Source organism: Protomyctophum bolini (assembly GCF_963924005.1).
Source record: "Protomyctophum bolini genome assembly, chromosome: 13".
NCBI classification, from domain to species: domain Eukaryota; kingdom Metazoa; phylum Chordata; class Actinopteri; order Myctophiformes; family Myctophidae; genus Protomyctophum; species Protomyctophum bolini.
This window is the reverse complement of record NC_137874.1, coordinates 750,928-1,039,285: the sequence shown is the minus strand read 5'-3', so window position 1 is coordinate 1,039,285 and position 288,358 is coordinate 750,928. Positions and strand designations below refer to the sequence as shown.

Below are 288,358 nucleotides of genomic sequence, written 5' to 3'. Positions count from 1 at the left end.
TTTCGAATGACAGCAGCAGTCATTACTGCATAGGTCCACAATTATTTTGGTAAATTGCACTCAATTAGCATGCATCTGGCCATTTCAAACAGCGTTCTCCAATTTCTTTCAGCTGTCCCATTCTGATGGGGTGAATAAGGAGCTGAGGTCTCATGTCTGATGGCATTCTTGCTTAGCAATGCTTGAAAGTGACCAGATGTATACTCCGTACCATTATCTGATCGAATACACTTAATTTTCCCATAAGGTGAAACATCAGCAATGAATTTCTCTGCAGCTTTGACTGTGTCACTCTTAGATTTCAAGAAATAAACAAAAGTTGCTCCTGAATAATCATCAGTAAATGCTAGAGTATATCTGAATCCATCTCTAGCCGTTGGATCGATTGGTCCAGATAAATCAGTATGTACAAGTTCTAGTGCAGCTTTAGCTCTTTGGTCTGGCTCTCTGTTTCGGCTCTGAGCAAATTTACCTTTTGTGCACACTTCACATGATAATTTGGAAATATCAACCTTGCCTTTGATTTCCATACCCTCAGTTACATTCTGCAATTTCAACACATCTTCGTAGTTACAATGTCCTAGAATTTCATGCCACGTTTTGAGATCATAACACCCATGACATTCATCAACATTAGTAATCTTTTCCACAGTGTTTAAGTAAAACAACCTGTCATGTACCTTAATGTCGAATGTCGTGCCATCTTTTTGGATGAGCTTGTTCTGTCTCTCTTTGAAGAAGACTGTGGCTCCGTTGGATATCGCTGCGTTCACCGAGAAAATGTCTTGGGGAAAGGATGGAACATACAGCGCCCCCTTCAGCATAGTTTCCACCTCTCGGCCCTTGTCATCTATCAGGTAAACTATTGCAGTACCTCTCTTCAGCGCTATGCCAGAGGCCCTCACTCCATCAGCCATCTCCAGAACATGTTTCCGTGGCTCGAAACTCTCGTCGAAGTTTCGGAATTTCTTCACGTCGGTCACAATATGTGACGTAGCCCCGGTGTCGACCATCAGCCCGATGCTCAGAGCAGTGCCCTCACTGCCCTGACATAGTCTCTGCTTCGGTCTCCCGGTGCCGTCCAAGTCGCGATTCACCTGGCCCACCTTGAAGGTGAACGTGTGCGCCTCTTCATCCTGCGTCACGTTGACGTTGTCTCTCCGTCTTCTCCGCCTGCAGGTGGTATCGTTGTGCGTGGGACTTTTGCAAAGACTGCACCACTGTCTCTGTTCTCTCTGACCGGCAGCATCTTCACACTCGAAAGCTTTATGCCCCCTCTGGCCGCAGTTGTAACAGGACAGTCTCACGTCTTTGTCCGTGCCTCTTATTCTCATCACGTTGTCATCCCTGGAATTGCTGTTGAACCTTTCAGTGATTTCGTAACTCCTCAGTTTGTTTTTAAACTCGGCGAAGGTGATGTTGTCGTCACTTTGTGTGATGTGGATGGAAAATGGTTTATACGATTCTGGTAGCCCTTTCAGAATCATAGCTGTCAGTAAGCCGTCACTCAAAATCTCTTCTGCATTCCTCAGTGCCGTAATAGCTGTTTCGGCTCGAATAATATAGTCTGTGATCGTTTCGTTAGCAGCCTTCTGGAGCGATGTCAGCTCTGTGTACAAACTTATCACTCTTGGTTTTCCCCTACCGGCATAGTGATCTTTCAGAATCTGCAACGCCTTCCTCCCATCATCTGCTGCATCTCGTATAATCAATGACAAACTTGTATCGTCGAGAACTTGAATTAGTTCGGCATATGCTTCCTCATTTTTCTCGGCGTCCTCAGCGGCTCTTGCTTCGGCTGCAGCGTCTCTCGCGGCTGCTTCGTCCTCATCGAGCACGTTTTCGTCGTCGATATCAGGCTCGTACAGTATGGTGTTTTTCAGCTTTTTCAGTCTTAGGTACCCGAGGAATTTCACCAACCATAATTCGAAGTTCCGTTCATCTCCATCAAAACAAATCCGACTCCACCGGTTTCCATCATCTTTCGTCCTGCTGGGCCCATAACCTGTTGGCAGAGCAGCTGCCATAGCAGCAGTAAGGTAGATGTCCGGAGCTAGTCGGGCTAAACACTCATAATGGAGGAACGTAAATAAGTACTCAGGAGGCAGCAATACATTCAGCTCGTATCCATGATAATACAAGTGTCTTTATTAGTCATTATATACTCGTGAGTTGATAGGCATATCCGGTACTTCCGGTGTAGCACTTCAGTATAAAAGCATTGCATAAACATACATACAATAAAGATCATCTCAACAACTGAATTCCCCCCTGTTGGCCCAATTTGCACAGGACATTTTAAGAGTTATTGTTTTTAGTGTAATAAAAGTATTTGTTTGTTCATTCAAATCGGCCTCTGTTTTAAGTTTGCCTTTTATATTTGAAGTTGTCCACGAACCTGTGTTGCCTTGTTTTTATATTCATATTATTTAATAGAGGACCAGACCTCTCAAAAAGGTGACGTGGTCGGCTAATTGAGTTTTTAATCTAAGCACCTCTGCACTTTATTACTATCACTTGTATTGTATTGGTACATTTATAAGTATATATGTTTTAGTGCTTTGGTGTTTTTAGCTCGTGCCACAAATTGGCGTAGTCAGCAGGACCTTTTTTGTGTGGGGCGTGAAGTTGATCCTGAGTTTGATGGGGTTGCCATCCTCATCCTTTGAGGACTCCCCTGAGGAGTCTTTGGGGAGTCGTTGAGTCATCTGAGGAGTCCTTGAGGACTCCTTTGAGGACTTCCTCAGAGGATAGGGTCAGGTCGGCCTTTCTTTTCAACCCTCTGTTCTCCTCCTCCTTGGAGGTGCCTGCAAGCTCAGTCGTGGTCGTGCCTGCCGTGGTCCCGGAGCCAAACCTTTGGTCGAGCAGGCGACGGGCCGCCAGCAGGTGGGCCTTGTATGGGAGGCTGCAGTAGAAAGCTTTTGCTGTTTCCGGGCGGTGATGCATGGCCTCTGCCACTTGCTGTTTTGGGTCCAGGTTCTTTCTTGTCTTGGTGACCGCCGATGACCGTAAGAGGAGAAAGCTTAACTCGCCTGGGAGGCCGGCCCTCTCCCACTCCTCGCACAGACTCTTCTGGAGGTCCTTTGCCTTCTTGCCGTTCTTGGAACAGAAGAGGTGTTCTATTGTGATCCCTGCCTTTTTCAGACACCGGGCCATCTCCTGGAGCCAGTTGAGCTCCTCAGGAGACAGCACCAGGCCCGCTGGACCGGAGGAACTGAAGGTTTTGTGATTGATCACATAAACAACATATTTCTCCTGTTCTTGGGCCACGTCCTGCAGCTCGCCCAGTGTCAGGTTCCGGATCACACCCGACCTGTGCCCACTCAAGAGCATGAGGTAGCCCACCAACATGCCCTGGAGCCTCTTCAGGGTGCCGAGGTGGAAGGCTTCGTCCAGCTGAGTCAAGAGAGGCGGAATCCCCTTCCGTGCCCAGTCAATGAATTTCATTTAATTGGTCACGTCCAGTTCCTTACTCGTTTCTTTTACGAGGACATTGTATCTGTTATCCAGTCTTTCATCTTCTTCATGTCCTTTAGGCTCTTCAGGTGGTCCTCCCCCCCACACCCCAACGCCCTGCAGAGGACTGCGGCATGGTTCGCCCGTTGCACAGCGTTTTCCTTTGCTTTTGGAGCATCCTTGGTTCCTACAAGAAACTCCTTATAGTACCACTAGGCAATATGAACCCAGCTCTGGGGGGTTGTCCGTGGGGCCTGTTCACCTCCGCCACGCTGGCCAAACAGAGGCGGCAGGGTTCAGCCATTGTGCCAGGGACCTGTGGTGGTGGGGTTGTGGCAGGAATCGGGGGGGCCTGTGGTGGTGGGCTGCCAGGGACCTGTGGTGGTGGGGGTGTGGCAGGAATCGGGGGGGCCTGTGGTGGTGGAGGCCGGGCTGGACCAACAATTCTGCCTACAAACAGATTAATCATATTGAGAGTTATGAGAATAGTGATGTAGCATGTTTCAGCAGCTATGCACTTTGTCAAGTCAGAACACAGGTCAGTTTATTAGCTCTATTTTATTCCAAAAAGAGAGAAAAACAGTATAGCATTTGTAAGGTGTATTGTCTTCCCATTGCTAAGGGATCAAGAGGAAACACTTGTTTCAAATGGTGTATAATAAACATTATCTTATTTTGTTTTGTCCCTCTCTTTTTATTTTAAGTATGATTATTTTACTTAATAAAACTTATTTTGGAAATATTAAAATAATAAAAATCCCCAAAAAATCAACCAAGCGTGCTTTACTACGGAAATAAGTTGACTACCTGTTAGAGAACGGGCTGGCTGTTCATAGCAGCAGTGCATGGTCTAGCCCTTGCTTGCTTGTGCCCAAGGCTGACGGGAGCCAACGGTTTTGTACGGATTTCCGTAAGGTTAACAATATAACACAGGCTGACAGTTATCCGCTCCCGAGGATGTTGGATTGCGTGGATCGGGTGGGGTCTGCTAAATGTGTAACTAAATTGGATTTGCTAAAGGGTTATTGGCAAGTGGCTTTGACACCCCGTGCATCAGAGATAAGTGCATTCGTGACACCAGACGGTTTGTATCAATATACAGTGATGCCATTTGGCTTAAGAAATGCGCCAGCGACATTTCAAAGATTAACTGACTATTCTGTTCTGTAATAAATTAATTAATTTAGCGGATCATGCTTTTTGTTCTCTTTTCTCCAGGCCGTTTTCAATATACCCAGCATCGAGATGAGCTGTGCGACAGCCGTGCTGTTTTCAATTAAATTACTTGTATAATATGAATAAATGCTACTGTTGGGTCTCAGATACTGGTCAGGGATGCCACCCGTCGAGGGAAATGATGTAGTCAGAGCCGCAGGTTGTAGAGGTTATAACAAGGAGTATATTTATTTCCATCAAAAAAGGGTTAACATGATGTTCAAAAAAGGATGGAGGAAAACCGAGACTTGAGTACTTTACGACCGGGTGACAAAGAAGCACTGCCAGTTCTTTGTCCTAGGCATTATTTATACTTTAAAGTTATGCCCACAAGTTTGGGCTCCAGCCAATAAGATTTGCCGTACAGGATCTCATGTCAGTTACGTGCATGTACTATTACATCAGGTTTTAGAAAACTGAACTATGATCTAATATTCAGACTTTCCCTAAACATGTTTTTGGAACGTCTTGTGTGCAGTACAATTATACAAGTGACCTGGCCGGTGGTGTCCACTATATGTGTGTGTGGTTTTAGCGGTCAGATGTGTGTGGCACACAGTTCACTAACCCTATGGCCTGGTTTTCAGTGTACATTAGAGGCCTCTTCGGTTGAAGCTGCCCTGGTCTCAGAATATCAGCTCTTTCCTAGAAACCTTCTCTTGAATGTGAATTACAGGACTTTGATCAACACTTTGGGAAATACATGTGTGTGTGTGGGGGTGTGTGTTGGAGTATGTGTGTGTGCAGGTATGTTTAGGTGTGTGTATATGTGTGTGTGTGTATATGTGAATGTGTGTGTGTGACGTGTGTGTGTGTGTGTGAATATGTGTGTGTGTGTGTGTGTGTGTGTGTGTGTGTGTGTGTGTGTGTGTGTGTGTGTGTGAGTGGGCCTGTGTCCAGAGATGTCCAAGCATCTTAGCTCGCAATACTTGTGTGTGTGTGTTACAAATTACACTACACTACATCCTACAGTATGCCTACATTGTGCATTGTGTTTCTGTACCATATACCACACATGCCATATACGTATACAGCACTACAAATATTGCTTGTCTGTCTAATCAACTATTGAATCATTCAAATGTTTATTTTGGTTCGGCAGGGCTCATCGGAAGTGGCTGCCGTTTGGGCGTAACACCTCGTTCGCCTCCATGTGTAGGTGGGTGACTTGAACTGGGCTGGTGTAGATCGGATGGATGCATTTAGCTATACTTGACTCCACACCACGGCGTCCACGCAGGTAGAGTTCTCTTCAACTTTGAATCTTCACTTAGCATTAAGTTCGACTATCACTTCCTTTTCAGGCACTCATGTCCACCGTAGGATGAACCTAAATAGGTTCGAATAGGGTTTCTAGGTGTAAGTATGTAGGACTAGTAGTGGGTGAAACGTTACAATATGTTGTAAAACAATGAGTAATGGTAATATTTAGTGGTTTTCACTTTTACAAAAAAAAAGAATAATAATATAATAATTCTTCTTAACCGTGCACTTGCACGACAGCAAATCTATTTCATGGGGATCATTCACCAAAAGCAGCTTATCTACAAGCTCACAAGCTGTCATGATGTTGTGCAGCCTACAGTATATATTTTGGTTATTTGATTTTATAGTGCTTAAATTAGTCCTTTAATGCAGACCGATATAAATAAGGCAACATAAACCCATAATAATTGAATAAATCTGGAAAACATAATTGGTTTGTGATCAGTTTAAGACTGCTTAATGAACAGTAAATACATCAGGATTAGGTTAAACCTGGCTGTTAGCCTGGTCCGGAGCAGGCTAAGTCCAAAGCATTAGTTTCCATGGTAACCGGTTAATCACTGATCCAGGATATATTAAGCCAGGATAGTGTTAAATCCCGGTTTAATCTCTAATCCAAGTTTCGTGGAACGGGCCCCTGGCTATGTCCGCTGTAGGAGTTGAACAAAAATGCATGCACGCAAAACCCCACAACAAGAATAGTGGGAAAAAACAATGAGGTATTATTATAATTGTGTGAGGAAAAATAAATAAATATATATATTTCAGAATCATCTTCAAAATCAAATTCTGAGATAGACCTGGGGCCTGTTTCACGAATCTTGGATTAACTAATCCAGGATATAGGCCAAAGCCAGGCTTTTTAAATCCTGATCTTTACAGCCTGGTTCATTCCGTTCCACTAAAGCCAAGCGAGGCTCAGAATTGGCGGATTTGGCGAGCCTCGGCTCAGCAAGCCTCGCTTACAAGTGTGTGCACGCATTCCTTGAAAAGCCTTGATGCTGATCATATATTTCTTGAGCCTGACCAATCATGAGCGAGGCGAGCAAATCTGCAGGGAGAGCTGCGGCTTTCACCGATGAGGAGCAAGAAAATCTTATGATATACTACGAGGAAGCCAAGGAAATAATTAAAAAAAAGGGAAACACAAGCGCCATTAACAAGGCGAGGGAGAGAGCGTGGCAAAATATTGCCGACAGATTGAACGCGTAAATTGTAAAGCATATTATATTATATAGGCCTATAGTCGAAGTCCATAAATATATATTTCAGTGAACCTATAGCCCCGAGTTGTGGAGGGTGAGCTATAGTTCCAAACGAGTTTAAACTTTAAGGGCACTTTCTCGAAATAGCGCACTGAGCTCATTTGTGCAATGCAAACGCCAAACTAATAGGCGAGTGCGCTCGCGGTACGGTATGGAATGATATCCTACTAATCTACATGTATTGTGCGCCATGAAATGTTACATTACATTAAGTCTGTCTGCATGCACTGTAGTGTCACGATTGCATGGCATGGCAATACCGATTTTTCAGAATGTATTATTCCATCATAATTTGAGAAACCTACAGGCCTACAGCCGACATGGCTGTAATGGATTGCATTTTGGGAAGTCATTCACTATTTAATTCATATGAACTTATTAATGTACAGCACAAACAAAAGAGGGGTGAGAAGAACCTTTGAGCAGTGTAAGGTGAAACACAAGAAAATTTTACAGAATGGTAAGTGCCTGCAGTCTCAATATAAAATGTACAATTGAAGGATAAATCACTTATTCACTTATATGCTGCTCACTTTTATTATTATTTTTAGCAATAAAAAAGAAGAATTACGTTTGTGGCACGGGCGGTGGTCCTTCCACCCAAGAATACACCCCAGCAGAGGACCTGGCCCTAGCCTTAAATCAAGGCAGGCCTTTGGTGGAAGGGGTCCAGGGGGGGACAGCAACAGACACTGTGCCCCCCGAGCAGTCTACATCTTCGTATTCGAGATCGATACCGCTTGGTGTACCGGTCGCCCTGGTGCAGAGAGCGCAGTAGGGTCGCTGCTGTCAGCATTTTGAATTTGAAAATTCTGAGGTATTTGTTGAGAGCTCTGAGATCCAGGAGGTCGTAGTTCCCCCTTATTTTTGACCAGAAAATAGCGGCTGTAGAAACCGTCGTGTTGTTGGTCTAAAAGGAACCTCTCTGACAGATTTTATATATATATATATATATATATATATATATATATATATATATATTTTTTTTTTCATTTATTTTGGCCAGTAAATCGAGGATCTCGGCCCGACGTACTTCCGCTGCCTGCCCCCCCACTTGAGAGAGAATTATCTTCCCGAACTTGGGTGGTGACTGTACAAATCGCAGTTTGTAACCCGTCTTCACTGTGAGTAATACCCAGGGGGACGCGCCACATAGCTTCCACTGTTAAAAACACGAGCTCCCTAGCATGGGATTCATTGCGAGTGGCAGCATTCCCTAGTGGCTTGGGGATGTAACTGTCGTGGTGCTCCTATCCTAGGAGCCTCTCCTCGCCTAATCGGGCTGGCGAGGAGAGTTTGCGGTCGCGACGTCTCCAGTCTGCGGCGAGCTTTTGCTCGCTACAGGCCAAAACACCGTCCGTCCCACCGCTGTCGAGAGGTCTAGCGACTCTTTCCGCGGTGGGCTCATGCCCCTGTCATGTGGTTCGAAGCTGTTGTTTCATTGTGTTTTGTCTTTAATATAAGAGGCATCGATGCAATCAAGCGCTTTATTAAACATGATTTTGTACATTCGTGGTTTGTACACAGCCGCATTTTACAGCGGTATTCAACACAGCAACAGCTTTTTGTTCTAGAGGAATGTTCGTAGTCTCTTTCCCGCTCTGCGGTAGGCATTAACATTTTCCTCTTCCTTACCGTCGGTTCCGACGTGGGGCCCGTGGCCTCTACGATCGGAATCGGGTTTGAACCTTTGAGCAGTCCTTTCAAAATTCATGCTATCCAGCGTGTCCGCATCGCCATCCACGGTAAGAGTCTCTGCCACGAGGAGTCCTCTGGGGGACGTACTCTCGTGGCTGCACTGGCTGGTTGCGAGCACGGCCAGCTGCCGCTCTGTCGGCAGGCTAAGCACGAGCCTGTCCTTGCTCCGCACGGAACTTCCAGAGCACTCTTGTGTTGCCTCTTTCAGCCGGCGGAAGGGCTGGGCCCCGCCGTTGGCGGACGATATGGTGGGGCTGGTTCTAGTAGTAGGTGACGCAGCCCCTCCGCATTCCTCCTGCTGTTCTTACCGGCAACAATGAGCTCCGTCAGCACTGTGAGGGAGCCCTACAAAAGGGCCTCAGCATTCAGGGCTCTTGCCACGGCTACAAGGTGGCCGTAGATCCGTTCGAGCGAGGCTGAAGCCGCCCTGTCCTTTGGATCTGGGAAAGCGGTTGATTTAGGGGGACTTCCCGAATGGCATTATTGCCTAATAGGGAGAGTATTTTGGTCCGAAGGATCTCGGCCGCCTGCCCACTCGCATGAGAGGATATTACTTTCTCGAACGTGGGTGGTTCCGCAGTGAATTGCAGCTTGTACACTGCCCGCCACCCATGGGTGTGCGTGCTACGCATTCTATCCATTTTGGAGGGCACCGTGCCAAAGATTTTGGCGTGGTGGTCCCGTCTCATGATGGCAGTGCCTTTGGTTATAGGCTCTGCCATCATGCTTTTGAAAATGTTGGCGTGGCGGCCCCGTCTCATGATGGCAGTGCCTCTGGTTAGAGGCTCTGCCATCGTGCTTTTGAGAAATTTGGCGTGGTGGCCCCGTCTCATGATGGCAGTGCCTCTGGTTAGAGGTTCTGCCATCGTGCTTTTGAGAAATTTGGCGTGGTGGCCCCGTCTCACGATGGCAAAACCTGCTAGAGGTTTTGTCATCGTGTTGTATTGTCTCACTGCCGCTGATCGTTGATCCTTGACTTTGTGCATATATGCCACATACATAATGCCTATATAAATATTTATCATATTTATTTTTATTTGATGCCGGTTTGTACATTGTGGAAGAGAATTCAATGCAAGACATATTGTCTGATTATGTTTTATATTGCCTGAAGCAATTGAGCCATTGACATTCACCAACTGGTATTATACTGTTACCATATAATCATAAATGTTGTATTATGTTAACTAAAATGAACATGGCTTAAAACATGACATATTCTTTTGCTGTCAGTAATACATTTAAAATGTTGTTTACATCAGTGGTTTTCAACAGCATATTGCCCACACCGTTTGATGAGATTTAGCCTCTAAGAACCAAAACATGAAGAACTTTCTATGAATAATTCCATGCTGTATTGATGTTGGTAGATTGGATGGAGCCTGCACACCATATAGGTACAAAATACTTTATTTATTGATGTTGGTACCATAAGGAGAGATAAAGGCAAACAATGATTCAAATGACAATAACAATTCTTCTACATTCTGTGTAGACTTCTTGTAAACCAAGTAAAGCAGATATTTAAGAATAATTATTTAAATGAACATTCCATTATTTAGCTGGGGAGTCCCCAGGTGGGGAGCAACTGGAACACCATCAAAGACCACTGGTGGTCCACAGACTAGTGGTTGAGAACGACTGTTTAACACAATACTTTTTTTCAAACAAATTAAACCTGAATTCAAAACAAATATTTCAAGCAAAGGCAAAACAAAATAAAAAATCTTCTATAACCAATTAGTTCTCAGATAAGAAAAACAATAACGGACTATTCATTTGAAGACAAAATCTACCTTCGACTTCCCCGTTTTATAGAACAAACACTTGGCTCTTATCTGTGATGCCTCAATAGCCGTTAAATGACCAAGTTGTTTTCCCACAGGGATGAAATAACTAGGGTTCTTAAACGGACCACAGATGTAATGTTTCTCTTTTTTGTAGTACGTAATGCATAGCATGTCTCCCCTTGCCCTAGATCAGAGACAATGAAAGTCTTCACTGAGAAAATGCTCTCCTCACGATCATTTAGAATGACCGTATAGGAATTTCTCCGGAAAGTACGAGTGTAGTTTCCAGAATGAATAATTTCACTGTTAACAACAGCTCTGCTGAAATACCTTACAGGTACTCTACGTACAGAATGGGAGATGCTACTCAAGGCCAAAAAATCTTATCTTAAACATACTTATGTTTGGCCTGCCAAGAGATGGAACACCATGAGAGCGATTTACTTCTTGCATTTGTTTTTTCTGACTGGAAAAGGACTCAAACAGAGCCAAGCACTCATCGGAAGCTCCCTCCATGGCTTTCTTGGCAAGTGATGGCAATGCCATCTGTAGCCAAACGGTTTTTATGATTTGTTGAGAAACACTTTGACTGCTCTTGATCATGTCTAACATGACCCCATTGTATGACTCAAACACAAATGAAGACTGTGCCCAGAGGGGACCCCAGTTTCTCACAGTATTGGGCAGGTGAAGGCACAAGTGAACATTGAAAGTTACATTATTGGTCCCATAAAGGAGCTCCATTTCTTTGACAAACTCAGTAAGCAACTGCTCAGATTCAGAAATGTGCAGTGACGTTATCTCTTCACCAAGCAGTAGAGAAACCCCCTTAACCAACTTGAACCAGTGCTTTAGGTATTTCTCAGGTAAGACTCCCTTCAGTGTTGGTACACTGTAATAAAACAGCCACATGGACCACTCATGTGCCTTCCAGAATTTCCTCTCTGTAAGTGAGCAGGGAACACGAGAGACATTACAGGGGGGTTTAATTCTAGTTAAAGTCTCATCTATCTGTTCTATTAAGGGTCCTAGGTACCATTGAGATTGATAGTTCTCAGAATTAAACCACAGTGTGGTTATGCTTCTAGTAACTCCAAGCAGCACACTGTGCATGTAATCTGGAACACAGCCATCAATGATGTTGAAATGGGGGAGACAAGACAAAGTACTAGGCCCTTTGACACCATGTGTGGGTTTTCCCAAGAGAGCCTGTTCAACCAAATCATCAGTTTGAGAGGGGTTCCTCAACTCTGCAATTTCATAGGGATATGCCCTCACACGCCCCCTGCGTTTCAGCACCGTAGCTCCCTTCTGCATGCAAAAAGAGCATCCAAACTCGCCATTGAACTGCTTAAAATTCTGAAGAAGTGCAACTGAATCTGCCACCAGGAATACAGGAATCACTTTACTTGAGACCACTTTCCCACAATCATTTGTCCATGCAAGACCATTTTCATACAACTCTATGCATTCATCAACAAATGGCTTCATGTACGTGTTCATATTGGGTTTGTTTGAACCAAACCAGAGACCACAGACCATCACATGTTTTCCACAGAGATGTATTGGCAGTTCATTGATTGTACACAAAATTGGCCACAAGCTGGTTTTACTTGATTTTTGCACCGGCACTCCATCACAATTGAATGCAAGAGATATATTGTCTAGTGACGCAAGGGGTAAAAGCTTTTTATACAACTCTCCGTCGTACACATCTTTGATGATGGAGGGGTCCTTCTCCTCAAACCGGTGTGTTAAATGTTTCCCTAACTGGTGGTCCTGTAGCAATTTCTGGATTTGTGCTTTCAGAGGCAGGTACAGGTACACTGATCTTTTTGGGCATCTACTTTAGAAATGACCTGGTCACAGGCGGGGCACTTGACCGTGTCAGGAGTAGGCATGCCGCGGTTTACCGAATTTCGGTAATACCACGACAGGAACAGCCACGGTGTTGATACCGTGAGATTTCCGAGCATACGGTATTTTAATACAGCGTCGGTGGGCGGCGCATGCTACGCATATGCAAAGCAACTCCACTCGCAGGCAAAACATGTATTTTCACCACACAGCTGCAGTAGATTGAAAAGTTGCTTCCTACCTTTGAGTTAGTGTTGCTGAAAGACAGCCAGATCCAATTGTATATTCCATATTTCCATATGTACTATAAGAGTGAACTAGTGTCAACACGGAGGCACACAGTGACAGTTGTGAGCATGCGCAGATTGCACTACCTCTGCTACAGCGTACACTGGTACGCCATTAAAACGGCCATTAGGGGGAGCCATAGTACAGTGAAATACAGTGGGGAATATCTATTGATTCATTGATTGAATATTTTATTGGCAGAAATGTAATCAGTATAGGGTACAGTCAAACACATTACAAAGGGATCACTGAAAAAAGTCCTTGCTGTCTTGTTCCATTCAGCCATGGCCCAGGACCGAATGGAAACAAGACAGCAAGGATTTTCAATCAATTCATAATCATGACAAATAACAAAATTCAAATTATCAAAAAAGGTAAAAAATAAAAAAAATAAGATATGTAGGCCTGCAGGTTGGGGAACAAAGAAGGGCTTATAAGGAGGTGGGGTAGTCTCTAGACATAGGGGGGGGGGGGGTTTATAAATACCGTGGAATACCGAGGTATAGATTATCAATACCGGCACCGTACCGTACTGTAAAATCTCATACCGTGGCATGCCTAGTCAGGAGATTCCTCCATGCTCAGGTTGCAAATCTTACACACATAGTGTAGTTCCAATACGTCTTTCACTGTATCGAAGGCCTTATAAAACAGGTACTTGGACCCACTAAGCGTTGGACCACCACTAAAGTTAATTATTTTAAGAACATCCTCCAAAGCTGTGTGAGTTAATCCGTGTTTGAGTTTTAATGCCAGAAGCAGCAATTCGACTTGCTCCTTTGATGGGGTCTGGTCTGATGACGGACTGTCTACTGGCTCCTCAGGTGGAGAGCTTGGGACAGGTGGTTGGTTCATCTGTGAATATGAAACAGTGGATTAGCAATCTCAATGAAAGACTGCACGGTATCAAATAAATGTACTTTTCTGGGTGGTAGGCAACCACCTGGATTAAAGCAATTCACCATATTCTGCATGAATATCAAGACCTTGAGATGATGCAACTAGTAACTAGGTGATTGCTCTATTGCGCTATTTCTCAACAGCTAAAGTATAACATAATATAACATAAAGTTTCCTATTGCTTAAATCAACTAGTAGTCTAACCTAAACATAACCGCAAGCAGGGAAGCAACGTACAGAGTGCACCTCCTTGTTCTTTTGCGGCAGGATCCATAAATAAGCGATGGTGAATACAGGCCGGAAATGGCAAACAATTAACGTCTGACAGTCCACAGACCTATACAGGCCATTGAGCGTTTTATGTCTGGTGTAAAAAGTGACCATAGATAGTTTAATACATTTACATTTTTAAATGTTTTTAACTGGTCTGTACTAGAATATTTTAGCAATTTAGCAAAACATACTTCGTCATCCGAAGCAGTACGGGCCTCAGCATCTCTGTCCAGGATTCCCACAGTCATGACATTCCTGGAAATATTTTGATTGAAATTAGAAAAAACATTTTCCAAAACATGTATAGCATTACATGAAAGATGTAACAAGTTGTTTTTCGACGAACAGGCTGTGTGATTGCTAGCCGTCTCGGTTGTTACATACAATAGGTACAGTATTCCACTAACCAGAGCCATAGATCGCAGACATAGACTTGTGGTTAGGGCGGCAGAAATGTGATAAATGCTAGTGAAAAAGTAGAGATAATTGACTATACACTTTTTGTAAAAGAACCTTCACATAGAGCACCGAAGTCTGACGTCACTTTCAGTAGAGGGCGTCAGTCCCCAAGTTCATGTATTTGTTTAGTTGCATTGAAATCCCCATTGAGGCGATTTTAGATCGCCTCATATAACTGTGTTTGAAAAATAAACATGTCACCCCGGCCGCTTCACTCATATGGATATGAAGAATCAACTGACTGAGAGAAAACGCTAATGTTACTGCTGCTGAATTAGTTAGATTTTCGCTAGAAGCAGACTGTATCATATATGAGTGTGTGTGTGTGTGTGTGTGTGTGTGTTGGAAACTTACTGTGATAATGGTGGACCACGTGGTCCGTGGCTCAAATTAAGAATAAATAATGGGCCTTAAGAGTTTTTGTATTGAGTTGTGTGCTTGAAATTGAAATGTACCTATTCTGAACACTGTTAATAAATCAATCAACCTATAGCTCAACTAGCTACGCTATGTTTGGCACGAACAACTGTACAGTAGCTGTTTCATAACAGAGAAACGGATTGCTACAGAGCCTACATTATTAACATGTTTATTTATCTGCACCAGATAAGGAGATTACTCTGAAAACTATACTCCGTGCAATGGAGAGCAATGAGGCCGACACTACTGCTAAACGGGTTGTCAAGCGCAACCGAAAGTATGTTGATGACAGTGATGAAGAGGAGGATATTGTTCCAAAGGCTCTTCTGGACGACAAGGAGGAGAAAGTCGAGAGACCTAATACAAAGAAAAAGGTGTGTGTGTGTGTGTGTGTGTCCAGCTTTGATTATTCCATTGTTGCATTAATATTCAACATTATTCACTCAGAACTGTGAGTGAACATCATTATTTGTAACATGGCCAGTAACTAGTGTCTCTGTGTGTCTGTGTAGGCTGCAAGTGAGATGCAGAAGGAACAAGACGTACAGTGCAATGTGGGAAAGTAAGAAAATGAAGCCGTTCCAGACAACTATACAAGAGTTGAGGGACGCAAACATGGTCCTGAAGAAGGAAAATGATAATTTAAAGGACCTTATAATAAAGCGTAAGTATGTTTTTAAATTATTGTATTGCATATTGGTTTAATACAATTGGATAGGACTTATCTGTTTTGTAAATGGGCTATCAATGGACCTGGTTGTTAATGTATTAATTGCATTTAAGTTGCCATGTTGATCTGATTGTAAATTATGTGATTCTCCCCACTAGATATTCCTCAAATGAAGGAGGACATTGCCTCTATTGCTAGAGTAAGTTCCTCTTTTTTGTATCCCTTTATCAGCTATGGATTTGTGTGATGTGTGATGCTAATTAGGACAATTCACTTGCTGTTTTTTTATTGACTTGTTGAAGAATGTAATATACTGTCTTCCTTCTCCAACAGAGTGCAGCAACCTCTGTGTACATGGATGTGAGTATAACCTTTTTTATTCCAAGGTTTCCTTTTTTATGGTGTGACTTAAGTCTCATTCATAGTCTGGATTTCCGGTGGTGAGCTGACCACCGGAGCTGAAATAACGTTGAGCGGTGGTGTGAGAAGGGCTGGGGCTGGGGTGGTGGCGGTGGTTTGCTCTTCACTGTGGCTCGTGAGAGTCGTGATGTCATGTTGTAGTTCGGTGGTCACCCCTCCACCGAAAATCCAGACTATGTACAGTATGAGCCTTAAGAAGTCTACAAATTTGTCTGCAGGGCTAATCTCACAAACTGATCAGTGACAATTGTGCATTGCCAACAAACCTCCATAATCCTTTTCATATCATAATGGAAATAAATGGCAGTCTAGTTAGGCTGAAACAAATTAGACGTACGTCATAGAAAACTAACAAACTATTTATTTCCCCTTGCTTCTCTTGTAAAAGCCTCTAAATGCTGTGGCAGCTGAGGAGCGTCATGAGCAGCCTGTGGAGGATGTTGGGGGTGGAGGAAATGACAAAGTAAGTCACTCATGTTTGACAGCAGTATGTTTCATGAATGCACATGGTTTGACATGTAGCCTAATCGGTCCACATCATGTGTGGGTGACAAAACACCCACCCACCCCAGGCACAAAATAGATCTCAATACACCACATTTTGAGGCTGGAAAACAACATGGATATATTTGTCATGTGCATATTCTATAGGGTTATTTTTTAACCATATTACCACATTATGAATTAACTGTATACGTATGTCATGTCACTGTTTAATCTCCAGCTCCATGGAGAGAGACCTCCAGTGCCAGAGAAAGCGCCAGAGAAAACTCCACCAGCGCCAGAGAAAACTCCAGAGATGGTAAGTAGATGCATATTCGTAAAGAATTTGTGTAATGTGTAGCCTACATGAAATTGAAAATATTATCTGGCCAGTGGTTCTTCTTTGGATGGGTAAGTGAAAAACTGTTGCATTACCACAGTGCCCATGTTCGATCAAGTTCAAGACTGGAGGCATATACTTTGGTTAGACATAGCATAGACCGGATTAAGGTTGTTGAGGGGTGCGTTAAGGGTTGGGAGAGGGTTAAGGTTAGGTGTGCTGCCCTGTGGGAGATTAGGGTGAGGGTTTGAGATATCTGCAGTCATACATAGACAACTATTTACTACTGATCAATACAAACTATACTAGTTTGTATTATGCTAATAATAAATTATGATATACCATAAAATATATTTGTGAAAGTTATAGGCCCACTAATGCATTTATATGTGATGTATTTTTCAGGTGGAAATTGTGAAGGGGTCGGGAGTGTTCTGCAAAAGGGCCACATGGAAGGCATCCATGAATGCAGCCACTCCAACTGCGATGGTGCGAATGCTCCTCCTCGGCACGTTTCCCCTCGAGACCCTGCTTCAGAGCAACCTCAACGGTAAAAACAAATTACATTTCTAAACTGATTCACCAAAACAACTCTTTATCTCTCTTTATCACTCTTGTTTTCTAAGGGCTAAACAGTTTTTGCTGCTGTAATGTTTATTTTATAATTGTCCCACGCTAGCCCAGTGGTTTCCAAACATTATAAATTCAAGGATTCCCATAACTGAAAGAGTGTGATTGGAAATTTGGAATTGGAACCAATTCCGCAAGGGTCTAGGGCCATTAATGTAGATAACATTTATTGTGACCACTGGGCTCTGACTTAGGGTGCGTTACCCGTTCAAATCATATTTTTGAAAGGTAATGGGTCGCACACACCAAGACTGCGTTTTAGTTTTTATTCTTGCATGATGGACAAACGTTTTGGCTATCCAGCCTTCATAGCCGAAACGTTTGTCTTTATCCATCATGCAAGAATAAAAACTAAAACACAGTCTTGGTGTGTGCGACGGATTGCCTTTTAGGGACATTAATGTAAACATTAGCTGCTGCAAATCGGCAGGATTGCCCACCTTTCACTTGCAAAATAATAATCATGAAATATTTCTTAATGGCAAGCCAAAGCGAGGGGATGGGGATCAGCTGGAAGCCCTGGATGCTGAGAAAAAGACAGACATAATTGGTGAGTAAAAACAAAATAATTGAGAAAGGAAAATGGGTAATAGCTGATGCCTTAAGTTGACTACTTTATCATCCCTGTTTCACTATTTATTAGCTATCAGTGGATACGGCATCAGGTAAGCATCGACACCATTAATGGTATCTTGCACGGCTTGGCACCTACTGTAAGGTGATCATACACTAACTTTCCAATTGCTCACTTCCTGATCACAGCTTTCTTCTAATAGATCTGGCCTAGTCTGCCTCCACTGTGGTGGTCCTCTGTGTTATAACACTGTTAGAACACCGGCATCTTCATCCCTCCTTCACCCATACTCATGCAATGAATGACCAGGCCATATGCCTTTAATAAATTTTCATTCCTGCCTTTAATTTATTTGCTTGATTGCGATGCTTATTGCTCTTTCTAGTAAACAACCTGTGCTGATAATCTGTTATTCGTACAAGTGAAGTTCATGTGATGTCAAACATACCATGAGAAGCATTCGACAAGACAAACTTACATAATTGTATTATTATTACATAATTCTAACCAATAATTGTAAATATAGAAGGTGTCTTGGACTCATAAATGCACTCACTTTTCATACTATTCAAAAATAATTGCATGTTTTTTTTTTTTTAAATAGATGCTGTTTGAATAAAGGCTTTGGGCTATCAGCCGATAAACTCACCAGGAAACTCATGTACACTAAATCAGGTGGTGTAGCAAAACTTATATGCTTGGAGTCTTTAGAAGCTAGACTCGAGGCATTTTCCTACTATTGTCTCATGTCCTTTTTGTCTCTTTGCAGAGGCAACCATGCAATCTGGGTACAGCCATCAACTGCAAGTTGACCGAGCTCAGGCATCGCCGAAAGGCAGATAATTGAGATTTTCTGATGATGTTTAATTGATTTTCAATAAATGTTTAATTGAACTTCTAGATGTTGTGTTTTATTTTATTTATGTAGGTATGTATATCCTTAACATATATGTGTAAATCAACATATATGACCTATATTTAACATATATGTGTAAATAAACATATATGACCTATATTTAGCATTTATAATGCATATATGAAATTGGACCCCTACATAATATGTTGCACATATATGGGCATATATGCAGCATTCATATATGCACATATATGGATATATATGTGCATATATGTTGAGAGACATATATGTAGGGGTCCAATTTCATATATTGTGGCATATATGTTGAACATATATGTGGCAATATAGGTTCATATATTTTCTTTCCGTGTGGGCGCCACCCTTTGGCCAATGGCTGTGGGCTTTGCATTCTCACCATTTCACATACCTGTCTACCATTGCCAAGTTTCACGAAAACCGACTACACATCTCATAATATTATGTTTATCAGGCACGTGCATAGGCTTCAGCCCATCCTTCAGCCCATCCTTGCATCCTACATCTGCAAAGGTGAGTGATTGAACAATTGTTCAATACAAATGTCTTTTATAATATTCTTGCCAAGTTTTATTAGCCTTTAGTCTTGAACTTAAATGAATTAATTAACTTTTTTATTATACGTGAGAAAAGGATATCCTACAGATTGCTAAATTATTAACCAGTGGATCCATCGGACAGGGGCTTGCTTGCCAAAATAAGATTATCTACATCATCACGTTAGATTAAATGGGCGTGTATTTCTACGCGAGGTGGAACCTATATGGTGGAAACGCTTGGTAAAGAGGGAGTCCGCTGACTGTCAGGTTCATGAGCCATTCCTTTTTTATATACTGTATATATTTCACTTGAGTGCTATAGCGCCACCCTTTGGCCAATGGTCGTGGGCTTCATGTCTTCACCGTTTGGCATAGCCCTCTATACCATAATGCCAAGATCCGCGAAAACTGACCGGTTCAGCCAGAACTGCTATTTTTGGCTAAAGGAGAAGAAGAAGATGAAGAAGAAAATATAGCTGCAAGCAGCGATAAGACAGGGTCTTATATATATATGTGATCGGACCCCGATTTTCGATCACGCTGACCCGTATGAACTTCAGCTACAAAGATATAAATCAGGGGTAACCGCAACCAGGGGTTCGCGAGCTACCAGTAGCTCGCGGGAACCTTTCAAGTCGATCCCGAAGTGTCAGACTGACGGGCAGCCAGCCATCACTGCCAATACACAGCAGAATGTCGTTCGCAAAAAAGAGCAGATCTACAAGGTAACAACGTGTAGAGGCTCGATGCATTTTAGCTTGAAGATCTGTTCCCCTTGCTTCCACCGCACCGCCCTCGGCCCTCCCCCTTTTAGCACTCTGTGCTCATGTGCTGTGTCCTGTGTGTCTGTTGTTCCCTCGCAGGCAGCACAGAGCGTCAGAGTGAACGCAGCATGATAGCGTCCCCGACACTTACGTTGAATACTAAACTTATTTGTAAAGTTCGAACGCCAACTTTTAACCAAATGTAACAAGGTTACAATTGTAGTTTATTTTCATGTTGAAATCCTACCAAATCTGTATTATTTTCAGTCAATGTTATTCCATTCCAATACCTGTACTGTCACTTTAAGACTTCACTGCAGCCGAGAGTTAATGACGTCATAGGACTGCGTCTCCTCAGTTTATGCTGGACTCACTGAGGAGAGGTATGTGTGTTGTTTTTCTCCGTCAGAGTTGACGTTTTTGTTTGTTTTGTAAGCAATGTTGCACAACAGTATATAATTGTAAATGCTACTCATATGTTTGTGATGATGCAGGGATGTCTCATGTGTGAATATAGAGTCTGTACAAATACACTTTTGTGACATTTATAGGAGACATGTGTTTCCAATGTTACAGGTCTGTTGCTGAACCCTGTACAGTTGGCTGCATATTCACTGCATATTGTGCATTTATTTTCTGACGTACAGGTATGTTTATTTCGTTGTGTTATGTATTTATTATTATTGGTATGTTGGAACTGGTGTAACTGTTAATTGTATTGTCATTGAAACACTATTATTGCTGTGAATAATAGTGATGATACATAATGTACATTTAAAATGTATATTGCTCAGTTTATGCTGGACTCACTGAGGAGAGGTCTGTTGCTGAACCCTGTACAGTTGGCTGCATATTCACTGCATATTGTGCATTTATTTTCTGACGTACAGTAAAGAATCATCAACAGCAGCGTGTGGTCCCTTCTCTTCTGTCCACCAACACAACACAACGCAGAGGGTTAGCGGATGTGCAGTCAAGTCTACTGACAGAACACACCCATTACAATGGTGCCATGACCTTTCAAGGATTGGTCTAGGATCGATGTCAACTCGGTCACCGTGGGAGGCTGCTTGAAGGCGTGAAGGTATTTCTTTTTTTTGGATCGAACCAGTCTCTCGGCAGGGTGTTGTTTTTTTTCATGGACTGAGCTAATACACAAGCACACACACGCACACACGTGATCACAACGGGAGATGGACTCCATGGACGGTTTCTTTATTGTTTCTTTGGACTAAGAAAAAGAAGAAAAAAAAAGAAGAAAAAGGAGAAAACACAAACTAAGGGGAATTCATGGTGTTTGTTGCATTGTATGTGTTCTTTAGATTTTTCCAGTTTGATCATTGTGCTTGATTTATTTTTTTTCCTTCCTTGTGAATATTTTGTGTGTGTGAACAAAAAGAAATATGGCGGAGGGTGTGACATATACGGTTGAGGATGGGGATTTGGATAAATTCAGTGTTCCAGCCTTGTTCCAGTTGGGTTTGGGGAGGGGCCGGGGCTTCAGCCGACCTTCAGGGCCCAGTACACCAGGACCTGGAGACACTGCGTTAGGTACTCCACTGTTTGCATCAACACGTGTCGACCGCACCATGCCGAGTCGAGTCGAGCAGAATCCAGACTTAAGCTCGCTCATCACACAGTTAGCTGACAAGATTGGTGAATCAATTACAGCTAAGCTGCAATCAGACAGGAGCACACACAGCCTGAGGGCTCCTGAGACAACACGGTCTCCAGAGACGACACAGTCTAGCATAAATGTTGTTATGCACTCAGATGCGAGGGACCCCCCTTTATTCAGGGGTGATGGCTCAGACAAATTCACAGTTCATGAGTGGGAAAGCCTCATGTCCCTGTATTTGAGGAAGCGAGCCATTCCAGTTGATCAGCATTCACAAGAAATCCTAGCAAGGCTTATGGGAAAGGCAGGGGATGTAGTGAGAATTAAGCTGCGTAACAATGCATCTCTCGACCATGTTGCTGATCCTCATGTGATTTACGACATCCTGAAACGACATTTTAGTGACATGACTTATTCAAGCATGCCCTTGGCAGATTTCTACAACACAGTGCCCATGCAGGGTGAGGATGCTATGGAGTATTGGATCAGGCTGAATAAGGCGATTGATGTTGCGGATGAATGCCTGAAGAGACAAGGCCGTAGCATTGATGACCCTGGTCGTGAGGTCAGTATGATGTTTATCAAGCACTGCCCTGACCAGTCTCTTGCACATGTTTTCAAATTTAAGTCTGCAGAGAAATGGTCAGCCTGTGATATTCAAGAGAGGCTTGATGAGCACATGCAAGAGACAAGGAACCGTGCAATTAAGTCATTTAAGCCTAGCACGGCTGTGCAGAAGGTCCACTCTCAGTGTCAAGTGCCGATGGTTGACAATATTGTTGCGCCCATCTTGAACAATGCACCTATCTTGAGCACTGCTGTGTCCTCTGTGCCATCTCCAGCACCTGCTGCCGCCGCTGGTGTTGACAATGACTGCATGAGGAGTTTAGTGAACCTGTTAGGTCAGTTAGTCACACAGCATACACAAGTGCCGGCTAGCTTCAGCACCCAGGCTGCAGGGTCTCACTCTCCTCAAAAGGAATGCAGGGTTTGTGGGTCTCCTGGTCATTCCACAGTGGCTCACTGTAGACGGGAGAACAGATGTCACAAGTGCTTATGTCCTGGGCACTGGAAGAAAGAGTGTCCTCAGCAGACCAACCAGCGTCGTTCTCAGACTACTGATGGCGCTGGTGGACAGAACCGGCAGTTAAACTAGAGCACCCACACCTGGGGAGGGGCGGTGTGGGAGTAGTGGATGAATCCCTCTCTACAACATGTGACCTGGCTCAATTGTATAAAGACAGCTGTGCTACGGCGCCTCAAGGGTCCAGAATTATTATTCAAGCCACGCAGAGAGTCCAAGCTTTTGGGGAGTTATTCTATGCTCCAGTCCTTGTCAATCACGGAGTGCAGCTCAGGGGTATGCTGGACTCTGGCTCTATGGCGTGTAGTATCAGCGAACATGCAGTGGAGGAACTCAAATCAGCTGGAGTTTTGCCTGTGAAGCAGCACCCTGAGAAGAGAATTATCTTGGTTGGCTGCGGTGGTCTGCATACTCCAGCTGACGGCTTTTATGACTTGGAGATGCTGGTCTATGGGGTTCGCTGTGTTGTGCCCACTTTATTTGTGCCTGGTCAGCATGACGATCTCATCTTGGGCTCTAATCTCATCAAGCACATTACTCATGTCCTGAAGGGTGGTGATGACTACTGGGATATTGCATCTAGACATGAACGTCGGTCTGATCCTGAAGTTGAGCGTTTTCTGTCGATGTTCACGAATGTCGAACGCTGGAAAGGGGAGGCCTTCCCTGACAAGATAGGCACTGTCAAGCTCACCCAAGCAGTGACACTTTTACCCAGACACGAACACCTGGTTTGGGGCAGACTTCCTGCTGACGTGCCTATGTCACCAGGCAGTACTGTTGTTGTAGAACCTACTAAGTCCGGAGCCATGCCGCGTGGTATTCTAGTGGGTCGACTTGTCACACCTTTTTGGGGTGATAGGTGGGTGCCAATGATAGTTGTGAACCCATCCGACAAACCTGTTACACTGAGAAGGAACAGCAAAATGGCTGATGTGTCTCCATGCTTGGCAATCGAGGATCTCAATGTTTTCCAAGGTCTACAGGTGGTTGCTGGAGATCGACAGCCTGACACCGAGCGACAGCAACATGACGCCTCATCCGTTGCCTCTCCTGTCACTCAGTCAGCTGCGGGTTTGTCAGAGTTAGGCCTTGGCGACATCAACTTGGACTCATGTCAAGTTAGTGAAGCCTGTAAGTCTCAGTTGATACAGCTGTTAACTGAGTATCAAGACATCTTCTCTAAGCATTCGCTGGACTGCGGTGAAGTCGACGGGTACACACATCGCATTCGTCTCACGGATGATCGCCCTTTTCGCTTGCCGTACAGGAGAGTCCCCCCAGCTCATTACCAGAAGTTGAGGCAGGTTCTCACGGATATGGAGGAAAAAGGAATTATTAGGAAGTCCTCGAGTGAGTATGCTTCGCCTTTGGTGATGGTGTGGAAGAAAGATGGTGGAGTGCGGATTTGTACTGACTTCAGGTGGTTGAATGCCCGAACCTTGAAGGACGCCCATCCCCTGCCTCATCAATCCGACTGTTTGGCTGCCCTTGGTGGTAACTGCCTCTTTAGTACGATGGATCTCACGTCTGGCTTTTTCAACATCCCGATGCATGAAGAGGACAAGAAATATACGGCTTTCACAACTCCCCTTGGACTGCATGAGTACAATCGCATGCCGCAGGGCCTGTGTAATAGCCCAGCGTCCTTCATGAGGATGATGCTTGGGATCTTTGGTGACATGAATTTCACGAAACTCCTGTGTTACTTGGATGATCTTCTTGTCTTTGCGCCATCGGAAGATGAGGCCATGTCCAGGCTTCGCACGGTGTTTCAGAGATTGCGGGAGAACAACCTGAAACTATCTCCCAAGAAGTGCCATTTGTTACAAGAGCAAGTTGGATTTCTTGGACATGTCATCAATAGTCAAGGTGTATCCGTCGATTCTACCAAGGTGGAGGTGATCTCCAACATGAAAGTTCAGGACATCATGGAGGATGATGGGTGCACGCCTTCTGTTCGCAGGATTAGGTCGTTCCTTGGCATGGTCCAGTATTATCAACATTTCTTGCCGAACTGTTCGTCCATTGCGAAGCCCCTGTTCGCACTTACTGCAGGGCAGAAGAGACGGGGAAAGTCAGCTAAAGACCGGAAGTCCCAAGGCGTCTATCGTAAACTTACCCCTGCGGATTGGACGGAGGACTGTGGGAGTGCTTTTGACCTGTTGAAAACCATGCTGTTGGAGTGTGTCGTGCTTGCCCACCCAGACTTTGATGAGCCATTTATCTTGGCAGTAGATGCGTCATTGGACGGACTAGGGGCAGTGCTCTCTCAGGTGCCCAAGGGCGAGGTTAAGGCCAGACCTGTTGCTTTTGCCAGTAAGACGCTCAGTGGGCCACAGCGGAAGTACCCAGCCTATAGACTTGAGTTTATGGCTCTGAAGTGGAGTGTATGTGAGAAGTTCAGCCATTGGTTGAAGGGGCGTAGCTTCACCATCTGGACGGATAACAATCCGCTTACTTATCTTTTGACAAAACCGAAGCTCGACGCATGTGAAGTTCGCTGGGTGTCTAAACTTGCATCCTACTCCTTTGACCTAAAACACCTGCCTGGGAAAAGGAATGTGGTTGCCGATGCCTTGAGTCGAGACCCCTTTGTGAAACCAGTTGGCCAGAGGTTGTTGAAGGAGCCATACTCTACCTTGATTCGGGAGGCCAGTGGGGTGGAAGAGGATTCTGTGCAGGATGTTTTCAGGGTCAGCTGCCAGTCTCAAGCATTGACATCTGTGAACCGATCAGTACCAGGGCCACGGGGTGTGTGTGACACTGCCGAGGTCAGGGCTCTTTGTCAGGCCCACTGTGACTGGGTTGAAGCAGCGGAGTCCAGAGCTCTTTGCTTAGCCCAACATGTCCAGCACTTGTCGAATGGTCAGGAAGTGTTGCCTATGTTCTCTGCTCAAGATCTACAGTTGGGTCAACAACAAGATCCCACCATCTCTACGGTCTTGCCCTTTGTTACAGCAAAGAAGCGACCGTCCAGGCGAGAAAAGCATGGTGCTGATTTGAAGGTTCTTAGATTGTTCAAACAGTGGGAGAAATTGGAAGTCCGTGATGGAATTTTGTATAGGGTGATGAAGGATCCTGCGTCCAAACAGAAGAGATTCCAATTTGTGCTGCCTTGCAGTCTAAGAGACACAGCATTGTCAGGCATCCATGACCAGACGGGTCATCAGGGTCAGGACCGCACTCTCTCACTTGCAAGACAGTGGTTCTATTGGCCTGATATGGAGAAGGATATACGGGCATATGTCAGATGTTGCCAGAGATGTGTGCTTGGAAAGTCGCCGGAACCTGCTGCTCGTGCACCTCTGCAAAGTATCAGAAGTTCTGCCCCAATGGAATTAGTGTGCATGGATTTTTGGTCAGCGGAGGACAACAAGCAGCGCTCTGTGGATGTTCTGGTGGTCACCGACCACTTCACCAAACTTGCTTTTGCATTCCCTTGTACCAACCAAACGGCAAAGCAAGTCGCCAAGAAGCTTTGGGATAATGTGTTCTGTGTTTATGGATTCCCTGAGAGGCTACATTCCGATCAGGGTGCCAATTTTGAGAGCAATTTGATCGCAGAACTCCTCCGATTGGCTGGTGTTGCAAAATCCCACACTACGGCCTATCATCCAATGGGCAATGGGGGAACTGAGCGATTCAATCGCACTCTGGGCAACATGCTCCGTGCACTTCCCCTTAAAGAGAAGCATCGGTGGCCACAACAGATTCAGACCCTCACATTTGCTTATAACGCCACCATCCACGAGACTACGGGATACGCGCCCTTCTTCCTCATGTTTGGGCGTGTTCCTAGATTGCCGGTAGATGTTATGTTCAAGCAGGTTCTGAATGACGCAGAGGTAGCCGACTATGACTCTTACGCCAGATCTTTGCTTTCCTGCTTGAATAGTGCTATTGAAATCGCCCAGAAACACTCCACCGCCGAGCAGCAGCACCAGGCCAAGCAATACAACAGGCGGGTCAAGGGCACTTATTTGTCTGTGGGGGATCGTGTTCTAGTGGCAAATAAGGGAGAACGAGGAAAGAGAAAGCTGGCCGACAAGTGGGAGGATAAAGTGTACACAGTTGTCCATGTGAATCCCAGTATTCATGTCTACAAGATACAGGATGTAGAGGGCCACACAAGAGTTGTGCATAGGAATCTTTTGCTGGAAGTCAACTTCTTGCCTTTCCCTGGAATGGATCAGGGCGACGATGCCCATGCAACTGACGTGTTACTCGACAGTGAGGAGTCAGATCAGGATGAAACCGTTTCAGTGTCTGGGGACCAGACTCAGGATGACAATGCACAGAATTGTGCACAGTCGGATCAAGAGGACTGTGACAGCGATTCGGCTTCAATGTTGGACGTACTGCCTCAGGATGATGCAGCATGGAACTTGTCGAATGTGGAGGATGAAGAGGAGCCTGTGGTCTCGGCCGAGTCTGAAGTGGCTGATTCAAGGGGGCTGAATCCAGACAGTCCAGTATTCAGTCCGGCTGGTGCCGCTGTTGACCACATATTCATTCCACTGACACACCATGCTGACACCTCAGTTCATACTGACTCACATCATGCACACACTGGGGTTGATAACCAGGTCAGGACACGTGCAGGGAGGTTGGTGAAACCAGTTGTCAGACTGATTGAATCTATGGTTCAGGAACCTTTACTGATGGAGATTTGATTTTTTTTTTGAGCAGCTACAAGGGAAGAATTGATGCTTGTGTGACCATTTTCTTTGTCTTTCTGAAGAGTCTGTGGCTTTTTTTTTTGGGACTGCGTCCTTGTTTTGAGGCATGTCTTTTGGACAGTTTTGGTGGGGCCAAGTGTTGTGTGGCGTATTAGGCGTCACATTGAGCTATGGGGTTAGGGAGGGCTGTTCAATCTCCTTATTTCCTGAACCTTGTACATGAGGTAACTTCTCAGTTGTTGGGGAAGGCTATGTCTTTCTTTTCACTTGTGCCAGTCAGTGTCGGTCATGGACTTGTCCTCTTAAAACGTTTTGGACAGACTATCAGTCAGGATGTTGGTGGATTTCAGGAGGGGTGAATGTAACAAGGTTACAATTGTAGTTTATTTTCATGTTGAAATCCTACCAAATCTGTATTATTTTCAGTCAATGTTATTCCATTCCAATACCTGTACTGTCACTTTAAGACTTCACTGCAGCCGAGAGTTAATGACGTCATAGGACTGCGTCTCCTCAGTTTATGCTGGACTCACTGAGGAGAGGTATGTGTGTTGTTTTTCTCCGTCAGAGTTGACGTTTTTGTTTGTTTTGTAAGCAATGTTGCACAACAGTATATAATTGTAAATGCTACTCATATGTTTGTGATGATGCAGGGATGTCTCATGTGTGAATATAGAGTCTGTACAAATACACTTTTGTGACATTTATAGGAGACATGTGTTTCCAATGTTACAGGTCTGTTGCTGAACCCTGTACAGTTGGCTGCATATTCACTGCATATTGTGCATTTATTTTCTGACGTACAGGTATGTTTATTTCGTTGTGTTATGTATTTATTATTATTGGTATGTTGGAACTGGTGTTACTGTTAATTGTATTGTCATTGAAACACTATTATTGCTGTGAATAATAGTGATGATACATAATGTACATTTAAAATGTACATTGCTCAGTTTATGCTGGACTCACTGAGGAGAGGTCTGTTGCTGAACCCTGTACAGTTGGCTGCATATTCACTGCATATTGTGCATTTATTTTCTGACGTACAGTAAAGAATCATCAACAGCAGCGTGTGGTCCCTTCTCTTCTGTCCACCAACACAACACAACGCAGAGGGTTAGCGGATGTGCAGTCAAGTCTACTGACAGAACACACCCGTTACACAAACGTGGGAGAAACACTGTGCACGGCTGCACACACAAATAAAGAGTGCACTCGCGCACACACATGACGGATTATTATCGATCAAAACAATCCTTAGCGTCGCTTACAAAAGCATGTGTTGCACAGCATGAATGATAAGTAATCACCGACCTGGCTGGATAAATATCACTATGACAAAGTGTCAAAATGTTTAGTGCCCCTGTCAAAACATGACAGTGAGAGTTGAAGATTCTAACTATTGGAACAAGAAAGCCACAGTTTTGAAGGAAGTGCATGGGTCCTAGACAGGGCTTGACGCTTAGCTCATGGATGCATGCATGATAGACAGACTACCGTATCCGTTTTTATCCTGCTGTTCTATCATGGGATATTCGATGCAGGGCAAGATGCTCGATTGTGAATTAAATTGTAACATTCTCCTTGGCTTTGACTACTTCAGACAGAACATCTGACACACAGCTACAGTAGACTATTAATTGACTAAGCTGGTAACTTACTCGGCTGCCTACCGTTGCTCGTTAAGCATTGTTCTGTTTGTTGATTCAATGATGACCAAGTACTTTGACTCCAAGGCTTCTTTATTCAATCAAACAGGTATACAAATGTTTGTCCTTGACATGAACTCTATCTGATCTGACTTCCTGTCTCTGTGTGCCCTTATATGGATTTCACTACTGCCACAGACACTACAGACACTGACACCTTGTGGTTAAAGATAATAGATAATGATCATGATCATCACATCTCCCTTTCTGTGAAATATCTAATAATGCTATTTCTCTCTAAGCACATCACAAGGCAACAATAATCATAGAGTAAGTATAAAACGAATACACTAAGGTAGTCAGCATAAATGATCATTTGACTTTTCTTTCCTGCAATAAACCTTGGACAATATTTTCAATGGTTTTCTTTTCTTTTTTTTTTCTTTTTTTAATGCAGTTTTTTTTTCAACAGTCTGTTTCACAAGATCAGTCTGTCAGGCTTTATGCTTTCTCTTGTGGATCTCCTAAGTACAGGAGTAGATGGTGTGGGTTGTGTATGTGTATCTGTGATAGGTGGAGAGATGGACTCAGACTCAGTCGGTCCTTCACTGAGCTCCTCAACAGTCTCTGGTGTTTTAAGAAGACTGCGGCGATTGCGTCTGAAGATCTGTCCTTCCTCTGTCCTCACAGTGAACGATCGTGGAGCTACTTCTTGAAGAACAGTGGCTTTTGTTTTCCATCCACCAGGCTCTTCAATCCTAACAGTGTCATTGCTTGACAGTGGTGGAAGCTGTTTTGCTGCTCTGTCATAGAATGACTTCTGCTTCCTCTTTTGTTGAAATATCTTCTGCTCCAGTTTCAGTTCCAGATGTTTATTTGGCTGATTTGAGATGCATGGCAATGTAGTACGAAGCTTTCTGTTGTTCAGCAGCTCAGCAGGTGACAGTCCACATTCAAGTGTTGTTGCTCTGTAGGTGAGTAAAGCTAGGTAAGGGTCTGAGTCACTATCAGCAGCTTTCTTCAGCAGTTGCTTTAAAATGTGGACTCCCTTTTCAGCTTTCCCATTAACGTGCTTGAAGTCATACTGTTCTGCAAATCTCTGCCACTCCTTGCAATTGAAACAAGGTCCGTTATCACTCTGGGCCACATTAGGTATCCCTTGTCTGGAAAAGATGGATTTTACATGTGTAATGACACAGCTTGATGATGTGTTTGAGAGTAATGCCATTTCAGGGAAGTTGGAATAGTAGTCAATGACAACAAGATAATCTTTCCCCTTCAGATGAAACAAGTCCATTCCTACTTTCTGCCATGGTTTTGTTGGCACATCCACTAGCACCATAGGCTCTTTGGTTTGCTTGTATCTATATTTCTGGCATGTTTCACATCTGCTGATCATTCTCTCAATGTCTTTGTTAATTCCAGGCCAGTACACTGTGTCTCGCGCCCTTCTTTTACATTTCTCCATACCGAGATGACCTTCATGAATTCTCTGTAGCATATCCTGTCTTAAATTGTGTGGAATGACAATTCTGTTTTGTTTCAGCACCAGTCCATCAACAACACTGAGCTCACCTCTGACGTGGTAGAACAGTGGGCAGGTACCTACAGGCCATCCATTCTGCATGTTCTCCATGACACGCTGCAGCTCTGTGTCTTTTGATGTTTCAACAGCTATCTCCATGGACTTCTTGTCTGACACTGGAAGTGCAGCAGAAACCATGTTCACATGGCATTGAACATCTTCATCTGTTGTACTCTCATACCTCCTTGTGGGTGCTCGTGAGAGTGCGTCGGCAAGTATCAGGTGCTTTCCTGGTGTATATACCAGCTCAAAATCATATCTCTGCAACTTCATCATGAGACGTTGAATTCTTGGTGACATGTCATTTAAGTTCTTTTTGATAATGGCTACTAATGGACGATGATCTGTCTCCACAGTGAAGGAGGGTAGCCCATATATGTAGCTGTGAAACTTCTCTAGACCAAACACCAAGCCCAAGCACTCTTTTTCTATTTGAGCATATCTGCATTCAGTCTCTGTCATGGTTCTGGATGCATAGGCCACTGGTTTCCAATGCTCACCTTCAGCCTGTAGGAGCACTCCACCGATTCCATCTTTTGATGCATCTGTTGACACCTTGATCCTCTTGTTTGGGTCAAAGAAAGTCAATACAGGTGCAGTGGTCAGTGTATTTTTTAGATTCTCCCACTCACTCTCATGTTTGGCTGTCCATTTAAATAGATTTTCCTTATGCAGTAGCTCACGAATGCAGGATGTTTTGACTGATAAGTTGGGAATGAATTTGCCAATGAAATTTAGCATGCCCATTATTTGTAACACACCTGACTTGTCTGTGGGCCTTGGCATGCTCTGTATGGCTTTTATTTTTTCTTGATCAGGCTCTACACCTTGTGCAGAGAGCTTGTCTCCCAGGAAGACAATCTCTTGAACTCCAAACTGACACTTCTTTTGGTTGAGCTTTAGCCCATACTTTTGCACTCGCTCCATCACTTTTATTAGCCGCTCATTGTGTTCCTGGATTGTGGACCCCCAGCAGACAATGTCATCAACATATCATCTCACACCTTCTAGCCCCTCAATGATGTGTTCCACTGCTCTGTGGAAAATTTCAGAAGCTGAGATTATTCCAAATGGGAGTCTTAGGAAACAATATCTCCCGAAAGGTGTATTAAAGGTACAGTATCTGGTGCTGTCCTCATCTAATTTCAGCTGCCAGAAACCTTGTGATGCATCCATTTTTGAAAAGTATCTGGCACCCGCCATCTCCCTCGTGATCTCCTCACGTTTTGGAATTTGATAGTGCTCCCGCTTAATGTTCTCATTGAGATCTTTTGGATCCATGCATAATCTCAGGTCTCCATTTTTCTTCTTTACACACACCATGGAGTTGACCCAATCTGTTGGTTCCTCAATCTTTTGAATTACTCCCAATCTTGTCATCCTGTCCAACTCTTTCTTTACACCATCTTTTAGTGGAGCTGGAACTCTACGTGTGGCATGCACAACTGGATGTGCATTTTCTTTCAGCTGTATTTTGTATGTGAATGGCAACGAACCAAAACCACTGAAGACTTCGGCATAGTTCTTTACAATGGAGTCCACAGATTCATTTTTCACATTTACAGCTGTATTGATGCGATACACTCTTCTCACTAGGCCCAAACTTTCACATGATTTGTCACCTAGCAGTGAATCACGTTCTTCAGCCACAACAGAGAACAGTAGGTGGTGCACTTTGCCTTTGACAGTGACTTTCAGTTTACATGTTCCTATACTGTCAATTATTTTCCCATTATAGTCTTTCAGTGCAAGTGTCTTTACTTGCGCAAGCAGAGCGCGCAAGTAATCGTTTCGCTTGGTCTCTTCGAAGTGAAGACAAGTTTTCTTCAACGGTAAATCTGTGCCTGGTTTGCTGGGACTAGTTACAACATTACGTCATCCTTGAGAGAGTACATGGTGTGTATATGACGTAATGTTGTAACTTGTAACTTGTAACTTGTAACATTACGTCATATACACACCATGTACTCTCTCAAGGATGACGTAATGTTGTAACTAGTCCCAGCAAACCAGGCACAGATTTACCGTTGAAGAAAACTTGTCTTCACTTTTTGGAACCAAGTAACCACAGTATACTGCTAATCAAATTACAACAAATACTCTGTATGTAGTTGTAACTAGAACAACTACATACAGTCTGTGCCTGGTTTGCTGGGACTAGTTACAAGTTACAAGTTACAACATTACGTCATATACACACCATGTACTCTCTCAAGGATGACGTAATGTTGTAACTAGTCCCAGCAAACCAGGCACAGATTTACCGTTGAAGAAAACTTGTCTTCACTTTTTGGAACCAAGTAACCACAGTATACTGCTAATCAAATTACAACTACATACTCTGTATGTAGTTGTAACTAGAACAACTACATACAGTCTGTGCCTGGTTTGCTGGGACTAGTTACAAGTTACAAGTTACAACATTACGTCATATACACACCATGTACTCTCTCAAGGATGACGTAATGTTGTAACTAGTCCCAGCAAACCAGGCACAGATTTACCGTTGAAGAAAACTTGTCTTCACTTTTTGGAACCAAGTAACCACAGTATACTGCTAATCAAATTACAACTACATACTCTGTATGTAGTTGTAACTAGAACAACTACATACAGTCTGTGCCTGGTTTGCTGGGACTAGTTACAAGTTACAAGTTACAACATTACGTCATATACACACCATGTACTCTGGTCCCAGTTCACAACGATGACGTAATGTTGTAACTGGTCCCAGCAAACCAGGCACAAACCTACGGTTGAAAAAAACTTGGCTTCACTTTTTGGAACCAAGTAACCACAGTATACTGCTAATCAAATTACAACTACATACTCTGTATGTAGTTGTAATGTGATTTGTAATTTGTAAATCTGTGCTTGGTCTGCTGGGACCAGACTACACAGATGACCATATCTCTTACGTCATCACTGAGAGCTAGTCATACATATACACACCGTGTACTCTGGTCCCAGCTCTCAAAGATGACGTAATGTGGTATCTGCTGGGACCAGATTATACAGATGACCATTTCTCTTATGTCATCACTGAGAGCTAGTCATACATATACACACCATGTACTCTGGTCCCAGCTTTCAACGATGACGTAATGTGGTAACTGGTCCCAGCAAACCAGGCACAGACTTACCGTTATATAAAATAAGCCCAATACCAGCATCACAAGACAAGCCCTTACATGGAACCCACAAGGCAAAATAATAATAATAAAATAATTATACTGTATAATATATTTTAATTCAGTTTATATACCTTTTTTTTTCATCACATATCAATGATTCATTTTTCTGTAAAAAAGTAGTTAGGTAGCAAATAGTTACACGTAATTATTATACATTTCAAACGTTCCTTCACAGAGATACTGAGATGTGATACTTTCCAGCGGTCGAAAGTACTTGCGCGCTCTGCTTGCGCACTAGTAGGCCATTTATGGCCTACTAGTGTGCAACAAGCAAGTATGCACTCGGCAGAGTGCAGTTCTAGTTCTCTATATTTTTGGCCTTTCCTTCATTTCTTTGACATCTGACATGCTGATTAAATTTGCCTTTGCACCAGTGTCTAGTTTCATAGTGACCAAAGTTCCATTTATCTGCAGTGGTGCTGTCCATTTATCTTGCTTAATGGCATTAACCTCTTTTACAGGCTCATCTTCACAGTTGCCAACGAAAAATGTGTCACTCAAATCATCACTTTGATCACTGTCATCCACTACATTTACAGTTTTCCCTTTCTTTCTCTCTTTTCCTTTTGAGAAACACTGTTTAGCAAAGTGGTTCTTGCCATAGCAGTTAGAGCATTGCTTACCAAACGCTGGACACTGTCTGGGTCCGTGTTGTGAACCACACCTTTTGCAGTGGAATGTTGCATCGTTCATTTGCTGCTGTGCAGGGCGTGTCTGCGTGCGTCTTTTTCCTCCTCTTGAAATTACGCACACAGCGCTGTCACTTACGCTGGTTGCGCCGTATGTCCCCATCTCACTGAATGTCTTTACATGCATCTGGGACAGTTCACTTGCATGACAGATCCTTATTGCTCCATCTAGTGTCAGCTCAGTTTCCCTCAGTAGCCTTTCCCTGAGTTTCTTATTCTCCACAGTGAAAACAATTTGGTCCCGTATCATGGAGACACAATGGATATGGACCACTGATATTTATCCAGCCAGGTCGGTGATTACTTATCATTCATGCTGTGCAACACATGCTTTTGTAAGCGACGCAGGATTGTTTTGATCGATAATAATCCGTCATGTGCGAGTGCACTCTTTATTTGTGCGTGCAGCCGTGCACAGTGTTTCTCCCACGTTTGGTTAAAAGTTGCCGTTCGAACTTTACAAATAAGTTTAGTATTCAACGTGTCGGGGATGCTATCATGAACTCGTATGACTGACTCACATCTAAAAGAGACCCTCAGACTGGCAATCACTAAATATGAACCAGATTTCAAAACGCTTGCAGATAAAGTGCAGTCACAGCAGCATTAAAGGTGGGCTGACCGTGAGAGTATGTCACCATATCTGCGCAAATATATATGGTCATGTTATGCCTATGTCATTTGAACATCTGCCAATGTGAATATTCATTGAAATGAGAAAAAAAATATTGTGCTGTAAAAGCAATGCATGTCCTTTGCATTTTGTTTTATTTAAAAAAAACTCAAAGAAATGTATTTGTATTTTTGTCCAAATATTTTTTATTTCTAATACATTTGTCTTAATATTATTTGACATTGATAATATAACTTACTATAAGTATTTATTCTAATTTAAGCTTTAGTCTTTGTGTGGATGTGTGCACATGCATTGAGCCTGTCAGAAATAGAAAAAAAAGTGTTTTTTCTAACACGTTTTAGTGGTAGATCTCTTACAATTGGGAATAAAATGGGCTCTTTGGCTTGAAAAGGTTGGTTACCACTGATATAAATGCACCGTGTAGCTTTGCATCTTTATTTTGTATCTTTTGAATCTGCCAATGTGAACGCAGCATTATTTTTATATCTTTTTTATCCCACGATTTTGTAACCCATTTTTCACCCATGTGTCAATGATCTAATGTGATCCTGGACTCTACACACCCTCCGCCAACCTGGGGAGAGCAAGGCCTTGAACTCATGCTTCCTTCATGCCCAAGTGTCCAAGTTGCTCCTTTACACCTTGACAGGGGGGAGTTTCCCCTGGTTGGACGTAGCGCGTGGAAGGAACACGTTATTCCAACCAGTTCCTTTCCCCTCCATCAGGCGACCCGGCTGGCCAGGGGGAGGTAGTTTAGACCAGGATTAATGCATGTTTTTTGTCAGGGTACCTACCCTAGGGGACAAAGGGAGAACATGTGAGGGTACCTACGCTAGGGGACACAAGGAGAACATGTGAGGGTACCTACCCTAGGGGACACAGGGAGAACATTTGAGGGTACCTACCCTAGGGGACACGAGGAGAACATGTGAGGGTACCTACCCTAGGGGACACGGGGAGAACATGTGAGGGTACCTACCCTAGGGGACAAGGGGAGAACATGTAAACTCCACACAGAAAGGCCCTTTCGCCAACCCCGCCTCGGGTATGGGCACTGATGACGTGGAGGAGGGAACACTCCCCCAGCACCCACAGCGTCCCCAGCGGGAATCGAACCCAGGACCTTCTAGCTGTCAGGCGACAGCACTACCAACTGTGCCACCGTGCCCCGAACGCAGCATTTTTGTGGACAGCTATTTCTTATCACACCGTTTATGGTGCTTAGGTTTCCCCCAGGTGTGGTGGAGAACAGTGTTGTTTTTGTTTTACTCAGTCTCTTGAATAGTTTATTTAGTTTTAGTCACATTTTAGTCACCTGGAATGTCTTAGTGTTAGTCTAGTTTTAGTCGACTAAATCTACAGTTGATTTATTCGAACAAAATGTATTTTGGCGGGCCGTCGTTATTATTGTTTTTTACGCTTTGTTTTTGAAAATAGCCGATCTACAAGCCCACAACGCGTCGCGCTTGAGCTTGTAGATTGTCTAATTTCAGCATGCAACTAATTGTAAAATGACTTATACTGGAAATATATTGGTATATTTAGTCTTAGTTTTAGTCATCATAGCTTAGTTTTCCTTTAGTTTTCATCAGTGTAATCATTTTTCGTCTTAGTCGACGAAATCAACACTGGTGGAGACGACGCTGGTGTGCCTGCAGAGTACCTGACTGACTGACACTCTTGTCACAATGTTTGCAGTGGTAAGGTTTTTCTCCAGTGTGGATACGCAGGTGTGTCCGGAAACAACATATGTCATGAAACTCTTGTCACAATGTTTGCAGTGGTAAGGTTTTTCTCCAGTGTGGATACGCAGGTGTGTCCGTAAACAACATATGTCAATGAAACTCGTGTCACAATGTTTGCAGTGGTAAGGTTTTTCTCCAGTGTGGATACGCAGGTGTGTCCGCAAACAACCCATATCAATGAAACTCTTGTAACACTGTTTACAGCAATAAGGTCTTTCTCCGGTGTGTAGACGCTGGTGTCTTGTTTATTGTTTATAAGGATCCCCATTAGCTTTTGCCTTGACAAAAGCTAGTCTTCCTGGGGTCCGACACAGACATACATTTAACATAGGCAATACTTACAATTGTTTACAAAAACTAACTCAAAATAAAACATAGTAAAATAAAAGAAATAAAATAAAATAAACATAAGAAATAAAAAGCAAAGAAACATAGCAAAACATCACTTTCAACACATTATACATTTGAATTATTATTTTCCCAGGGTTACTGCAGTATGATTTACATAAGGTGTTCTTTTAACTTGATTTTAAAGATGAATTTTGTATTTGTATTGGTTATACACTTTGGTAGTGCATTCCAACCTATTACTGCTCTATAGATAAAAGAAGATTTAAGAATATTTGTTCTTGGTTTAGGTGCCACCAAAACACCCGAACTGGCTTGTCTAGTCATATGGTTGTGTTCATCTCTTACATGTGCTACCTGTTCAAAGAAATACTGTGGTTTTTTGTCCATTAATACATTTCTGAAAAACATAAGAATACGTGAATGTAATCTATTCTCAACAGTAAGCCATGATAGATTTCTGTGCATTTCTGCAATGTGTGTCCTGTTGGAACACTGGAGAGCTAATCTGGCAGCTTTGTTTTGAGCTATTTGTAATGTATGTATGTCTGTTTTTGTAGCCGATGACCAAATGACTGGGCAATACTCAAGCTGTGATAACACTAGAGCTTGAATTACTGCTTTCCTAGTGTTTAGTGTTATGTAGCTAGAACATTTCCTTGTTACGGCAATACGTCAATTTGTTTAGACCAATTAAGTTTAGGATCTAGTACCACTCCAAGTAGTTTAGCCTCTGTTACCTGTTCTACTGGCTTCCCGGCAAGTGACAGGCTCAGTTGAGGATCACCCTCTAGCTTATGTCTAGATCCAAACACCATGCACTTGGTTTTAGCAATGTTCAATACTAATTTATTCTCTTCAACCCAATCCGCTACTGCTTTTATTTCATACTTTAGTATATCATTTAATTCACCTACTGTAGCTGCTGTACTGTACATTGTCGAGTCATCCGCGTACATTACTACATTAGATTTATTCAATACCAAAGGTAAGTCATTAGTAAATATCGAAAATAGGAGAGGCCCTAATGAGCTTCCCTGAGGAACCCCGCACTGCAGCTACTTACTGTCAGAAAAGCTTCCGTTGAAATATACCCTCTGCTTTCTCTTTGACAGGTAGCTCCCCATCCAAGACAAAGCAACAGGGCCAAAACCATAGCATTCAAGCTTTCCTAATAACAAATCATGATCGATAACATCAAAAGCAGCACTGAAATCTAACAGTACCGTCCCCACAAGTCTCTTATCATCCATGTTCTTTAGCCAATCATCAGTCATTTGTGCCAGAGCAGTGCTTGTGGAGTGACCTTCTCTGTATGCATGTTGGCAACTTGTTATCAGCTCATTACTTGCTAGATAGTCTTGAATCTGCTCATATACAATTTTTTCTAGAATTTTACTCAGTACTGGAAGAAGACTTATAGGACGACTGTTTGGACCCGCAAATGCTGCTCTTTTATCCTTGGGCAGTGGAATAACCTTTGCTTCCTTCCAAATCTTGGGGCATACACCATACTCTAGGCATTTATTGAATATGTGACATAAGGGCTTTGAAATATATTTAGCTGCTATTCTCAGTAATTTGCAGTCAAGATTGTCTGTACCTGAAGGTTTGTCATCTTGTCAGCGTAGCATTTGGGAGAAGCTCTTGCCACATTGTTCACAATGGAAAGGTTTTTCAGAATCATAGGTGTTATATATATGGTCGTGATTCACCAGGATCTTAAATGGTTGGATTCTATAGGCTTAAAATAATTTATATTAATATTTCTTTTGTAAATCTCTACGGGAAAAAAATGGTAATGTTTCAGTGGGTCCATAAAACCAAGTGTAGTAAATTAAATATGGATAATGGTGGAGAATATACCTTGCAGGTTTCAGTAGAACAGATTGAGAATCCAGGCACATCCCTTAGTTTCCAATATCATATAGTTTATTCAGTTTAGCCAAATTATGACATGCAAGGTGGGATACATCCTCGCAAGTGAGTTCTCACCACGATGCTCAGCTCATATATACATTCTGATGATCTCTTTGTCCTGTTCCACTTAGTGCATGTACGTGCATGTGACTAGACTTACATTGGTGTTCTTGTGTGTCAAAGGTGTGTGTGCTCTTATTTCCTAACGACTCTCCTGCCCTGGTGCTGAACCCAGTCCGGACATAAGGCTATGATATATGGGTCCAAACTGTCTGAGTCACTGTCAATAACTCACCTCGCCCAAACTCAGCTTTGTCCTCATCTCCTCCGGCTCTCTGACCTGTATGACCCTGGCCATAATAGACCCTCTATGTTCAGGCCTCCTGGCTCAGGTCCCTGAGTATCACTCAATGCTCATAAGAATATAACTCCATATATCTCAATGTAAAGTCTCTCACCTGTGCAGCACATACTCCATATGACATTGTGTTTGTGGATGCAAATACAGGTGTATTATTATGTGTCTTCATGACATGATGAAACCACCTTAACATAGTAGGCTACTAACTTCTGTTCTACCTCTGAGGGGGAAGGGTGGCTTGGTTTGTGAAATGATCCCTCTGCATGCCCACTTTGAGTTCCTCCAGCTGTTTTAGTTGGAGGCAGTCAGAGTACTGGGTCTCTTCACATCTCTATCCCAGAGTGTGTCCCCACCTCTATTTATCTATATATCTATATGCCTACTGTATAATGCCTATATGTCTGGGCGCCAATACACTACACAAGCCCACTGTCCATCCATAGGGTTGATGCGGTTAATTTTGAAGTGCTTCTGGACAAGACTTGTTTCAGCGTTATTTGGCATGACCCTCTACACCAGTGGTAACCAACCTTTTCAAGCCCAAGAGCCCATTTTATTCCCAATTGTAAGCCAAGATCTACCACTAAAACGTGTTTTAGCACACATCCACACAAAGACTAAAGCTTAAATTAGAATAAATACTTATAGTAAGTTATATTATCAATGTCAAATAATATTAAGACAAATTAGAAATAATTAGTATTAGAAATATTTTGTTTCTCATTTCAATGAATATTCACATTGGCAGATGTTCAAATGACATAGGCATAACATGACCATATATATTTGCACAGATATGGTGACATACTCTCAGGGTCAGCCCACCTTTAATGAGACTGCTGTGACTGCACTTTATCTGCAAGCGTTTTGAAATCTGGTTCATATTTAGTGATTGCCAGTCTGAGGGTGTCATTAAGATGTGAGTCAGTCATACGAGTTCTAAACTTGGATTTTATTATTTTCATTTGTGAAAAGGCCATTTCACATAAGTACGTGCAACCAAAGTAGGCACACGACACAATCAGGGGATACTTCTCTGCTCACAAGAGACCAAAAATCCTTCTCTTTAGCTCTGACCTGCAGGTGACAGTCACTTACTAATCCAATAATCTCCATTTAAATATCTGAAGTTAATGCAAACACATCCTGCATTTTATCGGACAGCAGTTCAATGACAGTAGGCTCAGTAAAGAGGAAAGGGTTTGATACAAAAGCAGCTACTTGACTCATGCGTTGTACTTCAACAAGTTTTCATATTTCATATTTATCATATTTTTTGCTCTATGTGTGCATATGTACAGAATTCAAACTGTAGCATTGATTATTGTCACGGACAGAAGTCATTCTTTCCCTTTGCATATGCCCTGGAGTGCACTCGCCTATTAGTTTGCATTGCAGACTGGTATATTCAGTATATTTTTCTCATTTTTATATTTTTGTTGTTGCTACGCACAGTGCGCAGCAGTTGAGGAGAACGCAACTATGCATTCCTTTAAGCAACACAACTTCTGCAGCTGCATCCATATGTTTAGAATTTGCATCAATGATCAAATCCCAATAATAAAAAATATTATAACAACGAACAACGAAAACTGAAGGAGCAGCGGCGCTATCTATCTATCTGTGTCTGCAGCCTGTCACAAGCCCCGTAATGAACGCACGTTGTTCCGTATTTTAATGTCGGGTCGGAGAATAAATACAGTATGAATGATGGCGGGATTTATTTGACAACTCTGTCCTGCTTTCTTCACGAGAAGAGAAGAGCGCTCACAGCTGCTAATATGGTAGCAGCCCTGTGGCTGACCTGTCAGTTCTCTTTACGGCTTGTGTAGTGTAGTATGTGAACCTGGGTCTGGGAAGCTCAGAGCTGCAGCCATTGGCTCATGATACGAGCACACGACCAATGGGACAGGTCATTCAGTGTTGCTAAGATACCACCCCTCCCACCACACACGCACACACACCCTTGGACGATGGGGTCTATTCTCAAACTCAGAGCCACAGCGCTCTGCTCAAAATGTATTTGCATGTGACGAGCGGCACTGACATTATTCCAATGGGTCTAACACTTCGCGATCGACTGGAAACGTTCCCGCGATCGACTGGTAGATCGCGAACCCCTGGTTGGTTACCCCTGCTCTACACCATATACTGCAAACGTTTCATAAACACTTGACTCTGCATGGATGTGTAGCGTGGCCGGGACATATATGAACACAGATGGATTTTGTTCATAACCTATGAACACAGGCACGGTACACAACCCCCCCCCCCCATGTTCTCAGGGACACTGCTTGGTGTGCTGAGAATGAGTTTGGGTTCCACCAACCTAAACAAGGGAGGGGGGCTGAACCAGGACCCCTACGTAATACGAGTTTTATTGCCCATTGGAATGCAGGATGCTGATAGCATTTGCAGGACACAAAGTGGAGACACTTAATATCAGAGTAAACTTCTCTGATACTCTCCAGTGGAAAGCGAACAATTTGAATAAAACTGCTCACGTATTATGCCTTTGAACCACGCATATATATATTTGTATACTATGTATTGGGGTTCAACAATATATATATTGTGTTGAATTAATGTGATGTGTGTCTGTAAATAATTAGATTCTGACTTCTAATTGACATACGACTGTACTGTTTGATATCTCCACATGTGTAAATTCATGCTGATTCCAAATATTCAGTCAGATGTGTTAACAGGAGTTCCCTAAGACTGTTTAATGCAGAAGTAGTACTTTGGGCTTTAAGCAGAGGGGCAGTGCCACCCCTGACAGCTCACACACATCCTGCAGTTCCTTGCATGACAAGGACCACTAGTCTCCGCCTCTTCGATATAAGATGGCTGTCCAAGCAGCCATCTCTCTCTCTTCCGGCGCTCTCTACCTCAACTACTGGCGAAGGAGTAGGGAAGGTAGACACATGTCCCTTCCCCCCCCACAGCTCTCCTTCACTGACCAGGCCCTGGGTGACTTCTGTCCCCACACCAGAGGAGCCATTCTGGGTAGACTCAGTGCCACAGCGGCCGGTTCCCAGAGACCGTGAGACAACCCAGAACTGAACTGACTACAGCTCCTCTCTACACGCCTCTCAACACCACAGCGAGGATAAGACACCTCAAGTCTTCTCTACCGCTCAAATCTCCAAGAGGGTCAGCTTAAGCCAAGCGTCACCAAGAACGCACAGCTGATCCCGATGAGGGAAACCGGGGAAGCAAGCTGCCTCTGACGGAGAGACAGCGAGATCAATTCGTGGCGGTGACGACTCGCCACGACCTATTTTTTTACGCCATGGCGTATTCTTCATTTTCCGCCATGACAGAACAGAATCCGCCGTGGCGAGTACAGAATCCGCCGTGGCGACGACTCGCCACGACCTATTTTTTTACGCCATGGCGTATTCTTCATTTTCCGCCGTGGCGAGTACAGAATCCGCCATTGTTTTTTTTTTTTTTGCGTGCCGTGGTGCAGGTTTTATTGTCCTATTAGTACTATTCTCGGAATTATTTCATCCTCTTCTAGCGTAATGGTTAGCGCTCTCGCCCCTATAGTCAAGGCACTGTGCCGATGCAGGTTCGATTCTTGCAAAAAGCAAAGTTTTTTTTTTTTTAAGTTTTTTTTTTACCCGTACATACAGTGTGTGTGCGTGCGTGCGTATACAGTGTGCGTGCGTGTATGCGTGCGTATACAGTGTGTGTGTGTGCGTGCGTGCTTCATCGTATTTATTATTATTATTATTATTATTAATATGCAGGTAATAATAATAAATACGATGAAGCACGCACGCACGCACGCACACACACACTGTATACGCACGCATCCGCCGTGGCGAGTACAGAATCCGCCATTGTTTATTTTTTTTTTGCGTGCCGTGGTGCAGGTTTTATTGTCCTAGTAGTACTATTCTCGGAATTATTTCATCCTCTTCTAGCGTAATGGTTAGCGCTCTCGCCCCTATAGTCAAGGCACTGTGCCGACGCAGGTTCGATTCTTGCAAAAAGCAAAGTATTTTTTTTTTAAGTATTTTTTTTACCCGTACATACAGTGTGTGTGCGTGCGTGTGTGCGTATACAGTGTGCGTGCGTGTATGCGTGCGTATACAGTGTGTGTGTGTGTGTGTGCGTGCGTGCTTCATCGTATTTATTATTATTATTATTATTATTAATATGCAGGTAATAATAATAAATACGATGAAGCACGCACGCACACACACACACACACACTGTATACGCACGCATACACGCACGCACACTGTATACGCACGCACGCACACACACTGTATGTACGGGTAAAAAAAAAACTTTAAAAAAAAAAACTTTGCTTTTTGCAAGAATCGAACCTGCGTCGGCACAGTGCCTTGACTATAGGGGCGAGAGCGCTAACCATTACGCTAGAAGAGGATGAAATAATTCCGAGAATAGTACTAATAGGACAATAAAACCTGCACCATGGCACGCAAAAAAAAAATAAACAATGGCGGATTCTGTACTCGCCACGGCGGAAAATGAAGAATACGCCATGGCGTAAAAAAATAGGTCGTGGCGAGTCGTTGCCACGGCGGATTCTGTACTCGCCACGGCGGATTCTGTTCTGTCATGGCGGAAAATGAAGAATACGCCATGGCGTAAAAAAATAGGTCGTGGCGAGTCGTCACCGCCACGAATTGATCTCGCTCCACCTGCCCTGACGACTACAAAACCACCGCCCAGCTACATCCTTCTGGGCCTGCCATCCGCTGCCCCTAGCCGCCCGGGCGAGCTCAGCAGCACACAGCCCCAGCTACCACATGATGTACAGCTACAGACAATGGCTGGCGCCAGCCACTAGCCTCCCTGGCTAGCAACATGCAGCTACATCTTCCTGGGCCTGCCATCCACTGCTGACGTCTCCTCCACACACAGGCGAGCATATATCACATGATAAATGGCAACCGAGTGTAGCATTTCAGGGCAGGGTAGATTGTTATTTTGAATGTAGATCTGCTAATTTTGAAACCTCTTTATTATTTCATGTTTCTCTTTCTTTATTTGTTTCATGAGCTATCACTATTTACTTTTACCTGACCTTACTATGATCAAAAGGGTTCATTTAAACCTTTGTCAATTTTGGGATTGTTTGTACACTTTTTGATTTTTAATAAATTTACATAATTTTCATTAAGAAGTCGTTGTGTATTCTATCTCAATATTTACAGTACAAGTACCGATTGGAATATTTATTGCAAGTCTGTCCAAGAACTCATGTTACATTATACAGTGACGTGAGCAATATAATTATTATATTGTAATATTTTAATAATTCAAAATTCATAAATTATGAATATTGATATTTGAAATATTACGTCCTGTCAGCTATTACCCCATTGGTGATCTATTACAGGTGGTGCCCCCTGTGAGGCAGACTCTTATTCCAACTGTACGTACTGTAAATTATGAGATATCAAAATTAATATTTTCTGGAAAAAAAATTATCATTTTTGAAAAAAAGTTGTCTTTTTAAATAACAATAATAATACAGGCCTAGTATTGTTGTTCTTATTTTCGTAATCGAGTTCAGTGATTTAAGTTGATCAATGTCTGGTTGGAAGTTAATCGTAGAATGATTCAAATCTAAAAACAGAAATTGAGTGAAAGCGTTTCAAAATAGGCACTAGTTTCAAAAATCCCTTTCGCTCCAACCCCTGAGAAAGTTAGAGAAGGCATGGTGTGTTAACAGTACTTGTCAAAGTCATTTGTGCTGCTAGATAGGAGAGCTAGCTATAATAGGGGGACTCCCCAAGTTATGATAATATATTAAATATTGTCATAATCATATCATATATTATATATGATCGACTCTGGCTACACTGAGTCATCAAGCTTTGTTCAGGATTAGCGATCTAGACAAGCACATTTTAAATCCATGGAGTTTTACCTCCGTGTGGTACTAGTGGCGTTGAAATTTATCCGCTACTATAGGTAATGTCAAATATCCTTCATCTGACACATTGGATTCATATCTGTGTCAAATCGAGTTGATTAGAGGACGTTTTGAAATACAGCTTTGTTTCACTTCCTGTAGAGTAAAAAAATAAAAGTGTTATAGGTCTATCACTAACCCTTACGTGTAACTATAACCACTAATTCCCAATAGTCATAACTGCATACGGTTGGTTGAATAGAAGTGAAACTGTGACACTCAAGTTGGTAATTGGACGTAAGCAGCTTTTCGTAAGTTTGCTTTCCTTTTGTAAACTATAGTGACACAGCAGTTGGTGTGAAATTTTGCTGATACTGACTGTAACATTTGGACAGTATATTGGAGCAAAATTCTACACAGATCAGCAGAGCAACAGTCTGGTTATATGTTTTGGTTTTAATTCCTGCCTCACATTATTGACTTTGGCCTCTGCATGGGCTGGCTCCATGCAGGCTAGAGTTTTTGATTGAGGTGTTTATTGAAACTATTAACTAAATGTGTACCAGGTTGTTGGTTTGTATTTAATTTAAATACATCTCTTTGTATTTTAAGTTAAGCATCTCTCCACCTAGGGTGAGAGAGGAAGTTTGAGTGCACTGTGTGTGTTTGACAGGAATTTAGCTACTCTCAGAGAGAGTATCCATCTTGTCCCTCACCCTCACACACACACACACACACACACACACACACACACACACACACACACACACACACACACACACACACACACACACACACACACACACACAAACCCCTTTCAAGATTTCTTATCAATCATTGAAAAGGGGGGTGAGTGTTTTGGTGTAGCCCATATCCTGGTTCCAGGCCATAAACCGACAGGATAAGCTGAGTCAACAACCAGTTGATTTCACACCAACCCCATTTTGTTTTGACCTCTAGGCTGGCAGACCCCTGACCCCCCATTTCTTCATCTTCATCTCAAGAGGAGGAGGAGGGGGGGTTCTGGGCCTGTCGTGTCATACAGGCAGTGGAAACAAACCATGTCACCAATTTTGTTGAATTCATACTAGTGGTATGGCCTTTTTAGTAACTATTCGTCCATACTGTATCAGTGTAATACACTTTCATAGTTAACGGACCACGGTTATTCAGAGATCCATACAACTTCTAGTGGGAGTACATTTACTTATAAACTCTCTCCTCTGTGTAGGCTGTGAAAATCCTGTTCGTTTTGTAACAAATTGTGAGAAATTCACTTCAGTGGCAAATGTGTTCTTGTTAACCAAAACTAATTATAATGATATCCAACTTAAGTCCAGTATGATCTAGACTTAAACTTTAATTCATTTTTGGCAGAACAGATTGTTTACAATCAGTTCAGAACCCTAAAGTTATAAACGAGTAAATACTATTTCTAACTGTTTATAACTATCAAGGTTCACCTACAAAGTATTTTCAACTTAATTTTAATGATATCCAACTTAAGTCCAGTATGATCTAGACTTAAACTTTAATTCATTTTTGGCAGAACAGATTGTTTACAATCAGTTCAGAACCCTAAAGTTATAAACGAGTAAATACTATTTCTAACTGTTTATAACTATCAAGGTTCACCTATAAGTATTTTCAACTTAATTTTAAGTAGACGAAACACATTTCTAGTTTCCTAAATCACAAGTATATGTTAACAATTGGTGCATTATCAACTATTTTGACCAGCCCAAAGAGAAATCTCATAATTAGTTTTTGTTTTTCCTGTGACTATCTCTCAGCAATCCTCGTCTTAATACTCCTCAAATATGCTGCATAACGTAATATATGCAGTGGCACAGGCCATGAGGGGGTTAACAGAAAACTTTGATCCCAAGCTGCAAAAATCTTTTCAAATTGTTTGTGATACAGATATGTGTCAACTGATTACACCGTTAACAACTAAGAGTCAAAAGACAGAACTGCTGAGAGATGTTTTAAAACAGGAAAATGTAAGAACGCAAAGATATGGTGATCTAACTCAAATCTGTGAACTGCAGAGTTCTGTCATCCGTCTGCAAGACAGAATTGCATGCCTAGAGAGTCGTAAATGTACCGCTAATGATGATATGGTTAAATGTTTTCAAGACCTCCTAGCCGAGGTCAGAGGTCAAACTCAGGCACGCAATGGTCAGCCGTGCTGTGGACCTGTGAAGCAAAACCAGTTGGAGGTTAATCAGTCAAAAGTAATCTCAGAATTGAATTCTAATGTGAACAAACTAACTATAGAAATCAATCAGTTACAAGACACTGTAGCTTCACAGGATGCTAGTCTTAATACTAGACAACAGCATATTTCAATGCTGCAAGCTAAAATAGACACACACCAAATTGGAAAAAATGAATGGGAAAACCACAGGATGTGCAAAAACACATCTCCTGTCATTAGCACCCAACAAGGAGGGGGGTCACTGAATCCTGTTTCCTCCCCAACCTCCTATGTGGCTAACCCTATCTCTTTCTCAACATGGCAGGGGCGACCCCAGGTCAGCCCAGCCCCAGCCCCTGCTCTGTCCGGAGTTGACCAGGCTATGACCCGGCCAACTGGCGGTCAGGCTCTGAGCTTAGTCAGAGCACAGTATGATGTAAGCATGCCACCTACACCATACACTAGCTCAGGGCCGAGTCAAGTTGTTCCTGGTTTTAACACACAGGCGCCCCAAGGGTCTCTCACTATGGACGACCCACAGACACATGCTAAGACCCTGAGTGATGATGTCCTGTGGAAAATGTCTAAACATATGGACCATTTTTACCCACAGGCTTCAGGCAATACAGATACTCAAGCATATCTTGACTGTATTGTTGACAGGTTACGTTCGTATGAACCAGTCACGGTGGAAACAAAGGTGAACCTCATCTGTTTAACCTCAAGCCGCGAAGTTGTCTCCTGCCTTAGGCGGCAAGCACGTCAAACCCTATTAGACTGGCATTCTGTCTGCCAAGCAATACTCCAGGAGTTTGAGGACCACAGTGTTGCTAAAAGTGGGCTGATTTCAGCCATGGAGGTTAAACAGCATGAGAGGGAAGATGTTAGGGTATTTTATAAACGTTTAATGAAAGCATTTTTCGGCGGTAAAAATAGTCCAAAGATGGAGGAAGATGTAAATTTCAAGGCGTTGTTCCTAAATAATTTACTTCCCTCTGTTGCGAAACACTTCCCTCTCGGAATCAATTCTGCGACCGTACGTGCCACTGATTTGCGCTCCTTGGCAGAGGAAGCGTTCGATAGAGAGTGCCATGACTCAGTTACTTATGTAACTGACAGCACCCAAATCGACTGTCTCCCCAGCGTAAGAGGCAACCACAGTTGCCCTTCCTCTTGGGAAAATCATCAACCTGTGTTGGTGAAGAGTTCCCCAAAGGAATCTCGTAGACAGAAAAAGGCACGCATCTACGCTACCAGAGAGGTTTCAAACCCCACTGATAATGACTGGAGAAAATCTATGAGGGATTATACACCTTGATAGTTCTAAAACAACACGGTGGTTATTTCTTTATACGTGAATGTTTCAGACGCACACTTCACTATATAGTTTGTGTCATTTGAAACATTCAGGGGGGATACAGTGATTATATACACCTGTTGTTTGTAGTAATTCTATACACCTGTTTGTACATTATGGGTCACGTATGTGTCATAACAGTTTGAGATGTTTATACACAGGCAACATGTTTGCATGTATATAAACGAGTGTATAATATACTGCAACATAAACCTTTTTAGTCACTCTATGATAATGAACATTGTCTGTGTGCCCTGATCATTATTTGTTTTACTAACCATAGGTGAGGTAACAGCATGTAGTAACTACACTGTAGCTCCATCCAAAATTGGATGTGATTTTGCCCTATCAAAGGTGATTTAAACTGACGAGTAATATATGGTTGTTACTACCAGAGTCCAGTCAAACAGGAATTGGACCAAATATTGTAATGTGTGTTCAATACAACTATATAGAAATGATGTCCCCGCACACACTTCACCATTCAGGTGACTAGGGGAAATGACTACTAGTATAGGTGTACAGCTAACCTTTAACCTATAGCTAAACTCCATTCACGTCAGTTAGAGTGAACTCACTGCTCAAATTAAACTATGGTAAACAAAAGCAGATCTTAGAAAGAAGTGCTGTGAGCCCTGCCAATGCTAACACAGCACTCCTCCAATTATACATTATAATAGGAATTTCTAAACAGTCTCAGCTCTATTTGAGATTACCTGCATGTTATCTGTGTTTTGTTTGTTTTTGAATTGTTAAATTTGTACTAGGGTTAATCAATCTATTCACGTCACAGTGAGTAGAACAAGTATGTTTCCTTTCCACATAGTAAACAAAACATACAGTAGTTTATGTGCATTTATAGGAGTTTTATTCCTTCATTTTTGTGTAGACATGTTTTGTGTTTAACTTGAAGCCCTCTGACTGTAGACCCACAGCCTATAAAATAACTTTCTTTCATGAAGTCCAGAGTTATACAGTCACCAGAACAGTTTAGCAGATAAGAAGTTGCCATTTAACCATGTGACGTATGCTCTGTGTACTCTGTGTTCATCCTCTTACTTTTATTTTTGCCCTCAAAGATCAAGGACTCAACGTCTCGTTTCGTCATGAATTTGAGGACAAGGGGGGATTATGTAGCGTGGCCGGGACATATATGAACACAGATGGATTTTGTTCATAACCTATGAACACAGGCACGGTACACAACCCCCCCCCCCCCCCCATGTTCTCAGGGACACTGCTTGGTGTGCTGAGAATGAGTTTGGGTTCCACCAACCTAAACAAGGGAGGGGGGCTGAACCAGGACCCCTACGTAATACGAGTTTTATTGCCCATTGGAATGCAGGATGCTGATAGCATTTGCAGGACACAAAGTGGAGACACTTAATATCAGAGTAAACTTCTCTGATACTCTCCAGTGGAAAGCGAACAATTTGAATAAAACTGCTCACGTATTATGCCTTTGAACCACGCATATATATATTTGTATACTATGTATTGGGGTTCAACAATATATATATTGTGTTGAATTAATGTGATGTGTGTCTGTAAATAATTAGATTCTGACTTCTAATTGACATACGACTGTACTGTTTGATATCTCCACATGTGTAAATTCATGCTGATTCCAAATATTCAGTCAGATGTGTTAACAGGAGTTCCCTAAGACTGTTTAATGCAGAAGTAGTACTTTGGGCTTTAAGCAGAGGGGCAGTGCCACCCCTGACAGCTCACACACATCCTGCAGTTCCTTGCATGACAAGGACCACTAGTCTCCGCCTCTTCGATATAAGATGGCTGTCCAAGCAGCCATCTCTCTCTCTTCCGGCGCTCTCTACCTCAACTACTGGCGAAGGAGTAGGGAAGGTAGACACATGTCCCTTCCCCCCCCACAGCTCTCCTTCACTGACCAGGCCCTGGGTGACTTCTGTCCCCACACCAGAGGAGCCATTCTGGGTAGACTCAGTGCCACAGCGGCCGGTTCCCAGAGACCGTGAGACAACCCAGAACTGAACTGACTACAGCTCCTCTCTACACGCCTCTCAACACCACAGCGAGGATAAGACACCTCAAGTCTTCTCTACCGCTCAAATCTCCAAGAGGGTCAGCTTAAGCCAAGCGTCACCAAGAACGCACAGCTGATCCCGATGAGGGAAACCGGGGAAGCAAGCTGCCTCTGACGACTACAAAACCACCGCCCAGCTACATCCTTCTGGGCCTGCCATCCGCTGCCCCTAGCCGCCCGGGCGAGCTCAGCAGCACACAGCCCCAGCTACCACATGATGTACAGCTACAGACAATGGCTGGCGCCAGCCACTAGCCTCCCTGGCTAGCAACATGCAGCTACATCTTCCTGGGCCTGCCATCCACTGCTGACGTCTCCTCCACACACAGGCGAGCATATATCACATGATAAATGGCAACCGAGTGTAGCATTTCAGGGCAGGGTAGATTGTTATTTTGAATGTAGATCTGCTAATTTTGAAACCTCTTTATTATTTCATGTTTCTCTTTCTTTATTTGTTTCATGAGCTATCACTATTTACTTTTACCTGACCTTACTATGATCAAAAGGGTTCATTTAAACCTTTGTCAATTTTGGGATTGTTTGTACACTTTTTGATTTTTAATAAATTTACATAATTTTCATTAAGAAGTCGTTGTGTATTCTATCTCAATATTTACAGTACAAGTACCGATTGGAATATTTATTGCAAGTCTGTCCAAGAACTCATGTTACATTATACAGTGACGTGAGCAATATAATTATTATATTGTAATATTTTAATAATTCAAAATTAATAAATTATGAATATTGATATTTGAAATATTACGTCCTGTCAGCTATTACCCCATTGGTGATCTATTACAGATGGATTAGGGGCAGAAGAAGAGTTTTCATAAAACTGCAATTTGCATTGACTCAATTAACCTTCATTTTTTCACAAAAAAAAGTACTCCCAATGTTTTACTTTTACTTTATTTGTTTATTTGGACAGGACAATGCAAATTAATGGACGTAAATACACCGGATATAGCACAGTTGCTAATTTTCATCCGCAGTCCTCACAAGAAATACAAAAAAAACAGACAGGCAAACAGTGGAATACATTTACATAACATTACATAGGGAACACAGCATAAAAACAGAAATACACCCAAAATAATCATGAATGGTTGCAGCTTTGGTTTTCAAGCAACCATTTTTTCAGATTGAATTTAAAAGATGGAAATGTAGCAAAATCCCTTATACGCAGAGGAAGGCCATTCCATGCTACACAACCCTGTACTGAGAGGACATTTTGGCACTAGCCCCTCCTATAGGGACACAAGGGTTTAATGTTTGTCTTTAGTTTGTTTTGTAAACGCCATTGACAATGAAGGGAAAATGTACGTCACGTTTGTTTTACATCACCATTACATCACCTAATCAACATGAGTTAGACTTTAATATGTTAGCGCCCCTCACTTCACATGGGTGTGATATTTTTGTCTATATAAGCTCATGTGTAGAATCTTTATAGCAAATAGAAAATAGACGATCTACCAGCTCACAATACGTCGCGATGCAACGCATTGTGAGCTTGTAGATCGGCTATTTTGTACACATTCCATACATGGGCCAACAACTTATTGTGCCATGTGTATATAGGTTTTACATACAAAAGATACTTAAGAAACTAAACTGTGGTGGTCATGTTGATAGTGTCAGATTATGTGATTCCACAGCTTTAGTATCTACCACTTGTCATTGTCATCCTGGAATAGAATGAATGATCATTCGATTGTATGTTATATCATGTGTCAACTCAAATGGGGAAAATGTGCATTTATTACTATTACAACTAACCACTTCTTCCCTGTATGATTCCTCCTCATTATCCTCAGATGTGCATTTTGACCCAAGCATTTGCCACTAAAAGGAACTAAAGGGTTCCTCCCCTGTATGAGTCCTCATTCATCTATGGGCTTTTCCCCTGTATGAGTCCTCATGTGTGATCATCTATGGGCTTTTCCCCTGTATGAGTCCTCATGTGTGATTTTAGTTTACTACTTTGTGTACAGCCTTTACCACAGACGTGACAAGTAAAGGGCTTTTCCCCTGTATGAGTCCTCATGTGTATTTTTAGTTTACAACTTTGTGTACAGCCTTTACCACACACGTTACAAGTAAAGGGCTTTTCCCCTGTATGAGTCCTCATGTGTATTTTTAGTTTACTACTTTGTGTACAGCCTTTACCACAGACGTGACAAGTAAAGGGCTTTTCCCCTGTATGAGTCCTCATGTGTTTTTTTAGTTCACTACTGTGTGTACAGCCTTTACCACAGACCTTACATGTAAAGGGCTTTTCCCCTGTATGAGTCCTCATGTGTGATTTTAGATAGCCACTCCGAGCAAAGCCTTTACCACAGACGTTACAAGTAAAGGGCTTTTCCCCTGTATGAGACCTTATGTGTGATTTTAGATCACCACTCTGAGCAAAGCCTTTACCACAGACGTTACAAGTAAAGGGCTTTTCCCCTGTATGAGTCCTCATGTGTGATTTTAGATGTCCACTCCGAGCAAAGCCTTTACCACAGACCTTACAAGTAAAGGGCTTTTCCCCTGTATGAGTCCTCATGTGTGTTTTTAGTTCACTACTGTGTGTACAGCCTTTACCACACACGTTACAAGTAAAGGGCTTTTCCCCTGTATGAATCCTTGTGTGTGATTTTAGATTATCACTGTGAGCAAAGCCTTTACCACAGACGTTACAAGTACAGAGCTTTTCCCCTGTATGAGTCAGCATGTGTATTTTTAGAACGCCACTCCGAGCAAAGCCTCTACCACAGACGTTACAAGTAAAGGGCTTTTCCCCTGTATGAGACCTTATGTGTGATTTTAGATCACCACTCTGAGCAAAGCCTTTACCACAGACGTTACAAGTAAAGGGCTTTTCCCCTGTATGAGTCCTCATGTGTGATTTTAGATGTTCACTCCGAGCAAAGCCTTTACCACAGACCTTACAAGTAAAGGGCTTTTCCCCTGTATGAGTCCTCATGTGTGTTTTTAGTTCACTACTGTGTGTACAGCCTTTACCACACACGTTACAAGTAAAGGGCTTTTCCCCTGTATGAATCCTTGTGTGCATCGTCAGACTAGACGTCTTATTAAAACATTTGCCACACTCTGTACAACTAAAGCGTTTCTTCCATTTGTGGCTCCTCATGGAGTGAGTTTGTTTTGATAATTTCAGGTCCTTGGACAGCTTGCTGCTCAAAGACAATCTTTGTCCTTCCACATTTGTCTTGTGTGATTTCAGTGTGTTTAAAGTTGACTGACCTTCACTGGGCTCCTGCCACTCATCACTGTCTTCAATGTCAGATTCAGAACAGTGTGAAGAGAGGAGCTGGTCGTCACTAGTTGGTTGTGATGTTCCACAGTCCTCTACATCAGCTTGTGTTTTCATGTGTTGAGTTGAGGTGCCGGCTACAGGCTCTGTCTCTCCGTTTTCATCATCATGAACATCTTCAGCCTCCATTGGTCTTTGAAGTAGCTCCTCTTGTTCATCTTTAGTCTGTGGTGGTTGTGGTTCCTCCTGGACCAGACTGGAGCTCCTCTCCTGTTGTTCAGTAAAAACCTCCTCTGTACACACAGGGAGGTGCGGGACGGCTTGAAAAAAAGACACAACGATAGAAAAAACATTTAATGTTTGAACTTTGCATTTTCCCCACGCAGTGTTTCCCGTTTTATAGCTTTGGTAATGTTGGAGGAAAGTCTTTTCCATTTCTAAATCAAAATGTTTTCAGGGCTTGAAATTACATTTTTGAGCCACTAAAAAATTGTACATTGTCTGTTGTACTTTGTACAAGTGTACTTGTTTGTATTTATATATATTATATATATTTACAAATACGTAGCAAGTGTTCAACAGAACGTTATTACAAAAGAACGCAATTATTTTGAAAGGGAAATATGTTTTGTTTTTACACTAGATGGTGCTCTTGCTAACCTATGGTCATTACCAGATCGTTGGTAATGAGACGTTCGTTGGGCATCCGTTAAAGAAAATATGTTTCAATACATCCAACTGAAGATCGCATGGTGATCGCGCCCAAAGTGGAATAATAATGCCATTTTTATTAGGAAGAAAACTCAGACTCAATCCGTGGATCCATATCTTCAAATAGTAAAATCAACGGGAAGTAAACATTTTTATTAAAATAATTAACACTACGACGTCGGAGCGGTCATTCTGACCGGTTTTGAGATTTAAAAGTTTATTTTCTTAGCCCATGGAGTCCAGAGAAAGTCCCCTTGCATGACTTTGTCTAAATATTCGATTGAAATCATCTCTGTTTTTTCCCCCATTTGAAACGTTTTGTAAATATGATTTTAGGCATATATCTCCTACTCTTTCTGGCTATTATCGGCACAATGGACCGCCGTCCCCCTTTCTCCCCCATAGGCCTACTCGCCTTTTTGCTGCTTGATAATGGTGTCTTTTATAACCTGATTCCCCGACATTTCCTTTTCACTTGATATCGTTTCGTAGAGAGGGCCTACACAACCGATCTATATACCAAATGAAAGACCGAATTCCGTAGTTTACATGGTATTTTGAATTTTTTTAAATGAGCAAAAAATGAGCGAGTTATGATTTAAAGAAAAGAGGGGTGGAGGAAAAAAAAGAACACGCAACACACATACAGCTAGCTAACTAGGCGATTATTCGGATCAATCAAATATATGAATTACATCGATTATATCGATACGCGTAGCCTATAATGTTTCCCCTCTATATAAAAATGACAATATATAACTCTAATCTCGTATTTCGTCATGTATGTGAACTAGGCTGCTTGCAAGGGTGTCGCTTTCGTGAGCAATGGTGTGCATGGCCGGTTTGACCTGACGCGATTATTTCTTTGGCACAATCAATGAAATATAATAGTAGGCTACTAAGCCCGTTTTCAGCTAAATTCAGAAATGTCCAGGCTAAATAACGTATCGACGGGAGTCGTGTTAATATTTATTTACTCGTCATTGTCATGTTCACTCCAAATAAACAATAATTATTGCACTTATGATGGGGAGAGCCATCTTATAAAATATTTTGGTTGGGATATTGAGGGGGCAGAAAACAGCCCGGTCACGTGGTTGATGTACTTGCAAGTTGGGACAAAGAAATACACACAGCTTAGCAAATGTTTTTTATTAATTAAACTGATATAACAACATAACGTGGCTAATAATTGTTTATTTGGAATGTACTTTGGCTTGTAATTTAGGTAAATATAACGCGACTCACTTGTATAAGTAATTTCCCGCGGACATGCCGCATTTACTGCAATACATTGGCTTTAGTAATGCGGTTAGCTTATAATATTAGCAAATGTAAGCTAACGGCTGGAGGAATGGGGGTCTGTTACTACGGACAATCCGGTCAATAACATCATTACACTTAAACATTAATACAATTATGTCATGTTTACATGCCTAGTCAAGCAGTCTGTACATGGCGTGGGGTCACATAATATTAATTACATCGATAACACACGAGAAAAGACGAGTGATCTTTGCAGGGTGGAAGAAGGAAAAAAAGAAGCAGCAACGCGACACTCTTCCATGGCTATGTTGCAATATAGCACTAACCGGGCAAAATATGTATTACATGTATTATTAGTTTTATACATTTTAGGAGTGAAAACATGTGTTTAGAAATGACAACATCTCAGCAGTTCAGACAATGTCCCATTGTTAACAACACTTATCACACGACACAGACAGCTAGCTAACTAGGCTAGGCTAGCTAGCTTCTCGCTCCATTGAAACCGAGCATTCAATAATAACATCCCTCTGCCCTCATCATGGATAATAATCATTGTATTCATATTATCTTATCAAAATAGTAAACAAATTCCAAGTTAATTAACCAGCCAAACATATATGATTTAATTTGTTGGAAATGGGATGCAGCCGGCTTGAACGTCTCCAGCTGGACGTCTCCGCAGGGACGAGTGGGGGAGAGAGTGGCCAATCAAATCGCACCAAAAACACGGTCCCTCTGACCGTTCAGCCGACTGAGTAGTAGTGAATTTTTTTCAGACTGGCTAGTGTTAAACGGTACGAGTTTTGGTGATGCTCTATATTGTCTGAATCAACTTTGTTTGTGTTTGGTTAAGGTGTTCATTTATCTCTGGTCTTGTTCACGAGTGAGGGGAGGACGGAGAAGGAGATCAGCCGGAGAAACGGAGCGGCAGGGGGCGGTATTGCAGTCACTGTACCGCACTGTTGTGACGAAAAGAGAGTTGAGCCAGAAGGCAAAGCTCTCTGTCTACCGAGCAATCTTCGCTCATTCTCTCACCTATGGTCATGAAGGTGTGGGTCATGACCGAAAAAATAAGGTCACGAATTCAAGCGGCCAAAATGAGTTTTCTTCAACGGGTGGCTGGCATCTCCCTTAGAGATAGGGTGAGAAGTTCAGTCACACGAGAGAGACTCGGAGTAGAGTCGCTGCTTATTTGCCTGGAAAGGAGCCAGCTTAGGTGGTTCGGGCATCTAGTTAGGATGCCTCTCGGGCGTCTCCCTAGGGAGGTCCTTGAGGCACGTCCCACTGGGAGGAGACCCCGGGGCAGACCAAGACCAGACCCTTGGAACGTCTCGGGATCCCCCAGGAGGAAGTCACTAATGTTGCTCTGGACAGGGAAGTCTGGAACACTCTGGTGGAGCTGTTGCCCCCGCAACCCGACTACGGATAAGAATAAGTTATGTAAGTAAGTAAACAAAACAGCACATACCTATACGGTACAACTTAACTACAGGTTGCATCTTCGCATCAAACTGTACACGTCTCTGGTCCACCTCTGGCTGTTCCTCTGACACCGTTGAATGTCTTTTGGAGGCCATCTCTATAGATACGGGAGACCTCTCCCTGTGGTGCTCTGTGGAAATCACCAGTAGAAACAATTCAGTAAGGGTGTGTGTGAGAGAGAGAGACTGATATATATATACATATATATATCAAAAAAGAGAAAAACCTTCCAAGGAAGGGACTGCACACTCCAGGGAACAGAGACGGACAACTTACTGCATCAAACTTATTTATTAGCACGACGCGTTTCGCCGTGAGCTTCGTCAGGTGACGAAACTCACGGCTAACTAGACCTCCTACGGGTCTTTTTGGATGTGCAGGAGTCCCTTTTTTGTCTCATATATATATATATATATATATATATATATATATATACACACACATACATATCTGCATGCTAAACCCCTTATTATTATTATTGTGCTTTGACAATGTGAAATATATTTTATCAAGCACTTGTTTGACAGAGAAAGACTGACTGAAGTCTGTCAGTCAGTCTTTCTCTGTCAAACAAGTGCTTGATAAAATATATATATTATGATAGACACACATACATCACCTGGTTCAAAATATAAGATCTGTAAAAACGTGCGCGCGCGCACACACACACACACACACACACACACACACACACACACTCACACACACACAGATACAAAAAACACGTTGGCTGCACTGTTTAAAATAAATGGCTTTAGGGTGAATCACAGACAGACGTTATTTCTAGCCAGGGAACTAAACTTAGTGTTTAGTTATCGAAATGGGGACGATTTCATACCTCAGCATTTATGCCAAATATCTTAAATAGCTATACTATATAAATTAATTAATGATTATGGGTTCAAACTTGCTCTGCTATATTTTTGTAGCATCACTAGTGGAAACAACATGGTGTGTGTGTGTGTGTGTGTGTGTGTGTGTGTGTGTGTGTGTGTGTGTGTGTGTGTGTGTGTGTGCGTGCGTGTCTGTCTGTGGGAGGCACATAAGCTGTGCTTGAATGGCCCTTTAGTCTTTAGTCTTGTTAGAATAATACTAATAAAAACATCAGTGTTTTACCTGAGAGAGTATTGCACCACATCTTCCTACGTAGTAATGTCAAAGTTGACTCACCAGTCTCCTCTTCCTGTTCCTCTTTAATCTGTGGATGGTGTGGTTCCTCCAGGACCAGACTGGATCTCCTCTCCTCATATTCAGATGAAACCTCTTTACACACAGACAGGAGGGGAGAGAAGGTAGCATCAGCAGAGCAACTCAAAGATGACCTTTATTCTCCTATTTGTTTTGTCAGGATAACCCTCGTTTCAAATAATAAGTGACTCTCGATTCAATTCACAACTCTTCGCAGAGCAAGGCATTGTGAGTGTAAAATCTGAAGATTGTTGGTTTTGTAGTACACTCACGTCGCCACGGCATTTATAAAGTGATCGCAAGCAGCTGATCCTTCCTTAATTTTGTTGCCTTGCTGTCATGTCCACGCACACATGCACGCACGCACACACGCACGCACCTCAAGGCTACATGACACATCGCCATGAATGGAATACGTTTGTAGGCTAGGCCTATATTAATTTTACCCATTCGTGCGCAGTGCACGGCGAAGGCGATCAGTGAAACTGCGCACTGCTGTGATAAGTGTTGTGGGTGAGTGATGCCTGCATGAGAGATAGGCTACTACAATGTCGTCAAGGCAGTCATAATCAACGTTTATGGAGTGATTTGATCATTGATGAACGAATCATAAACATATGGATGAAGGCTTGCATGTGTGCTGGTATGTGCTGGCAACGCACGCCGCGGTCCCGACCTCCCGACTCCCGCTTTTATCTGAACTGTCAAAGCACTTATTTAAATGGTGAATGATTAAGCCCTTAGTTTACACCTATAGCCTACAATTGCAAATAGGCAAGCTGTATGCTTGTCATTGTCACTTGGAAATAAAGGCGTGCAGTCCATTTATGCCTAAATAATTATTTTTATAATATCAGTGATTATATAGGCATCTGATGTCACACTCATGTGCTCCCAAATCATCTCACCAGTGCGCTCGCATAACAAGGCCAGTAAAGCACTGTTTGATTAAGCACAAACTAATACATTGTAAACATGTTATATTGTTTTTAATTATTGATGTATCTGTCATTTTAGGCGCCAATGCCCGATATCGGACATTATTTCACTGATGTAGACGAAGGGTTTTTTTATCATCATTAATGTAACCTACACTTGTCTTTTAGAATGTAATACGCCCTTATGAAACACGCTCTTCTACATCCTGACAGTTTTCTGAAAAAGCTGGTTCTATGTCAGTCGTTCTTCGATTTTTCAAAAATAGCAGATCTACAAGCTCGCCACTCGGTGGCGTGCTACGAGCTTGTAGATCTGCTATTTTTCAATAGCTAAAGCATAACATAATGCTAACACCAAAAGGGGTTCCCGCCCAAAATGGGTTAAGCACAAACTAATACATTGTAATCATGTTATATTGTTTTTAATTATTGCGTGATATTAATTGCTTGTAAAGTTGGAAATCTATCTTTTTCTTTTTTTTTTTACATGCATATACATACAGTTTTATTTTAACATTTTAGGAGTGAATACATATGCTTAGATGCCTGTGACAGCATGTCAGCAGTTCAGACAATGCTGCTCCGCTTGTGTACGACAGAAAAACAGGTGAGGACAAAGCGTACGACAGCTCCCGACCCAACATGATTTTTGTCCTGGCACACGTTCAAGTTAAAGGTTTTGCGGAAATGGTAAATGCCTGAGAGAGTATCGCACCACATCTTCCTACGTAGTAATGTTAAAGTTGACTCACCAGTCTCCTCTTCCTGTTCCTCTTTAATCTGTGGAGGTTGTGGTTCCTCCAGGACCAGACTGGATCTCCTCTCCTCATATTCAGATGAAACCTCTTTACACACAGACAGGAGGAGGGGAGAGAAGGTAGCATCAGCAGAGCAACTCATAGTGTTTTTGTCAACTCAAAGATGACATTTATTCTCCTATTCGTTTTGTCAGCATAACCATCGTTTAAAGGTAGAGTAAGTGATTTCACTTAATTCAAATATCACTTATTTTTTTGTTTTGTTGTGATAATCCTCTCTACTATAGAGTGTGCTGACCATATAAGGAGTTCCTCCCTGTCCCCAGTTAACCCCCGGGGGTCAAAAAACCTTAGGTTTCGTTTTTGACTCTCTATCCTGATTGGACGAAGGCTTAGGTCCCACAGCCAAAAACGAAACCTAAGGTTTTTTGAGTGAAATCACTTACTCTACCTTTAAAAGATGTCTCGAGTCTCTTCACAACGCCTCACAGAGCAAGGTGTTGTGAGTAGAGCCCGACATCGGTCTCACCAATGGTACTCACCGTGAGTTAGCTGGTGTGTGTGTGTGTCCCCTTTGTGCCCATATATGGAGCTGAGTGATTTGTTTGTCATTGATGCAACACACTCCATATTTGGACGTATAGCTGCTTTGGGGACTCCTTATATGGTTATGGCTGAGTCATGGTGAATTGTTATTGCAATTTACGATCTGCGTTCGCTTCCCGCGTTTGTGCGTCTTACTCGTTTTATTTTAGAACAACTGATCTCAGATTTGGGCAGTAAGTCTTACACTGGCAGCCTAGAGCCATGTGCTGTCATCTCCACTTCCTGCTTTTTCAAATGAATGTAATTTATTCTCTAAACGACTTGAAAAGTACTTCCAGTCCTACCTTGGCATGTGCCAAAACTGACCCACTAGGCATTGACAGCCTCCTTTTTCTACATCGCCTATATTTGGCCATTAACTGGTATGTGCCAAATTTGACCCAGTCGTCCAAAAGGGGTTAGCATTGCTGCATCCCGAGTTGTGTAATAAAAGGCATTTTTATCCGAGCAGTTTTTTTGTGGCACTGGGTGTGTTCGATATAGGCACGCTGACCGCACTGCCAATACAGACAAATAGGCGAGTGTGCTCTCGGTGTGCAACTGTGAATTTTCCAAACGAACCCCGTTTGAGAAAAGTAGTCTGGGTGCTCGGATACAAATGCTTTTTATTAAACAACGTGGGATGCAGCAATGCTAACCGCTGTACCAGCAAATACCCATGGCACATGTGGTGAGGACTTTATATTTGAAATCTGAATGTTTATGTACACGTTTTCCATGTAAATGTAGCGATTGTGTAAAACTGGCTTCGGTTGCGTCATGACAAATGTTGGAGCCAGTTTTGTTTTATTTATGTGTTCACCTCTTTCACTTTCGTTTTCATTTTACCGGTATATCAAATATTGTTTTGGAAAAGTTATAATTTGGATTAATAGAAGCCCCCACCTTTAATTAGAAACTTAAGTAGGCCTATGTCATGTCAATTTAGTGAGCCTCTTTGCACTTCCTTTACAATGTATCCCCTTCAAAGTAAAACCTCCTCTGCAGTGATTCTGGAACAGTGAATTGTAACTTGTATTTTATTTTGAAAGGCTCAGTGGGGGAGGAAGTGGGGTGGCCTGAATAAGGGCTCTTGACATGCCTTTTGAGAACAATGGAAAATGTTTGGTGAGGCTGGGAAGGCATACAGTTTTTGATCTTATTTCAGACCTTACTAGCATACTAATTTATTTCTTATTTATTTTGGAGCTATTCATTTGACCTTTTCAGTTTGATTATTCAAGTAGACTTTTGTGGAACATAATAAATACCTTAATGCTACTTAAGCTAAGCTGGTGTTGTTCCGAATCTACTAACCTGCAGTGTGTAGCTCGATGTCCATATCAAAATCAATGTCCAGCAGTTTGTTTTGTGTCTCCAGCAGAGTTTGTAGTGTCTCCATCTCTCTCTGGAAGAGGTTGACCATGAACTCTCCCACCGCGCTGAGGCGCTCCAACACAAACACTCTGACGCTAAGCTCCACACTACAAACATCAGCAGCGCCACGCTGCTGTTTGTCCATAACAAACAATATCTCCTCTCCCACCGCCGCTAGCTGTTCATTTATCTTCAGCCGTACAGACTCCATTTGACGCTTTTCGCCTCCTTTAGGAGACATTTCCACCAAGCTTTCTGTTCCTACTGTAATATAGAAGGTGTAAAAAAGGCACAAACATCAACAATTCCCGAGAGACACGACAACATGTTTGACTTGTTCAACAGCGGCCATCGTCGTAATGGAAAACTAGACGCAGTCACGTGACGTGATGGCATCACGTGATGCAAACAAGCCAAGAGTGCATGCGCAACAAAATAATCCAGGCACTGTTGCCTTAATGCCTTTCGCCCTCTGGTGGTGGAGGTGTGTAACTGTCATAGATAGATAGATAGATAGATAGATAGATAGATAGATAGATAGATAGATAGATAGATAGATAGATAGATAGATAGATAGATAGATAGATAGACCTCGTGTTGCGGTGTGACACGCTTTGAGCTTGTAGATCAGCTTTTTGCACATTTGACAATTTAAATCCATGATTCATTGATATTAATAGGAAAAGGTACTTAGCAATTTTTTCATTTTGAATACTTGAGTATGCGTAGACTACTTTGTCCACCACTGATGACTGGAATCCAACATCAGGGACTCAGGGAGTCTAAATTAGTACCTATGTAATAGACAGTAATTACCTGGTAATTATTACTGGTGGTTCATGAGCTGGCAGTTCATGATCCATGCCTGTTTTTCAATTGAGTGCTATAGCGCCACCCTTTGGCCAATGGTTGTGGTCTTTGTCTCTAAGCAGGGTGACATAGCCATATTGCCACATTTGGTGAAAAACAACTGCATGGTTTGACCTGGAGCGCTGTGTATGTATAATTCAACATAATGGGTGAACTTCACTGATATAATGCATTCACCATTCACATGGAATCAGGCAAGCGGTAGATGGCAAACAGCAAAACCTGCTGGACGGCACGGTAAAAAGATTTAATATTTTAACATCCGTCCTGTTCCGTTTACCCTCCTGCTCCCGTCCACTAAAATTACTTCCGGTTTGCCATCTACTGCTAGTCAGGGTCAGAGGTCAAAAGGCAGAACACGAAAGTTGTTCGACATGAGGAGACGCATATGTCTATCCAAGTTTTATTGTTGACGGTCAAACGGAGCTATACCTGTTAAAAGTTTGCATTTTCGATTGAGTGCTATAGCGCCACCCTTTGGCCAATGGCCGTGGGCTTTGCATTCTCACCGTTTCGCATACTTGTCTACCATTGCCAAGTTTCACGACAACCGACTGCACGGTTAAGCCAGAAATGCTATTTAGTTTTAAAAACTAAATTGCATTTCTGGAAAACAGACAACTACAAGGCTATATATATATATATATATATATATATATATATATATATATATATATATATATATAATGGGGACCCCCCCCCCCCCCTGCCAAGCAGTAGGATTTGAGTCATTACATTTATTTTGACACTGTTCTAATCGTTTCTTAGATATATTTTCTGTAAAATTATATATTTTTGAATTACATTTGACGCAGTGATGGTCTCATAATATTATTTTTATCAGGCACGTGCATAGGCTTCAGCCCATCGTTGCTACTTGCGAAACACTACATCTGCAAAGGTGAGTGAGCAATTGTTAATTAAAAATGGCTTTTATAATATTCTTGCCAAGTTTTATTAGCCTTTAGTCTTGAACTTAAATGAATAAATTAACTTTCTCATTATACGTGAGAGAAGGATATTCTACAGATTGCTACTTTATTAACCAGTGGATCCATCGGACAGGGGCTTGCTTGCCAGAATATGCTGATCTACAAGTTGTAATGCGGTGCGCTACAGACACATTGTTATCTTGTAGATCTGTCCATTTGAAACATGTTAGTAATGTTTCCCGATAGCGACAATAAACATCATCACGTTAGATTAAATGGGCGTGTATGATCTACGCGAGGCGGAACCTACATGATGGAAACGCTTGGTAAAGAGGGAGTCCGCTGACTGTCAGGTTCATGAGCTATTCCTTTTTTATAAATATTTCACTTGAGTGCTATAGCGCCACCCTTTGGCCAATGGTTGTGGGCCTCACCGTTGAAAGTAGCATAGCCCTCTACCATATTGCCAAGTTTTGCAAAAATCCACTACAGTTAAGCCAGTCAGTATAGAAATGTGTTTAAGAAGGTCAGAGCCGGATTTACCTTCCTGAGGGCCCCCGGGCTGGACCAAATTTGAGGGCCCCCCTTGGGGGGCATATTGCGTTTCGACCGAGCGGCGAATTCTTTTTGGGCTATTTTGTTTTCATTTTGGGGTACCCAGGCCCAATGTTCCCTCTAAAAGAAAATCAGTCTGAGCAAACACTCAAACCTCCTGAGCAGACATCAGCAACTACTGAGCAATCAACCTTGATACCAACTATCCAAACGTTAGATAATGCGAAATGAGCGTCCCTCTGGTGTGATTTTTTCTTTTTTCCAAAATGGATTTTGGTATACGAGTGAATCAATGAAAGTTACATAAGCAAGTCACAACATTTATATTTTATATCAAGGTGGTAGGCTAGCAATTTTAGGAATATTCAGTTAATCTATATGGTTCTCAACCTTTTCAGGCTCTGGTCCCCCAAAGTAATCATATTTGAACTGGGGACCCCCCCACCCAGACAAGCAACAGAATGGTTCCACAGATAAATATTGTGAAAATAGCTGATCTACAAACTCATTGTGAAGTTGTAGATCGGCTATTTTCACAATTGTTGCCTTTTTCTTTATTATTTAATAATCTGGCCAATGTTTGACCAGTTTTTATAGCATGCATGGTTTGCTGATTACTTTTGATGCAGTAATGGTATTTTTCTTTTAGAGCCTTTGAGGTATTATAAGTCGTTAAATTGTCACTTTCACTGTCATCTCAATACTCAATTGTGCATTACATGGGGGGCATGAGAATGTAAAAACTTTATTGGGACACACACACACACACACACACACACACACACACACACACCTACGGGCTACTATTATATACAGTAGCTCTACATAGCAGAGGGATTGATTGATTGAAGAAAGATGTATTAACATATTGGAGAATTACAGAGAGGTTCCATATGGGACTAGACCGCTAGAGATTAATGTTAGCTTCCACGTGTTGTTTCATTCACAAGTAGGCTACACCGGACTGGAGGCTTGTTGTGCTGTAGTGATGGGGGGGAAGCACCCTATGATCCGACGGACCATTGCTCCGAAGGAGCATTGGTCCGAGGTGCGCTGGGGGTCGGGAGAGGGTGGGTGGTTAGGTTTAGGTGTCTGCCCCGGGGGAGGTTAGGGTTAGGGTGAGGGTTTGAGGTAGGTTGTCGATCGGACCAATGGACCGTCGGCATATTGACGCGGACCCGTGATGGGGTCATGCCTATGTTCCCTCAGCCCTATGTTCCCTCAGCCCTAGTATGTTCTCCCATTTAAAAACAGACCCTATGTTCCCTCAGCCCTAGTCCGATAAGTGCAAGTGTAATAAATGTAATAGTGTAATAAGTATATTAGTGTAATAGTGTAATAAGTGTAATAGTGTAATAAGAGTAATACAGACTGTCCCGGAATCTAATATTTTCACCTATTGCTGCCTACTTCATTGATTTGTTCAAAAGTGCACAATTGAGGTAATTATATCAGATCTAAGGCCCCTGGGAAGGCCTATAACATCTAAATAGTTGCTATTAGGCAAATTACTCGGAAATATATATACTGTTGCTAAAGCTTGAAACTGTTATTCCAGTGTTTAAATAATCCAAACCAATGTCTTTTACATTATTTATTATACATAATCAAAATACAGAATGGTAATATTTACAATGGATTCAGTTTGCCTGTTGGCCTAATCTCTTGGTTGCGAGAATAGCAAGATTTAACAGGACAGTAATAATTAGTCAGTGGATATCAGGTAATTAAAACCTGTATGGAAAACAAAGCAAACACAAATAGCACATTATGTTTACAGATATTTAACTGGTATACTATATGCGATGATACATTGTTATTGTTATTGTTATACAGAAATAGAATGAACATACCGTTAGTCCATTCAGATGTTAGAACGTGTGTTCACACGGCTCAATTCTTAGTTGCAATTCTATCTAAAGCTTGGTCTCAATCAAGGATGTCTACTCAGTAGGTTGTATTGAAGAAAAGAGAGAGAAACATAGCTCTTTCTTGCTGTTAAACCCCTGGGAGGCGGACCTGACCTACCCAGGGGGTCGGTTGGTGGCCAGCTAAGGGGAACTCCCTGCTCCTAAGGATGCCATGGTTAATTTTATGCATGCAACATCTAGCAAAAGGCATCAAAATGGTATGAATAACTCCACACAGACAGCATTGTTTTCCAATGAAATTGCCATTAGATGGTACTATTTCCCCCCAAAACAGCTCGTCTCGTCTTTTTTTCTCCTCATCTTTTTTCTCGTCTCGTCCTTTTTTCTCGTCTCACCACGCATCAAGGAAGCAGGCACGACTGCAATTCATCTTAATGTCTTTTATCGGGTGCACGGTCTGAGAAGAACCTGTTAAACAAGACAATACCAGCACTCACGGAACTGTCCTTAAAGGAACTTTATTGTTTCGATTTCCCAGAGTATAATTTTTCAGTTCCTTGTTCCTTGTATATATATATTTTTTAACTTCCTTGTCTGGTTAAATGTGGTAATGTGTAAAAAGGCTGAGTCAGACTTGTTGTTCACAGCGCACACCTGACAAAATATATGAAATATTCAGACTGTACATGACCAAGACATCTCCCTTCAGGAACGGTATGGGTATTTGTGACATGGGGTACCAGAGCTAAAGGAAACCCTATGGCTTTCCCGGTGTATTGTGCAGGAGGCCATCCAACATGGCTTATGCCAGTACAGGGTTTCAGCCTCCTGAAGGCCTTAGGACCCAGGATGCTGCCATACCCTGTGTAGAGCAGGGTATGCTCTGCTGTGGGCCTCTGCTGGTTGAATCTAAAGCAGCAGCATCAAATATTTGCGAGAAAAACAAAATAGGTAAAAATGGGCATATTGTTTTACAGCCCAATAAATCGTCTTCCATTGGCCTTCATTGAGTTGATTGATTGACAGCTGACATGACAAGCCTCTGTTACGGGTCTCAGGGCTGCTGAGTACCTCATTAATAAAACTGAACCTGAATACACATGGGATAAAGACGGAACAATGAGTGTTGCTTTTCTTTCCAGAATGTAACTGAGGGGAACCGGAAGCTGGGCTCCTTATATTTGGACCCCAGAGAACCTGGGCTAGAACAAACGTTCCGTCCTCACTGCATGTTACACTTTGCTAGTGCAATTAATTCACAGTATTAATTGTAAACCTTCATAAAACGAAATTATTAAATAATTAAACAGACTCTTAAAACACATTAAGTTGGGTCACACTCTCCTGGTGCTGCCACACCTTTGTTGATTTACTCAACATTGGGGCTAATATTTGTCAGCCCCAGAGCCTATAGTTCAATCACATTGGAAGTGGCTCGGGAGGCATCCTTTGGTTAGACATAAGGTTGGTGTGGGGTGCGTTAAGACGACCGGATTAAGGTTGGTGAGGGGTGCGTTAAGGGTTAGGTTAGGTTTAGGTGTGCTGTCCCGTGGGAGGTTAGGTTAGGGTGAGGGTTTGAGATGGTTATCGGTAGACAACTTGACTGCGTGTGCGTGCGTTTGTCTTGATTTGTGAGTTCTCTTGGCACAGTACCATGGGTGTGTACGCATAACAAAACCATGCTGCTTCTATGCAACGATTGGTATGAAAAACATAATTGAAGCTGAGAAGGGCCATGCCAGTGTCGGCTATGGGGATTAATGTGGTTGACACGCACTGTAGGAGGAGAAGATGAGTTCAGGCGCAGCAAATTCACGACATTGAGGGGTAAGAAACCATCCCAGTCGCGTGGTTCATGTAACGTGTGTGTCTGTCACGGTGCGACTCAGGATATGTAGAACCTAATTGCAGAAACAGAGCAGGAGCAGAGCAGGTCAAATGTAGGTGATTTATTCTCCAAAACACAGGAACACAAGCGAGAATACAAAGAACACTACAAGAACATAACTAGGACTGAACACCTTAAAGGGACACTTCACCCTTTTGGCAAAAAAATATATGTTAATGACGTTTAGAAGCTTTAGAACACTTTCCTGGGGGTCTTTATGTATATATATGTATATATATATATGTGGTTTTAGATATTTTAGATTGTAGAAGTGAGCCTGTTGTCTCTGATGTCATGGACACTGGGCTCACTTCATTCCTGGACTACATGTTGTCTCAGTAAGACAACTCTCCCCCCTATCCACAAGGAGGAGCAGTGCAGTGAGTGCACCAAAGAATTATGGGAATTGTAGTCCAGGAAGGTAGTGAGACCAGTGTCCATGACATCAGAGACAACAGGCTCACTGCTACAATCTAAAATATCTAAAACCACATATTACACACATAAATACCCCCAGGAAAGTGATCTAAAGCTTCTAAACGTCATTAACATATATTTTTTTGCAAAAAGGGTGAAGTGTCCCTTTAACAACATCTATAATCAAGCAGGGAACATAAGGGACTGAGGGTTTAAGTAGACACAGGGATCACAATACACAGGTGAACAGAACAAACAATCAACACTGGGATTGGCTGGGAGACTAACAGGACACAGGTGGAGAAAACTAGTAATCACAGGGAGGTGAGACAAGACAGGCAAACACAACTAGGCAGAACAGGAAACACTAGGGCAACACTACATAATAAAAGAGTACAACAGACTGATATCGTGACAGTGTCACTGTGAAGGACTGGCCCCATTAAGTGAACGCAGTTGGCGTAAGTAGTCGGCAAACATGACAATTTTGACGTAGGCTGTTGATCTTGCGCAATACCGCAATAACAGCGTGTTTGACAAAATAATATTATATTATATATAATATTTGTACAGTAAATATGACAGTTGGGTGAATGCAATGTTGCGCAGCTGGATTCTGGGAGCGTGCAGATTATTTTTTGCATGGAGAGATGTGTGCTAATAGTGGGGTTCGGTAGGAGATAGACCACGGATAAACGGCCATGTGCTCGTGTATCCCCTGTCTATTAGGGTAGAATGATATTGTTGTTGTAAAAATGGGGCAGGGTATTGCGGTTACACGCAGATGCTCTGTTACACCATTAATTAGAAAGGAGATATACAAAACTCCAGCTAGCACAAAATAGAGCTTCAAGATTAGTGCTGAACTGCTCTTTTAAAACCAATGTTAGGATGCACCACAGTTTAGTATGGTTAACTGTAGAGGCTAAATTAACTGCTAGTCTTATCAAATTTACCAGAAATGCAATCATTGAGGGAAAGCCAGATTTATACAGAGATCAATTATTTAGTTCAGGTCTAAAGCATAAATATCAAACTAGACAGGTAAGCTCAGGGTATTTGGAACTTCCAATACCAAAGACAGAAACACTTAAAAATCTGTTATTTATAGAGCCACCCAACAGTGGAACTCATTATCTGTTAACATAAAACAAATCAAAAGTAAATACATTATTGGGAGACGTCACACAATTGGACTGATGTGCTTTTGTACAACCTACATTATCTATATACGTATCTTTGGCATTCTAATGTAATTGAACTTAGATTTAGACAGACAAGTGTAATTTGTTGTTTGTATGTATATGGTATTGTATGTTGTTTTTATGTTGTGATGTTTTGTGTGGGCCCCAGGAAGACTATAGCGACCGCAGCAGTGGAAGCTAATGTGGATCCGAATAAAGAATAAAGAATAAAGATAGTGTAATGTGAAAGCAGATAGGCCTACCTTATATTTAGAGCTTAAATAGAACAAATAAAGATATAGGCCTATATACAGTACTATAGGCCTATATTTATTCTAAACCTCTTTTCTATAATCCCTTTGCTCTCACACTATCCTCTGTCTTCTCATGGAATACTACAAAACGATGGTGCGTGCCCAAAATAAAATAATTTCACTGACTGCTTTACACCTGTAAGACTGTGATGTGACAAATGAAAACTGATTCTGTCAAAGTCAAAGTATCATGTGGAAATTAACTGCATGTAATACTGACATATTACACACGGAGGAGCTCCAACACAAGCCTTATATGGTGTCCATTAACTTAATATTTCATACAGCCTGCTAACCATTTCAAGTTATTGGCCAATACCGTAGCCTTTGTTTTCAATCCCAACATTTTTATTGAGTCCATAATTATGTTTGAGAATCTCATGAGGTTGGGGTGGTTTGAGGGGGTAAGGCTTGAGGTGTGCACTCCGCATGTGGCACCTAATTATACGAATGAAAGCCCAATTTAACCTCAACTCACATTAGCCTACACCTAGCCTAGCCTACAGTAAATTCACACTTCGAAATCAGAGTCTGGGGTTTAAAAACTGTTCCAACACTAACAAGCTACTAAGCTATAGTAACATGATCAAGCAAGATATTTGGTTGAACAAATAAAGCTCTGTTGCTTTTGTTCCTCACAAGTTCAACACATTACATTAGTGATCTTAACCTCAGTGTTTTGGGGGAGGACATGATCTGAAAAGTCAGGGAAAACCTTGCAAAATGCCTACAGTAAATTGCTTCATTGCAGGGTTTATGGGATATCCCACATTCCAAAGTGAATGAAAGTGATATGTGAAACTAAGGCAAACCGGCCAGCACTAACATATACAGTAGAGTAGATGTACAGTATAAGCCCTGGGCTAACAGGCCTGTGCTAACTGCTAATAAGGCTATACAAATGTGAAATGGCTTGCCTTTTGCAGTCAAGGAACAGGGGCGCTTGTTATAAAGCTTCTTCTAAAGCAATTTCTCGTTCTTGATAAACAACTGTAAATGCTAGCAGTCATTTTAATTGCATGCTGCGCTCATTTGATAGCACATAGTATAAATAAATATAAGGATTAGATGTATTTTATTCCGGTTTCTCTCATATGTTCATTAATTCATTAATTGAGCAGTTGAGACGAATAACAGTCTAAGTCCACACTAATTATCCATAATGTATAAATGATGTATATGGGGTCAACACAGCTAGGCCTTTTCGGGGAGGAGTCAGAATAAGTTAGGGACTTAGGGCCGATACATACTCCCATTTCGGCGCTGTAGTGCCGAAATGATTTCGGCTCGTCAGAAATTTTCAGTAGCACCGAAGAGCCGACTTTAGGACGGTACCCGCCCCCCCGAACCTCAAATGACGTCAAATTGTAGGCTCTACAGCGCCGAAACGACTTTTATTCGGCCCTAAAATAGGAGTATGAATCGGCCCTAAGACTGCTTATTCGTCTCAACTGCTTCATTCATTCATTCATTCAAAACCTTAAACCATAATTTGCTAATTCATTTATTCATACTTTCATTTGAATGAAGGATAAATTCATCACAACGTGGAGATTTCAGTAAACACTGTTTTATTTGGTTTGGTAGCAAAAACAGCACCTCAGGACAACAGTATTGTGTGGGCAGTCTCCTAAGGGGTCGACCGTTGACAGTTACAGGACACACACATAGGGGTGACATGCACTACCTACTGTAGCAGACATTTTTAAGACATTAGTTGACCAAAAACACCTCTGCACTGTTTAAGTACATTAACAATACTACTTTACCCATTTCATGCAACCTGTATTTATTTATTCTTTAAGGGAATAGCCCTTGTAGTGGAATAGTAAAGTTGCATAGATTGGAGGGAATGTGTTGTTGTTTTTCAACTATTACATAGTTGCAATTTGCCCATCGATCCTTTTTCTCTTTTTTTGTTGCTTGTGAGACAAAAACTTCAAACAACTGTTTTAGTAAAAACAAACATTCATCTTCAAGACATACAAAATGTGACTGACAAAAATAGATTCTTTGGTCCCTTTCAGATCTTTTTTTCTTTTCAGGTCAGGACTATTGCTTCTTTTAGCGGACACATGGAAGGCCTATGGTACTGTAGAAGGAATGGCGAGGAATTGCTTCAGACTGGGTTGTTAGACAGCGGTTTAGTCTCTCGAGAGGCTCCCACAATTCTCAAATGCTTCCGCCTGACAGTCTGTACTTCATTTTCGTGAACACCGCATTGTGATAGGTCGAATAATACCCTTCCAGTCTGAAGAGCAGATTCCTGTACTTTTACCAGGCGGAATTGCACACTCTGTAGCATTCAAAGATTGTGGAAGAGAGAGTCATGGCTTGAGAGACTAACGGTTTGGGGGAAGTGAGCTGTGAGTATAAAACTACTAAGACTAACAGGAGAAGATCCTAGCAGGCCGCGACGGACGCTTTCAGCTGAACTGCTCAATCCTCCACCACCTCGGAGGACTCCGACACCACTTTGCCGTCCTTGGTCTCGATCATCTTGATGACGACACTCTTCTTGTTCTGGACAACGCTGCTCCCGGACCTGAAGCCGTAGCCCCCGCTGCTGCTTCCGTAGCCGGCACTGCTGCCGTAGCCGCCACTGCTGTAGTTGCTGCTAGAGTAGCTGCTCTTCAGCTGACTGTCCATGCCACCACCGTAACCGCCGCCGTAGCTCGCTGTTGAGAGGGGACGAGAATGAAGAAGAATGAAAATGGGCAATTGAAGAAATCTATCAAATCATTGACCATCTATGTTTTACACTTTTTGTTTTACACAGTTTTCATTTGTACATACTTTTTAAATGTGTAGCCTTATGTTTTTATCTTCATATTGTAGGCTACATCCTTTAATACTGTACGAGGAGAGTCATGCAAATGTTTGCCAGAGATGGAATTTTTATGTTTGTTTGCGAATGAAGGGATTGCTTTTAAAGCCTATAGGAAAACGAATACAACACCAGGGTATAATCATGGGAAACAATAATAACCTAGCTGCAGTTATTACAAGGAAATAACGGCAAACTCGAAACTCACAGCTCTGTTGGGAAATGTTGATTGACTGGATGCCAGTGGACAGCCTGTCCTCCTCTCCCTCCAGCAATTTCCTGTAGGTGGCGATCTCGATGTCCAGGGCCAGCTTGACGTTCATCAGGTCCTGGTACTCTCTGATCTGGCGGGCCATGTCCTGCTTGGCTCTCTGCAGAGCGTCCTCCAGGTCCTTGATGCGTTCCTTAGCGTCCCTCACGGCCATCTCTCCCCGCTCCTCAGCCTCTGCAATCTGGGCCTCCAGGTTGGCCCGCTGATAGAAGACAAAGAACAGAAGACATTAACCACTTGTATGGTTGAGTGTAGTCCCTCAGGGCTCTGTGCTGGTTGTTGTTGTTGTTTTTTTACAACGTGTCACGTTGTCAGCTTGCCGATCTGTTGTTTTCTGGGGAAGCTTTCGCCACAATACTATACTACAAATGTGTCAATGGTGGGAATTCAAAAAGTTCAGAAAATAAATTGTGTTATTCTCAGTTAAAACTGGCGAAGCTAAATTGTTAAAAACAAATGGTTTTGATTTCAGTTAAAGTGTTTTACTGCGCCATTCCTGGTCACATGATAGTAAGAACAAAAATGGTGGAACAATATCTTTATGATTCTCAAAGACTAATGTCGTATGGCAATTAAAATGACTAAATTAAGTTGCAATGGTCCAAAATATGAAAACAATGATGGCAAACTACAGAAGTCTACTCTGAGCTACATAATGTTTTACCTGTCCCTTGACGCCATCGATCTCTGCTGTCAGTCTCTGGATCATGCGGTTCAGGTCTGAGATCTCTGTCTTAGTGTTCCTCAGGTCATCTCCGTATCTGCTGGCAGATGTCTGCATCTCCTCGTACTAAACAGACATCAGAAAAACAACCAATCAGTATTAGTGTTGTAGTCGAGACCACCTAAAGCGAGACCAAGACAAGACCAAGACCTAGGAGGGTCGAGACCAAGACCAAGACCAATAGCGATGCGAGCCTATGGGGCCGAGACCAAGACCAAGACCAAGACCTGGAGGGTCGAGACCGAGACCAAGACCAAGACCGCTGCTAGCCTAGGGGGCCGAGACCAAGACCAAGACCAAGACCTGGAGGGTCGAGACCGAGACCAAGACCAATAGCGATGCGAGCCTATGGGGCCGAGACCAAGACCAAGACCAAGACCTGGAGGGTCGAGACCAAGACCAAGACCAAGACCGATGCGAGCCTAGGGGGCAGAGACCAAGACCTAGGAGGGTCGAGACCGAGACCAAGACTGCCGCGAGGCAAGACCGAGTCAAGACCAAGACTATTTTTCCCTCTTCCTGACGTCTCAGAGTATGATTTTCCACAAAACTTGCACTTTGCACTGTGCTTTTTCCCCCCATTATCCTTGCAAATGTAATTTTTGTGTTCCACAAAGCCAAACCTTATAACAGCTGAATTAGCCGACATCTTATTGACCAGTACATTTGTTGTTCCCCCAAATTAAACCATGTGCATTGCGCATGCACTGAATTAACCTGTGAACTGTGACCTCACCTGTCACACTGTCTGTCACTGTCAGTTTGACAGTTTCCGACCAAAACCTTTCAGATTAATGGCTATGGGCTATGGCTCACCTTCAAATTAAAACAATAGTTTATTAGTTGGTTTTGGTTGCTGCTGTTTGAGCCTTTTAGTAAATAAATCGGTAGTGAACCAACAATGTCAATGAGGCATGCATGCACGTTATACAACAAAGGATTGTTTTTATGATCGTTTTTATTATAGCCTGACAAGACATGATCACATAAGGTGGACGATGGATGGATTTTAGTTTACTTTAGGTATAGATGTAACGTCAGGTAGGTGGTGGTTCTTTACTCTTCTCATGATGAAACTAAACCGAGGCGATGCTTCATAGTTCATACATATGTCGCGGTCGCGCTGCACGGCTGCAGTGCAACGTGTTGTGATAGTTGTAGATTGGCTATTTTCAGATCAGTATTCAGATCACCGCTCAACCTCGTTTATTAAAACGACTACAGGCTACAAGTTACAACTTACAACACAAAAAGAAAGCTTGCAGTCTTGCACTGTTGGTAGAATATATTGAAATGAAAATGCCAGGCTGTATGCCGGGCGCTGCATGCGTATTGCCGTCAATGCCGTGCGTAACTCTCCGCCTCCCGGCCGACACTTTATTTATTTAAGCCCATTGTCTGAGGCTGATATAATTTCATGATAGAATGATCATAATAACATCAACATGTGCTCTTCTTTGGACCTGTATGAACGTCATGCAGCGCTGTTCTCCTTAACAGCTGTCTTTAATTCATTAATGTGAATGGGCTCACTCTCTCAGTCCTTGCGATCGGGTTGATATAATAGAACGTTTTGCATCTCGTCTCGAGTGGTCTCGGTGGGGGAAGAGACCCGAGACAATAAGTCCGAGACCAAGACAAGACCAAGACAAATGAGGCGCGAGACCAAGACGAGACCACAAGACAAAAAAGGCGAGAAGCGCGAGACCGAGACAAGACCAAGACAAATGAGAGGCGAGACCGAGACGAGACCACAAGACAAAAAAAGGCGAGAAGCGCGAGACCGAGACAAGACCAAGACAAATGAGGCGCGAGACCGAGACGAGACCACAAGACAAAAAAAGGCGAGAAGCGCGAGACCGAGACAAGACCGAGACCACGAAAATTTGGTCTCGAGACCGGTCTCGAGACGAGACCATGTCTCGAGAACTACAACACTAATCAGTATTGATAATGCGCAAATGTTAACATTGTGATTTCAAATGTCATTGTTAGGTGCCAATGTAAGAGATTCAATTTGCGTTATAGCGCTGTTATACTTTTTTGGCGGATCTACAAGCTCACAGCAGGCCGCACTGTGACACGTTGTGAACATGCAGATCAGCTATTTTCAAGCGTATGCACACAGGCGCACAACTACGTTTTTCCTTTGGCTTTATTCTACATGATGAGAGCTACAGTACACGTGTCAGCGTGTGAGTGCATCGGAATTGGACCTCACCTTGGACTTATACCACGTCTCGGCCTCTTGGCGACTGCGGTTGGCTACGGCCTCGTACTGAGCGCGCACTTCGGCCACAATGGCGTCCATGTCCAAGGTGCGGCTGTTGTCCATCTCCACGATGACTGAGGTGTCCTTGATCTGTGACTGTAGTTCACGCAGTTCCTGGAGGAAGAACCATGACAGACATGGGATTAACACCAGGCAGAAACAAATTCTGAGGCTGTTTAAAGCTACAGTCCACAACTTCCGTGTCCTACCCGCGATATGAACCCAGGTCGCTCGTGCAAGACGAGTGCAGAACGTTTTACTGTAATGCAATACCTCTAGTCAACCACTAGTGGTCCTACCTGTAAACAGCATCTACATGTCTCAATAGAAGAGCAGGGAGACCACCTCTAACCACTGCAGTTATGTTGTTCTTATTTATAGTGTATTAACAACATACTCTACCATACATGAAACAGATTTATTTAAATGAAGTATTGTATTCACTACAGGTTATTGATTGAAGCTTTTTATATTTAAAAAAAGTAATTTCCAAGGATCAACATGGTCCTTCAACATTGTATAAATTAAAATCCTCAATCCTCTCAATTCAACCCAAGTTAATTCAACCATCTCCTTCAGTTCCAGAGAGTTCCAGTGAATCATTGCTTACCTCCTCATAGATCTGTCTGAGGAAGTTGATCTCATCTGTCAGGCTCTCCAGTTTGGCCTCCAGCTCGACCTTATTCATGTAGGCTTCATCCACGTCCTGAAACGGAATCGTCAAATCGTTAGGGACAACCGAGCACAGAGAACAATATGTTCAGTTTAAAATATTGAATCTCGATACTGACCTTCTTGATGAGCACAAAGTCGTTCTCGCACTCTGTACGCCTGTTGATTTCATCCTCGTACCTGAGTGCAAACATTAGAGATTGTCATTAGTATAACATTTTAAACTAAATCACAATTTGACACGATTCTATCAAGTCATGTTCATAATCGTCGCTGTTGGGCAGAAACATTGTCTCCATACTTCAAAAAGTTGCATAAATCATCACAATGGGATGTGTTGTGGTGGGCTTGTGCTGTATCTTTACTACTTTTCAATTCGTTTGAAAAAAGATTGTTGAACATTCTGAAAACCTGCATGCCCAAAATGAGAATGCCAGTTTAAAGGTACTGTCTGTACGTTCTATGAATAAAATATTTAACCGATTGAATAATAATTACAATGGAAACACATTGTGCTCTGTCCATTTTCATGGACATACAAGAGAATATGTTACTTCAACACTAGGAGGCGAGAGTACTCTGTCCCTGGTGCCGCACCGGTACAAATGTTGATTTAGAGCAACTTGTGATGAGTAGTTTCAGGTGTTCATATTTCTCCCTTCAAGCCCCCTCTGACTTCAGTTAACATGCTCCAGGTGTCTATAAGAAGCCAATAGATTTATGCAGCACTGCATCGTCTATGCACTGCTGTGCATGGGTGTGTTTGTTTATGTCATGCATGTGAAAGGTTCATGTCTCGAGTCATTATTTTGTATTGTGTTGGTTTTATAATTCAGGACATGCCTATTGTGTGCTGTCATTCCCTGCAGATCTGCGGTCAGACAGATGTGGGGAGTAGGTCACATAGCGATCAACTCCAGCGTACGGCTCGTTCCGTAGTGTCAAATTACTTGAAACTTAATAATTTCAGAACTTGTTTGAACCCTGAGCCTTGACTGTTCCGAGTCAGTGTATCTTTTTAATTTAGAACAGATGAGACATGCATGTCCATAAAAAATATGAGTCCACAGACCATAAATAATCCTTTCACCTACATGTTCCCTTCAACTTCATTGGAATAATCCATTTAGGGTTAAGCTTATTTTCACACCCTTGCTCCTGATCTTCTAGTCATGTGTAGCCACATAATCTGGAATCTCTGAAAATTATGTCTGGTGACATCTAAATTCAATGTTGTTTCTAAAACTGAGTGGAAACAGTTTAGGGGAAAGGAACTGCATTGTGGAACCAATGCAAAGACTTAAAGGTGGTCCTTCATATTAGATCGGTGATGTGATTGATTTTCAACGCAGTGCATGGTCATTTTCTCCACTGTTCTAGCCCCTACATTTCCCAGACATATCAGTAGGCGGAGATCTCTCATTGTCTGGCTAGGCAAGACTACTGACGGTAGTGACGGTAGTGAATCATAAATTCCAGATATATCCCTCCCACCCTTTCCTCCTGTATTCTTCCTCCCTTCCCTTCCCCACCACCTAAGGGTTGGGTATCAGGTCCTCGTGCCTCACAGACACTCACTTGTTCTTGAAGTCCTCTACCAGGCCCTGCATGTTGTGCAGGTCGGCCTCCAGCCTCATCTTGTCGTTGCCCAGGCCGTCCAGCTGCCGACGCAGGTTGGTGATGTAGGCCTCGAACATGCTGTCGATGTTGGAGCGTGTGGTGGTCTGCCCCTGCAACAGGTTCCACTTGGTCTCCAGCATCTTGTTCTGCTGCTCCAGGAAACGCACCTGGTATGGAGAAAGATGAAGCCATGTCATTATAGGCAAACATTTCCCATGAATTTTCTAAATTAGAAATAGGATACATTATCATAATGTAATAATGAAAATGTAACTATTCTTCTTGGACAATATAATAGGGACGCCAGGTTGTAATTGCCTGTAATGGTGATGTAAACGCTGCTCGCTGACATGAGAGCCACATAAAAGCTTGGATAACATCCTGGACATCAACCAAAATGGCAGGATTCAGCCGCTATTCACAATCAACTGTGTTTATTGTTCTAATCTGCGGGGGCCAGCTGCTCATTGGTCATTCCAGCGTGTGTCTCTCTTTCCATAGGAAGGCCCGCTGTACAAGCATCCTGACAGGAGGTCATGTACTGTGGAGGGAGGTGTGCATTTCGGGTTTGGAAAAATGGATGACGAGGAAAGAGGTATTTAACCCCATCCCTCCCTTTGTGTCTTCCTGTTTTCACAGAGCAAGGGAGACTGATATCCGTTGTCACGGGTGCCAGACCAGATGAGAGGAGGAGGGAGGGGGGAGGGCATGGTTATGAAGCTAGGCAACCTTTTTCGTTTACATACACACACACACACACACACAAGCAAGGTAAATATTTAACTGTGAGCTAGGTGCGATGAGGGGAGAGAGAGATTGAGAGAGAGGGGGGAGTCACTCCATTGGGGGTGGGAGGGGCTGGAGAACACCGTGGGGGTGGGGAGGCGAGAGAGACATTTGTGGACATTAATAACAGGGTGTGACAACAGGTATGTGATGGCCAGCGACTGAACCTTGCCCCTCCCCACCTCGCTGCTGCATTCTATTCACAGAGCAGCTCTGAAGTCTGGAGGACAGAGCCTCTTGACAGTCAGCTCCTTTGAGCTGCAACAGACGTCCTAAAAATGAGGAGGTTCCCAAGGTAACTCGTATCACTAGCTATGGGCTTCATATGTGGACACACCCTTCGCTCCCTTTCCTCGCCCCTCGCTCTCGAATCCTCGCTCGTCCGCATGTCTGTTTTCCATCACTATAAAAGGACTGCCAGAAAAGCATTAGATATGAGCCCTGAAGCCAAACCCCTAGAGACAAACATTCTTATCTCCTCTGTCTTGACTGCGTTCCGTGGGAGGTGATGAAACCATAAGGGAGATTAAATCAACTTTTTCTCCAAGCCGTCGAACCCAAGGTATTGCATAGTATTGCAGACACATGGATCAAACCTTTGATCAAACACAGCTTGCATAACCATCATGGCTGAGAGAAGGAGGAGAAATGGGCTCCCTGTGTATAATTAAGTTGTACAAGCACAAGGCAATCTCGACACAGAGAAGGTTCACACACAGACACCTACAAAGTGAAATCATCAGTGTCCAGAGGGTCAGTGTAACTCAGAGAGGTCAAAGCGGACCTGTAAGGGTCAGTTTTGACCTCTCGGAGTTACATTGACACTTTCAATGGGTTTCACTGCATGCTCTTATTGTACAGCACAAGCACTGACCTTGTCGATGAACGAGGCAAAGCGGTTGTTGAGGCTCTTGATCTCTTCCTTTTCCTGGGTGCGGACGGACTGAATCTTGGGGTCGATCTCCAGGTTGAGTGGGGCCAGCAGGCTCTTGTTCACCGTGACTGCCTGGATAGGGACATGGCCGCCCATACCCATACCTCCACCCATGCCCATACCTCCACCCATACCCATACCTCCACCCATACCCATACCACCACCCATGCCGCCTCCGTAGGCACTGGAGCTGGATATGTAGGAGCCACCGGATCCTCCTCCATAGCCCCTGCTGGGTCCTGAGCTGCGGACGCTGTAGCTCTGACGGGAGGCCACACTGGGTCCGCTGTAAGACATGCTGCTGAAGCTCCTGGGGGCCGTCCCCGAGGAGGACGACTTGACACTGTAGGTGACGTTCCTCTTCACTGACATGGTGAGTTCTGGAGTGGCTTCAGACTGTACTGAGGAAGGATTAGGCTGGCGGGCAGGCTGGACGGCTGGATGGCTGGGGAGAGACCAGAGTGGATAGACAGAGCACAAGTTAGTGAAGTGTTTTTAACTGCCTGCCGTCATGGGAGGGGATTGCAGTCAGCTGTGATTGGCCAGCAGCTACGGCTGGGAGGGGGGAGAGAGAGGCGGTGCTGTATAACTAAACACTTTTGGGTTTCTATGACGCTGTCTGGGAAAACTTGTTATTTTTCTGGATTGTCAGGGAGGGCGTGTACTGTATCATTCCCATTGTTTGTTAGATTCTTAGTTAATTAGGTTTGTAGAAAGTTAGTGAGTGTGTGAGTGTGTTAATGAGATAAGTTAGTTAGTTAGTTTTAGTTACTTAGTTATAGTGTCTTTTTAATTTCCTATCTTTCTTTCATTCTTTCTTTCTCCCTAAATTCCTCTTTCTTTAGGGATTACTCTTCTAAATGGTATGCAGCTGCTCTTGCACAGCGTGTGTGTGTGTGTGTGTGTGTGTGTGTGTGTGTGTGTGTGCGCGCGCGCATGTGTGTGTGTGTGTGTGTGTGTGTGTGTGTGTGTGTGTGTGCATCCCATGCTCCCATCATGGCTGTCAATTAGACAAGTTTCTTGATGTCACAGCTAGTTGAATGTGTCAGAGTGCAGTGACCTGTTGTTATAGTAGTATGCATTTCTCCAGGCCTTTTTCATAATGTGAGGTTGACATCTTTTTTACCTTGCTAAAATTAGCGGGGTCATCCCTATGTTCCCCAGGTTCTATGTTCCCCAGGTTCTATCATCCCCACTTACCTATAGGGTTTAGGGTAAGCGTTAGGTTTCTGGTTTAAGAACTTTAGTGTTTTGTACTACCGGTATACAATTGTATGTATAGTACAGAACAAAGAATGTTTGTTTTTGCCATCTTTGTTGAAGAGTCTGAGCAATTATGTTTTCTTTTATTTTATGCCAGTGTTCATTTTTAGTTGGCTAAGACTAGATAGTTTAAGTAGCCTAGGCAGGCCTAAAGTTCAATGGATTGTTCAAAGACTGAGCTTAAATCAGAATTTGCTACTAAAATTAACACTAAGACTAAGTTAATAAAATACTTTTAGTCTTACTAGAATTACTAAAATTACTAGGTTAGGTTTCTGGTTTAGGTTTATTCTAAGGCCTCTTTTAGACGGCGACCATCTCCATATAACACGTCAAAGTCCCGTTGCGTTCTCATTTTTCTGGACCATTTACATGAGAACGCACACTTGAATGAACACGCTACAAAGTGCATGCATATATATGCCAGGTCGCTAGGTGGTGCGTGTCCTTGTGGGGTCCGTGTGACGCAGCGCTTATATAAACCATAGACATAAGTCACGCATGCGCAGAACTACTTCCGTTCTTCTTCTACACAGAAAGTAAACAAACGTCGCGTCCTCATCACACCTCCAGCAAACCGGACTATCCGACATGGTTGTTGTTGTTCGTTTCCCCTAGCAACTGACGCATGCCTATGACACCATGTAAAAACGTAGGACACGGGGCGAGCCGACCAGAGCTGACGTAAGCCATGATGTCACAAGTTTCGCGGATCTACCGTTTTGCCTGTTTATATGGAGACCATAGGAAACGGCGTTCTAAAAGATTTCCACTCTGGGAGGTGGTTTCACTTCGTTGCGTTTTCACCTCCTGTGAACACGGTTCTCGTCTAAATGACAGCAGCAAACGATACTTTATTTTGCCGTTTTTTATGAACACCATCCTCGTGTAAAGAGCACCTAAGTGGGGAACAAGGAACCTTTTTTGCATGGTGGGGAACATAGAACCTGGGGAACATACTGTAGGTACGCTCCCAAATTAGCTGACATACAGTTATTTAAGGTTGTCTTTGAAAGTTAGAATACCGGTATATGTGAAGTTAAATCAGGGCTTTCACGTAGCTTCATTCCCCTTCTAATTAATAAATCTTCCTAAACTGCATTAGCTTGCTGCACAAGCTGAACCACCCCACCCCTAATGCAATTTACATTATTCAAATGCACTCCAAAGTGAGTTTCACTCATTTCACAACATTACACACATTGCATCTTCAGGCAATACATTGGGTGGTCTTCTTGTCAGAGACAAGAGATAAGCATCATGCCAGTGGTGGAAAGTAAGTAAGTAAGTATTTGTACTCAAGTACTGTACTTAACTTAAGTACAATTTGGAGTTACTTACTTTACTGGAGTATTTCCAATTTGCAATACTTTTACGTCTAATCCACTACATCTCAGAGGCAAATGTTGTACTCCACAACAATTATTTGAAAACTAAACTAGATACAAGTTACTTTGTTTATGTTTATTATTATTACAAAACATACAGGGCATTTACATAATTAATTTCTACATTGTGGTATTGATACTTGTAGTGTGAGTACAAAATGTGAGTGAGATTTTGAGCAAGTCAGCACGTGTGAACAGTTTCCAAAATGTTCAAAAACATTTGAAAGAAAAAGTCTATAGAAATCTATAAAACTTTCCAAAATGTCACATAATTTTTTAAATAGAATCTCCAAGCTCACAATTAATGAACCACAACCAGAAGTGCAGAAAGTAGCCTACAGGCCTACTTCTTGCACTTCCGGTTAGGCACTTTAGGCAGTAGTTCATTCCAGGTTTATCCCCTTGTGACATGGAGATAAACCTGTTCATTTAACTCATGTGTTACAGGTTATGTGTATATGCAAAGAAATGAACCGCGCAAACCAGCCTGTTGGCCTGATTGTTGGTGATAATTTACTTGACATTTAACTCATAGAATGCTGAAAGCGTTTTTAAACGTTTTATTATAGCCACCCCTAAGAAGCGCATAACGTTTTTATACGTTTTATGGTCCAAAAAACGTTTTTTTATTGATTACTATAGTTCAACTATATTTGCGCCCGGACAACTCATAATGTAACACCGATCGGCTCTAAAAAGAGTTAAAACCCCCCCCTGCTGAAAAGAGGTGTTGGTCTGAGAAGCGTCTGGCACCGCCTATTGGTTGGTCTATGCGAGGACGTACGACGTAATGGAAACGGCCGTCCGGCATAGACCAACGCAGATGTCAGGGGATCTAAAATGGATGGGACAATGCTCTTGTTTGTGTGAATACACTCGATTCCCCCTCCCCTCCTGTTTCTACATGGTTTCTCCCGAGGGAGAATGGTGGGGGGGGGGGGTCTCTTCCTCTTGGATCGCATTGGCAGTTCCCCCCCCACTCCCGAGTCCCCACTGCTTTCAACTGCAAGGCTTGCACTCTCATTCTCGGAACAAGATACAACGCGATTTGCTCTCTGCCCGTATATAAACCTGCAACGATCGGCATTTGATTTCATAACGTAACGTTTGCCAGACACATGTGGAGTTAGTCATGGACAGATTGCACATCATTATCGAGGGCCCGCCATGATACGTTGGTCGCTGATCGCAAGCCGTACTGCTGCTGCGCTGCTCGCATCCAACCATCCAATCCATCCCCCTTTCTCGTTACAACAGGCTATTATAAACTCACCGTCGAGCAGCCTGCCCTGCACCTAATGTGATAAAATGAACGGCAGGACAAAATCGGATCGATTATTATCTGTCTATCAGCAACATACGGGTGTTTGTCTTGCAACGACAGGTGGTGCTTTCTCGTTTTTTTTCTTCCAAATACGTTGACGTGCTGCTTCTGCTGCTGCCGCATCCATCTCGTTGTTTTTCTTGTTGTTTTTTTTCCCAAACATGTCCAGACACAATCCGATCCAGTCTCGCGTCTCACCTTATAGATACGCGAGACTGGATCGATGAGGTTAGTGGTATGTCTGGACATGTTTGGAGCGGCACACGACAATCGACAATAATGTTGATTATGCAAGATCATTTCCTCAAAGCCTAGTTGCCCCCCCCCCCCCCCGTTACTGCGATTGTTTGTAGCTCGAATCACAGAATGAGTTCAATGAGCGTAGGGAGAGGGCACATATGGGGCTACGATTGAAGAAAGTTTCCAAGTCCGTTTTATGATCAGATAATGTGCATCAAGACTCTCTGCTTTCATAAGAAAAAAACTAATACTGTAATTGCGAATGCAATGAGCACTTACTATGAGACCTAGCAGATCACGTCTGTCTGTCTGTCTGTCTGTCTGTCTGTCTGTGTGTGTGTGTGTGTGTGTGTGTGTGTCTGTCTGTCCCGCTTACTGTATATGTGGACCTGGCCCTTTTGTGCCCATATATGGAGCTGAGTGATTTGTGAGTCATGGTGACATGAGTGTGATGGCGTGGTCCTGCTTTGGGGACTCATTATATGGTTATGGCTGAGTCATGGTGACATGAGTGTGATGGCGTCTTTTGTGACCATATATGGAGCTGGCGTGGTCCAAGCACTAACTATGACACCCTGCAGATCATGTCTGTAATTTATTCTAATTGTTATTGCAATTTACGATCTGCGTTCGCCTTCCGCGTTCGCGCGTCTTACTCGTAATAATAAAAATCACACCCCTGTGAAGTGAGCAGTGCAATGTTGTGAAGTGAGCAGTGCAACATTGCACTGCTCACTTCACTGGGGTGTGATTTCTATTATTATTACAGTATTAGTATTTTTCTTATGAAAGCAGAGAGTATTCTGTTTCATACGGTATATAGTATGTACATGTCGCTATAGGCCTTATTTTGTGAATATTTAGTTGTTAGGTCCATGCTCTCTAAAATTATCTTTTTCAGAGAACTTTAGAGATGGCATGGGCCTGAATAACTATTATTCACAAAATAAGGCCTATAGCGACATGTACATACTATATACCGTATGAAACAGTCGACTCTCTGCTTTCATAAGAAAAATACTAATACTGTAATAATAATAAAAATCACACCCCTGTGAAGTGAGCAGTGCAATTGCACTGCTCACTTCACAGGGGTGTGATTTTTCTGGGTGGTATTTTTCTTATGAAAGCAGAGAGTCTACTGTTTCATACGGTATATAGTATGTACATGTCGCTATAGGCCTTATTTTGTGAATAATAGTTCTTCGGGTCCATGCCTTCTCTAAAGTTCTCTGGTGGGCGCAAGCTGCATTCAATAGCCAATTAGTGACAAACTGTATATGTGTACAATGTGTACTGTTTTCCTCCTAAAAGTAGACATTCAGGGCTTTCATTCGGTATATGGTTTGTATAGGATATTATTTGTGCTCAATTTTATATCGGTCTTTTGAACTAAAAAAACTGAACTGAAATGTCTGTCAACTTCAGGCCTCCATATCTCTGTTGTTTTTTTTCACAAGCAGCGTGCAGGCAAAAGCAGGTGTTAGAAAAAGGTCAATATCTCCAGAATGGAAGATGGTAGAATCATAATTTTTTTTTTTAATTGAAGTGGACAAGTTGGGCTTTCTTTTTATTTATGCGATTGTGATTCTCGCTATAAGAGGCCCCTCGCTGTGGGCCCCCCAAAAAGTTCAAAAAGCCCATGTTAAGCCTTCAGCACCAGTAAGCCATGGTCCGCTAGAACCTGTAGCAGTTAAAGTGTTAATATACAGTGTCAGATGGACATGAGGGATGGCTGTAAAAATGCAGAAAGCTGCTGAAAAAAAAGTGCTTTTGCATGTGTGTCTACAGATGCTTGCAGTATGTTTGTGCGTGTGTGCGTGCGTGCATGCGTGCATGTGTGCGCGTGTTGATGTGTGCGCGCACGTGTGTGTGTGCGCGCACGTGTGTGTGTGCGTGTGTGTGTTCCGACTGCTTCCTTATGTAACTCCAGGTACTGTAGATGAGTTCACATGACATTTCGTACTTAAGGCCTTTTCAGACGGGCAGCGACTGACACGCCTGGTAATTCGTAATTCGCCTGCAAATTCATTTTTTTGTGTACATGCAGAGAAGTTGAGCGTGCTCGTTTCGTGCACACTCCCGCGACTGACTATAGACCTGGATAGTGTTGGAGCAGACCTGTCGTTGATCCAGGCGTCTGCGTCACACGCTCCCCATTTGAAAAGGCCTTTAAATCTAGCTTGAAGCTACGCTTTGGGACCGTCATGGTCATTTACTCATTTAATGAGTAAATGACCATGACGGTCCCAATGACACCGATGTGATAAATGTCACATTTGTGACCCTCAGGAGTCACACAGTGATGAGGCCCATTCCTGAACTGACGGCGCAACATTATGAGCACAAGTGTCACCTTTCCGGCACAGCAAAATTCTTCATTAGTCGGGGGCTAGTTGTATATGTATCAATGTTTCACAACTCAAAACAGTAGATTGTTTATTATAAACAACAAACTAATACAAGTCCAACTTCAACAACAGTAAACAACAGTAGGGGACAATGTAATCAAAATAGTTACTCCGTAAAACTTGCTAAAATCAAAAAGTTAGATCACAATGTTGTCTTTCACATTCTTTGTGTCTCCATCCCTTGCAAGGTGTGGAGTTACTAGCTGTCATCTTCATTATTAAGGCACCCACCTTCGCATTTGCAGAGGATTGTGCATCGGACACCGATACGGTGGCATTTGCACCTTCCCATGCATCCCTTGAGGCAGCCACAGCGCACAAGAAGGTCACATGCTGCTGATGCATCACTAAGAGTGGTCCACAGTGGTTGCCATGTGCCAGTGCCATCTTTGTGCCAGCCCCACTCACTGAAGTCAGGAATTTCCTGCTGGACCGAGGTTGCCTGATTCCACCGAGAGCCACCAAGAGAGCCACCGAGAGAGAGCACCGAGAGCCACCGAGCCTGGCGGACAGAGGGTCTCTGCGATCTGGGACAAAGTCTGACATTCTTCAATGCCTCAATGCTAGCACAGGTCATGCAGCTTCTGCCAAACAAGCTACCGTTGTGGTGTTGGATATGGCAGCAGTCATCCACATGGTGCGTCCCACAACAGCAAAGACATTCAGCGAGTATGTCTTGCTCAACATTACACCATTTCTGGAGGCCCAAATGACAACTAGTACCCAACGCATTGATGCTGTATGGGACAACTACCCAGAGGAAAATAACCTAAAATATCTTACACAGAAACGGCGTGGGAATGGTTCACGGACAAAAGTCGGTGATGGTAGCACTCCAATCCCTAAGCATGAATGGAGTGGCTTCCTAAAAAACGAGGACAACAAAAAGGAGCTCTTCTCATTCATCAGCACACAGATTTCAAAGAATGACATGCGTGGAAAGCTCCTTCTGACTACCCGCTTTGAGACTATGCTCTCCAACATGCCTTGTGATGTCACAAAACTACAGAAGTGCAACCATTCTGAGGCAGACACCAGGATCCTCCTGCATCTGGCACATGCAGCAGAGCAGGGTCATACAACAAACAGCCTTTGTTCGCACCGTAGACAGCGATGTTGTCATTTTGGCAATCCGGTTTTTCGAGACCCTTGGCCTAACTGAGCTCTGGGTGTGTTTCGGTACTGGTCGAAAATATCGTGACATACCAGTCCATACCATCTACTCTGATCTCGGTCCATCAAAGTCATTGGCACTACCCCTCTTCCACAGCTTAACAGGGTGTGACACAACTTCCCAGTTTCTTGGATGTGGCAAGAAGACAGCTTGGGCAGCCTGGAGAAGCATACCAGACCTCACCAACACACTAGTTGCTCTCCCAAACACCCCTGACCTCTTCAGTCTTGAGTCTGTGCATATGCAGAACATGTACAGCAAGGGGTGTGGTGCAGCTGGTGTCAATGAGGCCAGACATTGCCTCTTCACCACTGGAAGTAGATCACTGGAAAACCTCCCACCTACCCAAGCTGCACTGTTCCAGCATGTCAAGCGAGCGCTACTGCAGGCAATTTTCTAGTGGAATCAGGCAACCTCGGTCCAGCAGGAAATTCCTGACTTCAGTGAGTGGGGCTGGCACAAAGATGGCACTGGCACATGGCAACCACTGTGGACCACTCTTAGTGATGCATCAGCAGCATGTGACCTTCTTGTGCGCTGTGGCTGCCTCAAGGGATGCATGGGAAGGTGCAAATGCCACCGTATCGGTGTCCGATGCACAATCCTCTGCAAATGCGAAGGTGGGTGCCTTAATAATGAAGATGACAGCCAGTAACTCCACACCTTGCAAGGGATGGAGACACAAAGAATGTGAAAGACAACATTGTGATCTAACTTTTTGATTTTAGCAAGTTTTACGGAGTAACTATTTTGATTACATTGTCCCCTACTGTTGTTTACTGTTGTTGAAGTTGGACTTGTATTAGTTTGTTGTTTATAATAAACAATCTACTGTTTTGAGTTGTGAAACATTGATACATATACAACTACAACTTATAATGGAAAAAAAATAACTTTTTGGAGGTAGCATCTGGCATGGCGCACCAGAAATATTGGATTTTACCCCAATATTACCTTTATATACTAACTTTGATGAGTAAACTTGACCTTGAGGGGTAATCTTGACCTCAAATCATTAAAACAACACCAGAATCAGATTCTACGACCCAGAAACCCCCTAAAAAGTTGTATCATTTATGATTCTATGACTTTCCGTTTTTTTCCGGGTGGCAGCCATATTGGATTGCGCAATATGGCAGTACCATGGGGCGCCAATCTTGGCACCCATCTTAAAATGATTAAGTATGGTGTGGACAACATCTGTGCCAAATTTGGCGAATTTGCGAGAATCTGAACCAAACGGCCCTTTTTTGCCCCTGGGTCCCCCACTACATGTTTAATGTAACCATTTCTGTGCAAATGGAACCAAACAGGCCCGTGTCCTACCGGCGAGTTTAACCCGGGCCTTCCGCCTGAGAGACCAAACATCTACTATGAGCTTCAGGCAATACCACTTGACATGTCTCAATGGATGAGGGAGACGAAGACCACCTCCAAACACTGTAGATCACATGTACTATATTTCATGGGTTTTCAACAGGTGGTCCGTGGACCACTGGTGGTCCGTGAAGGTATTGCATGTGGTCCCTGGCCATGCATTTAGTATGTTTTTTATCGACCACTAGTTGGGAAACGAACTAGTTCATTAAGTGACCTGCAGATGTATGATGACATCAATGTCAGTTACTGGGAAGTCAGATGTCAAGAACTTCCACAGAAAGGGAGTTTGAATTTCAAGGGAAAGTGAACCGGATTGACTGAGTCTATTAGGAAATGTCAAATGTGCCCATATAATCATGCAATCGCATGTGTCTGCTATCTATGAGTTTAATAGGAAGGTTAAGAGAACAGAGTAAGGGCAACCATGGGAAAGGAATAGCTCCGGACGACTAGCATATGCCAGTTAAATTACTGACTGTTAAGGGCTTGATTTAATTTTATATTAATTTTAATATCCCCTCACCCAACTCAACAGTGGTTGATTCTTAGTCAGGGTGGTGGTCCCCAGGTTGATTCTTAGTCAGCGTGGTGGTCCCTGGTTCATAATCATAATCAGAAAACCCCTGCTATATTGTATTACCATTCACTCTGGCTTTTAGTTGAGTTTCTAAACCTGCGTGTTCTTTCTCTCTTTTTTGCCCTGTAAATTTGCGCTGCATTCTATGACATGAAACATGCTATATGAATAAAGTTTATTATTAGAATACAGAGTGGTTTGCTCATTAAAATCAGTTGCGGATTGCAGCTTTAAACGAACACTTAGGATTGTCATTGTACAGTGCATACAGTACGCCTTCCCAGGTGAACAAGTCACTGAGTAAACATTACTACAGTGCAAACATAAACCCATCACAGTCGTGAAGAGCACTCTCACTTCTTGTGATCCCCGTCTATGGCATAATGTTTCTCACCATGCTGCTACCTGACGGCGATGGAGGTACAACCCTCAGCTCCTTCTCCTCCAATCACCTCGCCTTGCTCGCTGTCCTCCCACGCACTCTGCTCGCCTCCCACCATCCCGTCCCATCCCGGTCCAAGTCCAGGGTGCATGAGTCATGGGCCTTGGCACTACCAATTCGCCCGCCACGATCCTCCAGTCTCTTCCCTTCCCATCTACACCGCACAGCCTTTTCCCGCCAGTCCAGCCAGCAGCCTTGTCGTTATCGTCAGGGCAACGTAGGGAAATAAGTATCAACTCTCTCTCCCTCTCATGGTCACCGTCGGCCTGGTTGGACGCAGAGCCGTGCACAGAAGCTGACTCACTGACTCACTGCTGATGTTGATGCAGAATGTGGCAACACACTGTGCTAAAAATAAAGGTGAATTCCTTTTGATAATGAAACATACAGATGGGTTTTCTTGGACGGAACACTGTAAAACTGGAACATTGTGGGTATTGCATGTTGATTCCTTATTAAAAGCCATGGTGTTGTTGGTCTCGTGGGGAAACAGAATGAAGTTTACACAGTCTGGATGTGTGAGCAAGAATGGTTCTTTCTCAACGATTCTGATGATAGATCTTGCACACAAATACTTTGCAGTATGAAACCTACATAATGGTACTGATTAGGGATGTCCCGATCACGTTTTTTTGCTCCCGATCCGATTCCGATCATTTGATTTTGAGCATCTGCCAATACAGATTTTTCCCAATCCGATATTTATATTTTATAGAACACATTTATGCCATATCACAGTATAATATCCCAAATCACAGACAATATCCAGTCTAATATCATGATATGGATATAATATCACGTTTTTTGGCTCCCAATCTGATTCCAATCATTTGAAAATGACGTGATCGGCCCCGATTTCCGATCACCCGATCCGATTGGGACAATAGTACTGATATTTCACTGATATGTTGTGCTTGAAGGACAGTTCTAGATGGATCTATAGACCACCGGTTGTCAACGTGGGGTCAGGGGACCCCCAGAGATCCTTGAGGTGGTTCCAGGGGGTCCCCAGCTAAATGATTGATGCATCCATTTGTAGCACATGAACCATATCCTTGTTAGCGTGTCACTGTTGACATTTTGTGCTTTCCACACACTAACACCACCTAACACCTCAGAAGCAATTATGGGCTCCTAAGTGTTCTTAAAAGGTATATGATAAGAGAAGAGATAAGTCCATTAGAGTGATATCAAAACATTGATTGTTAATCATCCGTGTTGTTGCCAACAGACAGACTGAAGCAGACTCATTACGCACCGCGCTGGAATGTGCAACGCCTCACGAGGACAAAGCAGTTTGTTGTTATTGCAGCGGTTCAAGCTAGCTTCACTCTACACCTGAACAACACACTGCAGTAACTATGTGTTAATGTGACATCCAGTCTGTGTGTCTGTATTGTCTTCTCTGTGCCATATGTATGTTGTGTGTGCATTGTCTTGCGTATGTGTGTGTGTGTGTGTTAGAGTTCTCATTTTCTGCCCGAACCCGACCCGGCCCGGCCCGACATTTTAGGGCCGGGCCGGGCCCAAAAAATATGCTAATTAGCCGGGCCGGGCCGGGCCTCGGGCTCTGTGATTTTCCGTGATTTTCTTATTTTCTTTTTTCAAAAATGTTATTATAATAAAAATAGCAATTCTGTTATTTGTGTAATGTGTAGGCCGCTATATAGCCTACAAGTATGTATTTATTATGAAGAGGGCTGCGCTATGGCGAGTACTTGTGACAGGAGGAAGACGGAGGAGTGGAGGTGGGGGGCTTGGAATGGATTACGGACTGCGCAGGCAGAGAGTAGTGAACGGTGGGGTGGTTGTTTAATGTTTATACCGCTGGCTGGCCTCTGGTTTGCGGCGCACCAAATGAGCTTCAGTTCATAATGCTAAATGTTTTATAAATCAATCGGATTATCACACGATAGACTGCAACATGACAAAAACAGTTGCGCTGAGCCATCTCGTTAAACCCAGCTGGCTGCGATGAATAACCTAATCATTAGGCCTAATCAACGTCATATAGTTAGTCACCAACGATCCATATTCTGTAGTGTATGATCTGACCACGCAATGTTACAGTCCACTGCAGGCTACAGGCTAATGGCTATTTGATTTATAAAATGATTAGTATTATAACCGCCGTCCCTCAGTGCGGCAGCGGCGCTCCTCGTTATATGTGCCCGATTTAAAATAACAGATCTCTAAGCTAGCTGTCGAGACTCGAGACACGCCATGAGCGGGTGCATGGATGGTTTGTAAACTTTGTAGGCTATGTTTGTTCTTTTGGACACCGAACGGGGACCATACTTGTGGTCTTGGACATAGCTTCACTTCAGAGGAAACGGGGAGCTACAGTACTCACCAGTCACCACCACTGGAAATGGAATCCATTAGAATGATATGGAAATGGTAGGCTACATAAATGAGCTACATAAATCCTTTATTTCGGCGATAAGTCCATTGAACTCCGTTCTCACTCTCACACAGACACACACTGAAAGAAAAAAAAGAACGCCACTTTATTGCATGGCCAGCGCAGCAGCATGCGCCGTCAGTGGTTCACTGACGGCGCATGCTGCTGCGCTGGCCATGCAATAAAAGTGGCCTTTTTTTTTTTCTTTGTCGGGATTTATAGGGCTTCGGGCCTAACATTATGGTATTTTTTAGGGCCGGGCCGGGCTTCGGGCTGACCCAGTTAGGGCCGGGCCGTGCCGGGCTTCAAATTTCGGGCCCGATGAGAACTCTAGTGTGTGTGTGTGTGTGTGTGTGTGTGTGTGTGTGTGTGTGTGCATGTGCGCATGCCTGCGCCTGCGTGCATGTTTGTTTATCATATGTCTGCACCTGTGCACACCTGCTCTATAACAACTACCAGTTGTCTTTTGTGGGCATGTCCAACTGGAGGTTCAGACCTGGAACCGTTCCTCCCTACTAATTCAGACTCCCTGAGTCCCTGATGTTGGATTCCAGTCATCAGTGGTGGACAAAGTAGCCTATGCATACTCAAGTATTCAAAATGAAAAGTTGCAAAGTACCTTTTCCTATTAATATCAATGCATCATGGATTTAAATTGTCAAATGTGCAAAAAGCTGATCTACAAGCTCAAAGCGTGTCACACCGCAACACGAGGTTGTAGATATTTTAAGATTCGAAGGCAGTTTAAAAACATATCTATCTATCTATCTATCTATCTATCTATCTATCTATCTATCTATCTATCTATCTATCTATCTATCTATCTATCTGTGACAGTTACACACCTCCACCACCAGAGGGCGAAAGGCATTAAGGCAACAGTGCCTGGATTCTTTTGTTGCGCATGCGTTGAAAACCTTTGACCCTGAAGTGCTTGTTTGCATCACGTGATGCCATCACGTCACGTGACTGCGTCTAGTTTTTCATTACGGCGATGGCCGCTGTTGAACAAGTCAAACATGTTGTCGTGTCTCTCGGGAAATGTTGATGTTTGTGCCTTTATTACACATTCTATATTACAGTAGGAACAGACAGCTTGGTGGAAATGTCTCCTAAAGGAGGTGAAAAGCGTCGAATGGAGTCTGTACGGCTGAAGATAAATGAACAGCTAGCGTCGGTGGGAGAGGAGATATTGTTTGTTGTGGACAAACAGCAGCGTGGCGCTGCTGATGTTTGTAGTGTGGAGCTTAGCGTCAGAGTGTTTGTGTTGGAGCGCCTCAGCGCGGTGGGAGAGTTCATGGTCAACCTCTTCCAGAGAGAGATGGAGACACTACAAACTCTGCTGGAGACACAAAACAAACTGCTGGACATTGATTTTGATATGGACATCGATCTACACACTGCAGGTTAGTAGATTCTGAACAACACCAGCTTAGCTAGAAGTATCATTAAGCTAGCTGAACGGAACTACATCTCCCAGTAGTGGTACTAGCCCTAGAATGTCTGATCATACATAAATTACATATATTCCACAGCCATAGATCGGATTCCTCCGCTCCCAGTGAGCAAGGAGACATGGGCAGCATAAATGTGCTCCGCGCTCAGTTTGTACTCACCCAATAAATAATTCCAAAGACGTGGAGTGAGATATTGTCCTCTAGTTTCACATCCATGTAAAAGTTCTCAGGGCGAGGGGTCCGGAATGACAGCTGGACTTCCATTTATGACAGTCACTCGCAGGGCAGGGTTTTCTGCTGCAGCCTAGGCTCCAAAGTCACAGGCACGGCGCGCAGAGCCTTTTTAAATCCATTCTCCGCAGCTGTAAGGAATTAATATTAAACCGAAAGAGCGCTTTTCATAAGGGCGTATTACATTCTAAAAGACATGTGTAGGTTACATTATTGATAAACGCATCGGTGAAATGTCTGCATCTGTGCAAAAAATTACGGATACATCGGTGAGACCGATGTCGGGCTCTACTCGCAACACCTTGCTCTGCGAGGCGTTGTGAAGAGACTCGAGACATCTTTTAAACGATGGTTATCCTGACAAAACGAATAGGAGAATAAATGTCATCTTTGAGTTGACAAAAGCACTATGAGTTGCTCTGCTGATGCTACCTTCTCTCCCCTCCTCCTGTCTGTGTGTAAAGAGGTTTCATCTGAATATGAGGAGAGGAGATCCAGTCTGGTCCTGGAGGAACCACAACCTCCACAGATTAAAGAGGAACAGGAAGAGGAGACTGGTGAGTCAACTTTAACATTACTACGTAGGAAGATGTGGTGCAATACTCTCTCAGGCATTTACCATTTCCGCAAAACATTTAACTTGAACGTGTGCCAGGACAAAAATGATGTTGGGTCGGGAGCTGTCGTACGCTTTGTCCTCACCTGTTTTTCTGTCGTACACAAGCGGAGCAGCATTGTCTGAACTGCTGACATGCTGTCACAGGCATCTAAGCATATGTATTCACTCCTAAAATGTTAAAATAAAACTGTATGTATATGCATGTAAAAAAAAAAAGAGGTAGATTTCCAACTTTACAAGCAATATCACGCAATAATTAAAAACAATATAACATGATTACAATGTATTAGTTTGTGCTTAACACATTTTGGGCGGGAACCCCTTTTGGTGTTAGCAATATGTTATGCTTTAGCTATTGAAAAATAGCAGATCTACAAGCTCGTAGCATGCCACCGAGTGGCGAGCTTGTAGATCTGCTATTTTTGAAAAATCGAAGAACGATTGACATAGAACCAGCTTTTTCAGAAAACTGTCAGGATGTAGAAGAGCGTGTTTCATAAGGGCGTATTGCATTCTAAAAGACAAGTGTAGGTTACATTAATGATGATTAAAAAAACCTTCGCCTACATCAGTGAAATAATGTCCGATATCGGGCATTGGCGCCTAAAATGACAGATACATCAATAATTAAAAACAATATAACATGTTTACAATGTATTAGTTTGTGCTTAATCAAACAGTGCTTTACTGGCCTTGTTTTGCGAGCGCACTGGTGAGATGATTTGGGAGCGCATGAGTGTGACATCAGATGCCTATATAATCACTGATATTATAAAAAAGATATTTAGGTATAAATGGACTGCACGCCTTTATTTCCAAGTGACAATGACAAGCATACAGCTTGCCTATTTGCAATTGTAGGCTATAAGTGTAAACTAAGGGCTTAATCATTCACCATTTAAATAAGTGCTTTGACAGTTCAGATAAAAGCGGGAGTCGGGAGGTCGGGACCGCAGCGTGCGTCGCCAGCACATACCAGCACACATGCAAGCCTTCATCCATATGTTTATGATTCGTTCTAGGGATGTCAGTAACGGATAGTTTCCCAACCGGTTAGCCGACAGGATTAACCGGGTCATTAACGGATAGTGGTTGATTTTTTTATTTTTTTTAATAGGCTACCCCAAATGTAATATGCATGTATAGGCTACATAATTCAAGTTGGTAGACGAATGGTATACATTTATTTATGCTCCTTTTTTAAAAGACAAACAAAAAAGCAACATTTAACAATATAAATAAATTGTTGTAGGCTTAATCATCAATAAACAATGCATCGCATCTGCATGATGCATGCATATGCGCGTCTACAGTACAGAGCTCCGCCAGTTCTAGTCCAAAACATAAATAAATCCAGTCCAGATCTGAGCTACCTATAAAGCCACTGGACGCATGGGCTAAGCCTTTTTTTTATTATTAAGGAAGATCAGCAAGCATGTCACCGTGTTCTGTTTGTTGACTTTTCGCTGACGAGAAATCCCTCAAACATCGATAGCACATGGCTAACTTGATAGCCGTAAGCCGTGCCAGTGCCCAGTGTGGGGAGACGGATAGGAGGAGGAAGCGGCAGCGGCTGTAAACGTTCTCCGTCCAGGCCAAATGGCCAATAATGGAATTAATAATGCCAAGTAGGTCTCTGCATTTATACGGTCGACATGTGTTCATCTCGTCTCGCTGTCACTCGCTTACATTTCGACTACCGCAAGTCCGCAAAGCTACCCTTGTAGCCAACTAGCCAGAAGTACAACAGAGAACTTTGGGATATATCACTCACCCACAACACTTATCACAGCAGTGCGCAGTCTCACTGATCGCCTTTGCCGTGCACTGCGCACGAATGGGTAAAATGAATATAGGCCTAGCCTACAAACGTATTCCATTCATGGCGATGCGATGTGTCATGTAGCCTTGATGTGCGTGCGTGCGTGCGTGCATGTGTGCGTGGACTAGGGCTGTCCCCGACTAAGGATTTGTATAGTCGACTGATAGATGAATAAATTTGCTGGTAGTCGACTAATAGTCGACTAAGCACCCCCACCCCCCAACATATTGTATATAAAAATACAATATTTACAAAAATATACAAAAATATTGTATTATTCCACTAGGTCTGTGGGGGACATAAACACATTTGAACATTCTGACTGTTCAAATCTCCAATGTGCATGTGGAGTGTGTCTGCCTGTGTGGCAATGTGCCACTGCCTGTGACTTGAATCGCACAGTGCGCTGGCCTGATATTATTCACAGCTCAACTAATTATCATCATAATTAACCATCACAACATCAATAACAAATACTTTTTTTATTTTATTTTTTTAACATCGACTGAGAGGCTTGTCATTAGCCAGATTGAGCACAGCAGGTGAGATTGAGATTCTGGAGTCTATCAGGCCAGCACTGTGCGATTCAAGTCACAGGCAGTGGCACATTGCCACACAGGCAGACACACTCCACATGCACATTGGAGATTTGAACAGTCAGAATGTTCAAATGTGTTTATGTCCCCCACAGACCTAGTGGAATAATACAATATTTTTGTATATTTTTGTAAATATTGTATTTTTATATACAATATTTTGGGGCAAAAAAAAAAAAAAAAAACTTTTTTTTTTGTTTGTTTTTTTGATGAACATCGACTAAGAGGTGGTCAGTCGACTGAGACCCGTTCCGATCGATTAGTCGACTATTCGACTAATCGAGGTCAGCCCTAGCGTGGACATGACAGCAAGGCAAGCGAGGTGAGAGGGAAACAGACAGGGTAGGCCTACAGCTTTATTTAATTCATGCAGGTGTTCGTTCTTTATTTATTTAAGATACAAAGTTGGGCTTGCAAGTTGCGTGTGCGTGCGTGCCTGTGTGTGTATGAGAGAGGGTTGAGGCGGGCAGTAACCATGGTTTCCAGGTCAGATTGCAGTTGTTCATGTCGCAAAAATGAGGGCGAGGCTTGATTTCATAGCCAGATAGATTTCAGCCGTCACATATATTAACGTCTGAACGAAATTAAGGAAGGATCAGCTGTTTGATTTATATCAATTGATGTATATTATGTCTGTTTATGAGTCTGGCGTAGAGGATTTCATCCTGTGCAGGAAATCTTTTCAATACATTTCAATAAAATTTATTGAAATGTATTGAAAAGATTTATTGAGTACAAACGGAGCGCGGAGCACATTTAATGTGCTCCGCGCTCCGTTTGTACTCAATAAATATATGTCCAAAGACGTGGAGTGAGATATTGACCTCTAGATATCCATGTAAAAGTTCTGGCAGAAAACGCTTGTTTATTCAAATATGTCTCATCTTTTCAAAGATCTCTCATATATTTTCACGGGCCTGTACACAAACGACATTTTCTCAGGGCGAGGGGTCCGGAATGACAGCTGGACTTCCAATTATGACAGTCACTCGCAGGGCAGAGTTTTCTGCTGCAGCCTATAAAGCTCTCAATGGTCTCGCACCTTCCTACCTACATGACTGCCTGCCTAAATATGTCCCAAACCGCCCCCCTAAGGTCTTCCACTGCTGGCCTGCTCGCTTTGCCAAAAAAAATGGCAACAAAAAAATACGGGGAAGCAGCTTTTTGCTTCTACGGGCCGTCGGCATGGAATAAGCTCCCACTGTACCTTCGTCAGGCAGCCTCTGTAGACATTTTTAAAGCTCAGCTCAAGACCCACTTCTACAACATTGCTTTTAATTGATCTTTTATTTTTTATTTTTGTTATTCATGTCCTCACTGTATTGCATTACTGCTTGTTTTTAATGTTGTTGCCTTGCTTTTCTTTTATTCTCCATTTTTCTGTAAAGCACTTTGAGCTGCATTTCATGTCATGAAAGGTGCTATACAAATAAAGTTTTATTATTATTATAAGGGTGCGTCATTTTACATGTGTAGTTTACATTAATGATGATAAAAAAAAGACTTTGGTGGGGCACGGTGGCGCCTGCTGTAACTTCATTGTCGTGTTTGGGCAGCCAATCGGGGTCCTGGATTTTCGTTGGCAGCAAAAATGCCTGCACTGAGAGTCAGCCAATCACATTCTTTGTCGATTTTGGGCGGCCAATCGCGGTCCTGGTTAAGATTGCAGGTCCCGGCTGCAAGAATCTCAGAACGGCATGTCTGAATAAAAACAAATCACACGTGACCACAAGACGACAGCACCCTGCAGCTTAACGAAATAACATAGAACAATAACATTTGTTGCTTCGATCATCAAGTCAGAATGACCGTGAGTTAAATCTATATTCTTATTGTTTTGTATAATGTGACACGTTGTGTCTTTTTTTTGCATAGCGGCCGTATTGCATTGCATAGCCCATAGCGTATAAATGACTATCCCCTCTCGGAACCCCCTGGGTCAGCTCGATCTATCGTGCCGACGCATGGAGTCTTAAAAAAATGTCAGAAACTTCACTACCATTGGGTTCTGACTTGTGGGGCTAATAAATGACTATAATGGACCATCAGAGTGGGTGAGGGCCCGGGGGGTTTGCCACATTATAAACTCGGGAGTTTTAATTCAGCACAAAAGTTCCGTGCAATAAACGGAGTTAACAATGTGACGTTCTAGGAGCCTCACATAGCCAGCCTTCATCTGCCTGTACAATGTGTGTCCACGCATGATATGATTGTATATTTGTACGTCTCTTGTTATGATGAAATGAAAATGGTGCACCCTAGTACATGTGTAATGTGTAATGCTTTGTACTAGGCTAATGAATTGCTATTAATGACTGAATTTGCATGGGGAGTGACTCAACACAGATTTCAATTTCAGTTATTTTTGTTAGATTTGTAGCTCAGTATAGCAGAAGACAAAGTCATAATAGTCAAAGTTTAATGCAGTGGGTTTCAACCCTTTTGTATCAAGGCCCATTATGTAGTCAGCATTTGAGCCACAGACCACCATTTGATGACATTTAGCCTCTCCCAAAACTTAGAATATCTGTTATTGTTGGATGAGATTTTGTCCACAAGACCATGCTGTATTGATATTGCTACCATTAGGAGATAGCAAACGTTGATCAAAATAACAATTGTTCTACATTCTCCAATTGTGTAGACGTCAGAATTTTTAACAAAACTGTAACTCTTGAGAGTGTAAAACACGTACGGGTCCTTTTGGTTTCATTTTACACTCTCAATATTTAAATATCTCTCCATTTGATTACCAACTCTCAAGGACCACTGGTGGTCCCCGGACCACTGGTTGAAAACTACTAGTTTAATGCAATGCAGTTCTTTGTTTTATAGCTAGATCTGATCACCTTTCAATGCAATGGCAGGCAGAGATTCTTGACTTTTACACAGGCTCCATTCATGCAGCATATTGAGGTAGAATGTAAGAAGGGAGAATATGCTAAAGAGTTCATATCAAGCATATTCTAATTGTTGGTTTGTTTGTTGTTGTTGACTTCGCTGTTTTCTTCAAACATGCAGAATGGATCCTTCATTCAGAAAGGAGAGGGATGGTACTCCGTGTCTGGTAGACTCTTGGCCAGCCACAAAAGCCAAACAGGAGAGAAGGCCATGGGTTCGACCCCTGTCACCAGAGAGAGTAAGGCAGGCTGCGCTGGATGCTGTTGTGCGTCTTGGTGCGATGACACCGGCCACAATAATTATATTTACAAGCTACTATTTACATGCTACAAGTAAAAAGCACAAAGTAAAAACTACCTAAAAAGTTGTATTTTATATTCTGTTTACAAGCTAAAAAGCACTATTTCTACTACCTCAAAAGTTGTATTTTATATTCTGTTTACAAGCTAAAAAGCACTATTTCTACTACCTCAAAAGTTGTATTTCTGGGTGCCTGCCATGCAATGGCAGAAACACAGGTTGAAATCCGAAACCAATACTTAATAATAATAATCGTATATGTTCCGAAACTTTGACCGCTATGGCCGGCCGCACGGTTTACCAAAGCCCCGCAATATATACATTAAAACGTGCGGCTCGGCCGGGAATGGTGTGCTTGTGCTTTTCTTTCCGATTCGCGTTACCGTGCCGACGTAATTCGCAATAAACTACGCGAAAAATCCCCATTCAAAGTCAATGGGGAAACACGGGTAAAAACAGAAAACGACGCGTTACTTTAGAGCCACATTGCTCTGGCATACTGTTACGTAGAAACACGATTTGAACGTCAAACAGCACACGAGGCAATCGACTTTGTTGTGGTTCAGACGGAATTCGAATACGTTGCACGGTTTGCCCGCTATCGCAGTTCAAAGTGTGTGTGGTCTGAGCAAAAATCTCGACTTAGAGTGTCGCACGCCCAGAGAGAGAGCGGGTCAGAGTGAGCGGCCAGTGTCAAAACTGTAGCGAAATTCTCAGAACAAATCGTCCTCACGGCCAAAATATTAACTTTACACGCATGTGTATCAGTAATTTTGTAGCCACACTCGTCCTCTTTCACCCAATGTCACAACCACAGCCCAGATTCATATGGTACGTGAACTACAGCCCTGAAAGCGACAGGTGTACCATCATAAAGTGTCATGAAACGCCATGTTAACTGCCTGAATGAGTCAGCATTTTTTTCATCACAAACACAATTTCTTAACTCGCTCTTATAACCACATTTTTTATCGTACCAATACCACGATCGCACACGGCGTACCTCAATGTCTCGGGTCACTCACGGCGAAAACAAAAATCGCATTCGACTTTTACTTTTTGCGCTAGAGCAATTTGTTCGGACCATATATCTGAACAAATTCTCTCATTGAGTCACTGTGCTGACTTTTTTTTTTTGACGTGTTTGCATTCGCATAGACTAGCCCTGCCCCAAGCTCAGGTGAAATTGATACTTTGTTAATGATTCAAGGTCAAGTTGACCACATCTCAAACACGCGCACACACGAACGCACATGCACGCACATGCACAAATGTGCACGCACACACACACACATTGAAAGTCAATAGAGAAAATCGGGGAAACATGTAACTCTGTCATTTGTCAACCGTTTCAGACGCGGGGTGGCTCGCCGGAACCGGGCCGCCCCCCTGAGCGAAACCAAATGGACACACACACACACACACACACACACACACACACACACACACACACACACACACACACACACACACACACACACACACACAAACCCTCTCTTCCTATTGGCTGGCCTTTACACAGCTCTAACTTTTGCTTGCAGCATGCTACAGTCTTGAAACTTGCTCCATGGACTTGGACCACCAATAGGAGCACGCTGTAAATGTTTAATTGCTTAAGCCCCGCCCCTCTGTCGTCCTATTGGCTGGCCTTTACACAGCTCTAACTATTGTTTACAACATGCTACAGCCTCAAACTTTGGTACATGGACGTAGACCATCAAGAGGAACAAGCTGTAATGGCTTAATTGCTTAAGCCCCGCCCCTCTGTATTCCTATTGGCTGGCCTTTAAACAGCTATAACTTTTGTTTGCAACATGCTACAGTCTTGAAACTTGCTCCATGGACTTGGACCACCAATAGGAGCACGCTGTAAATGTTTAATTGCTTAAGCCCCGCCCCTCTGTCTTCCTATTGGCTGGCCTTTACACAGCTCTAACTATTGTTTACAACATGCTACAGCCTCAAACTTTGGTACATGGACGTAGACCATCAAGAGGAACAAGCTGTAATGGCTTAATTGCTTAAGCCCCGCCCCTCTGTATTCCTATTGGCTGGCCTTTACACAGCTATAACTTTTGTTTGCAACATGCTACAGTCTTGAAACTTGCTCCATGGACTTGGACCACCAATAGGAGCACGCTGTAAATGTTTAATTGCTTAAGCCCCGCCCCTCTGTCTTCCTATTGGCTGGCCTTTACACAGCTCTAACTATTGTTTACAACATGCTACAGCCTCAAACTTTGGTACATGGACGTAGACCATCAAGAGGAACAAGCTGTAATGGCTTAATTGCTTAAGCCCCGCCCCTCTGTATTCCTATTGGCTGGCCTTTAAACAGCTATAACTTTTGTTTGCAACATGCTACAGTCTTGAAACTTGCTCCATGGACTTGGACTACCAATAGGAGCACGCTGTAAATGTTTAATTGCTTAAGCCCCGCCCCTCTGTCTTCCTATTGGCTGGCCTTTACACAGCTCTAACTATTGTTTACAACATGCTACAGCCTCAAACTTTGGTACATGGACGTAGACCATCAAGAGGAACAAGCTGTAATGGCTTAATTGCTTAAGCCCCGCCCCTCTGTATTCCTATTGGCTGGCCTTTAAACAGCTATAACTTTTGTTTGCAACATGCTACAGTCTTGAAACTTGCTCCATGGACTTGGACCACCAATAGGAGCACGCTGTAAATGTTTAATTGCTTAAGCCCCGCCCCTCTGTCTTCCTATTGGCTGGCCTTTACACAGCTCTAACTATTGTTTACAACATGCTACAGCCTCAAACTTTGGTACATGGACGTAGACCATCAAGAGGAACAAGCTGTAATGGCTTAATTGCTTAAGCCCCGCCCCTCTGTATTCCTATTGGCTGGCCTTTAAACAGCTATAACTTTTGTTTGCAACATGCTACAGTCTTGAAACTTGCTCCATGGACTTGGACCACCAATAGGAGCACGCTGTAAATGTTTAATTGCTTAAGCCCCGCCCCTCTGTCTTCCTATTGGCTGGCCTTTAACTGCCTGAATGAGTCAGCATTTTTTTCATCACAAACACAATTTCTTAACTCGCTCTTATAACCACATTTTTTATCGTACCAATACCACGATCGCACACGGCGTACCTCAATGTCTCGGGTCACTCACGGCGAAAACAAAAATCGCATTCGACTTTTACTTTTTGCGCTAGAGCAATTTGTTCGGACCATATATCTGAACAAATTCTCTCATTGAGTCACTGTGCTGACTTTTTTTTTTTGACGTGTTTGCATTCGCATAGACTAGCCCTGCCCCAAGCTCAGGTGAAATTGATACTTTGTTAATGATTCAAGGTCAAGTTGACCACATCTCAAACACGCGCACACACGAACGCACATGCACGCACATGCACAAATGTGCACGCACACACACACACATTGAAAGTCAATAGAGAAAATCGGGGAAACATGTAACTCTGTCATTTGTCAACCGTTTCAGACGCGGGGTGGCTCGCCGGAACCGGGCCGCCCCCCTGAGCGAAACCAAATGGACACACACACACACACACACACACACACACACACACACACACACACACACACACACACACACACACACACACACACACACACAAACCCTCTCTTCCTATTGGCTGGCCTTTACACAGCTCTAACTTTTGCTTGCAGCATGCTACAGTCTTGAAACTTGCTCCATGGACTTGGACCACCAATAGGAGCACGCTGTAAATGTTTAATTGCTTAAGCCCCGCCCCTCTGTCGTCCTATTGGCTGGCCTTTACACAGCTCTAACTATTGTTTACAACATGCTACAGCCTCAAACTTTGGTACATGGACGTAGACCATCAAGAGGAACAAGCTGTAATGGCTTAATTGCTTAAGCCCCGCCCCTCTGTATTCCTATTGGCTGGCCTTTAAACAGCTATAACTTTTGTTTGCAACATGCTACAGTCTTGAAACTTGCTCCATGGACTTGGACCACCAATAGGAGCACGCTGTAAATGTTTAATTGCTTAAGCCCCGCCCCTCTGTCTTCCTATTGGCTGGCCTTTACACAGCTCTAACTATTGTTTACAACATGCTACAGCCTCAAACTTTGGTACATGGACGTAGACCATCAAGAGGAACAAGCTGTAATGGCTTAATTGCTTAAGCCCCACCCCTCTGTATTCCTATTGGCTGGCCTTTACACAGCTATAACTTTTGTTTGCAACATGCTACAGTCTTGAAACTTGCTCCATGGACTTGGACCACCAATAGGAGCACGCTGTAAATGTTTAATTGCTTAAGCCCCGCCCCTCTGTCTTCCTATTGGCTGGCCTTTACACAGCTCTAACTATTGTTTACAACATGCTACAGCCTCAAACTTTGGTACATGGACGTAGACCATCAAGAGGAACAAGCTGTAATGGCTTAATTGCTTAAGCCCCGCCCCTCTGTATTCCTATTGGCTGGCCTTTAAACAGCTATAACTTTTGTTTGCAACATGCTACAGTCTTGAAACTTGCTCCATGGACTTGGACTACCAATAGGAGCACGCTGTAAATGTTTAATTGCTTAAGCCCCGCCCCTCTGTCTTCCTATTGGCTGGCCTTTACACAGCTCTAACTATTGTTTACAACATGCTACAGCCTCAAACTTTGGTACATGGACGTAGACCATCAAGAGGAACAAGCTGTAATGGCTTAATTGCTTAAGCCCCGCCCCTCTGTATTCCTATTGGCTGGCCTTTAAACAGCTATAACTTTTGTTTGCAACATGCTACAGTCTTGAAACTTGCTCCATGGACTTGGACCACCAATAGGAGCACGCTGTAAATGTTTAATTGCTTAAGCCCCACCCCTCTGTCTTCCTATTGGCTGGCCTTTACACAGCTCTAACTATTGTTTACAACATGCTACAGCCTCAAACTTTGGTACATGGACGTAGACCATCAAGAGGAACAAGCTGTAATGGCTTAATTGCTTAAGCCCCGCCCCTCTGTATTCCTATTGGCTGGCCTTTAAACAGCTATAACTTTTGTTTGCAACATGCTACAGTCTTGAAACTTGCTCCATGGACTTGGACCACCAATAGGAGCACGCTGTAAATGTTTAATTGCTTAAGCCCCGCCCCTCTGTCTTCCTATTGGCTGGCCTTTACACAGCTCTAACTATTGTTTACAACATGCTACAGCCTCAAACTTTGGTACATGGACGTAGACCATCAAGAGGAACAAGCTGTAATGGCTTAATTGCTTAAGCCCCGCCCCTCTGTATTCCTATTGGCTGGCCTTTACACAGCTATAACTTTTGTTTGCAACATGCTACAGTCTTGAAACTTGCTCCATGGACTTGGACCACCAATAGGAGCACGCTGTAAATGTTTAATTGCTTAAGCCCCGCCCCTCTGTATTCCTATTGGCTGGCCTTTAAACAGCTATAACTTTTGTTTGCAACATGCTACAGTCTTGAACCTTGCTCCATGGACGTAGACCACCAATAGGAGCACGCTGTAAATGTTTAATTGCTTAAGCCCCGCCCCTCTGTCTTCCTATTGGCTGGCCTTTACACAGCTATAACTATTGTTTACAACATGCTACAGCCTCAAACTTTGGTACATGGACGTAGACCATCAAGAGGAACAAGCTGTAATGGCTTAATTGCTTAAGCCCCGCCCCTCTGTATTCCTATTGGCTGGCCTTTAAACAGCTATAACTTTTGTTTGCAACATGCTACAGTCTTGAAACTTGCTCCATGGACTTGGACCACCAATAGGAGCACGCTGTAAATGTTTAATTGCTTAAGCCCCGCCCCTCTGTCTTCCTATTGGCTGGCCTTTACACAGCTCTAACTATTGTTTACAACATGCTACAGCCTCAAACTTTGGTACATGGACGTAGACCATCAAGATGAACAAGCTGTAATGGCTTAATTGCTTAAGCCCCGCCCCTCTGTATTCCTATTGGCTGGCCTTTACACAGCTCTAACTTTTGTTTGCAACATGCTACAGTCTTGAAACTTGCTCCATGGACTTGGACCACCAATAGGAGCACGCTGTAAATGTTTAATTGCTTAAGCCCCGCCCCTCTGTCTTCCTATTGGCTGGCCTTTACACAGCTCTAACTATTGTTTACAACATGCTACAGCCTCAAAATTTGGTACATGGACGTAGACCATCAAGAGGAACAAGCTGTAATGGCTTAATTGCTTAAGCCCCGCCCCTCTGTATTCCTATTGGCTGGCCTTTACACAGCTATAACTTTTGTTTGCAACATGCTACAGTCTTGAAACTTGCTCCATGCACTTAAACCAAGTTGACCACCTCTCACACCCGCGCACACACGAACGCACATGCACGCACATGCACACATGTGCACACACACACACACTCATTGAAAGTCAATGGAGAAAATCGGGGAAACACGTAACTCTGTCATTTCTCGACCGTTTCAGAAGCAGGGCGGCTCGCCGGAACCGGTCCGCCCCTCTGAACGAAACCAAATGGACCCTTACAGCTCAGACATCTTAGCATTAGATGTTAGCATTAGCATGTTAGCATATTAGCATGTTAGGATTAGCATGTTAGCATGTAGCATTAGCATGTTAGCATTAGCATGTTAGCATTAACATGTTAGCATTAACATGTTAGCATGATAGCATGTTAGCATTAGAATGTTGGTGGCAACGTAATGCGCAATAAACTAAGACAAAATACCCCATTGAAAGTCAATGGGGAGACCTGGCTCACATGTAACCAAATGGACCCTTCTTGAGGCTAAATGTCATCAAATGGTGGTCCGTGGCTCAAATGCTGCACAGACTTGGCAAGCTTCAGGCACCCAGTAAAATTTCTTGAAATTTTGTTTCTAGTTTATATTATGTTTACAAGCTAAAAGGCACTATTTCTAACTATTTTAAGTAAACCTACCTGGTTTAAAAATGTAAGTATTATTATGTTAAATGTTATAGGCATGTTATATCGTTGCTGTCAGGCAGAAATAGCTCATCAGTGGTTTTCAACCCTTTTCATATCAAGGCCCACTGTTCAATTGACATTATGAGCCATGGACCACCATTCAATTAGATCTAGCCTCTCAGACCCCAAACTAAAGAATATTTTGTCGTTGGATAACATTTCGTCCACAATTCCATGCTGAAAAGTAAGTTTTGGTTTGGACATATGGTTTATTTCTGCCTGGCGGACAGAGACGATATATTCAATAGGCCTACATGCAAAATTGTTGCACTATAAAAAATATTACTGCACTGTTTTTTTTGTTGCTTTGTTTTTTTGCATTTGTAATAAAATATCACTGATATCACATGGTGTTCTTTTATGGTATACCATCACACTTGTATTTTAAGGTAGTATGTATGTTATTCATTCAAGTCAAGCATCGTTTGTAAGTAATGTTTGTATCATCTCACTCACATCAATGTTGTCTTATCTGACATGCAATGGAAACGAGTAAGCTATGTTATGTTATGCATTGTGCACCTCTTTCCATGTGGCATATGCCGCATAGCTAATTTGCATACGATGGTCCTAATTTAAATATATGTTAATTAGCCATGTGCTATCGTGGATCATTCGTGGTATCAATGCTCGTGGGTCTCTGTGATTGGCCAAGCGTTGATTTTCTGCCTTGCTCAAGGGCACGTCGGGACCGAGACAATTGGGCGATACCCTTGGCACAGTTGGTAGTGCTGTCGCCTCACAGCTAGAAGGTCCTGGGTTCGATTCCCGCTCGGTACGCTGTGGGTGCTGGCGGCGTGTTTCCTCCTCCACGTCATCAGTGCCATACCCGAAGGCTGGGTTGGCGAAAGGGCCTTTATGTGTGGAGTTTGCATGTTCTCCCCGTGTCCCCTACAAAAAACATGCAGTAATCCTGGTCACTAAACTGCCTCCCCCTGGCCAGCCGGGGCGCCTGATGGAGGGGAAAGGAACTGGTTGGAATAACGTGTTCCTTACTTCCTTCCACGCGCTACGTCCAACCAGGGAAACTCCCCCCTGTCAGGTGTAAAGGAGCAACTTGGACACTCAGGCATGAAGGAAGCATGAGTTCAAGTCCGTTGCTCTCCCCTTGTCCCCCATATATGGGGACTAGGTTGGTGGAGGGTGTGTAGAGCCCAGGATCACATTAGATGATTGACACAGGGGTGAAAAATTAGGTTACAAAATCGTGGGATAAAAAAAGACTTCGGCCACATCAGTGAAATAATGTCAGATATCGGGCAGCGGCGCCTAAAATGACGGATACATCGGTGAGACCGATGTCAAGCTCTATTCGAAACGCCTTGCTCTCACAGAGCAAGGCGTGACACTTATTTTTTGAAACAAGGGTTATCCTGACGAAACAAATAGGAGAATAAAGGTCATCTTTGAGTTGCTCTGCTGATGCTACCTTCTCTCTCCTCCTCCTGTCTGTGTGTAAAGAGGCTTCATCTGAATATGAGGAGAGGAGATCCAGTCTGGTCCTGGAGGAACCACAACCTCCACAGATTAAAGAGGAACAGGAAGAGGAGACTGGTGAGTCAACTTTAACATTACTACAGTACGTAGGAAGATGTGGTGCGATACTCTCTCAGGTAAAACGAATGTATATTTGTATTAGTATTCTCAGAATCCACTACTCCTGAATGAAGTGTCTGGTGCTGGGAGTCTGGTCCAACGCACAGGTCCTGGCTGTACTCGTGGTGAGAGCAGGAGTTGACCTGGTGAGACGTAGGAGGGGCCCGGACTGGAGTCAACCCACAGAGCCTAGTCCCTCCACCTGATTTTTCCCTGATCGAGGGTAGCCTCGGAAACCCAGACGTTTTTATTTCCAGGGAGAAAAAAAAGTCAGTCCACTTCAATTCGGCATACAGTAGCACAAACATCGGTCTCTCTCTGCTGATTTCTGATCGTCTGCACCTTTGTTAAATTGACGCAGACACGTACACACACACACACTCTCCTGTCTGTCGCTCTAATTAATTAGTCTCATGTCCTGCAGTCTAGTTTCTCCCGGCGGATACTGCCATAGAAAGCTTTCTATGCCATAGAATCATAGCTGAGTTCCAGTCTAGATCGAGGGTAGCTACTGTGACGTGAGTCGGGACTTGATCACTCGGCTGGGTCACCCGAGTGAGGGGTATGATGTTCGCGAGACCCTGAACCCCGATGACCTTGTGATACATCACTGAGGATACCAGGTGCATATATGTGATGTATTTTCGTTCTTTCATTCTAACGAGACTAAAGGGTCATTCAGCAACTAACGATAAATATATAGTTTGGTAACTCATGTTCCCCCAAAAGACAGACACACAGCATGTTGGTGCTCGTGCCGCTACGACAGTATAGCCCAACAGGTTTGAACCCATAATCATGTATAGCGATTAAGATTTTTAGCATAAATGGTCATCAATCAGCACCAGACACTTCATTCAGGAGTGGTGGATTCTTGAGCCACAATGGTGCTGCAGGCTCCACCTGGACAACGGTGGTGCTGCAGGCTCCACCTGGGCAACGGTGGTGCTGCAGACTGTCTGTATCGGTCTGTATTGGTTCGATCCTAAAGTTATATATCGATTCAACTGCAGTAACTGCACCTGAGCAACGGTGGTGCTGCAGGCTCCTCTTGCAGCCTGAATGGCCCTCCTAAAGGCCTCACCGTGGGGTTGTTGGGCTTCCTCCTCACGGAAGACACAGGCTGGGGCGCCAACCAACATACTGCTCCCAGGTGCCGTCTACATTCCGGCTGTCACGCGTCTCTCCGGTGGTCACCAGACTACTCCTGGTTGTTCAGTAAACCCTTATTGAATGATAAGTACAAGTTGTTTCTACTGGTGATTTCCACAGAGCACCACAGGGAGAGGTCTACCATATCTAGAGAGATGGCCTCCAAAAGACATTCAACGTTGTCAGAGGAACAGCCAGAGGTGGACCAGAGACGTGGACTGTTTGATGCGAAGATGCAACCTGTAGTAAAGTTGTACCGTATAGGTATGTGCTGTTTTGTTTACTTACTTACATAAAGGGATATTTCACTTTCAAAATAATTGTGGGTAATGTTATCGTCTACTCTGGCTTTTTGTGAACACTCTGGACAGTTTTTACTTTGCTCGATTCAGTATTTAGATATTCTATATTAATTTCCCTTCCTATTATATACAACCCAATTGTAACTTCAAACTCCATTTTAACCATCTTAGATACACAGAAAACACCCATCCTTGGTTCTGGTGACTGATATTGTCCTTCTGAATACGTATTTATTTATTTGTAATATATTTTGTGGGAAAAATACAATGAGGGGGCTGTTGTCACGCTCGTTATTCACTCACATGCTTATTATTATAGTTGTTCTAGTGGCCTTTAGAGAGGGACAGCTGAATGGGTAGAGAGCCCGTCTAGGAAACAGAAGGTACCCCAGTGATGTTGTTAGGTCTGCAGTGGGTCCCAGAACCCACGGGTGGGAGTCCTAATACAAACTGTATTTTTTGAGAAATTGTAATCTTAAACCCGTGTTTGACATTATTGCATTTATGCAAATCATCAACTAAACATAGTGTCATTTTAAGACCTGGAGTATTGGATCATCTTTGTTGAAACTTACAACAACCTGTTTCAGTGTTTGTGTCAATTATTGTTTTCAGTTTTCTTCATTTTTGTAGTGTTCTTTTGTCATAACTATAAGGCCAAACGGAATGTGCAGGGTTTGTTTCTGCTTTTCTGCTGTGATTCCGGAGGAAAATCTGCGGCATTCTGTGGCGTGTTTTTTTTATTTTTTAAGTTTTAGACAGTCATCCAGGACTATAATCAATGTGTTTGGAGCAAAAATAACTCTAAACAAGCTAAATAAACCTTAAAGTACCACTCACATGCATGCACGCGCACACACACACACACACACACACACACACACACACACACACACACACACACACACACACACACACACACACACACACATTTTCACTTTATCTCGCTTCGCACACACGCTCTCTCCAAACAGACACACTACACTCTCTTTCGCTTTCTCTCGCACAGTCGCGGTGCTCATCTCTTGGAGCGATCGATGACGCAGCTGGCACATTGTTATTTATTCTTTACTTCATGATGTTAACCTAAACCAGCTAGTAAATACAATAGTAGCCTAAATGCTACTTACCCAAACCACTCGCCTTCCTGCTTCTATGCTTCAAGTGCAGAGGCTCGACAACGGCGGTAATCCATGAGTGTTGGCAAACAACACCCCCCGTCCAATTAAAAGTAATTGAATGACGATGACTCGGCAGTGCCAGTCAGCTCCTCTGCAAATAAATCGGACAGGACTTTCGACATCTTCTTTTGATAAAGTTATATAATGGTATCATCCAGTCGGTCCAGACCAGCTCACAACATATTAGTCAGCAATGAGGGGAGGGGCAGGGTGCGTCCACTGCAGCTTAACCCAAATAAATCACGCTGGCCGGTAAAGTAAACTACAAGATGAACGTGTTCAAATTCCGCTGTAATTCTGCTGAGTTTTCATCGGAACACTGCGGCCGCATATTGCGTTCGGGCCTGGTCATAACCTTCTGTTGAACACTTAATACTTATTTGTAACTATTCAAATACCTCTACGTCCGCTCTAGTAACTATTCAAATGCAACATTATATTCAATACAATACAAACAAAAGTACATGAATTTTTACTTGTACAGGTGAGTAAATGTTCTTGTCCGAAGGACAAGAGGCTCAAAGATGGAATGTCAAGCCCTTTGATTTCGAAACCAAAGCTATGAAACAGGAAACACTACGTTGGAAAAATGCAAAGTTCAAACATTAAATGTTTTCTCTCTTTGTGTCTTTTTTTTCTAGCCGTCCCGCACCTCCCTGTGTGTAAAGAGGAGGTTTTTACTGAACACCTCCCTGTGTGTAAAGAGGAGGTTTTCACTGAACAACAGGAGAGGAGCTCCAGTCTGGTCCAGGAGGAACCACAACCACCACAGATTAAAGAGGAACAAGAGGAGCTACTTCAAAGACCAACTGAGGCTGAAGATGTTCATGATGATGAAAACGGAGAGACAGAGCCTGTAGCCAGCACCTCAACTCAACACATGAAAACACAAGCTGATCTAGAGGACTGTGGAACATCACAACCAACTGGTGACGACCAGCTCCTCTCTTCAAACTGTTCTGAATCTGACACTGAATACGGTGATGAGTGGCAGGAGCCCAGTGAAGGTCAGTCAAATTTAAACACACTGAAATCACACAAGACAAATGTGGAGGGACAAAGATTGTCTTTGAGCAGCAAGCTGTCCAAGGACCTGAAATCATCAAAACAAACTCACTCCATGAGGAGCCACACAGGGAAGAAACGCTTTAGTTGTACAGACTGTGGCAAATGTTTTAATCAGACGTATAGTCTGACGATGCACACAAGGATTCATACAGGGGAAAAGCCCTTCACTTGTACAGTTTGTGGTAAAGGCTTTACTCAGAGTGGTGAACTAAAATCACACATGAGGACTCATACAGGGGAAAAGCCCTTTACTTGTAACGTCTGTGGTAAAGGTTTTGCTCGGATTGTTACTCTAAAAACACACATGAGGACTCATACAGGGGAAAAACCCTTTACTTGTAACGTCTGTGGTAACGGCTTTGCTCAGAGTGGTGTTCTAAAAACACACATGAGGACTCATACAGGGGAAAAGCCCTTTACTTGTAACGTCTGTAGTAAAGGTTTTGCTCGGATTGTTACTCTAAAAACACACATGAGGACTCATACAGGGGAAAAACCCTTTACTTGTAACGTCTGTGGTAACGGCTTTGCTCAGAGTGGTGTTCTAAAAACACACATGAGGACTCATACAGGGGAAAACGGAGAGACAGAGCCTGTAGCCAGCACCTCAACTCAACACATGAAAACACAAGCTGATCTAGAGGACTGTGGAACATCACAACCAACTGGTGACGACCAGCTCCTCTCTTCAAACTGTTCTGAATCTGACACTGAATACGGTGATGAGTGGCAGGAGCCCAGTGAAGGTCAGTCAAATTTAAACACACTGAAATCACACAAGACAAATGTGGAAGGACAAAGATTGTCTTTGAGCAGCAAGCTGTCCAAGGACCTGAAATCATCAAAACAAACTCACTCCATGAGGAGCCACACAGGGAAGAAACGCTTTAGTTGTACAGACTGTGGCAAATGTTTTAATCAGACGTATAGTCTGACGATGCACACAAGGATTCATACAGGGGAAAAGCCCTTCACTTGTACAGTTTGTGGTAAAGGCTTTACTCAGAGTGGTGAACTAAAATCACACATGAGGACTCATACAGGGGAAAAGCCCTTTACTTGTAACGTCTGTGGTAAAGGTTTTGGTCGGATTGTTACTCTAAAAACACACATGAGGACTCATACAGGGGAAAAACCCTTTACTTGTAACGTCTGTGGTAACGGCTTTGCTCAGAGTGGTGTTCTAAAAACACACATGAGGACTCATACAGGGGAAAAGCCCTTTACTTGTAACGTCTATAGTAAAGGTTTTGCTCGGATTGTTACTCTAAAAACACACATGAGGACTCATACAGGGGAAAAACCCTTTACTTGTAACGTCTGTGGTAACGGCTTTGCTCAGAGTGGTGTTCTAAAAACACACATGAGGACTCATACAGGGGAAAAGCCCTTTACTTGTAACGTGTGTGGTAAAGGCTGTACACATAGTAGTGATCTAAAAAAACACATGTGGACTCATACAGGGGAAAAGCCCTGCACTTGTAACGTGTGTGGTAAAAGCTTTGCTGGTAATCTAAAATCACACATGAGGAATCATACAGGGGAAAAGCCCTTTACTTGTAACGTCTGTGGTTACGGCTTTGCTCAGAGTGGTGTTCTAAAAACACACATGAGGACTCATACAGGGGAAAAGCCCTTTACTTGTAACGTGTGTGGTAAAGGCTGTACACATAGTAGTGATCTAAAAAAACACATGAGGACTCATACAGGGGAAAAGCCCTGTACTTGTAACGTGTGTGGTAAAGGCTTTGCTCAATATGGTGATCTAAAAAAACACATGAGGACTCATACAGGGGAAAAGCCCTTTACTTGTAACGTGTGTGGTAAAGGCTTTGCTCGGAGTGATTCTCTAAAATCACACATGAAGACTCATACTGGGGAAAGACCCTTTAGTTCCTGTTAGTGGCAAATGCTTGGGTCAAAATGCACATCTGAAGATAATAAGGAGGAATCATACAGGGAAGAAGTGGTTAGTTGTAATAGTAATAAATGCACATTTTCCCCATTTGAGTTGACACATGATATAACATACAATCGAATGATCATTCATTCTATTCCAGGATGACAATGACAAGTGGTAGATACTAAAGTCGTGGAATCACATAATCTGACACTATCAACATGACCACCACAGTTTAGTTTCTTAAGTATCTTTTGTATGTAAAACCTATATACACATGGCACAAAAAGTTGTTGTCTTTGGTAGATTATTTCTCTATTGTAACTCTGTTTAATTATACCGTCGGATGTTTCAGACATTAACCCATCTTGGGGCGGGAACCCCGTTTGGTCTTTTAAGCATTATATTATACCTTAGCCATTGACAATATACAAAGACAGATATACAAGCTAAGTGCCGCGCTACGAGCTTGTAGGTCTGCTATTTTGTCGTGAAAATGTGGCGCAAATCTTTGAATATATATTCAACTTTCAGTGTGATTGTTATTTTCAGATGGGGGTCGGCGGCCAATTACATATAATCTTGGGGGTCCTTGACGTGTAAATGTTTGAAACATCTGGTTTTTCAGATTACTGTCAGGATTTAGAAAACATTTAGTAGAAGCGTTCCCAGGTCAACATGGGTTAACCAGGTCAACATGGGTTAACCTTTTATACGTTTCGGGAAGCTGTGGGTGATGACCGGAAGAATAAGGTCGCAAATATTTTTTTTTGTCTTAGTTTTGTGTTTCTTGTGAGGACTGTGGATGAAAATTAGCAACTGTGCTATATACCGTGTATTTACGTCCATGTGACGTCCATTAATATGCATTGTCCTGTCCAAATAAACAAATAAAGTAATGCTGTCAAAGTTAACGCGTTATTAATGCATTAACGCAACACCTTATTAACGGCACTCATTTTTTTTATCGCATTAACGCAACAAAAAAAAACACAGCGATTGGCAGACGGGATGTTGAGGAATACTGGTTCCTGCAATGCACTCCCTTCCCAGACCCCTTGTTAGGATGTTTTAAGTGGAGTAACAGCCTTCCATTTACATTTCACAAAGGTTTTGCTCGTGTCGTACGTTCCATTCCAAAAAAGCTTGAGAAACCTGTACAATTCATCCATCCAGACCCAAAGAAAAAACCCCGCTGTTAATTTTGCATCGCATTGTAAACCGCTGTGCCTCGTTATAGCCACACACGTTTCTAACTTGCGGTCACAGTCGCGATACTTTTCAGTTGTGTGGTACTTTTTTATGGATTTAACTGTAACAGAAAGTTCTATCCAGGCTATCCACAGTCCCATCTCCCAGTCACGGAGCTGGGTCTGACATTACACAGTAGCCTACAGAGACGAGTCGAGCAGCAGCAGCCAGACGCACCAGCTAGCTAGAAGCCAAAGGTGTTGCCAGTATAACTCTATGGCAGAAACAAGCCACCTAGGTCTATACAAAATAAGACAAAAAGAAGCAACACTGGTCGTTTTTGTCCAGTGTTGCCAAATAAGCGATTAGTAAGTAATTTAATTTAATTTATAAGCGATTTTGGGATTAATTTGTAGATTGAAAAGATATTGGGGGTCCTTTGCTCTTGGCATGAAAATGTTTGAGAACCACTGCTCTAAAACAATAGTAGACAAAGTTTGAGCCACAAACACATTGCTCTCTCTCTCTTCTCCTTTTGTATAAATTAAATAGGCCTATTCATGATTCTGCTTATAGAGAAGTAGCCTATGTTAGTTTGTTTTATGGAAACAGTTGTTTGTGTTGAATGTGCTAATTGCACAGAATTATTCAAAAGAGAGAAAATGGGCAAGCCATAAAATAATGCACATTGCACTTGTCTTTTCATAAGTCATGTGGAAAAAAGGTAAATAAAAAAGTAACAATGTTGCATGGAGCATCTCTACAATACAGTGTTTTCCTTCAGTTCATCATTGAATTTAGAGCAAAAAAGGTTTTGCGATTAATTGCGATTAATCGCGCAATTAACTACACAAATCATGCGATTAATCGCGATTACAAAACATTGGGAGTACTTTCTTTTTGTTGAAAAAAATCATTAGTTTTATGAGCCAATGAAAATTGCAGTTTTATGAAAATTCTTCTTCTGCCCCTAATCCATCCATGCAGAGTCAAGTGTTTATGAAACGTTGCAGTATATGGTGTAGAGGTTCATGCCAAATAACGCTGAAACAAGTCTTGTCCAGAAGCACTTAAAAATGAACCGCTTCAACCCTATGGATGGACAGTGGGCTTGGTTTTATGGACCCACTGAAAAATCTACCATTTTTTTCCCATAGAGATTTACAAAAGAAATATTGATATAAATTATTTTAAGCCTATAGAATCCAACCATTTAAGATACTGGTGAATCACGACCATATATATAACACCTATGATTCTGAAAAAAAGTCTTTCTGTGAGTCCCCGATGCACTATATAATTTGAAAATGATCAGTGATCATGATCAACTCGGGACGGTTGGATATTTGAACACTCACAAACCAGGGGGATCATCAATCATCACTGCATGCTGCAGCCTGCTCCACGTTTATTGGGGGGGATTTCAGAGCTGCAAAATGCAAGAAATAACGCACTCTATGTGCAAACTCCTCGGCGCACCTTGGATATGAGCGCCTTGGAGTTGGAGCGCAATGGAAATGAGCATGCTCAGAAAGACCAGAATGAACTTGCATCCGAAGCAGTGTATACATGAGTCCAATTTCTTTCAATCGCATTGAACATCGGAGTAATCCGGCCAGTGACATCGGAATGGTTTTGAAATCGCATCGAGTGTTTTCATTCGGATGTAAGTTTTTGTGGGTGTTTACATAACAACGTTTAATAGGATTGAACTTCTATTCGGAATGAAAAGGGGATTTAACTGCTCATGTAAACGTAGCCAGTGTTACAAGAGTTTCATTGATATAGGTTGTTTGCGGACACACCTGCGTATCCACACTGGAGAAAAACCTTACCACTGCAAACATTGTGACAAGAGTTTCATTGACATATGTTGTTTACGGACACACCTGCGTATCCACACTGGAGAAAAACCTTACCACTGCAAACATTGTGACAAGAGTGTCATTGACATATGTTGTTTACGGACACACCTGCGTATCCACACTGGAGAAAAACCTTACCACTGCTAACATTGTGACAAGAGTTTCAGTAGAAAGGTACTCTGCAGGCAGGTCGTCTCCACCAGTGTTGATTTTGTCGACTAAGACGAAAAATGTTTGACTACCTTTTTTCACTGATGAAAACTAAATGGAAACTAAAGGAAAACTAAGCTATGATGACTAAAACTAAGACTAAATATACCAATATATATTCTGTACATTTGGCTAACAATTTGCACTGCTTAAATACCTAATCTATAGAGATTGTAGGTTCCATTTCCATCTTGCATAATAACTCAGAGCAGAGTGGCGCAGCGGAAGCGTGCTGGGCCCATAACCCAGAGGCCGATGGATCGAAACCATCCTCTGCTATCTCTATTGGCAAATCATGTATTCTAGTACTCGGCACTTACTAACCACAACATCATATGCTAACGTTCCGATTTCATGATGTTTCCTATCAATGGCAAATACATGTAGTTTATGTCTTTATGGAGTTGTGGCCTCAAATGCCACCACTGCCACCACTGCTTTATAAATATGCCTTATACACATGTATTAGACCATGAACAAGGTATTTAAATCATGATTTACAAACTTCACAAACGATAGATAAGTAGGATGAGTTGGAAACATGGCTTGTATTGAAAGTCACCAACAAACTATTAAGTACTTCTTCACAGATTGTGGTTGTGTGGCCCAGCGGTCTAAGGCGCTGCGTTCAGGTCGCAGTCTCCCCTGGAGGCGTGGGTTCCAATCCCACCGCTGCCAGTTGAGGTTTTAGGTGCCAAATTCCAGTACAGAAACTTCAAAACCAACTCACTCCACTGCCGAGTTACCACTAGAGGCATATTCTGTGCCTGTAGACATAATCCATATTTTGCCAAGGCTGTGGATGACCTACCATTCCTTCTGAAGATTTGAACTCTGGGAACACCAATCAATTTTCCTGATTGTGGCCTTGTCTGCTTTGAGTTAAGAGCAAAGAGTAGGCATCAGCTAAACACAGTATTACCAGGTAGTGTGGCCGAGTGGTCTAAGGCGCTGGATTTAGGCTCCAGTCTCTCTGGAGGCGTGGGTTCAAATCCCACCACTGCCACAAATGTGCAAACTTTGGTTTCACACGTCTGGGACTTCTGCAGATGCCCAAGAGCTAGTCAGAAAGGAAGTTCCTAGACTTTTTGGCCACTAGGGGGTAAGAAAGAAAGTCACTAATCTCTGGAGATGAATTCACCGTAATATAAGTTTGCTCTTAATAGATGTCTACCCTCAGGTTTCACTTGACTATACATTCTGTACATTTGGCTAACAATTTGCACTGCATATGTAACCTCCGCTAAATAAATAGATCAGACAGGATACAGAAGTATGGTACAAGCATAATAGTTTTATTTATAAATATGGTACAAAAGGCTTTTATTTGTATATCAAAAGTATTTAAAAGTAGCGGTTGAGATGACTTATAAAATGTGGAAGAATGGTTGTTTCACAAAATACAGCATTACTAAAATAGCAAGGAAAAGGGACAACAGTCCTTTCCAGAGTATAGTGTCTACTGTTACTGTTTGTATTAAGTCCTGAAATGATGCTTTTAGCACCTTTTATATGAAAATGCACGTTAGAGGCAAGTTTACAGTATTTGTTCAAAAACGTTTTGTGAACCGTGCATGTATATGGTATATGTCTAGACAGACAGTAAAATACAGTGCAGTATTAAATGCTGAATATGATGATGCAGTGTTATAAATACTGGATAAATATAACTAAATGGACAGTGCAGCAGTACTCAGGGAAACATTGTATTGTGAATAAATGAATAACTCAGGAGATGCATGGTGTAGGAGCCGTAATGTGTTTGCATTCTAATGTGCTATTATGATTGACATACGGTATGTCACTTTAATGGGCACTGCACAGGTAGTGGGCATGTCACTGGGGCTGGGGCGCTGCCACTCTAGTTTCATGGCGTTACCTGTCCCTTGGGGGAGGGAAGTTGGACAGAGAGAGGAGGTGAGCGTGGGAGAAGACATTTCTGTTGACCGTATCAAATGCACCTTTTATCACCTTAACAACCACGTTCAGTTATATATAGCTAAAGCCTGGGAACTGTTGTGACTTACGTGTGGTGACAAGAATAAACGGTAAAACTTACAGCTGGAATGGACCTGAATTCATTGCGTGCGCGTCATACAAGCGTCTCTTTACTCTCATGTTTAGCTCCTCGCGGCGGCCTTTAACCCTCTAGCACTTTTTTCTGTTCTTTTTTCACCTAAACGTCATCAGTGATGTTCATTGCAATGCCATTTCAATGCCATTGGTCATGATATTTGCATATAAACACCCCCACAGAGGCTGAAATTCACACAAAAAAAATTTCTGGACTCTGTGCGATTTTGAACATTTTTTAAGACTTTTGACCTTTACCCTAATAAAAGTAGGTAAAATAATTGTAATATATGTTTTTTTGTGATCATTAGAATGTCTAGAACATGTTTTATTCATTATTGTGAAAGATATCCCCCAAATGTAAATTATTAATTTATTATATAATTATTATAACATTTTCATCAAACTTTATTTATTTATTTATTTTTAACATATTTTTTTGTGTCAGTCCTAGTAGTACAAAGTAGTAGTAAGGTTGAAATCAATTTTTTGCAAGTAGAAATTAATGCGGGTGTTAGAGGGTTAAACCGCCGCAACACATGGTGAACAAACGCTGCATGATTTCGCTGTCTTCATTATTTTAACATCTTTACCCTGTTTTACAGGACACATATATCTGTCAAGGTGTAAAATGAATACAAAACAAATACACATAAAATCAAATGTATCCGTAAAGAAATACACAAATCACAGTTTCTCAGTCCTTGGTCTAATACTTTTTATTGTGTGACCACTTTGTATCCATTGAGTGAGTATATCTGTGGGGAGGAGGGAGGGTGGAGGATAGTATGTTAGACTGTGATTTGTGGAGAGATGGTTCTATTGTTCTCTTAGTCAATCATTCAAAGCAGTTAGTGGCTCTCTGGTATAAGAAGACTTGGTCTGTGTCATTTCTCCAGAACTCCTCCAGGATCATTTCTGATCACATCTGACTGTGGACTGCAGACTTCAGGTGAAGATGAACTCTCTCGAACCCACCAGGGACCTTTCTGCTGAACAGGAGGAACCCAAAGACCTTGGTATGTTACTCAACCTCCCTTTTCACTGTTCTGTTTTTATTCCCTCAATATTCTCAATAGTCATTTTATTGTTAGTTGTTGTTTATTATCAGTAGCTTTGCTGTGGATCATTTGTGTTTTGCATCACAGCAACTACCACATATTTGTAGTATTATTTAAGGATTAAGTAATCACTGAATTCCTATATTTTAGTCATGCTAAGGTTGTTAAGGCCATTGTAAATTAGGTACACGACAGGGATTTCTTGCACAACAATTACTTTTTTAGTCTATGTATCAACAATCTTTATTTTGTATTTGTTTCCAATCCAGTGTCACATCAGTCTGACTGCCCTCACCTACTAGAGGTGAATGAACAAAGAAGCTTGACAAAGAAAAAACTCCATTGCTGTGATCAGTGTGGAAAATGCTTCCCAAAAATGTCCAGCCTTAAAACACACCAGAGAATTCACACTGGAGAGAAACCATATGGATGTGACCAATGTGGACAACACTTCTCTCTAATGTCCAACCTTGAAACACACCAGAACATTCACACTGGAGAGAAACCCTATGGATGTGATCAGTGTGGACAACACTTCTCTCTAATGTCCAACCTTGAAACACACCAGAAAATTCACACTGGAGAGAAACCCTATGGGTGTGATCAATGTGGACAACACTTCTCTACAATGTCCAACCTTAAAACACACAAGATAATTCACACTGGAGAGAAACCCCATGGATGTGATCAATGTGGACAACACTTCTCTCTAATGTCCAGTCTTAAACGCCATCAGAGAATTCACACTGGAGAGAAACCCCATGGATGTGATAAATGTGGACAACACTTCTCTCTAATGTCCAGTCTTAAACGCCATCAGAGAATTCACACTGGAGAGAAACCCTATGGATGTGAGCATTGTGGACAACACTTCTCTCAATTGACCCACCTTAAAAGACACCGGTTAATTCACACTGGAGAGAAACCCTAGTGTTTACATTTTTAATTACAATTAATGTTGTATACTGTTTAAACGACCTTTTTTGTGGTATTTCCTATTCACTGGGTCTTTCATATATATTTTTAGAGAAATGATTAACACCTAAAAGTATGGTGGTGACTTTGTCTTGGAGTCTGTTAGAGGAGCCTCTTTTTTCTCCCACTGCATCAATCTATCTACATTATTTCTGACGACCATGATTTATTTCTGCTTCGTTATTATGATACTGCTGTTCTCTATCGTGTTCGAGACTGGCTCTCCACTACATATTGTTCAATATGTACGGGAACTGACCCCACAGGGCAGTGTTCATGGATATCTCTTTAAGACACATCTTCTATGGTGGCCCTGCCCAGATGCCAATCAGCGGGCTATTTAAGCCCCATCTGTGCAGTGCCACTTCGATTTTTTGATTTCCACGAGAGCAGACGTTTCGTGTATCTCAGCAGTTTTGACACTATTAAACAACATATATATATATAAATATATATATTTAGAACATGAAGCTGCGTGGCACACAGTCCACTTACCTAGGTAAGAAGAGAGCCGGTCGTCCTGACGACTCCTCTCTGGGCGCCGCGTAGCTGCACAACAACAACGACAACAACAGCAACAAGCTGAGTGCCGAATCTGTCTTGCGGAGGAAGCCTCAGTTTGTCCGTGCGACCGCTCCTTGGTGAAACCTGCTCGTTGGGGGAAACCTTGGAGACGGCGTTCGGTCCGTGCGTCCAACCCTTGGTGAAACCTGCTCGTTGGGGGAAACCTTGGGTCGGCGTTCGGTGTGGCCAAAGGGTCCAAGCGTGAAGCCAACCACGTTGGTGGAGCCTTGGTTCCCTGGCTGCAGAAGCGCTGTGAGACCCCGAGCGAAACCGACCTCGTCGGTGAACCTCCTGGTTGATCATCGCGGCTGTACACCGTGGCGGCGGGTAGCGGGGTAGAACCCAGAGGAGCTGACCTAGTCGGCGTACACTGAGGCCATCTACGTTCGCTGATCGTTGCCGCCGCGGTCCGGTCCGGCCAGACCACACGGCAGAGAGTGTAAACAAACAATTCCAGCGTGTTCCAACTTCCTCATTGACAGGTTGACGTGAGCGTCATAGTGTAGGAGGTATGCTCGTCAGGGACGGCTGCCCAGACTGCACTGTGCCTCACGGTTCACAAGAGGGCGGTGTGGCTCAAAGATCAGGAGACAAAAACTCCAGATGACCCACCGTGTTAGGCGCTGCAATTAAATTGCTTACTCTGTCACAATTGGTTCTGGTTAATATATACTTATATGCTTATATATATATATACCTGTGTGTATCAATACAAGCATACAGGTATGTGTATCACGCAAGCTGATACACTACCAATGTATTGTACAGTCTGTACAATACAGTACAGGCATATATATATGTACCATTGTAAAGCGCTTTGAGCACTTGGAAAAGCGCTATAAAAATGCAATTCATTATTATTGTTATTATTATAAGTATGATAATGGCTACAACAACACACTATGCATGTGGACTTGTAGGCCTACTGGTATGATATACAAAAGTTTGGAAGCCTCCAGTGTGCTTAATGTCAGATTGTTTTGTGCTAGAGCGCCTCAGAGCGGCCGAGCAGTTTATGTACAACCTCTTCCAGAGGTCCATAACTCTGCTGGTGACACAAAACAAACTGTGGACATTGATTTGGGGACTCTGTCCTAACAAAGAGAGAGCACACTGAGAATCCGCATCATGGGGATGTCTTAGGGTACCATGTTGCCTTGATTCGTTTATGCAGCATTGTGAGCTGCAAAGGGTAGATTATGACCCCTCACGTTCAAGCAATTACTATGGGCCCACTCCCTGTGGAGCACATTCTGAACAGTTAAAATATGGTGTACAATACAAGATGTATACATATATGTATATATAGGTACACATATAATAAATAATATATAGGTATACATATGAATATATCTATATAGAGACAAGAGGAGATGGAAATAGCAGGGGTTTCTCAGGCTGCATGTGGAGCTCACACGCCCACAGAGGATGGCCATGACCAGTGTGTGCCCTGCGGGGGCCCTGGTATGAGGACCTCCTGTATGAATGGTCTCTTCCTTCCAGCTGAAGCTGGAGGGGCCATGCCTGTTTTTAGAGGCAAAAGACCAGTCGTTTCCACTGACAGACCCATAAAAATGTATTTTTTATGTGAACGGGTATATGCTATTTGTATACAGCTGTGACTCTGTCTCCAAGACAATGTTTTCTCAAGAGAGACAAATAAAGACTACCTTGAACCTTGTCCCAGGTTGGCAGAGCTGGGGGAGCTAAGCTCAGGCTATAGCCCCACCTCTCTCCGGTCCTGCCTGGTATGGACAGGTCTGTAAAGAAGGATTTAGTGAGACTACTTACGAGTGTCAGCAGCCTATTAATGCACTACGGTGTGCAGTTTAGGGAGCGAGCGTTGACTCGCCCTCTCGGGTTAGCTGTGTTCTCGTTTGTAGGTGAGACTAACAAAATTCCTTGGGGTCAGTCGAATGTTTCCCTTTATGTTGGGCAGTCATCATAGCGCACTATACTGCCGTAATTCTGGCGAGGCGTCAGCTCACGCGACAGTGGTGTAGTTCGGTCACAGACAGGACGTGCTGTGTCTGTCCGACGTTTGGTTGAAGGCAAATTATGCAGCCATTATAGTGCACTAGACGGTCGTATTGCTGGCGGGGCGCCTGCTTACGCGACCGTGGTGTAGTTCTGTCTGTGGATCTGGTTCCCCAGTGACACAGACATGACATGCTGGGTCTGCCAGGAAGTATGCCTGAATCTCAGCCATTGGCACACTATACGGCATATTGCTGACGGGGTCAGCTCATGCGTCCGTGGTGTAGTTCTGTCACAGACAGGAGGTCCTGCGTCTGTCCGATGTTTTGTAACACAGACATGACATGCTGGGTCTGCCAGGAAGTATGCCTGAATGTCACACTATACGGCGTATCGCTGACGAGGTCAGCTCATGCATCCGTGGTGTACGGTAGTTTCACAGTGGAGCCGGGCTCAGTAACACAGCAGAGTGTGCTGTGGCTGTCGGGCAGAGCACACTATACAGTATACAGGGTGTCACGGCGGAGCCGGTCACGCCCCTAGGTGTGACTCTGCGGCGTAGAATCCGGTTACCGGTCTGAAACCACAGAGAAAGCTCTTCTCATCCAGAGAAGTCACAAAGTCATGGCTATCTAGGCAGCTAGCCAACACAGGGCGATTTTGTCAAGGCAATCCGTACAGGGCCTTGTGGCCCATGCACTGATGACGAGATGACGAGTCCCTCTATCTGAGTTCTGGGTGACGGACTCTGTGTCGATGCCGTCCGCATTTAGCAGGTTATACCAGTGTGGTATCCATGTGGCAGCCAGCACCCTCCTCACTGAGTGTGCTGGGCTCCGCATCAAGACACGGCTTCAACAGTCCGTTGGCCTACTGTCCGACGGGCTGACTTGAGCGGGAGTGCATGACTGCAGACTGCAGTAACCCGGTCACATTTCCCGAATGGCACCCTGGTGCTCAGGAGCTCAGGTTAGGGCCCCACGAGTCCTGTTTGGGCTCTATGATGAGCCCCCTTAAAATCGTTTAGCCAGTGAGCCTGACATGCTGTCACTCAAGACAGCAGTATCATATAAAAGAACAGCAACAAGACTGAGTGCCGAATCTGCCTCGCGGAGGAAGCCTCAGTCTTGTCCGTGCGACGCTCCCTGGTGAAACCTGCTCGTCGGGGGAAACCTTGAGACGGCGTTCGGTCCGTGCGTCCGCTCCCTGGTGAAACCTGCTCGTCGGGGGAAACCTTGAGACGGCGCTCGGTGCGGCCAAAGGGTCCCAAGTGCGAAGCCGACCTCGTTGGTGGAGCCTGGGTTCCCTGGCTGCAGAAGCGCTGTGAGACCCCGAGCGAAACCGACCTCGTCGGTGAACCTCCTGGTTGATCATCGCGGCTGTAAACCGTTGCGGCGGGTAGCGGGGTAGAACCCAGAGGAGCTGACCTAGTCGGCGTACTCTGAGGCCATCTACGGTCGCTGATCGTTGCCGCCGCGGTCCGGCCAGACCACACGGCAGAGAGCGTAAACAAACAATTCCAGGGCCAACCGGCGGGGTATGGCTAGAGGTGCTCAGCACACCGAGCCCACTCCTCAGTCCTGACAGTTCAGGGTACCCAGCCCCCACATGCTGTCTCTCGAGACAGTGGCGGTCAATTCAGGTGGACCCCTGAGTAGGTTCCACCATGTCATGGGTTGTAGCTCTCTCGAGGTCGTCCTCAGACGAGCCCTCCATTGTCGTTTCCGGTGATCCTGGATCTCCATCTGGCCAGTTTGTTGGTACTTTGCGCTCCTGCGTCGTTCTTGAGTACATCCACGGATGTTGGCGTGGGACGTCCTCGTGACCGGTGCCCGTTTGTTGGATCCCACAGCACTAGTTTGCTGGCTGGCATCTCTTGGCAGTGAGCCAGCTGGTGCCTCCGCCCCTTAGGGCTGAGGGAGACCACGGTGTACCGGGTGCTCGCACATTAGGTCGGCAGCCCCCCCACGGGAGGTGGTACTGTCTGCCTTGCGGCATGAGCCAATTAAGCGTGGACACTTGGGTGGCTTCTCGCAGGACAGCATTCTTGTTGTTAGCAGTGTCAGCCACAAGAATGTCCCTATCAGTGCATGAAGGAGGCTGCCGCTTCCTACATGGCAATGGTTAGGTGGTGCTGGCACCAATCCCTGCACTCTATACCATACGGCCTGATCAGAGAGTGCTCGGGTAGACCATGGTCGAAGGGTGGACTGTCCCACCGGATCACAGGGGTGATCCAACAGGGACAAGCAGGCAGGAGTGCCAGGGTCGCCTGGAAGGCGGGCACACTCTGCCCATGGGACAACAGCCCCCTGGTTGCTGTAGAATGGTGTATCTCTGACAGACACAGCAGTGACATGGGCGACTCTGTCTACATTCACCCTGTCCTACCGATGGAACGTGGTGGCATCCGCTCCCCCTGTGGGAGTCGCTCCTGCGTGCTACTCAGCGGTAGGGTCACCAGCACCTTGACCGGTCAGGTCGGCCGGGCATCTGACGGGCTGGCTTGAGCAGCCCTTCACCCCGGTGGTCACTGGCCTAGCAGCATGCTGGGCCAGCTGAGCCTAGGTGGCGTCTTGCGCCTAGGCCACGAGTATTACTTACTTGGTATGAATACTGAAGTTTTGGAGCGTTTTGGCAAGCGCCTGTGACTCATGGCGCTCACCACTTATAGGCTCGGATGGAATTCAGGTTAAACTGCCTCGGGCTGCCGCAGGGGCAGCTGGTCTGCTTATTTCCTCGCGGTGTGTCTTAGAGAGTTCCCGTACATATTGAACAATATGTAGTGGAGAGCCAGTCTCGAACACGATAGAGAACGGAGGGTTACACTCTCTGTAACCCAGGTTCTCTGAGTGGAGAGACTGGCTCTCCACAAAAGAGCCGCTCCGAAATGCGTGTCAATCAAGAATTAATCGAAGTGGCACTGCACAGATGGGGCTTAAATAGCCCGCTGATTGGCATCTGGGCAGGGCCACCATAGAAGATGTGTCTTAAAGAGATATCCATGAACACTGCCCTGTGGGGTCAGTTCCCGTACATATTGAACAATATGTAGTGGAGAGCCAGTCTCTCCACTCAGAGAACCTGGGTTACAGAGAGTGTAACCCTCCGTTATACTGTATACTGAATGTTCTGCCCTGGCAATTGCGTCCTAGCAAGGCTTAGACAGACAGATAACAAAATGAAGGTCCAGTCAACCGTTTTCCTCAAAGTATGGCTTTACTGGGAGGTTCTTCATAAAATTGTAAAACTGTAACACATAAACAGAAAATATACATATCACTGAACGGCGTAAGGCAAGACATTGTTACCATAATAAAATATAGTAAGTAATTTGGCATGACCATGAGTGGGAATAATGTAAATAATAAGTCCAATACTGTTCTACATTATGTTTTCAAGAGTCCAGAAAGGACATCCACCATAGGTTATCATTACCAGCAGCAATGATAAAACAAATAGAGTAACTGTGAGATATGGCAACATAAACAATAAGAATTTGTAACCCGGTTGGTTATTATATTGGTTATTATATAATATCTTTTGGTTTCATGTTTAAAAACGTTTTTGTAACTTCATAACTAATTATTAGTTTTGTTTTGTTTTAAAAGAAAGGTGTATTTGTTATTTCATTACCAGCACTCATGGGGTTAACATTCTGTATGGGAACGGAGTTAGGGAGTGTGTTGCTGCACGGACGGGAGGAAGTAAACAGAGGAGAAGGAGGAGAGATGGTGTTGCGCGAGAGAAGGATGAGTGAGCAAAACAGTAATTCAGATAAACTCTGTTTTATATTATAAGTTTGCAGTGCACAGACCTGCATGCACATGTTGTGACTCAAGAGAGTTTACACAACAATCGGAGAGGACAATCAATATGTTTGGAGAAGCTATACTGAATGTCTACACGAAATTCAGTGACTGTCTGGTTTGTTGACATGCTAACGCTAATGCTAACGCTAATGCTAACGCGAATGCTAACACTAGCTCAGTGAGTTTAGTGCCTGTTCATTGCACGTGGACAGACGTTTTCTAGACTTAGTTTAACTTCCACAGTTGGACTGTTGATGTGGTAGTCTGTTGTTTTCGACTGGAAGACACAAAGAGGACAATCCAGTTAGAGCTATAGAACAACCAGAGCTTCACTCAAAGTTCTCTGGCAACGTGGGATGAGAGGAGACTGTCTGGACTGCACACTTGCTAGGCTGCTGTATCTACACCTGTGAGTGACTGAGATTGGATTTACAGAAACATCATCTTTTATTTTTGGATCACCGAGGAGCGAAGGAGCCATTGTTGGTTTGAGGCCACAACGCACACAAGCAACTACCACAATAGTGTGGTTTTAAAAAACAGCTTGAGCATTTATTAGTTAATAAGGGAACCCAAGTTTATATTTAAAAGATTAAAACTGCTAGGTACTTTTAGTTTAAAAGAACTTAGGGGCCCTGCCCATAATTCACAAGGGGTCAAAGGGGCTACAAATTGTTTTCAGAGAAACTCAATAACTAATATTTTACACTCTGAAACAATCCACATTTGCACTGTGTATCACTGTATCACACTCACGAATAAATCTGCTCCAAGGTTGGGACCAGAAAACAACTCTGGGACCTTGTACACACTGCTTGTATTCACAACGTGACTCAGAAGTTAATGGAGGATAAACAGGAAGTAAAACGTGTCGCCTGTAGTGCAGTGAGGTCTATGAGGGAGGTAGCCTATTAGTGACTGACTGCCATCTATTGACAGGATTTGGTACCGCAGTTAAAACGTCAATGTATTCAATAATGCTTGAATGCCTCCACAAAGATTGTTACAACAAAACACCAAGATCATTTAAAACATAATACATATTTTGGCTTTTCTCCTTTTTTGGAGACAGAACACTGAACATGTCTCGATATTCAATTTCATTCTCAAAATTATTCTTTGTTTTAATCTGCAGATTTTCTGTCAATTAGATTAACTTTGTTCACACTTGTTCAGACACACATTTTATTTTTAGGCCACACTTAAGAAGCAATCCTGTTCAAATTCAGTTTCTACGAGAACATGGGTTCCATTTAATAATGTGCTCCATGTTCTTGTAGAAACTGAACATGAAGGTCTATGATTGGATTGATTGCAAGTTTGCAACAGGATTACACATTAAACCTTTCGGCTCATATGTTTTTCATTAAGCTTTATTCTACACTTCCCCATAATGTCCAAAATACACCAGATCCTTCACATTCAGAGAGAAATTCATTGCAAAGTGTGTGGAGAAGCTTTTAGTCCATCAAATTATTTAGAAGTTCACAAGGTTGTATACACTGGTTACGGACAGATATAAACATATAACTCTGTTTAGCGTGAACAGTATCCTTTAACTAAAGCGTAATTATAGAGGATGAGTGTATGACGATACGTGGTCTTTTAACAAATTAACTGCTTCTGCTTCTGAGTATTCCATCATACACAATCCAACTGTCAGTTGCTTATGTCGGAATGCTCGGTCATATGAGTACCTGCGACGAAAGTCCACCTTAAAAAAAAAAAAAAAAAACGATGACGTCATCACGTCATCATCATATACGAGCCCTCCGTTTAATGCGGAAGCCACGTCAGTTGTTTTTTCATTAGACCCAGGGTAAATGGCTCTGTTCAACGCGCTGCGGAACAACCGTTCATGTCCACCAGCTGAAATGGACCCGCAGCCTGTTTTTATGTCCGCAGCTGACATTAAGAGAAGCAATTTAGGCAAAAGAAGAAAATGTGACGTTAGTGAATGGAAGGACAGAAAAAGAAAGACTCTATGGAACGCGGGGAAACCATACACGACCAGAAAGGGGGTTGAAAACCCCGGGAAAACCCCACCTCAAAAGGTATGTGGAATAACCGTATATACTACATTGCAGTGTGTAACGTTGTACGTTAGTCTTTTCTTTGTTGCAAGACTGAGTGTAGCTGTTCAAAGTGTGTTTGCTATTACTCATAATACACTACGGTGTGTATATCGTCTGTGATTACACTGCTAACAGCACATTCTAATTCCACCATAAACTACAATGTAATCATGACTGCAAACTTTCGGTTAAACAATAGGGTAGAGTCTGTGCTGATACCTGTGCAAGAGAATGTGGCATGTTGACTGAGGGGAGAAAGCTGCAGATGTTCACAGAGTTTTATGCAGTTCCATATGAAAAACAACAAGCCATCATGCCACCAACAGTCGCATTCAGGTTTGTCTCATTATGCATTTTCGCATGTGCCAATAAAATGATGTAGACATTTTCCAAATACAGGTGAGCTCAGATTTATTCTCTATATTTTGTACAGGTGATTCAGGAAAAATTAGGCTCTCAGGCTAAGATTCCAGCCACCCCTGAGCAGGGAGAAGGACAAGAGAATCCAGGACAAGCAGCCGGGCCAGGCCAGGCCAGCTCTCCTCTTGAGGATTTAAGAGGAAAACACAGCAATAGGTAATTTCATTTTAGTTAACCCATTCTGGGTGGGAACCCCATTTGGTGTAGCATATCTACAAGCTCATAGTGCGGCTCGAGCTTGTAGAACCAGGTCGAATGGCATGTCTATTTTTTTATTTTTATATCATATCTTATTTGCATGATTTGTGTTTTTGTTCTTATTATAGTCTTGTGGCTATTGAAGCTGCACTCTAAGCTGGTAGCATGATCATTTTATTTAATTAAAATTTACTTTATTTTCAGACCACACCGCATTCATCCTGCAGTGACGGAGGGTATATAAAGGAACATATCCTCTCTTTTCCACGAGAACTGAGCCACTACACTCGTATGAAGGGAACTGTAGACAGAGAATATTTGAGCCCAGATCTTAATATTATGCGCATGTACAGACTCTATAAAGAAAAGAACCCAATGTCCCCAGCAAAGTTCTGGTTGTACAGAGACATCTTTAAACAGCAGAACCTGCGATTTGGCCAGCCAAGAAGTGACACATATGTGCCAAGTGTGATTCCTACTTTGCCAAGCTTGCAGCAGCATCATCAGATGAAGAAAGAAATAATTTTTTTCTAATGAAAGTGAACTTCATCATCGAAAAGCAGAGAAGGCCTACGCCCAGCTGGAGATTGATAAAGAATGGGCTAAAACAAACACTGACTGCCATGTTGTATGTGTAGATATGCAAGGGGTTGTATTTACGCCCAATCTGACACATTCCAATGTTTATTACCAACGTCAGTTTGCAAATTATAATCTATGTATTTATGAGATGGGAACTGAAGATAGCCCAACCATGTGTCTCTGGCATGAGGGGATTGCCCACCGAGGCTCTGTTGAGGTAGCAAGCTGTCTGCAGAAGTGGGTGCAGTCTTCCTTCACTCCCCTGGTGAAACCTAAGGAACGAAGGCTTATCATCTACAGTGACCGATGCTGTGGGCAAAACAACAACTGGAGAATGCTCAATCTGATGTCTCTTCTAACATCCCAGGGCTACTTCACTGAGATCGAGCAAAAGTTAATGGTTTCTGGTCACTCTTTCCTGCCCAGTGACCGGTCTTTTGCCGTCATTGAGAAGAGGCGCAAGGTGTCCAGACTCCACACACCTGACGATTTCACAGAGATGATCTTGCAGAGTCCTTTTAGAGTCTTGCAGATTAATAGTGAAGACTTCAGACTTCTCCCTGATGCCGTGCTCAAGAAGCCAGCTGGCCTGCTAATCACATCACAAATGTGGTTTAAAGTAACAGGTATTATTCACAATCGTACTATGACTTTAACCCATTCTGGACAGGAACCCCTTTTGGTGTTTTAAGGGTTATACTTTGGCTATTGAATAATAGCAGATCTACAAGCTCGCCACAAGCTTGTAGATCTGCTTATATAGTCTTTCAGAGCAAACGTTTTTAACTCACATCTTTGCTTCTGGGGTGTCTCTGGAACAGCATATTTTGAGATGGGGGTCAGCAGCCAAAGACATATATTTTTGGGGGTCCATGACATGAAATAGTTTGAGAACCACTGACATAGAAACATAGATTTTTCCTGTCATAGAAGCACTGAATGAAATAATCTCTTGTCACAATAGGAATTAACATATATATTTTTTGTGTTGTGTTTTGCAATTCCAGCTGCAGACCCATGGAATCTCCACACCAAGCAGACCCACAGCCTGTACGAAGCTTGGAGGCCGTGGCTCGTCACAAAGCCTCGCAAAGGGCAACCTCCTCCAGCTCCCTCATTCAGTAGAGTCTACCCCAGAGCGTACGAGTTTCCTCTGCCAGTGAAGAAGGAGAAGCACCAAGATATCATGAGCATGCTTCCCTATCTGCCTCCAGCTGCCCAGGCCTTTTACCAAGCACTTGAATGTGGACCCTAAGGGGCCAATGGGACGTTAGCGTGCCTCCGTGAACATATACTGTACACTACAGTATGTCCCAAAGACTTCAAATCCAGCAGTCCTACACTGATAAAAAATGTTAGCTTTGCTCATGTTGGTGTAAAAAGGATTATTTTTAGATTTTCAATATCTGAAAACGTCTTACACAAAGTTCAAAAGTTCAATAATTGTCAAGCCTTGCTCCCCTGCCTTTGTATTTGAGCATTGACTTAGGTCCAAACTACTGGACTGATATGTATGTGGCTTGACCTTAATGGTTATGTGGTTGTTTTATGTTCAGTATTTTGCCATGTCTTGTTTTGTTTGGCTTTCTGTTTCCCGGTTGGTTTTGTGTATCTTATTTTGTAGTATGGTCCCTAGTGTTTCCTGTCTGCCTAGTTACTGTTCCCTACCTTGTCTCACCTACCTTGTGATGTGTCAGTGTTTTCACCTGTGTCCTCTTTGTCCTGTTAGCCTATCCTGTGTTTGATTGTATTTTGAGTTCACCTGTGTCTTGTTAGTCTTTGTCTATTTATATACCCCAGTTTGTTCAGTCCCTTGTCAGATCGTGTCAGACGTTGGAGTAAATGCCTCCATGAACATTGTGGCGACTGGTACACACACCCAGGAGACAGAAAGACGTTTGCCTATTCCAAGGCGTTTAATCACAAAGACAGTTTATCAAACAGACGGGATAATCACCACTTTCGAGTACTGTTAATACAAGCAAGCAATAGATAGACAGTTATCTTCAGTTCCTCTTCATAGCCACAGGATGGGGCTCTGGAGCAAGTCTCTGGACTTCAGCGGGCGTCTGAGAGCGTGATTAAACACAGTCTGTCCTCTGCCCGGTGGCATATAATAAACAGGGGAAGTACGGGTTACTCAGCTTAGGACGAGCGCTATCGCTCCGGTTTCTCCACCGTGTACTGGGGTCCTCGTAGCTAGTACTCAGTCCTTTTCCATCCCCTGTATGGTTAGTTTATATGGATCTGATCTTCACCAGTCCGTCATGTAGCAGTCTCTCATAGACGCGCCTAGCGCGTCTGTCATACCAGCCTGGTAGGGGAGAGGATGAGAGACAGTAAATATCATGCTTTTCAGTGTTCAGGTTTAGTCACATAGAATGTGCGCGTGAACGTGGTTCTCGACTTACAGCCCAACTCGCCTGATAGCGTGTTTCACCCCTGGAGCCTTGATCTGCACTGAGGCAGAGAGAGCTGCCTTTTAAACTGTGGCGCTGGTTTGACAGAAGGCAGGTGCCGCGCATTCTAGTTGATCAAGTAGGTGACGCGGTACGTACCTGCCCTCTAGTACCCGCCCTAGGGTTTGGTGCGCTCCTCTTCTCTCTCTCTGCCTCTGCTGGCCTCCAGGGGTGTGCCTACCTGTTGGGCGGCGTTCTGCCATCGAGACACCACAACATATACCGGTACTGTACACTACAGTATGTCCCAAAGACTTCAAATCCAGCAGTCCTACACTGATAAAAAATGTTAGCTTTGCTCATGTTGGTGTAAAAAGGATTATTTTTAGATTTTCAATATCTGAAAACGTCTTACACAAAGTTCAAAAGTTCAATAATTGTCAAGCCTTGCTCCCCTGCCTTTGTATTTGAGCATTGACTTAGGTCCAAACTACTGGACTGATATGTATGTGGCTTGACCTTAATGGTTATGTGGTTGTTTTATACCTGGTTTGACAGAAGGCAGATGCCGCGCATTCTAGTTGATCAAGTAGGTGACGCGGTACGTACCTGCCCTCTAGTACCCGCCCTAGGGTTTGGTGCGCTCCTCTTCTCTCTCTCTGCCTCTGCTGGCCTCCAGGGGTGTGCCTACCTGTTGGGCGGCGTTCTGCCATCGAGACACCACAACATATACCGGTACTGTACACTACAGTATGTCCCAAAGACTTCAAATCCAGCAGTCCTACACTGATAAAAAATGTTAGCTTTGCTCATGTTGGTGTAAAAAGGATTATTTTTAGATTTTCAATATCTGAAAACGTCTTACACAACTTTTTTTTACACAAAGTTCAAAAGTTCAATAATACTTTGACCGGTCTTTTGCCGTCATTGAGAAGAGGCGCAAGGTGTCCAGACTCCACACACCTGACGATTTCACAGAGATGATCTTGCAGTCAAGGATGCAGAGTCCTTTTAGAGTCTTGCAGATGAATAGTGAAGACTTCAGACTTCTCCCTGATGCCGTGCTCAAGAAGCCATTGATATTTTAATTGTATTTCATTAACTTTGGCATTAACTTAACAAATTTTAATTTGGCTTTCATTAACTTTGCGCATGCCTTTTACCAAGCACTTGAATGTGGACCCTAAAGGGCCAATGGGACTTTCGTGTAAATGCCTCCATGAACATATACTGTATGTCCCAAATACTTCAAATTCAGCAGTCCTGAAAGGATTATTTTTAGATTTTCAATATCTGAAAATGTCAAAACGTCCAAAATGTCAATAAAACAATGCAGTGATATTTAAATGAAATGTATTTCATTTTAGCTTTGTCCACCACTGATTGCATTGATAGAAAGTCACATATATGCTTCCATCACAGTCTAACTTGTTAGACCTGCAGAAAATGTAGGCTATATCTCCCTGATATGCATTGTGCTGCGTACACCATTGTAAAGCCAGTGAGTGAATCATTTCTAAACAATGGAAGTTACAATTTTTTTATAATCCTTTGATATCCTTTGATATTGATAGATAGATATTGTTTTAAGGGTCCTTTTGGTTCCATTAAACACCCTCGGAGTTATAGACCCTTAAGGGTCCATTTGGTTAAATCTTTTGTGTAGTTAGGTAAAGTTAGTTTAGTTGTTGCAAATCTGCAAAACAAAAATGCTTACCACTAGCTTTCTTCACAGAAAAATGTGTTCCAACCCAACCCTCTTGGGAAACTTTGTGACAGCTGCTGAAAGTTGGGGTCAGTGTTGCCAACTCTCCAGTAACGGAAGTAGCTAGTGGCTCCTCGAAAAGTAGCTAAAAGTCGCCAGGGGTGGGATATGCGCGCCCCTAGCGACTTTTTTGCGTCCCTAGCGACTTTTAGGCGCCCCTAGCAACGAAAATATGTAGCCAGCCCAGAAAAAAAATTGTCATTTATGTGCACTTAGTTTAAGTTAGTTTGTATCATCTCTTGCTGATACGTGACAAAGTTGGATATCACCATGAAACTTCACATCAAACTGACTGACTGACAATACATCCCAATACATGTTGTTGCTGTGGCTGCTTGAGGAGCTGATTTGAAAGAGTACACTGCTGATGTGCCAAACTGCCTCAAAACAGTGTCAGGCAGCTTGTGCTGATAGCAAGCATCTCCAGACAGCTTCAGACCATATCTGATTTTTTTTCCGACGCAGCAGCTGCAGAGGCACTCTGTGCTGTGGTCTGAACTCTGAAAATTCGCTGCTCGTTTAAACTCATTGTAATATAAAAAAAACATACCTCAATTCAACTAACGTTTAGAACGCTATTTTGTTCCGATCCATACAAGAATTAGAAGATTAATACTTTATGCATCCGAATGTGTATTTTATTTTTACTAGCAGACTAAACTGAGCTGCCAGTGCTTCCTCCTTTCTTGCTCTGTCGAGCTCGAGGGGCGCGTTCGGAAATACCGCACCGGAGCGCACTCGCCTAGGCAGAGCAAGAAAGGAGGAAGCACTGGCAGACAGTCTGTGCAGTGTGCACATAACCGAGCCGAGGAAGCCACTGAGCCTGCTGTGAGCCAGACGCGCCGACCACTTTTAGTTTAGCCAATTTAGAGAGAATTTGAGGCTGAGAAAAAAGAACACTCCGCAAAGGAGTGTTCTTTGTGCAAAACTAGGCACGTTCCTGGTGGTGTGGATGTTCCGGGGACCCCCCAGGGACCCCAACATGGTAAATCTGTCAGTACTTGACCGTTTTGGACATGGGGCGGCTCACCGGAAGCGGGCCAGCCCCTGGGCACGTTCCTGGTGGACTGGATTTTCCGGGGACCCCCCAGGGACCCCAAAATGGTAAATCTGTCATTCCTCGACCATTTTGGACGTGGGGCGGCTCACCGGAAGCAGGCCAGCCCCTGGGCACGTTCCTGGTGGTGTGGATGTTCTGGGGACCCCCCCCCCCCAGGGACCCCAAAATGGTAAATATGTCATTCCTCGACCGTTTTGGACGTGGGGCGGCTCACCGGAACCGTGCCAGCTCCCATGGCACGTTCCTGGTGGTCTGGATGTTCCGGGGACCACCCGGGGACCCCCACATTGTAACTGTCAGTTCTCGACCATTTTGGACGTGGGGCGGCTCACCGGAAGCGGGCCAGCCCCTGGGCACGTTCCTAGTGGTGCGGATGTTCCGGGGACCCCCCCGGGGACCACCCAGGGACCCCCACATTGTAACTGTCAGTTCTCGACCATTTTGGACGTGGGGCGGCTCACTGGAAGCGGGCCAGCCCCGGGCACGTTCCTGATGGTCTAGATGTTCCAGGGACCCCCCAGGGACCTACAGTGACCCCCCCGGGGACCCCCACATAGTAATAGTAAACGGTAACAGCCCCCTGGGCACATTCCTGGTGGTCTGGTTGTTCCAGGGACCCCCCAGGGACCCCCCTGCTTGTACGGACTTACACTGTTGTTCCACAAATAGTTGGACTTACACTGTTTTTCCACTTTCCAGACATATTATTGATTATATTTCCTAATATAAATGAGTTAAGAAAAAAAATACAATTTAACATTATGAAGGTGGAGTGCATTAAGCATTTCATAGCTTCTAAACTAATAGATTGTGGTGTACACTCCCATAAATCAAAATAATATATTTTCCCAAAACTTTTAAAATGTGGACTTAAATGGTTATTCGTCTCAGGCACTCAAATATTGCACGCACACACGCACCTCCCCCTCTATACATATTTTTACAACCAGCAATGTCCATGTACCTGTGTACCTGTGTGTGTCTATGAGCACGAGTATGTTACTTATTTATACCAGTAGGGGGCGCCAGAAACAGAGAGAGGGGTAGTGCTGTGTGTCTAATGACAGAGAGAGAGAGGGGGGAATTGCACCACTCAGTTCACACGTGTGTGATTTTTTAAATACGACAACCTCTGTGGGCGGAGCTGCCTGCCACATACACTGACACGAAACAAGACAGGAACGCCCCAAAACGTCACATCCGGGACATTTACCCTGGGCAGAATTTTCTATGGCTGCCAATGCAACTTTTTCCAATCCTTAATCACAAACATCTATGCCGATAATATCTAACCTGCGGAGGTAACGTGCCTTGTCTACGGGCAACAGATCTTTCAACCTATGTCATTGCAAATACATTTGATAATCGCTACTCTGCGCAATATTGTTTTGAAAATGCAGCAAATTGCATTGCAGTGAATGAGAGCAAATCACAACTTACCCTGGGGGTGGTGACTCCGCCCTGAATACGCGTTGTCGTGTCAGTGTATACACGTGTGAACTGAATGGAGCAGCCAGACAGTTTGCTGCTCTGTGTCTAACTGTGGCAGATTTTCAAACAGTCATTTCACACATTACCAGTTCACAGCAGAGCAGACTGTTTTTCGTTAGATTGGAAGCAAGTAAATGTTCACGTTGGGTCCTCAGGATTAATCAAGGAAACCACAACAAACCAGCCTTATAGCCTACCTGGGGCCTATTTCACGAATCTTGGATTAACTAATCCAGGATATAGGCCAAAGCGAGGCTTTTTAAATCCTGATCTTTACAGCCTGGTTTATTCCGTTCCACTAAAGCCAAGCGAGGCTCAGAATTGGCGGATTTGGCGAGCCGGGCTCAGCAAGCCTCGCTTACAAGCTAGGCATGTGAATCTCGTCTCATCTCACGATTCGATACGCATCTCGATGCACTGCCAGCGATACGATACATTAGAGATACATGGAATCCCCTGGCGATACGATGCGATACGATTCTCCCTCTTCCCGATGCGATGCGATGCGATAACCATTTAGTTCAAATCAATGCGATACGATGCGATTCACCCCTCTACCGATACGATTTGATGGCGATTCATCACAATAGAAAGGATTTATATTAAAGCTCTATTAATTTCCCAAAACATGTAAAAATGCATTACATTTAAATTCAAAGCAATTTATTGTTTTACTGTAGGTTAGTATTATAGCTCTGCATCTCAAACAACCCAACTTATAGAATTATGTAAGTAAACAAAGGGTCTGCTCTCTGCTGGTTATTGTGGAATTGTTAGATTACTAATAATCATAGGCTATAGTATAATTATTATATCTCAAAGGTCAATTTGAGGTTTTGAGTATAGAGGTTTCAAGAGATTAAAATGTAATAGCCTATCGTTCATCAATTAATGTTACCAACATATAAATAGAAAAGAAACAAATAAACAAAACAAAAATTACAGGTCACACTTGTAGTGCTGTCAAACAAGTCTATGTCTAGTTTAATCTGCAACAGTTTTATAATATAATTGCCTATATGGGGGTCCCTACTTGATCTCTCACTCTCAGCTAAGTGGTCCTTGGCTTGACCTGAAAAACATTGAAGACCCTGGCCTGCATGTATTATTAACGTTATAAATACATAGCAGATGTACAAGCTCACAACGCGTCTCATCCACGCCCCGCTGTGAGCTTGTGGATCTGCAATTTTAGGCGTGCGACACCGTCTTGCTGCAGAATATAAATAAGGCTTCTATCCCAGAGAACAGCAGGGGAAAGCTGGACAGTGGAAAGTTGCTGTGGCGTTGTTGTTGTTGTACACGTGTGTGCAGACTGCAGAAGCTTTCTTTAATTACAAATTGATAATGATCGCGACGCAGATTTGCGTCGGATAATCAGCAAGCACAGCTGTGGAGTGTGGCTCATTACCAGCAGTCCAGCACGCAGCGCTACAGTGAAAAGTCAACTGATCGACGGACAAAGCTACTCGGACAGCTATTTTATAAAGCTAAAGAGTAAAGGTGGTGCTTCTTGTTTAATGCGTGGGGCTCACTTCTGTTAGTCGCGGGTGCTATTATAGTCTGAGTCTGTCTGTTCTCAACGTGTCTCCTCTGCGGGAAGCACCCTCTGCACCGTCGTACGGTAGCTTCTGTTCACTGACTGTGGGCGCGTTCGGAAATACCACACCGGAGCACACTCTCCTATTAGTTTGCATTGCACAGTGGGCTCAGTGCGCTATTTCCGAACGCGCCCTGTGTCTGCGCTGCGACTCGCGAGAGACCTTTTTTTTTCTTCCTTTCTGATGGTACGTTGAATGCGCCTCGGAAACACAGGATAGGGTGAAATTTACCATGAAAAAACAGTGCAACCACGGATTTTACCGATACAAGCACTCCGCGAACGATCCATCGAGATTTCACCCGTCAATTCTACCGACACACAGTGAATGAACCGATTCACTCGCATCGCGCACGTCATAATCGATGTATCGATACGTATCGATTATTTTCCACATGCCTATTACAAGCGCGTGCACGCATTCCTTGAAAAGCCATGATGCCGATCATAGATTCCTTGAGCGAGACCAATCATGAGTGGAGAGAAATCTACAGGGAGAGCTGCGGCGTTCACGGATGAGGAGCAAGAAAGTCTAATGATTTACTACGAGGAAGCTAAAGAAATTATAAAAAATAAAGGAAACACAAGTGCCATTAACAAGGCGAGGGAGAGAGCGTGGCAAAATATTGCCGACAAATTGAACGCGTAAGTTGTAAAGCATATTATATATATAGGCCGTGGAGGGTGAGCTATAGTTCCAAACGAGCTTAAACTTTAAGGGCACTTTCTCGAAATAGCGCACTGAGCTCATTTGCGCAATGCAAACGCCAAACTAATAGGCGAGTGCGCTCCGGATTCGGTACGGTATGGAATTAAATCCTACTAATCTACATGTATTGTGCGCCATGAAATGTTACATTACATTAAGTCTGTCTGTCTATCTGTCTGCATGCACTGTAGTGTCACGATTGCATGGCATGGCAATACCGATTTTTCAGAATGTATTATTCCATCATAATTTGAGACTGAGTGGCACATAACCTACAGGCCTACAGCCGACATGGCTGTAATGGATTGCATTTTGGGAAGTCATTCACTATTTAATTCATATGAACTTATTAATGTACAGCACAAACACAAGAGGTGTCAGAAGAACCTGGGAACAATGTAAGGTGAAACATAAAAACATTTTACAGAATGGTAAGTGCCTGCAGTCTCAATATAAAATGTACAATTGAAGGATAAATCACTTATTCACTTATATGCTGCTCACTTTTATTATTTTTAGCAATAAAGAAAAAGAACTACGTCTGTGGCACGGGCGGTGGCCCTTCCACCCAGGAGTATACCCCCGCTGAGGACCTGGCCCTAGCCTTGAATCAAGGCAGGCCTTTAGTGGAAGGGGTCCAGGGGGGGTCAGCCACTGACATTTGTCCTCCCGAGGGGTGTACATCCTTTTTTGCAGGTTGGTATATACATTTGTTCAGTACCATACTGCTGCACATGCAGAACATAATCAACACCATTCAGTGGTATTATGTGGACTGGCTGATGCAAAGGTCTGACATTATTGTCTTGCAGTGTCCGGAAGGGCCATGAACCTTGTTGAGCCTCCAGAAGGAGCCCCAGTGAGTATTCAAAATGAATGACAAGCACCTGTCAAGACTAGGTCAATACCCTAAATTCCACTGTTCTATTGAATCTGCAGATTGAGGGCTTTTCTGAAGAGGAGGAGGACGAGGGGGGGGGGGGGGGGGGGGGGCAGATGAGGAGACTGTGTCGGTGGTGGAGGTATCATGTCAGATTTTCTATCATCTATTAAATAAATATATTTTTAGAAGTCAATGATGTGGTTGTCATATAAAATATAATTTCCTAACAGGAGGAACCTGCATTCCTGCATCCTTTAGACAATCAGCGGGCCAATGCAGTGAGTTGGCCTATATAACTTAAGGACATTCACCTCCAATTCCTGCTGCATGCTGTACTAATTGATATGTGTTTAACAGACTTCACAGACTGTGAGGAACTTGTATGCCCAACACCTCCGAACCCAAATAGAGCTGGGTGAGGTCACCATTGCATACAAGAGGAAAAAGATGAGGAAGTTGGACCTCGAAATTGAGGCACTGGAGACAGCAAGTATGGTCATCATTTCAATGCACACTGAAACCATGACTGTAACACAATGTATTAATCATATTTTCTCCTCTCTCCTATAGGATACACCACACCAGCTGAATGAAATAAAATAAATAAATGCATGTCATCTCTCTCAGTATTTATTGGTGCAAATAAGGATAACATAAAGTATGCTTTAGGGCATAGGCCTATACTGAAAGGTTTGTGACATTCAAATACATAAAATAACAAAAAGGAAAAAGAAAACATGCATGAAGAGGGGGGGGGGGGGGGATCATAGAAAATGATGAAGTGCAATTCTTTCCCTGACAACTGACCCCTCAGGGTTGTCAGGGTAATGGTGTGGGATGTCATCCCAGTCCCTGTCCTCCACCACTGTGGGAACCCTCTCCTTTCGGATTCTGGCAATGTTGTGGAGGACAGAGCATGCTATAATTATGTCACATGCCCTGTCCGGGGTGACTCTGAGGTGGATGAGACAATTAAACCGGGCCTTCAGCACCCCAAAGGTCATCTCAATCCGTGCCCTTGTTTTGGCATGAGCATAATTATATTTTTGTTCTGTAGGGGTCTGAGGATTTGGGAATGGGGTCAGGAGGTAGGGTTCACACGGAAAGCCCTTATCTCCTAGGAGGTAGCCTGGGAATTCACCTGAGAACAAAAATGCAATAATTAGGACTGCATATATAGCAGGATAAAACGTTGGAAACTAATTGTGTGAGGTAGGCCTATACTATATACCTAGTTCAAGTCTCTGTCCCAGAGTGCAGGATCTAAATATCCTGGCGTCATGTGCCGACCCTGGCCACAGTGCCACAACATTGCTGATTATAAGGTCTGCATCACATATCATCTGAAACGGTAAAATAAGATGTGTTAAGTTAGTTGAATGTATAGCCTATGTAATTCATGTATATTTAACATGAACAATGAGTCATTCTTACTTGAACATTGATGCTGTGGTACCACTTGCGATTTACAAAATCCCCCTCATGGTCACCTGCAGGCTTTTTTATTTTGATGTGGGTGCAGTCTATAGCCCCGATGACATTTGGAAAGTCTGCAAAATTATATCAAATAAATAGTTAATTTCGAAAGTTACACATACACATCATTATACAAGAGTATCTGGAATTAAATTCATGTTACCGCCAATTTGGTAGAAGTCCTCCTTAATGATGTTGAGGTTTCTATGGCCAGGGAAGATGATGAAGTACTTTGCCAATTCCTTAAGGGCAAGGTAGACTCTGCGGATTGTCCTGCACACAGTGGCTTTGCTAAGCTTTTCTGCATCACCAACTGTGTACAGGAACGAACCACTGGCAAAGAACCTCATAGCAATACACACCATCTGTGGTACTGTCAAGGCTTGGCTCCTTGCAGTTCGGTGAGAAATTCGGGGGGCGAGCAGTTTACAAATGTAACGTAGCCCGTCCCCCGAAAATCTGTATCGCTCATATAACCTGTCATCATTGAAAGCAAAGGGGTCAGACCTGTCAAAAAACTGTCACGTTCCGGTGGTGTGGTGAGGACCCAAATGCAGGACAGCAAGCAGACAGAGTTCAAGATGCAAGATGGGTGATTTATTATAAAATAACTGGGAAAACAACACAGACACTGAACTGAACAAGGAGTGACACCAAACAATGACTGGACAAGGACTGACTGGGGAACAAGACTAATATACACAGGAGGGCTGATTAGTGATTACACATGAGAAACACCTGGGGAAGACAACATAGAACCAAAACAACTAGAACATAACATAGAACTAGAACTGCACTCTGCCGAGTGCATACTTGCTTGTTGCACACTAGTAGGCCATAAATGGCCTACTAGTGCGCAAGCAGAGCGCGCAAGTACTTTCGACCGCTGGAAACTATCACATCTCAGTATCTCTGTGAAGGAACGTTTGAAATGTATAATCATTACGTGTAACTATTTGCTACCTAACTACTTTTTTACAGAAAAATGAATCATTGATATGTGATGAAAAAAAAAGGTATATAAACTGAATTAAAATATATTATACAGTATAATTATTTTATTACTTATTGTAAATTGTCAATTGTTTTAAATGTATTTCATTTTGTACTATAGTGATATTAATACTAAATCATGATCAGAGTAATATGTGTCTCTAACTTCAATTTCTGTAATAATACTTTCAAATTTGTTGAAATATACATGATCTAAAATACTTCCGAAATCTGTAGTTGGATTTGTTAACCAGATACCACATTACGTCATCGTTGAGAGCTGGGACCAGAGTACATGGTGTGTATTACCGTGGGCTCTCATACAGAGTATGTAGTTGTAATTTGATTAGCAGTATACTGTGGTTACTTGGTTCCAAAAAGTGACAGCCAAGTTTTTTTCAACGGTAAGTCTGTGCCTGGTTTGCTGGGACCAGTTACCACATTACGTCATCGTTGAGAGCTGGGACCAGAGTACATGGTGTGTATATGTATGACTAGCTCTCAGTGATGACGTAAGATAAATGGTCATCTGTGTAGTCTGGTCCCAGCAGACCAGGCACAGATTTACAAATTACAAATCACATTACAACTACATACATAGTATGTAGTTGTAATTTGATTAGCGGTATACTGTGGTTACTTGGTTCCAAAAAGTGAAGCCAAGTTTTTTTCAACCGTAAGTCTGTGCCTGGTTTGCTGGGACCAGTTACAACATTACGTCATCGTTGAGAACTGGGACCAGAGTACATGGTGTGTATATGTATGACTAGCTCTCAGTGATGACGTAAGAGATATGGTCATCTGTGTAGTCTGGTCCCAGCAGACCAGGCACAGATTTACAAATTACAAATCACATTACAACTACATACAGAGTATGTAGTTGTAATTTGATTAGCAGTATACTGTGGTTACTTGGTTCCAAAAAGTGAAGCCAAGTTTTTTTCAACCGTAAGTCTGTGACTGGTTTGCTGGGACCAGTTACAACATTACGTCATCGTTGAGAACTGGGACCAGAGTACATGGTGTGTATACGTATGTAACTGGTCCCAGCAAACCAGGCACAGACTTACGGTTGAGAAAAAATTGGCTGTCACTTTGAAGAGACCAAGCGAAATGATTACTTGCGCGCTCTGCTTGCGCAAGTAATAACAATTGACAATTTACAATAAGTAATAAAATAATTATACTGTATAATATATTTTAATTCAGTTTATATACCTTTTTTTTCATCACATATCAATGATTCATTTTTCTGTAAAAAAGTAGTTAGGTAGCAAATAGTTACACGTAATGATTATACATTTCAAACGTTCCTTCACAGAGATACTGAGATGTGATAGTTTCCAGCGGTCGAAAGTACTTGCGCGCTCTGCTTGTCAACAAGAAAGTATGCACTCGGCAGAGTGTATATGTATGACTAGCTCTCAGTGATGACGTAAGAGATATGGTCATCTGTGTAGTCTGGTCCCAGCAGACCAGGCACAGATTTACAAATTACAAATCACATTACAACTACATACAGAGTATGTAGTTGTAATTTGATTAGCAGTATACTGTGGTTACTTGGTTCCAAAAAGTGAAGCCAAGTTTTTTTCAACCGTAAGTCTGTGCCTGGTTTGCTGGGACCAGTTACAACATTACGTCATCGTTGAGAACTGGGACCAGAGTACATGGTGTGTATATGTATGACTAGCTCTCAGTGATGACGTAAGAGATATGGTCATCTGTGTAGTCTGGTCCCAGCAGACCAGGCACAGATTTACAAATTACAAATCACATTACAACTACATACAGAGTATGTAGTTGTAATTTGATTAGCAGTATACTGTGGTTACTTGGTTCCAAAAAGTGAAGCCAAGTTTTTTTCAACCGTAAGTCTGTGCCTGGTTTGCTGGGACCAGTTACAACATTACGTCATCGTTGAGAACTGGGACCAGAGTACATGGTGTGTATACGTATGTAACTGGTCCCAGCAAACCAGGCACAGACTTACGGTTGAGAAAAAATTGGCTGTCACTTTGAAGAGACCAAGCGAAATGATTACTTGCGCGCTCTGCTTGCGCAAGTAATAACAATTGACAATTTACAATAAGTAATAAAATAATTATACTGTATAATATATTTTAATTCAGTTTATATACCTTTTTTTTCATCACATATCAATGATTCATTTTTCTGTAAAAAAGTAGTTAGGTAGCAAATAGTTACACGTAATGATTATACATTTCAAACGTTCCTTCACAGAGATACTGAGATGTGATAGTTTCCAGCGGTCGAAAGTACTTGCGCGCTCTGCTTGTCAACAAGCAAGTATGCACTCGGCAGAGTGTATATGTATGACTAGCTCTCAGTGATGACGTAAGAGATATGGTCATCTGTGTAGTCTGGTCCCAGCAGACCAGGCACAGATTTACAAATTACAAATCACATTACAACTACATACAGAGTATGTAGTTGTAATTTGATTAGCAGTATACCGTGGTTACTTGGTTCCAAAAAGTGAAGCCAAGTTTTTTTCAACCGTAAGTCTGTGCCTGGTTTGCTGGGACCAGTTACAACATTACGTCATCGTTGAGAACTGGGACCAGAGTACATGGTGTGTATATGTATGACTAGCTCTCAGTGATGACGTAAGAGATATGGTCATCTGTGTAGTCTGGTCCCAGCAGACCAGGCACAGATTTACAAATTACAAATCACATTACAACTACATACAGAGTATGTAGTTGTAATTTGATTAGCAGTATACTGTGGTTACTTGGTTCCAAAAAGTGAAGCCAAGTTTTTTTCAACCGTAAGTCTGTGCCTGGTTTGCTGGGACCAGTTACAACATTACGTCATCGTTGAGAACTGGGACCAGAGTACATGGTGTGTGTATATGTATGACTAGCTCTCAGTGATGACGTAAGAGATATGGTCATCTGTGTAGTCTGGTCCCAGCAGACCAGGCACAGATTTACAAATTACAAATCACATTACAACTACATACAGAGTATGTAGTTGTAATTTGATTAGCAGTATACTGTGGTTACTTGGTTCCAAAAAGTGAAGCCAAGTTTTTTTCAACCGTAAGTCTGTGCCTGGTTTGCTGGGACCAGTTACAACATTACGTCATCGTTGAGAACTGGGACCAGTATGTACTGGTCCCAGTTCTCAACGATGACGTAATGTTGTAACTACTATACTCTGTATGTAGTTGTAATTTGATTAGCAGTATACTGTGGTTACTTGGTTCCAAAAAGTGAAGCCAAGTTTTTTTCAACCGTAAGTCTGTGCCTGGTTTGCTGGGACCAGTTACAACATTACGTCATCGTTGAGAACTGGGACCAGAGTACATGGTGTGTATATGACGTAATGTTGTAACTTGTAACTTGTAACTAGTCCCAGCAAACCAGGCACAGACTTACGGTTGAAGAAAACTTGGCTTCACTTCGAAGAGACCAAGCGAAATGATTACTTGCGCGCTCTGCTTGCGCAAGTAATTACAAGAGCTAGACAGGCAGAGTCTGTGACAAAAACACCCTTTCCCTTCTCAGTGCCCTACGTAAGATCTTCGCCTCTTCGTCTTGAACCTCCAGCAAAAAAGGACATGCCATCCTGAAGCTCTAGAAGAATCAAGTCTACACAGGCTTTTATTTTACTCTCCTCGCTAACTTAATTGAAAACACCCTTGTAACCGTGTCAGCCATTTTTTATAATATCAAGAATTTATATAGCCTATTATCAAACATCTAACAATCTGTGTTATAACAGTAACAATGACATATCACATGAGTCATTCTGAAACAATTATGATTCATGGTCACACTATTTCAGTAATATAATTACATTTATTATATCTTATTGTATTGATTTTATTTTATTTGAATGCAGTGTAATCAAAATGAGTCCATATAAGAACATATGTGTTGAATTAACTGTGGAAAAAGTAATTGGTTTAAGATTGGAGTCATTGGATTTAGAGCTGTTTCACAAAACATGGCTTAATGATGAGTAAAGACATCAGGACTAGGTTAAACCTGGCTGTTAGCCTGGTCCGGAGCAGGCTAAATCCAAAGCATAAGTTCCCATGGTAACTTATGTAGCATCCCTTTCATGAAACCGAATCAAGCCTCAACATATCCAGGTTAACTGGATAAATTAATCTGGCAAGATCAACCAGCTTTCATGAAACCGGTTAAACACTGATCCAGGATATATTAAGCCAGGATATGTGTTAAAGGCCGGCTTAATCTCTAATCCAAGTTTTGTGAAATAGGCCCCTGGTGAATTAATATAGAAATGCCCTTATTCCATGCTGCTGTGCTCCTCCTCCGGTACACCAGCCAAGTGTATATGGTGTCTTAAATCTCTCTCACCTTTCTCTGTCCACATGTGAATTTCATGCTATCTCAATATCACAGCCAGTCCCCCTCATCCTCATTGTGCTCTACCACCCTCCTGGAACTCTCGGGAACTTCCTGGAAGAACTAGACTCTCTGATGAGCTCGTTTCCGGAAGATGGCACCCCTCTGATTCTACTGGGTGACTTCAACCTTCCTACCGCAGATAAGTATCTTCCCGTTACATCCCTTCTGGCCTCATTTGACCTCTCCCTATCTCCCTCCCCTCCCACTCACAAGGCTGGTAATGTTTTGGACCTTGTGTTCTCCAGAGCCTGCTCTCCCTCCACACTCTCTGTTACCCCCTTAATTAGGTCTGACCACCACTTCATAACCTTCTCCCTCTCTCTCTCCACCCTCCCGCCTAAACCTATTAACCCTCCGAACGTCACCTCCCGACGCAATCTCAAGTCCCTAAACCCCTCCTCCCTCTCATCCTCCATTCTCTCCTCTCTACCCTCCCTGGAGTCCTTCCTCTCCCTCTCACCTGACACTGCAACCTCATCCTTCCTCTCCTCTATCTCATCTGCATTCGACCAACACTGCCCGCTCTCATCCAGGCCAGCTCGCTCATGTCCACCGGCTCCCTGGCTATCTGAAACTCTCAGATCTGAAATAACACCTCTAAGGGCAGCCGAAAGAAAGTGGCACAAGACAATGCTACCAGATGACCTTTCCCACTTTCACTCACTCCTCTCTGCCTTCGCCCTCTCACTAACCACTGCTAAAACCTCTTTCTACCACACCAAAATCCAATCCTGTACTTCTAACCCAAGGAAGCTCTTCTCCACTTTCTCCTCCCTCCTTAAACCCCCTCCCCCCACTCAACCATCATCCCTCACTGCTGATGTTTTTGTCAACTACTTCGAGAAGAAGGTTGATGATATCAGCAGCTCCTTTCCTCCCCTCCCACATAAAGTGGCATCTGATTCAACCAACACTAACCCCAACATACCATGCATGTCCTCCTTCTCTCCTCTTTCCCCAGACGAGGTCTTACAACTAGTAACATCCTCTAGACCTACCACTTGTCCTCTTGACCCTGTCCCGTCTCCAATCTTCCAGACCATCGCACCTGATCTGCTCCCCTTCATCACCTCCATCATCAACACCTCAGTAACCTCAGGCTGCGTCCCATCTGCCCTCAAGTCAGCCAGAGTAACACCACTCCTCAAGAAACCAACTCTTGACCCCTCAGATGTCAAGAACTACAGACCGGTATCACTCCTCTCATTTATTTCTAAAACCATTGAACGTGTTGTCTCCAACCAGCTCTCTCTCCATCTCTCACAGAACAACCTGCTGGATCCCAACCAGTCCGGATTCAAGAAGGCCCACTCCACAGAAACTGCCCTGCTGGCAGTCACAGAAGCACTACATGCTGCCCAAGCTGCTTCCCACTCTGCAGTACTGATTCTCCTAGACCTATCGGCAGCATTTGACACAGTGAACCACCAGCTGCTCCTAGACACCCTAGCGGATCTAGGCATCGGTGGAACGGCACTAAAGTGGTTCTCCTCCTACCTCACCGAACGGACCTACCAGGTTTCCTGGAAAGGTCTGTTATCATCCCCCCGAACCCTCCAAACTGGGGTCCCACAGGGATCTGTACTTGGTCCCCTCCTTTTCTCACTGTACACTAAATCCCTTGGCACTATCATCTCTGCCCACAATATATCCTATCACTGCTACGCCGATGACACACAACTGTTTCTATCCTTCCCCCCTTCTGCCACTCAGGTGGAAGAGCGCATCACGGCATGCCTGGCTGACATCTCACAGTGGATGTCCTCCAACCACCTCAAGCTGAACCCAGACAAGACTGAGCTTCTCTTCTTCCCAGCTAAGTCCTGCCCTATGCGGGAGTTAACTATTTCCGTAGACAACGCCCTGGTAACGTCTGTCCCAACAGCCAGGAATCTTGGTGTTGTCCTGGACAGTCAGCTCTCGTTCAAAGCTCACATCACAGCTGTCACTCGATCCTGTAGGTTCACACTCTATAACATACGACGAATTAGACCGTTCCTCACCCAGGAATCAGCCCAGCTCCTAATCCAGACAACAGTCTTGTCAAAACTTGACTATTGTAACTCCCTCCTTACTGGCCTACCAGCATGTGCACTTAAGCCTCTCCAGCTGATCCAAAATGCCGCAGCTCGCTTGGTCTTCAATCAGCCAAAATTCTCACATGTCTCCCCCCTGCTCCGCTCCCTCCACTGGCTCCCGGTCGCTGCCCGCACAGAATACAAAACTCTGATGCTGGCATTCAAAGCAACCAAAGGTATGGCTCCCCCATATCTTGCAAGTATGATTGAACCCTACAAACCCTCCCGCGCACTCAGATCAGCTAACGCAGGGAAGCTGGAAGTACCCTCACTAAAAACGCCGGGACAACGCTCCACACGTCCCAAACTCTTCTCCCTTCTGGCTCCAAAACTGTGGAATGCACTTCCCATGGCAGTCAGAACTGCAGCATCACTCCCAATCTTCCGCCGTAGTCTGAAAACCCACCTTTTCAGACTCCATCATGGCCCATAGCACTTACTCTACCCTAGATAGCACTTCTGTAGACTTAGATAGCATTTAAAACAGACTTATAGCATGTTATGTAGACAGCACTAGAATTGCATTGTATATAGTCATAGCACGCCATAGTACATATGTATAGCATAGTAGTATATATGTTGTGGAGTCTGTCAGGTCTCGCCACAGTGGGAGGGGCGCGTTCCCCTGACAACCAGACAAGCGGCGACACGGCACGCCCACGGCTGTGTCATAGACGCAGTGTTCTATCCCAGAGCAATCTTGAATCAGCTGCGCCTAATGCCGACCGCCGCCCTTGTTAGCAATTAACGGCAGCCGCAACCTGTCAGCCGCACCCTTTATAAACGAACCGCACGCCTAGCAGTATCAGATCCCTCCTACACACAGACGCTCGCGCAGCATATGCCGTCCACTCGGCGTTGGATGGTAAGTCCACACTCCTCTCACTTATGGACTCTCACGTATGGACTATGTTTATTGTTTGATCGCTTGTATCACCACTCAATTGCTCTCTTATATTCCCACATCACCAGGCTTGTAGGAGTGGGGCTGGAAGCACACGCAGGAGCGTGTGCCCCCCATAGACAAGTATACACGGAGAGCCGCATGCATACTGGAGACCCACCTGGCTCGTATCGGGGACGAGTGCGGAAGACGGGACCCCCGTATGGGAACGGCAGCTCCACAGCTCCATAAGGTCGCAGTAAGACAAACCGTTCACTATCTATCACCCGTGTTATTAAGAAGAGGCACTCATAGTGGCAAATGAGCAGCTAAGGATAATAACGAAGATTGTGAATGAAGGAAGTCACCCTGTCGATGCTAAATGAAGACTGTGAATGAAGAGTGTCACCGTGGTGTTGTACACTGAAGATTGTTGAATGAAGATAACCCCGTAGAGACTAATGGAAGCTAGCAGGCTCTAGATAAAGTGTCACGTCCACCCTGTGAAAGAAGACAGGCCCGTGTTATGTTTATTTCACCCTTTGAAGAGACTTTAAGTTGGCTTGCGCCGCCATACTCCGGTGAAAGAAGACCGTTAGAAACTAGAGCGCTCACTTTGTGTTAACCCCCTGACTGCCGTTGTCGTACCGACACGGCCACCCAGTAGATAGAGAGAAATAAGAATATAAATGCTTGTGTATCTTCCTTTTGGCCGAGCCTAAGGGGCCCTCCGTACCATACTCGCCCGGTACCATACCAAGTACTTTTACTCTAATTACTCACCACCCCGTATCCGAGTACTTCTACTCTAAAGTACTCTTCTGTGCCTAGTGGATAGAGAAAGATACAGACCCCCCTTACCTACCTCCGGGGGAGCCTCCTGGCCTCCTCTGGAACCTGGAAAAGAAGAAGAGAAAGAGTTATACCAATGTCTAGTTGGTAGACTGCCTAGACCGGGAGTCTCAGGCCCCAACTTTGTACTTACCTTGTGCTCTGACCGTATGCTAACATCCCCTCTCATCCTCTGCAGTGACGACTCCCGCCTCGGAACCGGGACCTCATGCAAAGAATAATAACTGTCTGAGTTCTGTTTGTGCTACTGACTTTGTTTGAGCCTTTTGGAGAAATAAAGAAAGGGGCGCCCTCGTGTGTCTAACCCCTGATACTGCACTCTGAGTTATATTTCCCACCCGACCTCCCACAATGTATAGTTTATACGTATAAGTTTCATTATATAGATATTCCACTGTTACTTTCTTAGCTTACGCATGTTTCATGATGAATGTTTTTATGTGATGTATTCCCATGCTTTTGTTCTTGCTTAATGTAAGTCGCTCTGGATTAAGAGCGTCTGCTAAATGCCTAAATTGTAAATTGTAAATTGTACAGTATAGTATGTCTTGTTTTTTCATATGATGTTGACTTTTAATATGAGTATTTTAAAAGAATAACTATGTGTACAAAACAAAAAGAGAATAAAATGCCTTGTTTGAAATCGCAATAGGTCTTATTTCCATGCTCAATCTTGGTCGCACGAACCTGTGCTTTGTATTGTTAAAGAGGAACTTCCCTCTAGAAAAAGGTGGCGTAGTTTAGTAGGAATTAAGTATATATTATTAAGCATCCCTCATAAATCCCCCCTGCTACATTTGGCGTAAGCCAATAAACCCCACCCTTAATTTGAAACAAGGAGCACCTGGCTGATGTTGCCATAGTAACAGGTCTACCTGGTTACATTAAGGACTAGTTTAATTTAGTTTTACAATACAAAAACAACAAACTCAGAACAGAAGAAAATGTGCAGTTTCATAATATGTAAAGAACTGAAAAATGACCATGGTCCGCTTGTATATCAAACTAAAACTGGTGACCAACCCTTCTGATTCTGGACATTAGTCATTTCAATGAGTTTTCATGGTAAATGTAAGACAAAATACATAACCAAACATATATGCACTTTTCAAACCCATGGTAAAAAGAAAGTATAGCGTATAGTTGAAATTGTTTATTAACACAATGGGTGCCATTTTTAACGTCATATGATATGACATATAAGATTACAGTAATATGAGCTGGGGGCTTGTGGTATTTCATATTGCAATTTTAAGCATGTTAAGAAGCGCTTTCGACACCCCGTGGAGTGCGCAAAACGGCCTTGAATTAGTCATGGGAGTGTTTAAGGCCTGTTTGAGAGTTACCCAATCAACATGTCCGTACTATTTTCTTTACCAGTCAGCTGATGTGACATACGGAATGCGCACTTTGGGGATCGTTATATTACATTTCTTCAGGCTGGCACCATAGAAGACATGACATATGACTTTGTCACATTTGGGTTAATTATTCCTATTGCACTGCATGCTGTCACCTTTATGCCTCAAAATAAGTTGTTTCTATTGAGAAACACCAGTAAAATTATATTTAAATTAATTTAAATTATAATTATATTATATTTGAAATGAGTAATGAGTTGAATGCGTGGTGTATGCCCGTGATCGTATGGTCTTCGCTCGTAGCATTTTATTGAAGAAGACTTGGATTGAGTGTGATACAGCGTATGAAAGCACACTTCCCAAGGATTATGGCGATGTTTTTATTTTTTTTTAAGGTTGAGAAATGAAATAATTATGGCCGTTTCTAATCTCAACATTTCAAAAATAAAAGCCGTGGATGCGTCTTTTGCTGCGCTGTTGCCATGTCTCATAGAAACAAGTAAATAGGTCTATAAAGATAATCCCAAAATAAGCGCATATAACAGGGGTCTGTAACCTATTTTAAATTAAGTGCCATGTTTTTATTTTCTAGATAGTGAGTCTGCTATATCCAGATTAATTTTAATGACACCACATTAAAATAAAAAACATATTTTGATTGTCCACAAATAAAGTTCTTCCATCTTTTTAAATATTTTCTTGCACATTGTTATAATGATCATTATATATCCGCCTGCAGTCAGAGTTCATAGTTTTAATGAATGGATGTGATTCATTGTGAGCTGGTAGATCTGCTATTTTCAAGTAAAATTACATTTTTGTATTAGCCGTCCTTAGTTGGGCAAATGCATTCATCTGGGGATCCTTGACATGGGAATGTGCTGTGTGAGGATCACTGGTTTAAACAACATTAGGAGAAACCTTTAGAAACAAGAAAAGCAACCACAACTACCAATATTTACAAGCAACTTTACAGAAAAAGAAGCCGCTTATAATAAACAGACTTGGCAACACTCCAGCAGCGTCCCAGAGCCGCTCAAGTGTAAAATCAAACAGTGCTTTATCTTCTTTTTGCGTTTATGAGGTGCCTAGACCCACGTCTAATCGTTATGCGCAGGTCAAGGGGCTTAATAGCAAATTGCGCAAAGCGAAAATAATTAACATATGGACACTCCCACAATGCTAAAATATTCAGCAACGTCGTATTCCATATGTGTGTGCGTTCAACACGGGACGATAAGGCTTTCATAATACGATTGTGCGCAGAGCGAGGCCAATTTATGTATTACCACATGGTAAAACGCACCTTCAAAATCCAGCCCAATGTATTGTTAGTACCTTTACTGTAAGGAACACCATATCGTTATGTATTATCAATTACTGTTATAGGTTATCATAATAACCAGAATCCCAAATTAGAGCATTTCAGCAGTGATCTGTGACTTTAGGGGGCGCTGTTTTCCCTTCATTCCTCAACCAGCAGTGTTGCCATATCTGCTTATTATAATGAATTGGCCTTGTTTCTAAAGAAAAATAATGCATAGGCTGTACCAATAAGTCTACACAATTACAGAAGGTTATCTTGATAGTTTGCCTGTTATCCCTCTTTTTTTTTCAATAGACTACTGTATTTATTTGGCATTTTGTAGTATGAAAAAATGGCAAAAAACAGTAGCAGATAAATTAGGCCTATGTAAATGTTGAGTATGAGTACAAATATGATAGCTATATTAGCCTGTTATTATTATTATTTGTCTGGAGAACAAATAATATATGCCAGGGACAACATTGGTTTTGTTAAATGCTTGTAGATCGGCTATTTTCGTTTATTTTGGCCTCGTTTTCATATATCGGGTTGCTTATTTCTCTCGCAGAACCTGGCAACCCCGCAACGACACCAGTTAGCATTATATTGATATCAATCGTCAATCCTATAGCTAACACAAGTACATTATCGCACTATATTACATATCGATGCCATCTGCATTATTATGACCTTAATTCGCATGGCAAATACATTCCAAAGCAACTAATAATAAGCACGTTATACTGAAATAATGTTACAATGTTTTATAGAGCACCGAAGTCTGACGTCACTTTCAGTAGAGGACGTCAGTCCCCAAGTTCATGTATTTGTTTAGTTGCATTGAAATCCCCATTGAGGCGATTTTAGATCGCCTCATATAACAACTGTGTTTGAAAAATAAACATGTCACCCCGGCCGCTTCACTCATATGGATATGAAAAATCAACTGACTGAGAGACAACGCTAATGTTACTGCTGCTGAATTAGTTAGATTTTCCCTGGAAGCATATATATCATATATGAGTGAGTGATTGTTGGAAACGATACAGAGACACTTCCCTAACAATAGAGACAGCTTGTTTATTTTTGGACCACAACGCTTATAGTAGACGATATTAAGATCACCCCATGTTATTCTCCATAGAGAAATTACTTCCGCGAACCAGGGGAATCGTCGGAATGAGCGAGTTACGTCAGGACTTCGGTGCTCTATTGGGTTTATTTAAAATTAATAAGGTCTATTATGACAGTTTGGAACACAAGAAAGAACACAATGTGCCACCCGGATGCTACCGTGTGTCACCTCAAGCTATGACAAAAATGCTTGGCAATAACAGCAAATAGAAGCCAGATGGTGGCATGGAATGACATTTTTGAAAGCCTATTCTATGCTGGATGTAATATAGTTTACCTTCTTGCTGCAAAGATGCCTCCATGTCATCATCCAATGCTAAAGTTTAATAAAAATAATAAAATAGAATAGTGTTAAGGTTGATTCAAAATGATTAATTAGCAACTAACCTATTCTACTAATTTAAAATATAGCTTACGAAACATATCAGAACAAGCTTGGCACGCCCTCTGCTGTCGAGACCCCCGGCCCCTCCTAATCTGCCGGCCAAGATGTTTATTGACGTCCTCCAAAGATTGAATCTTCTGCCTCATATAAATCAACTGAGAATCAAGGGCGTTGTGTCCCATCACCGCTGCAGAACTGACAGACGCCAAGTTGAACAGTACTTCATCTATTGCAACTTGTGGATCCTTAACCTGATACTATACAAGAAACAAAGAAAAAATAAATAAATCCGAATGTTTATATATACGTAAAAGTTGTAAACGCCAAAAACAGGGTGCAGTTAACTCTTGACTCTCATATGAATACGAGAGTCATGAACCATGGCTAATACCGTATAAGCATGGTCAACAGTCTCATTTGAATTACTAACATACATATTTAAATCGACATTTACAGGATAAATCTTTTGAGAAGCTCAAATTTGTCGGCAATAATGGCCGATTTGTCCCGCGCCGTTGGAGTCATTCCTGAAAAACTTGCCATGTTCTCACTTGTCACTTGTCACTTGTCAAATCCTGGAATAAATAGTGTACATTAGCGCTTTCTGTCAAAGTGCTGATGGGTGTGTCAAATAATGCTATTGGTTGTTTGTGTCACATGGCACACATGAAAGAATGCGCACGCAACATTGAGTTGAACCCATGGTTGATTATAGTTTATTCCAATACTACGTGCGCATTCTTTCATGTGTAGAATGCGTGTAAAATTCAAACATTCAACTTACTTTATAATGCATTGGCCAATTTGGGCTGGAATAACATTGTGCAGTGACTTAAAATGTCACTCAATACAATTATATTTCAATGATGGATTATATTTCAAACAAAATTTGTATATAACATTATGAGTTAATGTAAAACAAGCTATATGATCTGCAACCAACACACACATATTACAACCGCATTCAACTGCAGATACATTTGTTATATTTCATATGGAACATTTGCAAACCTGTGGTGTGAGACTGGACTAACACAGAATGTTATTTGCAAACTAATAAGATTATGCCTTCCTACAACACAATTCCCAGGGCTGAAGTTTTATTCACAAAGCATCTGCTTTGACAACTTCTCTGCCAGAAGAAAGACCTTGAGTTGTGCTGTCTGGACCTCCAAACAGCTTAGGGAAAATGATCAAGTGCAAAATGGAAATATATGATCTTGTAAATGCTTAATTAATGCAAAATTATACAAACAAAAATACACATTTATTTTATTTACCTCAGCACTGAGTTTTGCAACCTAACAGACCTGGTATGTAATGAATTCCATGTTCATTTTGTCCTAAAACAAAAATAATCTCAGGCTACCACAGTCCTAAGGTTGGTGAAACAAGCCCATACCGGTATTTACAATGTCACCTTCACCTTGCATATTAACCTGTAAGATTATGACAAGCACAGACAGGCACACAGAGCTGAGACTAGTACCAAAGTGTGTGTGTATATATATATGCAGATATGTACAGTATGTGAAGTATATATATGTTTGGGCTGGTGAACTGTACAATACTGTACTCACAATCATACAATGCAATAGGGAAGTAATTTACACTAGACAGATTTGACTGTCAAAAAGATACAATACAAGCATCTATCATGCGACATCCTGTACACAATCATATGTGGCTTGTGCAATGCAACACTACATTTTACCATGTTACATATTTGACACAATATTATGTACAGTATATCAATGTACACTATATCCAAAACATTTTATCATCACCATCATAGGTTCCTCTGGCACATCAATAATCAAACCGAGACTTTAAAACATCTGTTATAAATAGTAATCTACTTGCTAAAATGTAAATAATTTTTTTTTAAAGGTCAGTATTCAATTCAACCCCTTCTACTCCATGGTAATTCGCCGTCTTTGTGAGACTGGGTTGTACTGCGACTGTCTGCAACTATTCACCATTGGAGTATGAATGAATAAACATGTCACGTACATTACTATGTATAATTCCTGAAAGTAAACGCATTGATGATGAATGGTCTACAGTTCTAACCTATCATGCACATCTTACTATTTCTAAGTAGGCTATACAGGATAACAAGATGAATAATAGATGAGGATGATAATGATCTTGACGAGAGATTAGATAAAATAAATCTTTCAGCCTACAGCAGTGTTGAATGTGGTGAATGAAGTCTCACATTAACCCAGTGACCAGTGTTGTGGACGATCTCTTGAAAATAAGAGTAGACTAATTCCTGCAGAACGAAGTCACTAAAAACTAAAAACATTTCATACATTCTAATACATTCTGTATTGGTGTATAATAAATAACAGACCAGAACATAATCTTTTTTGGCTCTTTTTTTTATTTAAATATTCCCAGGCAAATTCTCCATTGGATCTGTAAAAGTAAAAGAGACAGAATAGATTACTTATTGTATTACGTTTTCAGACATACATTCATTATATTTAAACAAACTCCATTCAAGCATGTTTAGTACGCATGCTATTTTGACTCACCAAAGCCACACATCGGGCAATGTGGGTTCTCCATTTTCCATTTCTCCATGCGCAACTCATTATTTCGCCGCTCTAGGGAACCAAGCTTTGCTTTAAGCCCAGCTCTTTCATCTTCCATGATTTTAAATGCCGTGGTGACATTACTTGCCACCTTAGCAATGTACCCAGGCAGAGTCAGATCTTCTCTGTCTTCGACGCAACGATACTAAAAAAAAAAAACATAATTAACTTCACGTCTGTCTGTATGTATGATTGATCAATTGAAGTATACTAGTCCTTACCCGTTCTGAATATATGAACAGCAAATATATATATATATATATATATATATATATATATATATATATATATATATAGAATATTAGTGGTCCATGACATGAAAATGTTTGAGAACCACTGCTCTAAAACAACATTGGACAATGATGTTTGACAGTCAGCAATATTGTTGCTTATTCCAGATTTTTTTTCGGATTTTCTGACTTTATCTGAACTGTTAACATTTTCATAGACCTGGTTGCTTGTTTCCCTCTCAGTTAATGTGGCAACCCTGGTCATTGCCCAACACTGTGGTAGCTTGGTAGCGTGTGTTTGGTAGACACACACACGCGGCGCCAAATTGTATAGGGCACTTTTTGTTGTGTTGCGGCGGTAGCTAGAGGAAGCATGCCAGTGGGGTAACGATGAGAAGGGTGTCCTGTGATGCAGGTGTCGCTAAGGGACGGAAGTGCGTGAGTGTGCAAGCTTAATTCACTAATAAATTATTAATCATTAATGTGTCAAATGGGGAAAAGGGCTCCGTTAAGACCTCCATATAATTATGGTCCATGCCTGTGTGAAAAGTGGGAATGATTCCTGCAGTTACTGATGAAATAACACGCTGTCAGTGACATTCAAACATTGTTACAATTATTAGATAGATTATTAGATAGATAGGACCAAATGGACCCTTATGGGTCCATTTTACACATAAGGGTCTGTTTGTTTCCTGTCTATACTGCTACATGTGCGCTTGTAGATCGGCAATTTTTGGCTATTCTTGAATGCTTGGGTACCATTAACAAAATTGTATAGGGCACATTTTGTTGTGTTGCGGCGGTAGCTAGAGGAAACATGCCAGTGTGGTAACGGTGAGAACGGTGGCCCGTGATACAGGTGTCGCTAAAGGACGGAGTTGTGTGACGGTGCGAAGTTAATTCACTAATAAATTCATTATTAATCATGAATGTGTCAAATGGGGAAAAGGGCTCCGTTAAGACCTCCATATAATTATGGTCCATGCCTGTGTGAAAAGTGGGAGTGATTCGTGCAGTTAATGATGAGATAACGCACTGTTTCTGACATTCAGACATTGTTAGCATTATTAGATAGATGTATTAACAATATGTAAAATGTGTACATTACATTTTCTTAATTATGAAAATAAGCTTGATGCATATTCAAATCTTACTGTGTTCATGTGATTGAAAAGTTAACACATGTAGCATATAGTGGTGTATCATTTAAGATTTCCTCATCTGACCATTCTCTGTACATCAGTTACATGATAATTACTTACATGGATCAACATAATTTGCTGAGGCGGATTTGGCCTTAACCATTTTACTTGGCGAATATAGAGAACGGTCCATAATGTCTATCTTCTCGGCAATGTCTGTCTCTCTGCAATGATGCAATCTGGGAAATTTATAGTCATCTAAAACCCTGAGCTAACGTAACGGCCACGCCCCCAAAGGGGCCAGCTAGGCACTCCCATGTTGAAGCGCTAGGCCCTAGTGGCAAGAGGAAGGACTGCAGGCGGACCCGTGGATTCTTGACGAGGAAACCCCGTGCAACCGAGCGCTCAATGTTAAAGCCCAGCTGCACTTCCGCACTTCTTGACTTCCAGACACCAAATTTTGGTGTCCAAATGCTGATATCAGCGAAAAAATGCGGAAATAGACGTTACTTCCGACAGCTTTCCGGGTGCTTCAAAACGCCACTGAGCAACTTCCACTGACATGAATAGCGGAGGGGGCGGAGGTTCGCGACAGTTTAGTCTCTATCCTTTTAATACTCTATGCGGCCACTAGGGGTCCTTCTAAATCTATCTATGGCCGCTCCATGCATTCAGGCTCCTTTTGCAGCTGCCGTTCTGATTGGCCAAAATTCACAACAGCTGTTATCAAAGTTACAAGTCTACACTGCCTCACGGATGGACGCCTTGTGAGCTTGTACATCTGCTATTTTCTTTGTGCAAGACGTTTCTACGGAACAGCATAGCTTAGCTACTCTGGAATGAAGTTATATATTATAGGCAGGGAGGAGAGGCCAGCGCTGGTTGAAAAACGATGGTATGTTATTCATTCAATTCATACAAGCATACAGCAACATTGATATGTCTGTCAAACTATGACCAAGTCCTGTGTGTGTGTGTGTGTGTGTGTGTGTGTGTGTGTGTGTGTGTGTGTGTGTGTGTGTGTGTGTGCGTGTGGGTGTGTGTGTGCGTGCGTGTGTGTGCGCATACGTACCTTCTGGGCCAGAGCAGAGAAGCGGAGCACGTTGACCGTCTCGTCGAACACGGATGCCGATTTGTTAATGTTAACGATCATGGAGGCGTGACCACGTCCACTCAGGTAGCTCTGAAGGTAATGCGTGAGTTTAGACTCTCTGAACGGAACGTGGCTCCTGAGAGACACACACACACACACACACGCGCGCACGCACACACGCACAGTGTTAAAAAGTGTTGTTAGACCATAGCCGTCATCACATGTGATGAGGTCATCACATTTGGCCGTTTTTAGCCCAATTAGTGTTTTTTTAATCCATTACAGCTAACTTGGAATGACTTCAGATGTGAATGATCGATTATTGCATTAATAGTTCATTGATTCAGATTTTACGGGGGCCAGTTTCGAATTGCAGCCGTCCGTAGGTGCCCTTTGAGAGCGGTTTTGAAGGAGTCAAGGGATTCACATGTCTTAATGACTGTTGGTAGGGCGTTCCACATTTTGGTGGCATAGGAGCGAAAATGATTTAGTATCAGGTACATGGGTATCTTGGTGGTATATCAAATCTTGTGGACCAGACCCATTGCAAGAAGCTGTACTTTTATTCGGCTCTAAAATAGGAGTATGAATCGGCCCAAAGCCATCCCAGCCTGTCAAAGTGGGCAGGGGTGAGGTGGGTTCGGGGGATGAGGCCAAGTAGGAGCCTGATCACTACACATGACCACATGACCGTGCACTTGAACGGTTATTCACGTCATGGGCCCCGAATGGTGTTAACACAATCACTCCCGGGATTCCTTCAAAATAGGAGCTCTGGGGTGCCGGGAAAACTTTTACTCTGAACCAATGGTATACAACCTTGTACAGGTTGTCAATGGTATACAACCTTGTACAGGTTGTTAACACTACGACGTCGGAGCGGTCATTCTGACCGGTTTTGAGATTTAAAAGTTTATTTTCTTAGCCCATGGAGTCCAGAGAAAGTTCCCCTTGCATGACTTTGTCTAAATATTCGATTGAAATCATCTCTGTTTTTTTCCCCATTTGAAACGTTTTGTAAATATGATTTTAGGCATATATCTCTTACTCTGTCTTGCTATTATCGGCACAATGGACCGACGTCCCCCTTTCTCCCCCATAGGCCTACTCGCCTTTTTGCTGCTTGATAATGGTGTCTTTTATAACCCGATTCCCCGACATTTCCTTTTCACTTGATATCGTTTCGTAGAGAGGGCCTACACAACCGATCTATATACCTGTAGTGACCACTTATCCTTTTGTTTAAAAACACTTTTCTCCCTTTGTGTGAGCCACTTCTTGGGCAGACTGACTATACTAAAGACGCTTGCTTGTTGTTGTTGTTTGAATGAAATGATAGAATGTCCATTCCAGGTTGGTTCAGTTGTTAAATTAAAGTTGTTTATTTTCTTCCTTTACAGGGATGCAAAAACGGGAAACTTAAACTTTGTAAAACAAATAAAGTAACACAGAGATCCTTCAGTTGCAAGGTCAAAAGATTGTGTGCTTGCCAGTCTGTCACGCCCCTATTGTGACACACAGTTCCTTATAAGGTATCCTGCAGTGGGCAGAGAGCAGACATCATTAATTTACAGAACACCACCACCAGAGGGCCATTAAATAAATAATATAATAATTGAATATGAGGATTTGGCTCCTACAATACCAAATGAAAGACCGAATTCCGTAGTTTACATGGTATTTTGAATTTTTTTAAATGAGCAAAAAATGAGCGAGTTATGATTTAAAGAAAAGAGGGGTGGAGGAAAAAAAGAACACGCAACACACATACAGCTAGCTAACTAGGCGATTATTTGGATCAATCAAATATATTAATTACATCGATTATATCGATAACACGCGTAGCCTATAATGTTTCCCCCTCTATATAAAAATGACAATATATAACTCTAATGTCGTATTTCGTCATGTATGTGAACTAGGCTGCTTGCAAGGGTGTCGCTTTCGTGAGCAATGGTGTGCCGGTTTGACCTGACGCGATTCTTTCTTTGGCACAATCAATGAAATATAATACTGGCTACTAAGCCCGTTTTCAGCTAAATTCGGAAATGTCCAGGCTAAATAACGTATCGACGGGAGTCGTGTTAATATTTATTTACTCGTCATTGTCATGTTCACTCTAAATAAACAAGTATTATGCACTTATGATGCGGAGAGCCATCTTATAAAATATTTCGGTTGGGATATTGAGGGGGCAGAAAACAGCCCGGTCACGTGGTTGATGTACTTGCAAGTTGGGACAAAGAAATACACACGGGCTTAGCAAATGTTTTTTATTAATTAAACTGATATAACAACATAACGTGGCTAATAATTGTTTATTTGGAATGTACTTTGGCTTGTAATTTAGGTAAATATAACGCGACTCACTTGTATAAGTAATTTACCGCGGACATGCCGCATTTACTGCAATACATTAGCTTTAGTAATGCGGTTAGCTTATAATATTAGCAAATGTAAGCTAACGGCTGGAGGAATGGGGGTCTGTTACTACGGACAATCCGGTCAATAACATCATTACACTTAAACATTAATACAATTATGTCATGTTTACATGCCTAGTCAAGCAGTCTGTACATGGCGTGGGGTCACATAATATTAATTACATCGATAACACACAAGAAAAGAGAGTGATCTTTGCAGGGTGGAAGAAGGAAAAAAAGAAGCAACAAAGCGACACTCTTCCATGGCTATGTTGCAATATAGCACTAACCGGGCAAAATATGTATTACATGTATTATTAGTTTTATACATTTTAGGAGTGAAAACATGTGTTTAGAAATGACAACATCTCAGCAGTTCAGACAATGTCCCATTGTTAACAACACTTAACACACGACACAGAGAGCTAGCTAACTAGGCTAGGCTAGCTATCTTCTCGCTCCATTGAAACCGAGCATTCAATAATAGCATCCCTCTGCCCTCATCATGGATAATAATCATTGTATTCATATTATCTTATCAAAATAGTAAACAAATTCCAAGTTAATTAACCAGCCAAACATATATGATTTAATTCGTTGGAAATGGGATGCAGCCGGCTTGAACGTCTCCAGTTGTGGACGTCTCCAGGGAGTGGGGGAGAGAGTGGCCAATCAAATCGCACCAAAAACACGGTCCCTCTGACCGTTCAGCGACTGAGTAGTAGTGAATTTTTTTCAGACTGGCTAGTGTTAATGGTATACAACCTTGTAAAGGTTGTAAAAAATAAACACAAAGAAATCCTATACACCGAATGAAAGCCCTGAATGTCTACTTTAACGAGGGAAAAGTACACATTGATCCCATGTACCTTTCGTCAGTAATTGGCTTTTGTATGAGCTAAAGAATGAGCATATGGCAGGGATACTCAACTAGATTTACCGGTGGGCCGCATTACAAAAATGGCAAGGGGCCAGGGGCCAGTAGATAAAATTACGACATTAATGATACTTGATAACTTCTCTCTTTCAATTGCTTTATTTTCGCAAAATGTATCAAAGTACAATGTGCATGCAGACAATATGTAAATAAATAAATGTGTTACATTTTCTTGCATAAACACAAAGAGCTGTTTCCATAACTGCACAAATTATTGCACATAACATGAGTAGCTGTGATAACATAATAACATAACATGAGTAGCTCTTTGCCTGCCTGCCTGCCTGTCTGTCTGTCCATGAGTAGTTATTTGTCTGTCTGTCAATGAGTAGCTGTCTTACTGTCTGCCAGGCAGACAGACAGCTACTCATGGAGAATTGGACAGGCAGGCAGGCAGACAGCTACTCATAGACAGGCAGTGCCTGTCTATGAGTAGCTGTCTTACTGTCTGCCAGGCAGACAGCTACTCATGGAGAATTGGACAGGCAGGCAGGCAGACAGCTACTCATAGACAGGCACTGCCTGTCTATGAGTAGCTGTCTGCCTGCCTGCCAGCCAGCAAGTTGGTTAACAGAAAATAAATTGTTATGGCTGAGTAAAATAAAATACAATAAACACAATCTGCCTGAAAATAGATTACCCAGCTATGACCTTTTTCATGAAAAAAAATTAGTAGTGATATGGCTGACTGAGTAAAATAAAACAATCTACCTGAAAATAGATAGCTATAAGTGAAGAACTATTAATGGCAGCTGGGTTTCATCATTCAAATAAAATAAAATTATGTCCGTTTAGCTATAAAATTATGTCAGGGAATAGGGATACACAGTATATGTCTTTCATTTGCATTGCATGACTTGGTCCACTTTAAACAAACGTTTTTCTTTCTTCCATAAAAAGTAAGGAACTGCTCAAATCTGAGAGCAAAAAAATAAAATATACCAAATAAATCTAGTGAGACGTTTGGCATACCTTTTCCTTTGCAAGCTTACTGAAGTCGGGTGTGTATGCGGTGAGCGCGATGTGCATGCAATGATTGAGGTGCGCGTCTGTCAGCCTGTTGCGCTTCTGATTCTTAATCAGATTCATCGTTGAAAACCCTGCCTCACAAATATAGGTTGATCCAAACATTGTCAAAAGGTAAATAGCAAGTCTCTTGCTGTTCTTATATGGCTGTGCAGAACGAGTCCAAAACGCCCACAGTTCTTCTTCCTTGAACTTGGCTTTCAGCAGCTCGTCTGTTTGAAGCTGCGTAATTTCCAGCTGGAATGTGCCCTCGTCGATAACGGGCAGCAGAGCCTTTGCTTCGGCTGGGCATGACCCGGTGGCAGTGACGCTGAATGGGTCGCGCAGAAATCTGAGCACTTCACTCGGGAGTTGGAAATGCTCAAAGCGGGCCTTAAAGTTATCTCTCAAGCATTTCAGCAATGCTTCCATTTCGGACAGTGAACCTGCATTTTTAGCAGGGTCCAGGGGGACGCCGCGCAGAGTAGGGAATTGTAACTTTCTCCCCTTTAGATCAGATAGGAACACTGTATCCAAATTAACTTGAAATGCATGCACTTTGTGGATAAGCTCTGCCACACTGGCACCTCCACCCTGCAGCTGCAGATTAAGCGTGTTAAGGTGACTTGTGATATCACACAGAAATGCGAGATGTGATATGAACTCTGGATCTTGCATAAATGACAAGAACTCCTGTGATTTGGCAGATTTCTGACCGGAGAGAAAAGCAGTTACCTCATTTCGCAGTGCAAAGAATCTCTCCAGCACACGCCCCCTGCTCAACCACCTCACGTCGTTGTGCTGAAGGAGGTCAGCGTATTCGGCGTTTTGTTCCTTGAGCAACATTTTAAAAAGCCGGTGCTGCAAACTCGACGTTGAACGGATATGGTTCACTGTTTTAATCACCGTCTCCATGGTTTGTTTCATCTTGCCAGACAGCTTCGCACACAAAACAGTCTGATGAATGATGCAATGAAGTGAGTTTACAGTGGGGTAGTCTTTTCGTACACGCGACGCAAAGCCCTTCTCCTTTCCGATCATGGATGCTCCCCCGTCGGTAACAAGAAGGTTTATTTTACCGAGATCCAAAGCATTTTCATTAAAAAAATTCTTCACAGCAGCATAAGTCAGCTCTCCAGTTGTGTTCGTATCCAGGGGCAAAAGGCACAGTAACTCCTCTTTGAACACATGTCCATCAAAGTACCTGACAAATACAGATAGTTGAGCTGTATCAGTTTGATCAGTTGACTCATCCACTGCCACGGACATGAACTCTACCTCCGTTGATTTCAGATGTGACACCAAAGAGGAAAAGCTGTTCTCATACAAGTGTTCAACTCTGCGGTTGAGTCAGATAGCTGGACTGTTTTCACACGATTGATGATCTCCTCCTTCTGTTTCTCCCCAGCATACAACTCCTCCACCATGCCTAGTGTGCACCGTTTCACCACTTCAGCGTCCAAAAATGGCTTTCCATGTTTAACAAGCTCCCAAGTCACACGTAGTGAGGCCGCAGTGGCCTTTTGCGTTAGTGTTGCTGCTGTTGTTATTATGGCTGTGGAGCCAGCGTAAGATTTTTTCAAATTAATAATCTTGTCTTCTCTGGCTTTGCTACCAGGCGGAAAGTCGGTGTGGAACCGTGCATGTTTGCTTTCATAGTGCCGCCTTAAATTGTCAAGCTTAACAACCGACACTGTTTGCACGCAAATTAAACATAGTGGTGTTGCATTTGCATGAGATGGCAAAATAAAAGCGAAATCATTGGTCCATTTTGCGTTAAAGTGCCGGTTCTCGACATCAACCTTACGGCGCTTATTGAGGCTCATGTTTACTGCAATGTTTACTGCAGAGCTGCGGGTCAGACAGGTGAGTCCGTAGTGACTTGACATACCTCACCATGGTTCCGCTGCGTTTATCTCCCCCCCCCCAAGCTTTTATTTTCGTTCGAGTAATAGTACAATTCTAATAGTATTACTTATAATAATGTAATTAAAGATAACTTCATTCAGATTTATTAATTTTTATTTAATTTTAATTTTAATTTTAATTTTTTTTTTTTTTTTTTTTTTTTTTTTTTATTGGCGGGCCAGTCATAATGGTCCCGCGGGCCGGATGTGGCCCGCGGGCCGGACGTTGAGTATCACTGGCATATGGGACTGAGGGAACATATCGGGGCTACGTTACTACTGTTTTGTTTATTTTTGATGAAGATTATGATGATTGCGGATAGGGTAGGCGCCAGGCGGCCAGATGGAACGATGCAAAGACGCGTTGTCATTATTTATCCATCTATGTATGTAGTCTGGATTTTCGGTGGTAAGGTGACCACCGGAGCTGAAATAACGTTGAGCGGTGGTGAGTAAAAACAGAGAGAAGGGCTGGAGCGGTGGCGGTGGTTTGCTCTTCACCGCGGCTCGTGACGTCATGTTGTAGTTTGGTGGTCACCTCACCACCGTAAATCCAGACTATGTATGAGCCTTAAAGGTTTCCTACCCAGTCATCCACAGCAGCTGACCTTCCTGCCTTCCCTGTGGTTACCTCCCCACAAAAGCGGCAGAGTTTTGCCAGGTCATCTATGAAAATATATTATTCAGTATATGAAGTAAAATGTTTTGCTTTTGGTGAGGCTAATAAAAATCAAATATGTATATGAAGCCTACCAGAGTCCTCCATTAACTTAATGCCAATGTTGGCCCTTGTGATATTTATGTCGGACTCGTTGTGCAGTCCCTTGGTCCCCATGAGCAGCTGCTCTGCAATCTTAAAATACAGGTTAGTGTTAGTTGTGTTCCTTTAGAATGTATGAAATTAATTGTTACTATAGGATATAAATTATAGTCTATATAATTACTTTACTTACTTTGCATACAAGCACCCCACATGAAGTGGCATCCCTTTGGCGAGGATGAGAGACGGTCTCACACTGCCACCGTGAAATGGTGCCACCGCCTCTCATCCTTCGCATATAAGCTCTGAAGAATAAACAAAACTGTTTGTTACGTGCACGTCAGAAACCATTGAACATATTTAGAATGAAGCACAATAAATGTTGGATTTACTTGCCTTGTTGCATTTTCACATGTCTTCACCTTCTGGGGTGTAGCCATCATTGGGTCCACAAAAATAGCTCTGTTCTCCCTGGGATACATGACCTTCAGTAGATAGGATACATTAATACTTCAAAATATTAGTTGTAAATATAGCTGCATAATTTGCATTCATTAAAGTTCACTTACTACAAGTGTGTAGTGGCCGTCTTTGCACACTGCCCCCATTATGATATCCCATGCCAGGGGATCAATCTGCAATTGATCATTACTTGCGCAAGCAGAGCGCGCAAGTAATCATTTCGCTTGGTCTCTTCGAAGTGAAGCCAAGTTTTCTTCAACCTGTGCCTGGTTTGCTGGGACTAGTTACAAGTTACAACATTACGTCATATACACACCATGTACTCTGGTCCCAGTTCTCAACGATGACGTAATGTTGTAACTGGTCCCAGCAAACCAGGCACAGACTTACGGTTGAAAAAAACTTGGCTTCACTTTTTGGAACCAAGTAACCACAGTATACTGCTAATCAAATTACAACTACATACTCTGTATGTAGTTGTAATGTGATTTGTAATTTGTAAATCTGTGCCTGGTCTGCTGGGACCAGACTACACAGATGACCATATCTCTTACGTCATCACTGAGAGCTAGTCATACATATACACACCATGTACTCTGGTCCCAGTTCTCAACGATGACGTAATGTTGTAACTGGTCCCAGCAAACCAGGCACAGACTTACGGTTGAAAAAAACTTGGCTTCACTTTTTGGAACCAAGTAACCACAGTATACTGCTAATCAAATTACAACTACATACTCTGTATGTAGTTGTAATGTGATTTGTAATTTGTAAATCTGTGCCTGGTCTGCTGGGACCAGACTACACAGATGACCATATCTCTTACGTCATCACTGAGAGCTAGTCATACATATACACACCGTGTACTCTGGTCCCAGCTCTCAACGATGACGTAATGTGGTATCTGGTGGGACCAGATTACACAGATGACCATTTCTCTTACGTCATCACTGAGATACAAATCCAACTACAGATTTCGGAAGTATTTTAGATCATGTATATTTCAACAAATTTGAAAGTATTATTACAGAAATTGAAGTTAGAGACACATATTACTCTGATCATGATTTAGTATTAATATCACTATAGTACAAAATGAAATACATTTAAAACAATTGACAATTTACAATAAGTAATAAAATAATTATACTGTATAATATATTTTAGTTTATATACCAGTTTATATACCTTTTTTTCATCACATATCAATGATTCATTTTTCTGTAAAAAAGTAGTTAGGTAGCAAATAGTTACACGGGTATGGGTATGACTTTGATGGCCCTTTTGGGCCACCAATGCCAGGTATGCATTTATAATCTACACACACACACACACACACACACACACACACAAGTTACAATTAAAAAACACTTGCATATCAACACTTGCTCACAAAATAAGACACTTACTTCGCAGTGGACCATTGTTCCTGGGGCAAGGCTCTGGATGTCCATCGTCAACACCTTGAATTGGTCCACCTTGGACCATATAATTTGGCCTTTTTGCCCTCTCCATACAGCGTGGAGAACTGCAAAAATATACAGTAAGCAAGCAAACATGTCCCTGCTGCTAGTCAAATAGACATACCAATGGCGCAGAGGGCATGGTTGAGCTCCAGTGAACGCTTTGATAGGCACGTGATCACAGACAGGCAGGACAGCCACGGTGAACTTGGTGACATCAGGGCATCAGGTCATAGTGGACAGACCCAAGGTGGAAGCTGGACGACAGGAGAGGTGTGTGAATGAACATGACATGCGTTCTCACAGGCAGATGCAAACTTGATACAAAGATTCATATTATTTGTCGCTTTGCATCTTTGTATCTTTTGTTTTTAATCTAACTTTTAGCACTACAGCGCCGAAACAGCGGTAAACTAGGAGTATGAATCGGCCCTTAGGTAACTATAACTACTATACAAAATACCTACGTGTAATTATTACTAATTTATATACAAAATACCTACGTGTAATTATTACTAATTTGCACAGTGGCAGAAGTTGTGTAAATCATTTAAGCAATTGCATTACAGCCAGGACTGCATGTTTCATCATACATACAGCATCAAGGCTACTGAACTGATTGTAGAAGCGACCGAACAAATGGACGCTAAAGTGAAGCAAAGCTGTATCAGGTGCGTAATTAAGTCACATGAGCTAGCAGGCCTGTACAGCAGGTGTCTGTCTGGGGACTGCATGTCTGTCTTTAGCCCTTTTGTCCATTTTGAATCGACGTTTAAATTGCAAACGGATATAACACGTAAAATGTGAGTTAATAATGTATTGTGCATCTTTTTACATTGAGATAATGACTTTGAGAGGCTGCTGTGGGCCCTGCCTTGGCCCCTACTAGGCCGCCTCCCTCCCTCTTATCGTGGTGTTATTTACAACCTCACGAGTGTGGACAGAAAAAAGTTACTGAATCGTTTTGTTTTTTTTCCTCTACCAACATTTAGCTGTAATTAAACCCATTTGCTGTGGATTTAATTCAACCGCAGAAGTTTATGAACCTCTAGTTTACTTTCAAAATACTGGTTGGTTAAATCCATGACGCTGGGAACTTTTGAGGACACCGAAACCACGTTCCAGTGAGTTAGTGAGAGCTGTCGTTCAATCAGTGCACAGTGGAAGCATCTGTGGTGGGCGTGGCGGGTTATCACTGATCAGTTGCTCTATTGGTCTATTTGGTTGGTGTGACGACCAACTGTCCAATCACAGGGCTACCGTTCCCTCCGGTCTATGGGATGTTTGACTCCAATTTAGTGGCAGGTATGTCATGAAATGATGATGAAATCGAAATATTTTATTATTTAATCTTGGTTGATAAAGTTACGAATGATCACATCACTTGCTCAGCCTTATCAATGTAAGAGCTCAAACCTCTTCCCAAACAACTGTTTGAAGTGGCTGCAGTGCTCAAATTTGTATTTATTTTGAGGCTCTAATCTACTGTGTGTGTGTGTGTGTGTGTGTGTGTGTGTGTGTGCGCGCGCGCGCGCGTACGTGCGTGCGTGTGTGTATATTGCATATTTAATTTAATTTGTGTATATTGAGATTTGTCATTTTCTAAGCTATCAAATCTCCATTTCATGACATGAACTGCTCAATCATAATTGCTTCTATCTGGAGTGATAATAAAGTCAGAACATTCTATCTACACATGTAATATGTCTGCCTTCATGCCATATTGTTCACAGCCATTCTCAGGTTCCTCTTCTGTAAGACTACTACTAGTATAATTTTCACCTGGGATCTTCAACAGCCTACTTGATGATGAACTCCATGACCATCTGATCGGACTGAGAAGCAGCATGAACCTCTCACCAGCATGTAAGTACTGACAACTCACTGGGAGTGGCTGACCTGTGGCCGACCTAAGATTTAAGTCAGTGGTTCTCAACCTGTGGGCCCCGGCCCACTGGGTGTGCCGCGAGGATACTGCAAGTTGGGCCCCAAGTAATGGGCAAAACACTAAGACTTTAATGATAATGTAACTGTAACTAGAAAAAGTGCCCCTCTGGGCACAGGTCAGGTTGTGGCCTCCTGGTGGCGCTATGTAAGTCGCTCTGGATCAAGGCAGCAGCGCTCGGGGCATGTTGCCTGTTGTGTCCCTTTTTGCCATGTGTGGCTTCATGAAGGACATGACGGCCGCAAATGGCCAAGTCTTTCCATGAACCTGGCCGGAACCACTTTTCGAGGTCTCCTCTGACATTGCCAGATGTTGCCTGTAACCATCTGACAATGTCTTCCACCTCCTGTTGCACTCTGCCACTGGGGAAAAAAATGACATGTCATGTGATGTGACCTGAGTAAAGCCAACAGCTACATCATATCAAAATATGCCAGCATGCATTGTAATAGTTTTTATTTATTATTCATGTACAGACAGTCTACACATTAAAGTGTGCTTGTCATTTTCCAAGTGAACTAGACAGTATATGGGCACCAACCAATTCATGTGCATGCATGTACATTTCTGCTTTCCGGTTTCTATATTGTATGATAAATGCTAATTAGTTATTTCTATAATAGCATGGGCACTTCTCCCCAGCCACCGTGCCAGTCCACTGGGAGAGAACTGGCTTGCAAGTGACGGAACACAACCTGTTTTCAGCCCTTCGACAACTTGTTTCTCATGTAAACTTTTATTTCTTTCCATAAATATGCTATGGTCTTGCCAAATATTCATTCATATTTCATATACAGCCCTTATTTAAAAAGTAAATTATTTAATTTGGAGAATCGGAGTCGGTGCGGCCGGTCAGCTTTTGCTTTTGTCAAATGAGCTAAACTCCGCGTCCTCAAACCACGCTGTGCTCTGATTGGCTAGAAGCAGCTTCTAGAAGCTGAAGCCAGAATCCAGCTTTTAAAAGGTGCGTCAAAGTTAAGTTTTGAGGAGAAAAAAAGCACGCAAAAGAAAAAAGCTGTTCATTCCAAGCTTCAAAACGAAAAAGCTGCTCTGCATAGAGATAACATGGGACCACGAGGCTAAAGCAGAAGCTAGTTTCGTTGGTGTGAACGAGGCTTAAAGGTCATTACACACTGGCGAATTGGCGACGCGAATTGGCGACGCGAATAATTCGCATTTTTTTAAAACCAATTGAAGTCAATGGAAGCTTCCACATCAGTGGCGAATGTGCGACAGTTTTCGCTCTTTATTTGTTCGCTCTGGTGTCGAATTTTGCAGACATTCGCAGGCGAAATTCAACGGCTCTGACCAATCAGAATGCAGCCCAAACTTGTTGCTGTGTATAAACAGCGGCGTACCGTACAGTAGCTGTCAACAGAGCAGCCGCCGGTCTGGTTACGCAGGTCGGGATAGCACAGCAGCACACTGTTGCACACCTCCCCTCCTACAACTCTGTTGGGTGTGTGTGCGCTCGCGTGTGCATGCGCATTGCGCGAGCGTGCGTGCGTGCCGTGGACATGGCACATGGGTGTGCAACAGAGCAGCCGTCGGTCCGGTTACGCAGGTCGGGATAGCGCAGCGTGGACATGGCACATGGGTGTGCTAACAGTACGCAATAGAGGTGGGATCGGGCCGACTTTATACTACCCGAACCGAACCCGTCACCGACAGCTTTGTGTCCAAACCGAAACAAGCCCGACCTTAATTATTAATATATGCGCCTGGCCCGTGCCCGATACCCGACACTTTTTTTTGTTGAGGAAGGCACTTTAATAATTCCACTGACAGCATACAGCTTGCCTGGCTGTTACCTTTAGACATATTATGCCACACTATATGTCTTGTAAATTACCATGAAAGGGGTCCGTTTTATATAGCTACTACGTTGATGAATAAATAGCTATAGTATAACACGCCGTGCACACTACAAAGCACACTGCACAGCACTGTGCGCAGTCAGTTGCATACACACCGTCATTATTACACACACACACACACACACACACACACACACACTCCTGCAGTTTTATACCAGCATTGATGATTGATTTGACATCGGCAACTCTGCATTGGCAATATTTAATCCACACAGCTTGTTCGTGCAAAGTTGCAAACTGCTATTCAATCAAACAATCCGCGCCAGCGGGAGGCGATTATTGGTAGCCTAATTTGCCATGGTCCATGGGCAGGATCGAGTAACTACTCAACTCTTCACTGTTCAACATCTAATAAATCAAACTATTTATATTAATCCAAAAATCGCGGTTTACATGTTGTCATGGAGGAGGAGGATCGCATCCGCCGTGGGTGAGTTCAACCTAAGCTAACTCCTGGCTCCTCTCTTCAGTGGTTCTTCCAGCTGCGCCCCATATAATGTAGCCTCGGATCCCTACGATCATTCTGTAGCTTCAGACCTGGCTACAGAATTGGCGTAGTGACTGAGGTTCACAATTTCACATGGGGCTACGTTCGCTGCTGCTGCTGCTGCTTGCAGCACGTGCGTTGCAAGCTTGCGTTGTTGCAACTTGCAAGCGGTGCTGCTGCTTGCAGACAGAGCATTATCACGCTGCACCGGCTATGTGGGCCGGTACGAATTAATTGGACCCCTCCATCTGTGAAGTACTGGATACGGGGTTATTAAAGAAAGGATACCAAAGCGGGAGGGGGAGGAGAGGAGAGGAGGAGGGAGAGGAGAGGAGCTATAATCGCACAATACGCGTCGCATAGATGTGTACGGGTATAGGCAAACGCGAATAAATTCGCCGGGCAAATATTTCGCATTTTCAGATCGCTTATTCGCATCGCGTCGCTAATTTGCCAGTGTGTAATGACCTTAAGTGTTTATATATTTGCAATGCACCTGCTGAAAAGTAATCAGTTGAGCTTGAACGTCACTATAGCTTCAAGTCAAAACCCCCAAAACAAATGGTTCTGAAGACCAGACAGAACATTTTACAGTGATCCTGAGGCACTACGTGTCTGTTTTCCAGTTGGCAGTAATAGTCTCTGACTGTGTCATGTTTACTTTAGCTTGCATGGAGAATCTTGCTCGGAGCTTTCCATTTCACCAGTGGGATTGTGGGTCTCTGTCACTTTTTGGGGACCCTGCTAAGGTCCTGAGGTTCCTCTCCTCCGTGAGGCAGCAGCACTGCGTCGTCTGCAACCCTCCTCATCTCCTCCTCCTCTTCCAACCTAAGTCTCCTCTCCTCTGCCTCGATCTCCTCCGTGGTGGGAATAGAGTTCTTCTTAGGCCTCCCCTTGGGCTTGGTGGGGGCCTCAAAATACTGACAATATCCAAGAGGGATTATGATATGATATGATGATATGATGTTGGATATTATTTGTATAGCGCTTTTCAAAACATAGTTCCAAAGTGCTGCACAGAACAGGATTAAAAACAACAAGAAACACACAGTAACAAAAGTATAATGGCACACAAAACAATAGCAAGCATGTATGTACAAATTGGCTAATTAAGTAGTTAAAAAATACTGTATAAAGGTGGGTTTTCAGACGAGACTTAAATAGGGGGACGGATGTGACTACCCTAATGTGCACTGGCAGTGCGTTCCACAGTCTGGGAGCTCGAGCGGAAAAAGCCTGGTTACCCCGGGTAACTAGGTTTGTATGAGGGACAGCCAGGAGGGCCTTATCCGAGGATCTGAGGGTGTGCACGGAGTTGGGGAGGGATAGCATCTCACGGATGTAAATGGGGGCCAGCCCATTTAGGGCTTTGAACGTGATTAAAATAATCTTAAAATCACATCTGGTGCTCACTGGCAACCAGTGCAGATATGCTAGTACTGGTGTGATATGGTCCCGTTTCTTAGAATTTGTCAGTAGTCGAGCGGCAGAGTTTTGTATGAGTTGTAGACGGGAAGTAATTTTCTTTGCAAGGCCAGAGTATATGGAGTTGCAGTAATCGAGACGTGCTGATATGAGGGCGTGAATAACAGTTTTAAGGTCCAGGGCTGAGAGGAATGGCTTGATTTTAGGCTATGTTCCTTAACTGGAAGTAACAGGATTGGACGACTGACGTTTCTTGAATGAGAGGTCTGAATCAAAAATCACCCCCAGGTTACGGGCTGCAGGAGTGATATTGGTGGAGAAGGAAGTTGTGAGTGTAGTGCAAGGGTTAAACTAGAGGGGCCAAATTAAATAATTTCTGTTTTTGACTGATTTGATTGGAGAAAGTGCCGTGTCATCCAGTCTTTGATGTCTGATAGGCAGGCCAGTATGCGTGGCATCTTTCCTGGACCTGGTTTAGTGGCATATAAAGCTGGGTATCGTCCGCATAGCAGTGGAAATGTATGTCATGGGTGCGAATGATGTTGCCGATGGGAAGCATGTATAAGCTGAATAATAGTGGCCCTAGGATAGATCCCACATGTGAAAGGGGCTCGAGAAGAGGAAGCCTCACCAATGGTGACGGAGACACTCCTACCTGTGAGGTAGGATCTCAGCCAGTCCAGTGCCACCTCATTAATCCCCACCCAGTTAAAATGGAGTGGTCTACGGTGTCAAAGGCGGAGCTTAGTTCCAGAAGGAATAGAGCAGTCCCCAGAGTCAGCGGCGAGGAGCAGGTCGTTAGTGACCTTAGATTTGCATCTTCCATATGCAAGCTCACAAAACAAACATGCAAAGTCATCAAAATACTGACTAAACACAGGGAAGAGTATACACACAGTCATGTAAGGCAAAACCATTATGTACAGTTTATGTATATAAACTCAAGCAGCAACAGTTGCCTTGCTATTATAGCAAGTAGCAGCATCAATGCAAAACACAATGCAAAACTGGGAAGACATCCTAGGATCTCTACATTTTAAATGTCTTTATTTTCTCTAGCCAGTCCTTTAAAGACAGAGTCTCAGTATTGGGACAATAAATTGTGCCTCTATACTGACAGTGCCCAGTTGCTGCAGTTCTATACCGCTCCAACAAGAGGACGGTTGTGGCGAACTCTTGTAGGAAATGTCCTACAAGAGTTCGCCACAACCGTCCTCTTGTTGGAGCGTATCTTTGCGGGGCGACTACTAGCAGGTGGTGGAACACTGCACCTGAGGAACACCAAACACAGTAGGGATTGGAGGGGGGAGGGGGGGTACAGCAGGGAGGGGGGGGGGCGCACTGGGGGTATAGCAGGGAGGGGGGCTATAGCGCTTCTTTTGTGTGCCTGCACAGGCTGAGGGTCATGTGGTTGAGGCACAGCAGCAGGGCGAACACCAGCTGAGGGAAGCAGAGGGTGATTAGTAGCTGGGCGAAGGGGAACAGCAGCAGCAACGGGCCGAACATCGGCTGGGCTAAGCGGCTCAGAAGACAGAGGCATACGAGGAAGAAGATTGATTCCCTGCAGGAGCAGGCTGACATCCTGCCATTTCACCCGCTGGTTGTACCCAGGGGGGCAGTCAGACAGATATTTTGTGAAGCTACTAAGGAAATCGGGATTTCCTGAAAGTTCATATAATGGCCTGTTGTGGCGCTTTCATTGGGCCCAAAAAAACTCCATAGCCCCATAGAAGTCCATGTATTTGTGCCCAACTTCACCTAGACTGTATTACCTTAATAAACATGGTCATGAATACTTTCTGCTTCCAGTCACTAGTTTAAAGTCTCATTTCTAATGTCATAATATTCTTTTTGGAAAATTATGGTCCCATTTATTAAAAAAATAATATATAATAAATAAATAAAGTCGCGTATGTTCTGAGGGGCGTGGCTACCGTTACAGTCTATGATCGGGATTCCCCACCCACTCGAGTCAAAATAAAAACCAACGGAGAAGAAGGGGGGAAGTCCCGCCTCGTTGTCTGGGCCAGCCAATGGCCAGCTGGGCCCAAACGGATCTAGAAAGATGGCGATGTACAATTCAAGGACTGACAGGCTTCATTTTATGTTCATGTTAGACCCGCGGAACGCTTTGTCCATATTTTTTTTACAGTCTATGGTTGTACCACGCTTTGAGGGTGGCTAGATTGACATATATAAGCTGCAACTCTGTGGCCGGCATAATTGCTCCATTATTATGGATCAATGCTTTAATGTTTCTAAAGCTGTCAATAATAACAGTCCACCTAGTCACTGAGCCATCTCCACGTTTCTTTGGACTCTTGTGAATGCAAAAGAGTCTAATGAATATGGCCTCCATTAGACGGCAGCAGTCTGGAAACTGTGCAAAGGAACCAGGTGATGCCAGCACACTACGCTTACGGCTGTCTACTCCAGGTGTGAACTCTATTTTTCTTTTTGTAGATTTGAACTTGTCTGGCAGCAGACCACCCGCTGGTGATCATAAGGCAGAAGGTTCTGCCACAAACCCTTAATGGCAGAGACTTGTTGTTGACTCAATGTCAAAGCGGTTCGAGTGTGCAACTCCACCAGGTACTCTGCTAGGCTGTCCACACGGTCCATTCCTGGAATGTTACGCTCATCCACAGCCTGGAGATACAAACATCATATTAGAAATTAAACATTTACACTGTGGTATATACACACGTATGCAAGACAATTTATTTAAAATAGTTACTTACCAACTGTTCCTCCGGTACCTCTGAGGTAGCAGGCTGAATGGTCTGGCAGGAGACAGCAGGATGGGTAGAGGTGGCAGAAGTGGATTAAGACAGACATTCAAATGTAATTTTGCCATTTTTGCCCTTACCAGTTGTGTAGCTGTGTGAATGGAGCTGGCATGAGGCTGGTAGGAGGCTTCAGGAACAGAGCTGGCAGGAGGCTGGTAGGAGGCAGCAGGATGGGTGAGGTGATCACATCAAGGGGGAAAACAAAACATTATAAATGGAACATTTACACTTAAAACATTTGATTGTATGCAGTACGAGCTCTTACCAGCTGTGTAACAGCAGTATGAATGGCATCTGGGACAGCGGTGGAGCTGGCAGGAGGCTGGCAGAGCCAGACAGGATGAGTGAGGTGGTCAAGGCAAGGGAAAAAACAAACAAATAAAACAGCATTAGAAATGCAACATTTGTCTCTTCCGCATCCACATCAACATCTTTAGTCGTCTGCCCTCCTGTCTGACTGGACAGGTAATCAACACCAATCATCTCTCCTGGGAAATTAGAGAAATCATATAAGCAAACACTTGGATAAACTAATTAAGTTTTTCATAATTACTGCATTAACGTACCAGTGTACTGAGGCGGGGGGTGGAAAGAGGGGACATATTTCCGCTCCAGAACTTTCAAGCTATTGGTGTTCACATTATTAACCAAGTCTCCAGAGTAGCTGAGGAGGACCCCGGTCCTGGTTCCACCGATTCAGCCCTTCTAACAATAAGAGCTGGTAGTTCAGGCTGTTGACCTGTGTACCTAAAGTGGACATAAGGAATCAATACTTTGTTTATCACTACTAACAATATTTGATAACGTATGAAAAAGTACTAAATAAAAACGTATTGCGCATATATGTCCCAGCCATTCTCACCTGGAATAAACCTGTTTAGGTGGAGATGGAATGACTCTAGGGAGGAGGAGCCCCTGGCACACCTGTACCTGGTGAGAACCACTCCCAGCTTGGTGGTGGTGCCAGTCTCTGTGTAGAGGGGTACGTTGTCTATGTCTTGAATGCACTTTATGTGCCTCTGCTGTGTTCCAAATGTGCTGCATCTTTTCGCTATCCAGGAGGGGAACGCCAAGGAGGTCTTTCCCCTTATCCCCCATCAACTCGGCCGAGCGTTGAAATGCTTTGAAATGTCCGTTCAGCTGCACAGAACAAGTTGAGAAAAAGTTCACTGCTGTTTTCCGCTGTGATGTCATCATCTCTTCTCCCCCCCCCTCCCAACTCTGAAACATCAGAGCTGGGAACACTCGTGAAGAGAAAAGAAAAGGCTGGAACATCTTCATCACAGACCCCTTGATCAGGTCCACGAAGGCACTCAGCTTAGGTCGGTCAATCGGCCATGGATGATGGAAAGCCCCGCCGCGCTGTGCTGCATCCCACTGCTCGCCGCCCGCAACCGCTGTCCTCACGCCGGCGTGATGTTGGCTTGCTCGCAGGCCGCTCCACCGTCCACCCATCTGGCGGCCGGCCTCGGTCCCCGTTGCGCAACACTCCTCATCGCGGTGGTCGTCGTCATCATCCCCGCTGCGTAGACAAGCTCCCGGTCGGGTCCGCTGGAAATACCTCGTCGCCGTCCACAAAAACTCCCCGTTCTCGAATTAGACTGAATAATTAGACTGAATAAAAAAACGCTGGTTCTGCTCCTAACTGGCACAAAAAGACACCATGAAGGTCGGGTTTCGGCACCATCTGTTGTATATTAAAATACCATACAGGAGAGTAAATGTGCACGGCAGACAGACGACGAGATGATGTTCCTTGATGTTTATTTCAGAGTACACAGCACAGCAAACAGCATAGGTCCGACGGCCTCATGCCGTCGGGGAGCATGCCCAGCTACATGGTAGAGAGTGGGGGAACAACCGGCCCAGATCTTTCTTTGTCTGGCATTAATACCTATCGTGTGTTCATGTGTTCATATGGCTCTCGGCCTATCAGGATGGTCCACGATCTGACCACCGCCTTGGCTCTCAACCCCTAACAATGACCCCAGTTACTGATTACCCATGGGCCTTTGTCTTGGCTTTCTGTTCTGTGCCAAACCCTGATCATGTTTCACTATTATCAGGTCTTATGTGTCCATGTGCATGCAGTGGTTCCAGGCATCATTAGCTTGTCTGTGTGTTCTCAAATTACACTACACCCACTCAAAAAACACACAGAGAGCCGTGCCATGACTGTGGGAAACAGGGAATGTGAGTCGGTGGTCAAGGTCGTGCTAAAGGTTCACAAAGTTTATTACACACATACAGGAAATATAGAGCTGGATCCTAATGGCGTGACACAAGACTTCTATGAAAGGATAGATCGCTACCGAACGGTATCGATCTATCCTTTAATAGAACGAACGTACCGATGTGCTGTGAGCTTAGGTTGTTGCTAACGCGACCCCCCTCCTCCTCTCCATCTCTCTCTCTCTCGCGTCTCTCTCTCTAACACAACTCTCTCCGTTGAAGTTACAATAGTTGGATCACTGCAGTGTTGCACTGTTCATATTTGCTGCTTTGATATTATAGGAAATAGCCTACCATACATTTTATTTTTATGTTATTATTTGCATCTGAACTTGTCATTAGCCTAACTGTAGGCCTAGATACATTCCATAGCCTATTTGAATGTGCAGTAAATTGGATAGTAAATAGTACTGTGACCAGATTTGACTGAGTGACTGCCATTGGATTTCATATGAAAGCAGGGAATCATAGTTTATTTTTTATTTATTTTTAATTATGAGGACTTGGTAGTTGGTTTCAATAAATTAGTCCAGTACATTTTACAGGGGTCTAACTGTCTAACAGACCCAAAATGTGATTTATTCATTATGATCGGTTTGAAAAGTAGAAATATAGGCCTCCTTCTTATAGCTGCCTCCTTCCAATAAAAGGCCGGTATCAGAATCGGTTGAGACAAATAAAAGCCCCAGATTATAAATGAGGATTTACAAGTTTTGCGAAAACCGACTGCACGGTTCAGCCAGAACAGGTATTTTTGGCGGAAGAAGAAAAAACTAACAATAATAATAAATTAGATTGTGCAAGTTTACATAATGTTTACACAAGTTTACTATGGTTCACATGACGCTCGCTCGTGACAGTCATGTTTCAGGGCTACAGAATACTTACTTAAAAAATATCCAGGGCCAGGCTGCCCTGCATGCCCGTTTTATCTGCGCCGGGGTTGCTCTTCTGTGTATTCCGGTTCAAATAAATATTGTCCATGGAGTCTGTGGATCAGTTACGGTGTGAGAGAGAGAGATCGAAGGCGACAGTGGGAACAGGTCAGTCAGAGGTGAACAGGAAATTTGTGGTTTTACAGTCCACTATAGACAAATTCAGAAACGGGTCTCATGGTCGCAGCTTAGGTATTTCCTGTAGGCGGACTCGACATAGATGCAGGTTTTAAACCCTCACCAGGCGCACCTCTTTTACTAACGGTAGAGTGACTGAGTCTGCCTCAAATATTACTCTTTTACCTGCTTTTTACTAACACTAACATTACAAAGATGCCCAGAACATCGATATTAACCTGTTTAGTTTATGGCTGCTCCAACATTAGTGGCAACATTAAAAAAAAAGGAATATCCACCGCGGGGTCTGAGACCAGAGCCATTGAGTAATGGTTGAGACGAAGCAGTGAAAGGTCCTGAAAGATAAATAACAGCAGTCTTACCCAATACCCAATCTTTCTGTTTTATGAAGACAAGGCTGCTGTACTTTATACCTCATACTAAGCATTTTAAGTATGAGGTATAAGTATGGCAGCCTTGTGTTAAGCCATAAAACAGAAAGATTGGGTATTGGGTAAGACTGACGTTATGTATCTTTCAGGACCTTTCACTGCTTCGTAGGGTTAGGGTACATGTAGTTTATGTCTTTATGGAGTTGTGGCCTCAAATGCCACCACTGCCAACACTGCTTTATAAATATGCCGTATACACATGTATTAGACCATGAACAAGCTATTTAAATCATGATTTACGACTTACTTCACAAACGATAGAAAAGTAGGATGAGTTGGAAACATGGCTTGTATTGAAAGTCATCAACAAACTATTAACTTTTAAGTACTTCTTCACAGATTGTGGTAGCGTGGCCGAGCTTCATATAATAGGTCCTCACTAATAATCATGAAAAAATGGCGCAATTATTTTCTACTCGGTCTGTGTCTCATAGGACAGCTGTGGGCAGTTTAGAAACCGTCTTCCAGTGACATCATCATTAGGCAGATCTTTTTTTTTTAAAGATTTTTTTACAAAAATATTTAGATTTTCATTATCGTGAGAATGATGGCTTCCATTTTCGCATTGCAACTTTTCAGGACTAGAAAGCCTACAGTTTTTATTAGCTTGTATTCCCCATCGATTATGTCACTGGAAGACGGTTTCTGAACTGCCCACAGCCCTCCTATGAAACACAGACTGAGTAGAAAAACATTGCACAGTTTCTTCATGATTATTAGTGAGGACCTATTATATGAAGATAGGTTGAAAAGTGGTGAAGTGGTCCTTTAAGAGCAAAGAGTAGGCATCAGCTAAACACAGTATTACCGGGTAGTGTGGCCGAGTGGTCTAAAACGCTGGATTAAGGCTCCAGTCTCTCTGGAGGTGTGGGTTCAAATCCCACCATTGCCACAAATGTGCAAACTTTGGTTTCACATGTTTGGGACTTCTGCAGATGCCCAAGAGCTAGTCAGAAAGGAACTAATCTGAGTTCCCATACTTTTTGGCCACTAGGGGGGCGAGAAAGAAAGTCACTAATCTCTGGAGATGAATTCACCGCAATATCAGAGTGCTCGTAATGGATGTCTACCCTCAGGTTTCACTTGACTATACATTATGTACATTTGGGTAACAATTTGCACTGCATAAATACCTAATCTATAGAGATTGTAGGATCCATTTCCATCTTGCATAATAACTCAGAGCAGAGTGGCGCAGCGGAAGTGTGCTGGGCCCATAACCCAGAGGTCGATGGATCGAAACCATCCTCTGCTATCTCTATTGATTTCATGATGTTTCCTATTGATTGCAAATACATGCAGTTTATGTCTTTATGGAGTTGTGGCCTCAAATGCCACCACTGCCAACACGGCTTATACACATGTATTAGACCATGAACAAGCTATTTAAATCATGATTTACGACTCACTTCACACACGATAGAAAAGTAGGATGAGTTGGAAACATGGCTTGTATTGAAAGTCATCAACAAACTATTAACTAATAAGTACTTCTTCACAGATTGTGGTAGCGTGGCCGAGCGGTCTAAGGCGCTGCGTTCAGGTTGCAGTCTCCCCTGGAGGCGTGTGTTCGAATCCCACCGCTGCCAGTTGAGGTTTTAGTTGCCAAATTCCAGTACCGAAACTTCAACACTAGCTGACTCCACTGCCGAGTTACCACTAGAGCCATATTATGTGCCTTTGTACATAATCCATCCACTGCCAAGGCTGTAGACGACATACCATTCTTTCTGTAGAGTTTAACTCTGGGAACACTAATTGTAATGATTAACTGTGTTCTACGTATTGGACCCTCGTCTGGTTCTGGTGTGTGACGACCCGGTTGGCATTTCCATGGTTCGGCGGCGGACAGACAGACAGGCCGGCCCGGGAGAAGAGATTAACATGACACGGAGACATGGTCACATTAAATCGTTCACAAGGTATAGCTTGGATACTTCATGTCCTAATGACGTCACAGACTAGACATCACAATCATTGCCTGCCAGCAGCGGCCTTCAGCGTGCTCTAACACAGCTCCACAGTATGTTACCATTCCTGTCCTTAGTAATTTTCAAATTATGTATATGTTGTATATTATATAGTATATATTATATATTGTATATATTGTTGATTTCTTCCCCTCTGTTCTTTCTGTTTCCTATCTCTACATCTCTCTATCTCTACACCTATGTCTGTTTTTCAGTGTGCAATCAGGTGGCGTGCGCGTGCTTGCTCAGAGATTGATCAATGATTATTGATTAAGTAAAGAGATCACATTAAATGAAGAGAAGCTTGATACAATTTCCCTGGCGAATTAAGCCCAGGTTTTTCGGTATCAATACGTGATTGTACACTTTTCCGCATTATAAATACAGTATCAGATGACGTTGTCCTTATATGACAAAAGAGTGGACTGTTGTATTATAGTGTTCTGATACTTGGTGCTGTGTTCGGATACTCGGTACTGATACGTGCAATGTACTTGTATGTATGGTGTACTGCCTGCCTGAATGGTAACATACTGTGGAGCTGTGTTAGAGCACGCTGAAGGCCGCTGCTGGCAGGCAATGATTGTGATGTCTAGTCTGTGACGTCATTAGGACATGAAGTATCCAAGCTATATATGCTGCTGTAAGTGTAATAAACCTTGTGAACGTTTTAATGTTGACTAATCTTATACTTCCTTTTAGTGTGTGTGTGTGTGTGTGTGTGTGTGTGTGTGTGTGTGTGTGTGTGTGTGTGTGTGTGTGTGTGTGTGTGTGTCATAGGCGGCGGGTGCGTTTTACCTTTGGGTAGGCTATAGAATTGCGTTGGGGGGGGACTCTCGCGGCCGAGCGGAGCGAGGCCGCCGCCGCGGATTTATTTATTTATTTATTTCCCAGATGGTCTAAAAATGAGTTATTTAGCATACTTTTACCAATGAATTAGACTATACACAGACAACGACTTTTGGACGTCTTTTTCTCAAGTCTCGAGTCAGTCAGTGTAGATTACCCGGCGGTGTTGCTGCCCCTCCGGGAGTCGCGGCTCATGGCTCTTAGACGGCACAGAGACAGCAGTCACTCCGCTGAACGTGTCAGTTTTGCTGCAGTGGTGTGAACTGTGAACCGTGCGGGCACTGCGTTCTGACAGCCGACTCACAGCTTCTTCTTCTGAATTAGGCTACTTTATCTTTGCCTTGAAAAATACATTTTGCGTTTTGCTGTTTCCCAAAACAAACCAGCGCGCGCTACTCTTTGCTGCCTACAAATCGACTGGAAGGACGAGGTTTACAGACATACCAATAGTAGGCTAGTCAATCATATGCTGATTAGGCCAGTTGCTGTATAGTGTATAGCCTATATCCGATCAGCGATCACCAGGGGGCAGCGACAACACACACACAAACACAATAGCCTTCTATAATGCTGCGCACATATATTATATATATTTAAAAAAATACCCAGCATAATTTTTGGGAAGGCTAAGCCTTCCCTAGCCTTATGCACCCGCCGCCTATGGTGTGTGTGTAGTTGTATGAGAAAACTACACACATATGGTGCCTCCTGACTGCACCTAGCATATGAACTGACCTCAGGCTGACACATCTTGAATCTGACCTGGCCTCCCAGGCTGACTCGCTTAAAATATATCCTGTCCTACCTGAGTCATTTCCATTATGGACTCACTAGTTTGATAAAATCACTTAGGTCCTTCGGACTTCCCTGATGAAGGGCGCTGTCCCGGGCTGGACCCCTTTCCGCCTGAGGTCTGCTATCTCTATTGGCAAATCATGTATTCTAGTTCTCAGCACTTACTAACCACAACATCAATCTGCTATCGTTCCGATTTCATGATGATTCCTATTGATGGTAAATACATGCTGTTTGTGTCTTTATGGAGTTGTGGCCTCAAATGCCACCACTGCCAACACTGCTTTATAAATATGCCCTATACACATGTATTAGACCATGAACAAGCTATTTAAATCATGATTTACGACTCACTTCACAAACGATAGAAAAGTAGAATGAGTTGGAAACATGGCTTGTATTGAAAGTCATCAACAAACTATTAACTAATAAGTACTTCTTCACTGATTGTGGTAGCGTGGCCGAGCGGTCTAAGGCGCTGCGTTCAGGTCGCAGTCTCCCCTGGAGGCGTGGGTTCGAATCCCACCGCTGCCAGTTGAGGTTTTAGGTGCCAAATTCCAGTACCGAAACTTCAACACTAGCTCACTCCACTGCCGAGTTACCACTAGAGCCATATGCTGTGCCTTTGTACATAATCCATCCTCTGCCAAGGCTATAGACGACCTACCATTCTTTCTGAAGAGTTTAACTCTGGGAACACTAATCACTTTTCCTTACATCCTCCTCAAATGTGCCCGTCTGCTTTGCCTGCTTAGAGTTAAGAGCAAAGAGTAGGCATCAGCTAAACACAGTATTACCGGGTAGTGTGGCCGAGTGGTCTAAGGCGCTGGATTAAGGCTCCAGTCTCTCTGGAGGCGTGGGTTCAAATCCCACCACTGCCACAAATGTGCAAACTTTGGTTTCACATGTATGGGACTTCTGCAGATGCCCAAGAGCTAGTCAGAAAGAAACTAATCTGAGTTCCCAGAGTTTTTGGCCACTAGGGGGGCGAGAAAGAAAGTCACTAATCTCTGGAGATGAATTCACAGTAATATCAGATTGCTCGTAATGGATGTCTACCCTTAGGTTTCACTTGACTATACATTATGTACATTTGGCTAACAATTTGCACTGCATAAATACCTAATCTATAGAGATTGTAGGATCCATTTCCATCTTGCATAGTAACTCAGAGCAGAGTGGCGCAGCGGAAGCGTGCTGGGCCCATAACCCAGAGGTCGATGGATCGAAACCATCCTCTGCTATCTCTATTGGCAAATCATGTATTCTAGTTCTCAGCACTTACTAACCACAACATCAATCTGCTATCGTTCCGATTTCATGATGTTTCCTTTTGATGGCAAATACATGCAGTTTGTGTCTTTATGGAGTTGTGGCCTCAAATGCCACCACTAGCAACACTGCTTTATAAATATGCCTTATACACATGTATTAGACCATGAACAAGCTATTTAAATCATGATTTACGACTCACTTCACAAACGATAGAAAAGTAGGATGAGTTGGAAACATGGCTTGTATTGAAAGTCATCAACAAACTATTAACTAATAAGTACTTCTTCACAGATTGTGGTAGCGTGGCCGAGCGGTCTAAGGCGCTGCGTTCAGGTCGCAGTCTCCCCTGGAGGCGTGGGTTCGAATCCCACCGCTGCCAGTTGACGTTTTAGGTGCCAAATTCCAGTACCGAAACTTCAACACTAGCTCACTCCACTGCCGAGTTACCACTAGAGCCATATTCTGTGCCTTTGTACATAATCCATCCTCTGCCAAGGCTGTAGACGACCTACCATTCTTTCTGAAGAGTTTAACTCTGGGAACACTAATCACTTTTCCTTACATCCTCCTCAAATGTGCCCGTCTGCTTTGCCTGCTTAGAGTTAAGAGCAAAGAGTAGGCATCAGCTAAACACAGTATTACCGGGTAGTGTGGCCGAGTGGTCTAAGGCGCTGGATTAAGGCTCCAGTCTCTCTGGAGGCGTGGGTTCAAATCCCACCACTGCCACAAATGTGCAAGCTTTGGTTTCACATGTCTGCGACTTCTGCAGATGCCCAAGAGCTAGTCAGAAAGAAACTAATCTGAGTTCCCAGAGTTTTTGGCCACTAGAGGGGCGAGAAAGAAAGTCACTAATCTCTGGAGATGAATTCACAGTAATATCAGATTGCTCGTAATGGATGTCTACCCTTAGGTTTCACTTGACTATACATTATGTACATTTGGCTAACAATTTGCACTGCATAAATACCTAATCCATAGAGATTGTAGGATCCATTTCCATCTTGCATAGTAACTCAGAGCAGAGTGGCGCAGCGGAAGCGTGCTGGGCCCATAACCCAGAGGTCGATGGATCGAAACCATCCTCTGCTATCTCTATTGGCAAATCATGTATTCTAGTTCTCAGCACTTACTAACCACAACATCAATCTGCTATCGTTCCGATTTCATGATGTTTCCTATTGATGGCAAATACATGCAGTTTGTGTCTTTATGGAGTTGTGGCCTCAAATGCCACCACTGCCAACACTGCTTTATAAATATGCCTTATACACATGTATTAGACCATGAACAAGCTATTTAAATCATGATTTACGACTCACTTCACAAACGATAGAAAAGTAGGATGAGTTGGAAACATGGCTTGTATTGAAAGTCATCAACAAACTATTAACTAATAAGTACTTCTTCACAGATTGTGGTAGCGTGGCCGAGCGGTCTAAGGCGCTGCGTTCAGGTCGCAGTCTCCCCTGGAGGCGTGGGTTCGAATCCCACCGCTGCCAGTTGAGGTTTTAGGTGCCAAATTCCAGTACCGAAACTTCAACACTAGCTCACTCCACTGCCGAGTTACCACTAGAGCCATATGCTGTGCCTTTGTACATAATCCATCCTCTGCCAAGGCTGTAGACGACCTACGATTCTTTCTGAAGAGTTTAACTCTGGGAACACTAATCACTTTTCCTTACATCCTCCTCAAATGTGCCCGTCTGCTTTGCCTGCTTAGAGTTAAGAGCAAAGAGTAGGCATCAGCTAAACACAGTATTACCGGGTAGTGTGGCCGAGTGGTCTAAGGCGCTGGATTAAGTATCCAGTCTCTCTGGAGGCGTGTGTTCAAATCCCACCACTGCCACAAATGTGCAAACTTTAGTTTCACATGTCTGGGACTTCTGCAGATGCCCAAGAGCTAGTCAGAAAGAAACTAATCTGAGTTCCCAGAGTTTTTGGCCACTAGGGGGGAGAGAAAGAAAGTCACTAATCTCTGGAGATGAATTCACAGTAATATCAGATTGCTCGTAATGGATGTCTACCCTTAGGTTTCACTTGACTATACATTATGTACATTTGGCTAACAATTTGCACTGCATAAATACCTAATCTATAGAGATTGTAGGATCCATTTCCATCTTGCATAGTAACTCAGAGCAGAGTGGCGCAGCGGAAGCGTGCTGGGCCCATAACCCAGAGGTCGATGGATCGAAACCATCCTCTGCTATCTCTATTGGCAAATCATGTATTCTAGTTCTCAGCACTTACTAACCACAACATCAATCTGCTATCGTTCCGATTTCATGATGTTTCCTATTGATGGCAAATACATGCAGTTTGTGTCTTTATGGAGTTGTGGCCTCAAATGCCACCACTGCCAACACTGCTTTATAAATATGCCTTATACACATGTATTAGACCATGAACAAGCTATTTAAATCATGATTTACGACTCACTTCACAAACGATAGAAAAGTAGGATGAGTTGGAAACATGGCTTGTATTGAAAGTCATCAACAAACTATTAACTAATAAGTACTTCTTCACAGATTGTGGTAGCGTGGCCGAGCGGTCTAAGGCGCTGCGTTCAGGTCGCAGTCTCCCCTGGAGGCGTGGGTTCGAATCCCACCGCTGCCAGTTGAGGTTTTAGGTGCCAAATTCCAGTACCGAAACTTCAACACTAGCTCACTCCACTGCCGAGTTACCACTAGAGCCATATGCTGTGCCTTTGTACATAATCCATCCTCTGCCAAGGCTGTAGACGACCTACCATTCTTTCTGAAGAGTTTAACTCTGGGAACACTAATCACTTTTCCTTACATCCTCCTCAAATGTGCCCGTCTGCTTTGCCTGCTTAGAGTTAAGAGCAAAGAGTAGGCATCAGCTAAACACAGTATTACCGGGTAGTGTGGCCGAGTGGTCTAATGCGCTGGATTAAGGATCCAGTCTCTCTGGAGGCGTGTGTTCAAATCCCACCACTGCCACAAATGTGCAAACTTTAGTTTCACATGTCTGGGACTTCTGCAGATGCCCAAGAGCTAGTCAGAAAGAAACTAATCTGAGTTCCCAGAGTTTTTGGCCACTAGGGGGGAGAGAAAGAAAGTCACTAATCTCTGGAGATGAATTCACAGTAATATCAGATTGCTCGTAATGGATGTCTACCCTTAGGTTTCACTTGACTATACATTATGTACATTTGGCTAACAATTTGCACTGCATAAATACCTAATCTATAGAGATTGTAGGATCCATTTCCATCTTGCATAGTAACTCAGAGCAGAGTGGCGCAGCGGAAGCGTGCTGGGCCCATAACCCAGAGGTCGATGGATCGAAACCATCCTCTGCTATCTCTATTGGCAAATCATGTATTCTTGTTCTCAGCACTTACTAACCACAACATCAATCTGCTATCGTTCCGATTTCATGATGTTTCCTATTGATGGCAAATACATGCAGTTTGTGTCTTTATGGAGTTGTGGCCTCAAATGCCACCACTGCCAACACTGCTTTATAAATATGCCTTATACACATGTATTAGACCATGAACAAGCTATTTAAATCATGATTTACGACTCACTTCACAAACGATAGAAAAGTAGGATGAGTTGGAAACATGGCTTGTATTGAAAGTCATCAACAAACTATTAACTAATAAGTACTTCTTCACAGATTGAGGTAGATTGGCCAAGCGGTCTAAGGCGCTGCGTTCAGGTCGCAGTCTCTCCTGGAGGTGTGGGTTCGAATCCCACCGCTGCCAGTTGAGGTTTTAGGTGACAAATTCCAGTACCGAAACTTCAACACTAGCTCACTCCACTGCCGAGTTACCACTAGAGCCATATTCTGTGCCTTTGTACATAATCCATCCTCTGCCAAGGCTTTAGACGACCTACCATTCTTTCTGAAGAGTTTAACTCTGGGAACACTAATCACTTTTCCTTACATCCTCCTCAAATGTGCCCGTCTGCTTTGCCTGCTTAGAGTTAAGAGCAATGAGTAGGCATCAGCTAAACACAGTATTACCGGGTAGTGTGGCCGAGTGGTCTAAGGCGCTGGATTAAGGCTCCAGTCTCTCTGGAGGCGTGGGTTCAAATCCCACCACTGCCACAAATGTGCAAACTTTGGTTTCACATGTCTGGGACTTCTGCAGATGCCCAAGAGCTAGTCAGAAAGAAACTAATCTGAGTTCCCAGAGTTTTTGGCCACTAGGGGGGCGAGAAAGAAAGTCACTAATCTCTAGAGATGAATTCACAGTAATATCAGATTGCTCGTAATGGATGTCTACCCTTAGGTTTCACTTGACTATACATTATGTACATTTGGCTAACAATTTGCACTGCATAAATACCTAATCTATAGAGATTGTAGGATCCATTTCCAACTTGCATAGTAACTCAGAGCAGAGTGGCGCAGCGGAAGCGTGCTGGGCCCATAACCCAGAGGTCGATGGATCGAAACCATCCTCTGCTATCTCTATTGGCAAATCATGTATTCTAGTTCTCAGCACTTACTAACCACAACATCAATCTGCTATCGTTCCGATTTCATGATGTTTCCTATTGATGGCAAATACATGCAGTTTGTGTCTTTATGGAGTTGTGGCCTCAAATGCCACCACTGCCAACACTGCTTTATAAATATGCCTTATACACATGTATTAGACCATGAACAAGCTATTTAAATCATGATTTACGACTCACTTCACAAACGATAGAAAAGTAGGATGAGTTGGAAACATCGCTTGTATTGAAAGTCATCAACAAACTATTAACTAATAAGTACTTCTTCACAGATTGTGGTAGAGTGGCCAAGCGGTCTAAGGCGCTGCGTTCAGGTCGCAGTCTCCCCTGGAGGTGTGGGTTCGAATCCCACCGCTGCTAGTTGAGGTTTTAGGTGACAAATTCCAGTACCGAAACTTCAACACTAGCTCACTCCACTGCCGAGTTACCACTAGAGCCATATTCTGTGCCTTTGTACATAATCCATCCTCTGCCAAGGCTTTAGACGACCACCAATTCTTTCTGAAGAGTTTAACTCTGGGAACACTAATCACTTTTCCTTACATCCTCCTCAAATGTGCCCTTCTGCTTTGCCTGCTTAGAGTTAAGAGCAAAGAGTAGGCATCAGCTAAACACAGTATTACCGGGTAGTGTGGCTGAGTGGTCTAAGGCGCTGGATTAAGGCTCCAGTCTCTCTGGAGGCGTGGGTTCAAATCCCACCACTGCCACAAATGTGCAAGCTTTGGTTTCACATGTCTGGGACTTCTGCAGATGCCCAAGAGCTAGTCAGAAAGAAACTAATCTGAGTTCCCAGAGTTTTTGGCCACTAGGGGGGCGAGAAAGAAAGTCACTAATCTCTAGAGATGAATTCACAGTAATATCAGATTGCTCGTAATGGATGTCTACCCTTAGGTTTCACTTGACTATACATTATGTACATTTGGCTAACAATTTGCACTGCATAAATACCTAATCTATAGAGATTGTAGGATCCATTTCCAACTTGCATAGTAACTCAGAGCAGAGTGGCGCAGCGGAAGCGTGCTGGGCCCATAACCCAGAGGTCGATGGATCGAAACCATCCTCTGCTATCTCTATTGGCAAATCATGTATTCTAGTTCTCAGCACTTACTAACCACAACATCAATCTGCTATCGTTCCGATTTCATGATGTTTCCTATTGATGGCAAATACATGCAGTTTGTGTCTTTATGGAGTTGTGGCCTCAAATGCCACCACTGCCAACACTGCTTTATAAATATGCCTTATACACATGTATTAGACCATGAACAAGCTATTTAAATCATGATTTACGACTCACTTCACAAACGATAGAAAAGTAGGATGAGTTGGAAACATGGCTTGTATTGAAAGTCATCAACAAACTATTAACTAATAAGTACTTCTTCACAGATTGTGATAGCGTGGCCGAGCGGTCTAAGGCGCTGCGTTCAGGTCGCAGTCTCCCCTGGAGGCGTGGATTCGAATCCCACCGCTGCCAGTTGAGGTTTTAGGTGCCAAATTCCAGTACCGAAACTTCAACACTAGCTCACTCCACTGCCGAGTTACCACTAGAGCCATATTCTGTGCCTTTGTACATAATCCATCCTCTGCCAAGGCTGTAGACGACCTACCATTCTTTCTGAAGAGTTTAACTCTGGGAACACTAATCACTTTTCCTTACATCCTCCTCAAATGTGCCCGTCTGCTTTGCCTGCTTAGAGTTAAGAGCAAAGAGTAGGCATCAGCTAAACACAGTATTACCGGGTAGTGTGGCCGAGTGGTCTAAGGCGCTGGATTAAGGCTCCAGTCTCTCTGGAGGCGTGGGTTCAAATTAGAGTTCTCTTCGGGCCAGAAATTTGAAGCCTGGCACGGCCCGGCCCTAACTGGGTCAGCCCGAAACCCGGCCCGGCCCTAAAAAATACCATAATGTTAGGCCCGAAGCCCTATAAAGCCCGACAAAGAAAAAAAAGAACGCCACTTTTATTGCATGGCCAGCGCAGCAGCATGCGCCGTCAGTGAACCACTGACGGCGCATGCTGCTGCGCTGGCCATGCAATAAAGTGGCGTTCTTTTTTTTCTTTCAGTGTGTGTCTGTGTGAGAGTGAGAACGGAGTTCAATGGACTTATTGCCGAAATAAAGGATTTATGTAGCTCATTTATGTACCATTTCCATATCATTCTAATGGATTCCATTTCCAGTGGTGGTGAGTACTGTAGCTCCCCGTTTCCTCTGAAGTGAAGCTATGTCCAAGACCCCAAGTATCGTCCCCGTTCGGTGTCCAAAAGAACAAACATAGCCTACAAAGTTTACAAACAAATTAAACAATCCATGCACCCGCTCATGGCGTGTCTCGACAGCTTAGAGATCTGTTATTTTAAATCGGGCACATATAACGAGGAACGCCGCTGCCGCACTGAGGGACGGCGGTTATAATACTAATCATTTTGTAAATCAAATAGCCATTAGCCTGTAGCCTGCAGTGGACTGTAACATTGCGTGGTCAGATCATACACTACAGAATATGGATCGTTGGTGACTTATGACGTTGATTAGGCCTAATGATTAGGTTATTCATCGCAGCCAGCTGGGTTTAACGAGATGGCTCAGTGCAACTGTTTTTGTTATGTTGCAGTCTATCGTGTGATAATCCGATTGATTTATAAAACATTTAGCATTATGAACTGAAGCTCATTTGGTGCGCCGCAAAACAGAGGCCAGCCAGCGGTATAAACATTAAACAAGTTAACAACCACCCCAACGTTCACTTCTCTCTGCCTGCGCAGTCAGTAATCCATTCCAAGCCCCCCACCTCCACTCCTCCGTCTTCCTCCTGTCACAAGTGAATCGCCATAGCGCAGCCCTCTTCATAATAAATACATACTTGTAGGCTATATAGCCTACACATTACACAAATAACAGAATTGCTATTTTTATTATAATAACATTTTTGAAAAAAGAAAATCACGGAAAATCACAGAGCCCGAGGCCCGGCCCGGCCCGTCTAATTAGCATATTTTTGGGGCCCGGCCCGGCCCTAAAATGTCGGGCCGGGCCGGGTCGGGTTCGGGCAGAAAATGAGAACTCTAGTTCAAATCCCACCACTGCCACAAATGTCCAAACTTTGGTTTCACATGTCTGGGACTTCTGCAGATGCCCAAGAGCTAGTCAGAAAGAAACTAATCTGAGTTCCCAGAGTTTTTGGCCACTAGGGGGGCGAGAAAGAAAGTCACTAATCTCTGGAGATGAATTCACAGTAATATCAGATTGCTCGTAATGGATGTCTACCCTTAGGTTTCACTTGACTATACATTATGTACATTTGGCTAACAATTTGCACTGCATAAGTACCCAATCTATAGAGATTGTAGGATCCATTTCCATCTTGCATAGTAACTCAGAGCAGAGTGGCGCAGCGGAAGCGTGCTGGGCCCATAACCCAGAGGTCGATGGATCGAAACCATCCTCTGCTATCTCTATTGGCAAATCATGTATTCTAGTTCTCAGCACTTACTAACCACAACATCAATCTGCTATCGTTCCGATTTCATGATGTTTCCTATTGATGGCAAATACATGCAGTTTGTGTCTTTATGGAGTTGTGGCCTCAAATGCCACCACTGCCAACACTGCTTTATAAATATGCCTTATACACATGTATTAGACCATGAACAAGCTATTTAAATCATGATTTACGACTCACTTCACAAACGATAGAAAAGTAGGATGAGTTGGAAACATGGCTTGTATTGAAAGTCATCAACAAACTATTAACTAATAAGTACTTCTTCACAGATTGTGGTAGCGTGGCAGAGCGGTCTAAGGCGCTGCGTTCAGGTCGCAGTCTCCCCTGGAGGCGTGGGTTCGAATCCCACCGCTGCCAGTTGAGGTTTTAGGTGCCAAATTCCAGTACCGAAACTTCAACACTAGCTCACTCCACTGCCGAGTTACCACTAGAGCCATATTCTGTGCCTTTGTACATAATCCATCCTCTGCCAAGGCTGTAGACGACCTACCATTCTTTCTGAAGAGTTTAACTCTGGGAACACTAATCACTTTTCCTTACATCCTCCTCAAATGTGCCCGTCTACTTTGCCTGCTTAGAGTTAAGAGCAAAGAGTAGGCATCAGCTAAACACAGTATTACCGGGTAGTGTGGCCGAGTGGTCTAAGGCGCTGGATTAAGGCTCCAGTCTCTCTGGAGGCGTGGGTTCAAATCCCACCACTGCCACAAATGTCCAAACTTTGGTTTCACATGTCTGGGACTTCTGCAGATGCCCAAGAGCTAGTCAGAAAGAAACTAATCTGAGTTCCCAGAGTATTTGGCCACTAGGGGGGCGAGAAAGAAAGTCACTAATCTCTGGAGATGAATTCACAGTAATATCAGATTGCTCGTAATGGATGTCTACCCTTAGGTTTCACTTGACTATACATTATGTACATTTGGCTAACAATTTGCACTGCATAAATACCTAATCTATAGAGATTGTAGGATCCATTTCCATCTTGCATAGTAACTCAGAGCAGAGTGGCGCAGCGGAAGCGTGCTGGGCCCATAACCCAGAGGTCGATGGATCGAAACCATCCTCTGCTATCTCTATTGGCAAATCATGTATTCTAGTTCTCAGCACTTACTAACCACAACATCAATCTGCTATCGTTCCGATTTCATGATGTTTCCTATTGATGGCAAATACATGCAGTTTGTGTCTTTATGGAGTTGTGGCCTCAAATGCCACCACTGCCAACACTGCTTTATAAATATGCCTTATACACATGTATTAGACCATGAACAAGCTATTTAAATCATGATTTACGACTCACTTCACAAACGATAGAAAAGTAGGATGAGTTGGAAACATCGCTTGTATTGAAAGTCATCAACAAACTATTAACTAATAAGTACTTCTTCACAGATTGTGGTAGAGTGGCCAAGCGGTCTAAGGCGCTGCGTTCAGGTCGCAGTCTCCCCTGGAGGTGTGGGTTCGAATCCCACCGCTGCCAGTTGAGGTTTTAGGTGACAAATTCCAGTACCGAAACTTCAACACTAGCTCACTCCACTGCCGAGTTACCACTAGAGCCATATTCTGTGCCTTTGTACATAATCCATCCTCTGCCAAGGCTTTAGACGACCACCAATTCTTTCTGAAGAGTTTAACTCTGGGAACACTAATCACTTTTCCTTACATCCTCCTCAAATGTGCCCTTCTGCTTTGCCTGCTTAGAGTTAAGAGCAAAGAGTAGGCATCAGCTAAACACAGTATTACCGGGTAGTGTGGCTGAGTGGTCTAAGGCGCTGGATTAAGGCTCCAGTCTCTCTGGAGGCGTGGGTTCAAATCCCACCACTGCCACAAATGTGCAAGCTTTGGTTTCACATGTCTGGGACTTCTGCAGATGCCCAAGAGCTAGTCAGAAAGAAACTAATCTGAGTTCCCAGAGTTTTTGGCCACTAGGGGGGCGAGAAAGAAAGTCACTAATCTCTGGAGATGAATTCACAGTAATATCAGATTGCTCGTAATGGATGTCTACCCTTAGGTTTCACTTGACTATACATTATGTACATTTGGCTAACAATTTGCACTGCATAAATACCTAATCCATAGAGATTGTAGGATCCATTTCCATCTTGCATAGTAACTCAGAGCAGAGTGGCGCAGCGGAAGCGTGCTGGGCCCATAACCCAGAGGTCGATGGATCGAAACCATCCTCTGCTATCTCTATTGGCAAATCATGTATTCTAGTTCTCAGCACTTACTAACCACAACATCAATCTGCTATCGTTCCGATTTCATGATGTTTCCTATTGATGGCAAATACATGCAGTTTGTGTCTTTATGGAGTTGTGGCCTCAAATGCCACCACTGCCAACACTGCTTTATAAATATGCCTTATACACATGTATTAGACCATGAACAAGCTATTTAAATCATGATTTACGACTCACTTCACAAACGATAGAAAAGTAGGATGAGTTGGAAACATGGCTTGTATTGAAAGTCATCAACAAACTATTAACTAATAAGTACTTCTTCACAGATTGTGGTAGCGTGGCCGAGCGGTCTAAGGCGCTGCGTTCAGGTCGCAGTCTCCCCTGGAGGCGTGGGTTCGAATCCCACCGCTGCCAGTTGAGGTTTTAGGTGCCAAATTCCAGTACCGAAACTTCAACACTAGCTCACTCCACTGCCGAGTTACCACTAGAGCCATATGCTGTGCCTTTGTACATAATCCATCCTCTGCCAAGGCTGTAGACGACCTACCATTCTTTCTGAAGAGTTTAACTCTGGGAACACTAATCACTTTTCCTTACATCCTCCTCAAATGTGCCCGTCTGCTTTGCCTGCTTAGAGTTAAGAGCAAAGAGTAGGTATCAGCTAAACACAGTATTACCGGGTAGTGTGGCCGAGTGGTCTAAGGCGCTGGATTAAGGATCCAGTCTCTCTGGAGGCGTGTGTTCAAATCCCACCACTGCCACAAATGTGCAAACTTTAGTTTCACATGTCTGGGACTTCTGCAGATGCCCAAGAGCTAGTCAGAAAGAAACTAATCTGAGTTCCCAGAGTTTTTGGCCACTAGGGGGGAGAGAAAGAAAGTCACTAATCTCTGGAGATGAATTCACAGTAATATCAGATTGCTCGTAATGGATGTCTACCCTTAGGTTTCACTTGACTATACATTATGTACATTTGGCTAACAATTTGCACTGCATAAATACCTAATCTATAGAGATTGTAGGATCCATTTCCATCTTGCATAGTAACTCAGAGCAGAGTGGCGCAGCGGAAGCGTGCTGGGCCCATAACCCAGAGGTCGATGGATCGAAACCATCCTCTGCTATCTCTATTGGCAAATCATGTATTCTTGTTCTCAGCACTTACTAACCACAACATCAATCTGCTATCGTTCCGATTTCATGATGTTTCCTATTGATGGCAAATACATGCAGTTTGTGTCTTTATGGAGTTGTGGCCTCAAATGCCACCACTGCCAACACTGCTTTATAAATATGCCTTATACACATGTATTAGACCATGAACAAGCTATTTAAATCATGATTTACGACTCACTTCACAAACGATAGAAAAGTAGGATGAGTTGGAAACATGGCTTGTATTGAAAGTCATCAACAAACTATTAACTAATAAGTACTTCTTCACAGATTGAGGTAGATTGGCCAAGCGGTCTAAGGCGCTGCGTTCAGGTCGCAGTCTCTCCTGGAGGTGTGGGTTCGAATCCCACCGCTGCCAGTTGAGGTTTTAGGTGACAAATTCCAGTACCGAAACTTCAACACTAGCTCACTCCACTGCCGAGTTACCACTAGAGCCATATTCTGTGCCTTTGTACATAATCCATCCTCTGCCAAGGCTTTAGACGACCTACCATTCTTTCTGAAGAGTTTAACTCTGGGAACACTAATCACTTTTCCTTACATCCTCCTCAAATGTGCCCGTCTGCTTTGCCTGCTTAGAGTTAAGAGCAATGAGTAGGCATCAGCTAAACACAGTATTACCGGGTAGTGTGGCCGAGTGGTCTAAGGCGCTGGATTAAGGCTCCAGTCTCTCTGGAGGCGTGGGTTCAAATCCCACCACTGCCACAAATGTGCAAACTTTGGTTTCACATGTCTGGGACTTCTGCAGATGCCCAAGAGCTAGTCAGAAAGAAACTAATCTGAGTTCCCAGAGTTTTTGGCCACTAGGGGGGCGAGAAAGAAAGTCACTAATCTCTAGAGATGAATTCACAGTAATATCAGATTGCTCGTAATGGATGTCTACCCTTAGGTTTCACTTGACTATACATTATGTACATTTGGCTAACAATTTGCACTGCATAAATACCTAATCTATAGAGATTGTAGGATCCATTTCCAACTTGCATAGTAACTCAGAGCAGAGTGGCGCAGCGGAAGCGTGCTGGGCCCATAACCCAGAGGTCGATGGATCGAAACCATCCTCTGCTATCTCTATTGGCAAATCATGTATTCTAGTTCTCAGCACTTACTAACCACAACATCAATCTGCTATCGTTCCGATTTCATGATGTTTCCTATTGATGGCAAATACATGCAGTTTGTGTCTTTATGGAGTTGTGGCCTCAAATGCCACCACTGCCAACACTGCTTTATAAATATGCCTTATACACATGTATTAGACCATGAACAAGCTATTTAAATCATGATTTACGACTCACTTCACAAACGATAGAAAAGTAGGATGAGTTGGAAACATCGCTTGTATTGAAAGTCATCAACAAACTATTAACTAATAAGTACTTCTTCACAGATTGTGGTAGAGTGGCCAAGCGGTCTAAGGCGCTGCGTTCAGGTCGCAGTCTCCCCTGGAGGTGTGGGTTCGAATCCCACCGCTGCTAGTTGAGGTTTTAGGTGACAAATTCCAGTACCGAAACTTCAACACTAGCTCACTCCACTGCCGAGTTACCACTAGAGCCATATTCTGTGCCTTTGTACATAATCCATCCTCTGCCAAGGCTTTAGACGACCACCAATTCTTTCTGAAGAGTTTAACTCTGGGAACACTAATCACTTTTCCTTACATCCTCCTCAAATGTGCCCTTCTGCTTTGCCTGCTTAGAGTTAAGAGCAAAGAGTAGGCATCAGCTAAACACAGTATTACCGGGTAGTGTGGCTGAGTGGTCTAAGGCGCTGGATTAAGGCTCCAGTCTCTCTGGAGGCGTGGGTTCAAATCCCACCACTGCCACAAATGTGCAAGCTTTGGTTTCACATGTCTGGGACTTCTGCAGATGCCCAAGAGCTAGTCAGAAAGAAACTAATCTGAGTTCCCAGAGTTTTTGGCCACTAGGGGGGCGAGAAAGAAAGTCACTAATCTCTAGAGATGAATTCACAGTAATATCAGATTGCTCGTAATGGATGTCTACCCTTAGGTTTCACTTGACTATACATTATGTACATTTGGCTAACAATTTGCACTGCATAAATACCTAATCTATAGAGATTGTAGGATCCATTTCCAACTTGCATAGTAACTCAGAGCAGAGTGGCGCAGCGGAAGCGTGCTGGGCCCATAACCCAGAGGTCGATGGATCGAAACCATCCTCTGCTATCTCTATTGGCAAATCATGTATTCTAGTTCTCAGCACTTACTAACCACAACATCAATCTGCTATCGTTCCGATTTCATGATGTTTCCTATTGATGGCAAATACATGCAGTTTGTGTCTTTATGGAGTTGTGGCCTCAAATGCCACCACTGCCAACACTGCTTTATAAATATGCCTTATACACATGTATTAGACCATGAACAAGCTATTTAAATCATGATTTACGACTCACTTCACAAACGATAGAAAAGTAGGATGAGTTGGAAACATGGCTTGTATTGAAAGTCATCAACAAACTATTAACTAATAAGTACTTCTTCACAGATTGTGATAGCGTGGCCGAGCGGTCTAAGGCGCTGCGTTCAGGTCGCAGTCTCCCCTGGAGGCGTGGATTCGAATCCCACCGCTGCCAGTTGAGGTTTTAGGTGCCAAATTCCAGTACCGAAACTTCAACACTAGCTCACTCCACTGCCGAGTTACCACTAGAGCCATATTCTGTGCCTTTGTACATAATCCATCCTCTGCCAAGGCTGTAGACGACCTACCATTCTTTCTGAAGAGTTTAACTCTGGGAACACTAATCACTTTTCCTTACATCCTCCTCAAATGTGCCCGTCTGCTTTGCCTGCTTAGAGTTAAGAGCAAAGAGTAGGCATCAGCTAAACACAGTATTACCGGGTAGTGTGGCCGAGTGGTCTAAGGCGCTGGATTAAGGCTCCAGTCTCTCTGGAGGCGTGGGTTCAAATTAGAGTTCTCTTCGGGCCAGAAATTTGAAGCCTGGCACGGCCCGGCCCTAACTGGGTCAGCCCGAAACCCGGCCCGGCCCTAAAAAATACCATAATGTTAGGCCCGAAGCCCTATAAAGCCCGACAAAGAAAAAAAAGAACGCCACTTTTATTGCATGGCCAGCGCAGCAGCATGCGCCGTCAGTGAACCACTGACGGCGCATGCTGCTGCGCTGGCCATGCAATAAAGTGGCGTTCTTTTTTTTCTTTCAGTGTGTGTCTGTGTGAGAGTGAGAACGGAGTTCAATGGACTTATTGCCGAAATAAAGGATTTATGTAGCTCATTTATGTACCATTTCCATATCATTCTAATGGATTCCATTTCCAGTGGTGGTGAGTACTGTAGCTCCCCGTTTCCTCTGAAGTGAAGCTATGTCCAAGACCCCAAGTATCGTCCCCGTTCGGTGTCCAAAAGAACAAACATAGCCTACAAAGTTTACAAACAAATTAAACAATCCATGCACCCGCTCATGGCGTGTCTCGACAGCTTAGAGATCTGTTATTTTAAATCGGGCACATATAACGAGGAACGCCGCTGCCGCACTGAGGGACGGCGGTTATAATACTAATCATTTTGTAAATCAAATAGCCATTAGCCTGTAGCCTGCAGTGGACTGTAACATTGCGTGGTCAGATCATACACTACAGAATATGGATCGTTGGTGACTTATGACGTTGATTAGGCCTAATGATTAGGTTATTCATCGCAGCCAGCTGGGTTTAACGAGATGGCTCAGTGCAACTGTTTTTGTTATGTTGCAGTCTATCGTGTGATAATCCGATTGATTTATAAAACATTTAGCATTATGAACTGAAGCTCATTTGGTGCGCCGCAAAACAGAGGCCAGCCAGCGGTATAAACATTAAACAAGTTAACAACCACCCCAACGTTCACTTCTCTCTGCCTGCGCAGTCAGTAATCCATTCCAAGCCCCCCACCTCCACTCCTCCGTCTTCCTCCTGTCACAAGTGAATCGCCATAGCGCAGCCCTCTTCATAATAAATACATACTTGTAGGCTATATAGCCTACACATTACACAAATAACAGAATTGCTATTTTTATTATAATAACATTTTTGAAAAAAGAAAATCACGGAAAATCACAGAGCCCGAGGCCCGGCCCGGCCCGTCTAATTAGCATATTTTTGGGGCCCGGCCCGGCCCTAAAATGTCGGGCCGGGCCGGGTCGGGTTCGGGCAGAAAATGAGAACTCTAGTTCAAATCCCACCACTGCCACAAATGTCCAAACTTTGGTTTCACATGTCTGGGACTTCTGCAGATGCCCAAGAGCTAGTCAGAAAGAAACTAATCTGAGTTCCCAGAGTTTTTGGCCACTAGGGGGGCGAGAAAGAAAGTCACTAATCTCTGGAGATGAATTCACAGTAATATCAGATTGCTCGTAATGGATGTCTACCCTTAGGTTTCACTTGACTATACATTATGTACATTTGGCTAACAATTTGCACTGCATAAGTACCCAATCTATAGAGATTGTAGGATCCATTTCCATCTTGCATAGTAACTCAGAGCAGAGTGGCGCAGCGGAAGCGTGCTGGGCCCATAACCCAGAGGTCGATGGATCGAAACCATCCTCTGCTATCTCTATTGGCAAATCATGTATTCTAGTTCTCAGCACTTACTAACCACAACATCAATCTGCTATCGTTCCGATTTCATGATGTTTCCTATTGATGGCAAATACATGCAGTTTGTGTCTTTATGGAGTTGTGGCCTCAAATGCCACCACTGCCAACACTGCTTTATAAATATGCCTTATACACATGTATTAGACCATGAACAAGCTATTTAAATCATGATTTACGACTCACTTCACAAACGATAGAAAAGTAGGATGAGTTGGAAACATGGCTTGTATTGAAAGTCATCAACAAACTATTAACTAATAAGTACTTCTTCACAGATTGTGGTAGCGTGGCAGAGCGGTCTAAGGCGCTGCGTTCAGGTCGCAGTCTCCCCTGGAGGCGTGGGTTCGAATCCCACCGCTGCCAGTTGAGGTTTTAGGTGCCAAATTCCAGTACCGAAACTTCAACACTAGCTCACTCCACTGCCGAGTTACCACTAGAGCCATATTCTGTGCCTTTGTACATAATCCATCCTCTGCCAAGGCTGTAGACGACCTACCATTCTTTCTGAAGAGTTTAACTCTGGGAACACTAATCACTTTTCCTTACATCCTCCTCAAATGTGCCCGTCTACTTTGCCTGCTTAGAGTTAAGAGCAAAGAGTAGGCATCAGCTAAACACAGTATTACCGGGTAGTGTGGCCGAGTGGTCTAAGGCGCTGGATTAAGGCTCCAGTCTCTCTGGAGGCGTGGGTTCAAATCCCACCACTGCCACAAATGTCCAAACTTTGGTTTCACATGTCTGGGACTTCTGCAGATGCCCAAGAGCTAGTCAGAAAGAAACTAATCTGAGTTCCCAGAGTATTTGGCCACTAGGGGGGCGAGAAAGAAAGTCACTAATCTCTGGAGATGAATTCACAGTAATATCAGATTGCTCGTAATGGATGTCTACCCTTAGGTTTCACTTGACTATACATTATGTACATTTGGCTAACAATTTGCACTGCATAAATACCTAATCTATAGAGATTGTAGGATCCATTTCCATCTTGCATAGTAACTCAGAGCAGAGTGGCGCAGCGGAAGCGTGCTGGGCCCATAACCCAGAGGTCGATGGATTGAAACCATCCTCTGCTATCTCTATTGGCAAATCATGTATTCTAGTTCTCAGCACTTACTAACCACAACATCAATCTGCTATCGTTCCGATTTCATGATGTTTCCTATTGATGGCAAATACATGCAGTTTGTGTCTTTATGGAGTTGTGGCCTCAAATGCCACCACTGCCAACACTGCTTTATAAATATGCCTTATACACATGTATTAGACCATGAACAAGCTATTTAAATCATGATTTACGACTCACTTCACAAACGATAGAAAAGTAGGATGAGTTGGAAACATCGCTTGTATTGAAAGTCATCAACAAACTATTAACTAATAAGTACTTCTTCACAGATTGTGGTAGAGTGGCCAAGCGGTCTAAGGCGCTGCGTTCAGGTCGCAGTCTCCCCTGGAGGTGTGGGTTCGAATCCCACCGCTGCCAGTTGAGGTTTTAGGTGACAAATTCCAGTACCGAAACTTCAACACTAGCTCACTCCACTGCCGAGTTACCACTAGAGCCATATTCTGTGCCTTTGTACATAATCCATCCTCTGCCAAGGCTTTAGACGACCACCAATTCTTTCTGAAGAGTTTAACTCTGGGAACACTAATCACTTTTCCTTACATCCTCCTCAAATGTGCCCTTCTGCTTTGCCTGCTTAGAGTTAAGAGCAAAGAGTAGGCATCAGCTAAACACAGTATTACCGGGTAGTGTGGCTGAGTGGTCTAAGGCGCTGGATTAAGGCTCCAGTCTCTCTGGAGGCGTGGGTTCAAATCCCACCACTGCCACAAATGTGCAAGCTTTGGTTTCACATGTCTGGGACTTCTGCAGATGCCCAAGAGCTAGTCAGAAAGAAACTAATCTGAGTTCCCAGAGTTTTTGGCCACTAGGGGGGCGAGAAAGAAAGTCACTAATCTCTGGAGATGAATTCACAGTAATATCAGATTGCTCGTAATGGATGTCTACCCTTAGGTTTCACTTGACTATACATTATGTACATTTGGCTAACAATTTGCACTGCATAAATACCTAATCCATAGAGATTGTAGGATCCATTTCCATCTTGCATAGTAACTCAGAGCAGAGTGGCGCAGCGGAAGCGTGCTGGGCCCATAACCCAGAGGTCGATGGATCGAAACCATCCTCTGCTATCTCTATTGGCAAATCATGTATTCTAGTTCTCAGCACTTACTAACCACAACATCAATCTGCTATCGTTCCGATTTCATGATGTTTCCTATTGATGGCAAATACATGCAGTTTGTGTCTTTATGGAGTTGTGGCCTCAAATGCCACCACTGCCAACACTGCTTTATAAATATGCCTTATACACATGTATTAGACCATGAACAAGCTATTTAAATCATGATTTACGACTCACTTCACAAACGATAGAAAAGTAGGATGAGTTGGAAACATGGCTTGTATTGAAAGTCATCAACAAACTATTAACTAATAAGTACTTCTTCACAGATTGTGGTAGCGTGGCCGAGCGGTCTAAGGCGCTGCGTTCAGGTCGCAGTCTCCCCTGGAGGTGTGGGTTCGAATCCCACCGCTGCCAGTTGAGGTTTTAGGTGCCAAATTCCAGTACCGAAACTTCAACACTAGCTCACTCCACTGCCGAGTTACCACTAGAGCCATATGCTGTGCCTTTGTACATAATCCATCCTCTGCCAAGGCTGTAGACGACCTACCATTCTTTCTGAAGAGTTTAACTCTGGGAACACTAATCACTTTTCCTTACATCCTCCTCAAATGTGCCCGTCTGCTTTGCCTGCTTAGAGTTAAGAGCAAAGAGTAGGCATCAGCTAAACACAGTATTACCGGGTAGTGTGGCCGAGTGGTCTAAGGCGCTGGATTAAGGATCCAGTCTCTCTGGAGGCGTGTGTTCAAATCCCACCACTGCCACAAATGTGCAAACTTTAGTTTCACATGTCTGGGACTTCTGCAGATGCCCAAGAGCTAGTCAGAAAGAAACTAATCTGAGTTCCCAGAGTTTTTGGCCACTAGGGGGGAGAGAAAGAAAGTCACTAATCTCTGGAGATGAATTCACAGTAATATCAGATTGCTCGTAATGGATGTCTACCCTTAGGTTTCACTTGACTATACATTATGTACATTTGGCTAACAATTTGCACTGCATAAATACCTAATCTATAGAGATTGTAGGATCCATTTCCATCTTGCATAGTAACTCAGAGCAGAGTGGCGCAGCGGAAGCGTGCTGGGCCCATAACCCAGAGGTCGATGGATCGAAACCATCCTCTGCTATCTCTATTGGCAAATCATGTATTCTTGTTCTCAGCACTTACTAACCACAACATCAATCTGCTATCGTTCCGATTTCATGATGTTTCCTATTGATGGCAAATACATGCAGTTTGTGTCTTTATGGAGTTGTGGCCTCAAATGCCACCACTGCCAACACTGCTTTATAAATATGCCTTATACACATGTATTAGACCATGAACAAGCTATTTAAATCATGATTTACGACTCACTTCACAAACGATAGAAAAGTAGGATGAGTTGGAAACATGGCTTGTATTGAAAGTCATCAACAAACTATTAACTAATAAGTACTTCTTCACAGATTGAGGTAGATTGGCCAAGCGGTCTAAGGCGCTGCGTTCAGGTCGCAGTCTCTCCTGGAGGTGTGGGTTCGAATCCCACCGCTGCCAGTTGAGGTTTTAGGTGACAAATTCCAGTACCGAAACTTCAACACTAGCTCACTCCACTGCCGAGTTACCACTAGAGCCATATTCTGTGCCTTTGTACATAATCCATCCTCTGCCAAGGCTTTAGACGACCTACCATTCTTTCTGAAGAGTTTAACTCTGGGAACACTAATCACTTTTCCTTACATCCTCCTCAAATGTGCCCGTCTGCTTTGCCTGCTTAGAGTTAAGAGCAATGAGTAGGCATCAGCTAAACACAGTATTACCGGGTAGTGTGGCCGAGTGGTCTAAGGCGCTGGATTAAGGCTCCAGTCCCTCTGGAAGCGTGGGTTCAAATCCCACCACTGCCACAAATGTGCAAACTTTGGTTTCACATGTCTGGGACTTCTGCAGATGCCCAAGAGCTAGTCAGAAAGAAACTAATCTGAGTTCCCAGAGTTTTTGGCCACTAGGGGGGCGAGAAAGAAAGTCACTAATCTCTAGAGATGAATTCACAGTAATATCAGATTGCTCGTAATGGATGTCTACCCTTAGGTTTCACTTGACTATACATTATGTACATTTGGCTAACAATTTGCACTGCATAAATACCTAATCTATAGAGATTGTAGGATCCATTTCCAACTTGCATAGTAACTCAGAGCAGAGTGGCGCAGCGGAAGCGTGCTGGGCCCATAACCCAGAGGTCGATGGATCGAAACCATCCTCTGCTATCTCTATTGGCAAATCATGTATTCTAGTTCTCAGCACTTACTAACCACAACATCAATCTGCTATCGTTCCGATTTCATGATGTTTCCTATTGATGGCAAATACATGCAGTTTGTGTCTTTATGGAGTTGTGGCCTCAAATGCCACCACTGCCAACACTGCTTTATAAATATGCCTTATACACATGTATTAGACCATGAACAAGCTATTTAAATCATGATTTACGACTCACTTCACAAACGATAGAAAAGTAGGATGAGTTGGAAACATGGCTTGTATTGAAAGTCATCAACAAACTATTAACTAATAAGTACTTCTTCACAGATTGTGGTAGCGTGGCCGAGCGGTCTAAGGCGCTGCGTTCAGGTCGCAGTCTCCCCTGGAGGCGTGGATTCGAATCCCACCGCTGCCAGTTGAGGTTTTAGGTGCCAAATTCCAGTACCGAAACTTCAACACTAGCTCACTCCACTGCCGAGTTACCACTAGAGCCATATTCTGTGCCTTTGTACATAATCCATCCTCTGCCAAGGCTGTAGACGACCTACCATTCTTTCTGAAGAGTTTAACTCTGGGAACACTAATCACTTTTCCTTACATCCTCCTCAAATGTGCCCGTCTGCTTTGCCTGCTTAGAGTTAAGAGCAAAGAGTAGGCATCAGCTAAACACAGTATTACCGGGTAGTGTGGCCGAGTGGTCTAAGGCGCTGGATTAAGGCTCCAGTCTCTCTGGAGGCGTGGGTTCAAATTAGAGTTCTCTTCGGGCCAGAAATTTGAAGCCTGGCACGGCCCGGCCCTAACTGGGTCAGCCCGAAACCCGGCCCGGCCCTAAAAAATACCATAATGTTAGGCCCGAAGCCCTATAAAGCCCGACAAAGAAAAAAAAGAACGCCACTTTTATTGCATGGCCAGCGCAGCAGCATGCGCCGTCAGTGAACCACTGACGGCGCATGCTGCTGCGCTGGCCATGCAATAAAGTGGCGTTCTTTTTTTTCTTTCAGTGTGTGTCTGTGTGAGAGTGAGAACGGAGTTCAATGGACTTATTGCCGAAATAAAGGATTTATGTAGCTCATTTATGTACCATTTCCATATCATTCTAATGGATTCCATTTCCAGTGGTGGTGAGTACTGTAGCTCCCCGTTTCCTCTGAAGTGAAGCTATGTCCAAGACCCCAAGTATCGTCCCCGTTCGGTGTCCAAAAGAACAAACATAGCCTACAAAGTTTACAAACAAATTAAACAATCCATGCACCCGCTCATGGCGTGTCTCGACAGCTTAGAGATCTGTTATTTTAAATCGGGCACATATAACGAGGAACGCCGCTGCCGCACTGAGGGACGGCGGTTATAATACTAATCATTTTGTAAATCAAATAGCCATTAGCCTGTAGCCTGCAGTGGACTGTAACATTGCGTGGTCAGATCATACACTACAGAATATGGATCGTTGGTGACTTATGACGTTGATTAGGCCTAATGATTAGGTTATTCATCGCAGCCAGCTGGGTTTAACGAGATGGCTCAGTGCAACTGTTTTTGTTATGTTGCAGTCTATCGTGTGATAATCCGATTGATTTATAAAACATTTAGCATTATGAACTGAAGCTCATTTGGTGCGCCGCAAAACAGAGGCCAGCCAGCGGTATAAACATTAAACAAGTTAACAACCACCCCAACGTTCACTTCTCTCTGCCTGCGCAGTCAGTAATCCATTCCAAGCCCCCCACCTCCACTCCTCCGTCTTCCTCCTGTCACAAGTGAATCGCCATAGCGCAGCCCTCTTCATAATAAATACATACTTGTAGGCTATATAGCCTACACATTACACAAATAACAGAATTGCTATTTTTATTATAATAACATTTTTGAAAAAAGAAAATCACGGAAAATCACAGAGCCCGAGGCCCGGCCCGGCCCGTCTAATTAGCATATTTTTGGGGCCCGGCCCGGCCCTAAAATGTCGGGCCGGGCCGGGTCGGGTTCGGGCAGAAAATGAGAACTCTAGTTCAAATCCCACCACTGCCACAAATGTCCAAACTTTGGTTTCACATGTCTGGGACTTCTGCAGATGCCCAAGAGCTAGTCAGAAAGAAACTAATCTGAGTTCCCAGAGTTTTTGGCGACTAGGGGGGCGAGAAAGAAAGTCACTAATCTCTGGAGATGAATTCACAGTAATATCAGATTGCTCGTAATGGATGTCTACCCTTAGGTTTCACTTGACTATACATTATGTACATTTGGCTAACAATTTGCACTGCATAAGTACCCAATCTATAGAGATTGTAGGATCCATTTCCATCTTGCATAGTAACTCAGAGCAGAGTGGCGCAGCGGAAGCGTGCTCGGCCCATAACCCAGAGGTCGATGGATCGAAACCATCCTCTGCTATCTCTATTGGCAAATCATGTATTCTAGTTCTCAGCACTTACTAACCACAACATCAATCTGCTATCGTTCCGATTTCATGATGTTTCCTATTGATGGCAAATACATGCAGTTTGTGTCTTTATGGAGTTGTGGCCTCAAATGCCACCACTGCCAACACTGCTTTATAAATATGCCTTATACACATGTATTAGACCATGAACAAGCTATTTAAATCATGATTTACGACTCACTTCACAAACGATAGAAAAGTAGGATGAGTTGGAAACATGGCTTGTATTGAAAGTCATCAACAAACTATTAACTAATAAGTACTTCTTCACAGATTGTGGTAGTGTGGCAGAGCGGTCTAAGGCGCTGCGTTCAGGTCGCAGTCTCCCCTGGAGGCGTGTGTTCGAATCCCACCGCTGCCAGTTGAGGTTTTAGGTGCCAAATTCCAGTACCGAAACTTCAACACTAGCTCACTCCACTGCCGAGTTACCACTAGAGCCATATTCTGTGCCTTTGTACATAATCCATCCTCTGCCAAGGCTGTAGACGACCTACCATTCTTTCTGAAGAGTTTAACTCTGGGAACACTAATCACTTTTCCTTACATCCTCCTCAAATGTGCCCGTCTACTTTGCCTGCTTAGAGTTAAGAGCAAAGAGTAGGCATCAGCTAAACACAGTATTACCGGGTAGTGTGGCCGAGTGGTCTAAGGCGCTGGATTAAGGCTCCAGTCTCTCTGGAGGCGTGGGTTCAAATCCCACCACTGCCACAAATGTCCAAACTTTGGTTTCACATGTCTGGGACTTCTGCAGATGCCCAAGAGCTAGTCAGAAAGAAACTAATCTGAGTTCCCAGAGTATTTGGCCACTAGGGGGGCGAGAAAGAAAGTCACTAATCTCTGGAGATGAATTCACAGTAATATCAGATTGCTCGTAATGGATGTCTACCCTTAGGTTTCACTTGACTATACATTATGTACATTTGGCTAACAATTTGCACTGCATAAATACCTAATCTATAGAGATTGTAGGATCCATTTCCATCTTGCATAGTAACTCAGAGCAGAGTGGCGCAGCGGAAGCGTGCTGGGCCCATAACCCAGAGGTCGATGGATCGAAACCATCCTCTGCTATCTCTATTGGCAAATCATGTATTCTAGTTCTCAGCACTTACTAACCACAACATCAATCTGCTATCGTTCCGATTTCATGATGTTTCCTATTGATGGCAAATACATGCAGTTTGTGTCTTTATGGAGTTGTGGCCTCAAATGCCACCACTGCCAACACTGCTTTATAAATATGCCTTATACACATGTATTAGACCATGAACAAGCTATTTAAATCATGATTTACGACTCACTTCACAAACGATAGAAAAGTAGGATGAGTTGGAAACATGGCTTGTATTGAAAGTCATCAACAAACTATTAACTAATAAGTACTTCTTCACAGATTGTGGTAGAGTGGCCAAGCGGTCTAAGGCGCTGCGTTCAGGTCGCAGTCTCCCCTGGAGGTGTGGGTTCGAATCCCACCGCTGCCAGTTGAGGTTTTAGGTGACAAATTCCAGTACCGAAACTTCAACACTAGCTCACTCCACTGCCGAGTTACCACTAGAGCCATATTCTGTGCCTTTGTACATAATCCATCCTCTGCCAAGGCTTTAGACGACCACCAATTCTTTCTGAAGAGTTTAACTCTGGGAACACTAATCACTTTTCCTTACATCCTCCTCAAATGTGCCCTTCTGCTTTGCCTGCTTAGAGTTAAGAGCAAAGAGTAGGCATCAGCTAAACACAGTATTACCGGGTAGTGTGGCTGAGTGGTCTAAGGCGCTGGATTAAGGCTCCAGTCTCTCTGGAGGCGTGGGTTCAAATCCCACCACTGCCACAAATGTGCAAGCTTTGGTTTCACATGTCTGGGACTTCTGCAGATGCCCAAGAGCTAGTCAGAAAGAAACTAATCTGAGTTCCCAGAGTTTTTGGCCACTAGGGGGGCGAGAAAGAAAGTCACTAATCTCTGGAGATGAATTCACAGTAATATCAGATTGCTCGTAATGGATGTCTACCCTTAGGTTTCACTTGACTATACATTATGTACATTTGGCTAACAATTTGCACTGCATAAATACCTAATCCATAGAGATTGTAGGATCCATTTCCATCTTGCATAGTAACTCAGAGCAGAGTGGCGCAGCGGAAGCGTGCTGGGCCCATAACCCAGAGGTCGATGGATCGAAACCATCCTCTGCTATCTCTATTGGCAAATCATGTATTCTAGTTCTCAGCACTTACTAACCACAACATCAATCTGCTATCGTTCCGATTTCATGATGTTTCCTATTGATGGCAAATACATGCAGTTTGTGTCTTTATGGAGTTGTGGCCTCAAATGCCACCACTGCCAACACTGCTTTATAAATATGCCTTATACACATGTATTAGACCATGAACAAGCTATTTAAATCATGATTTACGACTCACTTCACAAACGATAGAAAAGTAGGATGAGTTGGAAACATGGCTTGTATTGAAAGTCATCAACAAACTATTAACTAATAAGTACTTCTTCACAGATTGTGGTAGCGTGGCCGAGCGGTCTAAGGCGCTGCGTTCAGATCGCAGTCTCCCCTGGAGGCGTGGGTTCGAATCCCACCGCTGCCAGTTGAGGTTTTAGGTGCCAAATTCCAGTACCGAAACTTCAACACTAGCTCACTCCACTGCCGAGTTACCACTAGAGCCATATGCTGTGCCTTTGTACATAATCCATCCTCTGCCAAGGCTGTAGACGACCTACCATTCTTTCTGAAGAGTTTAACTCTGGGAACACTAATCACTTTTCCTTACATCCTCCTCAAATGTGCCCGTCTGCTTTGCCTGCTTAGAGTTAAGAGCAAAGAGTAGGCATCAGCTAAACACAGTATTACCGGGTAGTGTGGCCGAGTGGTCTAAGGCGCTGGATTAAGGATCCAGTCTCTCTGGAGGCGTGTGTTCAAATCCCACCACTGCCACAAATGTGCAAACTTTAGTTTCACATGTCTGGGACTTCTGCAGATGCCCAAGAGCTAGTCAGAAAGAAACTAATCTGAGTTCCCAGAGTTTTTGGCCACTAGGGGGGAGAGAAAGAAAGTCACTAATCTCTGGAGATGAATTCACAGTAATATCAGATTGCTCGTAATGGATGTCTACCCTTAGGTTTCACTTGACTATACATTATGTACATTTGGCTAACAATTTGCACTGCATAAATACCTAATCTATAGAGATTGTAGGATCCATTTCCATCTTGCATAGTAACTCAGAGCAGAGTGGCGCAGCGGAAGCGTGCTGGGCCCATAACCCAGAGGTCGATGGATCGAAACCATCCTCTGCTATCTCTATTGGCAAATCATGTATTCTAGTTCTCAGCACTTACTAACCACAACATCAATCTGCTATCGTTCCGATTTCATGATGTTTCCTATTGATGGCAAATACATGCAGTTTGTGTCTTTATGGAGTTGTGGCCTCAAATGCCACCACTGCCAACACTGCTTTATAAATATGCCTTATACACATGTATTAGACCATGAACAAGCTATTTAAATCATGATTTACGACTCACTTCACAAACGATAGAAAAGTAGGATGAGTTGGAAACATGGCTTGTATTGAAAGTCATCAACAAACTATTAACTAATAAGTACTTCTTCACAGATTGTGGTAGCGTGGCCGAGCGGTCTAAGGCGCTGCGTTCAGGTCGCAGTCTCCCCTGGAGGCGTGGGTTCGAATCCCACCGCTGCCAGTTGAGGTTTTAGGTGCCAAATTCCAGTACCGAAACTTCAACACTAGCTCACTCCACTGCCGAGTTACCACTAGAGCCATATTCTGTGCCTTTGTACATAATCCATCCTCTGCCAAGGCTGTAGACGACCTACCATTCTTTCTGAAGAGTTTAACTCTGGGAACACTAATCACTTTTCCTTACATCCTCCTCAAATGTGCCCGTCTGCTTTGCCTGCTTAGAGTTAAGAGCAAAGAGTAGGCATCAGCTAAACACAGTATTACCGGGTAGTGTGGCCGAGTGGTCTAAGGCGCTGGATTAAGGCTCCAGTCTCTCTGGAGGCGTGGGTTCAAATTAGAGTTCTCTTCGGGCCAGAAATTTGAAGCCTGGCACGGCCCGGCCCTAACTGGGTCAGCCCGAAACCCGGCCCGGCCCTAAAAAATACCATAATGTTAGGCCCGAAGCCCTATAAAGCCCGACAAAGAAAAAAAAGAACGCCACTTTTATTGCATGGCCAGCGCAGCAGCATGCGCCGTCAGTGAACCACTGACGGCGCATGCTGCTGCGCTGGCCATGCAATAAAGTGGCGTTCTTTTTTTTCTTTCAGTGTGTGTCTGTGTGAGAGTGAGAACGGAGTTCAATGGACTTATTGCCGAAATAAAGGATTTATGTAGCTCATTTATGTACCATTTCCATATCATTCTAATGGATTCCATTTCCAGTGGTGGTGAGTACTGTAGCTCCCCGTTTCCTCTGAAGTGAAGCTATGTCCAAGACCCCAAGTATCGTCCCCGTTCGGTGTCCAAAAGAACAAACATAGCCTACAAAGTTTACAAACAAATTAAACAATCCATGCACCCGCTCATGGCGTGTCTCGACAGCTTAGAGATCTGTTATTTTAAATCGGGCACATATAACGAGGAACGCCGCTGCCGCACTGAGGGACGGCGGTTATAATACTAATCATTTTGTAAATCAAATAGCCATTAGCCTGTAGCCTGCAGTGGACTGTAACATTGCGTGGTCAGATCATACACTACAGAATATGGATCGTTGGTGACTTATGACGTTGATTAGGCCTAATGATTAGGTTATTCATCGCAGCCAGCTGGGTTTAACGAGATGGCTCAGTGCAACTGTTTTTGTTATGTTGCAGTCTATCGTGTGATAATCCGATTGATTTATAAAACATTTAGCATTATGAACTGAAGCTCATTTGGTGCGCCGCAAAACAGAGGCCAGCCAGCGGTATAAACATTAAACAAGTTAACAACCACCCCAACGTTCACTTCTCTCTGCCTGCGCAGTCAGTAATCCATTCCAAGCCCCCCACCTCCACTCCTCCGTCTTCCTCCTGTCACAAGTGAATCGCCATAGCGCAGCCCTCTTCATAATAAATACACACTTGTAGGCTATATAGCCTACACATTACACAAATAACAGAATTGCTATTTTTATTATAATAACATTTTTGAAAAAAGAAAATCACGGAAAATCACAGAGCCCGAGGCCCGGCCCGGCCCGTCTAATTAGCATATTTTTGGGGCCCGGCCCGGCCCTAAAATGTCGGGCCGGGCCGGGTCGGGTTCGGGCAGAAAATGAGAACTCTAGTTCAAATCCCACCACTGCCACAAATGTCCAAACTTTGGTTTCACATGTCTGGGACTTCTGCAGATGCCCAAGAGCTAGTCAGAAAGAAACTAATCTGAGTTCCCAGAGTTTTTGGCCACTAGGGGGGCGAGAAAGAAAGTCACTAATCTCTGGAGATGAATTCACAGTAATATCAGATTGCTCGTAATGGATGTCTACCCTTAGGTTTCACTTGACTATACATTATGTACATTTGGCTAACAATTTGCACTGCATAAGTACCCAATCTATAGAGATTGTAGGATCCATTTCCATCTTGCATAGTAACTCAGAGCAGAGTGGCGCAGCGGAAGCGTGCTGGGCCCATAACCCAGAGGTCGATGGATCGAAACCATACTCTGCTATCTCTATTGGCAAATCATGTATTCTAGTTCTCAGCACTTACTAACCACAACATCAATCTGCTATCGTTCCGATTTCATGATGTTTCCTATTGATGGCAAATACATGCAGTTTGTGTCTTTATGGAGTTGTGGCCTCAAATGCCACCACTGCCAACACTGCTTTATAAATATGCCTTATACACATGTATTAGACCATGAACAAGCTATTTAAATCATGATTTACGACTCACTTCACAAACGATAGAAAAGTAGGATGAGTTGGAAACATGGCTTGTATTGAAAGTCATCAACAAACTATTAACTAATAAGTACTTCTTCACAGATTGTGGTAGCGTGGCAGAGCGGTCTAAGGCGCTGCGTTCAGGTCGCAGTCTCCCCTGGAGGCGTGTGTTCGAATCCCACCGCTGCCAGTTGAGGTTTTAGGTGCCAAATTCCAGTACCGAAACTTCAACACTAGCTCACTCCACTGCCGAGTTACCACTAGAGCCATATTCTGTGCCTTTGTACATAATCCATCCTCTGCCAAGGCTGTAGACGACCTACCATTCTTTCTGAAGAGTTTAACTCTGGGAACACTAATCACTTTTCCTTACATCCTCCTCAAATGTGCCCGTCTACTTTGCCTGCTTAGAGTTAAGAGCAAAGAGTAGGCATCAGCTAAACACAGTATTACCGGGTAGTGTGGCCGAGTGGTCTAAGGCGCTGGATTAAGGCTCCAGTCTCTCTGGAGGCATGGGTTCAAATCCCACCACTGCCACAAATGTCCAAACTTTGGTTTCACATGTCTGGGACTTCTGCAGATGCCCAAGAGCTAGTCAGAAAGAAACTAATCTGAGTTCCCAGAGTATTTGGCCACTAGGGGGGCGAGAAAGAAAGTCACTAATCTCTGGAGATGAATTCACAGTAATATCAGATTGCTCGTAATGGATGTCTACCCTTAGGTTTCACTTGACTATACATTATGTACATTTGGCTAACAATTTGCACTGCATAAATACCTAATCTATAGAGATTGTAGGATCCATTTCCATCTTGCATAGTAACTCAGAGCAGAGTGGCGCAGCGGAAGCGTGCTGGGCCCATAACCCAGAGGTCGATGGATCGAAACCATCCTCTGCTATCTCTATTGGCAAATCATGTATTCTAGTTCTCAGCACTTACTAACCACAACATCAATCTGCTATCGTTCCGATTTCATGATGTTTCCTATTGATGGCAAATACATGCAGTTTGTGTCTTTATGGAGTTGTGGCCTCAAATGCCACCACTGCCAACACTGCTTTATAAATATGCCTTATACACATGTATTAGACCATGAACAAGCTATTTAAATCATGATTTACGACTCACTTCACAAACGATAGAAAAGTAGGATGAGTTGGAAACATCGCTTGTATTGAAAGTCATCAACAAACTATTAACTAATAAGTACTTCTTCACAGATTGTGGTAGAGTGGCCAAGCGGTCTAAGGCGCTGCGTTCAGGTCGCAGTCTCCCCTGGAGGTGTGGGTTCGAATCCCACCGCTGCCAGTTGAGGTTTTAGGTGACAAATTCCAGTACCGAAACTTCAACACTAGCTCACTCCACTGCCGAGTTACCACTAGAGCCATATTCTGTGCCTTTGTACATAATCCATCCTCTGCCAAGGCTTTAGACGACCACCAATTCTTTCTGAAGAGTTTAACTCTGGGAACACTAATCACTTTTCCTTACATCCTCCTCAAATGTGCCCTTCTGCTTTGCCTGCTTAGAGTTAAGAGCAAAGAGTAGGCATCAGCTAAACACAGTATTACCGGGTAGTGTGGCTGAGTGGTCTAAGGCGCTGGATTAAGGCTCCAGTCTCTCTGGAGGCGTGGGTTCAAATCCCACCACTGCCACAAATGTGCAAGCTTTGGTTTCACATGTCTGGGACTTCTGCAGATGCGAGCTAGTCAGAAAGAAACTAATCTGAGTTCCCAGAGTTTTTGGCCACTAGGGGGGCGAGAAAGAAAGTCACTAATCTCTGGAGATGAATTCACAGTAATATCAGATTGCTCGTAATGGATGTCTACCCTTAGGTTTCACTTGACTATACATTATGTACATTTGGCTAACAATTTGCACTGCATAAATACCTAATCTATAGAGATTGTAGGATCCATTTCCATCTTGCATAGTAACTCAGAGCAGAGTGGCGCAGCGGAAGCGTGCTGGGCCCATAACCCAGAGGTCGATGGATCGAAACCATCCTCTGCTATCTCTATTGGCAAATCATGTATTCTAGTTCTCAGCACTTACTAACCACAACATCAATCTGCTATCGTTCCGATTTCATGATGTTTCCTATTGATGGCAAATACATGCAGTTTGTGTCTTTATGGAGTTGTGGCCTCAAATGCCACCACTGCCAACACTGCTTTATAAATATGCCTTATACACATGTATTAGACCATGAACAAGCTATTTAAATCATGATTTACGACTCACTTCACAAACGATAGAAAAGTAGGATGAGTTGGAAACATCGCTTGTATTGAAAGTCATCAACAAACTATTAACTAATAAGTACTTCTTCACAGATTGTGGTAGAGTGGCCAAGCGGTCTAAGGCGCTGCGTTCAGGTCGCAGTCTCCCCTGGAGGTGTGGGTTCGAATCCCACCGCTGCCAGTTGAGGTTTTAGGTGACAAATTCCAGTACCGAAACTTCAACACTAGCTCACTCCACTGCCGAGTTACCACTAGAGCCATATTCTGTGCCTTTGTACATAATCCATCCTCTGCCAAGGCTTTAGACGACCACCAATTCTTTCTGAAGAGTTTAACTCTGGGAACACTAATCACTTTTCCTTACATCCTCCTCAAATGTGCCCTTCTGCTTTGCCTGCTTAGAGTTAAGAGCAAAGAGTAGGCATCAGCTAAACACAGTATTACCGGGTAGTGTGGCTGAGTGGTCTAAGGCGCTGGATTAAGGCTCCAGTCTCTCTGGAGGCGTGGGTTCAAATCCCACCACTGCCACAAATGTGCAAGCTTTGGTTTCACATGTCTGGGACTTCTGCAGATGCGAGCTAGTCAGAAAGAAACTAATCTGAGTTCCCAGAGTTTTTGGCCACTAGGGGGGCGAGAAAGAAAGTCACTAATCTCTGGAGATGAATTCACAGTAATATCAGATTGCTCGTAATGGATGTCTACCCTTAGGTTTCACTTGACTATACATTATGTACATTTGGCTAACAATTTGCACTGCATAAATACCTAATCCATAGAGATTGTAGGATCCATTTCCATCTTGCATAGTAACTCAGAGCAGAGTGGCGCAGCGGAAGCGTGCTGGGCCCATAACCCAGAGGTCGATGGATCGAAACCATCCTCTGCTATCTCTATTGGCAAATCATGTATTCTAGTTCTCAGCACTTACTAACCACAACATCAATCTGCTATCGTTCCGATTTCATGATGTTTCCTATTGATGGCAAATACATGCAGTTTGTGTCTTTATGGAGTTGTGGCCTCAAATGCCACCACTGCCAACACTGCTTTATAAATATGCCTTATACACATGTATTAGACCATGAACAAGCTATTTAAATCATGATTTACGACTCACTTCACAAACGATAGAAAAGTAGGATGAGTTGGAAACATGGCTTGTATTGAAAGTCATCAACAAACTATTAACTAATAAGTACTTCTTCACAGATTGTGGTAGCGTGGCCGAGCGGTCTAAGGCGCTGCGTTCAGGTCGCAGTCTCCCCTGGAGGCGTGGGTTCGAATCCCACCGCTGCCAGTTGAGGTTTTAGGTGCCAAATTCCAGTACCGAAACTTCAACACTAGCTCACTCCACTGCCGAGTTACCACTAGAGCCATATGCTGTGCCTTTGTACATAATCCATCCTCTGCCAAGGCTGTAGACGACCTACCATTCTTTCTGAAGAGTTTAACTCTGGGAACACTAATCACTTTTCCTTACATCCTCCTCAAATGTGCCCGTCTGCTTTGCCTGCTTAGAGTTAAGAGCAAAGAGTAGGCATCAGCTAAACACAGTATTACCGGGTAGTGTGGCCGAGTGGTCTAAGGCGCTGGATTAAGGATCCAGTCTCTCTGGAGGCGTGTGTTCAAATCCCACCACTGCCACAAATGTGCAAACTTTAGTTTCACATGTCTGGGACTTCTGCAGATGCCCAAGAGCTAGTCAGAAAGAAACTAATCTGAGTTCCCAGAGTTTTTGGCCACTAGGGGGGAGAGAAAGAAAGTCACTAATCTCTGGAGATGAATTCACAGTAATATCAGATTGCTCGTAATGGATGTCTACCCTTAGGTTTCACTTGACTATACATTATGTACATTTGGCTAACAATTTGCACTGCATAAATAAATAATCTATAGAGATTGTAGGATCCATTTCCATCTTGCATAGTAACTCAGAGCAGAGTGGCGCAGCGGAAGCGTGCTGGGCCCATAACCCAGAGGTCGATGGATCGAAACCATCCTCTGCTATCTCTATTGGCAAATCATGTATTCTAGTTCTCAGCACTTACTAACCACAACATCAATCTGCTATCGTTCCGATTTCATGATGTTTCCTATTGATGGCAAATACATGCAGTTTGTGTCTTTATGGAGTTGTGGCCTCAAATGCCACCACTGCCAACACTGCTTTATAAATATGCCTTATACACATGTATTAGACCATGAACAAGCTATTTAAATCATGATTTACGACTCACTTCACAAACGATAGAAAAGTAGGATGAGTTGGAAACATGGCTTGTATTGAAAGTCATCAACAAACTATTAACTAATAAGTACTTCTTCACAGATTGTGGTAGCGTGGCCGAGCGGTCTATGGCGCTGCGTTCAGGTCGCAGTCTCCCCTGGAGGCGTGGGTTCGAATCCCACCGCTGCCAGTTGAGGTTTTAGGTGCCAAATTCCAGTACCGAAACTTCAACACTAGCTCACTCCACTGCCGAGTTACCACTAGAGCCATATGCTGTGCCTTTGTACATAATCCATCCTCTGCCAAGGCTGTAGACGACCTACCATTCTTTCTGAAGAGTTTAACTCTGGGAACACTAATCACTTTTCCTTACATCCTCCTCAAATGTGCCCGTCTGCTTTGCCTGCTTAGAGTTAAGAGCAAAGAGTAGGCATCAGCTAAACACAGTATTACCGGGTAGTGTGGCCGAGTGGTCTAAGGCGCTGGATTAAGGATCCAGTCTCTCTGGAGGCGTGTGTTCAAATCCCACCACTGCCACAAATGTGCAAACTTTAGTTTCACATGTCTGGGACTTCTGCAGATGCCCAAGAGCTAGTCAGAAAGAAACTAATCTGAGTTCCCAGAGTTTTTGGCCACTAGGGGGGAGAGAAAGAAAGTCACTAATCTCTAGAGATGAATTCACAGTAATATCAGATTGCTCGTAATGGATGTCTACCCTTAGGTTTCACTTGACTATACATTATGTACATTTGGCTAACAATTTGCACTGCATAAATACCTAATCTATAGAGATTGTAGGATCCATTTCCATCTTGCATAGTAACTCAGAGCAGAGTGGCGCAGCGGAAGCGTGCTGGGCCCATAACCCAGAGGTCGATGGATCGAAACCATCCTCTGCTATCTCTATTGGCAAATCATGTATTCTAGTTCTCAGCACTTACTAACCACAACATCAATCTGCTATCGTTCCGATTTCATGATGTTTCCTATTGATGGCAAATACATGCAGTTTGTGTCTTTATGGAGTTGTGGCCTCAAATGCCACCACTGCCAACACTGCTTTATAAATATGCCTTATACACATGTATTAGACCATGAACAAGCTATTTAAATCATGATTTACGACTCACTTCACAAACGATAGAAAAGTAGGATGAGTTGGAAACATGGCTTGTATTGAAAGTCATCAACAAACTATTAACTAATAAGTACTTCTTCACAGATTGTGGTAGCGTGGCCGAGCGGTCTAAGGCGCTGCGTTCAGGTCGCAGTCTCCCCTGGAGGCGTGGGTTTGAATCCCACCGCTGCCAGTTGAGGTTTTAGGTGCCAAATTCCAGTACCGAAACTTCAACACTAGCTCACTCCACTGCCGAGTTACCACTAGAGCCATATGCTGTGCCTTTGTACATAATCCATCCTCTGCCAAGGCTGTAGACGACCTACCATTCTTTCTGAAGAGTTTAACTCTGGGAACACTAATCACTTTTCCTTACATCCTCCTCAAATGTGCCCGTCTGCTTTGCCTGCTTAGAGTTAAGAGCAAAGAGTAGGCATCAGCTAAACACAGTATTACCGGGTAGTGTGGCCGAGTGGTCTAAGGCGCTGGATTAAGGATCCAGTCTCTCTGGAGGCGTGTGTTCAAATCCCACCACTGCCACAAATGTGCAAACTTTAGTTTCACATGTCTGGGACTTCTGCAGATGCCCAAGAGCTAGTCAGAAAGAAACTAATCTGAGTTCCCAGAGTTTTTGGCCACTAGGGGGGAGAGAAAGAAAGTCACTAATCTCTGGAGATGAATTCACAGTAATATCAGATTGCTCGTAATGGATGTCTACCCTTAGGTTTCACTTGACTATACATTATGTACATTTGGCTAACAATTTGCACTGCATAAATACCTAATCTATAGAGATTGTAGGATCCATTTCCATCTTGCATAGTAACTCAGAGCAGAGTGGCGCAGCGGAAGCGTGCTGGGCCCATAACCCAGAGGTCGATGGATCGAAACCATCCTCTGCTATCTCTATTGGCAAATCATGTATTCTAGTTCTCAGCACTTACTAACCACAACATCAATCTGCTATCGTTCCGATTTCATGATGTTTCCTATTGATGGCAAATACATGCAGTTTGTGTCTTTATGGAGTTGTGGCCTCAAATGCCACCACTGCCAACACTGCTTTATAAATATGCCTTATACACATGTATTAGACCATGAACAAGCTATTTAAATCATGATTTACGACTCACTTCACAAACGATAGAAAAGTAGGATGAGTTGGAAACATGGCTTGTATTGAAAGTCATCAACAAACTATTAACTAATAAGTACTTCTTCACAGATTGTGGTAGCGTGGCCGAGCGGTCTATGGCGCTGCGTTCAGGTCGCAGTCTCCCCTGGAGGCGTGGGTTCGAATCCCACCGCTGCCAGTTGAGGTTTTAGGTGCCAAATTCCAGTACCGAAACTTCAACACTAGCTCACTCCACTGCCGAGTTACCACTAGAGCCATATGCTGTGCCTTTGTACATAATCCATCCTCTGCCAAGGCTGTAGACGACCTACCATTCTTTCTGAAGAGTTTAACTCTGGGAACACTAATCACTTTTCCTTACATCCTCCTCAAATGTGCCCGTCTGCTTTGCCTGCTTAGAGTTAAGAGCAAAGAGTAGGCATCAGCTAAACACAGTATTACCGGGTAGTGTGGCCGAGTGGTCTAAGGCGCTGGATTAAGGATCCAGTCTCTCTGGAGGCGTGTGTTCAAATCCCACCACTGCCACAAATGTGCAAACTTTAGTTTCACATGTCTGGGACTTCTGCAGATGCCCAAGAGCTAGTCAGAAAGAAACTAATCTGAGTTCCCAGAGTTTTTGGCCACTAGGGGGGAGAGAAAGAAAGTCACTAATCTCTGGAGATGAATTCACAGTAATATCAGATTGCTCGTAATGGATGTCTACCCTTAGGTTTCACTTGACTATACATTATGTACATTTGGCTAACAATTTGCACTGCATAAATACCTAATCTATAGAGATTGTAGGATCCATTTCCATCTTGCATAGTAACTCAGAGCAGAGTGGCGCAGCGGAAGCGTGCTGGGCCCATAACCCAGAGGTCGATGGATCGAAACCATCCTCTGCTATCTCTATTGGCAAATCATGTATTCTTGTTCTCAGCACTTACTAACCACAACATCAATCTGCTATCGTTCCGATTTCATGATGTTTCCTATTGATGGCAAATACATGCAGTTTGTGTCTTTATGGAGTTGTGGCCTCAAATGCCACCACTGCCAACACTGCTTTATAAATATGCCTTATACACATGTATTAGACCATGAACAAGCTATTTAAATCATGATTTACGACTCACTTCACAAACGATAGAAAAGTAGGATGAGTTGGAAACATGGCTTGTATTGAAAGTCATCAACAAACTATTAACTAATAAGTACTTCTTCACAGATTGTGGTAGCGTGGCCGAGCGGTCTAAGGCGCTGCGTTCAGGTCGCAGTCTCCCCTGGAGGCGTGGGTTCGAATCCCACCGCTGCCAGTTGAGGTTTTAGGTGCCAAATTCCAGTACCGAAACTTCAACACTAGCTCACTCCACTGCCGAGTTACCACTAGAGCCATATGCTGTGCCTTTGTACATAATCCATCCTCTGCCAAGGCTGTAGACGACCTACCATTCTTTCTGAAGAGTTTAACTCTGGGAACACTAATCACTTTTCCTTACATCCTCCTCAAATGTGCCCGTCTGCTTTGCCTGCTTAGAGTTAAGAGCAAAGAGTAGGCATCAGCTAAACACAGTATTACCGGGTAATGTGGCCGAGTGGTCTAAGGCGCTGGATTAAGGATCCAGTCTCTCTGGAGGCGTGTGTTCAAATCCCACCACTGCCACAAATGTGCAAACTTTAGTTTCACATGTCTGGGACTTCTGCAGATGCCCAAGAGCTAGTCAGAAAGAAACTAATCTGAGTTCCCAGAGTTTTTGGCCACTAGGGGGGAGAGAAAGAAAGTCACTAATCTCTGGAGATGAATTCACAGTAATATCAGATTGCTCGTAATGGATGTCTACCCTTAGGTTTCACTTGACTATACATTATGTACATTTGGCTAACAATTTGCACTGCATAAATACCTAATCTATAGAGATTGTAGGATCCATTTCCATCTTGCATAGTAACTCAGAGCAGAGTGGCGCAGCGGAAGCGTGCTGGGCCCATAACCCAGAGGTCGATGGATCGAAACCATCCTCTGCTATCTCTATTGGCAAATCATGTATTCTTGTTCTCAGCACTTACTAACCACAACATCAATCTGCTATCGTTCCGATTTCATGATGTTTCCTATTGATGGCAAATACATGCAGTTTGTGTCTTTATGGAGTTGTGGCCTCAAATGCCACCACTGCCAACACTGCTTTATAAATATGCCTTATACACATGTATTAGACCATGAACAAGCTATTTAAATCATGATTTACGACTCACTTCACAAACGATAGAAAAGTAGGATGAGTTGGAAACATGGCTTGTATTGAAAGTCATCAACAAACTATTAACTAATAAGTACTTCTTCACTGATTGAGGTAGAGTGGCCAAGCGGTCTAAGGCGCTGCGTTCAGGTCGCAGTCTCTCCTGGAGGTGTGGGTTCCAATCCCACCGCTGCCAGTTGAGGTTTTAGGTGACAAATTCCAGTACCGAAACTTCAACACTAGCTCACTCCACTGCCGAGTTACCACTAGAGCCATATGCTGTGCCTTTGTACATAATCCATCCTCTGCCAAGGCTATAGACGACCTACCATTCTTTCTGAAGAGTTTAACTCTGGGAACACTAATCACTTTTCCTTACATCCTCCTCAAATGTGCCAGTCTGCTTTGCCTGCTTAGAGTTAAGAGCAAAGAGTAGGCATCAGCTAAACACAGTATTACCGGGTAGTGTGGCCGAGTGGTCTAAGGCGCTGGATTAAGGCTCCAGTCTCTCTGGAGGCGTGTGTTCAAATCCCACCACTGCCACAAATGTGCAAACTTTAGTTTCACATGTCTGGGACTTCTGCAGATGCCCAAGAGCTAGTCAGAAAGAAACTAATCTGAGTTCCCAGAGTTTTTGGCCACTAGGGGGGAGAGAAAGAAAGTCACTAATCTCTGGAGATTAATTCACAGTAATATCAGATTGCTCGTAATGGATGTCTACCCTTAGGTTTCACTTGACTATACATTATGTACATTTGGCTAACAATTTGCACTGCATAAATACCTAATCTATAGAGATTGTAGGATCAATTTCCATCTTGCATAGTAACTCAGAGCAGAGTGGCGCAGCGGAAGCGTGCTGGGCCCATAACCCAGAGGTCGATGGATCGAAACCATCCTCTGCTATCTCTATTGGCAAATCATGTATTCTAGTTCTCAGCACTTACTAACCACAACATCAATCTGCTATCGTTCCGATTTCATGATGTTTCCTATTGATGGCAAATACATGCAGTTTGTGTCTTTATGGAGTTGTGGCCTCAAATGCCACCACTGCCAACACTGCTTTATAAATATGCCTTATACACATGTATTAGACCATGAACAAGCTATTTAAATCATGATTTACGACTCACTTCACAAACGATAGAAAAGTAGGATGAGTTGGAAACATGGCTTGTATTGAAAGTCATCAACAAACTATTAACTAATAAGTACTTCTTCACAGATTGTGGTAGAGTGGCCAAGCGGTCTAAGGCGCTGCGTTCAGGTCACAGTCTCCCCTGGAGGTGTGGGTTCGAATCCCACCGCTGCCAGTTGAGGTTTTAGGTGACAAATTCCAGTACCGAAACTTCAACACTAGCTCACTCCACTGCCGAGTTACCACTAGAGCCATATTCTGTGCCTTTGTACATAATCCATCCTCTGCCAAGGCTTTAGACGACCACCAATTCTTTCTGAAGAGTTTAACTCTGGGAACACTAATCACTTTTCCTTACATCCTCCTCAAATGTGCCCTTCTGCTTTGCCTGCTTAGAGTTAAGAGCAAAGAGTAGGCATCAGCTAAACACAGTATTACCGGGTAGTGTGGCTGAGTGGTCTAAGGCGCTGGATTAAGGCTCCAGTCTCTCTGGAGGCGTGGGTTCAAATCCCACCACTGCCACAAATGTGCAAGCTTTGGTTTCACATGTCTGGGACTTCTGCAGATGCGAGCTAGTCAGAAAGAAACTAATCTGAGTTCCCAGAGTTTTTGGCCACTAGGGGGGCGAGAAAGAAAGTCACTAATCTCTGGAGATGAATTCACAGTAATATCAGATTGCTCGTAATGGATGTCTACCCTTAGGTTTCACTTGACTATACATTATGTACATTTGGCTAACAATTTGCACTGCATAAATACCTAATCCATAGAGATTGTAGGATCCATTTCCATCTTGCATAGTAACTCAGAGCAGAGTGGCGCAGCGGAAGCGTGCTGGGCCCATAACCCAGAGGTCGATGGATCGAAACCATCCTCTGCTATCTCTATTGGCAAATCATGTATTCTAGTTCTCAGCACTTACTAACCACAACATCAATCTGCTATCGTTCCGATTTCATGATGTTTCCTATTGATGGCAAATACATGCAGTTTGTGTCTTTATGGAGTTGTGGCCTCAAATGCCACCACTGCCAACACTGCTTTATAAATATGCCTTATACACATGTATTAGACCATGAACAAGCTATTTAAATCATGATTTACGACTCACTTCACAAACGATAGAAAAGTAGGATGAGTTGGAAACATGGCTTGTATTGAAAGTCATCAACAAACTATTAACTAATAAGTACTTCTTCACAGATTGTGGTAGCGTGGCCGAGCGGTCTATGGCGCTGCGTTCAGGTCGCAGTCTCCCCTGGAGGCGTGGGTTCGAATCCCACCGCTGCCAGTTGAGGTTTTAGGTGCCAAATTCCAGTACCGAAACTTCAACACTAGCTCACTCCACTGCCGAGTTACCACTAGAGCCATATGCTGTGCCTTTGTACATAATCCATCCTCTGCCAAGGCTGTAGACGACCTACCATTCTTTCTGAAGAGTTTAACTCTGGGAACACTAATCACTTTTCCTTACATCCTCCTCAAATGTGCCCGTCTGCTTTGCCTGCTTAGAGTTAAGAGCAAAGAGTAGGCATCAGCTAAACACAGTATTACCGGGTAGTGTGGCCGAGTGGTCTAAGGCGCTGGATTAAGGATCCAGTCTCTCTGGAGGCGTGTGTTCAAATCCCACCACTGCCACAAATGTGCAAACTTTAGTTTCACATGTCTGGGACTTCTGCAGATGCCCAAGAGCTAGTCAGAAAGAAACTAATCTGAGTTCCCAGAGTTTTTGGCCACTAGGGGGGAGAGAAAGAAAGTCACTAATCTCTGGAGATGAATTCACAGTAATATCAGATTGCTCGTAATGGATGTCTACCCTTAGGTTTCACTTGACTATACATTATGTACATTTGGCTAACAATTTGCACTGCATAAATACCTAATCTATAGAGATTGTAGGATCCATTTCCATCTTGCATAGTAACTCAGAGCAGAGTGGCGCAGCGGAAGCGTGCTGGGCCCATAACCCAGAGGTCGATGGATCGAAACCATCCTCTGCTATCTCTATTGGCAAATCATGTATTCTAGTTCTCAGCACTTACTAACCACAACATCAATCTGCTATCGTTCCGATTTCATGATGTTTCCTATTGATGGCAAATACATGCAGTTTGTGTCTTTATGGAGTTGTGGCCTCAAATGCCACCACTGCCAACACTGCTTTATAAATATGCCTTATACACATGTATTAGACCATGAACAAGCTATTTAAATCATGATTTACGACTCACTTCACAAACGATAGAAAAGTAGGATGAGTTGGAAACATGGCTTGTATTGAAAGTCATCAACAAACTATTAACTAATAAGTACTTCTTCACAGATTGTGGTAGCGTGGCCGAGCGGTCTAAGGCGCTGCGTTCAGGTCGCAGTTTCCCCTGGAGGCGTGGGTTCGAATCCCACCGCTGCCAGTTGAGGTTTTAGGTGCCAAATTCCAGTACCGAAACTTCAACACTAGCTCACTCCACTGCCGAGTTACCACTAGAGCCATATGCTGTGCCTTTGTACATAATCCATCCTCTGCCAAGGCTGTAGACGACCTACCATTCTTTCTGAAGAGTTTAACTCTGGGAACACTAATCACTTTTCCTTACATCCTCCTCAAATGTGCCCGTCTGCTTTGCCTGCTTAGAGTTAAGAGCAAAGAGTAGGCATCAGCTAAACACAGTATTACCGGGTAGTGTGGCCGAGTGGTCTAAGGCGCTGGATTAAGGATCCAGTCTCTCTGGAGGCGTGTGTTCAAATCCCACCACTGCCACAAATGTGCAAACTTTAGTTTCACATGTCTGGGACTTCTGCAGATGCCCAAGAGCTAGTCAGAAAGAAACTAATCTGAGTTCCCAGAGTTTTTGGCCACTAGGGGGGAGAGAAAGAAAGTCACTAATCTCTGGAGATGAATTCACAGTAATATCAGAACAAACTATTAACTAATAAGTACTTCTTCACAGATTGTGGTAGCGTGGCCGAGCGGTCTAAGGCGCTGCGTTCAGGTCGCAGTCTCCCCTGGAGGCGTGGGTTCGAATCCCACCGCTGCCAGTTGAGGTTTTAGGTGCCAAATTCCAGTACCGAAACTTCAACACTAGCTCACTCCACTGCCGAGTTACCACTAGAGCCATATGCTGTGCCTTTGTACATAATCCATCCTCTGCCAAGGCTGTAGACGACCTACCATTCTTTCTGAAGAGTTTAACTCTGGGAACACTAATCACTTTTCCTTACATCCTCCTCAAATGTGCCCGTCTGCTTTGCCTGCTTAGAGTTAAGAGCAAAGAGTAGGCATCAGCTAAACACAGTATTACCGGGTAGTGTGGCCGAGTGGTCTAAGGCGCTGGATTAAGGATCCAGTCTCTCTGGAGGCGTGTGTTCAAATCCCACCACTGCCACAAATGTGCAAACTTTAGTTTCACATGTCTGGGACTTCTGCAGATGCCCAAGAGCTAGTCAGAAAGAAACTAATCTGAGTTCCCAGAGTTTTTGGCCACTAGGGGGGAGAGAAAGAAAGTCACTAATCTCTGGAGATGAATTCACAGTAATATCAGATTGCTCGTAATGGATGTCTACCCTTAGGTTTCACTTGACTATACATTATGTACATTTGGCTAACAATTTGCACTGCATAAATACCTAATCTATAGAGATTGTAGGATCCATTTCCATCTTGCATAGTAACTCAGAGCAGAGTGGCGCAGCGGAAGCGTGCTGGGCCCATAACCCAGAGGTCGATGGATCGAAACCATCCTCTGCTATCTCTATTGGCAAATCATGTATTCTAGTTCTCAGCACTTACTAACCACAACATCAATCTGCTATCGTTCCGATTTCATGATGTTTCCTATTGATGGCAAATACATGCAGTTTGTGTCTTTATGGAGTTGTGGCCTCAAATGCCACCACTGCCAACACTGCTTTATAAATATGCCTTATACACATGTATTAGACCATGAACAAGCTATTTAAATCATGATTTACGACTCACTTCACAAACGATAGAAAAGTAGGATGAGTTGGAAACATGGCTTGTATTGAAAGTCATCAACAAACTATTAACTAATAAGTACTTCTTCACAGATTGTGGTAGCGTGGCCGAGCGGTCTAAGGCGCTGCGTTCAGGTCGCAGTCTCCCCTGGAGGCGTGGGTTCGAATCCCACCGCTGCCAGTTGAGGTTTTAGGTGCCAAATTCCAGTACCGAAACTTCAACACTAGCTCACTCCACTGCCGAGTTACCACTAGAGCCATATGCTGTGCCTTTGTACATAATCCATCCTCTGCCAAGGCTGTAGACGACCTACCATTCTTTCTGAAGAGTTTAACTCTGGGAACACTAATCACTTTTCCTTACATCCTCCTCAAATGTGCCCGTCTGCTTTGCCTGCTTAGAGTTAAGAGCAAAGAGTAGGCATCAGCTAAACACAGTATTACCGGGTAATGTGGCCGAGTGGTCTAAGGCGCTGGATTAAGGATCCAGTCTCTCTGGAGGCGTGTGTTCAAATCCCACCACTGCCACAAATGTGCAAACTTTAGTTTCACATGTCTGGGACTTCTGCAGATGCCCAAGAGCTAGTCAGAAAGAAACTAATCTGAGTTCCCAGAGTTTTTGGCCACTAGGGGGGAGAGAAAGAAAGTCACTAATCTCTGGAGATGAATTCACAGTAATATCAGATTGCTCGTAATGGATGTCTACCCTTAGGTTTCACTTGACTATACATTATGTACATTTGGCTAACAATTTGCACTGCATAAATACCTAATCTATAGAGATTGTAGGATCCATTTCCATCTTGCATAGTAACTCAGAGCAGAGTGGCGCAGCGGAAGCGTGCTGGGCCCATAACCCAGAGGTCGATGGATCGAAACCATCCTCTGCTATCTCTATTGGCAAATCATGTATTCTTGTTCTCAGCACTTACTAACCACAACATCAATCTGCTATCGTTCCGATTTCATGATGTTTCCTATTGATGGCAAATACATGCAGTTTGTGTCTTTATGGAGTTGTGGCCTCAAATGCCACCACTGCCAACACTGCTTTATAAATATGCCTTATACACATGTATTAGACCATGAACAAGCTATTTAAATCATGATTTACGACTCACTTCACAAACGATAGAAAAGTAGGATGAGTAGGAAACATGGCTTGTATTGAAAGTCATCAACAAACTATTAACTAATAAGTACTTCTTCACAGATTGTGGTAGCGTGGCCGAGCGGTCTAAGGCGCTGCGTTCAGGTCGCAGTCTCCCCTGGAGGCGTGGGTTCGAATCCCACCGCTGCCAGTTGAGGTTTTAGGTGCCAAATTCCAGTACCGAAACTTCAACACTAGCTCACTCCACTGCCGAGTTACCACTAGAGCCATATGCTGTGCCTTTGTACATAATCCATCCTCTGCCAAGGCTGTAGACGACCTACCATTCTTTCTGAAGAGTTTAACTCTGGGAACACTAATCACTTTTCCTTACATCCTCCTCAAATGTGCCCGTCTGCTTTGCCTGCTTAGAGTTAAGAGCAAAGAGTAGGCATCAGCTAAACACAGTATTACCGGGTAATGTGGCCGAGTGGTCTAAGGCGCTGGATTAAGGATCCAGTCTCTCTGGAGGCGTGTGTTCAAATCCCACCACTGCCACAAATGTGCAAACTTTAGTTTCACATGTCTGGGACTTCTGCAGATGCCCAAGAGCTAGTCAGAAAGAAACTAATCTGAGTTCCCAGAGTTTTTGGCCACTAGGGGGGAGAGAAAGAAAGTCACTAATCTCTGGAGATGAATTCACAGTAATATCAGATTGCTCGTAATGGATGTCTACCCTTAGGTTTCACTTGACTATACATTATGTACATTTGGCTAACAATTTGCACTGCATAAATACCTAATCTATAGAGATTGTAGGATCCATTTCCATCTTGCATAGTAACTCAGAGCAGAGTGGCGCAGCGGAAGCGTGCTGGGCCCATAACCCAGAGGTCGATGGATCGAAACCATCCTCTGCTATCTCTATTGGCAAATCATGTATTCTTGTTCTCAGCACTTACTAACCACAACATCAATCTGCTATCGTTCCGATTTCATGATGTTTCCTATTGATGGCAAATACATGCAGTTTGTGTCTTTATGGAGTTGTGGCCTCAAATGCCACCACTGCCAACACTGCTTTATAAATATGCCTTATACACATGTATTAGACCATGAACAAGCTATTTAAATCATGATTTACGACTCACTTCACAAACGATAGAAAAGTAGGATGAGTTGGAAACATGGCTTGTATTGAAAGTCATCAACAAACTATTAACTAATAAGTACTTCTTCACTGATTGAGGTAGAGTGGCCAAGCGGTCTAAGGCGCTGCGTTCAGGTCGCAGTCTCTCCTGGAGGTGTGGGTTCCAATCCCACCGCTGCCAGTTGAGGTTTTAGGTGACAAATTCCAGTACCGAAACTTCAACACTAGCTCACTCCACTGCCGAGTTACCACTAGAGCCATATTCTGTGCCTTTGTACATAATCCATCCTCTGCCAAGGCTTTAGACGACCACCAATTCTTTCTGAAGAGTTTAACTCTGGGAACACTAATCACTTTTCCTTACATCCTCCTCAAATGTGCCCTTCTGCTTTGCCTGCTTAGAGTTAAGAGCAAAGAGTAGGCATCAGCTAAACACAGTATTATCGGGTAGTGTGGCCGAGTGGTCTAAGGCGCTGGATTAAGGCTCCAGTCTCTCTGGAGGCGTGTGTTCAAATCCCACCACTGCCACAAATGTGCAAACTTTAGTTTCACATGTCTGGGACTTCTGCAGATGCCCAAGAGCTAGTCAGAAAGAAACTAATCTGAGTTCCCAGAGTTTTTGGCCACTAGGGGGGAGAGAAAGAAAGTCACTAATCTCTGGAGATTAATTCACAGTAATATCAGATTGCTCGTAATGGATGTCTACCCTTAGGTTTCACTTGACTATACATTATGTACATTTGGCTAACAATTTGCACTGCATAAATACCTAATCTATAGAGATTGTAGGATCAATTTCCATCTTGCATAGTAACTCAGAGCAGAGTGGCGCAGCGGAAGCGTGCTGGGCCCATAACCCAGAGGTCGATGGATCGAAACCATCCTCTGCTATCTCTATTGGCAAATCATGTATTCTAGTTCTCAGCACTTACTAACCACAACATCAATCTGCTATCGTTCCGATTTCATGATGTTTCCTATTGATGGCAAATACATGCAGTTTGTGTCTTTATGGAGTTGTGGCCTCAAATGCCACCACTGCCAACACTGCTTTATAAATATGCCTTATACACATGTATTAGACCATGAACAAGCTATTTAAATCATGATTTACGACTCACTTCACAAACGATAGAAAAGTAGGATGAGTTGGAAACATGGCTTGTATTGAAAGTCATCAACAAACTATTAACTAATAAGTACTTCTTCACAGATTGTGGTAGAGTGGCCAAGCGGTCTAAGGCGCTGCGTTCAGGTCGCAGTCTCCCCTGGAGGTGTGGGTTCGAATCCCACCGCTGCCAGTTGAGGTTTTAGGTGACAAATTCCAGTACCGAAACTTCAACACTAGCTCACTCCACTGCCGAGTTACCACTAGAGCCATATTCTGTGCCTTTGTACATAATCCATCCTCTGCCAAGGCTTTAGACGACCACCAATTCTTTCTGAAGAGTTTAACTCTGGGAACACTAATCACTTTTCCTTACATCCTCCTCAAATGTGCCCTTCTGCTTTGCCTGCTTAGAGTTAAGAGCAAAGAGTAGGCATCAGCTAAACACAGTATTACCGGGTAGTGTGGCTGAGTGGTCTAAGGCGCTGGATTAAGGCTCCAGTCTCTCTGGAGGCGTGGGTTCAAATCCCACCACTGCCACAAATGTGCAAGCTTTGGTTTCACATGTCTGGGACTTCTGCAGATGCGAGCTAGTCAGAAAGAATCTAATCTGAGTTCCCAGAGTTTTTGGCCACTAGGGGGGCGAGAAAGAAAGTCACTAATCTCTGGAGATGAATTCACAGTAATATCAGATTGCTCGTAATGGATGTCTACCCTTAGGTTTCACTTGACTATACATTATGTACATTTGGCTAACAATTTGCACTGCATAAATACCTAATCCATAGAGATTGTAGGATCCATTTCCATCTTGCATAGTAACTCAGAGCAGAGTGGCGCAGCGGAAGCGTGCTGGGCCCATAACCCAGAGGTCGATGGATCGAAACCATCCTCTGCTATCTCTATTGGCAAATCATGTATTCTAGTTCTCAGCACTTACTAACCACAACATCAATCTGCTATCGTTCCGATTTCATGATGTTTCCTATTGATGGCAAATACATGCAGTTTGTGTCTTTATGGAGTTGTGGCCTCAAATGCCACCACTGCCAACACTGCTTTATAAATATGCCTTATACACATGTATTAGACCATGAACAAGCTATTTAAATCATGATTTACGACTCACTTCACAAACGATAGAAAAGTAGGATGAGTTGGAAACATGGCTTGTATTGAAAGTCATCAACAAACTATTAACTAATAAGTACTTCTTCACAGATTGTGGTAGCGTGGCCGAGCGGTCTAAGGCGCTGCGTTCAGGTCGCAGTCTCCCCTGGAGGCGTGGGTTCGAATCCCACCGCTGCCAGTTGAGGTTTTAGGTGCCAAATTCCAGTACCGAAACTTCAACACTAGCTCACTCCACTGCCGAGTTACCACTAGAGCCATATGCTGTGCCTTTGTACATAATCCATCCTCTGCCAAGGCTGTAGACGACCTACCATTCTTTCTGAAGAGTTTAACTCTGGGAACACTAATCACTTTTCCTTACATCCTCCTCAAATGTGCCCGTCTGCTTTGCCTGCTTAGAGTTAAGAGCAAAGAGTAGGCATCAGCTAAACACAGTATTACCGGGTAGTGTGGCCGAGTGGTCTAATGCGCTGGATTAAGGATCCAGTCTCTCTGGAGGCGTGTGTTCAAATCCCACCACTGCCACAAATGTGCAAACTTTAGTTTCACATGTCTGGGACTTCTGCAGATGCCCAAGAGCTAGTCAGAAAGAAACTAATCTGAGTTCCCAGAGTTTTTGGCCACTAGGGGGGAGAGAAAGAAAGTCACTAATCTCTGGAGATGAATTCACAGTAATATCAGATTGCTCGTAATGGATGTCTACCCTTAGGTTTCACTTGACTATACATTATGTACATTTGGCTAACAATTTGCACTGCATAAATACCTAATCTATAGAGATTGTAGGATCCATTTCCATCTTGCATAGTAACTCAGAGCAGAGTGGCGCAGCGGAAGCGTGCTGGGCCCATAACCCAGAGGTCGATGGATTGAAACCATCCTCTGCTATCTCTATTGGCAAATCATGTATTCTAGTTCTCAGCACTTACTAACCACAACATCAATCTGCTATCGTTCCGATTTCATGATGTTTCCTATTGATGGCAAATACATGCAGTTTGTGTCTTTATGGAGTTGTGGCCTCAAATGCCACCACTGCCAACACTGCTTTATAAATATGCCTTATACACATGTATTAGACCATGAACAAGCTATTTAAATCATGATTTACGACTCACTTCACAAACGATAGAAAAGTAGGATGAGTTGGAAACATGGCTTGTATTGAAAGTCATCAACAAACTATTAACTAATAAGTACTTCTTCACAGATTGTGGTAGCGTGGCCGAGCGGTCTAAGGCGCTGCGTTCAGGTCGCAGTTTCCCCTGGAGGCGTGGGTTCGAATCCCACCGCTGCCAGTTGAGGTTTTAGGTGCCAAATTCCAGTACCGAAACTTCAACACTAGCTCACTCCACTGCCGAGTTACCACTAGAGCCATATGCTGTGCCTTTGTACATAATCCATCCTCTGCCAAGGCTGTAGACGACCTACCATTCTTTCTGAAGAGTTTAACTCTGGGAACACTAATCACTTTTCCTTACATCCTCCTCAAATGTGCCCGTCTGCTTTGCCTGCTTAGAGTTAAGAGCAAAGAGTAGGCATCAGCTAAACACAGTATTACCGGGTAGTGTGGCCGAGTGGTCTAAGGCGCTGGATTAAGGATCCAGTCTCTCTGGAGGCGTGTGTTCAAATCCCACCACTGCCACAAATGTGCAAACTTTAGTTTCACATGTCTGGGACTTCTGCAGATGCCCAAGAGCTAGTCAGAAAGAAACTAATCTGAGTTCCCAGAGTTTTTGGCCACTAGGGGGGAGAGAAAGAAAGTCACTAATCTCTGGAGATGAATTCACAGTAATATCAGATTGCTCGTAATGGATGTCTACCCTTAGGTTTCACTTGACTATACATTATGTACATTTGGCTAACAATTTGCACTGCATAAATACCTAATCTATAGAGATTGTAGGATCCATTTCCATCTTGCATAGTAACTCAGAGCAGAGTGGCGCAGCGGAAGCGTGCTGGGCCCATAACCCAGAGGTCGATGGATCGAAACCATCCTCTGCTATCTCTATTGGCAAATCATGTATTCTAGTTCTCAGCACTTACTAACCACAACATCAATCTGCTATCGTTCCGATTTCATGATGTTTCCTATTGATGGCAAATACATGCAGTTTGTGTCTTTATGGAGTTGTGGCCTCAAATGCCACCACTGCCAACACTGCTTTATAAATATGCCTTATACACATGTATTAGACCATGAACAAGCTATTTAAATCATGATTTACGACTCACTTCACAAACGATAGAAAAGTAGGATGAGTTGGAAACATGGCTTGTATTGAAAGTCATCAACAAACTATTAACTAATAAGTACTTCTTCACAGATTGTGGTAGCGTGGCCGAGCGGTCTAAGGCGCTGCGTTCAGGTCGCAGTCTCCCCTGGAGGCGTGGGTTCGAATCCCACCGCTGCCAGTTGAGGTTTTAGGTGCCAAATTCCAGTACCGAAACTTCAACACTAGCTCACTCCACTGCCGAGTTACCACTAGAGCCATATGCTGTGCCTTTGTACATAATCCATCCTCTGCCAAGGCTGTAGACGACCTACCATTCTTTCTGAAGAGTTTAACTCTGGGAACACTAATCACTTTTCCTTACATCCTCCTCAAATGTGCCCGTCTGCTTTGCCTGCTTAGAGTTAAGAGCAAAGAGTAGGCATCAGCTAAACACAGTATTACCGGGTAATGTGGCCGAGTGGTCTAAGGCGCTGGATTAAGGATCCAGTCTCTCTGGAGGCGTGTGTTCAAATCCCACCACTGCCACAAATGTGCAAACTTTAGTTTCACATGTCTGGGACTTCTGCAGATGCCCAAGAGCTAGTCAGAAAGAAACTAATCTGAGTTCCCAGAGTTTTTGGCCACTAGGGGGGAGAGAAAGAAAGTCACTAATCTCTGGAGATGAATTCACAGTAATATCAGATTGCTCGTAATGGATGTCTACCCTTAGGTTTCACTTGACTATACATTATGTACATTTGGCTAACAATTTGCACTGCATAAATACCTAATCTATAGAGATTGTAGGATCCATTTCCATCTTGCATAGTAACTCAGAGCAGAGTGGCGCAGCGGAAGCGTGCTGGGCCCATAACCCAGAGGTCGATGGATCGAAACCATCCTCTGCTATCTCTATTGGCAAATCATGTATTCTTGTTCTCAGCACTTACTAACCACAACATCAATCTGCTATCGTTCCGATTTCATGATGTTTCCTATTGATGGCAAATACATGCAGTTTGTGTCTTTATGGAGTTGTGGCCTCAAATGCCACCACTGCCAACACTGCTTTATAAATATGCCTTATACACATGTATTAGACCATGAACAAGCTATTTAAATCATGATTTACGACTCACTTCACAAACGATAGAAAAGTAGGATGAGTTGGAAACATGGCTTGTATTGAAAGTCATCAACAAACTATTAACTAATAAGTACTTCTTCACAGATTGTGGTAGCGTGGCCGAGCGGTCTAAGGCGCTGCGTTCAGGTCGCAGTCTCCCCTGGAGGCGTGGGTTCGAATCCCACCGCTGCCAGTTGAGGTTTTAGGTGCCAAATTCCAGTACCGAAACTTCAACACTAGCTCACTCCACTGCCGAGTTACCACTAGAGCCATATGCTGTGCCTTTGTACATAATCCATCCTCTGCCAAGGCTGTAGACGACCTACCATTCTTTCTGAAGAGTTTAACTCTGGGAACACTAATCACTTTTCCTTACATCCTCCTCAAATGTGCCCGTCTGCTTTGCCTGCTTAGAGTTAAGAGCAAAGAGTAGGCATCAGCTAAACACAGTATTACCGGGTAGTGTGGCCGAGTGGTCTAAGGCGCTGGATTAAGGATCCAGTCTCTCTGGAGGCGTGTGTTCAAATCCCACCACTGCCACAAATGTGCAAACTTTAGTTTCACATGTCTGGGACTTCTGCAGATGCCCAAGAGCTAGTCAGAAAGAAACTAATCTGAGTTCCCAGAGTTTTTGGCCACTAGGGGGGAGAGAAAGAAAGTCACTAATCTCTGGAGATGAATTCACAGTAATATCAGATTGCTCGTAATGGATGTCTACCCTTAGGTTTCACTTGACTATACATTATGTACATTTGGCTAACAATTTGCACTGCATAAATACCTAATCTATAGAGATTGTAGGATCCATTTCCATCTTGCATAGTAACTCAGAGCAGAGTGGCGCAGCGGAAGCGTGCTGGGCCCATAACCCAGAGGTCGATGGATCGAAACCATCCTCTGCTATCTCTATTGGCAAATCATGTATTCTTGTTCTCAGCACTTACTAACCACAACATCAATCTGCTATCGTTCCGATTTCATGATGTTTCCTATTGATGGCAAATACATGCAGTTTGTGTCTTTATGGAGTTGTGGCCTCAAATGCCACCACTGCCAACACTGCTTTATAAATATGCCTTATACACATGTATTAGACCATGAACAAGCTATTTAAATCATGATTTACGACTCACTTCACAAACGATAGAAAAGTAGGATGAGTTGGAAACATGGCTTGTATTGAAAGTCATCAACAAACTATTAACTAATAAGTACTTCTTCACTGATTGAGGTAGAGTGGCCAAGCGGTCTAAGGCGCTGCGTTCAGGTCGCAGTCTCTCCTGGAGGTGTGGGTTCCAATCCCACCGCTGCCAGTTGAGGTTTTAGGTGACAAATTCCAGTACCGAAACTTCAACACTAGCTCACTCCACTGCCGAGTTACCACTAGAGCCATATGCTGTGCCTTTGTACATAATCCATCCTCTGCCAAGGCTATAGACGACCTACCATTCTTTCTGAAGAGTTTAACTCTGGGAACACTAATCACTTTTCCTTACATCCTCCTCAAATGTGCCCGTCTGCTTTGCCTGCTTAGAGTTAAGAGCAAAGAGTAGGCATCAGCTAAACACAGTATTACCGGGTAGTGTGGCCGAGTGGTCTAAGGCGCTGGATTAAGGCTCCAGTCTCTCTGGAGGCGTGTGTTCAAATCCCACCACTGCCACAAATGTGCAAACTTTAGTTTCACATGTCTGGGACTTCTGCAGATGCCCAAGAGCTAGTCAGAAAGAAACTAATCTGAGTTCCCAGAGTTTTTGGCCACTAGGGGGGAGAGAAAGAAAGTCACTAATCTCTGGAGATTAATTCACAGTAATATCAGATTGCTCGTAATGGATGTCTACCCTTAGGTTTCACTTGACTATACATTATGTACATTTGGCTAACAATTTGCACTGCATAAATACCTAATCTATAGAGATTGTAGGATCCATTTCCATCTTGCATAGTAACTCAGAGCAGAGTGGCGCAGCGGAAGCGTGCTGGGCCCATAACCCAGAGGTCGATGGATCGAAACCATCCTCTGCTATCTCTATTGGCAAATCATGTATTCTAGTTCTCAGCACTTACTAACCACAACATCAATCTGCTATCGTTCCGATTTCATGATGTTTCCTATTGATGGCAAATACATGCAGTTTGTGTCTTTATGGAGTTGTGGCCTCAAATGCCACCACTGCCAACACTGCTTTATAAATATGCCTTATACACATGTATTAGACCATGAACAAGCTATTTAAATCATGATTTACGACTCACTTCACAAACGATAGAAAAGTAGGATGAGTTGGAAACATGGCTTGTATTGAAAGTCATCAACAAACTATTAACTAATAAGTACTTCTTCACAGATTGTGGTAGCGTGGCCGAGCGGTCTAAGGCGCTGCGTTCAGGTCGCAGTCTCCCCTGGAGGCGTGGGTTCGAATCCCACCGCTGCCAGTTGAGGTTTTAGGTGCCAAATTCCAGTACCGAAACTTCAACACTAGCTCACTCCACTGCCGAGTTACCACTAGAGCCATATGCTGTGCCTTTGTACATAATCCATCCTCTGCCAAGGCTGTAGACGACCTACCATTCTTTCTGAAGAGTTTAACTCTGGGAACACTAATCACTTTTCCTTACATCCTCCTCAAATGTGCCCGTCTGCTTTGCCTGCTTAGAGTTAAGAGCAAAGAGTAGGCATCAGCTAAACACAGTATTACCGGGTAGTGTGGCCGAGTGGTCTAAGGCGCTGGATTAAGGATCCAGTCTCTCTGGAGGCGTGTGTTCAAATCCCACCACTGCCACAAATGTGCAAACTTTAGTTTCACATGTCTGGGACTTCTGCAGATGCCCAAGAGCTAGTCAGAAAGAAACTAATCTGAGTTCCCAGAGTTTTTGGCCACTAGGGGGGAGAGAAAGAAAGTCACTAATCTCTGGAGATGAATTCACAGTAATATCAGATTGCTCGTAATGGATGTCTACCCTTAGGTTTCACTTGACTATACATTATGTACATTTGGCTAACAATTTGCACTGCATAAATACCTAATCTATAGAGATTGTAGGATCCATTTCCATCTTGCATAGTAACTCAGAGCAGAGTGGCGCAGCGGAAGCGTGCTGGGCCCATAACCCAGAGGTCGATGGATCGAAACCATCCTCTGCTATCTCTATTGGCAAATCATGTATTCTAGTTCTCAGCACTTACTAACCACAACATCAATCTGCTATCGTTCCGATTTCATGATGTTTCCTATTGATGGCAAATACATGCAGTTTGTGTCTTTATGGAGTTGTGGCCTCAAATGCCACCACTGCCAACACTGCTTTATAAATATGCCTTATACACATGTATTAGACCATGAACAAGCTATTTAAATCATGATTTACGACTCACTTCACAAACGATAGAAAAGTAGGATGAGTTGGAAACATGGCTTGTATTGAAAGTCATCAACAAACTATTAACTAATAAGTACTTCTTCACAGATTGTGGTAGCGTGGCCGAGCGGTCTAAGGCGCTGCGTTCAGGTCGCAGTCTCCCCTGGAGGCGTGGGTTCGAATCCCACCGCTGCCAGTTGAGGTTTTAGGTGCCAAATTCCAGTACCGAAACTTCAACACTAGCTCACTCCACTGCCGAGTTACCACTAGAGCCATATGCTGTGCCTTTGTACATAATCCATCCTCTGCCAAGGCTGTAGACGACCTACCATTCTTTCTGAAGAGTTTAACTCTGGGAACACTAATCACTTTTCCTTACATCCTCCTCAAATGTGCCCGTCTGCTTTGCCTGCTTAGAGTTAAGAGCAAAGAGTAGGCATCAGCTAAACACAGTATTACCGGGTAATGTGGCCGAGTGGTCTAAGGCGCTGGATTAAGGATCCAGTCTCTCTGGAGGCGTGTGTTCAAATCCCACCACTGCCACAAATGTGCAAACTTTAGTTTCACATGTCTGGGACTTCTGCAGATGCCCAAGAGCTAGTCAGAAAGAAACTAATCTGAGTTCCCAGAGTTTTTGGCCACTAGGGGGGAGAGAAAGAAAGTCACTAATCTCTGGAGATGAATTCACAGTAATATCAGATTGCTCGTAATGGATGTCTACCCTTAGGTTTCACTTGACTATACATTATGTACATTTGGCTAACAATTTGCACTGCATAAATACCTAATCTATAGAGATTGTAGGATCCATTTCCATCTTGCATAGTAACTCAGAGCAGAGTGGCGCAGCGGAAGCGTGCTGGGCCCATAACCCAGAGGTCGATGGATCGAAACCATCCTCTGCTATCTCTATTGGCAAATCATGTATTCTTGTTCTCAGCACTTACTAACCACAACATCAATCTGCTATCGTTCCGATTTCATGATGTTTCCTATTGATGGCAAATACATGCAGTTTGTGTCTTTATGGAGTTGTGGCCTCAAATGCCACCACTGCCAACACTGCTTTATAAATATGCCTTATACACATGTATTAGACCATGAACAAGCTATTTAAATCATGATTTACGACTCACTTCACAAACGATAGAAAAGTAGGATGAGTTGGAAACATGGCTTGTATTGAAAGTCATCAACAAACTATTAACTAATAAGTACTTCTTCACAGATTGTGGTAGCGTGGCCGAGCGGTCTAAGGCGCTGCGTTCAGGTCGCAGTCTCCCCTGGAGGCGTGGGTTCGAATCCCACCGCTGCCAGTTGAGGTTTTAGGTGCCAAATTCCAGTACCGAAACTTCAACACTAGCTCACTCCACTGCCGAGTTACCACTAGAGCCATATGCTGTGCCTTTGTACATAATCCATCCTCTGCCAAGGCTGTAGACGACCTACCATTCTTTCTGAAGAGTTTAACTCTGGGAACACTAATCACTTTTCCTTACATCCTCCTCAAATGTGCCCGTCTGCTTTGCCTGCTTAGAGTTAAGAGCAAAGAGTAGGCATCAGCTAAACACAGTATTACCGGGTAGTGTGGCCGAGTGGTCTAAGGCGCTGGATTAAGGATCCAGTCTCTCTGGAGGCGTGTGTTCAAATCCCACCACTGCCACAAATGTGCAAACTTTAGTTTCACATGTCTGGGACTTCTGCAGATGCCCAAGAGCTAGTCAGAAAGAAACTAATCTGAGTTCCCAGAGTTTTTGGCCACTAGGGGGGAGAGAAAGAAAGTCACTAATCTCTGGAGATGAATTCACAGTAATATCAGATTGCTCGTAATGGATGTCTACCCTTAGGTTTCACTTGACTATACATTATGTACATTTGGCTAACAATTTGCACTGCATAAATACCTAATCTATAGAGATTGTAGGATCCATTTCCATCTTGCATAGTAACTCAGAGCAGAGTGGCGCAGCGGAAGCGTGCTGGGCCCATAACCCAGAGGTCGATGGATCGAAACCATCCTCTGCTATCTCTATTGGCAAATCATGTATTCTTGTTCTCAGCACTTACTAACCACAACATCAATCTGCTATCGTTCCGATTTCATGATGTTTCCTATTGATGGCAAATACATGCAGTTTGTGTCTTTATGGAGTTGTGGCCTCAAATGCCACCACTGCCAACACTGCTTTATAAATATGCCTTATACACATGTATTAGACCATGAACAAGCTATTTAAATCATGATTTACGACTCACTTCACAAACGATAGAAAAGTAGGATGAGTTGGAAACATGGCTTGTATTGAAAGTCATCAACAAACTATTAACTAATAAGTACTTCTTCACTGATTGAGGTAGAGTGGCCAAGCGGTCTAAGGCGCTGCGTTCAGGTCGCAGTCTCTCCTGGAGGTGTGGGTTCCAATCCCACCGCTGCCAGTTGAGGTTTTAGGTGACAAATTCCAGTACCGAAACTTCAACACTAGCTCACTCCACTGCCGAGTTACCACTAGAGCCATATGCTGTGCCTTTGTACATAATCCATCCTCTGCCAAGGCTATAGACGACCTACCATTCTTTCTGAAGAGTTTAACTCTGGGAACACTAATCACTTTTCCTTACATCCTCCTCAAATGTGCCCGTCTGCTTTGCCTGCTTAGAGTTAAGAGCAAAGAGTAGGCATCAGCTAAACACAGTATTACCGGGTAGTGTGGCCGAGTGGTCTAAGGCGCTGGATTAAGGCTCCAGTCTCTCTGGAGGCGTGTGTTCAAATCCCACCACTGCCACAAATGTGCAAACTTTAGTTTCACATGTCTGGGACTTCTGCAGATGCCCAAGAGCTAGTCAGAAAGAAACTAATCTGAGTTCCCAGAGTTTTTGGCCACTAGGGGGGAGAGAAAGAAAGTCACTAATCTCTGGAGATTAATTCACAGTAATATCAGATTGCTCGTAATGGATGTCTACCCTTAGGTTTCACTTGACTATACATTATGTACATTTGGCTAACAATTTGCACTGCATAAATACCTAATCTATAGAGATTGTAGGATCCATTTCCATCTTGCATAGTAACTCAGAGCAGAGTGGCGCTGCGGAAGCGTGCTGGGCCCATAACCCAGAGGTCGATGGATCGAAACCATCCTCTGCTATCTCTATTGGCAAATCATGTATTCTAGTTCTCAGCACTTACTAACCACAACATCAATCTGCTATCGTTCCGATTTCATGATGTTTCCTATTGATGGCAAATACATGCAGTTTGTGTCTTTATGGAGTTGTGGCCTCAAATGCCACCACTGCCAACACTGCTTTATAAATATGCCTTATACACATGTATTAGACCATGAACAAGCTATTTAAATCATGATTTACGACTCACTTCACAAACGATAGAAAAGTAGGATGAGTTGGAAACATGGCTTGTATTGAAAGTCATCAACAAACTATTAACTAATAAGTACTTCTTCACTGATTGAGGTAGAGTGGCCAAGCGGTCTAAGGCGCTGCGTTCAGGTCGCAGTCTCTCCTGGAGGTGTGGGTTCCAATCCCACCGCTGCCAGTTGAGGTTTTAGGTGACAAATTCCAGTACCGAAACTTCAACACTAGCTCACTCCACTGCCGAGTTACCACTAGAGCCATATGCTGTGCCTTTGTACATAATCCATCCTCTGCCAAGGCTATAGACGACCTACCATTCTTTCTGAAGAGTTTAACTCTGGGAACACTAATCACTTTTCCTTACATCCTCCTCAAATGTGCCCGTCTGCTTTGCCTGCTTAGAGTTAAGAGCAAAGAGTAGGCATCAGCTAAACACAGTATTACCGGGTAGTGTGGCCGAGTGGTCTAAGGCGCTGGATTAAGGCTCCAGTCTCTCTGGAGGCGTGTGTTCAAATCCCACCACTGCCACAAATGTGCAAACTTTAGTTTCACATGTCTGGGACTTCTGCAGATGCCCAAGAGCTAGTCAGAAAGAAACTAATCTGAGTTCCCAGAGTTTTTGGCCACTAGGGGGGAGAGAAAGAAAGTCACTAATCTCTGGAGATTAATTCACAGTAATATCAGATTGCTCGTAATGGATGTCTACCCTTAGGTTTCACTTGACTATACATTATGTACATTTGGCTAACAATTTGCACTGCATAAATACCTAATCTATAGAGATTGTAGGATCCATTTCCATCTTGCATAGTAACTCAGAGCAGAGTGGCGCTGCGGAAGCGTGCTGGGCCCATAACCCAGAGGTCGATGGATCGAAACCATCCTCTGCTATCTCTATTGGCAAATCATGTATTCTAGTTCTCAGCACTTACTAACCACAACATCAATCTGCTATCGTTCCGATTTCATGATGTTTCCTATTGATGGCAAATACATGCAGTTTGTGTCTTTATGGAGTTGTGGCCTCAAATGCCACCACTGCCAACACTGCTTTATAAATATGCCTTATACACATGTATTAGACCATGAACAAGCTATTTAAATCATGATTTACGACTCACTTCACAAACGATAGAAAAGTAGGATGAGTTGGAAACATGGCTTGTATTGAAAGTCATCAACAAACTATTAACTAATAAGTACTTCTTCACAGATTGTGGTAGCGTGGCCGAGCGGTCTAAGGCGCTGCGTTCAGGTCGCAGTCTCCCCTGGAGGCGTGGGTTCGAATCCCACCGCTGCCAGTTGAGGTTTTAGGTGCCAAATTCCAGTACCGAAACTTCAACACTAGCTCACTCCACTGCCGAGTTACCACTAGAGCCATATGCTGTGCCTTTGTACATAATCCATCCTCTGCCAAGGCTGTAGACGACCTACCATTCTTTCTGAAGAGTTTAACTCTGGGAACACTAATCACTTTTCCTTACATCCTCCTCAAATGTGCCCGTCTGCTTTGCCTGCTTAGAGTTAAGAGCAAAGAGTAGGCATCAGCTAAACACAGTATTACCGGGTAGTGTGGCCGAGTGGTCTAATGCGCTGGATTAAGGATCCAGTCTCTCTGGAGGCGTGTGTTCAAATCCCACCACTGCCACAAATGTGCAAACTTTAGTTTCACATGTCTGGGACTTCTGCAGATGCCCAAGAGCTAGTCAGAAAGAAACTAATCTGAGTTCCCAGAGTTTTTGGCCACTAGGGGGGAGAGAAAGAAAGTCACTAATCTCTGGAGATGAATTCACAGTAATATCAGATTGCTCGTAATGGATGTCTACCCTTAGGTTTCACTTGACTATACATTATGTACATTTGGCTAACAATTTGCACTGCATAAATACCTAATCTATAGAGATTGTAGGATACATTTCCATCTTGCATAGTAACTCAGAGCAGAGTGGCGCAGCGGAAGCGTGCTGGGCCCATAACCCAGAGGTCGATGGATCGAAACCATCCTCTGCTATCTCTATTGGCAAATCATGTATTCTTGTTCTCAGCACTTACTAACCACAACATCAATCTGCTATCGTTCCGATTTCATGATGTTTCCTATTGATGGCAAATACATGCAGTTTGTGTCTTTATGGAGTTGTGGCCTCAAATGCCACCACTGCCAACACTGCTTTATAAATATGCCTTATACACATGTATTAGACCATGAACAAGCTATTTAAATCATGATTTACGACTCACTTCACAAACGATAGAAAAGTAGGATGAGTTGGAAACATGGCTTGTATTGAAAGTCATCAACAAACTATTAACTAATAAGTACTTCTTCACAGATTGAGGTAGATTGGCCAAGCGGTCTAAGGTGCTGCGTTCAGGTCGCAGTCTCTCCTGGAGGTGTGGGTTCGAATCCCACCGCTGCCAGTTGAGGTTTTAGGTGACAAATTCCAGTACCGAAACTTCAACACTAGCTCACTCCACTGCCGAGTTACCACTAGAGCCATATTCTGTGCCTTTGTACATAATCCATCCTCTGCCAAGGCTTTAGACGACCTACCATTCTTTCTGAAGAGTTTAACTCTGGGAACACTAATCACTTTTCCTTACATCCTCCTCAAATGTGCCCGTCTGCTTTGCCTGCTTAGAGTTAAGAGCAATGAGTAGGCATCAGCTAAACACAGTATTACCGGGTAGTGTGGCCGAGTGGTCTAAGGCGCTGGATTAAGGCTCCAGTCTCTCTGGAGGCGTGGGTTCAAATCCCACCACTGCCACAAATGTGCAAACTTTGGTTTCACATGTCTGGGACTTCTGCAGATGCCCAAGAGCTAGTCAGAAAGAAACTAATCTGAGTTCCCAGAGTTTTTGGCCACTAGGGGGGCGAGAAAGAAAGTCACTAATCTCTAGAGATGAATTCACAGTAATATCAGATTGCTCGTAATGGATGTCTACCCTTAGGTTTCACTTGACTATACATTATGTACATTTGGCTAACAATTTGCACTGCATAAATACCTAATCTATAGAGATTGTAGGATCCATTTCCAACTTGCATAGTAACTCAGAGCAGAGTGGCGCAGCGGAAGCGTGCTGGGCCCATAACCCAGAGGTCGATGGATCGAAACCATCCTCTGCTATCTCTATTGGCAAATCATGAATTCTAGTTCTCAGCACTTACTAACCACAACATCAATCTGCTATCGTTCCGATTTCATGATGTTTCCTATTGATGGCAAATACATGCAGTTTGTGTCTTTATGGAGTTGTGGCCTCAAATGCCACCACTGCCAACACTGCTTTATAAATATGCCTTATACACATGTATTAGACCATGAACAAGCTATTTAAATCATGATTTACGACTCACTTCACAAACGATAGAAAAGTAGGATGAGTTGGAAACATGGCTTGTATTGAAAGTCATCAACAAACTATTAACTAATAAGTACTTCTTCACAGATTGTGGTAGCGTGGCCGAGCGGTCTAAGGCGCTGCGTTCAGGTCGCAGTCTCCCCTGGAGGCGTGGATTCGAATCCCACCGCTGCCAGTTGAGGTTTTAGGTGCCAAATTCCAGTACCGAAACTTCAACACTAGCTCACTCCACTGCCGAGTTACCACTAGAGCCATATTCTGTGCCTTTGTACATAATCCATCCTCTGCCAAGGCTGTAGACGACCTACCATTCTTTCTGAAGAGTTTAACTCTGGGAACACTAATCACTTTTCCTTACATCCTCCTCAAATGTGCCCGTCTGCTTTGCCTGCTTAGAGTTAAGAGCAAAGAGTAGGCATCAGCTAAACACAGTATTACCGGGTAGTGTGGCCGAGTGGTCTAAGGCGCTGGATTAAGGCTCCAGTCTCTCTGGAGGCGTGGGTTCAAATTAGAGTTCTCTTCGGGCCAGAAATTTGAAGCCTGGCACGGCCCGGCCCTAACTGGGTCAGCCCGAAACCCGGCCCGGCCCTAAAAAATACCATAATGTTAGGCCCGAAGCCCTATAAAGCCCGACAAAGAAAAAAAAGAACGCCACTTTTATTGCATGGCCAGCGCAGCAGCATGCGCCGTCAGTGAACCACTGACGGCGCATGCTGCTGCGCTGGCCATGCAATAAAGTGGCGTTCTTTTTTTTCTTTCAGTGTGTGTCTGTGTGAGAGTGAGAACGGAGTTCAATGGACTTATTGCCGAAATAAAGGATTTATGTAGCTCATTTATGTACCATTTCCATATCATTCTAATGGATTCCATTTCCAGTGGTGGTGAGTACTGTAGCTCCCCGTTTCCTCTGAAGTGAAGCTATGTCCAAGACCCCAAGTATCGTCCCCGTTCGGTGTCCAAAAGAACAAACATAGCCTACAAAGTTTACAAACAAATTAAACAATCCATGCACCCGCTCATGGCGTGTCTCGACAGCTTAGAGATCTGTTATTTTAAATCGGGCACATATAACGAGGAACGCCGCTGCCGCACTGAGGGACGGCGGTTATAATACTAATCATTTTGTAAATCAAATAGCCATTAGCCTGTAGCCTGCAGTGGACTGTAACATTGCGTGGTCAGATCATACACTACAGAATATGGATCGTTGGTGACTTATGACGTTGATTAGGCCTAATGATTAGGTTATTCATCGCAGCCAGCTGGGTTTAACGAGATGGCTCAGTGCAACTGTTTTTGTTATGTTGCAGTCTATCGTGTGATAATCCGATTGATTTATAAAACATTTAGCATTATGAACTGAAGCTCATTTGGTGCGCCGCAAAACAGAGGCCAGCCAGCGGTATAAACATTAAACAAGTTAACAACCACCCCAACGTTCACTTCTCTCTGCCTGCGCAGTCAGTAATCCATTCCAAGCCCCCCACCTCCACTCCTCCGTCTTCCTCCTGTCACAAGTGAATCGCCATAGCGCAGCCCTCTTCATAATAAATACATACTTGTAGGCTATATAGCCTACACATTACACAAATAACAGAATTGCTATTTTTATTATAATAACATTTTTGAAAAAAGAAAATCACGGAAAATCACAGAGCCCGAGGCCCGGCCCGGCCCGTCTAATTAGCATATTTTTGGGGCCCGGCCCGGCCCTAAAATGTCGGGCCGGGCCGGGTCGGGTTCGGGCAGAAAATGAGAACTCTAGTTCAAATCCCACCACTGCCACAAATGTCCAAACTTTGGTTTCACATGTCTGGGACTTCTGCAGATGCCCAAGAGCTAGTCAGAAAGAAACTAATCTGAGTTCCCAGAGTTTTTGGCCACTAGGGGGGCGAGAAAGAAAGTCACTAATCTCTGGAGATGAATTCACAGTAATATCAGATTGCTCGTAATGGATGTCTACCCTTAGGTTTCACTTGACTATAAATTATGTACATTTGGCTAACAATTTGCACTGCATAAGTACCCAATCTATAGAGATTGTAGGATCCATTTCCATCTTGCATAGTAACTCAGAGCAGAGTGGCGCAGCGGAAGCGTGCTGGGCCCATAACCCAGAGGTCGATGGATCGAAACCATCCTCTGCTATCTCTATTGGCAAATCATGTATTCTAGTTCTCAGCACTTACTAACCACAACATCAATCTGCTATCGTTCCGATTTCATGATGTTTCCTATTGATGGCAAATACATGCAGTTTGTGTCTTTATGGAGTTGTGGCCTCAAATGCCACCACTGCCAACACTGCTTTATAAATATGCCTTATACACATGTATTAGACCATGAACAAGCTATTTAAATCATGATTTACGACTCACTTCACAAACGATAGAAAAGTAGGATGAGTTGGAAACATGGCTTGTATTGAAAGTCATCAACAAACTATTAACTAATAAGTACTTCTTCACAGATTGTGGTAGCGTGGCAGAGCGGTCTAAGGCGCTGCGTTCAGGTCGCAGTCTCCCCTGGAGGCGTGGGTTCGAATCCCACCGCTGCCAGTTGAGGTTTTAGGTGCCAAATTCCAGTACCGAAACTTCAACACTAGCTCACTCCACTGCCGAGTTACCACTAGAGCCATATTCTGTGCCTTTGTACATAATCCATCCTCTGCCAAGGCTGTAGACGACCTACCATTCTTTCTGAAGAGTTTAACTCTGGGAACACTAATCACTTTTCCTTACATCCTCCTCAAATGTGCCCGTCTACTTTGCCTGCTTAGAGTTAAGAGCAAAGAGTAGGCATCAGCTAAACACAGTATTACCGGGTAGTGTGGCCGAGTGGTCTAAGGCGCTGGATTAAGGCTCCAGTCTCTCTGGAGGCGTGGGTTCAAATCCCACCACTGCCACAAATGTCAAAACTTTGGTTTCACATGTCTGGGACTTCTGCAGATGCCCAAGAGCTAGTCAGAAAGAAACTAATCTGAGTTCCCAGAGTATTTGGCCACTAGGGGGGCGAGAAAGAAAGTCACTAATCTCTGGAGATGAATTCACAGTAATATCAGATTGCTCGTAATGGATGTCTACCCTTAGGTTTCACTTGACTATACATTATGTACATTTGGCTAACAATTTGCACTGCATAAATACCTAATCTATAGAGATTGTAGGATCCATTTCCATCTTGCATAGTAACTCAGAGCAGAGTGGCGCAGCGGAAGCGTGCTGGGCCCATAACCCAGAGGTCGATGGATCGAAACCATCCTCTGCTATCTCTATTGGCAAATCATGTATTCTAGTTCTCAGCACTTACTAACCACAACATCAATCTGCTATCGTTCCGATTTCATGATGTTTCCTATTGATGGCAAATACATGCAGTTTGTGTCTTTATGGAGTTGTGGCCTCAAATGCCACCACTGCCAACACTGCTTTATAAATATGCCTTATACACATGTATTAGACCATGAACAAGCTATTTAAATCATGATTTACGACTCACTTCACAAACGATAGAAAAGTAGGATGAGTTGGAAACATCGCTTGTATTGAAAGTCATCAACAAACTATTAACTAATAAGTACTTCTTCACAGATTGTGGTAGAGTGGCCAAGCGGTCTAAGGCGCTGCGTTCAGGTCGCAGTCTCCCCTGGAGGTGTGGGTTCGAATCCCACCGCTGCCAGTTGAGGTTTTAGGTGACAAATTCCAGTACCGAAACTTCAACACTAGCTCACTCCACTGCCGAGTTACCACTAGAGCCATATTCTGTGCCTTTGTACATAATCCATCCTCTGCCAAGGCTTTAGACGACCACCAATTCTTTCTGAAGAGTTTAACTCTGGGAACACTAATCACTTTTCCTTACATCCTCCTCAAATGTGCCCGTCTGCTTTGCCTGCTTAGAGTTAAGAGCAAAGAGTAGGCATCAGCTAAACACAGTATTACCGGGTAGTGTGGCCGAGTGGTCTAAGGCGCTGGATTAAGGATCCAGTCTCTCTGGAGGCGTGTGTTCAAATCCCACCACTGCCACAAATGTGCAAACTTTAGTTTCACATGTCTGGGACTTCTGCAGATGCCCAAGAGCTAGTCAGAAAGAAACTAATCTGAGTTCCCAGAGTTTTTGGCCACTAGGGGGGAGAGAAAGAAAGTCACTAATCTCTGGAGATGAATTCACAGTAATATCAGATTGCTCGTAATGGATGTCTACCCTTAGGTTTCACTTGACTATACATTATGTACATTTGGCTAACAATTTGCACTGCATAAATACCTAATCTATAGAGATTGTAGGATCCATTTCCATCTTGCATAGTAACTCAGAGCAGAGTGGCGCAGCGGAAGCGTGCTGGGCCCATAACCCAGAGGTCGATGGATCGAAACCATCCTCTGCTATCTCTATTGGCAAATCATGTATTCTAGTTCTCAGCACTTACTAACCACAACATCAATCTGCTATCGTTCCGATTTCATGATGTTTCCTATTGATGGCAAATACATGCAGTTTGTGTCTTTATGGAGTTGTGGCCTCAAATGCCACCACTGCCAACACTGCTTTATAAATATGCCTTATACACATGTATTAGACCATGAACAAGCTATTTAAATCATGATTTACGACTCACTTCACAAACGATAGAAAAGTAGGATGAGTTGGAAACATGGCTTGTATTGAAAGTCATCAACAAACTATTAACTAATAAGTACTTCTTCACAGATTGTGGTAGCGTGGCCGAGCGGTCTAAGGCGCTGCGTTCAGGTCGCAGTCTCCCCTGGAGGCGTGGGTTCGAATCCCACCGCTGCCAGTTGAGGTTTTAGGTGCCAAATTCCAGTACCGAAACTTCAACACTAGCTCACTCCACTGCCGAGTTACCACTAGAGCCATATGCTGTGCCTTTGTACATAATCCATCCTCTGCCAAGGCTGTAGACGACCTACCATTCTTTCTGAAGAGTTTAACTCTGGGAACACTAATCACTTTTCCTTACATCCTCCTCAAATGTGCCCGTCTGCTTTGCCTGCTTAGAGTTAAGAGCAAAGAGTAGGCATCAGCTAAACACAGTATTACCGGGTAGTGTGGCCGAGTGGTCTAAGGCGCTGGATTAAGGATCCAGTCTCTCTGGAGGCGTGTGTTCAAATCCCACCACTGCCACAAATGTGCAAACTTTAGTTTCACATGTCTGGGACTTCTGCAGATGCCCAAGAGCTAGTCAGAAAGAAACTAATCTGAGTTCCCAGAGTTTTTGGCCACTAGGGGGGAGAGAAAGAAAGTCACTAATCTCTGGAGATGAATTCACAGTAATATCAGATTGCTCGTAATGGATGTCTACCCTTAGGTTTCACTTGACTATACATTATGTACATTTGGCTAACAATTTGCACTGCATAAATACCTAATCTATAGAGATTGTAGGATCCATTTCCATCTTGCATAGTAACTCAGAGCAGAGTGGCGCAGCGGAAGCGTGCTGGGCCCATAACCCAGAGGTCGATGGATCGAAACCATCCTCTGCTATCTCTATTGGCAAATCATGTATTCTTGTTCTCAGCACTTACTAACCACAACATCAATCTGCTATCGTTCCGATTTCATGATGTTTCCTATTGATGGCAAATACATGCAGTTTGTGTCTTTATGGAGTTGTGGCCTCAAATGCCACCACTGCCAACACTGCTTTATAAATATGCCTTATACACATGTATTAGACCATGAACAAGCTATTTAAATCATGATTTACGACTCACTTCACAAACGATAGAAAAGTAGGATGAGTTGGAAACATGGCTTGTATTGAAAGTCATCAACAAACTATTAACTAATAAGTACTTCTTCACAGATTGTGGTAGCGTGGCCGAGCGGTCTAAGGCGCTGCGTTCAGGTCGCAGTCTCCCCTGGAGGCGTGGGTTCGAATCCCACCGCTGCCAGTTGAGGTTTTAGGTGCCAAATTCCAGTACCGAAACTTCAACACTAGCTCACTCCACTGCCGAGTTACCACTAGAGCCATATGCTGTGCCTTTGTACATAATCCATCCTCTGCCAAGGCTGTAGACGACCTACCATTCTTTCTGAAGAGTTTAACTCTGGGAACACTAATCACTTTTCCTTACATCCTCCTCAAATGTGCCCGTCTGCTTTGCCTGCTTAGAGTTAAGAGCAAAGAGTAGGCATCAGCTAAACACAGTATTACCGGGTAGTGTGGCCGAGTGGTCTAAGGCGCTGGATTAAGGATCCAGTCTCTCTGGAGGCGTGTGTTCAAATCCCACCACTGCCACAAATGTGCAAACTTTAGTTTCACATGTCTGGGACTTCTGCAGATGCCCAAGAGCTAGTCAGAAAGAAACTAATCTGAGTTCCCAGAGTTTTTGGCCACTAGGGGGGAGAGAAAGAAAGTCACTAATCTCTGGAGATGAATTCACAGTAATATCAGATTGCTCGTAATGGATGTCTACCCTTAGGTTTCACTTGACTATACATTATGTACATTTGGCTAACAATTTGCACTGCATAAATACCTAATCTATAGAGATTGTAGGATCCATTTCCATCTTGCATAGTAACTCAGAGCAGAGTGGCGCAGCGGAAGCGTGCTGGGCCCATAACCCAGAGGTCGATGGATCGAAACCATCCTCTGCTATCTCTATTGGCAAATCATGTATTCTAGTTCTCAGCACTTACTAACCACAACATCAATCTGCTATCGTTCCGATTTCATGATGTTTCCTATTGATGGCAAATACATGCAGTTTGTGTCTTTATGGAGTTGTGGCCTCAAATGCCACCACTGCCAACACTGCTTTATAAATATGCCTTATACACATGTATTAGACCATGAACAAGCTATTTAAATCATGATTTACGACTCACTTCACAAACGATAGAAAAGTAGGATGAGTTGGAAACATGGCTTGTATTGAAAGTCATCAACAAACTATTAACTAATAAGTACTTCTTCACAGATTGTGGTAGCGTGGCCGAGCGGTCTAAGGCGCTGCGTTCAGGTCGCAGTCTCCCCTGGAGGCGTGTGTTCGAATCCCACCGCTGCCAGTTGAGGTTTTAGGTGCCAAATTCCAGTACCGAAACTTCAACACTAGCTCACTCCACTGCCGAGTTACCACTAGAGCCATATGCTGTGCCTTTGTACATAATCCATCCTCTGCCAAGGCTGTAGACGACCTACCATTCTTTCTGAAGAGTTTAACTCTGGGAACACTAATCACTTTTCCTTACATCCTCCTCAAATGTGCCCGTCTGCTTTGCCTGCTTAGAGTTAAGAGCAAAGAGTAGGCATCAGCTAAACACAGTATTACCGGGTAGTGTGGCTGAGTGGTCTAAGGCGCTGGATTAAGGATCCAGTCTCTCTGGAGGCGTGTGTTCAAATCCCACCACTGCCACAAATGTGCAAACTTTAGTTTCACATGTCTGGGACTTCTGCAGATGCCCAAGAGCTAGTCAGAAAGAAACTAATCTGAGTTCCCAGAGTTTTTGGCCACTAGGGGGGAGAGAAAGAAAGTCACTAATCTCTGGAGATGAATTCACAGTAATATCAGATTGCTCGTAATGGATGTCTACCCTTAGGTTTCACTTGACTATACATTATGTACATTTGGCTAACAATTTGCACTGCATAAATACCTAATCTATAGAGATTGTAGGATCCATTTCCATCTTGCATAGTAACTCAGAGCAGAGTGGCGCAGCGGAAGCGTGCTGGGCCCATAACCCAGAGGTCGATGGATCGAAACCATCCTCTGCTATCTCTATTGGCAAATCATGTATTCTTGTTCTCAGCACTTACTAACCACAACATCAATCTGCTATCGTTCCGATTTCATGATGTTTCCTATTGATGGCAAATACATGCAGTTTGTGTCTTTATGGAGTTGTGGCCTCAAATGCCACCACTGCCAACACTGCTTTATAAATATGCCTTATACACATGTATTAGACCATGAACAAGCTATTTAAATCATGATTTACGACTCACTTCACAAACGATAGAAAAGTAGGATGAGTTGGAAACATGGCTTGTATTGAAAGTCATCAACAAACTATTAACTAATAAGTACTTCTTCACAGATTGAGGTAGAGTGGCCAAGCGGTCTAAGGTGCTGCGTTCAGGTCGCAGTCTCTCCTGGAGGTGTGGGTTCCAATCCCACCGCTGCCAGTTGAGGTTTTAGGTGACAAATTCCAGTACCGAAACTTCAACACTAGCTCACTCCACTGCCGAGTTACCACTAGAGCCATATGCAGTGCCTTTGTACATAATCCATCCTCTGCCAAGGCTATAGACGACCTACCATTCTTTCTGAAGAGTTTAACTCTGGGAACACTAATCACTTTTCCTTACATCCTCCTCAAATGTGCCCGTCTGCTTTGCCTGCTTAGAGTTAAGAGCAAAGAGTAGGCATCAGCTAAACACAGTATTACTGGGTAGTGTGGCCGAGTGGTCTAAGGCGCTGGATTAAGGCTCCAGTCTCTCTGGAGGCGTGTGTTCAAATCCCACCACTGCCACAAATGTGCAAACTTTAGTTTCACATGTCTGGGACTTCTGCAGATGCCCAAGAGCTAGTCAGAAAGAAACTAATCTGAGTTCCCAGAGTTTTTGGCCACTAGGGGGGAGAGAAAGAAAGTCACTAATCTCTGGAGATTAATTCACAGTAATATCAGATTGCTCGTAATGGATGTCTACCCTTAGGTTTCACTTGACTATACATTATGTACATTTGGCTAACAATTTGCACTGCATAAATACCTAATCTATAGAGATTGTAGGATCCATTTCCATCTTGCATAGTAACTCAGAGCAGAGTGGCGCAGCGGAAGCGTGCTGGGCCCATAACCCAGAGGTCGATGGATCGAAACCATCCTCTGCTATCTCTATTGGCAAATCATGTATTCTAGTTCTCAGCACTTACTAACCACAACATCAATCTGCTATCGTTCCGATTTCATGATGTTTCCTATTGATGGCAAATACATGCAGTTTGTGTCTTTATGGAGTTGTGGCCTCAAATGCCACCACTGCCAACACTGCTTTATAAATATGCCTTATACACATGTATTAGACCATGAACAAGCTATTTAAATCATGATTTACGACTCACTTCACAAACGATAGAAAAGTAGGATGAGTTGGAAACATGGCTTGTATTGAAAGTCATCAACAAACTATTAACTAATAAGTACTTCTTCACAGATTGTGGTAGAGTGGCCAAGCGGTCTAAGGCGCTGCGTTCAGGTCGCAGTCTCCCCTGGAGGTGTGGGTTCGAATTCCACCGCTGCCAGTTGAGGTTTTAGGTGACAAATTCCAGTACCGAAACTTCAACACTAGCTCACTCCACTGCCGAGTTACCACTAGAGCCATATTCTGTGCCTTTGTACATAATCCATCCTCTGCCAAGGCTTTAGACGACCACCAATTCTTTCTGAAGAGTTTAACTCTGGGAACACTAATCACTTTTCCTTACATCCTCCTCAAATGTGCCCGTCTGTTTTGCCTGCTTAGAGTTAAGAGCAAAGAGTAGGCATCAGCTAAACACAGTTTTACCGGGTAGTGTGGCCGAGTGGTCTAAGGCGCTGGATTAAGGCTCCAGTCTCTCTGGAGGCGTGTGTTCAAATCCCACCACTGCCACAAATGTGCAAGCTTTGGTTTCACATGTCTGGGACTTCTGCAGATGCCCAAGAGCTAGTCAGAAAGAAACTAATCTGAGTTCCCAGAGTTTTTGGCCACTAGGGGGGCGAGAAAGAAAGTCACTAATCTCTGGAGATGAATTCACAGTAATATCAGATTGCTCGTAATGGATGTCTACCCTTAGGTTTCACTTGACTATACATTATGTACATTTGGCTAACAATTTGCACTGCATAAATACCTAATCCATAGAGATTGTAGGATCCATTTCCATCTTGCATAGTAACTCAGAGCAGAGTGGCGCAGCGGAAGCGTGCTGGGCCCATAACCCAGAGGTCGATGGATCGGAACCATCCTCTGCTATCTCTATTGGCAAATCATGTATTCTAGTTCTCAGCACTTACTAACCACAACATCAATCTGCTATCGTTCCGATTTCATGATGTTTCCTATTGATGGCAAATACATGCAGTTTGTGTCTTTATGGAGTTGTGGCCTCAAATGCCACCACTGCTTTATAAATATGCCTTATACACATGTATTAGACCATGAACAAGCTATTTAAATCATGATTTACGACTCACTTCACAAACGATAGAAAAGTAGGATGAGTTGGAAACATGGCTTGTATTGAAAGTCATCAACAAACTATTAACTAATAAGTACTTCTTCACAGATTGTGGTAGCGTGGCCGAGCGGTCTAAGGCGCTGCGTTCAGGTCGCAGTCTCCCCTGGAGGCGTGGGTTCGAATCCCACCGCTGCCAGTTGAGGTTTTAGGTGCCAAATTCCAGTACCGAAACTTCAACACTAGCTCACTCCACTGCCGAGTTACCACTAGAGCCATATGCTGTGCCTTTGTACATAATCCATCCTCTGCCAAGGCTGTAGACGACCTACCATTCTTTCTGAAGAGTTTAACTCTGGGAACACTAATCACTTTTCCTTACATCCTCCTCAAATGTGCCCGTCTGCTTTGCCTGCTTAGAGTTAAGAGCAAAGAGTAGGCATCAGCTAAACACAGTATTACCGGGTAGTGTGGCCGAGTGGTCTAAGGCGCTGGATTAAGGATCCAGTCTCTCTGGAGGCGTGTGTTCAAATCCCACCACTGCCACAAATGTGCAAACTTTAGTTTCACATGTCTGGGACTTCTGCAGATGCCCAAGAGCTAGTCAGAAAGAAACTAATCTGAGTTCCCAGAGTTTTTGGCCACTAGGGGGGAGAGAAAGAAAGTCACTAATCTCTGGAGATGAATTCACAGTAATATCAGATTGCTCGTAATGGATGTCTACCCTTAGGTTTCACTTGACTATACATTATGTACATTTGGCTAACAATTTGCACTGCATAAATACCTAATCTATAGAGATTGTAGGATCCATTTCCATCTCGCATAGTAACTCAGAGCAGAGTGGCGCAGCGGAAGCATGCTGGGCCCATAACCCAGAGGTCGATGGATCGAAACCATCCTCTGCTATCTCTATTGGCAAATCATGTATTCTAGTTCTCAGCACTTACTAACCACAACATCAATCTGCTATCGTTCCGATTTCATGATGTTTCCTATTGATGGCAAATACATGCAGTTTGTGTCTTTATGGAGTTGTGGCCTCAAATGCCACCACTGCCAACACTGCTTTATAAATATGCCTTATACACATGTATTAGACCATGAACAAGCTATTTAAATCATGATTTACGACTCACTTCACAAACGATAGAAAAGTAGGATGAGTTGGAAACATGGCTTGTATTGAAAGTCATCAACAAACTATTAACTAATAAGTACTTCTTCACAGATTGTGGTAGCGTGGCCGAGCGGTCTAAGGCGCTGCGTTCAGGTCGCAGTCTCCCCTGGAGGCGTGGGTTCGAATCCCACCGCTGCCAGTTGAGGTTTTAGGTGCCAAATTCCAGTACCGAAACTTCAACACTAGCTCACTCCACTGCCGAGTTACCACTAGAGCCATATGCTGTGCCTTTGTACATAATCCATCCTCTGCCAAGGCTGTAGACGACCTACCATTCTTTCTGAAGAGTTTAACTCTGGGAACACTAATCACTTTTCCTTACATCCTCCTCAAATGTGCCCGTCTGCTTTGCCTGCTTAGAGTTAAGAGCAAAGAGTAGGCATCAGCTAAACACAGTATTACCGGGTAGTGTGGCCGAGTGGTCTAATGCGCTGGATTAAGGATCCAGTCTCTCTGGAGGCGTGTGTTCAAATCCCACCACTGCCACAAATGTGCAAACTTTAGTTTCACATGTCTGGGACTTCTGCAGATGCCCAAGAGCTAGTCAGAAAGAAACTAATCTGAGTTCCCAGAGTTTTTGGCCACTAGGGGGGAGAGAAAGAAAGTCACTAATCTCTGGAGATGAATTCACAGTAATATCAGATTGCTCGTAATGGATGTCTACCCTTAGGTTTCACTTGACTATACATTATGTACATTTGGCTAACAATTTGCACTGCATAAATACCTAATCTATAGAGATTGTAGGATCCATTTCCATCTTGCATAGTAACTCAGAGCAGAGTGGCGCAGCGGAAGCGTGCTGGGCCCATAACCCAGAGGTCGATGGATCGAAACCATCCTCTGCTATCTCTATTGGCAAATCATGTATTCTTGTTCTCAGCACTTACTAACCACAACATCAATCTGCTATCGTTCCGATTTCATGATGTTTCCTATTGATGGCAAATACATGCAGTTTGTGTCTTTATGGAGTTGTGGCCTCAAATGCCACCACTGCCAACACTGCTTTATAAATATGCCTTATACACATGTATTAGACCATGAACAAGCTATTTAAATCATGATTTACGACTCACTTCACAAACGATAGAAAAGTAGGATGAGTTGGAAACATGGCTTGTATTGAAAGTCATCAACAAACTATTAACTAATAAGTACTTCTTCACAGATTGAGGTAGATTGGCCAAGCGGTCTAAGGCGCTGCGTTCAGGTCGCAGTCTCTCCTGGAGGTGTGGGTTCGAATCCCACCGCTGCCAGTTGAGGTTTTAGGTGACAAATTCCAGTACCGAAACTTCAACACTAGCTCACTCCACTGCCGAGTTACCACTAGAGCCATATTCTGTGCCTTTGTACATAATCCATCCTCTGCCAAGGCTTTAGACGACCTACCATTCTTTCTGAAGAGTTTAACTCTGGGAACACTAATCACTTTTCCTTACATCCTCCTCAAATGTGCCCGTCTGCTTTGCCTGCTTAGAGTTAAGAGCAATGAGTAGGCATCAGCTAAACACAGTATTACCGGGTAGTGTGGCCGAGTGGTCTAAGGCGCTGGATTAAGGCTCCAGTCTCTCTGGAGGCGTGGGTTCAAATCCCACCACTGCCACAAATGTGCAAACTTTGGTTTCACATGTCTGGGACTTCTGCAGATGCCCAAGAGCTAGTCAGAAAGAAACTAATCTGAGTTCCCAGAGTTTTTGGCCACTAGGGGGGCGAGAAAGAAAGTCACTAATCTCTAGAGATGAATTCACAGTAATATCAGATTGCTCGTAATGGATGTCTACCCTTAGGTTTCACTTGACTATACATTATGTACATTTGGCTAACAATTTGCACTGCATAAATACCTAATCTATAGAGATTGTAGGATCCATTTCCAACTTGCATAGTAACTCAGAGCAGAGTGGCGCAGCGGAAGCGTGCTGGGCCCATAACCCAGAGGTCGATGGATCGAAACCATCCTCTGCTATCTCTATTGGCAAATCATGTATTCTAGTTCTCAGCACTTACTAACCACAACATCAATCTGCTATCGTTCCGATTTCATGATGTTTCCTATTGATGGCAAATACATGCAGTTTGTGTCTTTATGGAGTTGTGGCCTCAAATGCCACCACTGCCAACACTGCTTTATAAATATGCCTTATACACATGTATTAGACCATGAACAAGCTATTTAAATCATGATTTACGACTCACTTCACAAACGATAGAAAAGTAGGATGAGTTGGAAAAATGGCTTGTATTGAAAGTCATCAACAAACTATTAACTAATAAGTACTTCTTCACAGATTGTGGTAGCGTGGCCGAGCGGTCTAAGGCGCTGAGTTCAGGTCGCAGTCTCCCCTGGAGGAGTGTGTTCGAATCCCACCGCTGCCAGTTGCGGTTTTAGGTGCCAAATTCCAGTACCGAAACTTCAACACTAGCTCACTCCACTGCCGAGTTACCACTAGAGCCATATGCTGTGCCTTTGTACATAATCCATCCTCTGCCAAGGCTGTAGTAGACGACCTACCATTCTTTCTGAAGAGTTTAACTCTGGGAACACTAATCACTTTTCCTTACATCCTCCTCAAATGTGCCCGTCTGCTTTGCCTGCTTAGAGTTAAGAGCAAAGAGTAGGCATCAGCTAAACACAGTATTACCGGGTAATGTGGCCGAGTGGTCTAAGGCGCTGGATTAAGCCTCCAGTCTCTCTGGAGGCGTGTGTTCAAATCCCACCACTGCCACAAATGTGCAAACTTTAGTTTCACATGTCTGGGACTTCTGCAGATGCCCAAGAGCTAGTCAGAAAGAAACTAATCTGAGTTCCCAGAGTTTTTGGCCACTAGGGGGGCGAGAAAGAAAGTCACTAATCTCTGGAGATTAATTCACAGTAATATCAGATTGCTCGTAATGGATGTCTACCCTTAGGTTTCACTTGACTATACATTATGTACATTTGGCTAACAATTTGCACTGCATAAATACCTAATCTATAGAGATTGTAGGATCCATTTCCATCTTGCATAGTAACTCAGAGCAGAGTGGCGCAGCGGAAGCGTGCTGGGCCCATAACCCAGAGGTCGATGGATCGAAACCATCCTCTGCTATCTCTATTGGTAAATCATGTATTCTAGTTCTCAGCACTTACTAACCACAACATCAATCTGCTATCGTTCCGATTTCATGATGTTTCCTATTGATGGCAAATACATGCAGTTTGTGTCTTTATGGAGTTGTGGCCTCAAATGCCACCACTGCCAACACTGCTTTATAAATATGCCTTATACACATGTATTAGACCATGAACAAGCTATTTAAATCATGATTTACGACTCACTTCACAAACGATAGAAAAGTAGGATGAGTTGGAAACATGGCTTGTATTGAAAGTCATCAACAAACTATTAACTAATAAGTACTTCTTCACAGATTGTGGTAGCGTGGCCGAGCGGTCTAAGACGCTGCGTTCAGGTCGCAGTCTCCCCTGGAGGCGTGGATTCGAATCCCACCGCTGCCAGTTGAGGTTTTAGGTGCCAAATTCCAGTACCGAAACTTCAACACTAGCTCACTCCACTGCCGAGTTACCACTAGAGCCATATTCTGTGCCTTTGTACATAATCCATCCTCTGCCAAGGCTGTAGACGACCTACCATTCTTTCTGAAGAGTTTAACTCTGGGAACACTAATCACTTTTCCTTACATCCTCCTCAAATGTGCCCGTCTGCTTTGCCTGCTTAGAGTTAAGAGCAAAGAGTAGGCATCAGCTAAACACAGTATTACCGGGTAGTGTGGCCGAGTGGTCTAAGGCGCTGGATTAAGGCTCCAGTCTCTCTGGAGGCGTGGGTTCAAATTAGAGTTCTCTTCGGGCCAGAAATTTGAAGCCCGGCACGGCCCGGCCCTAACTGGGTCAGCCCGAAACCCGGCCCGGCCCTAAAAAATACCATAATGTTAGGCCCGAAGCCCTATAAAGCCCGACAAAGAAAAAAAAGAACGCCACTTTTATTGCATGGCCAGCGCAGCAGCATGCGCCGTCAGTGAACCACTGACGGCGCATGCTGCTGCGCTGGCCATGCAATAAAGTGGCGTTCTTTTTTTTCTTTCAGTGTGTGTCTGTGTGAGAGTGAGAACGGAGTTCAATGGACTTATCGCCGAAATAAAGGATTTATGTAGCTCATTTATGTACCATTTCCATATCATTCTAATGGATTCCATTTCCAGTGGTGGTGAGTACTGTAGCTCCCCGTTTCCTCTGAAGTGAAGCTATGTCCAAGACCCCAAGTATCGTCCCCGTTCGGTGTCCAAAAGAACAAACATAGCCTACAAAGTTTACAAACAAATTAAACAATCCATGCACCCGCTCATGGCGTGTCTCGACAGCTTAGAGATCTGTTATTTTAAATCGGGCACATATAACGAGGAACGCCGCTGCCGCACTGAGGGACGGCGGTTATAATACTAATCATTTTGTAAATCAAATAGCCATTAGCCTGTAGCCTGCAGTGGACTGTAACATTGCGTGGTCAGATCATACACTACAGAATATGGATCGTTGGTGACTTATGACGTTGATTAGGCCTAATGATTAGGTTATTCATCGCAGCCAGCTGGGTTTAACGAGATGGCTCAGTGCAACTGTTTTTGTTATGTTGCAGTCTATCGTGTGATAATCCGATTGATTTATAAAACATTTAGCATTATGAACTGAAGCTCATTTGGTGCGCCGCAAAACAGAGGCCAGCCAGCGGTATAAACATTAAACAAGTTAACAACCACCCCAACGTTCACTTCTCTCTGCCTGCGCAGTCAGTAATCCATTCCAAGCCCCCCACCTCCACTCCTCCGTCTTCCTCCTGTCACAAGTGAATCGCCATAGCGCAGCCCTCTTCATAATAAATACATACTTGTAGGCTATATAGCCTACACATTACACAAATAACAGAATTGCTATTTTTATTATAATAACATTTTTGAAAAAAGAAAATAAGAAAATCACGGAAAATCACAGAGCCCGAGGCCCGGCCCGGCCCGTCTAATTAGCATATTTTTGGGGCCCGGCCCGGCCCTAAAATGTCGGGCCGGGCCGGGCCGGGTCGGGTTCGGGCAGAAAATGAGAACTCTAGTTCAAATCCCACCACTGCCACAAATGTCCAAACTTTGGTTTCACATGTCTGGGACTTCTGCAGATGCCCAAGAGCTAGTCAGAAAGAAACTAATCGTTCCCAGAGTTTTTGGCCACTAGGGGGGCGAGAAAGAAAGTCACTAATCTCTGGAGATGAATTCACAGTAATATCAGATTGCTCGTAATGGATGTCTACCCTTAGGTTTCACTTGACTATACATTATGTACATTTGGCTAACAATTTGCACTGCATAAGTACCTAATCTATAGAGATTGTAGGATCCATTTCCATCTTGCATAGTAACTCAGAGCAGAGTGGCGCAGCGGAAGCGTGCTGGGCCCATAACCCAGAGGTCGATGGATCGAAACCATCCTCTGCTATCTCTATTGGCAAATCATGTATTCTAGTTCTCAGCACTTACTAACCACAACATCAATCTGCTATCGTTCCGATTTCATGATGTTTCCTATTGATGGCAAATACATGCAGTTTGTGTCTTTATGGAGTTGTGGCCTCAAATGCCACCACTGCCAACACTGCTTTATAAATATGCCTTATACACATGTATTAGACCATGAACAAGCTATTTAAATCATGATTTACGACTCACTTCACAAAATTCCAGTACCGAAACTTCAACACTAGCTCACTCCACTGCCGAGTTACCACTAGAGCCATATTCTGTGCCTTTGTACATAATCCATCCTCTGCCAAGGCTGTAGACGACCTACCATTCTTTCTGAAGAGTTTAACTCTGGGAACACTAATCACTTTTCCTTACATCCTCCTCAAATGTGCCCGTCTGCTTTGCCTGCTTAGAGTTAAGAGCAAAGAGTAGGCATCAGCTAAACACAGTATTACCGGGTAGTGTGGCCGAGTGGTCTAAGGCGCTGGATTAAGGCTCCAGTCTCTCTGGAGGCGTGGGTTCAAATCCCACCACTGCCACAAATGTCCAAACTTTGGTTTCACATGTCTGGGACTTCTGCAGATGCCCAAGAGCTAGTCAGAAAGAAACTAATCTGAGTTCCCAGAGTATTTGGCCACTAGGGGGCCGAGAAAGAAAGTCACTAATCTCTGGAGATGAATTCACAGTAATATCAGATTGCTCGTAATGGATGTCTACCCTTAGGTTTCACTTGACTATACATTATGTACATTTGGCTAACAATTTGCACTGCATAAATACCTAATCTATAGAGATTGTAGGATCCATTTCCATCTTGCATAGTAACTCAGAGCAGAGTGGCGCAGCGGAAGCGTGCTGGGCCCATAACCCAGAGGTCGATGGATCGAAACCATCCTCTGCTATCTCTATTGGCAAATCATGTATTCTAGTTCTCAGCACTTACTAACCACAACATCAATCTGCTATCGTTCCGATTTCATGATGTTTCCTATTGTTTGTGTCTTTATGGAGTTGTGGCCTCAAATGCCACCACTGCCAACACTGCTTTATAAATATGCCTTATACACATGTATTAGACCATGAACAAGCTATTTAAATCATGATTTACGACTCACTTCACAAACGATAGAAAAGTAGGATGAGTTGGAAACATGGCTTGTATTGAAAGTCATTGTAGTGGAGTGGGATGTATCGCGAGAGTTGAGGTGTGAGATGGGGAAGCAGGAAGTAGAGAGAGGAGGACCGGTAGAAAGCCGGGAGCTGTAAGATGGACTGAAACCAACCTGTTGATTTAATAAAGTAACTATCTTCAAAGAACTGTATCTTCATTGACCGACACTACATTGGCGACGAGGATAAAAAGGAATTATGGCGTCCGCTTATGTTCAGCTATCGCCGCCGCCTCCGTTGAACTTGGAAGCATCGGATCTGTACACAGAATACAAGTTATGGAAGGACTCGTACACTATCTTTGAAATAGCCAGCGGCTGCGGCAATGATGGAGCTGATGATGCCGTCAGGAGAGCTACACTACTACATTGCATTGGAGCACCGACTCAGAGGATCTTTGCCAACCTCCCGGGACCCAAAGGTACATATACTGAAGCAGTTGCTGCTCTTGACAGATATTTCACGCCACGGCGGAACGTGGTGTTGGAACGACACAAGTTTAGGCAGCGAGCTCAAGGCACGGAGGAGCCTATTGATGCCTTTGTTAACTCATTGAGGGAATTGGCGAAGTCATGTGAATTTGGAACACTGGAAAATGACATGCTGAGGGATCAAATCGTGGAAAAGTGTGCAATGAAGAGGCTAAGGGACAAATTATTGCAGGAGGAAGATTTAACTATGGACAGAGCTCTTAATGTTGCTAGACTGTTTGAAGCAGCACATGCAGAGTCCAGAGTGTTCGCTGAAGACAGTGGGAGTGGCAGAGCTCGCGACAGTGTTAATTTCACCAGGAACGCACGTCACACTGCTCCCGCCCGCACAGAGAAAGCAAGAAACAGAGGCACGGATGAAGAACAGGGCAACAGCGACACCGTGTGTTTCAGGTGCGGCTTAACAACTCACACAGCAGATGATTGTGGAGCTAAAACGGCGAAATGCATGTACTGCAAGAAAATCGGACATTATGCTCGTGTTTGTAGAAAGAAAATGAACGCACAAAAAGAACAAAACCATGACAGGAAATATAAACCAGTGAGAGCAGTGGAGGACCCCTCAGACTCAGATTCAGATGAGTTTGTGCATGCAATAGATCCACAAGGAAAAGAAACCATAAGAATTAATGGGCAAAAGATAAAAATGGTCATAGATACAGGTAGTGGGAAAAATCTCATGGGGGAATGCCTGTATAATACAGTATTTTCGTCAAAAGTGGAATTGACACAGACCATGAAGAGGTTCTATCCATATGGCCAGAAGACCCCATTAAATTGTTTGGGTTACTTTAAAGCACAACTGGTATGGCAAGACAGTGTCATTACAGACAAGATTTATGTAATTGAAGGAAATGTGGAAACACTGATGGGCAGAAAATCTTGCTTTGCATTAAACATATTGACACCTGGGGGACAGGTGAATGTAAATGCAGTGGAGACAGACATATGCAGCCAATTGGCACAGGAGTACAAGTCACTCTTTAAAGGGCTGGGACAGATTACTGGCTACAGTCACAGGGTAACTGTTGATGAGAAAGTCCCACCCGTAGCACAGGGTTTGAGGAGAGTCCCGTACCCAATGATAGAAGCTGTGAACCAGGAACTAGACAAAATGCTGGAGGACGGTATCATAGAAGAGGTGAATGAAGGGTCTGAGTGGATTTCTAACATTCTAATTGTACCAAAGAAAGACACAAAAGAAGTGAGACTATGTGTAGATCTCAGAGAAGTAAACAAAGCTGTAATTCGAGAGAGACACCCAGTGCCAACTGTAGACAGTATACTGCAAGCAGTGCAGGGAGCAAAAATATTTGCTAAACTGGATGCTAGAAAAGGATTCTGGCAAGTGGAATTAGCACCAGAGTCAAGACACTTGACTACATTCATAACCCACAGAGGGTGCTACCGTTTCAGGAAGGTTCCCTTTGGGCTGTCAAGTGCACCTGAAGCATACCAGAAGGCTATGGACTCAATGCTGACAGGATTGCCAGGTGTTGTGTGCTACATGGATGATGTGACAATACATGCTGAAAACGGAAAAGAACTGGAACAGAGACTGAGACAAGTGCTACAGAGATGCAAAGACAGGGGTCTCACCCTCAATAGAGAGAAATGTGTTTTTGGATTACGCCAGATTGAGATGCTGGGACATGTGATCTCAGCAGAAGGCATAAAACCAGACCCCCAGAAAATAGAGGCTGTCTGTAATGCACCGAGACCTGAAAATGTGCAGCTGTTGCGCTCGTTCTTAGGCACATGTGGTTTTCTGATGAAATTTATTCCAGACTATGCCAATATATCAGAACCACTCAGGAGACTGACACGGAAGAGTCAAGAGTGGGAGTGGACATCAGAAACTGAGAAGTCATTCAAAGACATGAAAAGAGCACTGGTGAGTGAACCCTGCCTAGCATACTACAAGATCAATGCACCCACTGTGGTCATAAGTGATGCGAGCCCGGTGGGACTGGGCGCAGTCCTGCTGCAAGAACAGGAAGACGGACAGAATAAACCGATCGCTTATGCAAGCCGCTCACTGACTCCTACGGAGAGACGCTATTCCCAGATAGAGCGAGAGGCTCTAGGATGTGTATGGGCTGTCGAACGCTTTAGAACATATCTGTGGGGAGGCATGTTTACACTTCAGACTGATCACAAGCCTCTTATTTACATGTTCAACCCTGAGAAGGCTACACTGTTGCCACCCAGGATTCAGAGACTGGGATTGAGACTACAGCCATATGACTACAAGATTGAACACATTGTTGGAAAGTCTAACGTGGCAGACTCACTGTCAAGACTACCCTTACCAGACACAGAGGAAAACGGGTACGTTGAACCATATGTAGGAAAAGTGCTTTCAGTGACCATGCACGGCTTACAAGCAATGACACTTGAGGACATTAAACACTCCACGACAGAGGATGAAACGCTAAAGCAGCTCATGGCAATAGTGGAGGTGGGAAAATGGCCAGACCCGATTCCACTGGAACTGCAGCCTTATGACAGATGCTCGAGTGAGTTGTCTACATATGACGGACTGATACTGAGGGGGCACAGGATTGTGTTACCAAAACAGAAAGTGAAACAGGCACTGAAAATTGCACATGAAACTCACCAGGGTGTGGTCCGCACCAAGCAGTATCTGAGGAGCAAATTCTACTGGCCTAATATGGACCTAGATGTCGAGAGACTGGTCCGAAACTGCTCTGCTTGTGTGCTAAATCAACCGCTGCATGATGATCAACCCCTTCAACCACTCGAACTGCCCCCCAGACCCTGGACTAAGTTGGGCATCGACATAGTGGGCCCTATAGAGAACAGCCACATATTGACTCTGACAGATTACTACACTTCATTCCCAGAAGCAGTTGTCATAAATGACACATCCTCAGCCACAGTCATTAAGGAGCTGACACATATATTTGCACGTTTTGGATACCCCCTGGAGACCGTCACTGATAATGCCAAGACGTTTGTGGGAAACCTGTTTGAATCTTTCCTTGCTACATGCGGGATCAAGCACATACGTGCATCACCGTACTATCCAAGATCAAATGGGAAAATTGAACGGTTCCACAGATATCTTAAAAAGGCCTTCAGAGCAGCTGAAAGTGAAGGAAAGAAATGGAGGGAGGAACTCCCAAATATCCTTTTAGCATATCGCTCGACGCCCCACAGGGCATCGGGGGAAACACCAGCCATGCTCATGTTTGGACGTGACATTCGCACCAAGCTACCCAACCTGGTGGATGAGGAGGAAAGGTCAAAGGACATTCAAAAACATCACAGAGAATACACAGACAAAATGAAGGACTACGCTGACAGAACAAATAGAGCGAAGGAACACAATTTCAAAGTTGGAGACCTGGTCCATGTCGCCAGTAGAGACAATGGAAAACTGGACACTAGATTCAGAGACGCTCGCTATGTGCTCCTGAGAAACACCTCTGACAATTCATTTGAACTGATAAACACACAGGATGGCTCTAGGGTTACAAGGAATGTTAAACATCTGCGCCATGCTCCTGTGGAAATGGACTTTGATTTCGCTATGCCAGCAGAAGCACAGGCAGGCATTGGAGTACCAGCGGATGAGGAAACCGGAGGTTTGGACATGCAGGACATACCGAACACTGCAGAGTGTTCACCTAAAGTGATATCAGGCTCAGGCAATGACAGAGTTACTAGAGGGGGGGCGAGTTATCAGGAAGCCGACCCGATACAGAGACACTTAAGATAAGGGAACAAAGACACTGAATGCATATTGAGAACTGAAAAAAAAAAAGAATATATGTTATTTGGTTTCCATTGATTACAGGTGTTGACAATTAAAAAAAAAAAAAAAGAAAAGAATGTTGACTGTTCAGATTTTGCACTGTTTAATGTGTTTGAAATGTTACATTGTTGTTTGTAAAGACTAAGTCTTTTGGTTGGGTTCTGTAAAGTGTGGGTAACTTTAATTCTAACGAAGAGAGGGATGTAGTGGAGTGGGATGTATCGCGAGAGTTGAGGTGTGAGATGGGGAAGCAGGAAGTAGAGAGAGGAGGACCGGTAGAAAGCCGGGAGCTGTAAGATGGACTGAAACCAACCTGTTGATTTAATAAAGTAACTATCTTCAAAGAACTGTATCTTCATTGACCGACACTACAGTCATCAACAAACTATTAACTAATAAGTACTTCTTCACAGATTGTGGTAGCGTGGCCGAGCGGTCTAAGGCGCTGCGTTCAGGTCGCAGTCTCCCCTGGAGGCGTGGGTTCGAATCCCACCGCTGCCAGTTGAGTTTTTAGGTGCCAAATTCCAGTACCGAAACTTCAACACTAGCTCACTCCACTGCCGAGTTACCACTAGAGCCATATTCTGTGCCTTTGTACATAATCCATCATCTGCCAAGGCTGTAGACGACCTACCATTCTTTCTGAAGAGTTTAACTCTGGGAACACTAATCACTTTTCCTTACATCCTCCTCAAATGTGCCCGTCTGCTTTGCCTGCTTAGAGTTAAGAGCAAAGAGTAGGCATCAGCTAAACACAGTATTACCGGGTAGTGTGGCCGAGTGGTCTAAGGCGCTGGATTAAGTCTCCAGTCTCTCTGGAGGCGTGTGTTCAAATCCCACCATTGCCACAAATGTGCAAACTTTAGTTTCTGACTTCTGCAGATGCCCAAGAGCTAGTCAGAAAGAAACTAATCTGAGTTCCCAGAGATTTTGGCCACTAGGGGGGCGAGAAAGAAAGTCACTAATCTCTGGAGATGAATTCACAGTAATATCAGATTGCTCGTAATGGATGTCTACCCTTAGGTTTCACTTGACTATACATTATGTACATTTGGCTAACAATTTGCACTGCATAAATACCTAATCTATAGAGATTGTAGGATCCATTTCCATCTTGCATAGTAACTCAGAGCAGAGTGGCGCAGCGGAAGCGTGCTGGGCCCATAATCCAGAGGTCGATGGATCTAAACCATCCTCTGCTATCTCTATTGGCAAATCATGTATTCTAGTTCTCAGCACTTACTAACCACAACATCAATCTGCTATCGTTCCGATTTCATGATGTTTCCTATTGATGGCAAATACATGCAGTTTGTGTCTTTATGGAGTTGTGGCCTCAAATGCCACCACTGCCAACACTGCTTTATAAATATGCCTTATACACATGTATTAGACCATGAACAAGCTATTTAAATCATGATTTACGACTCACTTCACAAACGATAGAAAAGTAGGATGAGTTGGAAACATGGCTTGTATTGAAAGTCATCAACAAACTATTAACTAATAAGTACTTCTTCACAGATTGTGGTAGCGTGGCCGAGCGGTCTAAGACGCTGCGTTCAGGTCGCAGTCTCCCCTGGAGGCGTGGATTCGAATCCCACCGCTGCCAGTTGAGGTTTTAGGTGCCAAATTCCAGTACCGAAACTTCAACACTAGCTCACTCCACTGCCGAGTTACCACTAGAGCCATATTCTGTGCCTTTGTACATAATCCATCCTCTGCCAAGGCTGTAGACGACCTACCATTCTTTCTGAAGAGTTTAACTCTGGGAACACTAATCACTTTTCCTTACATCCTCCTCAAATGTGCCCGTCTGCTTTGCCTGCTTAGAGTTAAGAGCAAAGAGTAGGCATCAGCTAAACACAGTATTACCGGGTAGTGTGGCCGAGTGGTCTAAGGCGCTGGATTAAGGCTCCAGTCTCTCTGGAGGCGTGGGTTCAAATTAGAGTTCTCTTCGGGCCAGAAATTTGAAGCCCGGCACGGCCCGGCCCTAACTGGGTCAGCCCGAAACCCGGCCCGGCCCTAAAAAATACCATAATGTTAGGCCCGAAGCCCTATAAAGCCCGACAAAGAAAAAAAAGAACGCCACTTTTATTGCATGGCCAGCGCAGCAGCATGCGCCGTCAGTGAACCACTGACGGCGCATGCTGCTGCGCTGGCCATGCAATAAAGTGGCGTTCTTTTTTTTCTTTCAGTGTGTGTCTGTGTGAGAGTGAGAACGGAGTTCAATGGACTTATCGCCGAAATAAAGGATTTATGTAGCTCATTTATGTACCATTTCCATATCATTCTAATGGATTCCATTTCCAGTGGTGGTGAGTACTGTAGCTCCCCGTTTCCTCTGAAGTGAAGCTATGTCCAAGACCCCAAGTATCGTCCCCGTTCGGTGTCCAAAAGAACAAACATAGCCTACAAAGTTTACAAACAAATTAAACAATCCATGCACCCGCTCATGGCGTGTCTCGACAGCTTAGAGATCTGTTATTTTAAATCGGGCACATATAACGAGGAACGCCGCTGCCGCACTGAGGGACGGCGGTTATAATACTAATCATTTTGTAAATCAAATAGCCATTAGCCTGTAGCCTGCAGTGGACTGTAACATTGCGTGGTCAGATCATACACTACAGAATATGGATCGTTGGTGACTTATGACGTTGATTAGGCCTAATGATTAGGTTATTCATCGCAGCCAGCTGGGTTTAACGAGATGGCTCAGTGCAACTGTTTTTGTTATGTTGCAGTCTATCGTGTGATAATCCGATTGATTTATAAAACATTTAGCATTATGAACTGAAGCTCATTTGGTGCGCCGCAAAACAGAGGCCAGCCAGCGGTATAAACATTAAACAAGTTAACAACCACCCCAACGTTCACTTCTCTCTGCCTGCGCAGTCAGTAATCCATTCCAAGCCCCCCACCTCCACTCCTCCGTCTTCCTCCTGTCACAAGTGAATCGCCATAGCGCAGCCCTCTTCATAATAAATACATACTTGTAGGCTATATAGCCTACACATTACACAAATAACAGAATTGCTATTTTTATTATAATAACATTTTTGAAAAAAGAAAATAAGAAAATCACGGAAAATCACAGAGCCCGAGGCCCGGCCCGGCCCGTCTAATTAGCATATTTTTGGGGCCCGGCCCGGCCCTAAAATGTCGGGCCGGGCCGGGCCGGGTCGGGTTCGGGCAGAAAATGAGAACTCTAGTTCAAATCCCACCACTGCCACAAATGTCCAAACTTTGGTTTCACATGTCTGGGACTTCTGCAGATGCCCAAGAGCTAGTCAGAAAGAAACTAATCGTTCCCAGAGTTTTTGGCCACTAGGGGGGCGAGAAAGAAAGTCACTAATCTCTGGAGATGAATTCACAGTAATATCAGATTGCTCGTAATGGATGTCTACCCTTAGGTTTCACTTGACTATACATTATGTACATTTGGCTAACAATTTGCACTGCATAAGTACCTAATCTATAGAGATTGTAGGATCCATTTCCATCTTGCATAGTAACTCAGAGCAGAGTGGCGCAGCGGAAGCGTGCTGGGCCCATAACCCAGAGGTCGATGGATCGAAACCATCCTCTGCTATCTCTATTGGCAAATCATGTATTCTAGTTCTCAGCACTTACTAACCACAACATCAATCTGCTATCGTTCCGATTTCATGATGTTTCCTATTGATGGCAAATACATGCAGTTTGTGTCTTTATGGAGTTGTGGCCTCAAATGCCACCACTGCCAACACTGCTTTATAAATATGCCTTATACACATGTATTAGACCATGAACAAGCTATTTAAATCATGATTTACGACTCACTTCACAAACGATAGAAAAGTAGGATGAGTTGGAAACATGGCTTGTATTGAAAGTCATTGTAGTGGAGTGGGATGTATCGCGAGAGTTGAGGTGTGAGATGGGGAAGCAGGAAGTAGAGAGAGGAGGACCGGTAGAAAGCCGGGAGCTGTAAGATGGACTGAAACCAACCTGTTGATTTAATAAAGTAACTATCTTCAAAGAACTGTATCTTCATTGACCGACACTACATTGGCGACGAGGATAAAAAGGAATTATGGCGTCCGCTTATGTTCAGCTATCGCCGCCGCCTCCGTTGAACTTGGAAGCATCGGATCTGTACACAGAATACAAGTTATGGAAGGACTCGTACACTATCTTTGAAATAGCCAGCGGCTGCGGCAATGATGGAGCTGATGATGCCGTCAGGAGAGCTACACTACTACATTGCATTGGAGCACCGACTCAGAGGATCTTTGCCAACCTCCCGGGACCCAAAGGTACATATACTGAAGCAGTTGCTGCTCTTGACAGATATTTCACGCCACGGCGGAACGTGGTGTTGGAACGACACAAGTTTAGGCAGCGAGCTCAAGGCACGGAGGAGCCTATTGATGCCTTTGTTAACTCATTGAGGGAATTGGCGAAGTCATGTGAATTTGGAACACTGGAAAATGACATGCTGAGGGATCAAATCGTGGAAAAGTGTGCAATGAAGAGGCTAAGGGACAAATTATTGCAGGAGGAAGATTTAACTATGGACAGAGCTCTTAATGTTGCTAGACTGTTTGAAGCAGCACATGCAGAGTCCAGAGTGTTCGCTGAAGACAGTGGGAGTGGCAGAGCTCGCGACAGTGTTAATTTCACCAGGAACGCACGTCACACTGCTCCCGCCCGCACAGAGAAAGCAAGAAACAGAGGCACGGATGAAGAACAGGGCAACAGCGACACCGTGTGTTTCAGGTGCGGCTTAACAACTCACACAGCAGATGATTGTGGAGCTAAAACGGCGAAATGCATGTACTGCAAGAAAATCGGACATTATGCTCGTGTTTGTAGAAAGAAAATGAACGCACAAAAAGAACAAAACCATGACAGGAAATATAAACCAGTGAGAGCAGTGGAGGACCCCTCAGACTCAGATTCAGATGAGTTTGTGCATGCAATAGATCCACAAGGAAAAGAAACCATAAGAATTAATGGGCAAAAGATAAAAATGGTCATAGATACAGGTAGTGGGAAAAATCTCATGGGGGAATGCCTGTATAATACAGTATTTTCGTCAAAAGTGGAATTGACACAGACCATGAAGAGGTTCTATCCATATGGCCAGAAGACCCCATTAAATTGTTTGGGTTACTTTAAAGCACAACTGGTATGGCAAGACAGTGTCATTACAGACAAGATTTATGTAATTGAAGGAAATGTGGAAACACTGATGGGCAGAAAATCTTGCTTTGCATTAAACATATTGACACCTGGGGGACAGGTGAATGTAAATGCAGTGGAGACAGACATATGCAGCCAATTGGCACAGGAGTACAAGTCACTCTTTAAAGGGCTGGGACAGATTACTGGCTACAGTCACAGGGTAACTGTTGATGAGAAAGTCCCACCCGTAGCACAGGGTTTGAGGAGAGTCCCGTACCCAATGATAGAAGCTGTGAACCAGGAACTAGACAAAATGCTGGAGGACGGTATCATAGAAGAGGTGAATGAAGGGTCTGAGTGGATTTCTAACATTCTAATTGTACCAAAGAAAGACACAAAAGAAGTGAGACTATGTGTAGATCTCAGAGAAGTAAACAAAGCTGTAATTCGAGAGAGACACCCAGTGCCAACTGTAGACAGTATACTGCAAGCAGTGCAGGGAGCAAAAATATTTGCTAAACTGGATGCTAGAAAAGGATTCTGGCAAGTGGAATTAGCACCAGAGTCAAGACACTTGACTACATTCATAACCCACAGAGGGTGCTACCGTTTCAGGAAGGTTCCCTTTGGGCTGTCAAGTGCACCTGAAGCATACCAGAAGGCTATGGACTCAATGCTGACAGGATTGCCAGGTGTTGTGTGCTACATGGATGATGTGACAATACATGCTGAAAACGGAAAAGAACTGGAACAGAGACTGAGACAAGTGCTACAGAGATGCAAAGACAGGGGTCTCACCCTCAATAGAGAGAAATGTGTTTTTGGATTACGCCAGATTGAGATGCTGGGACATGTGATCTCAGCAGAAGGCATAAAACCAGACCCCCAGAAAATAGAGGCTGTCTGTAATGCACCGAGACCTGAAAATGTGCAGCTGTTGCGCTCGTTCTTAGGCACATGTGGTTTTCTGATGAAATTTATTCCAGACTATGCCAATATATCAGAACCACTCAGGAGACTGACACGGAAGAGTCAAGAGTGGGAGTGGACATCAGAAACTGAGAAGTCATTCAAAGACATGAAAAGAGCACTGGTGAGTGAACCCTGCCTAGCATACTACAAGATCAATGCACCCACTGTGGTCATAAGTGATGCGAGCCCGGTGGGACTGGGCGCAGTCCTGCTGCAAGAACAGGAAGACGGACAGAATAAACCGATCGCTTATGCAAGCCGCTCACTGACTCCTACGGAGAGACGCTATTCCCAGATAGAGCGAGAGGCTCTAGGATGTGTATGGGCTGTCGAACGCTTTAGAACATATCTGTGGGGAGGCATGTTTACACTTCAGACTGATCACAAGCCTCTTATTTACATGTTCAACCCTGAGAAGGCTACACTGTTGCCACCCAGGATTCAGAGACTGGGATTGAGACTACAGCCATATGACTACAAGATTGAACACATTGTTGGAAAGTCTAACGTGGCAGACTCACTGTCAAGACTACCCTTACCAGACACAGAGGAAAACGGGTACGTTGAACCATATGTAGGAAAAGTGCTTTCAGTGACCATGCACGGCTTACAAGCAATGACACTTGAGGACATTAAACACTCCACGACAGAGGATGAAACGCTAAAGCAGCTCATGGCAATAGTGGAGGTGGGAAAATGGCCAGACCCGATTCCACTGGAACTGCAGCCTTATGACAGATGCTCGAGTGAGTTGTCTACATATGACGGACTGATACTGAGGGGGCACAGGATTGTGTTACCAAAACAGAAAGTGAAACAGGCACTGAAAATTGCACATGAAACTCACCAGGGTGTGGTCCGCACCAAGCAGTATCTGAGGAGCAAATTCTACTGGCCTAATATGGACCTAGATGTCGAGAGACTGGTCCGAAACTGCTCTGCTTGTGTGCTAAATCAACCGCTGCATGATGATCAACCCCTTCAACCACTCGAACTGCCCCCCAGACCCTGGACTAAGTTGGGCATCGACATAGTGGGCCCTATAGAGAACAGCCACATATTGACTCTGACAGATTACTACACTTCATTCCCAGAAGCAGTTGTCATAAATGACACATCCTCAGCCACAGTCATTAAGGAGCTGACACATATATTTGCACGTTTTGGATACCCCCTGGAGACCGTCACTGATAATGCCAAGACGTTTGTGGGAAACCTGTTTGAATCTTTCCTTGCTACATGCGGGATCAAGCACATACGTGCATCACCGTACTATCCAAGATCAAATGGGAAAATTGAACGGTTCCACAGATATCTTAAAAAGGCCTTCAGAGCAGCTGAAAGTGAAGGAAAGAAATGGAGGGAGGAACTCCCAAATATCCTTTTAGCATATCGCTCGACGCCCCACAGGGCATCGGGGGAAACACCAGCCATGCTCATGTTTGGACGTGACATTCGCACCAAGCTACCCAACCTGGTGGATGAGGAGGAAAGGTCAAAGGACATTCAAAAACATCACAGAGAATACACAGACAAAATGAAGGACTACGCTGACAGAACAAATAGAGCGAAGGAACACAATTTCAAAGTTGGAGACCTGGTCCATGTCGCCAGTAGAGACAATGGAAAACTGGACACTAGATTCAGAGACGCTCGCTATGTGCTCCTGAGAAACACCTCTGACAATTCATTTGAACTGATAAACACACAGGATGGCTCTAGGGTTACAAGGAATGTTAAACATCTGCGCCATGCTCCTGTGGAAATGGACTTTGATTTCGCTATGCCAGCAGAAGCACAGGCAGGCATTGGAGTACCAGCGGATGAGGAAACCGGAGGTTTGGACATGCAGGACATACCGAACACTGCAGAGTGTTCACCTAAAGTGATATCAGGCTCAGGCAATGACAGAGTTACTAGAGGGGGGGCGAGTTATCAGGAAGCCGACCCGATACAGAGACACTTAAGATAAGGGAACAAAGACACTGAATGCATATTGAGAACTGAAAAAAAAAAAGAATATATGTTATTTGGTTTCCATTGATTACAGGTGTTGACAATTAAAAAAAAAAAAAAAGAAAAGAATGTTGACTGTTCAGATTTTGCACTGTTTAATGTGTTTGAAATGTTACATTGTTGTTTGTAAAGACTAAGTCTTTTGGTTGGGTTCTGTAAAGTGTGGGTAACTTTAATTCTAACGAAGAGAGGGATGTAGTGGAGTGGGATGTATCGCGAGAGTTGAGGTGTGAGATGGGGAAGCAGGAAGTAGAGAGAGGAGGACCGGTAGAAAGCCGGGAGCTGTAAGATGGACTGAAACCAACCTGTTGATTTAATAAAGTAACTATCTTCAAAGAACTGTATCTTCATTGACCGACACTACAGTCATCAACAAACTATTAACTAATAAGTACTTCTTCACAGATTGTGGTAGCGTGGCCGAGCGGTCTAAGGCGCTGCGTTCAGGTCCCAGTCTCCCCTGGAGGTGTGGGTTCGAATCCCACCGCTGCCAGTTGAGTTTTTAGGTGCCAAATTCCAGTACCGAAACTTCAACACTAGCTCACTCCACTGCCGAGTTACCACTAGAGCCATATTCTGTGCCTTTGTACATAATCCATCATCTGCCAAGGCTGTAGACGACCTACCATTCTTTCTGAAGAGTTTAACTCTGGGAACACTAATCACTTTTCCTTACATCCTCCTCAAATGTGCCCGTCTGCTTTGCCTGCTTAGAGTTAAGAGCAAAGAGTAGGCATCAGCTAAACACAGTATTACCGGGTAGTGTGGCCGAGTGGTCTAAGGCGCTGGATTAAGTCTCCAGTCTCTCTGGAGGCGTGTGTTCAAATCCCACCATTGCCACAAATGTGCAAACTTTAGTTTCACATGTCTGGGACTTCTGCAGATGCCCAAGAGCTAGTCAGAAAGAAACTAATCTGAGTTCCCAGAGATTTTGGCCACTAGGGGGGCGAGAAAGAAAGTCACTAATCTCTGGAGATGAATTCACAGTAATATCAGATTGCTCGTAATGGATGTCTACCCTTAGGTTTCACTTGACTATACATTATGTACATTTGGCTAACAATTTGCACTGCATAAATACCTAATCTATAGAGATTGTAGGATCCATTTCCATCTTGCATAGTAACTCAGAGCAGAGTGGCGCAGCGGAAGCGTGCTGGGCCCATAATCCAGAGGTCGATGGATCTAAACCATCCTCTGCTATCTCTATTGGCAAATCATGTATTCTAGTTCTCAGCACTTACTAACCACAACATCAATCTGCTATCGTTCCGATTTCATGATGTTTCCTATTGATGGCAAATACATGCAGTTTGTGTCTTTATGGAGTTGTGGCCTCAAATGCCACCACTGCCAACACTGCTTTATAAATATGCCTTATACACATGTATTAGACCATGAACAAGCTATTTAAATCATGATTTACGACTCACTTCACAAACGATAGAAAAGTAGGATGAGTTGGAAACATCGCTTGTATTGAAAGTCATCAACAAACTATTAACTAATAAGTACTTCTTCACAGATTGTGGTAGAGTGGCCAAGCGGTCTAAGGCGCTGCGTTCAGGTCGCAGTCTCCCCTGGAGGTGTGGGTTCGAATCCCACCGCTGCCAGTTGAGGTTTTAGGTGACAAATTCCAGTACCGAAACTTCAACACTAGCTCACTCCACTGCCGAGTTACCACTAGAGCCATATTCTGTGCCTTTGTACATAATCCATCCTCTGCCAAGGCTTTAGACGACCCACCAATTCTTTCTGAAGAGTTTAACTCTGGGAACACTAATCACTTTTCCTTACATCCTCCTCAAATGTGCCCGTCTGCTTTGCCTGCTTAGAGTTAAGAGCAAAGAGTAGGCATCAGCTAAACACAGTATTACCGGGTAGTGTGGCCGAGTGGTCTAAGGCGCTGGATTAAGGCTCCAGTCTCTCTGGAGGCGTGGGTTCAAATCCCACCACTGCCACAAATGTGCAAGCTTTGGTTTCACATGTCTGGGACTTCTGCAGATGCCCAAGAGCTAGTCAGAAAGAAACTAATCTGAGTTCCCAGAGTATTTGGCCACTATGGGGGCGAGAAAGAAAGTCACTAATCTCTGGAGATGAATTCACAGTAATATCAGATTGCTCGTAATGGATGTCTACCCTTAGGTTTCACTTGACTATACATTATGTACATTTGGCTAACAATTTGCACTGCATAAATACCTAATCTATAGAGATTGTAGGATCCATTTCCATCTTGCATAGTAACTCAGAGCAGAGTGGAGCAGCGGAAGCGTGCTGGGCCCATAACCCAGAGGTCGATGGATCGAAACCATCCTCTGCTATCTCTATTGGCAAATCATGTATTCTAGTTCTCAGCACTTACTAACCACAACATCAATCTGCTATCGTTCCGATTTCATGATGTTTCCTATTGATGGCAAATACATGCAGTTTGTGTCTTTATGGAGTTGTGGCCTCAAATGCCACCACTACCAACACTGCTTTATAAATATGCCTTATACACATGTATTAGACCATGAACAAGCTATTTAAATCATGATTTACGACTCACTTCACAAACGATAGAAAAGTAGGATGAGTTGGAAACATGGCTTGTATTGAAAGTCATCAACAAACTATTAACTAATAAGTACTTCTTCACAGATTGTGGTAGCGTGGCCGAGCGGTCTAAGGCGCTGCGTTCAGGTCGCAGTCTCCCCTGGAGGAGTGTGTTCGAATCCCACCGCTGCCAGTTGCGGTTTTAGGTGCCAAATTCCAGTACCGAAACTTCAACACTAGCTCACTCCACTGCCGAGTTACCACTAGAGCCATATGCTGTGCCTTTGTACATAATCCATCCTCTGCCAAGGCTGTAGACGACCTACCATTCTTTCTGAAGAGTTTAACTCTGGGAACACTAATAACTTTTCCTTACATCCTCCTCAAATGTGCCCGTCTGCTTTGCCTGCTTAGAGTTAAGAGCAAAGAGTAGGCATCAGCTAAACACAGTATTACCGGGTAGTGTGGCCGAGTGGTCTAAGGCGCTGGATTAAGGCTCCAGTCTCTCTGGAGGCGTGGGTTCAAATCCCACCACTGCCACAAATGTGCAAACTTTGGTTTCACATGTCTGGGACTTCTGCAGATGCCCAAGAGCTAGTCAGAAAGAAACTAATCTGAGTTCCCAGAGTTTTTGGCCACTAGGGGGGCGAGAAAGAAAGTCACTAATCTCTGGAGATGAATTCACAGTAATATCAGATTGCTCGTAATGGATGTCTACCCTTAGGTTTCACTTGACTATACATTATGTACATTTGGCTAACAATTTGCACTGCATAAATACCTAATCTATAGAGATTGTAGGATCCATTTCCATCTTGCATAGTAACTCAGAGCAGAGTGGCGCAGCGGAAGTGTGCTGGGCCCATAACCCAGAGGTCGATGGATCGAAACCATCCTCTGCTATCTCTATTGGCAAATCATGTATTCTAGTTCTCAGCACTTACTAACCACAACATCAATCTGCTATCGTTCCGATTTCATGATGTTTCCTATTGATGGCAAATACATGCAGTTTGTGTCTTTATGGAGTTGTGGCCTCAAATGCCACCACTGCCAACACTGCTTTATAAATATGCCTTATACACATGTATTAGACCATGAACAAGCTATTTAAATCATGATTTACGACTCACTTCACAAACGATAGAAATGTAGGATGAGTTGGAAACATGGCTTGTATTGAAAGTCATCAACAAACTATTAACTAATAAGTACTTCTTCACAGATTGTGGTAGCGTGGCCGAGCGGTCTAAGGCGCTGTGTTCAGGTCGCAGTCTCCCCTGGAGGTGTGGGTTCGAATCCCACCGCTGCCAGTTGTGGTTTTAGGTGCCAAATTCCAGTACCGAAACTTCAACACTAGCTCACTCCACTGCCGAGTTACCACTAGAGCCATATGCTGTGCCTTTGTACATAATCCATCCTCTGCCAAGGCTGTAGACGACCTACCATTCTTTCTGAAGAGTTTAACTCTGGGAACACTAATAACTTTTCCTTACATCCTCCTCAAATGTGCCCGTCTGCTTTGCCTGCTTAGAGTTAAGAGCAAATAGTAGGCATCAGCTAAACACAGTATTACCGGGTAGTGTGGCCGAGTGGTCTAAGGCGCTGGATTAAGGCTCCAGTCTCTCTGGAGGCGTGGGTTCAAATCCCACCACTGCCACAAATGTGCAAACTTTGGTTTCACATGTCTGGGACTTCTGCAGATGCCCAAGAGCTAGTCAGAAAGAAACTAATCTGAGTTCCCAGAGTTTTTGGCCACTAGGGGGGCGAGAAAGAAAGTCACTAATCTCTGGAGATGAATTCACAGTAATATCAGATTGCTCGTAATGGATGTCTACCCTTAGGTTTCACTTGACTATACATTATGTACATTTGGCTAACAATTTGCACTGCATAAATACCTAATCTATAGAGATTGTAGGATCCATTTCCATCTTGCATAGTAACTCAGAGCAGAGTGGCGCAGCGGAAGCGTGCTGGGCCCATAACCCAGAGGTCGATGGATCGAAACCATCCTCTGCTATCTCTATTGGCAAATCATGTATTCTAGTTCTCAGCACTTACTAACCACAACATCAATCTGCTATCGTTCCGATTTCATGATGTTTCCTATTGATGGCAAATACATGCAGTTTGTGTCTTTATGGAGTTGTGGCCTCAAATGCCACCACTGCCAACACTGCTTTATAAATATGCCTTATACACATGTATTAGACCATGAACAAGCTATTTAAATCATGATTTACGACTCACTTCACAAACGATAGAAAAGTAGGATGAGTTGGAAACATCGCTTGTATTGAAAGTCATCAACAAACTATTAACTAATAAGTACTTCTTCACAGATTGTGGTAGAGTGGCCAAGCGGTCTAAGGCGCTGCGTTCAGGTCGCAGTCTCCCCTGGAGGTGTGGGTTCGAATCCCACCGCTGCCAGTTGAGGTTTTAGGTGACAAATTCCAGTACCGAAACTTCAACACTAGCTCACTCCACTGCCGAGTTACCACTAGAGCCATATTCTGTGCCTTTGTACATAATCCATCCTCTGCCAAGGCTTTAGACGACCCACCAATTCTTTCTGAAGAGTTTAACTCTGGGAACACTAATCACTTTTCCTTACATCCTCCTCAAATGTGCCCGTCTGCTTTGCCTGCTTAGAGTTAAGAGCAAAGAGTAGGCATCAGCTAAACACAGTATTACCGGGTAGTGTGGCCGAGTGGTCTAAGGCGCTGGATTAAGGCTCCAGTCTCTCTGGAGGCGTGGGTTCAAATCCCACCACTGCCACAAATGTGCAAGCTTTGGTTTCACATGTCTGGGACTTCTGCAGATGCCCAAGAGCTAGTCAGAAAGAAACTAATCTGAGTTCCCAGAGTATTTGGCCACTATGGGGGCGAGAAAGAAAGTCACTAATCTCTGGAGATGAATTCACAGTAATATCAGATTGCTCGTAATGGATGTCTACCCTTAGGTTTCACTTGACTATACATTATGTACATTTGGCTAACAATTTGCACTGCATAAATACCTAATCTATAGAGATTGTAGGATCCATTTCCATCTTGCATAGTAACTCAGAGCAGAGTGGAGCAGCGGAAGCGTGCTGGGCCCATAACCCAGAGGTCGATGGATCGAAACCATCCTCTGCTATCTCTATTGGCAAATCATGTATTCTAGTTCTCAGCACTTACTAACCACAACATCAATCTGCTATCGTTCCGATTTCATGATGTTTCCTATTGATGGCAAATACATGCAGTTTGTGTCTTTATGGAGTTGTGGCCTCAAATGCCACCACTACCAACACTGCTTTATAAATATGCCTTATACACATGTATTAGACCATGAACAAGCTATTTAAATCATGATTTACGACTCACTTCACAAACGATAGAAAAGTAGGATGAGTTGGAAACATGGCTTGTATTGAAAGTCATCAACAAACTATTAACTAATAAGTACTTCTTCACAGATTGTGGTAGCGTGGCCGAGCGGTCTAAGGCGCTGCGTTCAGGTCGCAGTCTCCCCTGGAGGAGTGTGTTCGAATCCCACCGCTGCCAGTTGCGGTTTTAGGTGCCAAATTCCAGTACCGAAACTTCAACACTAGCTCACTCCACTGCCGAGTTACCACTAGAGCCATATGCTGTGCCTTTGTACATAATCCATCCTCTGCCAAGGCTGTAGACGACCTACCATTCTTTCTGAAGAGTTTAACTCTGGGAACACTAATAACTTTTCCTTACATCCTCCTCAAATGTGCCCGTCTGCTTTGCCTGCTTAGAGTTAAGAGCAAAGAGTAGGCATCAGCTAAACACAGTATTACCGGGTAGTGTGGCCGAGTGGTCTAAGGCGCTGGATTAAGGCTCCAGTCTCTCTGGAGGCGTGGGTTCAAATCCCACCACTGCCACAAATGTGCAAACTTTGGTTTCACATGTCTGGGACTTCTGCAGATGCCCAAGAGCTAGTCAGAAAGAAACTAATCTGAGTTCCCAGAGTTTTTGGCCACTAGGGGGGCGAGAAAGAAAGTCACTAATCTCTGGAGATGAATTCACAGTAATATCAGATTGCTCGTAATGGATGTCTACCCTTAGGTTTCACTTGACTATACATTATGTACATTTGGCTAACAATTTGCACTGCATAAATACCTAATCTATAGAGATTGTAGGATCCATTTCCATCTTGCATAGTAACTCAGAGCAGAGTGGCGCAGCGGAAGCGTGCTGGGCCCATAACCCAGAGGTCGATGGATCGAAACCATCCTCTGCTATCTCTATTGGCAAATCATGTATTCTAGTTCTCAGCACTTACTAACCACAACATCAATCTGCTATCGTTCCGATTTCATGATGTTTCCTATTGATGGCAAATACATGCAGTTTGTGTCTTTATGGAGTTGTGGCCTCAAATGCCACCACTGCCAACACTGCTTTATAAATATGCCTTATACACATGTATTAGACCATGAACAAGCTATTTAAATCATGATTTACGACTCACTTCACAAACGATAGAAATGTAGGATGAGTTGGAAACATGGCTTGTATTGAAAGTCATCAACAAACTATTAACTAATAAGTACTTCTTCACAGATTGTGGTAGCGTGGCCGAGCGGTCTAAGGCGCTGTGTTCAGGTCGCAGTCTCCCCTGGAGGTGTGGGTTCGAATCCCACCGCTGCCAGTTGTGGTTTTAGGTGCCAAATTCCAGTACCGAAACTTCAACACTAGCTCACTCCACTGCCGAGTTACCACTAGAGCCATATGCTGTGCCTTTGTACATAATCCATCCTCTGCCAAGGCTGTAGACGACCTACCATTCTTTCTGAAGAGTTTAACTCTGGGAACACTAATAACTTTTCCTTACATCCTCCTCAAATGTGCCCGTCTGCTTTGCCTGCTTAGAGTTAAGAGCAAATAGTAGGCATCAGCTAAACACAGTATTACCGGGTAGTGTGGCCGAGTGGTCTAAGGCGCTGGATTAAGGCTCCAGTCTCTCTGGAGGCGTGGGTTCAAATCCCACCACTGCCACAAATGTGCAAACTTTGGTTTCACATGTCTGGGACTTCTGCAGATGCCCAAGAGCTAGTCAGAAAGAAACTAATCTGAGTTCCCAGAGTTTTTGGCCACTAGGGGGGCGAGAAAGAAAGTCACTAATCTCTGGAGATGAATTCACAGTAATATCAGATTGCTCGTAATGGATGTCTACCCTTAGGTTTCACTTGACTATACATTATGTACATTTGGCTAACAATTTGCACTGCATAAATACCTAATCTATAGAGATTGTAGGATCCATTTCCATCTTGCATAGTAACTCAGAGCAGAGTGGCGCAGCGGAAGCGTGCTGGGCCCATAACCCAGAGGTCGATGGATCGAAACCATCCTCTGCTATCTCTATTGGCAAATCATGTATTCTAGTTCTCAGCACTTACTAACCACAACATCAATCTGCTATCGTTCCGATTTCATGATGTTTCCTATTGATGGCAAATACATGCAGTTTGTGTCTTTATGGAGTTGTGGCCTCAAATGCCACCACTGCCAACACTGCTTTATAAATATGCCTTATACACATGTATTAGACCATGAACAAGCTATTTAAATCATGATTTACGACTCACTTCACAAACGATAGAAAAGTAGGATGAGTTGGAAACATGGCTTGTATTGAAAGTCATCAACAAACTATTAACTAATAAGTACTTCTTCACAGATTGTGGTAGCGTGGCCGAGCGGTCTAAGGCGCTGTGTTCAGGTCGCAGTCTCCCCTGGAGGTGTGGGTTCTAATCCCACCGCTGCCAGTTGTGGTTTTAGGTGCCAAATTCCAGTACCGAAACTTCAACACTAGCTCACTCCACTGCCGAGTTACCACTAGAGCCATATGCTGTGCCTTTGTACATAATCCATCCTCTGCCAAGGCTGTAGACGACCTACCATTCTTTCTGAAGAGTTTAACTCTGGGAACACTAATCACTTTTCCTTACATCCTCCTCAAATGTGCCCGTCTGCT

General features: G+C 43.5%; 1 protein-coding gene across 1 annotated transcript; it reads right to left on the bottom strand.

Annotated features, from left to right (window-relative positions):
* Positions 1-72,697: 72,697 nt before the first annotated feature.
* On the bottom strand, positions 72,698-81,432 carry LOC308327436 (intermediate filament protein ON3-like). The gene is made up of 8 exons (XM_080780903.1): positions 80,889-81,432; positions 79,187-79,395; positions 77,728-77,788; positions 77,547-77,642; positions 76,886-77,050; positions 74,605-74,730; positions 73,878-74,142; positions 72,698-73,520 (listed from the first exon to the last, which is right to left on the bottom strand). The coding sequence occupies exons 1-8, from the start codon at positions 81,318-81,320 to the stop codon at positions 73,282-73,284; spliced, it is 1,593 nt and encodes a 530-aa protein (XP_080637029.1). The 5' UTR covers positions 81,321-81,432; the 3' UTR covers positions 72,698-73,281.
* Positions 81,433-288,358: the final 206,926 nt, after the last annotated feature.

Bases quoted from the DNA above. Each gene is read 5' to 3' on its own strand.
- LOC308327436 (XM_080780903.1), bottom strand. From the start codon at position 81,320: ATGTCAGTGAAGAGGAACGTCACCTACAGTGTCAAGTCGTCCTCCTCG. The intron at 77,643-77,727 runs GTCAGTATCGAG...ATTCCGTTTCAG, and splicing joins ACTTTGTGCTCATCAAGAAG to GACGTGGATGAAGCCTACAT. The intron at 74,143-74,604 runs GTAAAACATTAT...GTCTTCTATCAG, and splicing joins TCGATGGCGTCAAGGGACAG to CGGGCCAACCTGGAGGCCCA.